Genomic DNA, 248767 nt, shown 5'->3' on the forward strand with positions numbered 1-248767 from the left:
GAGAACCGGGTTCGAGTCCCATATTGGGCTCCCTGCATGGAGTCTGGCTGTGTCTCTCCCTCTCTCTGTGTCTCTCATGAATAAATAAATAAAATCTTTTTAAAAATATTAAAAATAAATAAATAAAATCAAAGACAGACATCGGGACGCCTGGGTGGCTCAGTGGTTGAGCAGTCTGCCTTCTGCCCAGGGTGTGATCCTGGAGTCCTGGGATTGAGTCTGACGTCGGGCTCCCTGCATGGAGCCTGCTTCTCCCTTTGCCTGTGTCTCTGCCTCTCTCTCTGTGTCTGTCATGAATAAATAAATAAAATCTTACAAAAAAAAATCGAAGACATTTCAGGCTTCCGGGCTGGCTCAGTCAGTTAAGTGTTTGCCTTTAGCTCAGGCCATAATCCCAGGATCCTAGGATGGAGTCCTGAGTCAGGCTCCTTTCTCAGCAGGAAGCCTGCTTATCCCTCTCCCTCTGCCCTTCTTCTGCTTGTGCTCTCTCTCTGTATGTCAAATAAATAAATAAAATCTTTTTTTTTTAAATAAAATCTTTTTTTTTTTTTAATTTTTATTTATTATTTATGATAGTCACACACAGAGAGAGAGAGAGAGGCAGAGACACAGGCAGAGGGAGAAGCAGGCTCCATGCACCGGGAGCCCGACGTGGGATTCGATCCTGGGTCTCCAGGATCGTGCCCTGGGCCAAAGGCAGGTGCCAAACCGCTGCGCCACCCAGGGATCCCTAAATAAAATCTTAATAAATAAATAAAATTGGCAATATCTCCATTGTGAAACCATCTGTACCTGATGCCTTCTTAGATAATTGATAATTACCTTTCTAGTCTCTCTCTCCCCTCCTTTTTTAAAAAATATTTATTTATTTATTCATGAGAGACACAGACTGAGAGAGAGAGGCAGAGACATAGGTAGAGGGAAAAGCAGGCTCCTTGCAGGGAGCTTGATGCAGGACTTGATCCTGGACTCCAAGATCATGACCTGAGCCGAAGGCAGGCACCCAACAGTTGAGCCACCCAGGCATCCCTCTAGTCTCTTTTATCATTAGTTTACTTAGGCCTTCTTTCTCTTCTTGGAGTAATTACAGGTTGGGTGGGGTTTTTTTGTTTTTTGTTTACCAGGAAGTTGTTATTTCCTCTAGATTTTCTAATTATTTGGCAGTGAGTTACACATACAACCTCTTTTATTTTTTTTTATTTTATTATTATTTTTTTTATTTATTTATGATAGGCACACAGTGAGAGAAAGAGAGGCAGAGACACAGGCAGAGGGAGAAGCAGGCTCCATGCACCGGGAGCCCGACGTGGGATTCGATCCCGGATATCCAGGATCACGCCCTGGGCCAAAGGCAGGCGCCAAACCGCTGCGCCACCCAGGGATCCCATACAACCTCTTTTAATTAGTGTTGTTGGTGGTTATATTTCCTTTCTTATTCATGATTGCTGTTTATCATTTTTTCTATACTCTACCCTTTATTTAGTCCTGCCAACATATTTTTCCCTTCTATTTTATTGATCCCTTGAAATCTTTTAAACTATTTTTGACAAATTGTTGTTTTAGATTTAAATTTAGATTTTAGATTTTAATTCTTTTTGAATTTTCCTTTTCTCTTATTTTGGTTTACATGCTTTTTTTCCCTCCAAGATTCTATTTGTCTCTTCCTGAGACACACAGAGAGAGGCAGAGACACAGGAAGAGGGAGAAGTAGGCTCCCTGTGGGTAGCCTGATGCAGGACTCAATCCCAGGACCCTGGGACCACGACCTGAGCCAGTCAGATGCCCAACCACTGAGCCACCCAGGCACCTTGAGTTACATGGTTCTTTTTTTTTTTTAATTTTTATTTATTTATGATAGTCACACAGAGAGAGAGAGAGAGGCAGAGACACAGGCAGAGGGAGAAGCAGGCTCCATGCACCGGGAGCCCGACGTGGGATTCGATCCCGGGTCTCCAGGATTGCGCCCTGGGCCAAAGGCAGGCGCTAAACCGCTGCGCCACCCAGGGTTCCCTGGTTCTTATACTATTTTAAATTTTGAATATTTAATTCATTTATCTTTTTTTAAACAATACAAACCTTTAAGACTATACAATTTCCTCTGACTACAGATTTAGCAGCATTCCTGTTTCATTTTCTTTTTAAGATTTATTTTATTTATTTATTTATTTATTTATTTATTTATTTATTTATTTATTTATGAGAGAGAGAGAGGCAGAGACACAGCCAGAGGGGAAACGGCTCCATGCAGGGAGCCCGACGTGGGACTGGATCCTGGGTCCCCAGGATCATGCCCTGGGCCAAAGGCACCGCTAAACCGCTGAGCCACCTGGGGTGCCAACATTCCTGTTTCATATGAAGTGTTTTGTTGTTGTTTTGTTTTTAAGAGTTATTTATTTATTTATTTATTTATTTATTTATTTATTTATTTATTTATTTATTTTAGGTTGTGGAGAGAGTAGGGGGAGGAGCAGAGGGAGAGGGACAAGCAGACCCCACACTGAGCCTGAGCCTAGAGCCCTAGGAGGTGCTTGATGTGGGACTCAATTCCATTACTCTGAGATGGTGACTGGAGCTGAAACCAAGAATCGGATGCTTAAGTGACCAAGCTACCCAGGAGTTCCTGGTTTGAAGTGTTTTATTCGTAAGATTATAGATGATTTGAAAATTTACTTTTTTGTTTTTACTTTAGGGAAGTGTTTCTTATTTTCCAAGTGGTTACATTTTCCTGTTGCCTTTGCTGCTGATATTTACTGGATTTTGTTCAGAGAATGCAGCCTGTGTAATCTCTACTTTTTGGAGTATTTGAAAGATTTTTTAAAACATTCTTGCCTTTTTTTTTTTTTTTTACTACATTAGCTTTTAGTGTATTTACAAGGTTATGCAGTTATCAACACAGTCAAGTTTATAACATTGTCATTGCCTCAAAAATAAACCTTATACCCCTTAGCAGTCATTCCCCCCAGCACTCACCCACCAAACTGTTAGGCAGCCACTAGTCTACTTTCTGTCTTTATAGATTAGTCTCTTCTGAACATTTCATATAAGTGGAGTCTTATCATATGTGATCTCTTATGGTTGGCTTTTTTCATTCAGCATAATATTTTTAAGGTTTATGCATATTATAGCATGTATCATACTTCCTTCCTTTTTCATTGTTGAATAATATTCCATCCTTCAGTTGATACACATTTAACTGATTTTCACTTTTTACCTATTATGAATAATGCTATTTGTTTTTTGTTTGCATTTATTTGGCATATACTTGACCATGTATGTATCAATTTTCATTCATTAATTCATTTTTATTTATTTTATTTTTTTATTTTTTTAAAATTTTTATTTATTTATGATAGTCACAGAGAGAGAGAGAGAGGCAGAGACATAGGCAGAGGGAGAAGCAGGCTCCATGCACCGGGAGCCCGATGTGGGATTCGATCCCGGGTCTCCAGGATCGTGCCCTGGGCCAAAGGCAGGCGCCAAACCGCTGCACCACCCAGGGATCCCCCATTAATTCATTTTTAAAAAAGATTTTATTTATTTGACAGAGAGAGAGAGAGAGAGCACAAGCAGGGGGAGGAAGAGAGAGAGAACCAGGGAGGTGGAAGTGGGGCTCCATCCCAGGACCTGGGGATCATGACCTGAACTGAAAGCAGATTCTTAACCGACTGAGCCATCCAGGCACCCTGTTCATTCATTTTTAAAAGTAATCTCTACATGCAACATGGGTCTTGAACTTACGACCCCGAGATCAAGAGTCACATGCTCTACGGCTTAGCCAGCTAAGCACTCCCATTTGTTTATTTTTAAATTTTTAACCTTTCTTTGTCACATTGTTTAGATGGGTTATGTATATATATATATATATATATATATATACATATACCATATTGAGTGTAGAGATTACTTAAAAATAAAATCCAGCTAGATTTAAGAAAAGCCAATTTGACAATATCCGTTTGAAAGGGGAATTCGACAGTTTATCGCATAACAGATATTTTGGATATTATTCCTTTCATTCTATTTTATGCTTACTATTTATTCTACATTATTATTCCCTCTTTATCCTTTTCCTTACTTTTGCTGCCTTAATCCCATTTCCTTATATCCCTGTTATTTTAGTAATCTCTGCACCCAAAGTGGGGCTCAAACTCATGACCCTGAGATCAAAATCTCATGCTCTTCTGAGTCCACCAGGCACCCCCTTTTTCCCTGTTATTTTAGAAGCTCTATAATGCTTTTGAATTCTACCATTGTTACCTTCCCATTGCTAACCAATGTGTATTTCTTTATTAACATACTACAATTAAATAATGACTAAGCCTTTAGGACATATTTATTTCTCTATTCTTTCTCACTCTCAATGCCTCCATTTTGCTATACTAGATTGACATGTGTAGTCTGGGTTTTTTGCTTGTTTTTTGTAGTCCACGGTTTTTATCTTTAGTTCATTTAATCTATTTTGAGCATATTTAAGATCAATTACGTTTTTCAACATTTTTACAGCTTTTTCAAAAGGTGGCTATGGAAGAAAAGTGAATTTTTTTGGTAAAATAGTATTTTGTTTTTTACTAAAAAAATATATGCCTGTGTGACCATATTGATAATCTCAGGTGAAGAGGATGTGTGCTGATGTTCAAGAATAATTTTCTGGGGTATATGGGTGGCTCAGTCACTTAAGTCACTTAAGTGACTCTGGCTCAGGTCATGATCTCAGGGTTGTACGATTAAGCCCCGTGTCCGGCTCCAAGCTGAGTGAGGAGCCTGCTTAAGATTCTCCCTCTCTCTCTGCCCCTCCTCCCACACTCCACTCTTTCTCAAAAAAGAAAAATTAATAACTTTCTGTTTTGGGTCAGCATATACAATCTCATCAAGCATTTATGGAGAATCTAGATGTGTATGGTGCCTCCCTTGACTCTGCCCTTATTCATCTATCTGGAATGTTTCCTTTCTACTATCTCCATTTCTATCTTCCCAGGCTCCTCTCTTTCAGAGCCCTTTTCTGACCCAAACCAGATATGGCACTTCTTCCTTTGAACCCTACAAGGTTCCTTGTTTATATCTCTTCTGACACCTCCTTCACTGGGCCTTGTATTCCTGAGGTTTGAGTATTTACATACCTTTACTTCTCCCCTCTACTCTTTCTAGAAGGAAAAAAAAAGTATCTTGTCTTTGTATCACCAGTGCCTAGCACAGTCCCTGGCACATAATACATATTGAACTTAAATGACCAGAATGTACTATATGGGTCAAAGAATCACCCACTTGGCAAAAAAAAGCAGAGTGTGATTTATTTAAGACTTTTTAGGGATCCCTGGGTGGCACAGCGGTTTAGCGCCTGCCTTTGGCCCAGGGCGCGATCCTGGAGACCCAGGATCAAATCCCACGTTGGGCTCCCGGTGCATGGAGCCTGCCTCTTCCTCTGCCTGTGTCTCTGCCTCTCTCTCTCTCTCTCTCTCTCTCTCTGTGTGACTATCATAAAAAAAAGACTTTTTAATATTTTATTTTTAAAGATTTTATTTATTTGTTTATGTGAGACACAGAGAGAGAGGCAGAGACATAGGCAGAGGGAGAAGCAGGCTGCTCGAGGGGAACCTGATGTGGGACTCAATCCCAGCACTCCAGGGCCATGCCCTGAGCTGAAGGTAGACGCTCAACCACTGAGCCACCCAGGCACCCCAACTTTTTTGTATTTTAATAATTTGCATCTAAGAAACAAAATGTAGAAAATTGTCTTCATCATGCCCTAAATGATATTCTTTTTTATTATTATTTTAATTTATTTTTTTTAATATTTTATTTATTTATTCATGAGAGACACAGAAAGAGAGAGAGAGAGGCAGAGACACAGGCAGAGGGAGAAGCAGGCTCCATTCAGGGGGCTTGATGAGGGACTTGATCCCAGGTCTCCAGGATTATACCCTGGGCTGAAGGTGGCGCCAAACCGCTGGGCCATGGGGGCTGCCCTTTTTAAAATGTTTTAAAAAAGGTTTTATTTGTTTATTCATGAGAGAGAGAGAGAGAGAGAGAGGCAGAGGGAGGAGAAGCAGGCTCCATGCTGGGAGCCCCATGCGGGACTCGATCCTGCATCCTGGGATCAGGCCCTGAGCCAAAGGCAGCCACTCAACCGCTGAGCCACCCAAACATCCCATCATGCCCTAAATGAGCACATTCTCCGGAAAAGTGCTCTAAAAGCAAAACATTTATCACTCACTAATAATATGAATAACCATCCTTCATCAAGGGCTTCCTAGAACTCACTACTGCTGCAGCATCCTGGGAATTTTCATCTGTTTAGAAGCTAGGCTTGGAAAAGTGGTAACATGGATTTTTCATGTGTAATCGTGTAACTTTCTCACTCCATGAACAAGAACCAGGTGTTTAGATCTTAATTACCATGGTGTCTGTAATAAAGTATAAATGCTCATTTAGGAGGATAAAAAAAAAGCAATTTAAATACCTCTTCTGCATCTTAACATTTTTTTCCGGTCTCCTTGTTTTTATTCCCATTTATTTAATAAGTATGTTTCAAGAGCTTGGTATAGCTGCCTCCACGCTGGTACTGGAGATATATATATTGATTCTCCCTCATGGGGTCATGGGTTAGCGGAGAATCAGACAAGCAAACAAGCAGAGTGCACTCTGATGGAGGGAAAATCTGTGACTGGAGAACCTAGAGACAGACTAAGGATGTTTCTCAATGATGTAAAAGTCTCAGAAGATTATAAGGTTGAGGATGAGTTAGCTACCCTTGGGTGGGTGAAGAAGAAAAGGGTGGGAAAATAGGAGTCTGAGCAGAAAAAACAAGGGCCAGAGAACACCTCTGTACATTTGAAGAAATGCAATTATTTCAGATTGGTTGGAGTGTCCTGGAAAGAGATGAAGCTTTTTTTGTGTCTTCTGTTTCATTAAAAAAAAAAAAAAAGCTTTTTCTTTTCTTTTTTTTAAAGAAATGCAGTGCCAAAGCACTAGTGGTTTAGCCATACAGCAAAATAGATCCTCTGTTGCAGTTGGTATCAAGTGCTCCTGGGCTAGCTATGGCTCTTAGGAGCTGAGCTTTAAGGCCTGGCCTTGGCCTCCTAACCTAGATATTTCTTAAGTGCAGAGACAGTGTCTGATTCACTCTGCTCTGTTCTTGGCCCTGATACAGTGCCAGGTAGCAGTCAGAGCTCAGTAAAAATTCTGACTGGGATGAATAAGATGGTCACCCAGAAACTTGGGGGAGATATTAACCTTTGGCACAGCTTGGGACCCCTGAGGTGGGTCCTGGGTGTCATTGAGCAAAGAAGTTAACTCAGCTGCAGGCCTCCTCCGACAGATTTGCTAAGGGAAACCTACTCACTGAGCAGTGATGCCCTTGACACTGTCACCCAATTAATTCCTAAGTACTTCGAGTTAGGAAAGGCCTGCTGATTTGATTTCATCTGTCTTTTAAGATTGATCTATCATCATTCCCCATTCCAGCTGGACTTCCTCTCCTCTTCTTCCCTCCTCCATTACCGATGGTACAGGATCTAATTACCTCATCACCCCTTAATTTATTTATGAAAACGCTGAGGTTAAAGAAAAGAAGAATGAAACTCCTGGGTCCTTTAGGGACCTTCTGGAAAAGCTTTCCTTTCCCCATTCCCTCCCTTACGCCTGATAAAACCTCTTTTTCTGTTTCTGGCAAGTTGGAATTGTTCTTACTTACAAATTTAAATAAATAAACTTCCCTCCCAGGGCTGAGTGGAGGCCAGCCCTGTGGGTTAAACCTAGCCTGCGGACTCCCAGTGGATCAATCAATCTATCAACAAGAATTCATTGATCCCACAGGAAGCCGCTTTCAAAAGCAGCACATAGCTCCTGAATATCCCGGCTTCCTCTTCACAAGACACTTGGGGAAGAGGATTCTTTTGAAATTTTAAATTTTATTATTACACAAGTAATACATAGATAACATTCATCTTTTAAGTAATTTAGAAGACACAGGTATGTAGAATAACAAGTGAAAAGTCTTTTTCCCTCTTTCCTTGCATTCCACCCCACTGTTGAGAGCCTGAGACTGTATGCTTTAATTCAGACCTTTAAACAATGCATTTTCATACGTGTACACCTATATAAACAACTCATTTAAAAAAATTTTTTATTTACTTATGATAGTCACACACAGAGAGAGAGAGAGAGAGAGAGAAGCAGGCTCCATGCACCGGGAGCCTGACGTGGGATTCAATCCTGGGGACCCAGGATCGCGCCCTGGGCCAAAGGCAGGCGCCAAACCGCTGCGCCACCCAGGGATCCCTAAACAACTCGTTTAAGAAATACATTAAGTGGGATCACAACGTAGGTGCATTTATTCTTTTGTAAGCAGTATGTCCTGACATCCTTCCAGTCAGACCACACAGATCTGCTTTAACGACTGCAATACTTTTTTTTTTTTACAGCACACAGGTGCCATTTATTTATCCATTTCCCTACTGATGAGCCTTAACACAGCTTCAAATTTTTCAGTATTACAAGCTATGTTGCAAGCACTGGTTCTCGGGCAATTATCTAATCAATCACGCACTTACTGCAGGCTCACCATGTGCCACGCACTGTACTCAGGGCTGGGGATTAACAAAACAGACCCCTAAATATAGCTTTGAGTGACCGAAAGGGTGCATTTTCTTTTTTCAAGAGGGCCAGACAGGCTGAAGATCGGTCTCTCTTCAATCCAGGAGGCCGAGGAGTCCGCCGGGGGGTCTCCCCGGGTGTCAGAAGGGGGGGGCTCAGGACCCCTCGCTGCCGGCGGAGCCGAGTGGATCGCCTGAGAGCGCTTTCCGCTCCCGCCCCGCGCCCACGCCCCGGGTCGGAGGCTGCGGGTGCAGCTTGCAGTAACCAGAAACCGCTCCTCGCACACCACGAGCCGGGCGCCGGGCGCCGAGCAGTGCGTGGGCGCAGGTCCGGCGGGGCGGGGCCGAGCGGCGCGCGACCCTCCGCGCGCTCGGGGAGGTACAGACCCGGGCGGCCTCTCTGGCCCCCGCTCCCGCGGGCTCTATGACACCGCGCTGGCTCGCGGGACGGGGCGGGGTTGGCTGAGGGGGGAAGAGATCACTCCAAGCCGTACGTCTCGCGGTGAGCTGCGCCTTGAACTCTCTCGCGAGACGTAGGAAGTCCCGCGCTTGCGCGCTGCGGTAGCGCCTGCTGGCCTGGGCAGGTCCGCCGGCGTTTGTGTGAGGGGTGGTCATCTGTGCGGAGGCCGCTACGCTCCCCAGCGACCTCCCAGGGACTCGCCATCATGAGCAGCACCTTAGCGAAGATCGCGGAGATCGAAGCCGAGGTAATGGGCACAGCTGGCGCTTCACTCTCCCTCGGAGTGTTCTTTCTTAGGTAGCGTTGCTCTTGCCCGTACTTTGTTCAGCCGCGTCAGGACCGGGCCTGCGTTCTCCTACTCCCCTCAGCCGGGCGCCGAGCCCCCCGACTCCCCTCAGCCGGGGCCCGCGTTCCACACCCCTGCTGCTTGGTCAGTGCCCCGTTCTAGTGTTCGGCTCCTGTCCGAATATCGCTCTTCTCAGTCTTCTTTTCTGTGAGCAGCACAGCCCCCCCACCTCCTCCCTCCTCCAGCCCTGACCCGCTCTCGCACCCCAGTATCTTTCATCATCTCCCAGAACCCGTCCCCCTTTCCCCAATCTCTCTACTCGGTAGACCGCGTTTCCCAGAGTATTGCTCCTAGGAATGGATCTGGGATAACATCTGCGGTAGCCTGTTGATTCCACCTGAACCAGCTGTGCTTCTGTTGTCTGAAGCTCTCAGTTCTTTAAAATCTGGAGAGTGGTGACCTTGTCAGATGGAGCATACCACGTACAAGCGGTAGAGAAGGACTCCGCAGCCGAGTTTCACTCTGATTTGTGGATGTTAATTTCAGTGACCTTGGTTGGTCTGTCCCTTCTACTTTGGGCCTCAGTTGACCTCTTTGTAATGAGGGGAATGGGCTGGGTGATGAAGAGGGTGAATTTTGACTCCAACTCTGACTAAAATGGGTATATTGACCTCAGATAGGATCTAGAAAAAAAATCATTCACAGTTGGGAGAGCATTCATTCTGGATATTTTACCCTGTAAGAACTGCTTCTGATTTATAACTGTGATTCCTCCCTTGCAGATGGCTCGGACTCAAAAGAACAAGGCCACAGCACACCACCTAGGGCTGCTTAAGGCTCGCCTTGCTAAGCTTCGTAGAGAACTCATTACCCCAAAAGGTGGTGGTGGTGGTGGGCCAGGAGAAGGTTTGTGTTTTTCTTCAATGTTGGTGTGTTTTTTTGATGTAATTTCTTTCAAAATAATACAGGTGTATGGTTTAAAAAGAACTTTAAGCTGTCATATAGAAAAGTGTAGATGTGTATTTTCTAATCCTAAATTCTTGAGTGTGTTTAATTCTGCTGGTTTCAAAGGCCAATGAATGTTGTCTAAGGGATGAACTAGGGTTTTATACTGTATTTTTTTTTTTTTAAGTTTATGTTTTTTACACACAACGTGGATCACGAACTCAAGATCCTGAGATTGAGATTTACGTGCTCCTCCAACTGAGCCAGCCAGGCACCCTTGTGTATATCCCATGGTGATCCAAAATAGGTTTTCATTGGTTTACAGGAATACATAAATACTGTATTCCTAGAGGAGGGCCACGAATTTGGCTTTGACGTTGTTTGAGGCCATTATTTAAAAAAACAAAACAAAAACCCGGTCAGTCACACAGTTTTTTTTTTTTTTTTTTTTTTTTTTTAAAAGATTTTTAAATTTATTTATTCACGAGAGGCAGAGATATAGAGAAGTAGGCCCCCTGCAAGGATCCCAATGCGGGACTCGATCCCAGACTCTGAGACCAGGGCCTGAACCGAAAGCAGGCGCTCCACTGCTGAGCCACCTAGACATCCCTCCCACAGAGTTTGTAAGACAAAAAAGAAACCCATTTTTCTCTTATTTAATCTTTTAAAAGCTTTTATTTTTTACTTAAATTTGTTTTTAATTCTAGCATTGATTTAACATAGTGTTGTATTACTTACAGGTATACAGTATAGTGCACAATATAGTGATTCAACACTTTCACTTTTTTTTTTTTTAAAAGATTTTATTTATTTGAGAAAGCGCGAGTAGGGAGGGCCAGAGGGAGAGGGAGAAGCAGACTCCTCACTGAATGCAGAGTAGGGTTCAATCCTGGGACTGCAGGATCATGACCTGAACTGAAGGCAGACACTCAATTTTTTTTTTTTTGTTTTTTTTGTTTTTTTTGTTTTTTTTTTTTTTTCAGACACTCAATTGACTGAGCCACTCAGGCACCCAGTGATTCAAGGATTCTATACATTACCCAATGCTCATCACAAGTGCTCTTAATCTCCTTCACCAGTTCACCTGTCTCCCCACTCACCTCTCTTCTAGTGACCATCTGTTTGTTCTCTATGTTTAAGAGTCTGATTTTTTTTTTCTCTTTTTGCTTTTGTTTCTTATATTCCAATTAGGAAGAAACTCATTTTTAAAATATTTATTTGAGAGAGTGTGTACACATACAAAAAAAGGGGGGTTAGGGACAAGGACAAGCACAGAGGCTGATATTGAGCTCAGACTCTTAACCCTAAGATCATGAGCTGAGCCAAAATAAAGTCACCTGGCAGCTTAACTGACTGAGCCACCCAGGTGGACCACCCATTTTTTAGATCAGTTATTATATAATCTTTGAGTCTTAAATTCTGTGCGTACTGGAAAGGTGTATGACAGTGTAAGTAGAGGAAGAAAGTTTCTAAATAAATATTCCGGGATCCCTGGGTGGCGCAGCGGTTTGGCACCTGCCTTTGGCCCAGGGCGCGATCCTGAAGACCCGGGATCGAATCCCACGTCGGGCTCCTGGTGCATGGATCCTGCTTCTCCCTCTGCCTGTGTCTCTGCCCCCCTCTCTCTCTCTCTGTGTGACTATCATAAATAAAAATTAAAAAAAAAAATTCCATTGAACAATGTTAATTGCTATTTTGTGTACTTAACCTCTGTAGAGGTAACCTGTAGAAAGTTTGAGAAATATATCCTAGATGGGTAGACTACCAGAATGTGAAAGGAATTTCATGAATCTCAACACTTCAAGAGATAACTTTCCTCTTCTTTTTGATATTTATTGATGTTTTAGGTTTTGATGTGGCCAAGACAGGTGATGCTCGAATTGGGTTTGTGGGTTTTCCATCAGTGGGGAAGTCAACACTGCTTAGTAACCTGGCAGGGGTATATTCTGAGGTGGCAGCCTATGAGTTCACTACTCTGACCACTGTGCCCGGTGTCATCAGATACAAAGGTGCCAAGATCCAGGTGAGTCAGGCCTGCAGGCCACAGAAGGGAAGAAATCCATTGTTTTATTCATTTAAAAAGCACTTATTGGAAGCGTTCTGTATGCCAGGCCTGATCTTTGATCTGTGAGGCCCCTCCTGCCTAGCAAGGGAGATAGAGCAGTATATAAAGACAATAATACAATGGGATAGTGCTTGTTAAAACACAGAGAAAGAAGGGACCGCTTTTTCACCTAAGGATATTGGGGAAACGTCTGGTAACACTAGAAAAGCTTCATGTAGAAAATGGCAGTGCAGATGGGTCTTGAAGTTCAAGTAGAATTTCATCAGCTAGAGAAGGTAAAGGGCAGTTTCAGGTAGCCATAGTGGTAAATAGCTTGCTGTGGTGCACGCTGTAGTGTAGATAGGAGTGATAGAAACCGAATCAAGAAGAGTAGGTTGGAGCTGAATTATGAAGGGCCTTGTGTGCCTGGTAAGGAAGTTGAATTTTATCTTCTATGTAGCCAGGAACCGTCAGAACCTTTTTATTTTTACTTATTTATTTTTCATCAGAACCTTTTTAATAACGTGGTAAGATCCTTTTTATCTTTCATTTTTTTACTTTTTGATAAGTTCCTTTTTATTTTATTTTACTTTTTAAAAGATTTTATTTATTTATTCATGAGAGACACACAGAGAGAGAGCACAGATACAGGCCGAGGGAGAAGCAGGCTCCATGCAGGAAGCCTGATGCAGGACTCGATCCCAGGTCTCCAGGATCGCACCCTGGGCCGAAGGCGGCGCTAAACTGCTGAGCCACCCAGGCTGCCCGATAAGTTCCTTTTTAGAAGATAATTCTTGTCTGTGAGGCCTAATGAAATTGGTGTTTAGAAAAGTTGTTCGTAGATAGGTAGTGGGTTTAGGGCTCCCAAGTGAAGAGTCCCTTTGGGTTTGAAAGAAGGTGTATGCAAGCTTTAATAGGTCATACTCTTGTTGGCTGCACAGCTAAGAAAGCAAGATTCTGAGTTCCATGGCATTTGAACTTAGGCTGGAAGTTCCCAGACCTTCTCGTTTCAAATCACCCTAGTGTCTCAGGAATTATTTCCTAACACCTCTTCTTGTCCTGGTAATTTTTTTATTAGGCCAAAAGAAATACTGAATGATTCCATCATTAGGTCCAAACAACTTAAATATTTATGTCCTTACAACCATAGTTATTTACCAATGGGATGTGTGCACTGTTGGAAACCATATCAGTTCTCAAACCTTGGAATCAGATTGGAAACCACTACATATGTCACATTGGTTTTTGTGTGGCGCTTTTTATTATAGCAACTGGTAAAAAATCTAACTTCCCAGACATTTGGATATGACATAATTGAAAGCAATGTAATAGGATGTAATGTTGAAATTGTGAGCTAGGGCAGCCCGGGTGGCTCAGTGGTTTAGCACCGCCTTCAGCCCAGGGCATGATCCTGGAGACCGGGGATCGAGTCCCACATCGGGCTCCCTGCATGGAGCCTGCTTCTCCCTCTGCCTGTGTCTCTGCCTCTCTCTCTCTCTGTGTGTCTCTCTTGAATGAATAAATAAATAAAATCTTTAAAAAAAAATTGTGAGCTGTGTGGAGCTAGTAGTTCTTTCATTGTCTGACATCTATCAAGAATTGCTGTTTCTTTTCTTTTCTTTTTTTTTTTTTTTTTTTAATTTTTATTTATTTATGATAGTCACACAGAGAGAGAGAGGCAGAGACACAGGCAGAGGGAGAAGCAGGCTCCATGCACTGGGAGCCTGACGTGGGATTCGATCCCGGGTCTCCAGGATCACGCCCTGGGCCAAAGGCAGGCGCTAAACCGCTGCACCACCCAGGGATCCCTCTTTTCTTTTCTTTTCTTTTTTCTTTTTTCTTTTTTTTCTTTTCTTTTCTTTTCTTTTCTTTTCTTTTCTTTTCTTTTCTTTTCTTTTCTTTTTTTTAAGATTTTATTTATTCATGAGAGACACTGAGAGAAAGGCGGAGACATAGGCCATGAGAGAAGCAGGCTCCCTGCGGGGAACCTGATGTGGGAGTCTATCCCAGGACCCTGGGATCAGGACCTGAGGCAAAGGCAGACACGCAACCACTGAGCCACCCAGGTGCCCCAAGAATATCTGTTTCTCTTGAAAATTTAGGATATCTCATGGCACCCTTAAGTTCTCTGTGGTGCCCAGAGTACCTTGGCTTGTTCTTTGAGAACTATTAGTGTAAGCATCTGTTTTCCCTCTTGCCGAACTACACAATGAGTTGTGAGGTGCATTCATGCTTTTTCATTAATCTGAAGTAGGAAAGGACCAGTGTCCTGGTGGTATTTTCAGTGTTTGTTTTTTTTCCTGCCTATGCAGAGACTGTTGGGGCATGGGCCTTTCAGGTACTCCTGTGTCCAAAATGTATATAACTAGAGTGAGGATGCTTAGGCATATATATCTGGACCACTGCTTGATGCCGTCTGGTTTTAGCGTCTTGGTGATAATCACAGTTTTGGCAGCTCCGAGAATAACTTCTTTCCTGATGAGATGCTGTTGATACCTCTTTCAGGGCTTTGAAGTATATCAGAATGGGAGCTACTTAACCCTCTCTTTTCTTGTCTTTCTCCTAAAGCATTCATTTCAGTGTCTCCTGACCTTTTAGGGGTTCCCCCCCCTTTTTTGCATGATGCTTTCTTTTCTGCCTCTGCACTCTTTCCTCCCCTTCTGACTTTCTCCAGAAACTAAGTTAAGGTGTACATAGCAGGGTGAAGATGACCACTCTTGAATGTTCTTTAAATAGCTGTTTTGTGGCAGAGCACTCATCTGTGAAATGGAGGGAGAGGTATACAAAATTAGAACCATTTAGTAAGAATTAATATGGAGGGAGATTTCTGGTTTTTTGTTATGAAGGATGTGCCTAAAAATGGAACGGTACCTCTGAGGTAATGAATTACTGTGTCTGGAAGTGTTTAAGTAGTGACTGAATCACCACGTATTGGGGATGTTCTAAAGAAAACTGATTTTTCACACAAGTAGAGATTAGCCTGCAAGGTGGATATTCAGCTTCAAAAATATTTATGGGGCTTATTTTCACCTTGCTTGGGTCCCTAGGATTTGTGTTTTCCTATATAAATAATTGCACATTTAACTTAACTGCTTTAATCTCTAAAGGCATTTAGTTTGAGTTAGTTTAACATTGAATTCTTAAAATCTACAGTTTCACGATTTAAAGAAATATTTATCTTTTGGATCTAATATGACATTTAGATGCATAAAGCACGGGTTATTTTATTGAATGAAATTTAGTTGCCATGTCTACAGCTATAGCACCCTGAATGTGCCTGACACTCTCTGGAATTTAGTTGCTATGTTTAAATAGTTCCATGTAACGTTAAAAAATCTTTCCCTGTCAAGAAAAGCTAAATTTAGGTTGTTTTTACTTTTGTAGAGGCTTCAATAAATTTTCCCGTTTTCAGTTGCAGTAGTTAGAAAACCTGTGCTGTTTTTTCTTACACTAGGAGAAATATGGTCTTTTATAGCCATGTTCTAGGTTTAAGAGTTTTAGATTATCCAGATGGATTTTCCTTTTTGAGTTCTTGATAACATTAACGAGGCTTAACATACACTAAAGCCTTTTGCTGATGATATATATATATATATATTTTTTTTTTTTTCTCAGCAGTTCTATATATATAGCAGATACATGTGTAGCAGAATGGAATTTACTAAGTGTTAGAAATAGATTCTAGAATCTTTGGGAGAGTTGAAGAGCTATTAGACTCTAGACTTAATTTCTAGGAACAACTGATGATGAACTTTTTGTTTTTTCAGACATCTTTATTGAGGTATAATTCACATACAATAAACTGCAGATAAAGTATACAGTTTGGTAAGTTTTGACATAGCTATATACTGGTGAAAACATCATCATAATTAAGATCATGAACACACCATCCCCAAAAGTTTCTTCATGCCCCTTCCCTCCTGGTTTCCTTCATCTCCAAGCAATTACTTATTTATGTTTTATTACTAAGATTAGTTTATATGTTGAATTTTACATAAATGAGACCATGTGTAAATATAAATGTATTCGCTTTTGGTTGGCTTTTTCTTTTTCTTTCTTTCTTTTTTTTTTTTTAAAGATTTTATTTATTCATGAGAGAGACAGAGAGAGAGACAGAGGCAGAGACACAGGCAGAGGGAGAAGCAGACTCCATGCAGGAGCCGTGAACATCCTACATGATCACAGAGGTAGTATCAGGAATAGATTAAGATTGAGGCAGTCATCACTAAACTACAGACCTTATTCAGATATATATATATGTATTTTTTTAAGATTTATTTATTTATTCAGAGAGAGAGAGAGAGACAGAGACACAGGCACAGGGAGAAGCAGGCTCCATGCAGGAAGCCCGACGTGGGATTCGATCTCGGGTCTCCAGGATCACACCCTGGGCTGCAGGTGGCACTAAACCGCTACGCCACCGGGGCTGCTCCCTTATTCAGATATTACCAATTTTCCCACCAATGTCCTTTTCCAAGATTTTATCTGGGATCATCCCACGTTGCATTTGTTCTTTTTCTTTATTCTCTTGCCATCTGTAATAGATACTCAGTCTTATCCTTTAAGACTTTGATGCTTAAAAAAAAAAAAAAAAAGACTTTGATGCTTAGAGTATTGATTAATTGTTTTGTAGAATATCCCTCAGTTTGGGTTTGTCAGATGTTTTCTCACAATTAGACTGAGGTATTATGTATTTTTGTCAAGAAGACACGAAATGATGCTGTATCCTCAGTGTATCTTAGAGAATTCATGACGTTGTATGTCTTAATTGGTGATGTTGACCTTCATTAGTTGGTTAGGGTGGTATCAGCAGGATTTCTCTACTGTAAAGCTACTATCTTTCTTTCTTTTTTTTAAATTTTCATCTTTCTTTTCGTAGTTAAATACCTTGGGGAGGTACTTTGAGAAGATATAAATCCTATCTCTCAAACTTGCCCACTCATTTTAGCATTCATCTGTGGATCCTATCTGCAGCAGTTATTCTGCTTCTTGACAAATGGTGATTCTTTTTCTCTTTCTTACTACATGTTACTACATGTTATTAATTTACCTATTTATTCGATAATATGTACCAGTGTGGGTTTGTGGATATTTATTTTATGGGTTATAATCCAGTATTGCCATTATTTTATTGTTTTGTTCCAGCTTTGACAATTAGGAATTCCTTCAGGTTGGTTCCCATGTTCTTTCCATAAGCCCCCATCTTTGTGAGTGTTTTCTTATTTGTTGGCATGACATGATGTTCCATGCTAATCTTAGGTTTTTCCCTACTCTGGCCCTGAGGTCAACCACTTCTAAAGGAGCTCTAAGTTTTTTTTTTTAAAGATTTTATTTATTCATGAGAGACAGAGAGAGAGAGAGAGAGAGGCAGAGGGAGAAGCAGGTTTCCTACAGGGAGCCCGACGTGGGACTTGATCCCGGGTCTCCAGGATCACTCCCTGGGCAGAAGGCAGGTGCTAAACTGCTGAGCTACCCAGGGATCCCCCTCCAATTTCTTTTATTAGAAAATAGTGATTAGAAATCAAGATCTGGTGTGTTCATTACTTTCCATGTATGTATTATGTGTAAATCAGTGTAACTAACGTTTCCAAGACAGGACTGATGTATTCAACATAAATTATAAAAGGGTAGCTCAGTTTGGTGTATTAGTCTTAGAGGATATAACATTATTATGTAGTGAAGAAGAGGGAGGAACTTTGAGTAGGCTTTTGAAAGGAAAAGTTGACTAAGTGCCTCCTGAATTAGTTCTTTTTCATTGTGTTTATTTATTTAATTATTTTTAAAATTTATTCATTGTAAGTAATCTCTACACCTGATGTGGGGCCCAGACTCAAGACTCCGAGATTGAGAACCAGCCAGGTACCCTCATTGTGGTTTATTTAGTGGGAAGTATGTTTGTATAATGTCAGATAGACTTAAAGCTAAGACTAATTAGAAAGGTTTTCTTTATTCATGAGAGACATAGAGGCAGAGACACAGGCAGAGGGAGAAGCAGGCTCCCTGCAAGAAGCCTGATGTGGAAATTGATCCTGGATCCTGGGATCACGCTCTGAGCTGAAGGCAAATGCTCAACGGCTGAGCCACCCAGGCATCCCAAGCTAAGGCTAATTTTATTTTATTTTATTAATTTTTAAAAAAGATTTTACTTATTTATTCATGAGAGAGACAGAGAGAGAGAGAGAGAGAGAGAGAGAGGCAGAGACAAGGCAGAGAGAGAAGCAGGCTCCATGCAGGGAGCCTGACGTGGGACTCGTCCCGGAACTCCAGGATTACACCCTGGGCTGAAGGCAGATGCTCTACTGCTGAGCCACCCAGGCATCCCTAAGGCTAATTTTAAATGATGTTTTGATAAGCTCTGTTCCTGGTTCATTCATGTGGATAATTCAAGATTGGCCATATAGTGGACCCTTGGTATTTTCAGATTTTATATATGTTCTCAATTGTTGTCAGTCGCCTCTAATAGTTTGTAATTTTGCTGAGATGTGCATTTGAATTGTGTGCTATGAAGTTGGTTTTTATGTTCACATTGTTATGTACATACACTATGACTTCTATGAAGTTTTCTGTGAAGTTTTACCTTTACTGCATTATCTGGGCAATTAAGCAGTCATTTTTCAACTGAGGACACACATCAGAGTCAGCCATGGAGCCTTGTGAAGTACAGATCAATATATGAACCCTACTTTGTCCTTTTAAGTTAGAATTTGTAGGGATGGATGAATTGTTAATGGTTTTACAGGTGATTATTATATGCTCACCTGGAATGGCTGCAGAAACTTTTGTGAATTGAGGGATTTGGAGGGTTTGCAAAAGCTCTTAATGTGTATTTTGTGACTATCAAGATCCATTACCTACATTAAGGAATTGGTATGGAGGCTCAACCTGAAAAAAAGGGACTATTAGAAGGTAGGTATGTATGTGTATTTATTTAGAATAGTGGAGGGATCCCTGGGTGGCGCAGCGGTTTGGCGCCTGCCTTTGGCCCAGGGCGCGATCCTGGAGACCCGGGATCGAATCCCACGTCGGGCTCCCGGTGCATGGAGCCTGTTTCTCCCTCTGCCTGTGTCTCTGCGCCTCTCTCTCTCTCTGTGACTATCATAAATAAATAAAAATTAAAAAAAAAAATAGAATAGTGGAGAGGAGCAACAAATAGTGGTGAGGGAGAGCAACAATCTTAAGTAGGCTCCACGTTGAGTGTGGAACCCAGCATGGGGCCCAATCTCACAATCCTGAGATAATGACCCGAGCCAAAATCAAGAATTGGACACCTAACTGACTGAACCGCGCAGGCACCCCTAGAAGAGATTAATGCAGAATAATGGGTTTGGCCCTCAGAATGTGAGTTATAATCTTACTTGATTTATTAGGACTGTGATTTTGGGCAAATCAGTTAACCTCTGTGAACCTCAGCTGATATCTCAGAGTTGTTAGGTATTTTAAACTAGGTAAAATATAAAAAGGTATATAAAAAACCTAACATTGAAATACATAGTAAAAGTAATATTCAAGTTATCAGGAGGTTGGATTTGGATCTTTTATACTTTGGATACTTGAAAAATCATTCTGTTTCACCTGTTCAGATTTGTGGCTTCTTTTTTCCTTCTCTCCTTACCCTGTCCTTAATTTTGCAGCTCCTGGATCTTCCAGGTATCATTGAGGGTGCCAAGGATGGGAAAGGTAGAGGCCGTCAAGTCATTGCAGGTGAGTTGTCCAAGGCTACCAGCCTGGGATATTATCCCTTTATTGAGTACTATTTCTTTAGTTGGAGACTAAAGACCCTGGACTTAGACCTTGGACTTAGAGATTTTATCACAGTGAAGGGCATAGTTTTACTTGACTTCTTACTGGAATAGAATGTCAGAACTTGAAGGGACCTCAGAAAATAACAGTCCAGATCTCCATTTGAGGAGAAACACTAAGAAAAGGAGAAGTGAAGTGCTTTAGTCCATTGTCGCACTGGTTGTGGTTATTTAAAGTAAAATATTATAAAAGGCTAATCATAAATTGGCAACAGTCCACTACTCTACCTTTCCTCACTTCCACTGTCATTCCCCATTGGCAACTATTATTAACTTTTCAGCTGTTCCTTTTGTTATTTACCTTCAGATTTTCAAATATTGTGCTTATATTGCTATCTCACGATTAATTTTAGATGTCATCTATTGGTTTCATGTTATGGTGGAGAGTTAGCTTTCTTATACTCTATACCTTTTTACCCATTTTTTTTTTAATTTCATTTTAAGTAATCTCTACACTCAACATGAGGCTCTCACTTAAAATCCCTAGATAAGAGTCACATGCTCCACTGAGCCAACTAGGTGCTACCCACCCCCCTGTTCCTTTCTTTCAAACAAATTATATCAAAATTTTTAGTTAACTTATCAGTTACAGTTTACATTATTATGTATCAAATATGTAACTTTTGTTCAGTGCTAAGATAGGTGGAATATTATGACTTGGTTTCTTTTCTCTTAAAATCTGTTTTTGAAATTTGTTTTTCATGTAGTGGTTTCTTTTTTTTTTTTTTTTTTACTGTATGTGTTTGCTAATATTTTTCAAATGTTCTTTTTTTTTTTTTTTAAGATTTTATTTATTTAGGGATCCCTGGGTGGCACAGCGGTTTGGCGCCTGCCTTTGGCCCAGGGCGCGATCCTGGAGACCCGGGATCGAGTCCCACGTCGGGCTCCCTGCATGGAGCCTGCTTCTCCCTCTGCCTGTGTCTCTGCCTCTCTGTCTCTCTCTGTGTGGCTATCATGAATAAATAAATAAAATCTTAAAAAAAAAAAAAGATTTTATTTATTTATTAATGAGAGACACACAGAGAGGCAGAGACACAGGCAGAGGGAGAAGCAGGTTCCGTGTGGGGAACCCGATATGGGACTCGATCCCGGGACCCCAGGATCATGCCCTGGGTCAAAGACAGGCACTAAACTGCTGAGCCACCCAAGGATCCCTGTATTTTTCAAATGTTCTAAGAGATCAAATGCCCATCAGTCAGTGTTTTTCTAGATAGTTAAATAATAGCTTCAAATACAATCTTACTGATTTCATTCTTTCCCCACAACCCTGGCAGTATCCTCCTGTGCCCTCTTTTCTTGCTTTATTTTATATTTTTTAAAGATTTTATTTATTCACAAGAGACAGAGAGAGAGGCAGAGACACAGGCAGAGGGAGGAGTAGGCTCCATGCAGGGAGCCTGATGTAAGATTCAATCCTGGATCCCCAGGATCACGCCCTGGGCTGAAGGTAGCACTGAACCACTGAGCCACCCGGGCTGCCCTCTTTTCTTGCTTTAATCTGGATTGGTTGCTTTCTAGATGAGCACTGTCCAATAGAAAAAATGGTCTGAATCTGTGCTCTCCAGTATGGTAGCCCATAGACACGTGTAGTTATTGAGTGCTTTAAATGTGCCTAGGGCAATTGAGGAAGTGAATTTCAAATTTTATTTCATTTTAATTAGTTAATATTTTTAAAAATGTAAACTAACCTATGTTGACAGAAAGCAGATCAGTGGATGAATTGGAATCAAGGGGAAGATTGATTTCAGAGGTGATGGAAATGTTCTGCATATTGCTTGTCTGTGGTATTTATACAGATATATAATATATGTTTTTTTTTTTTAAGATTGTATTTATTTATTCATGAGAGACACAGAGAGAGAGAGAGGCAGAGACACAAGCAGACTCCATGCAGGGAGCCCGACATGGGACTCGATCCTGGGGATCCAGGATCAGGCCCTGGGCCGAAGGCGGCACTAAACTGCGGAGCCACCCGGGCTGCCCTATGTTTGTCATTAAACTGTATTTAACACGGACACTATTTGTTTTTTGTAAATTACACTGATAAGATATATTTGTATATATACATGATAATGCTGACAGTAAAGTTGACGAAAAATATGCCAAACAGATAGTCTTACGTTTTTAGAATTTTTATTATTTTAAATCTGACTTTTTCAGGGATTTAAGTTATTGCCTGGTTTTTGCCCTCATTCTGACTTGTTTTTCTGCTAGTCTATCTAGAAGTTAACATATCTTCTAGTTACACCAGTGGAAAACAAGGCACACGTTGTATATTGACTTCTGGCATAGAATTTGGTAACCTTAACTTGATGTGTGTCTGTGTATTTATTAAAAAAATCCTTTGTCTTAATGGAATTCGACTGCCTCCCTCTCCCCAGCTTTTGAGTATTTGGCTTAGTAAAATCTGTATTGAGCTGTGCTTTGTATAAATTATTTTTTCCATTCTTCAGTGGCCCGAACATGTAACTTGATCCTTATTGTTCTGGATGTCCTGAAACCCTTGGGACATAAAAAGATAATTGAAAATGAGCTGGAAGGCTTTGGCATTCGTTTGAACAGCAAACCCCCCAACATTGGCTTTAAGAAGAAGGATAAAGGAGGCATTAATCTCACGGCCACTGTAAGTGGAGGGGATATGGGCCAGGCTTCTGAAGGTACTGGGGTAGAGAATAGATCGAGGTATAGGGATGTTGAACTTTGGAAATCACCTGGCTTCTGCCAGCACTAACTGAGGTAACGAAATGACCTTGTAGTGACTGACAGATAGGAAAAGAATTAATCTCAGCCTTAATTTCATTTCTTCTTTTGGGTTATTTGATGTGGTATGGGACCAGCCTTCATGAAGTAGATGGCTGCTAATATCTTGTGTTTTCATTTATTTAACATAACACAGATTTATAGAGTGCCTATCATGTGCCAAGCATTCTTTTAGGCTCTTGTTTGGTAAGGGAGTAGGTTAGAAGAGAGAGCAAAATAGACAAAAGTCTCTGTCCATACATTCTATGTGGAAAAGTAGTGAACAAAACTAATGAGTTAATACAATATATTAGATGATAAATCTAAGGACAAAAACAGGGAAAAGAGTGTTGGTGGGAGAGTTGATTAGAGAAGTCTTCACTGAGGTGACATGAGGGAGTGAACAAAAGGACTGTCTTGGGGAAGAACATTCCATGTAGAGGAAACATCCAAGTGTAAAGCCCTGAGAGGTACAGCATGCTTTTGCATGTTTGGGGAATAGCATAGTGAGCAAGTAGGAGAGTGGTAAGAGATGAAGTCATAGCATAGGACCATACATGCTTTTACTTTGCAAAAAATGGATAACTCTTGGTTGGGTTCCAATTTATGGAGTGAGCAGAATTTGATTTAGGTTTTGGTGGAATCAGTCTAGTTTGTTGAGATGAGAAAAGATTGAATTGGGTTAAGAACAGAAGAAACCAAAGCAGAGAAGCCATTTAAGAGGTTATTAAAAAAAAAAAAAAGGGGGGGGGTTATTTCAGCAATCCAGTCAAGAAGTGATAGTTTTCAGAGCAGAGTTGTAACAATGGGGGAGATAAATGGTTGATTTATCAAAAGATTTTGAGAGTAGCTGGGTAGGAATTACTTGTGGATTGGATATGAGTTGTGAGAGAGATGACTATAAGTTTTTTTTTCCTGAGCTAGAAAAATAGACTCCCATTACTAAAATGGTAAGACTTTGAGTAGGATGGGGTTGGAGAGGAGGGGAAGATTAGGATGTTCAGTTTGAGATGCTAGTCAGACACCCAGTAGGTATATGAGGAATTATCTAGGCTTGGAGAGGTATACATTTGGTGTTTAGTAACTCTGGAGCCATGAGCTTATCTGAGATAACTAGGAAATGAGTATAAATAGAAAGTAGGTTCAAGGATTTCGCTTTATGTTCCCTTCAGTGATTAGAGGTTGGGAGATGGGAAGAATCAGCAAATAAGACTTTTTAGACAAAGAAGAAAGAAAATCAGGAAAACCAGTTTCTTTACTTAGTTTCCAAGATTGGAGGAGTGATCAACTCTGTCCAGTGCTGCTTGCTTCTAAGTCATATAATTGAAGATTGAGAATTTCCTGTAACATTTAACATTCTAGAAATCCAGATGATATGACTAGCACAGAGTTAAACTGTCCTGCTGAGGAGATCTTTCTCATTATCCTTTCATAATGTTTAAATTTGAACATTTAATGTTTAATATTTCTGTATTTATTTGCTAAGGCTGCCATAGTAAAGTACTGTAGATTGGGTGGCTTAAACAATAGATACTTTTTTTTTTTAAAGATTTTATTATTCATGAGAGACAGAGAGAGAGAGAGAGAGAGAGGCAGAGACACAGGCAGAGGGAGAAGCAGGCTCCGTGCAGGGATCCTGATGAAGGACTTGATCTCGGAACTCCAGGATCATGCCCCGCGCTGAAGGCAGGCGCTAAACTGCTGAGCCATCCAGGGATCCCCTACTTATTTTATTTTAATTCTGGAGGCACTAGATGTCTGAGATCAAGATATGAGCAGGATTGGTTTCTTTGAGTTCTCTACTTGGTTTGTAGATAGCTATCATCTTCCTGTGCCTTCACATGGTTTTCCCCTCTGTGGGTCTATATCCTAGTCTCCCTTTCTTGTATGGACATTAGTGCCACTTGAATTAGGGCTTATCCATATGACTGATTTCATTTTAACGTAGTTACTTCTTTAAAGACTCTATCTTTAACCCTCACAGTTACATTCTGAGATACCTGGGATTTAGGAGGTCAGCATATGAATTTGGGTAGGAGTGATTCAGTCCCTAGCATCTTCATTCGAGTTTGGAAAGATTAATAGTTTTGAAGTATTTTCTAATAAAAGTCAATTACTCTCATCCAGAATAACAGACTTTAGAAATGAATTTTTATATCTTAGGATTATCCAGGTATAATGATAAATACTCCTGGGAGATTTTTTTGCTCTGTGACCAGTTACTGTCTTCTCTGCACATTCAGTGCCCTCAGAGTGAGCTGGATGCTGAGACTGTGAAGAGCATTCTGGCTGAATACAAAATTCACAATGCTGATGTGACGCTGCGTAGTGATGCCACAGCAGACGACCTCATCGATGTGGTGGAAGGAAACAGGTACTGACCAAGTGTATGATCTGGTGTCTGAATTTGAATTTGAAGCCTTATAGTGGAAACAACATTGGATTATGAATCTGTAAGACATTGATTCTAACTCTAGGTCTGCTACTATCTCATAATAGTGGGCCTTGGTTTTGTTAGCTGTAAATTGGAGGGTTGGTTTTAATTTCTGGCATCCTTCTTTGCTCTGAAATTTGATTACGATGGTCGAATTCCTCTTTTCTTTTCTTTTCTTTTCTTTTCTTTTCTTTTCTTTTCTTTTTTTTCCTTTCCTTTTTCCTTTTTCCTTTTCCTTTTTCCTTTTCCTTTTCCTTTTTCCTTTTTCCTTTTTCTTTTCCTTTCCTTTCCTTTCCTTTCCTTTCCTTTCCTTTCCTTTCCTTTCCTTTCCTTTCCTTTCCTTCCCTTTCCCCTTCCCTTTCCCCTTCCCTTTCCCCTTCCCTTTCCCCTTCCCTTTCCCCTTCCCCTTTCCCCTTCCCTTTCCTTCCCTTTCCTTTTTCCTTCCCTTTCGTTTCATCTATTCATGGGAGACACAGAGAAGGAGAAGCAGGCTCCAGGCAGGGAGCCCCATGTGGGACTTGATCCCAGGACTCCAGGATCACACCCTGGGCCAAAGGCAGACGCCCAACCACTGAGCCACCCAGGCATCCCTAAATTCCCCATTTCTTTTTTTTTTTTTTTAAAGATTTTATTTATTTATTCATAGAGACACAGAGAGAGAGAGAGGCAGAGATACAGGCAGAGGGAGAAGCAGGCTCCACGCGGAGAGCCCGACGTGGGACTCGATCTAGGGTCTCCAGGATCACGCCCTGGGCTGCAGGTGGCGCTAAACCGCTGCGCCACCGGGGCTACCCAAATTCCCCATTTCTATTACTTTTTGTGAATTAGTCTGTCCCCTACCTAAGCTGTGTCATAAGATGGTGAAGAGAGTAGTTCTCAATCTGCTCTCCCAGAATCCATCTGAGAAATTCTATAGGGTACCTATAGAATTCAGAGCATGCTTGGCTGTATATGTTCTAAGGGTAACCTAAAGATATAAACCTAAAGATAGCCAAAGGCAGCTAAAGTACCATGAAAAACTAGTATTAGTATTTTAAATTAAATAATAATTTAAGCCACTATTAAAGTTTTTCCTGGCATTTGAGCATAATATTTTTTTTTAAAAGCTTATTTATTGGGATCCCTGGGTGGCGCAGCGGTTTGGCGCCTGCCTTTGGCCCAGGGCGCGATCCTGGGGACCTGGGATCGAATCCCACGTCGGGCTCCCGGTGCATGGAGCCTGCTTCTCCCTCTGCCTGTGTCTCTGCCTCTCTCTCTCTCTGTGAGACTATCATAAATAAATAAAAATTTATAAAAAAAAAAAAAAAAAAGCTTATTTATTTATTTATGAGACACACAGACTGAGAGAGAGAGGCAGAGACATAGGCAGAGGGAGAAGCAGCCTCCTGGCAGGGAGTCTGATGTGGGACTCCATCCTGGATCCTGGGATCACGACCTGAGCTGAAGGCAGGCGCCCAACCGCTGAGCCACCCAGGTGTCCCATGAGCATATTTTTTAATTGCTTTCCTGTTTATTGGATGCATTTATTCGATTCTCATTTGAAAACAAAAGCCAATTCTTTGAGTTAGGCATTGTATAAGTGAGGCAATTGAAGCCTGAAAAGTTGTGACTTGCTATAAATTAATAGTAACCTCAGCTGCCGTATTGATATGGACATTAGGATTGTGACATTGTTAGATGTTACATTTTTTATTTTAAAAATTGAATATATTATTAAAAATACATTTACAATTCATAAAACAACTTTGTGGGAAATTGACTCTGAGACTTGCCCAAGGGATTTAGATCTAGGAAGTAACAGAGCTGGGAGTAGGTTTTTGTGTGATTCCAAAACTTGTGTTCTTATGATGCATCTCAGTAATTACCTGCATGGTTCAGACAGGGTTTGAGTTTTGTTACATCTCAACTCATAGTTCACTTTTTGGACATTGTACTTTATTTTGGTAGGAAGCCTTTTGGGGGCAGGGTTGAGGGGTTGATCTGCTTTTTATGATGCTTTTTATGAGTCTCTGATTTGGCGTTCTGGGCTTGGAGATGCTCATAATCGCACTGACAGTCTTTTCAACAGCTCCAGACTAATGTCCTATTTTTCTTCTATTTCTGTAGAGTTTATATCCCTTGTATCTATGTGTTGAATAAGATTGATCAGATCTCCATTGAGGAATTGGATATCATCTATAAGGTGCCTCACTGTGTACCCATTTCTGCCCATCACCGCTGGAATTTTGATGACCTATTGGAAAAGATCTGGGACTATCTGAAACTAGTGAGGATGTAAGTCTTCGTGGAAAGGTCATATGGTTGTAGGAATTAAAACAAAGTGTCCTAAAATGATACTATCTGGAGCTCATTAACACAGTTTGTCTCATTTTGGAGATATAAATAAATAAATATCTGCTAGGCCATATTGAGGGCCTTCTTCCTTAATTGGAGGTTATCTGTGTCTGATCTTCTCAGGGGTGATGGAGGGTTGATTTGCATTCAGTACATTAAGCATTCCAAGAAGTAGGAAACCTCTGCTCCCTCTTTGTTCTAGTTACACCAAACCCAAAGGCCAGTTGCCTGATTATACATCTCCAGTGGTGCTGCCTTATTCCAGGACTACAGTGGAGGATTTCTGCATGAAGATTCATAAAAATCTTATCAAAGAATTTTATCATGGGCATGTAGTGCCTTCTCTTCCCTGTGGGCTACTGATTCCACAAACTAGCAATTCTTAGGGTAGCATTAAGAAAATGGCATCAGGGGGTTGCTAAAATGCTTGCCTGGCTAGAATTCTGCAGTGTCTTCCTATTTATTCATTCATTCATTTGAGACATGGGCAGAGGGAAAAGCAGGCTCCCTTTGGGGAGACTCAATCCCCGGCCTCCAGGATCATGACTAAGCCAAAGGCAGGTGCTCAACCCTGAGCCACTCAAGTGCCTCTTCAGTCCTAAAACCATGCTAAATTGGAGCAAGAAGAGCTTTAGAAGCCTTGTCAGGTCAGGATGGCTGACAGTACACGGCTCTGATTTTCTCTTGTTAATTAGTTTCCCTCTTGGCAAACATAAACGTCAATTCTTCTTGCCAGCATCATACTGGCCTCCTGTGGGTGCTGAGACCCCCTGTGGACCTTAAGCATGGGTAAATGCCCCTAAATCTCCTACATATACTTTCATTGCTGTTACAGGCTGAAAGAAATTTATAACATCTTATTTTGAGCTAATTGAGCTAATTTTATTTCATTTTTTATTTTTATTTTTTATTTTTATTTAAAGCTTTTATTTATTCATGAGAGACAGAGAGAGAGAGAGGTAGAGACACAGCAGAGGGAGAAGCAGGCTCCATGCAGGGAGCCCCACGTGGGACTCTATCCCAGGTCTCTAGGATCACGCCCCGGACTGCAGGCAGCGCCAAACCACTGTGCCACCGGGGCTGCCCTATTTCATTTTTTAAAGATTTATTTGAGAGAGAAGTGTGCTTGTACACACATGGGTAGGGAGAGGGACAGAGAATCTCAAGCGGATTCCTTACCGAGCACAGAGCCTGACAGAGGGTTTGATCTCATGACCTTGAGACCATGACCTGAACCAAAAGCAAGAGTCAGATTCCCAACCAACTGAGCTACTTTAGGCACCCCTGAGCTAAGTTTAGATTTACAGAAAAGTTGAAAAAATAGTGCAAAGAATTTCTTTATATCCCTCACCACTCTTCTAACATTATCAGCTCACATAACTATAGTAATCAAGAACAATTTTTTGCCCATCAATTGATGAATGGATGGAGAAGATGATGTGTATATACATACAATAGAATATCAGCCATGAAAGAGAATAAAATCTTGTCATTTGCAATGACATGGATGGAGCTAGAGAGTATTATGCTAAGTGAAGTAAGTCAGAAAAAAAACCATATGATTTCACTTATATGTGGAATTTAAGAAACAAATGAGCACAAGGGGAAAAAGGAGAAAACAAGAAATAGACTCTTAATTATGGAGAAGGAACTGATGGTTGCCAGAGGGGAGATAGTTGGGATGGGTGGGATAGGTGATGGGGATTAAGGAGTGCCCTTGTGATGAGCACTGGGTGAAGCATGTTGAATCACTGTATTGTACGCTGGAACTAATACAACACTGAAGTAACTGGAATTAAGATAAAAACTTAAAAAAAAAAATACTTGTTTCTGATCCTGAGAATACCGAGAGTGAAGACCTTTATTAAACTTCACATTCCTTTCATCGAAAATAACTTCTAAGTGCAGGTGCTAATTTCCACTATCCTCAAACTGTTAAGTTTTGGCATATACTTGAATCAGTGAAGGAGAGTCTTGTAAAGTTAAATATTTTCCTTTTTCAAACCTTAAAGGTTTCTTTTTTTTTTTTTTTTTTTTAAGATTTTATTTATTCATGAGACAGAGAGAGAGAGGCAGAGACACAGGCAGAGGGAGAAGCAGGCTCCATGCAGGGAGCCCGATGTGGGACTCGATCCTGGGTTTCCAGGATCACGCCCTGGGCTGAAGGCAGCACTAAACCGCTGAGCCACCAGGGCTGCCCACCTTAAAGGTTTCTGTATAGCTCTTGCCTTCCATGGTGGCAGAACACTGACGCCTCTAGAGTTGTAAGTTAATGAGGGAATTAAATGAGAAGGGAGGAAAATGTTTTGGAGAAGAGACATATCAAAGCAGTTAGAATTTTATTTGGTCACTGTTTTTGTTTTATTTTGTTTTGTTTTTTTTTCCCCATTATGGAAGAAATAGCACTTTAACTATCTTAATAGAAAAACATGTAGCGGGCAGCCTGGGTGGCTCGGTGGTTCAGCGCTGCTTTCGGCCCAACGTGTGATCCTGGAGACCCAGGATCGAGTGCCACGTCGGGCTCCCTGCATGGAACCTGCTTCTCCCTCTGCCTGTGTTTCTGCTTCTCTCTCTCTCTCTCTCTGTCTCTCATGAATAAATAAAATCTTAAAAAAAAAAACAAAAACATTTAGCTTCAGGCCTACTAATTATGACACTTGTCCTTGTTGCATTCCATTTGTGTCCTTGAATACATGCACATCCTTTGATCATTATGTATTTTCTGTGTTAAAAGAGTCACATCATGTAATCACTTTTTTTTCCTATTTGTTGCTACTTTACATAGTTTTCTTGACTTCACACAAAAACTTTTCCTTTTTAATTTCTTTAATCTGAGATTCATGATAATAAGGCCTTTGATATGTTTTGCTGCATTGCTCTCCAAAAAGGGCTGAACCTTTTTACATTGCCAGCAATAAAATGGAAGGCACTGATGTTAAAGCAGGCGTTAAATATGATTGTTAAAAACTAGTTTTCTGGGCAGCCTGGGTGGCTCAGTGGTTTAGCGCCGCCTTCAGTCCAGGGTGTTATCCTGGAGTCCCGGGATCGAGTCCCATGTCAGGCTCCCTGCATGGTGCCTGCTTCTCCCTCTTCCTGTGTCTCTGCCTCTCTGTGTGTATTACGAATAAATAAAATCTTTAAAAACAAAACAACTAGTTTCCTAGTTCAATATTATAAAATGGTCACGTGCATTTATCTTGTTAATGCATTGAAAAATTTTATGTGTGTTTTATTAATGCTGTTAGTAAAATGCTGTTTTATCTTTTTTGGCAAAGTGAAGTGTTCAGTGTTTTTTTTTTTTTTTTTTGAACGTAGATTTTCATCACTATTTTTTGAGATTCACTTATTTATTTTAAAAAGAGAGTGTGAGGGTAGAGGGGTGCAGAGTTCTATGTGGGGCTCTGTCCCACAGCCCTGAGATCACTACCTGAGCCGAAACCATGAATCGGACTGTGCCACCTACATGCCCCAGAACATAGGTTTCTAAAGATGTTTTGTTGCAAAGGCAATATAATAACAACGTGGCTGTCATTTTCTTTCCTTTGGTATATAGTTCTTAGCCTCTGTGAGACAGATCTCAGTATCCTGTTAACCAATTTCCATCACTAGCCCAACGTATTTTTAGTATTGGAGGCCTATTGATAAAAATTCATAAATGCTAAAAAATCAGGAGAACATACCAGTTAGGGTATCTTGGGAGGGAGAATTTTCCTAGCATGACTGAGGAGGAGGGCCCTATATTTATTAGTACCCATTGATGGTTTTAGTAGACCCAATAAAAACTGGTATTTATAATAGTCTATAACTGATATTGTAAGAATCAATTTCCAATCTGAATTATTTGAGTATTTTTCTATAACAAACCCATGCTTTCTTCTTTTAATTTTAAACTAGTCACATTTCTCATTTGTGTTTTTTTCTCTGATTTTGCTAAATTGGTTCTGGAACAAGAGGAACCGCACAACTTCCAAAAGTGTTTGCCACTTTGCATCTGAAGGCTCCATTGTGCTGTACTGCAGGGGAAGCTAATGCCTTTGGGCTTTGAATGTGGTCCTTGACTGGGGAAAGGGGATGTTGCAAGCCTATGGTGCTTAAGAGCTGGAATGCTAAATCTACGCAGAAAGGTGGCACCCAGGTAGAGTAGAAGCTAGGTGATTATTTACACTGACTTTTTTTTTTTTTTTTTCTCCCTTCCATACAGCGCTTTGGTTTGGGGTCTGTCTGTGAAACATAATCCTCAAAAAGTGGGTAAAGACCATACGTTGGAGGACGAGGATGTCATTCAGATTGTGAAGAAGTGAAACCTTCTGCCCATCTGCTGGGCCAACCATAGCAGCTTTTCCCGTGACCAAGCACCCTATCCCAAACCCCTTCCGGCTTTGGCAGCCAGTGGATCAGGATTCAGGGGAGGGAGATGGAGGCCCTCAAACTGGAACTTTACTTGTCTTATCTTGGTGTCCCCTTATAAATTCAACTGCATAAAGGACCTGGTAGGCCAGCCAGCTATGTGCAGCTCATGTGTCATTGTCAGAATTTGTTTGGGGATGGACTGAATGAGGATGGGTATATACAGTGAGGTAGCTGCAGAAGGGGTTACTTGGGAGCCTGGTCTTAGATGTGAAATGGATTAAAATGTGACTGCAATATCTCAGTTGATGTTTAGTCCTGGGAAACTCTTCTAACTGAATGTGGCTTTCACTCTTCTCAAGTGGTCTTTCACAGGTGATACTGGAAAGAGGAAGGACATGATGTAAATTAACTGAATATTCCCTGCAAGGCTAGCCCATATCGGAGATAGTGTTGTGTGGCAGTTGTAAAGTACTCTGGCCATACACATCAAAAGTTTGAAATGTGTGGCCACTTATAATTAGCTGTGAAACCCTGCATAAATTACACAACCTCTAAACAGTTCGTTTTATCCTGTAACGAGATAATGCACTTACCTTTTATTTATTTTTAAATGTTTTACTTTTTTTTTTTTTTTTTAAGATTTATTCATGAGAGACACAGAGGCAGAGACACAGGCAGAGGGAGAAGCAGGCTCCATGTAGGGAGCCCCATGTGGGATTCGATCGCGTGACTCCAGGATCATGCCCTGAGCCGAAGGCAGACGCTCAAACGCTGAGCCATCCAGGCGTCCCTGGCACTTCCCTTTTAGAGTGGAGTTTGTTAGTATCAAGGGAGAGGGTACTTGTAAAATCCTTAGCACAGTATCTGGCATGTAAATACTTAGTGAATGTTGGCTCTTATCTCTGGTCCTTTTCCTTTATCTGAACAGAGCAGGTTTGTGTGTAAATGTGTACGTATGGAGGTGTGATGTTAGAAGGAAAGGTGGTGTCAAGACTGTTTAGGAGGGTACTAAGGACATAATGAGATGTTTTGGGCTGGGAACAGGAATATAAAGGAGTCACCCCAATACTGGGAAATTGGTAAAGCAATCTTTGTGCAGTAGACTGGGTTAGTGAGAATAATGGCAGAGGGAAGGTGTAGTCATGTATGTACAGAGAAGTCTAAACTTGGTAATTGATTGACTTGCTCTTGAGTGAAAAAGAAGTGAGATAATTTCAGTGTGGATTACAGGGACAATAGAGAAGGGTAGTCCCTTAGAAAATCAGGAACGGAAACAGATGTGCAGCAAGACAGAGTTTGATTTTTAGATCAAGTGAGCTAGCACTTCTAGCAGGTTGTGAGGGATGGGACTGTGGGATTATCCACATACTCAGCCTTTTCCAGTACTTGTTATTCATGCTACCTTAGTAACAATTGTTTTTCTGATCGTCTTCCTGGAGCTTGGGTTTATTAGCACTATCTCCACCAAGGAGTTAAGCCTAGTATCCCCATCACTTTGCAGGATATAGACCTTGTATCACTGGTGCATTCATCAGAGAGGCCATAATCTAGAGCCTACCCAAGCTCTTAGAAAAACATTGGCTTTCTGAGCTACGGGATTTCCAGCAAGGCTTGCTCTCCAGCCAGAGCAAATTCTAGGTTTCGGGGAAATCCTCATGCTCAAATTCACATCATTGAGCAAGAATTTAGCACTGCTAGGGTGTTGGGTAGAGGAGGTTATTGAAATCTAGTTCATCAAGGACCTCAGGATGTGCTTTGAATAGGCCTTGCTTCCATCATTCAGCATCCTCTCCCTTTGTCAGTGGCCCCCTGATACTTGAAGAGAGCATTACCCTACCTTTTAACTCTTTCCTTTTTGGGCTCAAACTTGAGAGTTCTGGGAGAGGAATAGTGTCTGGGATAGGACTACTAAGGAGGGGCAGTCCTACAATTAAGGCTTTCTCTTTATGAACTCTTAAGACTATAGTTCCTTGAACCATTTCTTTCCTGAGTTTGTTTTATTTATTTAAAAATTTTTTTTAATTTTTTAATTTTTTAATTTTTCTGAATTTGTTTTAAAGTTTACTTAAGCAACCTCGGGCAGCCCCGGTGGTGCAGCGGTTTAGCGCCGCCTGCAGCCCGGGGCGTGATCCTGGAGGCCCTGGATCGAGTCCCTCGTCAGGCTCTTTGTATGATGCCTGCTTCTCCCTCTGCCTGTGTCTCTGCCTCTCTCTCTCTCTCTCCTCTCTGTCTCTATGAATAAATAAAATCTTAAAAAAAAAAAAAGTTTACTTAAGCAACCTTTATATCCAATGTAGGGCTTGAGCTCATGACCCTGAGATCGAGAGCTGCCTACTCTACCAGCTGAGCCACCATGTGCCCCTTTCCTGGTCTTTTTTTAGCATAGCTTAACAGACTCCCTGTCCTGTGTCATTAGTTACAACACTTTTAATTTTGTTTAACAGCAAACTAACATGACCAGCTGAAGTAGAAGGAAACCTGGTCTCTCATGTAAGCTGTCTGGAGCTCAGATGGGCTTATGGCAGCTGAAATCCCATTGAAGATCCAAATTTTTTCTTCAGTTGACTCTGTCCACTGCAGTTCGTTGGCTTTGCTGAACACCTGGCTCCTCTCACAATCACAGAATGTCTGCTGCAGTCCCAGGCTTTACACCCAGCATCCAGAAGATAATAGGACTATTTCTTATCTTTTTGGGAAGGTATTTGCCAGAAACTGCCCAAATTGTCCTTGTGTCATGGCCTAAATTGGGTCACAAGCCTATTCTTGAATCAACTGTTGGTAAAGAGAATTAAGAATCAGAGTTTACTCCTATAAGTTATCTTCATTCCTGGATTTTGTGCTCATTTCCTTCATTTACAAAGAAGGGCCAGTGGACCTGGCTACCCTTCTATCTTAGCTACCAAGTATCTTTACAGAGCTCTGCTGCCTCCTGAAAGAAGGGATGCGTGTACTAGCCAATTTTTTCCCCCACTTCTCACCGGTACACTGACTTCCAAAGTGAGCTGACTGCTCAGCTGCTTTTGAGAGGCAGTTTTTCCCTCCTCCTACCCGGCCTCCCTCCTTAAAAGTAGGTCTTCCATGAGGTTCTTTGTGGTGTTCCTCTGTTGTACTTTGAGGTGGCCTTCTACATCCTTAGCTTTTTTAAATTATAGTTGATGCACAATGTTACATTAGTTTCAGGTATACAGTAGTGATTCAGCAAGTCTACACATTATGCTCACAAGTGTAGCTATCACCATACAGTACCATTTCCTATATTCCCTGTGCTGTATCTTTTATTCCCGATTCTCTTGACCTCTGTGTTGCACATTCTCCTAGACCTGATTGCTTCCAAACTCCTCTCTTGACTGTTAGACTTCCCAAAGTTGCTCCATGTACTCCTCTTAGCCAATATATCATTTTCTCCTTCCCTGACCCTTTTATCAGGCTCTTAGCTCCTGGAAGATTGCATTAGCTTCCTCTTTTGCTTCCACTCCCTCCCCTGCACCAAATAGGTTTAAAATCTATCTGCCTTCTGCTGTGCTAGTGTTAGCAACATTCCCTTCTTTCTGGCTCTGTCTCCCCAACCACTGGCAAATAGCTTTGCCCATCGCTTGGTGCCTACATTGTGCATTTTGGTCCCGTCAGTTTTTAGCCTGAAAAGAAGCCCTTACTGGGAAGCTCCAACCCAATTCTTCCCACCAAACACAACTTTTGGTTCAACACAAAGAGGAAGTGAAAGGAGAGGTGGAATTGGATTCAGGTGTGTGTTCTCACATTGTTACTTGAGACTGCTTTTTAGCTTCTACCTGTGGAAACAAAGCATTTGCAAGAATTCTAAACATAGGCTTTATTTCTGAAGCTAAGGAATCCCACTGAGTGCCTGGGGAGTGGGAGGACTGATAAAAGTATCAGTAAGAGACCTCCTGCTCAATCCTCAAAGCCAGGTTCTGCTGAAAGGCAACCTAGTTTCTTATGTTCCTGGAAGTACTAAGTCAGGGTGGGCAGCTCCAGGTTTATAAGTAACACACCTAACACTGAAAACTCAGGCTGTTTTTTTTACCCTTGTAGTCAAAATCCAACTACCTTGGCCTTCACCTGTGAGAACCACCTCATTCTTTGATCCTCTAGTATGAATCAGAGTAGCTTTGGTGGACAAGTGTTGAGAACTAGGGCAAACTGAGTTTGAGAAAAATTTATTACCTTAGAGTAGGACTGAAAAAACTCCAGTCAGGAAAGGAGACTAAAGATCATACATACATATAGTATTCTGGTAGAAGCCTCTTCTCTAATGCTGTGCATATGTACTTAAGAGGAATGAAAATAACTGAGCTGAGGAAAGATACAAAACACAAGGAATCCACTAACATACCAGTCTTGAGGGCAGTTTGATATGAAAGACATTAATGGGTTGAATGAGAACTCTCAGGTCCTGTTTTTTCTTTAGAGGGAGCTTCGAGCTGGAGAACAGGATGCCAACAGACTATTCACTTTTACCCCAGTAAATGTGGATTTGTTTGGGAGAGACTACCATACACATGATTACCCAATCAATCGTTTTTACTAGGTGGTTTTATTTATTTATTTATTTATTTTACTAGGTGGTTTTAATCTATGATAGTACACATTATAATCTGGTGTTAACCACAAGGCTTCCTGTAGGGTAGGTCCAGCTTAAGTAGCCATTTGGGTCGATAAGGCTCAAAAAAGGCAGCCCGTGTTGCTTCCTTCTAAATGAGATCAAGAGTTCAGTTCTGAGTTTCAAAGAAAAATTAAAGCTTCAGATCATTTCACTACTGAACCTCACAGGTCAGCTGGTTGTAAATGAGAAGGAATGAATTCAGCAAGAAATAAACACAAGCCATTAAGTTCATTCACACACTTAGCATATGCAACTTTAATCAACCAAAAGAAAAAGTCCCAAATGTACAAGTGGAAAAAAAAAATGTTGACACAGGCTTAACTAGTATCAGCTACTTTTATGTACAGCTGTATAAGTTCAAAAAAGCTATCCTATATGTATATACAAAAGTTGTTTATACACAAGTCTGTACATAGGGTCTATACATTTATTTCCTCAGAACCCTTAGGTGCCACCTTTTGGTGAAGACACCAACACTTCATTCACATATCTTACAAAAAAAAGACTATTTCCAGGATTGATAGCAACATTGCATCCTGGATTCAGACCATGTAGGCTCCATTCCTCTGTCAGTGCAGACCACACCAGGTGCCTGGGCTTCCCTAAATAGTTTTGCAGAGTCCTCCAAAGTGAAAGTCCGTAAACCAACCCGAGATGAAGAAGCAGAGTCCTAATCAGGGTGCCACCATAGGTCCAGGCATAGGTGAGCCTGCCTGCCCTGTTCATTGACGGTACTCCAATTCATCTACACTGATGACTTTGGCAGGCATGGAGGGCAGGGGTTGCTGTAGCACATCTGAGCCAAACCATTTAGCGAGGCCTACTGGGGAGCTGCTCCTCTGGCTGGGGCGATGTTCCAGCTGGGAGTGCACGTGGGGCAGGCCTGACCTGGTGGGCACATTCTGAGGGGTTGTCTGAACGCTGACAGCTGCTGCCGGGGAACCAGAGCCTGGAGGATGAAGAACTATGGGGATAAGAAGGTTATCATTCAGAGCATGTGGGGGAAAGTAGTTCTGTGAAATGAGGCCTTGCCTCATTTCAAATCTTATCCATAAAATTCCAAACAAAATTCTTTACTGGAGGGTTTATTCTAGGGTTTAACTCCTTTACAAAATGCTGGAATACAGTACCTTGGAAACCAAAGCTATTCAAAAACCATCTGTATTGAGAAGCCACCCTAAATGACATGACCATTCCTTCCCACGACAAGCAGCCACATCACAGAAGTACTAACAGATAGTGAGAGGGCATCTACTCTGGACAGTCTCTATGCTAAACCTGTCAGGATTCTCAGCCTTCTCTAAGAGGCAGACGGCAAAAATATGCCAGAGCATAGTCAGCTCTCCCACTGTCTTTATAGGGAGAGAAATTCCAAATCCCATAGCGGTTGGTTTACTTCATCCAATTCTCTGGCTATCCCCTTACCCAATTTTGTCAGGATAAATTAAAGAATTAATTGTGTTTCCACCAGAAACTGGTCCAAAAGCTTTAAGCCTATTCAGGCCACCCCCAGCTCCCCTGGCCCATTTCTGAACCTACCTGAGCGCTGTAGTTGCTGCTGCATCATTGCCAGATGCAGAGGTGTCCCAGGGCGAGGGTTTAGGAGAGGGTGACTAGCCGTAGGTAAAGGGTAAAAGGGTTGACTCAGGATTGGGCCAGATATTCCCTGTAAAGGAGTCAGGTCGATTCCAGGAGGAAGCACACCTGTTGGGCATGGAAAAAAAAAAAAACTGGTGAGAAGTAATCTGGAAATTTTTAACCTTTGTTGATTTACAAAGTTTAATTGACAATGCTTATACTAGGTTCTTCACCTTTAAAGGGACAGTTTGGATTCGACCCACTGCCCATCAGTTAGAAAATTCTAGCAACACTTTTTTGAGGAATAAAAAACCTCTTACAGTATAGTACATCATCAGTTCTGGCAACTGCTGTCCTGCTAGGTGAGAAACTCACCAGCCTGGAGCAAACTTGGAAGATGCTGTGGATGTACTCCCTGGGCCAGCATCCTCTGGACCAACCCTGGGTGAAGCTGGTGAGTAGGCCGAACGATTGGGACATGGGGGACAAGGGGAACTTGGTGGACAGGTCGGAGAAAAGGTGTTCCTGGAACTGGGGATGCCAAGGTGGGGGTTTTTCTCCCAGTTGCTTTAGGTCGATAATCTTGTTCTTTGGTGTAACGGTTGGTTTGAGACAGTGGGGTAGAACACGAAGACCGCTGCAACGTTGAAAGTTTGGGATTTGTAGTAGGAGAAGAGTCACGATCAGCGCTGGGCACAGAGTTAGATGACAGCAGATTCTCTGTAAGGACCCAGACAGAGAATATTTTGGTATTGGCAAACTTCTCTCAAACATGTTCTTCCCAGTGATCTAGCAAGTCTCATTTCTTAAAAAGTTTATAATCCTTATTTGATCCCCTCAGCAAATTTAGAGAATTTTATCATAGGAACCACCATATGTGTTATGAACAGGCCTAGTTAAGGTCACAGGGGTAGTTAGGGACAGAGCTGGAACTAGACCCTAAGATTTCTAGTCTCCAAATACATTGCTGGAACAAAGTTTATTTTTCTTAAAATCTTCTCGACCCAGGAATAGCTATGGGCAAGTGAGCCTGGCTTAAGACCTGGTGGTCTAATTTAGGCACCTTGCTCTGCCTGCCCATATGGTTGTGGTTCAGATCTGTGTGGGAGCTAGTAGTCCCTGGTCAATGCCTGGGATTAACCTGCTTTTTAAACCTAAGGGAAAGATCAAATAAAAGTATAAAATTATACAAATCCATTACAACAGAAATAACAGTCTAGTGAAGGAATGTGAACTCCTTTTAGTGGGACCAATACGATTTCCTTTTTCCAGCTTTCTCACAGCAAAAAGCTCTCAGACCAGTATTACAGACATGTGTAAACCTAACTTACTAGAACCTATTTCACATCCTTGATAGTCCCAACTGCAATTCTTAAAAACCTCGTTCATGGTTTTCTATATACTTCCTTAAAAAAAAATAAAAATAAAAAAATAAAAAATTTATTTCGTGAGAGAGGGGAGACAGAGTGCATCCAATGCCACCATACAAGCGGGAGGGTGGGGGGCACAGGGAGAAGGAGAATCTCAAGCAGGCTTCTTGAGCTGAGCATGACCTAAGCTGAAATCAGGAGTTGGATACTTAACTGAGCCACCCAGGCGCCCTTTTCTATATACTTCCAAAAGGCTCTCCACACTTTATGCTTCACCCATTGTACAGATTTTGTTCGACAGTCTCCATAGACTAGAGAGAATGTTTCAGAAGTAAAACTGGTTGTACCACATTAATTTGCCAAATAATTGTACTAATAATTTAACTTTGAAGCCCCAATAGGGACATCTGGGTGGCTCATGGTTGGCATCTGCCTTCGGCTCAGGTTGTGATCCTGGGGTCCTGGGATGGAGTCCCACATCAAGTTCCCCACAGGGAGCCTGCTTCTCCCTCTGCCTATGTCTCCGCCCCTCTGTCTCTCATGAATAATCTTAACAAAAAGAAGCCCCAATATAGATTCTAAACTATAAACTAAAACTCACTCTTCCTCATAATAGCACTCATACCACTATTAGATTGGTCAGAATTTCAAGTGGCTAAGAAATTATGAGCTGCTGGGGATCCCTGGGTGGCGCAGCGGTTTGGCGCCTGCCTTTGGCCCAGGGCGTGATCCTGGAGACCCGGGATCGAGTCTCACATTGGGCTCCCGGTGCACGGAGCCTGCTTCTCCCTCTGCCTGTGTCTCTGCCTCTCTCTCTCTCTGTGACTATCATAAATAAATAAAAATTAAAAAAAAAAAAAAAAAAAAAAAAGAAATTATGAGCTGCTGTAATGCTTCTCACGGTCAGACACTGAACTGTGGTCCAAAGCAGGAAGGGAGGAGCTTTGCATAGGGATTTGCAGAGAATCAGGTCAGCTGGTTAACACTTAAGCCCATGCTCTGTCACATACTTTCTTAGGCAGCACACCCTCAACGGCTCTGCAGTACCTTCACTAGCCTTCTGAGTGTCTTCTTTACTGTCACCAAGAGCTGCTTTTCCAGATGCCGGCTCCTCCTTGCTTTTTTCTTTGCTCTCATACATCTTACGAATCACTGAGGTAGGGGTGAAGGAAGGAGAAAGCTGCAGAGAAAAACAGTATTAGCATGTTCTCTAAATGCATTTCCTAAAGCCAGGCTTAACTGGTTAAACTACTTAACAAGGTGAAGAATCCCCTTATTGGCTACATGTGGCAGAGACCAACTCCAATGTTCTGGGGCCTAGCTGCTGGAGGAAAAGAAACAGGGTGGGCCAAATAGATGGTGCCCCAAGTGTGTCATCCCTTGCTCACATCGCATTTTCATCAAGACCTTTAGCTCCAGCACAAAGGTAGTTAAAGCACAGAACTTCAACCTACCCATCTATGTCTGTGGTGATAGGGGCCTACCTATGCAGTCTCTGCTTCAGTCATTTCCCCAGCCCGGGATTAGTCTGAGAACAGGGAGGAACATGGCCAGAAGTATACCCTAGAGCAAGAGTCTGCCTGCTGGGAAAGGACAGTTCAGAACAACTACGGAACCCAAATTTCTCTTACTCTTAATGTATCCCATCTTACCTTGGCTACCAGAAAATTCAATTATCTAAATATTCTCCTCAGCCCCTAGGATTCACCATTTGGGGTCATTTGTTCCCAACTCTTCACTGCTCATTTTTACTTTGATGATTTTATTGTGCATGTGACTTTCTCACTAACCCTAAATAACTGATGGCATGAGACAGGGCATGAATTATGAACAAGAAGCCCTTCAGATCCTGTCTTCAAAGTACTTGGTGCAAAGATCCACTTGGGGTCCTGAAGCAGAGTAACAGATTTTCCTCTTGTCTATCAGCTTTGACTAGATGATACAGGTTTCTGGGGGATAAAACTTCAAAACAAAACAAAAACAGCTAATATGCATCAGTTGTAAAACTAGATTTATCACCACAAATAAGCAAACTCCTTTGTCCTAGCTTTTTTTTTTTTTGTCCTAGCTTTAATTCATATCACAGATCTGAATCTGTGAAGTCCGTACCATGTTTCACTGGATTCTGCATGATCCAACCAGTTCACCCCATCTAGCTCACATCCTATGTTTCACTCCTATCATCCTCTACACTCTCTACTCCAATTGTTCATTTGTTTAAACACATTATATCACCTTGTAAGTTGTAACCCATATTCCTCTATCTGGTGAAACATACTTTCCCCAACGTAGGGGCTTCACAAGAATCCTTAAGAGTTAGAATGTATACTGAAAGGGGAAGATCTAATAAATAAGCAGGTTTTATTAGGTCAGTTATTCCTATGGAAGGCACTTATGGACATTTTGGGGTACACAGTGGTAAGACACAGGCACAAGCAAATGGAGAAGCCTGAAGTCATTCACAGAAGCAAAGGTCACTGACCATGCTTGTGATGGAGGCAGCAGGGGCAGGGGAAGAGGAATTCCCTCGGTGCACGGGTGCTGGTGACTTGGTCACTCGCTGTTGCCTGTGAACAAACCAAGTATCAGTATGAGCTCTGAGTTGCTCAAACTCCAAATCCTAAAACCAAAGACTAGAATACTCAAGAGCAGCCTAGGACTTTATTTTTTAGATTTTATTTATTTTATTCATAAGAGATAGAGAGAGAGAGAGAGAGAGAGGCAGGCAGAGACACAGGCAGAGGGAGAAGCAGGCTCCATGCAGGGATCCCGATGTGGGACTCGATCCTGGCACTCCGGGATCAGGCCTTGAGCTGAAGGCAGAGGCTCAACCACTGAGCCACCCAGGCATCCCAGCCTGGGACTTTAATATCCCATTTCCCTCATCCATTTCAATTTCCCAAGCATTTATTAAGTGCCTAATATATGCAAAACCACATGGTAATTTCTGAGGGAAGACAAAACCTTAAACATGGTTCTGGGCCTTGCAGGAACTCTTGTCTAGTGGAGAGACACTAAGCCAGGGCAAACTAAGGCATGTACATATAAGATTAACAAGAAGGTGGAATGGGAAAATGAGGTATAGGAGTGACATGATACTCCTCCCGAAGGGACTCTGGGAAAGCTTCTCTGGGAAGGAGCTGCATTAAATTGAGTGTGACCAATGAGAAAGCTCAAGGTGGAGAATGAGGACTCCGGTAGAAGGATCAGGTACAAGGCCTTGGGAACGTAGGGTTATCCAGGGCTGGTATACGGTTTATTTGTAGATTGTGCCGGTGGGGCAGGCTAAGAGCCTTCATTCTGTGGGCAAGGCTGCGCTCCAGAGAGTAGGCAGCAATACTGACGAGCACAGGGCCTGGCACTGAACTGATGCTATGTAAGACACTGTTTCAAATTAGAGGACCAAGAGTCAAGAGTTTCAGCTATTCCAAGACCCAGTCATATGCAGCATTGCCCATCACTCCTGGTCCACACACAAGGTTGATACCAGGCCTCCCAAGTTAAGCTTAAAAGAACAGACTTTCCTTTTTTCCCCATTTTACTCATTCTCCCTTCACTTGGAGAAAACAGGAAACAATTGATGAAGATGTAAAAAGGCTGAGAGAAGAATTATAGGAGCTCACTGGCTAATGAGAGTTTTGCTGCATTTTAGCTGTCGGACCTTGTACCACGAGGGCCAAAGCCTTAGTCAGTGATTCTGGGAGTTCCTAAATCATAAACAGATGAAAATCCTAAACCCATGGCTTCTTTCCAGCCTGTCCAGGTAAGCCCCACTGCTGCCACACCGAGAATCTAAGGAGAAAAGTGAGGGAGAAGCAGGTCAGCAGTACTGAGAGATCTGGAGGAAATCCTCAAGTCTGGTGGTTCTGCACAACCTAGCATTTATTCCTTCGGATGAACATACTTGAGCACCTGCTATGTGCTAGACACTAGGCGAAAGTGCAAGGCATACAGCAATAAACAAAACACAAAAAAAATCTCTGGCCTCATTTTTTTGGTTGCAGGATAGAGGGGTTACTATGGGCAGAAAGACAAAAATAAATAGTAACCCAGAAGGTGTTAATTAAAAAAAAAAAAAAAAAAGACAAGGAGAAAGGTAGGTCTGTTCAGGGGGATACAAGTGTGCATGGGTGTTTAGGGAGGGCCCAAGAGGCTGACATTTGATGAATGAGACATTCATGAAACAGCATGAAAGTTCTGCTGACACCGACTTAGGTCTACTTATTCGTTTTGAGGAGTTCGCATTTAAAAAAAAAAATCTAAGTTTCTATATCTATAAAATGCTGTTATTTATACCATATACCTCACAGGATTAATGCCGAAAGCAAATAAAATTCTGGATATCAAAAGTGCTTTGAAAATCAATAAATTGATTGGGTGGCTAAGGCATGGCTCCATTGGGAGCCACCTGGGTGGCTCAGCCGTTGAGTCTCTGCATTTGCCTCAGGACATGATCCCGGAGTCCTGGGATCGAGTGCCGCATTGGGCTCCCTACATAGCGCCTGTTTCTCCCTCTGCCTGTGTGTCTGCCTGCCTCCCCTCCTCGTTATCTCTCATGAATAAATAAATAATATCTTTAAAAAAAAAAGTCAATAAATCAAGTCAATTCTTAAACTATATTATGCTACAGAGAGAAATCCAGTGAGGGACTCAGCAGACCAGACCTGAGCTCTCTGTTTAGGCTGAGAACTACTATATATAGAATATATTTATGCAACGATACAGGGTACTTACTGGTTTCAATGTTTTCTGAAAGTGTCAGCACATAAAACCAGCTGGAGCAAGACAATGAGACACTGATATGACAGTTTTAAGAGTCCTATCAAAACTAAGTACTTCTTAATTACCAGGTATACAGAATGGGAAGGACTTAATGTTCAGGGATAAACATTTTGGCGATAAAACTGAAAAAATGAAGGTGGTATTTACTTAAAATTTTTTTTTTTTTTTTTAGTAATCCGTATACCCAACACGGGGCCTGAACTTACAACCCCATGATCAAGAGTTCACATGCTTTTTTGTTTTTGTTTTAAGATTTTATTCATTTATTCATGAGAGACACACAGAGAGAGGCAGAGACACAGGCAGAGGGAGAAGCAGGCTCCAGGCAGGGAGCCTGACGCAGGACTCCATCCCAGGACCTCAGGATCATGACCTGAGCTAAAGGCAGATGCTCAACCACTAAGCCACCCAGGTGCCCAAGAGTTCACACGTTTTGACCGAGCCAGCCAAGCACCTGGATATTTACTTTTTTTTTTTTTTGATATTTTAATATTTTTATTTTTTTGATATTTACTTTTAAAGGTTGGATGCATCTGAGGGAGGGAAGAGGTATTACTGGGACAGGGCACATAGGGAGCTTCTGGGTAGCTAACAAAGGAGTTTGTCTTGTAATAAGCTATACATTTGTTTAGCACAGTTTTCTGTTTTATTTTACAAAAAGAACAGTAGTGTCACCCCTTTCCTCTAATTTATGATTCATTTTACTACTTGCTGCATCTATAGGAAGGAAGAGGAGGAGAGTGAAGTTAGTGTTCATTTGTTAATAGCTTTGATCAACAAATAGCAAATCTGCATCAAAGGACAGTTTGGTAACTAAACAAGGAATCTGTAGGGGAGGAAGCTAGGTGGAGTTTTACTTTTCATCATCTTGTAACAACAAATAAGGAGCTATGCTAGCTAGCTACATTTGTAAAAATGAATCCTTTAAATCAAGAATATAAATAAAATTATGTAGAATGAAAAGCCTATGCCCCTGCAGAATTTAATCATACTGCTTCCTCGACTGCACACTTGGAGATGGAATTCTCACCATACACTGTGCAAATATATCGGTGTAGTTTTACTGTGGATAACTAACTTGTTTATCTGTAGAAACTAATTTGCAGATCCCCACAAGGGTAGGATTAGTTAGTAACTTACCTGTTTCTGAATCCATCTCTGGTTCTGTCCACTTGTGGCTTGCCAAAACCAGGTTGGTAAAAGTTTGCTGCCTGCATTGCAAGGTCGTGTGGCAGGGCCAGCCCCTCCAAAGCTGCCTGTTGCAATTCTAGCTGGCTCATCTGCTGAATAGAGGGGGCACATGAAGATCAGAAAAAAATGAGGATAGTCAATACACTTTCTACAGAGGTCTCTCTTCACTCTTAGAAAGGTATATTTAAGCAGCAGCTGAGAGAAATGAGGCACTGCGAACTCGTGCTGCCATCCACTGAAAAGGATTTTAATAAAGTAGGACTTTAATTGTTCACCAATTTTCTAGCATTTACTGAGCTCAAATTGTAGTTCAAAACCACTTCCAAGCATTGCAACAATTTTCCATCCCACAGTCAATAATAAGGATGAAAAGCAAGCAAAAAACTTAGAGAAAAAGTTCAGACAGACCTGGGCCGTGACCGGGCTCATGGGCTTGCGCATGCCTTGGAATGGATCTCCAAGTAGCTGCTGTGGTCCTGGTGTGAAACCTGATGGGAAAGTTGGCAGTATCAGTGAGTATCAAGACAGCACACATCCATTAGAGAGGTATTATCACTAGTACATGCTGCTGCTTACTGAACACCATCTCTTTCAAGCAAGTACTGACTCCAGGCTGACAACGTCCCTCTTCTTCTGTGCCCCTACACTGTCCTATGTGGACCTTAATTAGAGCATTAATGAACCAAATTGCTGGTGTATCCATCTACCCCATTAAGCTGTCAGCTTTGTCCCTTTCAAAACTGAGACCTCTGAGAGAAAAGTGCTTTTCTAGTCAGTGATTTGGCTCACTGTCGCCGAGCCAGCTGATAACCAAAGGAGAGTCCAGGAAGGACTACTATAAAAACTTATTCTCAAGATTGGCATGAGCCAGAGTGGCGAGCAGCCTAAAGTGGTCCAGGGTGACAGGAACACTGAGATCTGCACAACACTTATGCTAAGTCCAACACTTCTGGAAGTGCTTCTTCTATTCACATTCTGTATTAGCCATGAAACCTCACAATTGGTTGTGTACCAACTTCATTAGGTTGGTAGAGAGCCACTACCCTGACTTCTCCTCTATCAAGGAAAAACCTTGGAAGCCAAATTATGTTTGAATTGAATTCCCAAAATAAGGAACAAGACTAAAGAGCTACATCCAATGTATACAATTTTGATCAATCTTACAAAAAAAAAAAAAAAAAACCCTATATTTATCTAGAAGGGCAGCCAGATAAACTATCTTCCAATCTTGTACCTCACCTCCCGCCCCCCAAAAAAAGCACAAAAATTCACACATTTCTTTTTAAACTCTTCACGGATGCCCATGAAAAAGACTTCACCAATTCTAGGGGACAAGTATGACCTTTGTAGGGGGTTGGGGGAAAACGGACAGACATCTAAGCACAACATTTACCAACTGGTGATGGTATTCTAGGACGAAGGTAGTCTGCTGAAGCTGCTCGTGTTTGAAACACCTGTGACAAGGGAGGAGAGGGTGCTCTTTGGCCCAGTAAAGGTGTTGTAGGTTCCAAACTCCCCATAAGGCCACTCAGAAGATTGGAAGAAGCAGGTCTCTGAACTGGTGGACCCAGAAGTTCCTAAGGGCAGAAAAAGTCATCCCTGTGAACAAACCAAGTTCTTTTTCCTAGTCAGAGGCTGTGAATTATGGATTAACTTTTGGAAGCCAACGATGAATCTCCCTCATGCTCCACTGAAGGACTTGGCACATGTACATGCAACACACTTCTCTCATCGTTCAGGTAGCAACATTTGGTTTAAGTTAGTGCTACAAATATAGGTTAGATATTTTAGATTTCTATAGAAACTGAAGCCTGTAAACTGGAAATCAAGGGCTTACTTTGTTATCTTCAGCCACCTCCCCACCCCATGATGAGTTTAACAGCAACACAGAACTAGGTCTGGCAGCAACACTATCTTCGATTGCCAGGCCGCACGGATCATTCTCTAAGGCCCAAAGCTGGACCACTACACAAAACCAGTTCAAAGGACTAGTGTTGGGGCAGCCCCGGTGGCTCAGCAGTTTAGCACCACCTTCAGTCCAGGGCGTGATCCTGGAGACCCGGGATTGAGTCCTGCGTCAGGCTCCCTGCATGGGGCCTGCTTCTCCCTCTGCCTGTCTCTGCCTCTCTCTGTGTCTCTCATGAATAAATAAATAAAATCTTAAAAACAAAAAAACAAAGGACTAGTGTTCAGGACTCCAAGGCCTTGGTGTAAGATGGTGAAGTACCTGCAGGATGTTCTTAGGGACAGGCTGGCCTGGAATCTCAGCAGGGGACATCAAATGGCTTTCAAGGTTTCGCTAAAAAAGTCAAAGGAAAACTGGTTTTAACCTTCTTACACACTTAACTTACAGGTTCACCGGGGACTACAAGAAAGCATTAAAAACTCCCCAGGGAGTTGGCACTTAAGCAGAATGATATCCAAGGCACAGAAAACTAACTTAGATCCACTTGTTCCACTTGCTCATCACACAGGTCCAAAGATCTGGAAATGCAAAGAATCTTCACATGCACATGCAAAGTTCACTCAGAGACTCTCAGATGGTCTTTTCCTCCCTGTGGTAACCCTAGTGCATTTCACTGTTTCTAACACTGTGACCAAAAGAAGGGAGAAAGAAAATGGTGAAATAGAGGAGCACTCCTAAGAAGCCACAAGTAGGAAACTAATTTATAGATTTTAATTTTCAAGGCAACCTTTGCTATGCATTATCTTTGAAATAAGATTTATCAACCACAGATGGCAGTTTAAAACTAGTAAATAACACAAAAGTTTGGCCAGAATTGTTATATTTCAGAGTTTCATATTTCAGGAAATTTAAACGTTATTATTTTTAAACAAGCTGTTCCAAAATGGGTCTCACAGGGCAAAATTCAGATCCTCCCGCTCTTTATTCTTTTAATGCAGTAGCAGTTCCAACTGAAATTACCTCCTTCACTTTAGGACATCCTTGTGCCCATTTAGCTTTGCCTGAAGTGCTTTCTCTGGTACAGTTCGCCTTCCACTAGGTGAAGATGCAGAGGTCCACAGCAATGTCCTCAGGTGTGACAAAGAGCCCAAAGATAGCCCAGAGTTTTATTGCGGTTTTAGAATTAGGACTGCTTTTTCTTTTTCTTTCTTTCTTTTTTTTTGGTAAGTAGGCTTCATGCCTAGTGTGGAGCCCAATGCAGGGCTTGAAATCAAGACCCTGAGACCAAGATCTGAGTGGAGATCAAGAGTCGGATGCTCAACCACCTAAGCCACCTACATATCCCCTGATTTTAATAAGCGATGTCCTCAAGAGTCATTTAATTCCACCTAACAAAAATGGGCAGCTTTATACTACATGGCTTACTACATTTGGACGGCAGAGTCTCTACAATTCAATTTGAAATGGAGTTTAGATTGAACCAACATGTCCTATTTTGGTGATGAAACAGTATGATTGAACCTAAACAGATGGAGGCAGATCAGAAATAGTATACAACACACACACAGCCATAGTGATTGCAGACTTGATTTTAGAACAGACCATGACTTAACAATAACATGCAAGTCAAGCAATATTTTGGGATAATACTTGGTGTGTTTATTACATTATTTTCCTTGGTGCTTTCTTTTCTAGGTTTGTGTTACTTTTTGTGTAGCAACTTAAATTATATCATCATCCCAAACAGATGTTTGAGGCTCACTGCCTTAGCCACATATATTTCAGAGCACTAAAACCTCAACATCAGTTACCCTCACAGCCCAGGATTTCAAACCCCAGCATTGTATCTGAAACAAAATATTCAAAACATCAGGTAAATTATTGAGTTCCCTTGCTCCCACTTCTCTACTCCTTCACACTAAAAGAAGCTACTTACAAGATTTGACCCAAGCTACTTACAAGCACCCAATCACCAAAACACACATGAGCAAGAAAAAAGGATAGCTTGTGATCTTTTAATCTGGTCCTCATTTGAAAATATCTATATCTAATAATTCATTGTATGGAAATATCTCAAGTAATTCATTATGACAGTGGTTTAAGGGAAACATTCCCCTATAATTGGCATGGTGTGGTCAGATACAAAGAAATTAGTCTACTTGAGATGCCTCCTTTCAGAGGTAGATGTCAGTCCTGGCATTCAGGCCAGGAACAATGGTACCTCTGTTGGCATCTATCACCAACTGCTGGTCAAATATAAAATACCAGTTGCCTTCCTTTGGTACAAGGCACAATGAATCATGACCAACTTGTAGTTCCCAGAAGAGATGTTAGGAGAAAACAAGAGGCAAAACTCCGTTTAATAAATTTGCTGTAACTTAGCAACAAGAATAAATCTATTTTTTAAATGTTTTTTTCAGGTTTGCCCAGCTTCCTCTCTCACCTTGTATCATCAAGGGACAGCAATACTGACACAAAGGCCATGGCTGAGAGTCACCGCTAACGTGTTATGATAAAGACCAGTATTTGATACACACCTGTGTTTATTGACATGTGGTCACCGCATAACCCAATTTCGTACCCCAAAATGTTTTTACGAGTCACAGCTTTTTTATTTAATAAATTGACAGAATGCAGCTATCCTGAAAAATACTCATCATAGGTATTTTACAAATGATACATAGAACTGCCAACTGCCTAATCAAGAAAGCAGGTAATTCCAGGTATGTAACAGTGATTTAAAAATGTGAAAAGACTTCAATCTAAAAATATGGTGAGTTATTTTGGCTTAAGTAGCTGAATAAACAGAAAACTTTCTCTGAATTGCACTCAAAAAGATGTTTATATACCTTTTTAAGCAGCGACTTAAAGTTATATCCAAATCTTTCAATCTTTATACCGTCACCCACAAAACATATGGATTAACCACAGCTTGCTTTTTCTAGTAACAAATAGCACAATAATTAAAGAACACACAAAAGCATTAAGGACCAAATGACTATTAAAGAACTTCCAACTTACTCAGGATACCATTTTTTAAGTCCATTTATTATAGTGGGAAATGGAATAGAAAAAGGGAAAAGGAAAAAAGGCTGGGGTTTGTGCCAAATACTTACGCTGACTTTGGGCTGAGAAGGCAAAGTTCCACTTGCCTTCATGGTGCTCACTAGTTTGTTGAATGCAGTCATATCTCCATCTTTCTTAAGCTGTCGATTGCTGGTTACAGCACTCAAGGTCTCCTCTAAGTGTTCTGCCATGAAGGGAGTCGAATTCTTCACTTGCTGGTCCACCTTCAAGCCCTTGAGCCCTGCTTCTACCTCTTCCACTGACAGCACAACTCCTGAATGTGCTGAAAGATTGAGAAAATCCACATGAAGCCAAGCAAGTGAATATGTGGTAGGAATTCTCTTTGGCTACCATGATGGTTAAAGTGAAAATAATTTATTTCACAGCTGAAGGGAGGCTGTCAGAAAAGGCTGATGTCAAAAATAGGCAAACTGAAGACTCTTAAAACCATGGCTGCTCAGTGGAAATAAAGCCACAATTATGTACTTAGTAAGAGAGGGCATAAAATAAACCTAGAATGTTTAAATGCTAGAAGCTGGGGGACCACACCATTGGGTGTTGTGCTTTAAGACTTGGTAAAATCCTAATGTGCATCCTGCAGGAGGACCTCTCATAATGAGTCTTCTGTAGACCTGTTACCAGGGACAAGACTCCCAGGTAGCTCTATGTTAGCAAGACTGCTACCTTCACTATGGTCATTATGTCACTAAGGTTTATGCTGAGGGCACATGACCTAAGCAAGAACATGGCAGACTGGGGCAAAGGTGTGAGAAGCTGACAAGTTATGCCCAGGAGGACTACAGCATTGACTGGAGTGTAACAACCAGACTCTAGGTAAGGAGGAAGACTTGAAGGAGAAGCCCATGACTCACTGACTAGAGATTTCAAGGAGGTGGTACTGTTTGATAAAAACTATGAAACATTAAATAAAACCCATTGATTTAACTTTTAAAACAGCAGTATGTTAGAATGAACTGCCTTAAGACTGAGATGCACACTTCAAATGCCTAAAGCAGACTCTAATAAACACTTACAGCTTTCCTTAAGCTTTTCTTTATTTGCAGAAAGACTGGAAAGAAGAGGTTTTAAATCCACTTTGGCCTTCTGCAGCATTTCTAAAATATCCACTTTATTTTCAGTGTGGTCTTCCAGTGGGATAGGAGCAAAATAATTCCCCGAGTTCTGTCCAGGAGAGAGGATTGCTTGTTCCAGACCTAATATTACAAGTAAATATATTTGTAATTGATTGGTCCCAATAAAGCACTGAAATATATCAACAATATTAAATGGGCACAAATTAAAGGGTTTTCTTTTTGATATCCAGAGACCTTTTAAATCTTAATGGACCCTAACTAATGAAGATAAGATGAACCAGGTCAGAGAAAGCTTAAATCCACATTCAAAGTAAGAATTTGTAGCAATTTTACCTGCTAGTCTCTCCAGTTCTTCATGTGGTGTTGACCCAAGACTGCTGGATCGGCTTCCTGATCGGCTCGGATTAGAGAACCATCTACTGAACCGACTTGCAGAGACTGATCCTTCTCCCAAAACATCTTCTATCATCTAAAGGGAAAGACAAAAGGAGCTAAGATGATGGTTTCTAGGTGAAAAGGACAACAAGATTCAAATTTTAAAAAAAGGTCACTTACTTTGAAACTTCCTTTGGTGCTGCTGACCTGAAGGTAAACACCCGCAGAATTTATGATTTTCAACATCTTTAATTTTTCTTCCCCTCCAGGGTCATTTCTGAGTAACCCAAAGGTGGGCATTACTGACCATATACTTTCTAAGCATATAATGAAAAACCTCTGTGTCACAGAGTATGTTCGGCTTTTTATCCTTTGCCTCATTAGAAAGTCCATGAACTACTTAATGTTCTCAGAGGATATAGTTTCAAAATCAAAATCAGCACCACAGTAAAGCATTCCACTGCCAAGCTGATTAGTGGCCTTCAACTAAATATCAAGTATGGAGAGATGATGAAAGAAAGCCCTTGCTTCAAACTTCAACTTTCTCAAGGTTGTGATGAACATGATAAAATTCAATGGTGAGAATTTCAGAAACTAAAAAGTAAAGCACACAGAGATCGTAATTCCAGTCAAAGTTCTGAAAGTGTCAGAATGTGAAAGATGAACTTTAACTGATCTCTAATATTTGTTTGAACTTAACAGGGAGCTTGCAGGTATTTGTTTTCTTTTAAATCCAACCTCAATAGTTTTCAGTTTGGTAAGGATAATTAATTGATGTGCTATGATCAGAAATAATTTCAACACTATTTCATAATAGTTATTTCCATGATCGATCCTTAAAAACTAGATCGATACATTAAAAGGTATATTTCAATTCTACTCTATCACAAATCCAGTTACATATCTAAATTGATCTAATGCAGTATTCTTATCAATATTTAGAAAAGACAAAATAAAACAAATGTTAGTACAAAAAAATGAGGCATATCCTAACAGGCATAAACTTTCATTTTTATACTAATGATAAGCAGAAAATAAGTTTTCCTCCAAACTCGTACATAGGTGGCAAAGTTAGCAACTGTTTTATTTTATTTTATTTTTGCAACTGTTTTATCTAAAGACTGGAACCCACAATTTCCAGTCAAAATTCAGCAACGGGTTAAATTATTTTATTCTCATACGAATTTTTTCATAATGTACCCAAAGTAAGCCATGAAATACTTTTCTTGAACACAAGAATAAGAGATTTTAATCCATGACACTAATTCATTACTTGTGGTACTTCTGTTTCCTGAGGTATTATTCAGTTTCAATTGTTCACTTATAGACTCACACACCTTAAATAATGCTGACCTTCCAGTGTACTACTTTTATCATAATTAAAATATAAGAAGCATTACTAGCAAGTGTTTTACTGTGAAAAATTGAGAATTGTACCTAAAACATAACAACCTTAGGGATAAATAGGAATTATTTTAAAACTAAAAGCTATAGCCATGAAGAAGGTTTTAGCGTTGAAAAGAATTTGGAATTTTACAAATAGCAACAATATCTCTTTGCATTTTAATCCTTTTATTTCCTCTGATCATAGTGTATATGAAAAAAGTTAGAAGATACACAAAAAGAGCGTGAATATAAAGTATCTGGACATTTTCTAAAGATATGAGAGTAAGTGTTGAGAAAGTCATTTCCATATTTTGATCAGTGACCAACTTTGTTCCTGTTAAAGCTGTTCTATTATAAGCTACAACATAAACAGTAAAAACAAAGTTACTCTTACACACAAATGCCAATTTCAAGAGGCTAAAGTGTTTTAAGCCCCAAAGAAATCCTAAAAAGGATTTATCTAGTCAGTCATTTTTGCCACACAGCAAGCAGGGATGATCTACCAGCAGTTAGATTTCCTGTACCTTGGCTTGGTACAGAAAATGGAGAGGAGGACCTGCTGCTCTGATTTCCTTGGTCAAGACATGCTCTGCAAATGTGTTGTCAGCAGCCATCAGCTAGTCAAGAAGAGGAGCCTTATGAACTGTAATCTGGTATGTTTAAACCGTTCTTTCTACATTTTTAAATAACATTTTAAGGTAACTTATGACTGTTAGCCTGCTCCTTCAAACAAGGTCACTCAGACAAGCCATATTTTATGATTCATATTCTGTCAAACAGATACTATATTTTCTCTCAATTACTAGGTTTTACTGATCAGTGTTCTTCTTCTAGTACCTTCCACTTTTTTTGTGTGTGTACCTTCCACTTTTATGGAAATGTCTACAGTTTTGTATTTGTTTCACTCTAGTTTGATTTTTGGGATTTGTAACAAATGTACTTAAGGCTATACATTTTCTTCTGAGCATACTTTTGGTTACGCCGCCAGGGTTTTTCTACGCCATGGTCTTTGTTCATCACTCTAAACAGTTTACGATTTCCACTTTCATTTCCTTTTTCTTCGTTCAACATAATAAGCACCTGTTATATGTCAGGCACTGTAATAAGGCTCGTATCCTATCTAAAATAAACTTATTTTTAATTATTTAACCAAAATTACTTGCACATGTAATCCAAATGTTCAGTTTGAGATTTTTATGACTTTCAACTTATAATGTGTAGTTATGCCAATAAACATAACCTAAAATATAATCTGTTTTTATCTATTAATACCTAACACTGGCAGAGCTTACTGAGTACCATGTACTATTTCAAACACTTTATATAATATTTGTCAAGTGATACTCAAATCCTATCTAGTTATTACTTTTCTTAATTGGTCATTTACTGAGCATAGTATTAGAGTTAACAGCACATTCAAGGGCATTTGTTTTTAACTGATCCCAGTTTAGCTTTTAAGTGAATCAATCATAGAATATATACCTTAATGAGCAGGACCTTCATGAGAAACATGGAGACCTCCTAACCTAGTATCAACTATTGCTCAAGCTTTAGCCAAATTTTGGTTGAGGGTGAGGGCCAGAAGATAAGATACTGTGAAGCTCCTATACCTCCTTTAATGCTTTAGCGGCAGTATAGTTATGAGGAATTAAAAACAAAGATCCTTAACTGAAACTGCATGAATCAAAATTCAGTATCTACAACTGACTAGGTTGTGTGACTTTGGCAAGTTATTTAAGCTTCTGTGCCTGTTTCCGCATCTGCAAAATGGAAACAGTAACCTAATTTACAAGGGTTTGTGAGGATTAGATGACATTATTATATGTAAAGCCTAAAGCAATCAGCACTCTACGCATGTTACCTATTATTAAAAGTTTGGCTTTGAATTCTTCCTCTATGTAGGCACATGGGTTAAGTCTCAGAGGTGCTCACATTTGGAGCTAAGAAGAGGCTTATAAATTCTGACCTTTTCCTGGGAAAACTTCACCTGAGAGAGTGAAGGGGAAAAATAAGTGACTAATGTCTCCTCAAAAGCAAAGAATTTTCCACCAAGGAAACTAAGCTTCTGTCTAAATGCAACCCTTCTGCTCACGGTGAGCCAAAGGACTATTACTGACCAGCTGGCCGTCAGTGAGATATCTGGCTAGGAGCCTTACAGCTAACATTGCTGCTAGAACTTAAGGAACAGAACCAACCACACAGCTGTCAGTTGATTTAGAGCCACATCGCACAAGCTCCTGAAGGATGCTCTAGACAAATGTACTCTTGGACAATATGGAGACAAGTTCAGAGAGTCAAAGTAAATGCTTAGAACTTTTATAGCAATTTGGCACTGCCATGACTTTTTTTTTTTTTTTTTTAATTTTATTTATTTATGATAGTCACATAGAGAGAGAGAGAGAGAGAGGCAGAGACACAGGCAGAGGGAGAAGCAGGCTCCATGCACCGGGAGCCCGATGTGGGATTCGATCCCGGGTCTCCAGGATCGCGCCCTGGGCCAAAGGCAGGCGCCAAACCGCTGCGCCACCCAGGGATCCCGACTTTTGTATTTTATACTAAAGTATAGGTTCTCATGGACTGGAAATATAACTTGTGTCTCTCATCACAGAGTATTTCAAATGCTACCCTGGAACTCACCTATAACCCTATTCCTAGCAGTGCTATGTTGTGTCTGCTCTTCTATGCTAGGTGGCCATCTTTTGGGGACTGGGGCCACAAATGACAAAGGAGACGAGCCAGTATTATTTTGTTGTGTCATGCCCCGTTCTCTCTGCTCATGCGATAATCAAACAAGGAGCTGCTACAGTTAAGACGAAGAGTCATTTAAATTCCACAAACCACCAATTTTAAAGGACTGTCAAATGTATTTGCTGTAATTGGTATTGTAATTGGGACCTCTAGAACAGAGATGCTTTTTGGGCAAATGTGGGTTTTTTGTTTTTTAAAGGGGGAGAGAGAGATGGGGAGGGGCAGAGAGGGTATCTTAAGCAGGTTCCATGCCCAGTGTGGAGCCCCTTGTGGAGCTCAATCTCACAATCCTGAGATCATGACCTGAGCTAAAATCAAGAGTCTGATGCTTAACTGACTGAGCCATGCAGGTGCCCCAAATGTCTCCAAAAATTGTTTCATCACGATTCTATGCATTCTTTCAACAACCACAGAACAATCTCATTTCTGTATGCACAGGTCAGAGTTCTAGCTTTTCTACAACCTGTTGAGGCCACAGTAATCCCTAAGGACCAAAGAGAATATAGGCGGCGCAAGGGCAGGTAGCAAGTGAAGATTTGGAATGTCTTACGGTTTCTACTTTGAAAGTGGAGAAAAGACTGGACCTCAACGGTTTAACAGCAACACTGATAGTATTCCAAGGTATTTTTCACTAAAGGTTTTCAGAACCATCACACCACAAAGTTACCACTTAACTAGTCAACCTTACCCAAGGAATGCAGATCAGCATGATGCTAATCACCAGTTATAAAAATCCATCTCCACAGAAACAAATACTTAACTACTTAAAAATAAAAGCAGATGATGTTCTTCACATCTGAAGAATTCTCAGTCCAACGCTACCAGCCTAGAAAAAGAGGTAACTGGTACAGAATTCTCACTTGGTCATTTCCACTAGGCCTCTCAAAGCCACGAAAACTCAAATGATACTTAGGAATAAAAGCCAAAATTCCCCAAACATCTAGCAAAACAATACTTTAAAAAGATACTTAATACTCAGGTCAAATTTAACCATAGTTGCTCCACCTCGTTTGTTAAGTGTGCTGCTACACTCACCGAAGCCAAGCCTGGCACTTTATCAAGGTTAAAGAACTCATTAAAGTCAAATTCTCCTGGGGACTGCTCAGGCAAGACGGCGTCCCTTGGCACTTCCTGATCAGCAGCAGGCTCCTGTGCGAGGATGACCTCCACCTCATCCTCTTCGGCCACTCCTCCATTGCACTCGACTATGCCTGAAAGCAAAACCAGGACAAAAATAGTCTGATCAAGTGAACCGCTCTAGACTTATTGTGTGGCCTCAGCCATCATCACATGTGCAAAAGAGCCACAGACAACTTTAAAAGCAGACCTGGTGTGCCAATACAGCATGCAACAGCACGATTCCTTTCCTATGGCTAAGGGAGGAAAAAAGCCTTAATAACAAGCCAGAATGCCAGCACAGTGCAAGAAGGATGATGCACATTCTTTTTCTAATGGGATTTTTTTTTTTTAAAAGATAGTTTCTGCAAGTTTCTTACTGCGTAAAAATGGAACCAAATTAATTTGCCCCTGCCTTCATCCGTGTATCTGCATTATCATTCTAAATCAGGGTTTGGCAATCTAAGGTATTCATGTGAAATCTAGCATGAGGGCAATTTTCACTTGCCTTCAGGTTGGCTGTAGCTCATACTTCAAGGCAAAGCTTCTGGGAAGCCTGACCTGCTTATTCGTTTTTACCATGCCCAGAAAAATTAATCACTGCCTTCTTTATAACCTTTATGTTGTCTCTCAGAGTACGTTGTCTCTCAGAGTATTTATCACACTGTATTGTAGTAATTGTCTTGTGAGACTGAGCTCTCTGAAGACAGGTAATCTGCTCTAATCAGTTTTGTTTTACTCTGTAGTGCCTGGTAAATTTAAAACCAAGTATCATTCACAGTTATTGTTAGGATATGAAGGTAGGGTGTAAGTGAAGCTACCAAGTGTTAACATTTAAGGAATCTAAGATCTTTGTTTTAGCAGGAATATGGGCAAAAGGCAAAATCCTTGGGATAAAAAATGTTTTTCTTTCAAATAAATGCACTGTAAGATACTAGACTTTTTGATTTGAAGAACAGAACTCCCAAAGTGTCACTCTGCAAAACCACCTATGTAAGAGCGGCCTGTAGTTTCAAGATCTACAACAGATAAGAAAGACCTTCGCGGTGGCAGAGGGGAGGGGAGGGAAGGATTGCCATCTCCTGGGCCCATCCCTTCTTAAAAGTCCCCAGTAGTTACCTCAGTCTCGTTATTTTTTTATTTTTTTTAAGTTTTATTTATTTATGATAGTCACAAAGAGAGAGAGAGAGAGAGAGAGAGAGAGAGAGGCGGAGACATAGGCAGAGGGAGAAGCAGGCTCCATGCACCAGGAGCCTGATATGGGATTCGATCCCGGGTCTCCAGGATCGCGCCCTGGGCCAAAGGCAGGCGCTAAACCGCTGTGCCACCCAGGGATCCCTCAGTCTTGTTATTAATCAGACCAAGAGATGCTAAATGCTATCAGTTGCTTTCATTCTAGTAATGCTTCAAAAGCTAGACAGCAAAGCAGGAGACTAGGACTAAAGGGCTTGTCTCAATACCAGCCAAATGGCAGAAACTTCAACCCTAAGATGGCATCAATACCGTTCTACACCATGCCGTGTGTATTAAGGCAGCACCATTCCTCCACAGGGGCAGCTGCCACTTAACCACCCTGAGCCTTCTGGAGCCTAGGGCAACCAGTAAGACAAACTTTGTAAGCCACGGACAAGGCAATCAGCAGTCTCTCCATTGGGTTAGCACATGCTTACTGCCAAATAGAAGCAGATACTATTCCTTAAAGACTGACATTTACGTTTGTTTATTTAATTTATTTATTTATTTATTTATTTATTTATTTATTTATTTATTTATAAATAAATAATAAATTTTTTACTGGTGTTCAATTTGCCAACATACAGAATAACACCCAGTGCTCATCCCGTCAAGTGCCCCCCTCAGTGCCCGTCACCCATTCACCCCCACCCACCACCCTCCTCCCCTTCCACCACCCCTAGTTCGTTTCCCAGAGTTAGGAGTCTTTATGTTCTGATATGTCCCTTTCTGATATTTACTACCCATTTCTTCTCCCTTCCCTTCTATTCCCTTTCACTATTATTTATATTCCCCAAATGAATGAGAACATATAATGTTTGTCCTTCTCCGATTGACTTATTTCACTCAGCATAATACCCTCCATCCAGTTCCATCCACGTTGAAGCAAATGATGGGTAATTGTCATTTCTAATGGCTGAGTAAAGACTGACATTTAAACTAAAATGACTGCTTTGGTGGAGATAGTAGCCTCACTTTACAAAGAAACAGAGTCCTGGAAAAATGAACATTTCAATAGCCTGATCAATGCCCAGTGTGTATTCTTGTCCACTAGAACACTGTTTCTCCCTGACCCACTTTACCTGGCTGAAGCTGCCTGCCCACCTTAAACTGATGAGGAACATTTTGCTGCTGTTTTGGGTCCCAACTTAAGAATGAAAGGTGGAAATGAGGGTCTGTATTTGGCTCATACATTTGCAAAAGAAACTTTAATATATCTTCTATTCCTCTTATTTTGTGTTAATGTGGAACATCTCAACAGATAAATAGCTTTTGCAAGCTGTAGCAGTGTTCTATATGCAATTTTATGCCACTGTCAAGCTCTGGAAAGCAGATGGGGGCCTGTCAACTGAGAATGGGTCTAAGTGGGTAGGGATGTGTACTGGCAGACAAACACAACTGGCCATTTATGATAATACACTCAAAAGGTAGAGACCCAGGAAAGAGAACTAAGGGGAAGTTTTATCACGTTCAGAAGGCCCACATACTTTCATTAGAGAGAACACAATTTTTTTTTTTTTTTTTTTTAAGACCGAAAACATGCGAGCTGTGCAAGGAGGGGCAAAGGGAGAGAGAGAGAATCTTAAGCAGGCTCCATGCCCAACACAGGGCACGATTTCACAACCCTGAGATTATGACCTCAGCCAAAAATCAAGAGTCAGACACTTAACTGACTGAGCCACCTAGGCACTCCTAAAATGTTCTTTTCAATCAATGGAGGGTTTTAACCATATCTGACTTCTTTTTTTCCCTGGTTACATGTGTTAATGCATATTCAAATTGTTTTATTACCATTTATACATCACCTAGCACTGGGCCCCATGTAGAGTGAGTAGTTCATTACACATCGTTCTTAAAAATCATACAGGAAAGGAATAGGTTTGCTTTGTTTACTGCTATACTCTCAGCACTAGGATGTACCTGCAGAGAATGGCTACATAAAAAAATTCCACAGAGGGGTGCTTGGGTAGTTCAGTAGGTTAAGCGTCTAACGCTTTGATTTCGGCTCAGGTCATGATCTTGGGGTTGTGAGATCAAGCCCTGAGTTGGGCTCCATGCTTGGCGGGGTGTCTACTTGAGATTCTCTGACTCTGCCCCTTGTCCTGGCCCCACTCGCTCTTAAAAAAAAAAAAAAAAAAATTCCATTGAAAGTTAGAATACAGATACAAAAATGGACTAAAAAGCACTCATCCCCCCCCCCTCCCTTTCATTCTTGTAGCCAAGATGAAATAATGGGATACTGGTTTATCCTAAATACACTTGCTAAAATAGCCTGTGGACCGTCTGCAATTAACTATTGGGGTGAGTGAGCTAGGGCCCCTGGATTTCACTTGAGACTCTGCCATGAAATCCATGTGACAGGGTCTTAGGTTGTCCCCTCTTTCCAGGTCTGTCTCTGTGTGTATAAGATAAGGAGGGGACATTATCACACCATTTGGCTCATCCACTTGTTGATATAATATGAATGGGTGAAATTTAGATTACACCTCAGTTGAGAAAAACATGTGCCTTCCCCTCACATACCCAGCAGCAGCCTTATCTTTATCATTATGTGAAAAGACCATGCTTGGCTGGTACTGCTTTAGCCTGAGAATGACACAAAGGCATGTCTCAAATGCTATTTAAGAGAAATATCTCGCAAGTTACCCATCACTCTTCTGCATCACCCCAGGGAACAATGTGTAACAGCATAAAGATAATGATGATGTCTATTGTGTCTTAAAGATACTTAAAAAAAAAGGGGGGGGGCAAGTGATTTCTCTCTTTTCCCTAAATAAATTCCACTAGCTCACTTTCTGCTTAAATATATTTTAGCCTCATAATTTTAAGGTGGCACTGATTAAACACTTATATTAAAACAGTTTTCTACTTTTGTTGACTAGTATCGGCCAAAAGGTGTTTTCCAACTAAATCTGAAAGCTGAAGAGAACTAGAATTTACTCAAGAAGTGCCCACAAGAAACTAAGCTCTCATGTTCACATCTGAACTTTAATGCTAAAAGTAACCCTTGATATTATGAAGTAGGCACTATCTTCACCTTACAAAGAACCAAGCCCCCTATCAAGAGTTTTAGCAAAGATTATACATTTGGTAAGCAGAACTCCAATACTCAAACTCACGCTAGCCAGCCTGGCTCTTCACTACCACTTCTCAGGATCATCAGCCCAAGACTGGCCACCCTAAAGCCAGGCTACTGCCCTGAAAATGAGTAGTGGGCCCCCAGCTCTGTATCAGTCACCTCTCACATAGTAGCTCTGGCTTTTTCAGTTTGATAAGGAGATATCCCACCACATCTCATAGCTAACGGAGTCTAGAAGCCAAGTCACAAACAACACATGTAGGAAGTTCTAAAACCACGGTGAAGAAGGTGGGCTCTGAAGTACAAAAGGACTTGTTCAACTCCCAACTTGACTAATTACTTCCTCAGTGTCCACAGACAAGTCCCTCAAGCCTCTTGAGTCTCCATTCACTCAACCACAAAAGTACCTGCCTCACAGGGCTGTTAGAAGGATTATACAGCCAAAACACTTAGCACTGTGCCCAGTTCTCAATTAATGAGACTCCTTCACTATTTCTACCACTTTTCTGATCTCTAGGGAACCCTTTTGTGTACACAGTGCTCTTACAGGGCAACGTGAGACTTCTCTGTTTAGCACTGCAGGCAGAACAAGTTGAGGATGTAATACACACCTAGTAAATTCACCTGACACTTCCTAGCAATTGGTACAGTTATTCCTAAGTGCATAATTAAGACAATTAGAAGCACATCTCATATTAGAAGAGTAAGCTTCCCTCTCAAAGTTTTTGCTTACCTTCCTTCACGGAGGCCGTCCTTCGCCTTGTTCTCTTTCTCCCCTTGTGATCTTCTTCCAGTATCTTATCATCAAAGCCAGTCAGCTCAATGGTTTCAGATTGACTTGTGGGTCCAGCTGAGAACCATTCTGGTTCTTCTTCTGTGTAGGAATCATTTCTTCTTCGCTCACCAAAGACACGCTTACTATCCCCAAACTCCCTCTGGAAAAGTACACAATGCAAGATAAAAAAACAGGTTCTACTTAAGGCGTTTCAACCTGAGTCAAGGTCTTGATGTGTTAGGTAATGGTCAATTGATACTACGATTGATACTGCAGATACTATGCTGCAGACATGGAGCCCCTCCCTGCCCCCAGCACTCTGAGCCTCTTTATCTGGCTGAAGAATGGGCTGTGTTCATCTGGCATCTCAAAATAACCTGCTAGAAATGAAGTGCATATGAAGTCCCTAAGCACATGTGGGGTGAAAAGATCTAGAAGACAAACCCTGAATCGCTTGTCCTTATAGTCTCTCTCTCGGTCTCTGTCTCTCAAGTCCCGCAGCTCCTTATCACTAAGACGGTGATCCTTCTCAAAGGTCCGAGCAGAGATTATCCTCCCACTGCCAATCCTTCGTCCGCCAAGCAGGCGAAGCCCATCATTTTCTTTTTCCAACGGGCTTCCTGAGTGCCGGGAACTAACAGCAGCCGTCACGTGGCAGCCCCCTCCAAAGCTTCGTCTTTGTGGGCTGAGAACAACATCTAAGTCATCTTCTTTCACGCGCTCTCGTGGATCTGGAAAAACACCAGAAAGAGAAAGTTAAGCAAACCAGCAGGGTACTTTTCCTTTCTTGGTAGTATGTCCATGATTAGTGGTGATGAGGGTTTTGGAAGAGTCACCACTGAAACAGGTACAGAATAATGTGCATATTTAAGTAAGACTGAGTCTTTTGCTTTTTCTCTCTGGAGCAATAAATGTACTTCATAATAAATGATTTTCCATGATTGGTCTCCATAATCCCTTTATTTTTGACTAAGGCCTTATCTACATAATTACTAGAAAAATAATTTGCCAATTATAGTAGGTGTATTTGGAAAAAATAACTACCTAAAAAGCTGAAGTGTTTCTTCAAAAAATGGTATTTAACAGGTGGATATCCACATGCAAGAAAATGAACTTGAGGAGCCCCTGGGTGGCTCAGTGTTTGAGTGTCTGCCTTTGGCTCAGGTTGTGATCCTGGGGTCCTGGGATTGAGTCCCACACATCAGGCTCCCCACAAGGAGCCTGCTTACCCTCGCCTCTCTGTGTCTCTCATGAATAAATAAATAAAATCTTAAAAAAGAAAATGAACTTGAATTGATACCTGGTACCACATACAAAATGCAAAATAGATCATAGATCTAAATGATATAAAACTTCTAGAAGAAAATAAAGGAGGAAATCTTTGTGACACTGGGTTAAGCAGAGTTTTCTTAGGCACAACACCATGACCACAATATATTAAATGAAAAAACTGGGCTTGATCAAAATTTAAAACTTCTTTAAAAAGCAAAATAAGATCTAAAGCAAAATAAAATCTAAAGCAAAATGAGATCTTTCAAGGATTTTATTTGACAGAGAGAGAGAGACAGAGAGAGAGAGACAGAGAGAGAGAGACAGAAACAGAGCAAGCGCGTGCACATGCACGCATAAGGAAGGAAAACAGTAGAGGGAGAAAGAGAAGCAGACTCTCTGCTGAGCAGGGAATGTCATGCAGGGCTCCATCCCTGTACCCTGAGATCATTCATGACCTGAGCCATAGGCAGATGCTTAAATTACTGAGCACCCAGGTGCCCCTGAAAGATACTCTTCTAAGAATGCAAAAACAAGCCATAGACTGGAAGAAAATATTTCAAAGTATATCTGATAAAGGAAGGACCTGTATCAGGTACATATAAAAACTCTTCAAAATTAAAACACAATCGGATTAAAAAATGGACAGGGACACTTGGTTGGCTCAATGGTTGAGCATCTGCATTTGGCTTAGGTTGTGATCCCGGAGTCATGGGATTGATCAAGCTCCCCATGGGAAGCCTGCTTCTCCCTTTGCTATGTCTCTGCCTTTCTGTGTCTCTCTTGAATAAATAAAATCTTTAAAAAAAAAAAAAAAGTGGACAAATGCTTTGAACAGAGACTAGAGGATATATGGATGGCAAACAGGCATAAGAAAAGATACTCAACATTATTAGCCATTAGGGAAATGCAAATTAAACCATGATACTATTACACATCTAATAGATTGGCTAAAATCTCAGACTGATCATTCCAAGTGGTGACAAGGATGCAGAATGAGTGAACCTTCATACATTGTTCATACATTGCTGGTGGAAATGTAAAGTGGTATAACCATGTTGGAAAACAGCTTGGCAGTTTCTCAAAACGTTAAACATACATTTACTATAGGACTCGGCCATTCTACCCTTAGGTATTAACTCAAGAGAAAAGAAAGTATACACCCATATAGAGACTTATACATGAATGTTCATAGCAGTTTCGGTTAGTAGTCAAAAGCTAGAAACAGGGATCCCTGGGTGGCATAGCGGTTTAGCGCCTGCCTTTGGCCCAGGGCGCGATCCTGGAGACCCGGGATCGAGTCCCACGTCGGGCTCCCGGTGCATGGAGCCTGCTTCTCCCTCGGCCTGTGTCTCTGCCTCTCTCTCTCTCTGTGACTATCATAAGTAAATAAAAATTAAAAAAAAAAAAAAAAAAAACCTAGAAACAACCCAAATGTCCATTAACAGGATACATGGATAATCCGTGGCAAATTCATAAAACAGACTACTACTAGGCAATAAAAATGAACTATTTATACAACCAACATCATGACCAAATCTTAAAACTACTGAGTGAAAGAAGCCACCCAAAGGGTGCACACTGTAGGATTCCACTTATATTGAATTCTAGTAAATGTAAACTAATTTGTAGCGACAGAAGGCAAATCAATGCTTGCCTGCAGGCGAATGGGGGCGGGGGTGTGTGTGTGGGGGGAGTATGAGGAGGGATTCAGAGGTACCAGGGAACTTTTGGGGGTGATGGAAAAGCTTATTGCTTTGATCATGGTAATGGTTCCAGAGGTGTATGCATCTATCAAAACATCAAATGGTACACATTATGTGTAGTCTATTGTCAATTATACTTCAATAAAGATATGAGAAAATCAAACCTGTCACCACACAAAAATCTTTCCTAGAAAAACCAGAAAACTGAAGTCCAAGTGAGAAAATTCCTTCAAACTTTTCACCAGAAACAGTAACTAAAATGCTATGTACTTTTCCAGAATTTTCACACCATGTCTCCATGTTTTCCAAAAACAAGACACAGTATGGGCGAGTTCTTAATTTACAGCTGAACAACTTAATATTTCTACATATGGACATACCAAAGTCTACGTAACCCATTTCTACCCCTAGACATTGAGTTTGCTTACTAGTTTTCATCATTTAATAAAATCTCTGAGCACATCTTTAATGATTCTCCTAAAATAAATTCTCTGCTCGAGGGATATCACTGCACTAAGTGTACTGTAAGATTGTATAGAAGGATCTTCTATCTCAAACTAGAGTCACCCCTATCTTCTTTGCCCAGTCCCAAATTTGTTTTATAATGGGTTTTCCTCTTATCTCAAAAAAAGTTCTTGCAATAAGTTCCTTGACTAACTTCTATACTGCTAGTCCTCCACTTCACATTTTTTTTTTTTTTTTTTTTTTAAGATTTTTACTTGACACAGAGAGAGGGAGACAGCACATATGGGCACACACAAGTTAAGTAGGCAGAGAAGCAGAGGGAGAGGGAGAAGCAGGCTCCCAGCTGGGCAGAGAGCCTGATGTGAGGCTCAATCCCAGGACCCTGGCATTATGACCTGAGCTGAAGGCAGACAACTGACTGAGCCACCGAAGCACCCCTCTTTTCTGGCTGAAATGGGAAAAAGTATGGAAAACCAAATTTGAGCCCAGTTTCAAACCATATCCAAACCATGTATTCAGACCATAATCCACTATTAAGAATTGTTATTTATTTATTTATTTTTAAAGATTTTTTATTTATTCATGAGAGGTAGAGAGAGAGAGAGAGGGAGGCAGAGACACGGGCAGAGGGAGAAGCAAGCTCCATTCAAGGAGCTCGATGTGGGACTCGATCCCGGGTCTCCAGGATCACGCCCTGGGCCAAAGGTGGAGGTAAACCGCTGAGTCACCAGGGCTGCCCAAGAATTGTTAGATTTATACCAGAGAACTAGTTTCACATATGAGACTAAGCATAACTGGATTTCTAGCACAGCCTTATGCTCACTACCATGCTCCCTTATCATATTCTTACTCTGTTTCTGCTATCAATGAGGGACAGCACTACTTTTAATTCCAAAGCATACAGTCTAATGCTATCTACTTGCCACTGCTCTATATAGGAAAGCTGATTTTTCTCTACGTAGCAGATTGATAAATCAGTTTCCTGATAATGACATTTTCTCTGAATGTCATTTCTCTGATAAAACTCTCAGCGAAGAACGACATTTTCTCTGAATGTCATTTCTCTGATAAAACTCTCAGTGAAGAACGAAACCAGTGACAAAGAAATCTGCAATTCCAAAACTGGTCTCCGACTTAACTTTGCTCTCCAAAACCGCTGCCTCAACTTCTACCTCTCACCTGCTATTCTGCGCACAAGAGAAGGCCGCTCTGCATCCAACTCTTTCTTCAGACTTTCCACTGGCGAGTTCCGCCCTGAAGCTGGGTAGAGAGAGGCATGCCACTTTTCAGGGTCCCAGACACCGTCACTACAAATCAAAAGGTACCAACAGTTAGCACCCAGGAACCACATACGTGGTCTAATTCCTAAATTTCTTTAGGTAGTAAGTTATGGAAACCCCTTTCCAATATAACACTTGTGGTTGCCATCAGAATGGTTATCTCTTTTAAGATGAAAACAAAGAGCTACAGACAGTCCCTGACTTACAGTGGTTTATTTTTTATTTATTTATTTATATTTATTTTTTAATTTTTAAAAATTATTTATTTATTTATAGTCACACAGAGAGAGAGAGGCAGAGACACAGGCACAGGGAGAAGCAGGCTCCATGCACCGGGAGCCCGACGTGGGATTCGATCCCGGATCTCCAGGATCGCGCCCTGGGCCAAAGGCAGGCGCTAAACCGCTGCACCACCCGGGGTTCCCACTTACAGTGGTTTAACTCAAGACGGTTCTACCTTGCAAAGGTACACATTCAGTAGAAACTGTATTTTTTTTTTTTTTTTTTTTGAAAATGTGCTTTGGGGGATCCCTGGTGGCTCAGCGGTTTAGTGCCTGCCTTTGGCGCAGGGCACGATCCTGGAGTCCTGAGATCGAGTCCCACGTCGGGCTCCTGGCATGGAGCCTGCTTCTCCCTCCTCCTGTGTCTCTGCCTCTCTATCATAAATAAATAAATCTTAAAAAAAAAAAGAAAGAAAAAGAAAATGTGCTTTGAATTTTGAAAGTTTGATCTTTTCCCAGGCTATCAACATCTGATACAATAACCTCTCGTGATGCTGCACAATGGCCGTGAGCTGTAGCTCCCAATCGGCCACTGAGAACCCAAGGGTAAACCACACCATTCTGTACCCAACTATTCTGTGTTTTACTTTCAATACAGTATTCAGTAAGTTATAAGATATTCAACACTATTATAAAATAGGCTTTGTGTTAGGGTGATTTTGCCCAACAGTAGGCTAGTCTAAGTGTTCTGAGCACTTTTAAGATAGCTAGGGTAAGCTATGATGTTCAACAGGCCAGATGTATTAAATGCATTTTTGACTAAATATTTTCAACTTATGATGGGTTTACTGGAACATACCCTACCGTATGCTGAGGAAGATCTGTATTAATCCAATAATATTTTGTTGTTTTTCATACAACACCAATAGTCAAAGGTGAGTCTGTGGTTTGTGTATGAATGAAACATGAGACCACAAACCCTGGGGTGCATGGGGAGTATAGTAACCATGCCTGTCCTACAGAAAGAAGATGCTCCATGAATATTGGCTGGGTTACTGAAGGAAAAAAAAACCAGTTGACTGAAGATTAGTATACAGGAGGGAGAAAAAGCTCTCACTTGAAGTAGCTCCTGGAATGCTTGATATTTTACTTTTCCAGAATTTCTATGCATAGTCTGTTTTTCCCCACAGGCAGAACAGACAGCACTCAAGAACATAAAAATGTGTGATGTGGCTGAGTGAAGTAAGTCAGTCGGAGAAGGACAAACATTATATGTTCTCATTCATTTGGGGAATATAAGTAATAGTGAAAGGGAATATAAGGGAAGGGAGAAGAAATGTGTGGGAAATATCAGAAAGGGAGACAGAACGTAAAGACTGCTAACTCTGGGAAACGAACTAGGGGTGGTAGAAGGGGAGGAGGGCGGGGGGTGGGAGTGAATGGGTGACGGGCACTGGGGGTTATTCTGTATGTTGGTAAATTGAACACCTATAAAAAATAAATTAAAAAAAATTTTTAACCTCAAAAAAAAAAAAAGAATAGGATTGGGTGGAGACTTTCAACAGAATAGTGCAATGTCCAGGTGTTTTCAGTTGAGGATACTCTAAATTCATTTTAACATGGATTTTTTTGATATCTCATTTTTTTTTTGCCATCTCACAATCTCAAGTTGTGTTTGTAAGAGTCAAATAGCAAGTGTATAAGTAAAAGCAGCAACATAAATACTTTCCAGTGAGATACATTTCAATAACTTTGTTTGGTAAGATTCATATTTATCATTAAAAAATGTAATAAAATAAAAAAATGTGTGATATGGGTTCTATTTTGTTACTCCCTAATAATAAGGTGGCAGAGTGCGCAGAGCAGAAGTTCTAGAGTCCGATGATCTGAGATGGAATTCTAGTTTTGCCGTCACCACCAGGGACATCCTGGACAAGTTAATAAGCTATATCCTTGAACTCTTCTTTTGAAAGGACTTCACAACCCCCAGATCAGATCAGGCTGTGCTAAACACTATTAGGGTACTCTGTACTTGTCCTTCACAGCCTGTAATGATGGTAATGATAAACTCTTGAGTATTTGTATCCTTCCACAGACCAATGCTCCATTAAGGCAGTATTTGATAGCATCTGACACAGTATTTGCCACAAAGCAGCAGGTACTGACTAAACATTTTTTAGGATTTTATTTATTTATGAAAAACAGAGAGACAGAGACAGAGACACAACACAGGCAGAGGGAAAAGCAGGCTCCATGCGGGAAGTCCGATGTGGGACTTGATCCTGGGGCTCTGGGACCATGCCCTGATCCAAACATAGATGCTGAACCGCTGACCCACCCAGGCGTCCCTACCGACTAAACATTTCTGGAATAATTGAGTCAACCTCTCAATCTCAAACTCCTCACAATAAAGGAGATATTACCCATCTTCTGGTGTGGTTGTGAGGATTACCTGGAATTTAAGAATCAAATTTTAATTCTGAGAAGAGAAATACTGGGATGGGAAGCTCTTTCCTCTTATTTTTCATTACTATTAATAGCATGTCTCCATTTCAGAATAAAAGTGGATATGTGTACCCTAATAAATTTTATTTTATGCCAAGAAGAAATAGTTGTAACAAGAAAATTCAACTTGAAGCATAAAAAAGATGGACAGTTTTATGAAAAATAAACAAAAAACTCCCAGCTTATCTGAGACTCATGAAAAAATCCTAACCAACTGGAACAGCCATTATTCAAATACCATCTTCATCAGGGGAATGAAAGTGGTGAAGAATTGAGACTTAGCAACCTTTTGAAGAGAAGATATACAAATAAAAATAGTATGTCCTATTCAGCTAAGAAATTAAATATAATACACTTTATATGTTAAAAATGTGGGCCATATGAACCATCTACCTTGATATTTAAGAAATAACCTTAAAGTCTTAAGGTGACCATAACGAGTGCAATATAGGGTTATTGTAAAGATTTTCAGACCATAATTTAGCTCTATTCTTCTCAAACCAAAGCCTTCTAACCTCTTATAAAGCAGCCCAAGATGCAAAAGAGCTAATCTGAATAGCTGAATGGGTTTTTTGGCTAGGGGTAGGGAGTGGGATGGAGTAATGCCACAAGGCTCAGAAACCTCCTGATCAGCCAACGCAGGGCAGGCCCTTGAAGGAACCTCAAAGAACAGTGCAAATACTACTACCGCCAGCAGAGACCCCGAAGGGACTCCTGTGTTTTTGACTATGTGCCTGGAGGGACTCCTGTGTTCAAGTCTTAATCCTCCTTTTTGACTATGTGCCTCTGACCAACTTCTTTTCTTTCTTTTTTTTTTTTTTTAAAGATTTTATTTATTTATTCATGAGAGACACAGAGAGAGAGAGAGAGAAAGGCAGAGACACAGGCAGAGGGAGAAGCAGGCTCCATGCAGGGAGCCTGACGTGGAACTCGATCAGGATCATGCCCTGGGCTGAAGGTGGCGCTAAACCGCTGAGCCACCCGGGCTGCTCCCAACTCATTTTCCAACTTTAGTTCCATCATCAGTTCATTGAAAGGGAGTTGGTTTAGTTGTCCTTAGAGTCCCATGAAGCTCAACTTTTTGAATAGTTTAAAAGCTAATTAATAATAAAACTGATGAAGACAATGCAGTAACGTGCTACTTAGTCCACAGTTTATTTGTGATGTATTTGTGCAGGAGCCCAAAGTCATTATCCCGGAAATCTCTCCACTCATCATTCCAACAAAAAACTCCAAAACAATTCCTAAATTACCAAGTTTGGTGTAACAAGAAGTTGACTAGAAGGAGCATACCCCTCCCCCTGCCCCCTTACCTGTCATATTTTTCAGAGAGGCATGATGGTCTTTGTTTGGAATGAGGGCGTTCTTTTATATCCAAGAGCTCCTCCTACAAAAAGAAACCAAAAAAAAAAAAAAAAAAGAAAACAAATGGTAATTTTGAAAAATATTTCTCATGCCATATATTTTCAACTTATATTTGTTGTAATGACTGGACTATCTATCTTAAGCATGTTACACGGTTCTTATTTATTTATACTTTGACTTAGTCCAGAATTCTTGATTCTTACAAGAAGCACCTCAGGCAGAATTGGGAAATAACTTCATAGTGATCACTTTTTCTTGCTAAAACACAATTCTCCCATAAATTGCTTACCATCCAATAACGTAAATAGAGTCTACAACACTGAATGCTCATCGAGGTATAGAAGCTTCAGGCTTAAATAAAACCTCCAGTTAATCTTAATATTCTTAAATGCAATAGATGCCAATTTACAAGCAGATAGATTTTTAAATGTAAAGTTGCAAGAAAACAAAGCACCAAAAACATCCATTTACCTGTTTTGATTTGCCTGTTAACATTTTCTCCCATTTACTTCAGAATTTGGGCTCTCTATACCCCCCTTTTTTCCCCCTAAAGCCACAGGAAGAGTAAATTGTGAAAAGTCATGGTCCTTTACCTCCAAATATTTCAGTGCTTATTTCTCAAGAATGAGGGTATTCTTTCATAGTCTCTTGTCCAATTTCTTTTTTTTTTTTTATTTTATTTTTTTTATTTTTTTATTTTTTCTCTTGTCCAATTTCATGAGAGAATTAAGCTCTACAGAAAATAATTTGAGTGACTAGTTTTCCATTCTTCCAAGGATTATACTTGGCCAGTATCAGTGTAGATGCACAGAGGAGAAGCAAATCCATTACATACAACATATATCTTAGGGCATAAGGGCTTACTTTTGTAGAACCTGGTTGAGAAGGGCTACCAGTTTTATAAAATTAGTTACTAATATTACTTTTATCCTAACCTACCCCTCCAGATTCCGATTTGTCAACTGACCCAATGTCCTTTATATTGCTTTAGCCTCCAACAAAGGATCCAGTCTAGAATCAGATATTGTCATATTTCTTTGGAATCTCTACAATTTCTTTTTTTTCTTTTTAAAGATTTTATTTATTTATTCATGAGAGACACAGAGAGAGAGAGAGAGGCAGAGACAGGCAGAGGGAGAAGCAGGCTCCATGCAGGGAGCCCGACGCGGGACTCGATCCCGGGTCTCCAGGATCACGCCCTGGGCCGAAGGTGGCGCCAAACCGTTAAGCCCCCCGGGCTGCCCAATCTCCACAATTTCTTTCAGGTTTTAGTACATTGACATTTCAAAGGATACAGCCTACTTCCCTCCCCCCGCCCCCCAAGAGAACATTATTCATTTGCAGTTTAATGTTTCCTCATGACTACACTGAGGCTAAGCATCCACGGAATACTAACCTCAGAGATGTTGAGTCCATCTCCAAGCATCACCTCTGGACATCGATGACATCCATCTAGCTTTTAGTAGTGATGCTGATTTTGACCAAATGGTCAGGTTGTTCTCCAGTTTCTCTGATGTTCAGTTACTACTTTCCTACTTGCAATTAGTGTGTGATCCGTGGGGGAGACTACAAATATCTGGATCTTCATCAAAATTTCCCCTGAATTTAGCACCTAATGATGGATTTTGCCCCAAACAATCCTGATTTCCCAATTCTAGGCCTCTCTCTCCATATTTACTAGTCAGCAGTTGGCATTTCACTGAGAGGGAAAACACAACGCCCCCTTCCCCCCAATGTATTTACCTATTATTGGCACGGGCTCACAGATTCCTAGTTTTTCCAGTGGTATCTAATTCATTCATAACCTTAATTATTTGGGGGTTTAAATTGCAAGCCTCTTCAAGGTGGTTCCTGTGTCCTCTGGACATGCCCTATCATTTTTTAAAAAGCACTTCCTCACTCTGTCTTATCTTACTCATCCTAGCCCTACTGTCAGCCATTTCTTGGAGAAATTGGAGTTCCTTTAAGTGAAGAATGGTACAGAAACCAAAGTCTGGGAACTAGATATCCTCATCTGCTTCTCAGTCCTTTGAGCAGAGCTGGGAAATACATGCAATTACCCATGCATACATATACACATACACACACATGTGTTTACACATATCTGCTCATACATGTGCATAGACACAAAAAGCCATGGCCTCCTGTTATTTACATTTCAACAATTTCATAATAAAGTATAAAAGGCAATTCCCAACCCTTTAGTGCATAAAATGCTACAACTGCTGCACATAAAAGTATGTGACTGTGGTGTCTGTTTGATACCCCCATCACAGGCCTCACAGCAGAATGCTACTCTATTCCCATATCTTAGTATAAATATAAGCAAATAGATTTACTCTTAGCCTACAGGAATCATTGCACATAAGCATGCCATGAGTTTACTCAGTGTCTTTAGACATTTGAAGGATCTAAATATTTTCCGATATCAAAATGCCCTAGGACCAGATGACATTTTAGTTTCAAAACAAGCATATCAATCATCTGCATTTTTTTAATCATCTGCATTTTTTAAAGGATTTATGAATTATGCATTTTTAGTTGGGAAGAAATACCTAGAAAAATTTAGAAGTCTGAGATAAACAGAATTCCAAATACAAGAAAGTATCTAGAGACTGCCCAAAATTCTGAAAACAAAACAAAAAACTGTCAAATGACCTAAAACCCAGAAATCACTAGTCAAGAGAGTCCAGTGAAATCTGCAGGACAGTGTCAGTGGTGCAGGGTGGAGGGAGGGTAGTTGGACCAACAGTAGTTATAACGATACTAAATATTACAATACAGAAATCCTGAGGACAGGAAGGCTTAAAACATATTCCAGTAGAAACAGGAAGGACCTTGTAATATAGGAAATATTTATACATACACTACAGGAAAAAATATTGCAAAGCAATTTTCTATTAGAAGCAACCCAAAGATTATTTCAGACGAGATCGGGTGCGTTCAGGGTGGTATGGCTGTATTCCCTTTTCCTTACCACCCTCAAATCCAAATATTAAATGAAGAAACCTTATTATACTATTAAACCAAGAGCAACATATTTTAACCTTAAATATGTATACTCTCAATATATAAAAGTTACTAAATAATAAGGCTTTGTTTGAATCTTTTAACTCCCAAAGATAATAGAGAGCCCAGGTGATGGGTGTCTTCTATTACTACTACACCTGTTTGCTGAATCTAACAATTTTATTTCGGAGTCAACTGGAAAAGACTAACATTTTAACATAGCCATAAAACACGGATGACCAAATGTTCTTCTATTCATGGGGACCAAAAAAAATATTTTCACAAGGGTTAACAGTCTTACAAAAAGGGAAATGGGGAGACTAAGGAGAAATGACAATTCTATTTAATGTGGAATCCCAAACGAGATCCTGGGACAGAAAAAGAACATTAGGCAAAAACTAAGGACAGGTGAATAAAATGTGAACTTTAGTTAATAACAATGTATCAACATTGCTAACTGTAACATATATCATCTATTAATAGGGAAAACTCTACTATGTTCCCATGTTTTCTACAAATCTCACACTGTTCTAAAAAAATAAAGTTTACTTCTACCTCATACTATATACAAAAATGAACTAGAAAGATTTCAAAGACCTAGACATAAGAGTTCTAAGTATAAAACTCCTAGAAGAAAATGCAGGTGTAAAAAGTTCATGACCTCAGAATAAGCAATGTTTCTTAACTGGGACACTGAAAAAGCATAAGCAACCAAACGAAAAAAAAAAAAGATATGGTGGACTTTTAAGTTTATGAACTTTTGTTCTTCAAGTGACTATCAAGAAAGTGAAAAGCCAACCCACAGAACAGGAAAAAATATTTACAAATCAGGGTCTGGTGTCTAGAATATGGAGAGAACGTGTACAACTCAAAAACACAGCAAAACAACCCAATTTACAAACAGGTAAAAGATTTCAATAGATTTTTCTCCAAAGAAGATACACAAAAATGGCCAGCAAGCACATCAAAGATATTCAAAATCATTAGTCATTAAGGAAATACAAGTCAAAACCACAGTGAGATGCCACTTCATGTGTACAAAGATGGCTATTAGAAAAAAGGGGGACTGGGTGGCTCAGTGGTTGAGCATCTGCCTTTGGCTCAGGGTGTGATCCTGGAATCCTGGGATCGAGCCCCACATCAGGCTTCCTGCATGGAGCCTGCTTCTCCTTCTGCCTATGTCTCTGCCTCTTTGTCTCTCATGAATAAATAAAATCTTTAAAGTAAAAAATTAAAAAAAATAAAAAAAGGGGAAAATAACAAATATGGACAAGGATGTAGAGAAAACCGGAACCTTTGTGCATGGTTAATGGGAATGTAAAACAGTGTAGCTCCTGTGGAAAAAGGGGCAATTTCTCAAAAAGTTAAGCACATTTTACTCTATTACCCAGCAATTCCATTCCTAGGTATATATCAAAAGGAACTGAAAAAATTAAGTCCACACAAATGCTCATAGCGGCACTATTCACAATAGCAAAAAAAAAAAAAAAAAAAAAAAAAAAAAAAAAAAGGAACAACCCTGTATGCCCATCAACTGATCAACAAAATGTGATAAACCCATACAATAGATTATTTGGCAACAAAAAGGAATAAAGTGCTGATATATGCTATAATACAAACCTTGAAAACATGATGTTAAGTGAAAGAAGCCAGACAAAAAAGGCCATGTACACTACGATTCTAAACGCAAAGTTTGGAAAAGGTAAATCCCTGGAGTCAAAAAGTAGATTAATGCCTGCCAGAGGCTGGGGAAAGGGGATAACAGGAGTGACTACTAATGGGTACAGAGTTTGAGGTGATGAAAATATTCTAGAATTAGAGAATAGTAATGGCTGTATAACTTCGTAAATTTACTGACCACCACTGAATGGTACACTTTTAAAGAGGCGAATTTTATATGAACTATATCTTAATAAAAATTATTTTTTGGGATTCCCTGGGTGGTTCAGTGGTTTGGCGCCTGCCTTTGGCCCAGGGCGCGATCCTGGAGTCCCGGGATCGAGTCCCACGTTGGGCTTCTGGCATGGAGCCTGCTTCTCCCTCTGCCTGTGTCTCTGCCTCTCTCTCTCTCTCTCTGTGTGTCTATCATAAATAAATAAATCTTTAAAAAAATTATTTTTTTTGTTGTAATAAAAATTATTTTTAAGTAAACTATAAGGTATTGTTACCAGAGGTTAGTATTTTATTTAATTTTTCTTACAGACTTACTGCTCTAATCATAGATTGATGAATGCTAACAACCCTCAGACAGGAGTTGCTCAGTTGGTAAAAATGTTTTTATTTTTTTACCCTCCCATATTATTCCTGTTTTATTTGTTGACTTTATATGTTTGGCATATAGTAGATATGAATAAACATCCCAGCAATTGATTGTACAACAGGCCTATAAAAGCACAGGGTAGGGATCCCTGGGTGGCGCAGCGGTTTGGCACCTGCCTTTGGCCCAGGGCGCGATCCTGGAGACCCCGGATCGAATCCCACATCAGGCTCCCGGTGCATGGAGCCTGCTTCTCCCTCTGCCTGTCTCTGCCTCTCTCTCTCTCTCTCTCTCTGTGACTATCATAAATAAATAAAAATTAAAAAAAAAAATTAAAAAAAAAAAAAAAAAAGCACAGGGTAGAGGAGGTAGCCAGTTGTACACACTGGCATTAACCATGCCAGCAGCACAAATGGTGCTGCCAACGAAGTGCTAATGGCTGAAACAGCCCACCTGTTTATAGAGGATAAAGAGCCATTTTCTTTGGTAACACACTGACAACTGGGAAAACAATAGTTCTTGAATAGTAAAAGCTGCTGGGAATAACTTTAAACATCTAGGTAAAACTATACTTACTATTCTTGAAAGCAGAGCTTCTTAAACCAATTTCATGGCTTCAACGAAACCATATGCAAAAAACTTGTGCATTTCTGCAATTTCTGCAGTGAGTATTCATACCTTCAAGAAATCTCCAATGGACCCCACAGAGGGTAAGAAGCAGGGTTTTAAATGTATGTTTCTGAAATGTGGCCCAAAGTCCACTTGGACATTTAGGGACAATGAGAGGCCCTCTTTATGGGGTTTAGAGAGTTAAATCTGTTACCTTTCATCAATGTCTGAAATTGCTTAAGATGATATCCCAGGCTAAGAAGGTTCCCCACATAAGTGGGGAATAGAGAAACTATGCACTAATACAAAAATTGCTCTTTTCATAGCTTTTGAAACATTTCCTGTTGCCAGGCTCTGTATCTAGCATATGCAGATTACTCTTGGCCCCAGCCTCATGGCTCTCCAGTCTCTCAAGAGAAGTGTTCCTGAACTTGCCATCATATCAAGAGCACTTAAAAGCAAGCAATATTCCTGAAAAAGCACCCCTTTGGGATATTTTCAAAGAAAACCTTCAACTTTGGCTAAAGGCAAAATACATGGAACATGCCCACTGAGCTGGGAATGCTCCTTCCCTATGAATAGTCCAGAAGGGAATAGATTACCCTTGTGTAGAGTTCTAAGAACCCACAGGAACTTACTAATTATAAAAAAAAATTCACTACAATCACCATCTTGACAAGAAAAGAGTTAATATCTGAAACCTTATTTTTTGCACAGGTTTTAAAACCTGACTAGGTAAGAATAAACTACTAATTGCCCAAGAGCAACACAGCCAAAAAAAGTATAAACATTTTCTTAGTTTTAGCAGCCTTCCTTAAAAGAAAATTTGTCGAGGCTCCCAAAACAATCTATTTGGGACCTACTAATATGTACACCCACTTTTAGTGATTAGTATTAAAGTAGAAAGGAAATGAATCTGACTATAAGCCCAAAACAACAGTGGTTAAAATCCACATCCAGTTTCCTGTTGCAGAAATTCCACGGAGAAGCAGCTATGCATTCTGATGACATTCTGACACTATAAAAGAATTTCACATGAGTCACTCACATAAGATGAAAGGGAAATATTCTTTACCTTTGTAAGTTGAATTCAATTCATAAGAGTAAAAAGCTCAACTTTTAAAAAATTCACAGATGTTTTGTAAAAAACCCAAAGTTTTATTTCATTCTTAGTAGTCAAAGCACTCTAGGAATGACCTAGTACCTTACCTCTGTGTGTGTGTGTGTGTGTGTGTGTGCGCGCGCGCGCGCGCACGCGCGCGCGCCCAGCTCTTCCTAAAGAAGGCAAATGTCCCCAGAGCAGTGTTTGGGTTGGGTCATCTGCCTTTGACCTCCTATCCCAGTCCCCACCCTCCACACACCCAGTAGCATTGGGGTTGGTCATCAAGCTCTTAGATGGTTGCTGACTGACCAGATATTCATTCTGCTGAGTCAGACGACTTTTCTGAAAGGATTAGAAAGCTGTTAAAAATAGATCACAACAGGGTAATGGTACCCTCAGATGATAGCCAATGCAATGGTGAACTAACAACATAGAGAGTACATGGGATACATTATACCATCCCCCATTAATGTTTGTTGCTATGGGCACCATTTAGAACAGCTCTTATAGAGAGATCAGAATTTGAACGATCCTGCAGAACTGTTAAGCAGAATTTCACACCTGGATTCATCTAAGCATCTAACGGTGGCTGATTTGATGCAAAGACTTTCTTCTATTAAAAGATCTGAAACTAAGGAAATGGAAACGGGGAAAAAAGTGTTTTCTCTGTTGATCTGGCCAACACAATAAAAATAAACTTTGGCTTTTAAATGTGTTTATACAACTCATAAAAACAATATAAAATGTTAAGTAGGTAAACACTAGAAGAAATTTAGGAAAACCATTTTCAGGGTAGTAGCATTACATATTCAATAGGGCTTTCTAGTTTCATATTATTATTATTATTTTAAAGATTTATTTATTCATGAGAGACACAGAGAGAGAGGCAGAGACATAGGCAGAGGGAAAAGCAGTCTCCTTGCAGGGAGCCTGACGTGGGACTCAATCCTGGATCCTGGGATCAGGCCCTGAGCCGAAGGCAGACGTTCAACCACTGAGCCACTCGGGTGTCCCACTAGTTTCATATTAAAATCTAAATGGTTACTGTGACATTTAAAAAATAAGCATCTTGATCTAAAGTTGGTATCTAAAGAAGGCTGTATCATTTCTACATCATAAACAGTTTTCAGCACTTACCGTATGCCAGCCACTTTTCTAAGCGCTTGGTGTGCATTTTCTCATTTATTCCCCACAAAAATTCTATGAGGTTGGGATGCCTGGGTGGCTCAATTGGTTAAGCGTCTACCTTCAACTCAGGTCATGATCTCTGGGTCCTGAGATCAGGCTTCTTGCTCAGCAGGGAGTCTGCTTCTCTCTCTCTCTCCTTCCTACTGCTTATTCTCACTCAAATAAGACCTTTAAATAAGATAAAATCCTATGAAGTAGATACTACTCCACCCACATTCTACAAAGGAAGAAGATGAGAATCAGAGAAGCTAAGTGTATGGCTGAAGGCCACACAGAGTAAGTAAGTGGTAAAGTAGGGGATCCTAAACCAGGCAGTAGTGGGTCTCCATGCCCCTTATCCTCTCCTCTTCACTACTTCTCTTGAGAGGACAAGGGAAGGTGTCCTGCACCTGTCACTCAGGGTTGGGTTTGTCCTTGTCCAGTGGGACTACTGGGAATCCTGAATCAAACTGCCACATGCTTGGGCAGGCTGCCCTTAAGCCAGCCTCCATTCATAGCACCCTTTCCTGAATCAAAGGTCCTATCCACAAATTTCTATGTTAAAGGTTCCAGTTGTAAAATGACCGATTCCTTATCTAGCTAGAAGTTCCCACAATGAGCAAGTAGGAGAGGATACTCATGGGGGCAATAGCCCTGGATCCCAACTTTTCAAGATGACGTGAAATTGAAACAGGTAGTAAACAGCAATTAGAAGACACTATCGGGATCCCTGGGTGGCGCAGCGGTTTGGCGCCTGCCTTTGACCCAGGGCGCGATCCTGGAGACCCGGGATCGAATCCCACATCGGGCTCCCGGTGCATGGAGCCTGCTTCTCCCTCTGCCTGTGTCTCTGCCTCTCTCTCTCTCTCTCTCTGTGTGACTATCATAAAAATAAATAAATAAATTAAATAAAATAAAAAAAAAAAAAAAAGAAGACACTATCTATGGTATTGCCAGCCGACCCCCTCTAAGAACTTCCAGTTAGCTAGGTTTTCTGAACGGCTAAAACATCATACTGTATGATTTTTCTTACCATGATTCTCCCTTCCCAATATGCATCTTTATGTTAGCTTAAGAAGTTTGTAGCAAAATAGGTCACTGAAATGCCACCTGTTAGAGGTTACCTCTCAACTCAATTTTTGAAAAATATCTATGAAGTTATCAAATGAGATCTCTGTATACTTAAATCTGACTATCTGACTACTGACTTCAATCTAGGATTTAAATTCTACTTCCTCTTTTCTCAGAGGCTGGACTTCAGTCCTGCAACTGATTCTTTCCAAGAAGGCTAGAATTACTTAAATCCATCCACTTCAGGTGCTTGTCTATTTTTTTAATGGTTGTAAAGCAAAGACATAACCATGGCTGTATCACTGTAACTAACCGCCCATCTGCTACAGATCAGGGTGGACTCCTCTGAAGATCCCTACAGACACTGATGACTAAAATGGTGCCAATTTATAACTAGTCAAGGCAATGAAAAGCACACATGAAATTAAACTCAGATAATCCAATGCCAACTCTTTAGCTGGTAGATCTAACATGTATGATTAACACTGGTCAGCATCAAACTGAATGTTATGAGTGTCTCCTTTTATACCCTGTTCAACTGGCAGGTAATAACACTGAATAAGGAATTAGTGGCAAGATACAGGAGCAAAGGAGGAACAGCACCAAGAATGTATACTCTAAGAGCAGTCTGTCCATTCAAAGAAGAATGTGGATCTGAATAGTGGAACAGCCCAAAGCATTTCTACTCTGTATTTGAAGCAGAAGATGGTATCATTAACAGTAGGTACTACACCTTAAGAATAGGTATAACAAGGACCTCTGATGAAGGTAAGTTAATGGGTCCCAAAGTTTTCCCATTAATAAGCATGACCATCTCATCTTGCTTTCTAAACCAATGGCTCTCAAATTTGAATTAGAGTCAGAATTCCCTGAAAGATTTAATACATGTGGATGCTGGGCTCTACCTCTAGAGTCTGATCTAATACCACCGAAATGGGGCCTGAGATTTAATATTTCTAACAGGGTACCAGGTGGTGCTAAATGCTAGTTTAGGGACCATTCTTTGAGAACCACTGTCTAAAGACATTTTTTTAAAGATTTATTTATTTATTCATGAGAGACAGAGAGAAAAGTGGCACAAAGACAGAGGGAGAAAGCAGGCTCCATGCAGTCCCCAACATGGGACTCGATCCCAGGTCTCCAGGATCACACCCTGGGCCAAAGGCAGCGCTAAACCGCTGAGCTACCCAGGCTGCCTAAGACATTTTTAATCTATGATTTTTAGGTGAGATCTCACTCTGTAGCCTCCATAAGTCCTTCAACGTAATTCACTTTATAATGGCACACTTAAGTACCACCAAAACAGTTTTTGGTCTTAGGAATCTGGCCTGGCAAAATGGGCCTAAGTGGGCTTATAAATTAAGGGCTCAAGACTCTCAGGATAACAGGTGCATATGATAAATCCACTTATAACCATCCCAATTAACCATCACTGAGGCCTAGAGGTAGGCCTGAAAATATCTAACATGACTCTAACTTTACTTCCTGAGACATTCATAGAAACACAATGGACACCAACTGAACCCCAAGGAGTAATTACACATCTGAGTTGCTTGACAACATCAAGATCATATGTTGTTCTGCAAGGAAGACTAAAGCCTTGCTACTCAAGTATGGTCAGGGGACTAGCAGTATGGGCACCACCTGGGAGCAGGCTAAAAAGCTGGATTTTGAAACCCACTCATGACCTAACCACCAAAATTCACACTTTACAAGGGTTCATAGGTGATCCCCAGACATATCAATGTTTAGGAAGCATGCTGGACTAAAGAATGTCAGAACACACATGAGACTGTGATATGTAACCCTGAAAAGCACTAGGCCAAACTTCTGAACTCCTCCACCCTTGTGGAAAAAACCCCTAGAATTCTGAACAGACCATTAATGTCATCTCATAAATCAAATGAATGCTAAACTAAGAAAGGTCAAAGGTTAAGGAGCCCTCTCATCTGGTGAATGTGTTTTTTGATCTTGTAGTAAACATCCTACGTTTGCAAGTTTTCACAAAACACATGGCTTATATATAAAAATTACTGAGGACAATTTCCTTCTCTTGCTTCTAAACTTTCTAGCCCATGAACTTGAAGTGGCAGAAACATTACTAAATGCTTTATTTATTCTAATAGTTTGATCTCAAACTGGAGATAAGAAGTAGGATGGCTGAAGTATAATTCTAGTTGTGCAATACCTGACCATTTATTACAATTCTTAGAACACAGAATGGCTTCAAGCTTTCTTCAAAGAGAAAGGCTTAGTTTGCCTCAAGTTACCACGTTACTAGAGCGTGAGAAACCCATATATAAGAAAAAAAGCACCACCCAAAACACTGCCTAAACATGATCCTAAACACTGCCATTAACTAAATCTTCTCTAATGGAGTGGACAGTAAATGAACTTCCAACTAAATTTGGTAGAGAAGACTGTCAACCTAAAAAATTGCTTTTCTTAATCATTTCTTTGAAGCACATTTATCTAAGTATGACAAAATTCTGAGAATGGACTATCAAATGGGCAATGCTGAGCTTCTTAATCTTTACTGTAGACACACATAAGTTCTAGCCTAGGAGACACCAATATCTTCTCCCAAAATGACGTAAGCCTAAATATGGACATAAAGAGGACATATACATGCTACCCTCTGATCGGTGTGAAAGGGACACAAAAGCCTCTCTGTGTGGACTCTACAAGTAGAATACTAGGAACAACTTTAATTCAAAAAGTGCTAGGAGAGTTGAAATCATAAAAGTTTATGAGAGCAGTTCAAATTAGTTCCCCTTCATTTAATAAGCTTTTCTCCATTCAGAATTCACCTGTCAACATTTTAGGTAATGAAGTTGTGAAACATATTCAAGCACTCTCAGGTTTGAGGAAAAACTACATTTGGAAAGACCAAATCTGAATAAATACAATGCTATCGTTTTTTTAATGCTAAAAATGAATACTCCTCTGACAGCACTAGATACTTTACCAAGTAGGTACGAGCAGTGGCACTAATACACAAACAAAACCTGACTTCAAACTTTACCCAGTCACTATTCTAGGAAATCAAGGACAATAACCACATCAGAACCCTTGATTGGGTCCATACTTAGGAAACAGAGATATGGGACCAACTAGAACATGACTCTTCTCATCAACAGTCCCAAGCACATTTTGGTACTCTGCCTATCATTTCAGGGAATAAGAAATGAACTCACACCTCACTGAGTCCTGTCAACCCCTTCAGAAACATTCAGGCACCAACAAGATACTGAAGCAATAGCTTCTGTAAATAGAAGACCTTGAATTATCTGCATGCCAAAACTGAAAATCTTATTCTATAGCATATAAGTCAGTAACATACACAGGTGCTAAAGAACATGTGTGTCAACATATGCCGATCCACAAATTCAAATGCCATCTGAGCCAATATTCCCTTCACCCAAAAGCTAATTAGAAGCAAATTCTAGTTTAAACTGCATATTCACACTTGCAGAAAAAGAAATTCAAAGCAACGCTTTACTAGATCTAGTTAATATTTAGTCTATGTAGTCAGAATAAGACTCCCACTCTAGATAATACTAATGAAATGCCTACACAATGTTACTAATCTCCCCACCTATAAAGAAACACTATTCCATTAGTAACAAAACTTACTTTTGTATAGCGATGGGGGGATTTGGAGGCTGGTTGCTTCTTCAGGTCAAGGAAAGCATCTCCGTTTTCTGTTTCACCAACACTTCTCCTATCCATGGTTCCTTGGTCTACAATTCTTTGCACCTGGGAGATAAATCAGCGAAACTGTCAGGGAGAACAATACGTTTTCAGAAGTCTTGACCGTTTAAAACACTGACTCTCTTCTCTCTTAAAAAGACTATTTTTAAAAACCAAAACAAAAAGCCTCACTCAACAAAACCAGAACCCATTTAGAAATAGAACGACTGGTACTTAGCTGGGGTGCTCTAAGCATTAAAGGGGTAAGGAAAGCATAAGTGGAAGGTACTCGAATCAGGGTACAGCTTTTAAGCAGATTTAAGACAAAAAGAAACCAAAATTAGTCACTGCCACCTATGAGGACGTTCAGACAGTAGTGGGGAAGTTTCCTGAGTGGGGGCAGGTAGGAGACCGGCCGGGGTTGGGGATCCGGGAAGTCGGACTGTGGTAAAGTGCCTGTCACTTGCCAATGGACGGCGCCAGCTGCCCCTTGTTATCCAGGGGCCAGGGAGTGGGGCTGCGGCCCGAGCGCCCCTCACCCAGCCGGCGGCACCTGTGGCCATGTCAGGGGCGCCCGTGGCAAGGAAGGGGCGAGCTCCGGATCCAGCTCTGAAACTCGGCTTTCCCGGGCCGCGACCCCAACCACCGGCCTCTCGCGCAGGCCCCGGCCCAGCGGCCTCCTTCGGAAGAAGGGCGGGGACTGTACTCACGGAGGGGAGGCGGGCCGGAGGGAGCGGGGAGGCCGAATCCCCCGGCCCGGCCGCTGCGAGCTGGAGCCGGCGCAGGCCCGCCGCCGTCCGCCCCGGCCCGGCCCGGCCCGGCGGCTCGGGCCCCGCCAGCCCCCGCCCGCCTGCTGCCCGCCGGCCGCCCCGCCGGCCTCGCGCCCCTGCCCGCCCCCCGCGCGCGCCCCGGCGCTCGCTCACGCACGCGACCCCGGGAGCAGCGCGCCCGCGCCCCTGCCCTCCCTGTGCCCTGGGCGCGCGGCGCCCCGGCTCCCGCCGCCGCCGGGCCCTTACTCGGTGCCTCCGCCGCTCGGCGGCCCTTCAGCTCGGCCGCCGCTCCCCTCCTCGCCGCCCGCGCCGGTCCGAGGGCTGCTCCGCGCGGCCTTCGCTCTCGCCCCCCCACCCGCTCGGACTGTCTCTCTTCAGCCGCCGTAACCGCGGCCCAGCCCTCCGCTCCTCCTCCGAGGCCCCCTCCCCCTTAATAACTCCCTCCACGCACCCGGGCCCCAGCGCCGCGTTCGCCGCTGCGCGCCCGGATGTGAGGTGGCCGCCGCGGTGCCGGGCGGAAAAGACAGACATCGCGGCGCTCTCCCCAGGCGCCGGCCCCAGCGCGCGCCCGGCGGCGGGGAGGCGGAGGCGGAGGCGGGGGCGAGATGGCGGCGGCGGGGAGCGGGCTGGCGCGGCGGCGGCGGGAGCCCTTCCCGGTGCGCACAGGCGGGCGTCCCGGGCAGCCCCGGGGAGGACGCTGCGTTCCCACGCGCGCTTCGAGGCGGGGCGGAACGGCGCGGAACGGCGCGGGCGGTGCTCGCAGCCCGCAGCCCGCAGCCCGCGCCCGGCGGTTCTGTCAGGAAGGCGGTGGCTTCAGCGAGGTGGGCTGGGGTCCGCGGCCGGGTGCGACTGGGGAGCGCGTCGGCTGCCGAGTTCGCCCGGTTCGCGACGGCGGGGAGCCCTGGGGCTTCGGCGGTGGCGGTCTGAGGCGAACCTGGGGCGTGTCTTTTGAGCCTGGCATTTGTGGGCTCGAGTCTCGGGTTGTTGGTTAGCAGTGTAATGTTTGGGCAAAGCCCTGACTTTTTCGGGTTTTCTCTCTCCTCCTTTCCAAAACGGCCCCTCTCTGTAAGTTTGTGGGGTTGCGTATCGTTGCATTGACAAATTTGCCACGATTGCTTTTGAATGAACGGAAGGCGTCTGACAGACTCGTTGGACGGCTTCCCCCGCCCACTACCCGATGCTTTCCGTAACCTGCACGGGAAGGGGAAGTGCGAGTGTGTTCGGGTGAACTGAGCCGGCGAACGTCAAGCGCGTAGTACACAGTGGCGAGACCGGCGGACGGGAGCAGAGCAGTAATAGCAAACATAATTTCCCCGCTCTGAGAAATGAGGGTAAATGCCGTGCGGAGGAGGAGTGATCCGTAAAGATTTCACGGAGACCCCACGTGAGCCCGGTCTGCAGGAACATCCCCAGTCCTGGTTTTTGCCCCACGCGACCGCCCGGGGTTAGTGTGAAACGACACATAGGCGGAGAGGGAAACGTAAATTTTCTCACCAAGGGGTAGTGAAGTCTACATTTCTCTGAAGGGTTTTACTGTCTTTGAGCTTCACATGTAAAATCAGTGGATTGGGCATTGAGTGATCCCTAAGTTCCCTTAGGAGTCTTGGCAACCGAGAAAATTACGAAAACATTTTCCTTCTATAATATTGAATAAAAGGTGTTCCCCCCCCTTTTTTTTTTTTTTTTTTGAATAAACTGTGTTTCTTACCTATTTTTGCAGGCGAGAGGCAGAGGGAAACGTTTGCAAATTGGGCCCGAGTTTGCATCCCAGCTCTACCACGCTCTACAGGCTGGGGGAGAATTAGGCCATTTCATTATCCTTAGCCTTGGTTTTCTAATCAGTAAAATTGGAAAGATAACCCACTCACAGGGGCTGTTGTCAAGACTACAAAGGATAAGGTGGGTAAAAAGCCTTATACAACATCCATAAAGCTTCTGAGTTGTTTTTTTTAAAGCCTGTTCAGAGACACGTTGCAGGTAATGAAACAGCGCTTGTCTGAATTTAGGAATCAAGCTGCTTTTGGAATTCAGGTTCTTCCTGAGGCTGTTGAAATAGTATAATCCTTTTGCTATCAGGAATAATGAAGAAGGCCCCTTCTTTGAAGCTCTTAAATCCTGGTTCCACCCCTTGGTGTGAAACCTGAGCCAGTCATACCATCTTTCTGGACCTGTTTATTCCTCTGTCAAAAAGGGATAGCAAGCAGTACCTACTTTTCAGGCTTGTCGTGGGAATTCGAGATGAGATAATATTAAAAACACTGTTCTAGTCATTTATTGCTGTGTAATAAACCCCGTCAAAACTCAGTAGCTTACCTCAATATTTTGCTCTCAAACCTGCAGTTTAGGCCACTTCTAGCTGGGACACCGGGTCTCTACTCCATTCAGATGGGTGGAAAGTTTGGGGCTAGGATCATTTAATGGCTCACGTGTTTGGTGCTTGATAGTGGCTTTTGGCTAGAACATTTATATATGCCCTTTCTCTGTGGCCTGAGCTTTTCTCACAACATGGTGGCAGGATTCTAAGTGTGGCCAGTTGCTGAACTCTCTTCTAACCTAGCCTCAGAATCACTCTGTACTGCCACATGCCATATTCTATTAGAAATCACTATGGGGAAGGGACAGACTGCTTTTATGTGGGAGAAGGGTCAAATAATTTGTAAGCATATTTTTAAATTACCACAATACACTTAAAATCTGTTCAAGGCATTGTAGCTGGCATGATAGAGGCCTGGCTTGGAGCTAATTTCCTGGACCCTTTGGTCTTTCCTCGTTGGGATACACACTCTTCCACCAAGCTCTCCTTTAGTATCCTGTAGAACCCTGGTCTCAACTCATTTCTATCCCAGAGACTCAATTTGTTCTTATGAAAGGAGTTGCAAATTAGTACCTGGGAGTAAAGGTAATAATTTACTAATGAAGAGCATCTATGAATGTCTCACCCATGTCATGCAAAACCTAGATGCTTGCAAATCCTTGTTTCATTGTAGCTTTTGAATGTTTTCGGTAGGAATGACTGTAGTTCTAAGTGCCCCTTTTTTTGCAGTTAATAGTGAATTTTCAAATATCCACATGAGAAGCCTCTTTGAGAGAATAAGAAATTATTTACTCTTATTCTTTACTAAAGATAAGATTTTAGTTTAGGTTCAATTGTTGGTTCAAAGTTTGGCATAAAGGAACTCCAAAGTTGAGTCAGTTGGGGAAAGTAGCAGTTCAAGAGCAGTAGAGAAGCAAATGAAAATATTGAAATCCTAGTAATTTTGAGAGCAGCCTCATCTCAGAATGTTGGGATTATACCTCAACTAGCTGGTGCCTCTCTAACTGGGCCTTTTTTTTTTTTCTTTTTTTCTGTTCAGTTTTTCTTGCTCTTAGGGTAATCCCAGGTTCTAAGAAAATGAGATGGCAACAGTTTCACAGGTGTGTGGCATCATGTACTCAGGTTAAGGACTATAAGGAAATTAAGGGACTTTTAGAAGACCAAAAAACCAAATTCTTTGCAGAGCCCCCATACTTTCTGGTGCTTTACATGTTTGATTTTATTTATGGGAAGTACTACAAACAGACCAAACTGAAATCATGTAAGTTCTGCTGCACTAGCTATTGTTAGTCTATACTATTATGTTCTAATCTTTCCTGACAGGAGTAATTACTTGCATTATAACTCAAGTGAAAATGTCTCTCATCCCATCCCAAATTAGTCAAAGTCGAGGGTAGTAAAGGTACATGAGAGGAATAAAGCATCAACAAATCACCTAAAAAACACAAAGTACTTATAAGAAAGACTAATTTTATGGTTAGTAAATATCAGTGTTAATTAGGACTTCAAAACTCCCTAAATTAGTCATCCCTAGAAGATTGCTTCCCGTGTCCTGCTGAAGTGGAACTTCTTTTAAACACCTGTTTTTTAGTTAGACATTAGCATATATGGAAGACAGCAAAAATGCAAATGACCTGTTTGATTCTATTCCCGGGACATCCAACAAGTTATTTTCATATTTGTGATATAAAATCCTTCAAACATTTAAATACATAATGCTAGCCTTAGCTCTCTCCACCAGAAATATCAAGTGCCTTTTTTTTTTTTTTCAAGTGCTTTCAAATGTTTAACAAAGCACAGGAGAAAAGCATATGAAAGTGCCCCACCCATCTTCCCTCACCCCTATTTTAAAAAGATGATCAGAGTTTTAAAAAATTTAACTACCATTTACTAGCAATTAGTACTTGTTAACTATATTTTTAAAGGAAGGGTTAATAGAAGATCCCAGCCTGGGATAATTTAGAAGTTCGGGGTCAGCGGAACGACCCCTCCCCCCGCCCTCCCGATTGACAACCTCCCCGATACACGCATGCGCGCGCCTTACTCCTTGGCGGCATAAGGACCCCCTCCCCCCCCCCCCCCCCCGCCGCTCACTCGCTGGGGAACCACGGAGAACCAAGAGCCAGAGAGGCTCACGCGGGAGCCTGGAGGTTGGGGGGGAGGACGTCCGTCAGCGTGGGCCTCCAGACGGGAACCTCATCCCTAGACCTTGACGCGCGAGGCGTAGCTCGGAGACACTATTCTATAAAGCTCCTGCTCTTGTCGAAGAGGAAGCTGAGCTCTGAGAGGAGCGAGTGGGCCAGGGAGGCCGAGAGCCCACCTTGAGGCCGCTCAGACGGTGCATCCATCTACGCTCTTTGGGGGCAACTTGGCTTTGCAGCTGCCTCTCAGCAGTCAGAGGGAGGCGTGTCGCCTACTCGACGGAGGCTGCGCGAACTGCGAGTCCCTGGAGGGGCGTTTCACACGCACGCCGCGTCGCCGTGGAGACGGGGGGCGGAGCCGGCGCGAGACCGTGTGCGGGGGAGGCGCGGGAAGCGCTGAGGCGGCCGGGGCCTTAGGGCGGGAGGAACCGGGGCCGCGTCTGCCGGCTCCCGCAGGGACTTCCTGAGGCGCGAGGCCCGAGTGCTCGACTAGTCAGGTATGAGGCCCGGTCCGAATCGTCACCAGCCTCTGAGAGGCTCGTCTTCCTGGGTTTGGAGTCCGGCGGCGAGCGCGCATCCCTCCGAGCTGGGCCCTCTGCCTCTCCTCGGAGCCTCCGCTTCCTTCTCTAGAAGTGCAGGCGATGCCGCCTGCCCACGGACTGTGATCTGGGAGTGGAAGCGGCGTGGAGAGAGCGCGCAGGACTTTGGGAGCCCGCCTTGCTCGCCCTGCGCGGTGCTCGCGTGCTCCCTACCGATGCTGCTGCCCTTCGGCGTCTGGTCGCCCGGGCCCCAGGGGCGCCGCTTCATCCCGCGTCTGGTGCGCTGCAGCCGGGGCTCGGTGCCTGCGTGGGTGCAAGGCTCTTTAGCATGCTCGGCTCCGAATGGGAAGATTCTGGGTCCCTGCTGCGTGGCCACGGTGGGGGGTGGGGGGTAGTGTGCACACACCTCAGGGGTCCCATCTGAACCCAGAGGGCCCAACAGAGCAAAAACGGTGAAGTCGCCCCAGCAGTGGCAGATAAATGCTTCGTTTTTATTTGTAGGACGAATGATGTTAGGGACCTGAGTACCAGTCGTAGCCCTCCTACTTAGCTGGTGGCCTCAGATAATTCGCCTGTAAAATGAAATGGCTACCATCTGTCTGGGTGGTTGTTAAAAAGCAGGTTATTAATGAAAAATGCTTAGTTCTATCTATACCTGACACAGATAGATATCGTGGTACCCGCCTAAGTACCACGAACGTATGAAGATTGGGAAGCTTCCTGGAATAAGTAGTTGAAACTTATTCTGGGGCTTAAGATAGAAATTAAATTTAAAATTAAATGGAGTCTTTCCTTGCTTTTCTTTAGGAAGATCGTTGATTTTTCAGTTATTGTTAGCAGCTGCAAAATACTGTAGAAACTTCTTTAAGAAGTTAACTTCTATAATTTTTCAAGTTAACATACATGACTTTAAAAACCAGTATTAAAGGCTTATGATAGAAAACAGCCCCACATCCATTTATAATTTCCATTCCGCTAGCTGTTTCTCCTGATTTTATTCACAAATTGGAAATAAATATCCTTATGGGCGATATTTCCTGATTTTTTTAGTTTTACACATAAACTGTTGACTGTTATTTGTGGAAGATAAGTGCTTAGCTCGAAGTTTTCCTTCTATCATCTCACCAAAGTAGTTATGTTAATTTGTTGTTAAATTGATAAGTGTCCTATAACATTTCACAGCCATACCAAGTCCTGCAGCTGATCTTTCTTGTACATCCCATTATATTTTCTCAAAATTAATAATTGTCTTATTTTCTCATTTGCCTAGTACTCATGCACAGGTCATTAAATTCTTTTTCCTGAATATGTCAGCATTTCTCATGCCTAATTTTCTTTCTTTCTTTTTTTTTTTTTTTTGCAAAATTACTCTAAAAACTGGCCATTTCATCTTTTACCTGGAAATCTTCCTCTGCTCTAATCTGATCTGGTGGCTTTGTACCTGCTATACTCAGTTCTAATCCAGAAACTTCTTTTACATCTATTCTGGGATTTGCTTCTTTTTGTTCTCTTACTTTGAATTAGCTGTTGCCTGGGTTCCTTTTTTTCCCCTTAATTTGCTTCCTTGGTTTTTAGGACACATTTTCCTTTAATAACTACTGCTTCTACTTCCTCCTCCTCCTCTTTTTCTTACTTTAACACTTTATTGCAGTATAATTCACATAGAATACAATTCACCAATTGAAAGTGTTCCATGGTTTTTACTATATTCAGTTATACAACCATCATCATAATCAATTTTAGAACATTTTCATCACCCTGAAAACAAGTCATTACTGTTAGAAGTCACTCCCTTTCTTTTCAATCCTTCCAGCCCTAGGCAGCCAGGAATTTACTTCATGACTCTAGATTTATCTGATCTGGACATTTCATATAAGTGGAATCATGATATATGGTCCTTTGTGATTGGCTTCTTTTACTTAGCATGTGCCAGCATGCATCCTTGTTTTATTTTAAAGATTTTATTTATTCTTGAGAGACACAGAGAGAAAGAGAGGCAGAGACATAGGCACAGGGAGAAGCAGGCTCCTTGCAGGAAGCCTGACATGGGACTTGATCCTGGGACTGTGGGATCACGTCAGTGAGCCAAAGGCAGGTGCTCAACCCCTGAGCCACCCAGACGTCCCTGCATCCATGTTTTAACATGTACTAGTACTGCATTTCGTTTTATGGTTGCATGATATTTCATTGTATGGATATAGCATATTTTGCTTGTCCATCCATGTGTTGGTGGACATTTAGGCTTTCCCTTTTTTGCCTGTTATGAATAATGTTGCTGTGAACACATATAAGTTTTTGTGTAGACACTTGTTTTAGATTCTCTTATCTATGTACCTAGGAATGGATCTGCTGGATCAAATGGTAACTCTGTATTTACCTTTTTGAGGAATTGCCAGTTTTCCAAAGTGGCTGCACCATTTTACATTATCACCATAGTGTATGAGGGTTTCACTTTCTCTACATCCTCACCCAAACACATTACTATCTTCGTTTTTTTTTTTTTTTAAGTGTATTTATTGAAGTAATCTCTACATCTAGCATGGGACTTGAACTCATGACCTGGAGATCAAGAGTCACATGCTCCTCTGAGCCAGCTAGGTGCCCCAATCTTTCTTTTTTATTGTAACCATACTAATTATTATCTCATTGGGATTTGATTTGCATTTCTCTGATGGGTAATGATGTTGAATATCTTATATGCTTATTGGCCACTTATGTATTTTGGGGGAGAAATGTCTATTCATGTCCTTTGTCCATTTTTAAATCGGGTTGTCTTTTTATTGGGTAGCAGGAATTTTTAAAAATATAATCTAGATTTGTCACTTAGCAGATTTGCAAATATTTTTTCCCATTCAGTAAGTTGTCTTTTCACTTTCTTGATGGTGTCCTTTGAAACACAATTGTTTTTAATTTGACAACATCCAGCTTTCTGGTAACTTCTCAAGAACAAGATAGCTTAAGTTTTTTCTCCTTGCATGAGGGAAAAAAGTATTTAATCTCTAACATTTGGCCCCGTGCAGGACATCTCATCTGAGAATTTGCATCTTTCAGTTTTGAGAGACTTTCTTCATTTTTTAAAAAATTTATTTTAGAGAGTGTGTGTGTGCATGTGTGCACATGAACCTGGGGCGGGGCAGAGGGAAAGGGAGAATTTCAAGCAGACTCTGTGCTGAGCTCAGAGCCCAACACAGGGCTTGATCTTATAACCCTTAGATCAAGACCTGAGCTAAAATCAAGAGTCTAACGCCTAACCAGCTGAACCACCTTGGCGTCCTGTGTTTCATGTTTTTTGTTTGACAGTTGGTTTGTAGTTTATTAAAATCAAGATCCAAAATCAAAGTCCATACGTTGCATTTGATTGATCTACATCTTTTTTTTTTTAAGATTTTATTTATTTATTCATGAGAGACACAGAAAGAGAGGCAGAGGAAGGAGAAGCAGAAGGAGCCCAATGTGGGACTCAATCCCAGGAATCCGGGATCAGGCCCTGAGCCAAAGGCAGATGCTCAACCACTGAGCCACCCAGGCATTCCTGATTGATCTACATCTTAAGTATCTTTTAACATATAAGTTTTCCCCTTTCTTCTTCAGTTTATTTGTTGAAGGAACTGGGTCGTTAGTCCCGTGAAGTTTCGTACATCATTGATTTTGCTGATTGCAGAATCATTTGTTCCCTGTATTTTTTGTAAGTTGGTTCTTAGTTGTAGATGAGGCTTAATGATATTTAGACTCAAGTTCTTGGCAGGAATGCATCACAGACCGTGATACTTCCTCAGATTCCTTTGTTTTGGTCTCTTTCTTGTTGGAGGTCACGTCCAAATGTCTTGTAATTCTTGATTGTTCATTCTTTAGCGTCAGCAGCTGAGAAATTAGTTAAAAGGTCCCAGTATCTGGGCAGCACTTGTAGGTTTAGGAGCTTTTTTTTGGTGGGGGGGGGGGTGGGGCAAGCCTGCTTTTTCACTGAGGGAAGTAGAGCACAGAAGTGAGAATCTTGAGAGCTTTTAGTTCTTAGCTTCTTCTGCAAAGATTCTTCCAGTCTCCTGACTGGGAGATAACCAATCTAATTGCCAGAATTCTGAAAGCGGTTTGTGGAGAAGAAGCTGTATACTCTGCCTGGCAGGGTTGTGAGAGAGACCAGGGGCCCCAGCCGCTCACCATATAGACTTCATTCAGTCCTCTCCTTTGTGGCCTATAGCTACAATTCTGGGAGCCATTCCTTGTTCCTTCTAGTTCTGAGCTCTTCTGAGATTCTGTAGGCCTGCTTCTCATTGGTATCCCACTTTGTAGGTATTCCATAGAATCATTATAACAAGACATAAACCCAAGGCAATGACCAATTTATTATAGCAATGTTTAACCAAATATCCTTACTTGAATTATCCTTTAATTTTAATTTACAGAAATAGTCACTAAAGGAGACCTTTATTACTCGGAGTGTGATACCAGAAACACAAGGAGGAAAAATGTTTGATCTCTGTAAGGACTATTTGTTTTGTATGGATTAAGTGTTTTCTGGCGAATTCCTTCTCTGATTGTCATTGAAATATGTGACCTTCAGTATAAAGGGTGGTTTCATTTTTTTAGAATGAATATTTTATTATGAATGCCTCACAATTACTCAACATAGGACAAGTCAACCTTAATAGCTTTCCTCCACCACCTACTTAAATCTTACTTCTTGGGCAGCCCAGGTGGCTCAGCGGTTTAGCGCCGCCTTCAGCCCAGGGTGTGATCCTGGAGACCCTGGATCCAGCCTGCTTCTCCCTCTCCCTGTGTCTCTGCCTCTCTCTGTCCCACATGAATAAATAAATAAAATATTTTTAAAAATTAAATCTTTTTTCTTTTTCTTACTACTTGAATTAGTTTTCAAAGGCTGCTCTGATGAAATAGTGTAAACTTCATGGCTTATAAACAACAGAAATGTATTGTCTTTTAGTCCTGAAAGCTAGAAATCTGACATCAAGATGTCAGCAGGGCTATCTTCATCCTGAAGGCTTTAGAGGAGGGTCTGTTCCATGCATTTCTCTTCTGGTATTGCCAGCAGTCCTTGGTGTTCCTTGGCTTATGGACACATCATTCCAGTTTCTACTTTCGTCATCATGTGTCTGTCTTTACATGGCATTGTCCTTCCTGTGTGTGTCTCATCTCCTCATTTTATAAAGATGCCCATTGTATTGGGTTAAGGGCCCACCTTATTCCAGTGTGGCTTCATCTTAATTACATCTGCAAAGACTATTTCCAAATCAGGTCAATTCATAGGTACCAGAGGTTGGGACTTCAGCATATCTTTTAGGGGGACACAATCTAACCCACAACATTGCTACTCCTTGCACTAAGTAATAAATAAAAATGATGTTACTTTTTTGGTTCATAATGAATATTATGGGTAGAAATTATACCAAATGAAAATGGAAACTATATAAAGTAATTTACTATTGACCAAAAGTGCCTGGAGATTCTTCTAGGTAACATTAACAACCAAAAAAACTAATCTAGGCAAAAAAAAAATCTTGGCCTCTTACTAGTGCCCTTATGAAGGGAAGTTTAAGGTATTAAACTTCCCACTCCTTCCCTAGAGTACCTGGAAGAATGAGCCAATTAGAGCCTTTTGAGTATCATTCTCTCTCCTCCCAGTTTTCTTTCTTATAAAATAACTTTTTAAAAATTCAGTTTAGGGATCCCTAGGTGGCGCAGCGGTTTGGCGCCTGCCTTTGGCCCAGGGCGTGATCCTGGAGAATCAGGATCGAATCCCACGTCGGGCTCCCGGTGCATGGAGCCTGCTTCTCCCTCTGCCTGTGTCTCTGCCTCTCTCTCTCTCTGTGTGTGACTATCATAAATGAATAATAATAAAAAAAAATTAAAAAAAAATTCAGAGTGCCATTACTAGAGAGCTCTGTGTGTGACTATCATAAATGAATAATAATAAAAAAAATAAAATAAAAAAAATAAAAATTCAGTTTAAAAAACTTCATAGACTTTCTATGCTCATCTAGTGTTGAATTAAGGAGAGGAGATTAGGAGGTGGCATATAGCTTTTCAGAAATGTGGCTCATGGGGTGCCTGGATGGCTCAGTCAGTTAAGTGTCTGCCTTCAGCTCAGGTCATGATCCCAGGGCCCTGGGATGAACCCTACGTCATTGGGAAGCCTGCTTCTCCCTCTCCCTCTGCTGCTTCCCCTGCTTGTGCTCTCTCTGTCAAATAAATCAATAAAATGTTTTAAAAAAAATGTGACTCCTAAAAGGCTTCAGATAATTTACTCTCCTTTTCCCTCTTTTTCTTATGGTTTAGAAGGGGAAGATAAAAAACTTTTTGATTCATGAAGAATCTGCTTACTAAGAAGTATATATCAAGCCACTGGCCTAATTTCCATCAAAAAAGAAGGAAGCTGAGAATGCAGAGGAAGGTGGACTCCAGGTAAGTGATAGGACTTAAAATTAAAAAAAAAAAAAAAAAAAAAGCAGGGGGGCCCTGGGTGGCTGAGTGGTTGAGCATCTCCTGTTGGCTCAGGTTATGATCCTGGAGTCCCAGGATTGAGTCCAGCATCAGGCTCCCTGGAGGGAGCCTGTTTCTCCCTCTGCTTATGTCTGCCTCTCTCTGTGTGTCTCCATGAATAAATAAATAAAATCTTTAAAAAAAAAATAGCTGAAATTGTGGCCCATATAAACCTGTAAACATTTTTGTATAAAAATGATAAATAATAAAAAAGTTTCTTCCTAAATCATGAGTGGTAAGAAAGGAACTTTGGGTAAGATTTTTTTGTTGATATTTTGGGTTTATCATCTAGAGTGCAGAATATAATGCACATTTCATACATCATGTTATGGTTCAAAACCATTTTGAGTGTCTGGAAATATCACTAAACTCATGATTCTGAGCAAGAATGAGGATGATTTTGCTGAAGTTGGAAGTTCTTTTTTTTTTTTGTCCCCTTCCCCCCCCCACACAAGTACTTTATTGAATTCAATTGCAGACTGATGTGTATATAAAATGCTGTGAGAGGAGTGACAGCCTCAGGCCATGGGCAGCTGCTAATAGCTTCCATAATGTTTTATGACCTCTGAAATTGCTTAGAAAATTATCAGTGATCCAGTGGCAAAAATAACAGTAAATGTAATGATCAGAAGGAGACCCAAGACCAGGGGCCAGATGTTCAGGCACTTGGCAATGGAGGCACAGTCTTGGGCCCGAATCCTATCACCCACCATCTTTTCTGGTCCTTAGACTTCATGGAATAGATGAATTCTGGGAAGCCCCGTACAAGTTCATGAAGATTTTGTTAAAGAGGGACCAGACTATATGGTTGGGGACTGAAGTCTTGCTGCAGATGTTGATCATGCTGGTAGCCACAGGAGCTGAGCTCTAGGGCACCCTGAGTACAGCCACCTTGTGCTCCTCCTTGAGCATCTCTTAGGTTGTGGAGATGCCGGTGTGGGCACTGGGGAAGAAGGGGTGGGAATTGCAGTTCATTAAACTATTAGATAGAACATGGATTCAGAAAGATGCATAAAATGTACTGTTTACTATATCATTTTGAAACAAACATGTAACCATTACAGGGTAAAGAAATAGTGTATTGTCAACACCTCAGAAGTCCCTTTTTATGTTATTTCCTAATCACTCCTGCTCCTTCCCTAAACCACCATCCTACCTTAATAGTAATCATTTTCTCAAATTTCTTTATAGGTTTACATCTCAGAACAATATAGTTTAGTTTTGCCCCTTTGTCTTTATATAAATGGAATCATATTACATGTATTCTTTTGTATCTTGATTCTTTCTTTTAAGGTTTTAAGATTCCTTTATGTTGTCTGTGGCTGTAGTTCGCTCATTTTCCTGGCTGTGTGATACCATGATATAAGAATATTACACAGTTCATCCATATGCAATATTGTTGATGGGCATTTGGGTGTTTCCAGTTTTTGAATGTGATGAACATCTCATATGCATAGAGTGACACGCAGTGGCTCTCAAGTTTGAGCCTGCAACAGAAAGAGATTGCTGGACTCTGCCATCAGTTTCTGATTCAGTAGATCTCAGTCAGACCCAATGGTTTGTATTTCTAGTAACTTCTAAACTGATGCTGTTGGTTTTGGGATCTCACTCTGATAAGCAGAATTGGTTTCTGGGCCAGAATAGAAGAGAATCTTCAATTTTGCTAGGTAATTGTTTTCTAAATTGGTGTACCAGTTTGTGCTCTGACTGGTCATGTTCGGGTGTCCTTGTTGCCCCACATCTCCCCAATACTGTGCTTCTGTGGTAGGGTTGTGGTCATAGCTCTCTGTGCTTTTTATTTGTATTTCATGATTTCTGTTGTTGTTGAGTACCTGTTTTGGGGCATCTGGATTTTCTTTTTTGAAGCACATATTCAAGTCTTAAACCCACTTTTCTTTTTTTTTTTTTTGTAAATTATTATTTATTTATGATAGTCACACACAGAGAGAGAGAGAGAGAGAGAGGCAGAGACATAGGCAGAGGGAGAAGCAGGCTCCATGCACCGGGAGCCCGACGTGGGATTCGATCCCGGGTCTCTAGGATTGTGCCCTGGACCAAAGGCAGGCGCCAAACTGCTGCGCCACCCAGGGATCCCTAAACCCACTTTTCTATTCAGTTGTGTATTGAATCTTTCCCCCATTTGATATATAGAAATTTTTGTATTTCCAAATATAAATTCTTGGAACGCCTGGGTGCCTCAGAGATTGAGCATCTGCCTTTGGCTCAGGATGTGATCCGTAGTCCTAGGATTGAATCCCACATTGGGCTCCCTCTGCCTACGTCTCTGCCTTTCTCTTTGTGTCTCTCATGAATAAATAAATTTAAAAATCTTTAAAAAAAATACAAATTCTTTCTATATTTTATGTGTTGCAAATATCTTTTCTGTCTTTGTAGCTCACTTTTTTCATTCTGGTATCTTTTAATGAATTATAGTGTTTTAATTTTTTTTTTTTTTTATTTATGATAGTTACAGAGAGAGAGAGAGGGAGGCAGAGACACAGGCAGAGGGAGAAGCAGGCTCCATGCACCGGGAGCCCGACGTGGGATTCGATCCCGGGTCTCCGGGATCACGCCCTGGGCCAAAGGCAGGCGCCAAACCGCTGCGCCACCCAGGGATCCCGAATTATAGTGTTTTAAACTTTAGTAAAAATGATCAGTCTTTTTAAATATATCTAATCTGTCATGTTTTAAGGGATCTTTTCCTTTCCTGGGGTCATGAAGGTATTCCGAATTGCCTTCAGTGTTTATTATTTTACCATTCACGTTTTTTTCTCCAGACCATTTGAAAGTGATTTGTGTGTGTCATGTGAGTTTAACTTTTTTTTTTTTTTTTTTTGCCTCCCATGTGGATATCCAGTTGTGCCAGCACAATTGAAAAGACTTCTCTGCAGTGCCATGTTTATCATTAATCAAAAGTCCATTCAAGCTCAGGTCTGTTTCTGGGCTTTCTACTTTGTGCCTATGGTTGGAATTGTCCTTGCCACAAAATCATGATGTCTTGATTATATAGCTTTATAATAAGTCTGAGATCTAAGTAGGGCTTTTTACCTAGTGCTTTTAAGCACTGTAGAAAAAAGATTTTATTTTGAAGAAATCTCTACACCCAATATGGGGCTCGGCTCAACTTAATGACCCTGAGATCAAGAGTCACATGCTCTATTAACTGATCCAGCCAGGCACCCCTCATCAAGTACTTTTTAAAAAAATGACTGTAAGCTATTCTTGGTCTTTGCAGTTCTATATAAGCTTCAGAATCAACTTGACAGGCCTTTTTCCCTCCCTACAAAACAAAAACTGTTGGGGTTTTAATTGGGATTACTTTGAAGCTATAGATCAGATTGGAGGAAATAACTATTTTGGTGAGTCCTAAAATTTTCCCTACAGAAATGTTTACAACTTTTTTTTCAGTAAGCCCTTCATCTCGTGTTGACCTTGAACTCACAATCCTAAGAGATCAAAAGTCACATGCTCTATTGACTGAGCCAGCCAGGCACCCCAAATGTTTACAACTTTTTTTAAAGATTTATTTATTTGAAAGAGAGAGAGCATGTGCATGCAAGAAAGCAGGGAGAGAGGAGACAAGCAGACTCCCCACTGTGTGTGGAGCCCTACATAGGACATGATCCCCGGACCCTGAGATCATGACCTGAGTCGATATCAAGAGTTGGGTGCTTAACCGATTGAGCCACCCAGGCACCCATACAACTTTTGTTAGATTTACTCCTGTAGTTGGTGTTTGTGGTTTGAAAATAGTATATAAATATAGTTTTATTTTTGTTAGTCTATAGAAATATATACAGTTGATTCTCGTTATTTGCAGATCCTGAATTTGTGAAGTAACATAATCTCCAAAACTTATTTTATTTATTTATTCATGAGAGACACACAGAGAGAGAGGCAGAGACACAGGCAGAGGGAGAAGCAGGCTCCATGCAGGGAGGCGGATGTGGGACTCGATCCTGGAGCTCCAGGATCACACCCTGGGCCAAAGGCGGTGCTAAACCGCTAAGCCACCCGGGCTGCCCTCCAAAACTTATTTTAATCCCCAGATCTCTCAGCAATTTCTCGGTGTTCTCAGGGTCATTCTTGGACATGGGTAGAGCCTTACAAGATTTGAGTTGCTCAATAGGCACATTCTCAGCTGAGATGAAACAAGGAGTGTTCTGCCCTCCTTTTTAAAGTTTTTATTGAGGTATGATTGAGGTACAACATTGTTAGTTTCAGGTGTGCAACATAATAATTCCGTATTTGTACATTTGTTCAGGAAATGCTCAGCACAGTAAGTCTAGTTAACTCGCCATACATCGTTACAGAATTTTTTCTTGTGAGATGGGGAAGGGCTAGATATAGATAGGAAGCCAACAACTTCTAGCTGTCTGGTGGATGAAGTTGTAGACTTATCCAAAGGCTTGCACCTTCTTCCTCAGTGACAGAGTCCTTTTTTTTTTTTTTTTTTTTTTAATTCATGAGAGACACAGAGGCAGAGACATAGGCAGAGGGAGAAGCAGGCTCCCTGCCAGGATCCTGATGCAGGACTCAATCCCAGGACCCTGGGATCACCACCTGAGCTGAAGGCAGATGCTCATCCACTGAACCACTCAGGTGCCCTGAATTTTTTCTTGTGGTGTGAACTTTTAAGATTTACTCTCCTAGCAACTTTCAAATATGCAATATGGTTATTAACTATCACCATGCTGTACATTTTATCCACATAACTGACTTATTTTATAACTGGCAGTTTGTAGCTTTGATTCCCCTCAGGCATTTTGACACCCGCCTTGCCACACCCCACCTGTGGCAATCACCAATCTGTTCTTTTTGTCTGTTATTGAACTTGTTATTTTGTTCTAAGATTCCACTATATATAAAGGAGATCATATGGTATTTGTCTTTTTCTGACCTGATTCATTTAGCACAGTGCTGTCAAGGCCATTCATGTTGCAAATGGCAGGATTTCATTCTTTTTTATGGCTGAATATATATATATATATATATATATATATATATATATATATATCACATTTTCTTTATCCATCTGTTAGTAGACACTTAGGTTGTTTCTGTATCTTAGCTATTATAAATAATGCTGCAGTGTACATGGGGGTGTGTATATATCTTTTAGAGTTAGTGGGGTTTTTTTTTTTCCTTCAGATAAATCCCCAGAAGTGGAATTGTGGATCATATGGTAGGTCTGCTTTTTAATTTTTTGAGGAACCTCCATATTGTTTTCCATGGTGGCTGTACCAGATTGCATCCCCATCAGTAGTGTACAAGGATTCTTTCTCCACATCCTTGCCAACAGTTGTTATTTCTTATGTTTTTGACAGAGTCATTCTCACAGATGTGAGGTGGTATCTCCTTGTGGTTTCAATGTGTGTTTCCCTGGGCATCTTTTCCTGTATCTGTTTACCATTTGTATGTCTTTGGAAACATGTCTATTCAGATTCTCTGCCCATTTTTAAATTGGAGTGTTTGGATTTTTTTTCTTTTTCTTTTTCTTTTTCTTTCTTTCTTTCTTTCTTTCTTTCTTTCTTTCTTTCTTTCTTTTTTTTTTTTTTTTTTGCTATTACGTTGTAAGAGTTCTTTATGTAGTTTGGATGTTAACCCCTTATCAGACATATGATTTGAAAATATTTTCTTTCACTCAGTGTATGGCTTTTTCATTTTGTCAATAGTTTCCCTTGCTGTGCAGGAAGCTTTTTAGTTGTAGTCCCATGTGTTAATTTGTGCTTTTGTAGCCTTTGCCTTTGATGTCAAATCTAAAAATTTATCACTGAGACCAATGTCAAGGAGCTTACTATCTGTTTTCTTCTGGGGTTTTATGGTTTCAGGTCTTACATTAAAGTCTTTAATTCCTTTTGAGTTAATTTCTGTGTATGGTGTAAGATAGTGGTCTAGTTTTATTCTTTTGCATGTAGCTGTCTGGTTTTTTCAATATCATTTATGAAGAGACTGTCCTTTCCCCACTGTGGTTTCTTTATCATAATTTTTAAAAGATTTTTGATGAGAGACCCAGAGAGGCGGAGACATTAGGCAGAGGGAGAAGCAGGCTCCCTGTAGGGAGCCCGATGCAGGACTTGATCCCAGGACCCTGGGATCATGATGAGGCAAAGGCAGATGCTTAACCACTGAGCCACCCAGGTGCCCCTCTTTATCATAAATTAATTGACTAAATAAGCATGAGTTTATTTCTGGACTCTCTGTTTCATTTATCTGTGTATCTGTTTTTATACCAATGTCATATGGTTTTGATAACTATAGCTTTGTAATATAGTTTGAAATCAGAACATAGTGTCTGCAGCTTTGTTCTTCTTTCTCAAGATTGCTTTGGCTTGGGATGCCTGGGTGGCTCAGCGGTTGAGCGTCTGCCTTCATGCTCAGGGCGTGATCCTGGGATCCCGGATGGTGTCCCACATAGGGCTCCCTGTGAGAAGCCTGCTTCTCTCTCTCTGCCTGTGTCTCTCATGAATAAATAAATATTTTATTTTATTTTATTTTATTTTATTTTATTTTATTATTTTTATTTATTTATGATAGTCACACACAGAGAGAGAGAGGCAGAGACATAGGCAGAGGGAGAAGCAGGCTCCGTGCACTGGGAGCCCGACGTGGGATTCGATCCCGGGTCTCCAGGATCGTGCCCTGGGCCAAAGGCAGGTGCCAAACCGCTGTGCCACCCAGGGATCCCAAATCTTTTTTTTTAAAAAAAAAGATTGCTTTGGCTCTTCAGGGTCTTGGTTCAATACATATTTTAGGATTATTTGTTCTGTTTCTGTGAAAAATATGACTGGGATTTTCATAAGGATTGCATTGAATCTGTAGATGGCTCTGGGTGGTATGGATATTTAAACAATATTGATTCTTCTAATCCATGACAAAGAATATTTGAGGTGACCATAGACTATAATACTGGAAGTAACAAGAATTGACTATATGTATATTTTTGATATTGCCTTTGTATCAAATAGTCTTGCTAAAAACTCATACATTTTAGTAATTTACCTGTAAAGTCTTTTGGGTTTTCTACATGTATAATCACATTATATGCAAAATGACAGTTTATTCTCCCATCTCCAGTCTTTACGACTATTTTTTCTCTTTTTTAAAATATTTATTTATTTGAGAGAGAGAGTGCAAGAGAGAGATAACACAAGAGAGGGGAGGGTCAGAGGGAAAAGTAGACTCCCTGCTGAGCAAGGAGCCCTATGTGGGGCAAAATCCTGGGACTCTGGGATTATGACCTGAACGGAAGGCAGGCACTTAACAACTGAACCACCCCGGTGCCCCTAATTTCTCTTTTTTGCTTTACTCTGCGAGCCAGGATCTCTAGTAAAATGTTGTATAGAAGTCGTCCTGTTCATAATCTCAAAGGGGGGCACCTGGGTGGCTCAGTCACTTAAGTGTCTTCCTTTGGCTCAAGTCATGGTCCCAGGGTCCTGGGATGGAGTCCCTCTTCTCCCTCTTCTCTGCCACTTCCCCTACTTGAGCACACTCTCTTTCTGTCAAATAAATAAATCTTAAAAAAAAAAAAAATCTCAAACGGAGAACCTTAAGTATGGTCTCTGAATAAGTTTTTCTTAGGTATCCCTTATCAGGTTTCTCTTTCTAGTTCAAGACCTTTTTGTCATGAATGGGTATTGAATAGTTTTTAATCTGTCTTTTTTTTTTGTATCTATTGAAATGATTATATGATTTTCTTAATGACTGATATTTCTAATGTTAATCTTCCCTTTTCCTGGAATTAAGTAAACCTCTATCATACTGTCCTTTTTCTATGTTGCTGACTTGAGTTAGCTAATATTTTGTTTAGATTTTTATATATGTATTCATTAGTGATATTGATGTAAATTTTCCCTTCTTAAAATGTCCTTGTTAGGTTTTGTACTAAGGTTATGGCCAGGGCAGCCCCGGGTGGCTCAGCGGTTTAGTGCCACCTTCAGTCCAGGGGGATCCTGGAGACCTGGGATCGAGTCCCACGTTGGGCTTCCTGCACGGAGCCTGCTTCTCCCTCTGCCGGTGTCTCTGCCTCTCTCTCTCTCTCTCTCTCTGTTTCTCATGAATAAATGAATAAAATCTAAAAAAAAAAAAAAAAATAAGGTATGGCCAGTTTCCCCAAATTACCTGGTTTTATCTAGATCGGGGTGGGTAGTGTTCTTTTTTTCAAAAAGAATTCTGAGGGGGCGCCTGGGTGGTTTAGTTGGTTGAGTGACTCTTAATTTTGGCTCAGCTCATGATCTCAGGGTTGTGAGATCAAGTCTCATGTCAGGCTCCGTGCTGTACATGGAGCCTGCTTGAGAGTCTCTCTGCCCCTCCCCTGTTCTCTTTCTCTCTTTCTCCAATAATAATAATAATTTAAAAATAAAAAAAATTTAAAAGATTTTATTTATTTATTCATGATAGACATAGAGAGAGGCAGAGACACAGGCAGAGGGAGAAGCAGGTTCCATACCGGGAGCACAACGTGGGACTCGATCCCGGGACTCCAGGATTGCACTCCGGGCCAAAGGCAGGCGCAAAACCGCTGAGCCACCCAGGGATCCCATAAAAAAGAGTTCTTAAACTAGTTTATGTGAGATTGGCATGAATTTTTCCTTGCACTTTGGTAGATCTTGACAGCAAGACCATCTAGGCCTGGAGATTTTGTTGCAGGAAGGTTTTTATTACTGTTTATTTTTGCTAATGGTTATTTTATACTTGTGTAGTTTTGATAAATTTGCTTTTCTAGCTGTTTATCCATTTTACTTGTATCTTCAAATTTATTTTTATCATGTTTACAGCATCTTCTTAGGATCTCTAATGATGTGTTTCCCTTTTCCCCCCTAATATTGGTTTTCGGCCTTTACTCTCTCTCCTTGATCAGTTTCATTGACTGTTAATTTTATCTGTTTTTAAAGAACTAACTTTCCTTTTTTTTATCTTCTCCATTATGTTTGTTTTCCATTCATGCAAAAAAGAATTAACATTGCAGGCCTGAGACTGTTTTCCTTAGAAAGTCCTGCTTGCAAAGTTGGCTCTTGACTGGTGTCTAGAAACTTAAACTTCGGGAAGGTTCTCATCATTCCCTGCCTCATAAGAGTAGTTAACTGTGCCTGAGCTGTTTGTACAAACAATGTGGTTTATACTGAGCACCTGCTTCATTCTAGGAATCTAAAATTTTGGTGTGTGATAGGCAGAGGATGCCTGTCGGACCAGCTCCCAGTGAGAACTTTGCCCCCCTGAGTCTCTAATAAGTTTCCCTGATAGACAACACTTCACATGTGTTCACATAATTCAATGCTGGGAGAATTAAGGATACCCTATGTGACTCCCCTGGGAGAAGACTCTTGGAAATATGCACCTAATTTCCAGCAGCCTTTGCCCCATGCCCCTTTTCTCTTTACGGATTTTGGTTTGGGTCCTCTTGCTATAATAAATTTTAGCTGCGAGTACGAGTATATGCTGAGTCCTTTGAGTCCTATCTAATCATCACTGGGGGGGAGTAGTTTTGGGTATGGTTGACACACCATTGTGAATGGTAGGTATTTCTATCAGAGATTGAGCTGCTTATTGTCCTTGAAGCATAGTTGGTTTTTTTTTTTTTTTTTTTTTGAAGCATAGTTATTATTAGTCTGAGTCCTTGGGCTTATTTTTTTTAAGATTGTATTTATTTATTCATGAGAAACACATACACAGAGAGAGAGGCAGAGACATAGGCAGAGGGAGAAGCAGGCCCCATGCAGGGAGCCCGACGTGGGACTCGATCCTGGGTCTCCAGGATCAGGCCCTGGGCCGAAGGAGGCACTAAACCGCTGAGCCACCCAGGTGTCCTTATTTGTTTAATTTCACCCGTGTTAAAAGATATTTTAATGCAGAGATAATTTGATTCTCTCCCTTTCCCAATTGCTCCTCAAATTTAAGGTCTTTTAGGGGTGGTGCAGTTAAGAAACCTTATCCTCCAAAGATATTGGCCAACCAGAAGTCTTCTACCCTCTTGGGGATCCGGAGTGAGATACCTAGTGCCAGTCATCCAGTGCAGTGTCATGCCTCGCATGGTTGGACCCGAAAGAACCGGTTACGAGAATTGCGTATCAGGTGAGCTTATAAGTTGTCATCTGCCTGCAGTGGCTTTTCCATTGTTCTCCCTTCTTGGTTAAAATGAGGGGATGATTCTTATTGTCCTTTGTCAATTAGTCAGAGACTTTGATGGCAGAATGTTCAGAAGAAAAGGAGATTTAGGAATCTGCAGACTTATAATCTATCATTCTGTTTTCATTTACATTCTTTAGTTGTGCCCACATGTATAAGCTATAAAGAGTCTTCCAGAAAAAGTCCAAACATAATTCGAGAAAAATTATCATTTCCCAATACTCTTGATTACGTCCATCAAAGGCATTTATTTATTCATTCAACAAAAATGTATCAGGCCTTCTCTTCCTTAGAGCCTCCTTTGGAGGTGGTAGCCATACCATACTTGGTTGTCATCATAGCCTGCCTCTGACCTCTGGTGAAGCCCAAGATCATTACAAAGAGGACCAAGAAATTTATCTGCCACCAGTAAGACCGGTGTGTCAAAATTAAGCACAACTGGCAGAAATCCAGACGCATTGACAGTAGGGTGTGCATAAGATTCAAGAGCCAGATCTTTTTTTTTTTCTTCAAAAGATTTTATTTATTTGAGAGAGAATGAGAGAGAGGGTACAAGCAGGGGCAGCAGTAGAAGGATAAGAAGCAGGCTCCCCACTGAGCAGGGATCCTGATGTGGGGCTTGATCCCAGGACCCCAGGATCATGACCTGAACCGAAGGCAGATGCTTAACTGACTGAGCCACCCAGACGCCCCTCAAGGGCCAGATCTTGATACCCAACATAGGTTGTGGGAGCAACAAGAAGAAAAAACACATGCTGCCCAGAGGTTTCTGGAAGTTCCTAATTCACAGGGTCAAGGAGCTTGAAGTCCTGCAGATGTACAACAAATCCACTATGCAGAGATTGCTCACAATATCTCCTCTAAGAACTGCAAAGCCATGTCGAAAGAGCAGCCCGGTAGGCCATCAGAGTCACCAGTCCTAATGCCAGACTGTGCAGCAAAGAAAATGAATAGTCAGCTTATGTGCATATCATATTTGTGTTAATAAAACCATAAAACTACACAAAAAATTATCAAGTGCTTACTTGGTCAGGTGGTGTGCTCAGTGCTTAAGCATACAAGGTGAATAAGACATTCTTCGTCCATGACCTCATGAAAACTTAAAATCATGTTGGCTTGACAGACTGTTAAGTCACACCAAGAAAGCATGATAAATGCTTTAAGACAAGAGGATGTCGTACTGCAGGCTCACATAGCTAGAACAGCCCCATTAGTGTAGCCAGAGGAACTTCTGGAGGAAGTGGGGTTTAAGTTGAGTCTTAAAGGATAATGTAAGAATAAGCCAGATAAAGGGCATGAGGAAGAAGAATGTTCCAAGCTGAACCTGGAAAAGACAGACCTTGAACTGGCCAGGACAAGCCACCTTTTTTGTGTGTGTACCAGGCACTGTGCTGGGTACTTGGGATACTATAAGACATGGTCCCCGTTCTCAGGGGCTCACAGTACAGAGTGAACAACGGGTCCCCTGTGAGCCTATTGCTGAGGCTTGGTGTCATAACATTATATTACAACAAGAGTGTTGAGGATACAAAGCTACTCACTGTGTTTGGGTTGGGGAAGGTCCAAGAAGGCTTCACATGGGAGCAGGCATTAAAGATGAGCCTTGATGGATGGGTAAGTGGGCATTTGCTAGGTGTTTTAGGCAGTAAGAATAATGTGAATAAAAGCATTATCATGTACTTCCTTTCCCTCAACTCTGAAGTCTTCACTGACAAAAGACTTCATATTCAAAGTATTTTTCAAAAATAATCAACTTGGGGGTACCTGGCTGGCTCAGTCAGTAAAGCATGTGACTCTTTTCTCGGGGTTGTGAGTTGGAGCCCCACAATGGGGATAGAGATTACTTAAAAAAAAATAATAAAAATCATCTGCTTGATCTTGGCTTTATAAATCTGTCCCATCTTATGCTCTATTTGATTCAAGATTAGCTGTAATTCACCTTGTGACTCATGCTAGCATCTCTCGCCCTGGGACCTTAGTTTCCCTATACTGTTCAGAAAATTGTTGACCCAAGTCAAATGGAGTTATAAAATGTGTATATATCCTTTCTTCCCTTCTTTCAGATGCGTGGCCAGAAAGTTCTTATATTTGTGGATTCGAATGACTTTTGGAAGAGTATTTCCCTCTAAAGCCAGGTAGTATTAGCTCACACCACCAAACTTTTCTGAGTTCATTCTAGGTTTTTGTTTTGTATTAAGCCCACGTGTAACCTTCTCCTCCTACCCAGCCTCTAGCAGGCATATGATATAATGGTACTAACACACATTAGTTTGACCGAATGAGTGTATGAAGGAATCATAAGTAAACCAGGATAGCTAAGACCATCTCTGAAAAAAAGTATTTGCCCAAAAGTAAATAATCTCTTTCAGGGCACTGTTGAGACTTGTCACATTGATTTGATCTAGGGCAGAACCTGGGGGGAAAGTTGGTGCTGGCAAGGGGCATGAAATTGTAGTTGAGAGAATGTCCCTGGGCCACAGCTTCACTGTGTTTGAGCCACTGCCCCTTGCTGCGGAGTTTGGCTAAAAGTTCTTCAGCTGCAGCATAGAGAGTATATTGCAAGGGGAGCCAGCAGGCTCAGGGACACATGCATGAGGTAGTGGGGTTGGAGGAATGGTAGGGTCTATTTTAGAGGAGGAATTGGCAGCTATTGAAATGTAAGCTTTTTTTTTTTTTTTTTTTTTTTAATGGCAGTGTTGTGGGTTCTTAACCCCTCTACTCTTCCCTTATTACAACCTTTCTTGTTTCACTTTTCTGACATCGTGGCTTTCCTAATCTGGAACATCATCCAAATCATCCAAATCTTTTCATTCAAAGTCATTTAAGCAAATTTGGCCTGTGGGTGTCCTCTGAAATCTTTTCTCTGAATATACCACATGGGGGGCCAGGCTGTTCCCATCTCCTTTGTGTGTCTTTATAAGAGAGGCTCCCAGTGTGATAGCAATCCATCCCAGCTGCAGGTGTTAGTCATAGTTCACCTCTGCTTCTCCTTCTTCTCCTGGGCCTTGGCCCTGTCCTTTTTCACTTTCTTGGCAGCTTTTCAGTGCCTTTAAATAAAGCTGGGTTTTTTTTTTTTTTCATTCAGTTGAGTCTTTTATTTATCACTGTCCACCCCCACGTTAGCTTAGAAGTTTTATACTCCTGTTCTTTTTACTGAAAGATATGTATTTTAACATATACCCTAAAGAATATTATATATATATATATCTTTAATTTATCAGTCTAATATTAATTGGCCCTTTTGTCCTCTTCCCAAAGAAGGCAAGGTCCTTAGAACACTTTAATTCTGTCCCATCCTCCCTTATATGCCCTTATTGTAAGATATTTAATTCGGTTTATATTTTAAAATCAGCAGGGCACCCAGATGGCTTAGTTGGTTGAGCACCCAACTCTTGATTTTGGCTCACCTCATGATCTCAGAGTTGTGGGATTGAGCCCCAAGTCAGGTTCCATGCTCAGTGGGGAGTCTGCTGGTGATTCTCTCCCTCTCCATCTGCCCCTCCCCCTGCTCATATACACATCCTCTCTTAGATAAAGAAATCTAAAAATATATATAAAATAAAATTTGCAAAACATTATTCTTGTTTTATATAGTTAACATTCATTTAGACTTATTCACATATTTACCCTTCCTCTTCTTGTTCTCCCTGCATTTCCAGGTTTCCATCTGTGATTATTTTCCTTCTGTCATTGGGACATCCCTGATCATTTGCTTTAAAATATATTTGCTTGTGATAAATTCTCTCAGGTTTTGTCTAAAAATGTTTTATTTCACTTTCATTTTTGAAAGATATTTCCCTGTATAGAGAAAACTGGGTTGCCAGTTTTTACCCCCAAATATTTTGAAGATATTTCATTGTCTCTTGGATTCCATTTCTAAGTTGTTAGTCTAATTATTGCTGTTTTGAAGATTCATTATCTTATTTTTCAGAGTTTTAATATGATATGCCTAAGTGTTGACTTATTTTCTTAGAGTCTTTTAGCTCATTCTGAGATAATAGGTTACAGAGTTTTGTATTTTTTGCTTTGTTTTGTGAATACATCTTTCTGGCTTACTTTCTTTGTCCATAGGCATATTATTCTCCCTTTCCTTTCTCATACAATAACTTTGTAAAGGATATGACCTCAAATTCTTTGTTGATCTTTTTTTTTTTTTAATTTTTATTTATTTATGATAGTCACACAGAGAGAGAGGCAGAGACACAGGCAGAGGGAGAAGCAGGCTCCATGCACCAGGAGCCCGACGTGGGACTCAATCCTGGGTCTCCAGGATCACGCCCTGGGCCAAAGGCAGGCGCCAAACTGCTGCACCACCCAGGGATCCCTTTGTTGCTCATTTTTATGTGGAATTGATCTTTCTGAACTTTTTAAAGTGAGTCAAGATCAGTTAACTTTCCTATTTCACAGATTCCCATTTCAGTTTCATTTGTAGGGTTAAAAAAATATGGCAGCTTGCTCTATGGAATATCTGGTTCTGTTTCCCTAAAACATTTGGTCTGATCCTCTATTCTTGTCTCTTTTGTCCCTCTCCTGCTCAATTTCTATTTTACTTCCAACAGTTTTTCCTCATTTATGAAGCTCTGTCCTAAAAGAGAACCTGGCATGTATGTTGGTTCTGGGACTACAGGGGCTGGAATGCTCCAACTATTTCAGTTATGTTCACATGAGCCTTGGTAACAGAGAGGAGAAAGCTCCTCTCAGGTTCAGCAGCTAGTCTCAGATGGGGCCTCTTGCACTTTGCAATGACTGTTTCGAGGTTTTCTCATTCTCATTTGAGGTAGCGTTAGATGCCACTCTCATTGCTCTTCCTTCCTCCTGTAGAAATGTAATACCTTGCAGGTCTTTTGACTATGGATGGTTTGTCTTGGCCTGCTTGCATTTTGGATTCTGGGGATACCTTGTCACCTGGTTTTGTTGTGATTGATACATGAATTTTTTATTTTGCTACCTGTTTGCTGTATTTTATGGGCATTCAGAGACTAGAAAAACTATGTTGTTCCCTCTACTCTCTTCCCCAAATTCTTTTCCTACTTAATTTTACTTAATACTTGACCCATATTTAACTAGAAATGTCTGTTTAAGTAATACCCATTTATATTCTGAGTAGCTGGAAAATGCTGATTATATTAGTTAGAAATGCATCTGACTCTAAGAGAAAGCCTGACAGTGGCTTTAACAAATTGGGATTTGCTTTTTCTCATAAGCAGTCTGGAGGTTGGTGTTGGTTTAGCTGCTCAGTGAAGCCATCAAAGACTCAATTTTATTACCTTTCTTAGTTCATCAATTTAACATATTGGCCCTTGATCCTCAGAGATGACGCGGCATAGTTACAAAATGACTATTCTGTTTTACACAGGAAGGAGTAAGGAAGGATGGTGTCAGATCTTTCTTACTCAGAAAAACACTTTCCTGGAAGCAATCAGCTGCATTCTGCTTCTGCCTCATTGTCCAGAGCTGTGTTACTGGCTACCTTCTGCTACAGAGCAGTCTGGGAGAGAAACCTTTCTATTCTCTGCAGGGAATACCTGTGAGGAGGCAGAGGCTTCACAGTGGGTGTTGGGTTAGCCAGTGACTAATGTCTGCTTTAAAATAACCGCTTTATACTCTTTACTTTCTTTGCTCTTCAGTGGCAGCAGGGTCTGGAGGAAAGAATACTACATTGGAATTTGGGAGACCTGAGTTTTGGCCCTAGCCCAGACCCTAGCTAATTGTTTGATCTGGGGATAATTATGGCTCTGGGCCTTAGTTTCTCAAATTGTAAAATGAGAGAATAAAAATACTGCTTTTTCTCTAGGCATCTACCAGAATTAGAATTTTGATACTGTGTTGACTTAGAAATTTAGGATAGGGCAGTTTTTTGTTGTTTTATGTTGTAATCTCTTTTTAAATCAAGTGGGTTGTTTGTTACTTTGGGGAAAATTGGACATATTGATGTTTGCTTTTTTGTTTTGGTATTTTTCATGTTATTTACTACTCACTTTTTGGAATATTAGAGGAGAATTATATCATACCAGAGAATGCAGAATAATGTCTTTATGTTCTTAGAGATTGTTTTAACTTTTATAAACTGCCATTGTTTTGTCATTAATAAACTGAACCAAAATGACTATCAAACTAGTAGGGCAAAATAATGCAGTATATGTCCATATATAAGATAGTCTTAAATATGAGATAGTTACTTATTTTCCTGAAGAGATTGGAACAAAATTTTTTGGTTAACTTGGGAAGTAGGTAAAACAGTCATGTCCATTTACAGTATTTAATTCATCAAGATTTCTTCCTCAGCTAATGGCCTTGCTTCCTATTTTCTTGATAGAAACGACAGAAGAGACCCTCCTGAGTTCCCTCCATCACATCCACCCACTGCCAACATCTATCACCATGCAACCTGCTTTCCCACCATGAGGCAGGTGAACTGTCCTTGCTCTCAACTGTGGCAAAATCTTCGACTTTTGTACCATGTTTCCTTCATGACTCCTCAAGGCCATTACCCTACCAATTTTTTTTTCTCTTTTCTGCATCAGTTTTTCACTCTTTACTGGATCGTTTGCACCAGCATATGATACCCTTATTTCTCTTATCCTGAAATTTTAAAAAAAATCTCTTCAACCTTATGTCTTCCTGCAGCTAGCACTCCATCTCTTTGCTTCCCTTTATATCAACTCCCCTGACAATATTCTGTGTCTCCAACATGTCTTACAGTCTCTCTTAAATCCATCCCACTAGACTTTAGATTCTATCCCTCCACCAAATTGTTTTTGTTAAGGTCACTACATTTGTCCAAACCAGTGATAAATTTGGAAACTTCTTACTAGGCCTACCAGGAAGCACGAGACAGTCGTTATTCCCTTCTCCCATAAGCCCTCTCTTCTTCCAGCTTCCAGGTTACACCATCCTCCCATAGCTTGCCTTCTACCTCTTTGACTGCTCCTTCTCTCTTTTGTCGATTCCTCCTCATCTAAATATCCTGCGCTACATCTTTGCATTGCTTCTGTGTACCTCACAACTGTGATGATCTCATCAACTCTCAGAATGATTCCCAAATATATACACCCTGCCCAGACCTCTCCCTTGTCCAGACTGCTACATATGTGACAACTCCACTGTGTTTCTCATAGATGTCACAACTTAATGTGTTCAAAGCCAAAATCGAAATCATCCCCACAAACCTCTCTACCAAGCTTTCTCCCTCCCAGTGAAAGGGAACTCCAATATTTCCAGGAACTCGAGTCAGAAACATGGGAGTCACCTTTGACATTTCTTTTTCTCTCACATCCCAATTTACAATGTCAAATACCAAAATTGTGCTGACTGAGCTTTCAAAATGTATTCAGACTTCACCTCTCTTCAGTACTTCCAGTTACTAACACCCTGGTCCAACTCATCATCATGTCTCCCCTGAATGACCCTAGCAACCTTTCAGTCTTCTGCCTCAGTCTATTCCCGACAGGTATTTGGAGTAGATCAAGTCATGTCACTCCTCTGCTCAGATGGCAGGTAGCTTCCCTCTGGCTGAGATTGCATAAAAGCCATAGTCCTTGCCTTTTTGTTTTTACCTATCTATGAATCTTCTTTTTTTTAATTTCTTCTGTCCTATTTTAAATTTCCAACACATCCTTTTTGTTCTCTGCATATTCCTTTATTTAAAAAATAGCATCCCAGGGACGCCTGGGTTGGTTCAGCGGTTGAGTGTCTGCCTTCAGCTCAGGTCATGATCCCGAGGTCCAGGGATCGAGTCCTATATCAGGCTCCCAGTGAAGCGCCTGCTTCTCCTCCCTCTGCCTATGTGTTTGCCTCTCTCTGTGTGTCTCTTGTGAATGAATAAATAAAATCACGAGATAATAAAATAAAATTTATTTATTCATTCATTGCAAGTTTGGCCCCTTGGAGGTGGGTAGTGGTGCCCTAAGCTTGGTTGTAGGCACAGGAGAGGGAATGTGGGCCTCGTAGAATATGTGGACTCTGCTTAAGACCTTCTCCAGAGCTCTTCCTCGTTTTCTGCAGTCCATCCAGTGCCTCTCTGTTCAGCCTCTCCAGAGAGACACCGGAGTCTCTGCTTGGGTGAACAACAGTACCTAGGGGCCTAACCATTTATGCCTAAGCTTGCAAACAATCCTGTGCTTTTATCTCCACCCAAGGCTCCCTCATTCCTTATGCCTCCTGTTCTCTGCCTTTCTGGGGTCTGTGACACCAGCTGATTGTTCCTTGATTCCCTAAGCACAGGACACTTAGCTGTTCCTCTGCTTTCTCTGATACGCTGATTCAGACACCACTTGCCTGTCTGTTCTCTGTCACCTAAAATTTGTTGGTATCTCTTGTCTATTGTCATTGCTCCTATTCTGTCTTTGTGGGCTTACACCTTTTGAAATAATAGATGTTGGGCAGCCCTGGTGGCCCAGCAGTTTAGTGCCACCTTCAGCCTAGGGTGTGATCCTGGAGACCCGGGATCGAGTCCCACATTGGGCTCCCTGCATGGAGCCTGCTTCTCCCTCTGCCTGTGTCTCTGCCTCTCTCAGTGTGTTTCTCATGAATAAATAAATAAAATCTTTAAAAAATGTAATATAGATGTTATTTTAATGGGGTTGGGGGAAGAGAAGGAGGTAAATGGATAGTGGTAGATGGTAGAAGGAAGTACCTGTGTGAATGGAAGTGATTCTTTTCCATTAAAATTTTAAAAATCATGAACAAAGTTGTTTAAAAATTTTTCAAACTATAGATACGTGTAATAGGAAACACCAGTCTCCTACAATCTCTCCCTGAATGATAACCACTGTTAATAGTTTGGTATACTAGAAACCTTTTCAGGCAATATGTATAATATGATTTGTAGATGTACACACAGTGCATGCATATATCCATATATATGATTTTTATCTATGTATACAAATATGTATGTATATATTATATATAAATATATGTTAATTTGGTATGTATTTTTTAAAATTTGGTATGTATTATATTGATTCCAACATATGGGTCCTGGAAGTACAAAAAGAATTAATTTTAAAAAATGGTGTCATACATACTATGAGGTAGCTTTATCTTTTCACCTAACAACTTCTCTGGAACATCTCTCCATTTCAGTATCCTTAGGTCTACTTCATTAACAATGACTCGGCAACATTGATTGAATTTAACCTATCTCCCGTTGAGGGACATTTGTTGTAATTTTCTCTCTCTCTCTCTCTATTTATTTTTTTATTTTTTATTTATTTATTTAAAAAAAATTTTTTTTTAAATTTTTATTTATTTATGATAGTCACAGAGAGAGAGAGAGGCGCAGAGACACAGGCAGAGGGAGAAGCAGGCTCCATGCACCGGGAGCCCAATGTGGGATTCGATCCCGGGTCTCCAGGATCGCGCCCTGGGCCAAAGGCAGGCGCCAAACCGCTGCGCCACCCAGGGATCCCCTCTCTTTTTTTTATTATGAACAATAGTGAAGTGAATTTCCCTATGTTTATTTTTGCTAGGTAGTCTCCTTACCACGAGTGGTAAGGAGGAAGGACATGTTAGTAACCTGCAGAACCATGAAAAGAAATTCAAAGTGAGGGGCAGGCAACAGAGTTCAAATTATCTGTCACCTTGATAGCACCTGTTAGCATCCACACAATCTGCCATTGCTCTCTTTTTCTCTTTCTTATTGCCTTTAGCCTCCTCTTTATTTCTTCTACCTATATTTTGCTGTTTTCATAACTTCTCTGGCCAGATTTCAGTTAAACTGCTATACTTTGTTCCTGTAAGTACTAAGAATACCATTAGGTATTTGCTTATAACTTTTAATCTCCTGTATATGTAAATGTGTATAGCTACTACCGCTTTTTACTAATCAAAAATGTTTTAGTCTGATGAAGGAAAAAAAACCTTGAGAATAATTTTCAACTCATTTATGGTATTTGAAAAGTCAGATTTTTATTCTACTTTAACCTCTTTAATTGGTAGAAATCTGTAGTATAATATTTTTTAGCTTTGTTTCTAGTTTAAGTAGTTCTAAGATTTTGATCTGGAAAATAACTTCTTTTATTCTGGTGTTGTCAGAGAATGAGCCACACTTTTCTATGAGAAAAGTATTGGCAGTATGAAACTAATTGGGGAATAAATATCCGTTCCCACATCATCATGGATCTCTCTGAATTTTGTTCTTTGCCAAAGATTTTACTATAAGCAAAGAATACTACGGAAAGTCTTTGAAGAATGGAAAGAAGAGTGGTGGGTTTTCCAGCGAGAGTGGAAACTCTGTGTTCGAGCCGACTGTCACTACAGGTCAGGTTTCATGTTCTATTACTTTAATTTTACTGCTACACATGATCAAATAGTTATTTGTTGGCATGTTTCTGGTCAGAAGGGGGAAAGTTTTTTGTCCAGAGATTTTATTGAGATATAGTTGACATACATCACTGAATGAGTTTCAGGTGTACAGCATAAAGGTTTGATTTACATATATTGTGAAATGATTATCACAATAAATTTAGTTATCCATCATCTCATACAGATTTAATAAAAAGAACTGACATAAAGAGAAAAAAGCTGGGGTGCCTGGGTGCACAGTTAGTTGAGTGTCTGACTTCAGCTGATGTCATGATCTCAGGGTAGCGGATCCGGCTGGCATTGTGCTCCCCACTCAACAGGGAGTCTATCCCTCTCCCTCTGCCCCTCCCCCACTCATGTGTTCTCTCTCTTACTTTTAAAAAAAAAGCTTTTTTAAGTTATAATGGAAAGTCTTAGGATTTATTCTCTCTTTTTTTTAAATTTTTATTTATGATAGAGAGAGAGAGAGAGGCAGAGACACAGGCAGAGGGAGAAGCAGGCTCCATGCACCGGGAGCCCGACATGGGATTCGATCCCAGGTCTCCAGGTTCGCACCCTGGGCCAAAGGCAGGCGCCAAACCGCTGCGCCACCCAGGGATCCCAGGATTTATTCTCTTAACAACTTCCATATATTTCATACAGCGATGGTAACTATAGTCGTCATGTTGTACATTTCATCTCCAGTACTTACCTATTTTATAATTAGAAGTTTGTACCTTTTGACCACTTTCCTCCAATTCCCTCTCCTCCTACCTTCCCATGGCTCCCTCAGGTAACCACAAATCTGATCTTTTTCTATGAGTTTATTGTGTTTGCTTTTAGATCCACATATAAGTGAGATCTTATAGTACTTGTCTTTGTCTGACTTACACAGCATAATGCCCTCAATGTTTGTCCATGTTGTCACACTTGGCAAAATTACTTTTTATTCCATTTTATACACGCACACACACACACACACACACACAATAACTTTATCTGTTCACTCATCCATGGACACTTAAGATTGTTTCTGTGTCTTGGCTATTATAAATAATGCTGCTGTGCACATGGTGGTGCAGATATCTTTTTGAGTTAGTCTTTTCATTTCCATTGGATATATTCCCAGAAGTGAAATTGCTGGATCAAGTGGTAGTTCTATTTTTAATTTTTTGTGGATCCTCCATACTGTTTTCCCTAGTGGCTATGGCAATTGACAGTCCCACCAAGAGTGCACAAGAATCCCTTTTCTCCACTTTGACACCAGCATTTGTTATCTCTTCTTTCTGATGGTCATTGTGTGAGATGTGTGTGATGATAGCTCATTGTGATTTTGATTTGTATTTCCCTAATGACATAATGAGGTTGAGCATCTTTTGATGAACCTGTTGGCCTTTCATGTATCTTATTTGGAAAAATATCTATTCAGATTCTTTGCCTATTTTTTATTTGGACTATTGGGGAGGATTGCTATTGAGTTGTATGTGTTTTTAATATATTTTGGATATTAACCCTTTATCAAATATATGGTCTGCAAATATTTTTCCCATTCCATAGGTTTTCTTTTTCATTTTGTTGATTGTTTCTTTTGCTGTGCATAAGTTTTTTTTGGTTTGATATAGTCTTGTTTATGTTTTATTTCATTGCTTTTGCTTTAGGTGTCATATCAAAAAAAACATTGCTAAGACCTATGTGAAGGAGCTCTTTTCTGGTATTTTCTTTTAGGAGTTTCATGGTTTCATGTATATGTAAGTCTTTAATCTATTGCAAGGTACATCTTGTGAATGGTTTAAGATAGGAAGCTAGTGAGTGAAATAAGTCCATCAGAAAAGGACAAACATTATATAGTCTCATTCATTTGGGGAATATAAAAATTAGTGAAAGGGAATAAAGGGAAAGGAGTGAAAATATCAGTGAGGGTGACAAAACATGAGAGACACCTAACTCTGGGAAATGAACAGGGGTAGTGGAAGGGGGCGGGAGGTTAGGGTGACTTGGTGATGGGCACTGAGAGGGGCACTTGGTGGGATGAGCACTGGGTGTTATGCTATATGTTGGCAAATTGAACTCCAATAAAAAAAAAGATAGGGAGCTAGTATCATTCTTTTATATGTGAATATTGAATTTTCCCAGCACTATTTATCAAAGAGATTGTCATTTCTCCATTGAGTAGTCTTGGCGCCTTTGTCAAGTATTAGTTGACCATATATACTTGGGTTTATTTCTTGGGCTTATTCCGTTCCATTGGCCTGCTTTTATGCCAGTACCATTCTGTTTTGATTACTATAGCTTTACAGTATAACTTTATTTTTTTTTAAAGATTTTATTTATTTATTCATGACAGAGAGAGAGAGAGAGAGGCCGAGGGAGAAGCAGGCTCCATGCAGGGAGCCTGACATGGGACTCGATCCCGGGTCTCCAGGATCACACCCCAGGCTGAAGGTGGCGCTAACCCGCTGGGACACCAGGGCTGCCCTACAGTATAACTTTAAATCAGGAAATATGATACCTCGGGACACCTGGGTGTCTCAGCGGTTGAGCATCTGCCTTCGGCTCAGGACGTGATCCCATGGTCCCTGGATCGAGTCCCACATTGGGCTCCCTGCATGGAGCCTGCTTCTCCCTCTGCTTATGTCTCTGCCTGCCTCTCTCTCTCTCATGAATAAATAAATAAAATCTTAAAAAAAAAAAAAAGGAAATATGATACCTCTGGCTTTGTTCTTTCTTAGAATTGCTTTGGATATTTAGGGTCTTTTGTGGGTCCGTGAAAGTTTTAGGATTGTTCTACTTCTGTAGAAAATGCCATTGGAAACTTGATGGGGCTTATATTGAGTCTATAGATGGATTTTGGTAGTATTATCTTAATAATTTTAATAACATTTTAATAGTTTAATAGGATTTTCTCACTGACTACCACTTCTATATAATTTCTAATCCTGAGAGTATTCTTTGTTTCTTAAGATTGAGTATTCCTTTTTTTAAATAATAAGTTAAATTTTTTTGATTATAAGAGAAAATATATGCACAATATGGGACATTAAGAAAATAGAAGTAGAAAAAAACTAAAACTTAACATTAGTATTTGCAAAGATAAGTAGAGGTAAAAGTAAAAATTGGAATTATATGAAGTACACATTTTATATCTTTTATAAAATAAAATTAATGTATCTTAGACATTGTATCTTTTAAAAATAGTACTTACTCTCATAATCACTTTTTTAAAAAATATTTTTTTTATTTATTTGATAGAGCACAGGCAGGGGTGCAAGAAGCAGAGGGAAGGGGAGAAGCAGGCTCCCCACTGAGTAGAGAGCCTGACATGGGGCTCAATTCCAGGACCCTGGGATTGTGACCTGACCCAAAGACGACTGTATAGATATGGCTTTTTTGTATCAGAAGCATCCATGTTAATTTCTGAGTACAGAATGGACTGTCTTAACCAACTGAGCCACCCAGGCACCCCATAATCACTTCTTTATTTAGGTTCTTTGGATCAGGGTTTCTGATTTATGGGTATTTCAGATAAAATGAAGACAATGTTTAATCATTCTAGTAAGCCGGTAGAGCATGAAATCAAGTCTTAGGAAATGGGATAGAGAAAATATGGAGGGACTGACAATCTTAATGTGTTTCCTTCTCAATACAAGGAAAAAACAAAGGAAAAGTGTCATTGACTATGTTTTGCATAGAGGAGAGGTGATGTTTTACATAATATGGATAATTAAGATGATAAAGATATGACTGTCACAGCTTTGTGAATGCTGAAGGTGAAGTTATTATCAGATAATTCAAGCTATTTTTCCTCAGTGATACTGTAAGGTGAGAATAACTCTCCATCAAGGAGAGTAGGTTTCACTGTGACTATGGGAAATAGAATTTTAGCTTCAGATATAGATATGGCTTTTTTGTATCAGAAGCATCCATGTTAATTTCTGAGTACAGAATGGACTAGGTATATTGAATTAGGAGTTTTTTAGTTTAGGGGATCCCTGAGTGGCTCAGTGGTTTAGCGCCTGCCTTTGGCCCAGGGCGTGATCCTAGAGTCCCAGGATCGAGTCCCGCATCTGGCTCCCTGCATGGAGCCTGCTTCTCCCTCTCCCTGTGTCTCTGCCTCTCTCTCTGTGTCTCTCATGAATAAATAAATAAAATCTTGTCAAAAAAAAAAAAAAGGAGTTTTTTTGTTTAAAGAAATGCCATTTGGCGCACCTGGCTGGCTCAGTCTGTGGAGCATGGGACTCATCATCTCAGGGTTGTGAGTTCAAGTCCCATGTTGGGTGTAGATATTATAAATAAATAAACTTTAGAAAATAAGTAAAGAAAGAAATGTCATTTTTTTCCTTCCTCAGATATTACTTGTACAACCTGATGTTCCAGACTTGGAGGACCTATGTGTATCAGCAGCAGGAGATGAGGAACAAGTACATTAGAGCTGAGAATCATGGTAAGAAAAGGAAGTACAAAAAAAAAAAAAAAGAAAAGAAAAGGGAGTACATGTCTAAAGAAAATGCCTTCATTTATTTGATTTTCTTTTATGAAGACTTAACTTTTTGAGAGCAATTTTAGTTCATAGCACAAAATTGAGGGGAAAAGACACTGATTACCCATATATACCTCTTCCCCCCCCCCCCATGCATATTCTCTCCCACTATCAGCATCACTCACATCTGTTACAGTGAACCCACATCGACACATCAGAATCTCTCAAAATCCATAGTTTACACTAGGGTTCACTTTTAGTGTTGTACCTTCTGTGGACATTTATCCATCATTATGGTATCATACAGAGTGTTTTAAGTGCACTAAAAATATTCTGTGCTCTACCTATTTAGCTCATCTCCTCCTCCCAGCAACTTTTTTTGGGGTAAAGATTGATTGATTATTGATTGATTTTAGAGACAGCACAAGTGTACACAAATGGGAGGGACAAAGGAAGAGGGAGAGAGAATTTCAAGCAGGCTCCACACAGAGCATAGAGCCCGATGCAAGGCTCAGTCCCATGACCCTGAGAGCATGACCTGAGCCGAAACCAAGAGTCAGACATTCAACTGACTGCACCACCTGGGCCCCTATCCACTCCACCCCCAACAACTTTTTACTGTCTTCATAGTTTTGCCTTTTCCAGAGTGTCATATAGTTGAAATCATATGGTATATAGCCATTTCAGTTTGGCTTCTTTTACTTAGTAATGTGCACTTAAGTTTCCTCCATATCAAAAAAAAAAAGTTTCCTCCATATCTTTTGTTGTTTGATAGCTCTTTTTAGTGCTGAATAAATATTCCATTGTCTGGATGTACCACAGTTTATCCATTTTGAAGAAGGACATCTTGGTTGCTTCCAATTTTTGGCAGTTATGATTAAAACTGCTGTAAATTTCCATGTGCAAGTTTTTGTATGGACATAAGTTTTCAGGAACTTTGGATAAATACCAAGGATTGCAGTTGCTGGATCATATGGTAAGAATATGTTTAGTTCTGTGAGAAACTGCCAAACTGTCTTCCAGAGTGGCTATGCTATTTTGCATTCCCACTAGCAATGAATGAGAATGTCTGTTCCACATGCTCACCAGCATTTGGTGTTGTCAGTGTTCTGGATTTTGGCCATTCTAATAGGTATGTAGTGGTATCTTGTTTAATATGTATTCTTTGATAGCATATGACATGGAGCATCTTTTCATATACTTACTTGCCATCTGAATATTTTTGCTAAGGTGTCTTTTGCCCATTTTTAAAATTGGATTTTTTTTGTTGAGTTTTAAGAGTTCTTTTTATATTTTGGATAATAATTTTTTTTTTTATCAAATGTGTCTTTTGCACATATTTTCTCCCAGTCTGTGGCTTGTCTTCTCATTCTCTTTTATATTGTCTTTTGCAAAGCAAAAGTTTTTTCATTTTAATAAAGTCCAGCCCATCACATTTTTCTTTAATGGATCATGTTTTTGTTGTTATGTCATACCCAAAGTCATCTGAGTTTTCTCCTATGTTATTGTCTAGAAGTTTTATAGTTTTATGTTTTACATTTAGGTCAATAGTCCATTTTGAGTTAATTTTTATGAAGAATGTAAGATCTCTATCTAGATTTTTTTTTTTTTTTTGCATGCCTAAATCCAGTTGTTCCTGCACTATTTGTTGAAAAGACTGTTTTTGCTTCATTGCATTTACCCCTGCTCCTTTGTCAAAGAGAAATTGGCTATATTACATGGGTCTGTTTCTGGGCTCTCTCTTCTGTTCCATTGATCTATTTGTCAGTTCTTTTCACCAGTATCATTTTATTTTGATGTCTGTAGTTTTTTAGTAAGTCTTGAAGTCATTCCTTCAATCTTGTTCTTTTTTAATATTATGTTGGCTATACTATGTCTTTAGTCTCTCTGTATAAACTTTAGAATCAGTTTGTTGATATCCACAAAATAATTTGCTGGGATTTTGTTTAGGATTGCATTGAATCTAGAGATCGAGTTGGGAAGAGTTACATCTTAATAATATTGGGTCTTCCTATCCATGAAAATGGAATATCCCTCCATTTATTCAGTTCTTTGATTTTGTTATCAGAGTTTTACAGTTTTCCTCATATTGACATTTTATATATTTTGTTAGATTTATACATGAGAATTTCATTTTTGGGGGTGGCTAATGTAAATGGCATTGTGCTTTCAATTCCAAATTCCATTTGTTCATTGCTATTATATAGGAAAGCAATGAACTTTTGTGTATTAGCTTTGCAGCTCTCAACTTTGCTCTGGATTGTTTATTAGTTCTATGAATTTTTTTGTTTTGTCAATTCTTTTGGGTTCTTTGCCCAGACAGGTGTGTCACCTGTGCACAAAGACAGTTTTACTTCTTTCTTCCCAATCTTTATACCTTTTATTGCTTTTTCTTGTCTTGTTGCATTAGCTAGAACTTCTAGTATGATGTTGAAAAGGAGTAATTGAGGGTGCCTGGGTGGTGCAGTCCATTAGGTGTCCAACTTTTGGTTTTGGCTCAGATCTGATCTCCGGGTTGGTTGTGAGATTGAGCCCTGTGTTAGGTTCTGTGCTCAGCATGGAGTCTGCTTAGATTTTTCTCTCCCTTTCCATCTGCTGCTCCTCCTGCCCCCCGGCTTGTGCTCGCACTCTCTCTCTCTCTCTCAAATAAGTAAAAATAAATCTTTTAAGAGAAGAAAAGGAGTAGTTGAAGGGGTCATTTCTTTTTTGTACCTGATGTTAGTAGGAAAATTTTGAGTTTCTCACCATTAAGCATGATACAGACTTTTGGTAGATATTCTTTATCAAGTTGAGGAAGACCCCTCTCTTTTTCCTAGTTCACTGAGAGTCCACATTTACTTTTTCAGAAGCTCTTGGGGAAGACATTACATTACAGAGAGAGAAAATAACTCCAGGTCAAAGGGAACATTTTTCTGATCCCCTTTCCTATTATGCAAAATGTTTATCTCTGCACAAGAACTATACAGTCATATATTTATAGTTTTCTCCATATGGCATGGTTTAGGCACCCACAACTCATTTAAGCATGAGTTCTCTGAACCAGCTATTCTTGCCCTCCCATAGCACCCAGAGCTGTTGTCTCTCTATCTGTCAAGAGTCAAGTTGCAGGACTCACTTCTGGTCATCATTGTCCAGGTTGTTCCTTAGTGATCTAGTGGCCAGTTTAGCCCTGGTCAGTATTTGGTTCCTCTGTGAGTTGAGTCCAGAAACCCATGTTGGGAGTCTAAGAGAAAATAGCACCAAGTTTCCAAATGATCACGCAGCCTGTATTAGCAGCTGCCTCATACTCATTTCACATGCATGTCCTGCAGGCATCTCAAACTCAGCCAGTTATAAATACAGCTTGTCAGATGCCTCATATTTAGACCTGCTTTTTCTCCTATTTTTCCTAGCTGACTGAGAAACCTTACTGAGACATGGCCTATCCATTTCTCATGCCTCACATTATTCAGTTATCTCTGTTTATAATATGGCTCTCTGATGTGTCACTTGCATTCATCCTTTCTTTTTTTTTTTTTAAGATTTCATTTATTTATTCATGAGAGAAACAGAGGCAGAGACACAGGCAGAGGGAGAAGCAGGCTCCATGCATGGAGCCCGACGTGGGACTTGATTCCAGGTCTCCAGGATCATGCCCTGGGCTGAAGGTGGCGCTAAACTGCTGAGCCACCTGGCCTGCCTGCACTCATCCTTTCTTTGTCACTGCCCAACTAATTCTTATCTTTCCCCCAAAGTTTTGTAAGTTCCTCTTCTTTCATCTCCCTGCATTTATTTTCTCCCCCTTCTCCTTATCCACATGGCTATACTAGTGGTAAGACATAGGATCGTGTCACTCCTGCACATAAAGATTCGTTTGGCTCCTCTTTGCTAATAAAGTCAACACTCCTTCGGATAGCATACAAGGTATTCACCTATTCTCTTCTGTCCCTTCCATACACCCTACACTCTATACCCTTGCCACACTGAATGTGCACTTCCATATCTTTCCATGTTTGTCCCTGCAGTTCCTCACATTTTAAATATCCTCTTCCCCATGTATTGTTTTCTTCTGTCCCCCAGCACTGTGAGTTTTTACTTCCCTTGTCTGTTTGCCCAAAATGTAAGAAGCAGTTTCTGAGGCCTCTTAGTTATAGCACTGGATGCATTTTTTCAGTATTTAGCTGGCAAGTTGCTTATGTTTTGTTGTTTCCTTTATAATTTACACAAAATGTCACTCTTTTTGGTGTATAGTGTTTTTTTTTTTTTTTAAGATTTTTATTTATTCATGAGAGACACAGAGAGACAGGCAGAGACATAGGCAGAGGGAGAAGCAGGCTCCTTGAGGGGAGCTTGATGGGACTCCATCCTGAGATTCTGGGACCACGCCCTGAGCTAAAGGCAGACACTTAACCTGTGCACAAAGGTAACTGAGTCCCTTAGTGTATAGTTCTTTGAATTTTGAGGAATGTGTAGTTGTGTAACCACCACCACAATCAAGAAACAGAAAGTTCCATCACTCCTGATAGACTCCCTTGTGCTAACCCTCTATAGCGCCTTCCCTCTATACCAGATTCCTAGCAACCACTGATCAGTTCTTTGTCACCATTGACTTTGCTTTTCTAGAATGCAATATAAAGGGAAGCATACAGTAGGTAGCATTTTGACACTGCCTTCTTTAGCATAATGCATTTGAGATTCATCCAAGTTATTGCATGTATCGGTAGTTCATTCCTTTATATTGCTGAGTAATATCCTGTATACTCCATAGCAGAAATGCATGAAAGTTTATTTGCCATTCACTAATTGAAGAACATCTGAGTTGTTTCCAGTTTTAGAAAACAGTTATAAATAATAAATCATAAACCTTTGTGTATAGTTTTCCATGTGAATACTTTTCTTGGGTAGATTAGGCATAATTATCTAGTATGATTAGGTGTAGGATTGCTGGGATCTTACAGTAGGTGTATATTTAACTTTATAAGAAATTGCAAACTTTCTCAAAGTGGCTGTACCATTTTGCATTCTTACCAGCAGTTTATGAGAATTCTACTTGTTTTGCATCTTATCAGCACTTGTTATTGCCATTTAAAATAAAATTTTAATGGAGTACCTGGGTGGCTTAGTCAGTTAAGCATCTGCCTTTGACCTGGGTCATGATTCCAGGGTTCTGGGATCCAGCCCAGCACCAGCATCAGGCTCTCTGCTCAGCAGGGGGTCTGCTTCTCCCTCTCCCACTTCCCTGCTTGTGTGCATGGGCTTGCTCTCCTGTGTGCTCTCTCTCTGTCAAATAAATAAATAAAATATTAAAAAAATAAAATTTTGACTATACAGATAGGTGCATGCTATTTCATTAAGGTTTTAATTTGTATTTATGTAATGATTAATGATTTTGAATATCTTTTTCTATGGTTACTTATTATTTCTCTTTTTGGTGAAGAGTCTATTCACGATCTTTTGTCCTTTTAAATTGATTGTGTTCTTGTTGAGGATTTTTTTTTTAAGATCTTTTTTTTAAGATTTTTATTTATTTATTCATGATAGACATAGAGAGAGAGAGAGAGAGAGAGGCAGAGACACTGACAGAGGGAAAAGCAGGCTCCATGCCAGGAGCCTGATGTGAGACTCGATCCTGGGACTCCAGGATCACGCCCTGGGCCAAAGGCAGGTGCTAAACCGCTGAGCCACCCAGGGATACCCTTTTTTTAAAGATTTTATTTATTTATTCATGAGAGACAGAGAGAGAGAGAGAGGCAGAGACATAGGCAGAGGGAGAAGTAGGCTCCCTGCAGGGAGCCTGATGCGGGACTGGATCCCAGGACCCCAGGTCACGACCTGAGCCAAAGACTCAACCACTGAGCCACCCAGGTGCCCCCTCTTCTTGTTGAGTTATGTTAAAAATATATTCTGGTTATTACAAGTCTTTTGTGAGAAGCATAATTGGCTAATACTTTTCTCCCAGGATATGGCTTGTCTTTTTCATTCTCTCTCTCTCTCTCTCTTTTTTTTTTTTTTAATTTTTATTTATTTATGATAGTCACACAGAGAGAGAGAGAGAGGCAGAGACACAGGCAGAGGGAGAAGCAGGCTCCATGCACCAGGAGCCCGACGTGGGATTCGATCCCGGGTCTTCAGGATCGGGCCCTGGGCCAAAGGCAGGCGCCAAACCACTGCGCCACCCAGGGATCCCCTCTCTCTCTCTTTTTGTCTTTTCATTCTCTTGTCTTTACAGAGCAAAATTTTTTAATTTTTATAAAGTCTAATTTATTAATTTTTTTGTCTTATGGATCCTGTTTTTGATACTATGTCTAGGAATTCCACCTACTTCGAAGTCGCGAAGATTTTCTCCTGTTTTCTTCTTCTTTTTTTTTTTCTCCTGTTTTTTTCTAAAAGTTCTGTGGTTTTACATATGGATTCTGCAACCTTGCTAAGTTTATTAGTTATAGGAGGTTTTGTTGTAAATTCCATGGGATTTTCTAAGCAGATAGTTAAGTCGTATGTAAACAGAGACAGTTTTATGTCTTCCTTTCCAAATTATTTTTATTGCACTGGCAGAGCGTCCAGGAAAATAATGGAATAGGAGTGATCCCAGTGAACATCCCCACCTTGTTCCTGAACTTAAGGGAAAAACATCCAGTGTTTAATCATAAAATATGATGTTAGCTGTAGGTTTTTTGTAGATGTCCTTTGTTGGTTAAGGAAATTCTCTTCCTAGTTTTCTGAGCATTTTTATCAATAAGATGCATTAAATTTTGTCAAATGATTTTTTGTATCTAGTGAGGTAATTCACCGCTTTTCATTTTTAGTGCATTACTATGGTGAAGCAGCAATTTTCAAATTTTGAACCAGCCTTACATTCCTCATGTTGATGCCATTCTTTATATATTGCTAGGTTCAATTTGCTAAATTTTTTTGTTGAGGATTTTTACATCTGTGTTCATGAGGATATAGGCCTGTACTTTTCTTTTGTTATAAATGTCTTTGGTTTTGGTTCGGGATAATACTGACTTCATAGAATGAGTTGGGGATTATTTTATTGTCTTCTATTTTCTAAAAGGGATTTGTAAAATTTGTATTATTTCTTCCTGAAATATTTGGTAAAATTCTTCAGTAAACTCTTCTGAGCCTGAAGTTTTCTTTGTTAGAGAGGTTTGAACTTTGAATTCAAGTTTTTGAGTAGATGTTAGACTATTTAGGTTACCTGTTCCTTCTTGAATGGGTTTGGTAATTTGTTTTTCAAGGAATTGGTCCATTTTAAATATGTTGTTGAATTTCTGGTATAGAATCATTTGAAGTATTCCGTTATTATAATGTTAATGTCTGCAGGGAATGTAGTGATAGCTCCTTTTTCATTTCTAATATTGATCATTTATTTTTAGCCTTTTATGTTTGGTAAGTGTGGTTAGAGCTTTATCAGTTTTATCCACCTTTTCAAATAACGAGCCTTTGTATTCATTTTCTGTTGTTTTTCTGTTTTCAAGTTCCTTGATTTCTGTTCCTGTTTTTACATTATCTCACTTCTGCAAGGTTTGGTTTTAATTTGCTTTTTCCTTTTTAGTTTCTTAAGATGCAAACTGAGATTATTGATTTGAGGCCTTTCCTTTATTTCAACACAAGCATTTACTGTAATAAAGTTAGTTATCTTTAAGCATGAGTTTAACTGCACCCCACAGATTTTAATATTTGCAATTCTGTTTTCATTCAGTAGGAAATGTTTTCTAATTTCCGTTAAGACTTCCTTTTTGACCCACAGATTATCTAGAAGTGTGTTTAGTCCCATATTGGGGACTTTCTAATACCTTTCTATATTTATAGAAATAGTTCAAAATATCCTTACTGATTTTCTAGTTTACCCCATTATAATGAAAAAACAGACTTAGTGTGATTTCAGTTCTGTTGGTTCAGATTTATTTTTGTTTGTTTCAGAACATTTATCTTGTGAATATTCCATATTTGAGAAATGCACATTCTGCTATCTTATATTACTTGCAGTTATAATAAATATAGCTATATTATGAAATAGAACGAAAAGTCACTTGAATTCTTCAGATAAAATTAGTTGTTTTTGGAGGCACCTGGGTGGCACAGTTGGTTAAGTGTCTGACTCTTGGTTCAGGTTGTGATCTCAGGGTCACGAGATAGCAGAGTCTGCTTAAGACTCTGTGCTCTACCCCCATGCTTGTGGGTGTGTACATGTGCAGCTGCTCTCTCTCTCTCTCTAAAATAAATAGATAAATCTATTTATTCATGAGAGATACACACGGGGGCAGGGGGCAGAGAGAGAGCGCGGGGCTGGGGTGGGCAGAGACACAGGTAGAGGGAGAAGCAGGTTCCTCCCAGGGAGCCCAATGTGGGACTCAATACTAGATCCTGGGATCATGCCCTGAGCTGAAGGCAGATGCTCAACCGCTGAGCCACCCAAGCGTCCCTAAATAAATCTTTAAAAAAAAAATTGTTTCTGATGTATGACAGTTGTCTCAGGCCATGCCCATAGACCTCAGGGGGTGTCTGTTCACTCTTGTACTGTTTTTATTTTATTTTGTTTTATTTTAATTCAGTTAATTAACATATAGTGTATTATAAGTTTCAGAGATAGAGTTCAGGTTGTATCAGTTGTAAAGAACACCCAGTGCTCATCACAACACTTGCCCTCCTTAATGCCCATCACCCAGTTACCTCGTCCCCCAACCCCTTCTCCCCTCTAGCAACCTTCAGTTTGTTTCCTATGGTTAAGAGCTTGGGCTCTTTCCACAGTTTGGCTATTGTGGACATTGCTGCTATAATCATTGGGGTGCAGGTGCCCATTTGGATAACTGCATTTGTATCTTTAGGGTAAATATCTAGTAGTACAATTGCTGGGTTGTAGGGTATCTCTATTTTTAACTTTTTAAGGAACCTCCACACTGTTTTCCATTGTAGCTATACCAGCTTGCATTCCCGCCAGCAGAGTAAGAAGGTTCCCCTTTCTCACCAACATTTGTTGTTTCCTGACTTGTTATTTTTTATCCATTCTGACTGGTGTGAGGTGGTATCTCATTGTTTTGATTTGTACTTCCCTGATGGCAAATAATGTGGAGCATTTTATCATGTGTCTGTTAGCCATTTGTATGTCTTCTCTGAAATATCTGTTCAGGTCTTCTGCCCATTTCTTGACTGGATTATTATTAATTTTTTTAGGTGTTGAGTTTGTTAAGTTCTTGATAGATTTTGGATGCTAACCGCTTATCTGATAAAACATTTGCAAATATCTTCTCCCATTCTGTAGGTTGTCTTTTGGTTTTGTTGACTGTTTCCTTAGCTGTGCAGCAACTTTTTATCTTGATGAAGTCCCAATAGTTCGTTTTTGCTTTTGTTTCTCTTGCCTTTGGAGACGTGTCTTGCTAGAAGTTGCTGTGGCTTAGGTCAGAGAGGTCACTGCCTATGTTCTCCTCTAGGATTTTGATGGATTCCTGTCTCACATTTAGTCTTTCATCCATTTTGAGTCTATTTTTGTGTGATAAAAGAAAATAGTCCAATTTCGTTCTTCTGCAGGTCTGTCCAACTTTCCCAACACCATTTGTTGTCTTTTTTTTTTTTTTTTTCCATTGGATATTCTCTCCTGCTTTGTCAAAGATTAGTTGACCATAGCATTGAGGGTTCATTTCTGGATTCTCTCTTCTGTACCATAGATGTATGTGTCTGTTTTTGTGCCAGTACCATACTGTCTTGATGATCACAGCTCTATAATATAATTTGAAGTCTGGAATTATGATGCCACCAGCTTTGGTTTTTTGTTTCTGCACTCCTCTGGCTATTCTGGGTCTTTTCTGGTTCCATACAAATTTAGAATTATTTGTTCCAGCTCTATAAAAAATGTTGATGGTATTTTGACAAGGATTGCATTGAATGTATACATTGCTCTGGGAAGTATAGACAATTTAACAATATTTGTTATTCTAATCCATGAGCATGGACTGTTTTTCCATTTCTTTGTGTCAAGTGTTCTATAGTTTTCAGCCACTCCTGCACTGTTTTTTATTTAACAGTAAAAGTACTTTGAAAGTAAAAGTACTTTCAGGCCTTAGGGAAGTGTGGTTCTCAGATTGTCCAGAATCATGGCAGACACCATTAGTGTAGATTCTTGGGTACCACCCTCAGAAAATAACAGCCTGCTTTTATTAGAGACACTTTTCATCAGTGATCTCATTTACTCTTGGCAAACACATCCTTAAGGAAGGTGCCATTTTGCAGATGAGAAATTTGTGCGAGGTTACTCAGCTCAGTAACAAACTCGGTATTCAAACCTGGTTTGTCTTAATTCAGGAACCCAAACTCTGAACCACAGCAGGTTGCCCAAGCGGCCTGAGGAAGCTGCATGTTAAGTTCTCCATATTTTGATTTGTTAATTGCTCTGAAATATAAATATAGCTCTCCTCCTACTGATCACATCTTGGAGAATGTCCTGAAAATGGTTGACATAATTTTGTTTTCTCCTTTGTATTCTAAAAAGAACAGAAATTTATTTCATTAGTGATGACTTTCATAACAAAAAATGGAATTTACTGCAAAGGGAGATCTGTGGACCTTTGTAGTTCCTATATCTAGTAAATAGTAAAGTCTCTTTTCTCCAGGATCAATATTGGTCCTTTTCATTCTGTTTTCCAAGTAGATCTAGATAGTATTCTTCTTCTTTCTCTTATTCTACTTTAGAATTATTGTTTCGGGATCCCTGGGTGGTGCAGCAGTTTGGCGCCTGCCTTTGGCCCAGGGCGTGATCTTGGAGACCCAGGATCGAATCCCACGTCGGGCTCCCAGTGCATGGAGCCTGCTTCTCCCTCTGCCTGTGTCTCTGCCTCTCTCTCTCTCTGTGTGACTATCATAAATAAATAAAAATAAAAAAAAGAATTATTGTTTCAAACAGCAAGTTTATGACATGATTTATTCTTCTGTAACTTTATACTGTGGAAAATTTTAAATTGACAAAATTGAAAGATGGAGTAATGAATCTCCATGTACCTGTCACCCAGCTGCAATACTTACTAGCTCAGACCAGGCTCACTTCTCTGCTTTTTGTTAATCAAATCATTTTATCTGTAAAAATTATAGAACATATCTCTAAAAATAAGGGCTTTAAAACAAAGGATTTCTTAATAGTGCAGTATATTGATTTCCCTGTAAGTGTATTTTGTAAATGCCATCACTTAAATATCCATTCTTCACATGTATCTGCATCCTTATTTTTTTTGTAGAGCTTCACAACTTTTCCACCAGGGGGCACTTGAAGGCTGGAAGAATTTAGATATTCAAAAGGAGGGATGATTACAGAGAGCCCATGAGCTTTTATCATAACCCAGAGTAATCTCTCTCTTCCAACTCCTTTTTGAAAATCTTTTTGGTGCATCTAGATGCAAAGCAAAAGATGCGGCAGGCCTGGAAGTCCTGGCTGATCTACGTGGTTTTTCGTAGAACCAAACTTCAGATGCAGACCACCGCCCTGGAGTTTAGGCAGCAGAGTATTTTATGGTGAGTGTGCTCTTTTGCTCTGCAGATCAGCAGTCATCATTTTACCTCAGCCTTGTTTTACAAAACATGAAAACCCACCTTGAGAGCAGTGTTTCAGGGATGCCTGGTTGGCTCAGCGGTTGGGCAGCTGCCTTTGGCTCAGGTCGTGATCCCAGGATCTGGGATTGAGTCCCTCATCGGGCTCCTGCAAGGAGCCTGCTTCTCTCTCTGCCTGTGTCTCTGCCTCTGTGTGTGTGTGTGTGTGTGTGTGTGTGTGTGTGTGTGTCTCATGAGTAAATACATAAATCTTTAAAAAAAAAGCAATGTTTCAAACATAATTGATGCTTAATAAATAGTGATTGACAGCTTTTTCAGCTATACGATCAAGTTTTCACACAATCAGAAGTAACACTAATTGAGTACTTACTGTGTTCCAAACCCGTGTTAAGCTTGTGTGTGTTAATTTTATAATGTAAGGTCTCATTTAATCATCACTGTTTTTGTAAAGATGAAGATACACATAGAATCTCAGAAAGGTTGAGTAACTTGTCCGAGCTCAGATGAGTTGTAACTAGCAAAAAAGGGCTCATCTACTCACCTTTCTGATGCCAAAGCCTATGTTCTTAACTGCCCCACACTGCATTTCATCAGCACTGTCCACACTTTGGAGGGACAGGAGTTAGATGACTTTGAAAGCCAGACATATATAACAGTGAGTTACTTTTTATAATGGGACTGATCCCACTGTATCTTCTCTATGGTGGTCCTTTGGCATCCTGAGTGGAACATATTAAAAGCTCAAAAGAGCTGGGCCCTCTATGTAGCATGGATTAGGGCAGAGGCTTTGCAGTTAGACTGACCTGAACTCAAATCCATGTTTCGACGTGTATTGTTGGGTCCTTTCCCTCTCCACATTTCTCCTTCCTCATGTGTGAGACAGGCATACTGTTAAGTGTCTTTCAGGGTTGTTATGGGAAATAAATATGGTAATTGCTAAAGTATTTAGCACAGTGTCTTCAGAACATCAGTACATATAAAAATTCTTTATTTTATTATTATTTTTTTTTATTTTTTTTTAAATTTTTTTATTTATTTATGATAGTCACACAGAGAGAGAGAGAGAGAGACAGAGACACAGGCAGAGGGAGAAGCAGGCTCCATGCACCGGGAGCCCGATGTGGGATTCGATCTAGGGTCTCCCGGATCACGCCCTGGGCCAAAGGCAGGCGCCAAACCGCTGCGCCACCCAGGGATCCCTATTTTATTATTTTTTAAATATTTAATTTATTCATGAGAGATGCAGAGAAAGAGTCAGAGACATAGGTAGAGGGAGAAGCAGGCTCCCTCCGGGGAGCCTGATGTGGGACTTAATCCTGGAACTCCAGGATCAAGCCCTGAGCCGAAGGCAGACACTCAACCACTGAGCCATCCAGGCATCCCTTATTTTTAATTTTAAATAACTTAAAGAAGTTATTTTAAATAACTTAAATAAGTTTTAAGTAACTTAAATTATTTTATTTTATTTATTTATTTTTTTTTTACTTAAATTATTTTAAATAAGTTCTTTAAGTTATTTAAAATTTACTTGGCAAATATTTTTTTAAAAGATTTTTATTTATTTGGGGGCATTAGCGGGAGGTAGGGGCAGAGGGAGAAGCAGACTCACCACTGAGCAAGGAGCTCTATGCAGGGCTACATCTCAGGACTCTGAGATCAAGACCTGAGCCAAAGAGAGATGCTTAACAGACTAAGCCATCCAGATGCCCCTTGACAAATATTTTTAAATGCTTAATAAGTATGGGTTTCTATTAGAGTCAGTGGGGAATATTTTTACATATTTTTATTTATTGAATATATATTTCTTGGGAGCTTAAAATGTTCCTAGTACTATAGTGGGTGCTGGAACTGCATTCAGGGAACTTGTAATTCCCTAAATGCTTAAAAATATAAGTAGTAATGCAAGATAGCTTGCGATTTTGAAGGGAGTGATATAGCTAAGCCTGGCCCAGGTTCGAACAGAGAGATGTTGCTAGGTTAGAATAGCCAGGCAAAGTGAGTGTTTCTGTACAAAGCAGAGCTTGGAAACTCTCATTTCCTCATTACTGTTTTCCAATAGCTAGCTAACTAGAAAATAAGCAGAAAAGAAGCCAAGATCGGAAGTCAAAAAGCCATGTTTTTTACTGATTATTCTGTAAAATCTCCTGATTTTTTAATGTTGTCAGTAATTCATAGATATATTTTTTAAACCTGTGTAGTTCCAAATAGAGCATGTCTATAGTTTCCAAGGCTGCGACCTTAGGAACTATCAGTTTCCAACCCTTAATTGGGTATTTTAGAACTGTTTCTCGATCTTTTTTTTTTTCCAGCAGTGACCAAGATGTCAATCAGGATGGCACAGTGAGGGATAGGGACTTGAGCCAAAGGTCTGAGGCCCAAGCCTTCACTGCCCTTCTCTTTTCTGGGTGGCCTTTTTTGACTGGTTCTATCTTTGATTTGTTCCTTGACAGGCTCTGGTGGAGGCGGTGGAGGCAACAACTGGGACAGGTCTGTGTGGGCCGTGCCCTGCATGCGTCAGCCGTGAAGCACAGGGCCCTGAGCCTCCAGCAGCAGGTGAGCACAGCTGACTGTGGCTTTGGTGTCAAGCCCCACACCCAGAGATGGTGGGGTTGGACTCCCAAGCGGAAGGCTGGCCTTCATGCTGCTGCCTCTGTCCTGGGCCCTCCCTGGGTAGGGGGTGAAGGCAGAAGCAACATGGAAGGCTGGGCTCAGTGGGTAGGGACTGCTATTAGGAATATGCTAAGGTGATTACCAATGATATGTATAGTGTGTCTGCTAATCATGGTGCTGGAAAGGGATTTATGAATTAGTTATAAATATGATTAAAGAAATAGCAGTATATTCTTTATTTCGTCATTACTATTTTCCTACAACAAGCTGGAAAATAATGAGGGCAGAAAAAAACTAAGGCTGTAAAGAAAGCCTGGCTTCTAAATATAATTTTGCTTGTATTAGAGGAAGCCACTAGCTTTTGGTCAGTGATAAAGGCCTAACATCTAACCAAGACTATGCTGTGGTGAAGTTTTCTTATGATCTTTGATAGACTGTGAGTTTCTGTCACTTTTTTGGTCTGCTGGGTACTTCTGGGTTTTCCAAGTAGTTATAGAGAATATAACAGGGAATAGGTCAAAAAGAAGTGTCTCTTACTATACATAGGAGTAAATCTCTTTTTAATCTGACATGTTGAATGGACCATGCAAAATATATGCAGTATTGTGGAAATCACATGCATATAGCATATACAATCATCTGGGTCCGGGGTCTGCAGACTAGCCCACAGGTCATATTTGGCCTGCTATCTGTTATTGCAAATAAAGTTTTTTTGGGATGAAGTTATACCTCTTCATTTATGTATTGTCTAAGAGTGCAGCATTGAGGCTACAAGGACAGAGTTGAGTCGTTTCCATAGAGACTGTGGTGTACAAAGCCTAAAATAGTTATGATCTGACTTTTAAGAAAAAAGTTGCTGACCTCAGAACTCATAAGGTCTTCAGAGACAATAGCAAGGACATTTCTTGACAGTGATAATAACAGTAATAAGAATAACAGCAACAGCAAATAGCATTTATGGTGGTCTAGCTTATGCTAGGAGCTGGACTAAGTGCTTTACGTGCATTATCTCAATTAATTTTCATAATTCTTTTTTTTAAGATTTTATTTATTTATTCATGAGAGATACAGAGAGATAGAGAGGCAGAGACACAGGCAGAGGGAGAAGCAGGCTCCATGCAGGGAGCCTGATGTGGGACTTGATCCCGGGACTCCAGGATCACGCCTTGGGCCAGAGGCAGGTGCTAAACCACTGAACCACCCAGGGATCCCCCCTAATTCTTTTTTTTAAGTTTGTCTTTTTTTTTTTTCTTTTTTTTTTTTTTTTTTTAGTAATCTCTACACCCAATGTGGGGCTCAAACTCATGACCCTGAGATCAAGGGTCCCATGCTCTTCTGCTGAGCCAGCCAGGTGCCCCTTAATTCTTTTTTAAAATCCCATAGTATTATTATTATGGAAACTAAGGAGGTTAAATAACTTGAATGAGAGTCAGACACCTAGCAAAGGTCAGAACCAGGGTTTAAACCCAAGCAGCCTGACAACTACAGAACCTTCTTTTAACCATCCTGCTGCATTGTCCTTAATAGCCTTGTAATCTCAGGAAGGAGAGGGAGCTGACAAATGTGAAAGTGCTATGAACATGGAAACATAACGAGACTGATTTTCTGCTCTTGAGGGACAAGTGTTCTTTCTTTCAGAGAGCTGCTCTGAGGGCCTATAAATGAATTCTGCTGGTACTACTGTTGCTCAGAACACTTCCAGAATTCCCTTTTGACTATTGTCTTGAAAGCTTGGAACAGCAGATTTGATTGAATATTTCTAGTGATAAAAAAAAAGAATATTTCTAGTGATAGTAGGTTTTCATGGTCAGCAGTTGGTTTTAACATCTGAAATAGCCAAGAGTCATTCAGAATCAAATCCAGTGAAAAATATGAGTCATCAAGATCATATTGATATGGACCAAAAGCTGTGTGAGACTCTAAGACCAGATTTTATTGTGTGGATTATAAGCAATAATGCCTCATGTCTGCTAAGTACCATATGGCTTACCAAGAACTTACACATAAGTCATTTCTTTTAACCCTCACAACATCTCTGGACTAGACAGGGCAGACATCATGAATTATGGGAAATGGTTACAAATATATATACTTCAAACATAGAAACACTAAATATAATATGTTTATAAAAACATGAATAAATACCCAAGTACCCACCACCCAGATTTAAAAGGTCTTAGCATTCTCCACTCTTGCCCAGACATTGCTTAGGTGCCCCCTTCCCTCCCTCCTGCCACCAGTCCTCCTCAGAGATGGCCTCTGCAGTGATACAAGGTCATTCTCTCATCTTTTTTACTTGTAAAAATGTTCACATACATACCCACAAAGCAGAAATGTTCTGGTTTTGTGTAGCTATGACATTTGTGAATGGTGTTTCTACTGTATATGGACTTTGCAGCTTGCCTTTTTCATGCAACAGTTTATTTTTGAGGTTTATCCTTGTAGGTGGGTATAGATCTATTAACCTTGTACACTGCTCTTGTCTGAATAAGGCACAGGTTATCTGCTTCAATAGTAGTCAGTACTAATACTAATGATGGATTCTTGATGACTTGTACATTTTTGCAATTACTAACGGTGTTGCAGAGAGCATTTTTAAATATATATCCTTTTTTTAAAAAGATTTTATTTATTTATTCATAGAGAAAGAGAGAGGCAGAGGGAGAAGCAGGCTTCTATGTAGGGAGACCGACGCGGTACTCGATCCTGAGTCCCTAGGATCATGCTCCGGGCCGAAGGCAGCACTAAACCGCCGAGCCACCTGGGCTGCCCTTAAACATATATCCTTGTGCAAGAGTCAGAGATTCTCCAGTTTCATTCTTAGAAGTGACATTGTTGGATCATTGGGTATTCCATCTCTCCATCCTTACTAAGGATTACCAAGTGCTTTCCAGTATTATGCCAGTTTATGTGCTGACATTTCACTTCCCGTTTCTTTCAGCCTCTTCAGTACTTTGCACTGCCAGACTTGGTCCTCTTCACCAAATGGATAGGTGTGGAGTGGTACTTCATTGTTGCTTTAACTTGTATTTCACTGTTGCCTAGAGGAGCCCAGCATCTTTTCAGATGCTTGTTTGCATTTGGGCTTCTGCTTTTTTTTTTTTTTTATTTAAGATTTTTATTTAATTATTCTTGAGAGAGACAGAGAGAGAGACACAGGCAGAGGGAGAAGCAGGCTCCACCCTGGGAGCCCGATATGAGACTCGATCCCAGGTCTCCAGGATCATGCCCCAGGACATGGCAGGTGCTAAACCGCTGAGCCACCCGGGCTGCCCTAGGACTTCTGCTTTTGAGCTTGCTTATGTCCCTCACTCTTTTTTTCTGTTATTTGGCTTTCTTTCTTTTTTTTTTTTTTTTTTAATACTTATTTGTGGACATTGTTGAAGATTCTGCTTCTTCATCTTTTAAGTGTTACATACTTTACAGATGTTTTCTTCCAGTCGATAGCTTGGATTTTGCTTTGCTTATGGAGCCTTTTTTTTCCCCCCATAAAGATGTTATTGATTTCAACTTAGCCTAATTAATTCTTGTATCTCCAGTTTGGTCTTTAATAGGTCTTGGGTTTAATTTTCAAACTGTGTGAAAAAAGTCTTAGTTTGTCACCTTCCATATGGATAATTAATTGCTGCAGCACTGTTTGGTGATTCATCCATTCTTTATCTTTTTTATACTGATTATTAATCTACCTTCATTATAGAGCAAAGTCTCATTTCATCATGGGTCTGTCCCGGGCTCTCCATTCCACTGGTCTGGGGACCCCTGGGTGGCACAGCGGTTTGGCGCCTGCCTTTGGCCCAGGCACGATCCTGGAGACCCCGGATCGAGTCCCACTCCGGGCTCCCGGTGCATGGAGCCTGCTTCTCTCTCTCTCTCTGTGACTATCATAAATAAATTAAAAAAAAAAAAAGAATCCATTCCACTGGTCTGTATTTCTGTCTCTAAGCCAATACCACACTGTTATAATTGTGATTTAATGAAGCAGGTAAGGAAGAGCAGATTCTTCCATCAGACCACACAGGTTTCTGCTTCCATGGCCTATTAGCTTTGTACCTTTGAATGAGTTACTTACCTTCCCTATTCCTTAGAGTTCATATCTGTAAGTAGATTATAATAGTACCTACCTCATAGGGTTGTTGAGGATTAAGTAATATACTTAGAGCATTATTAATGTAATATGTAATATAATATACTTACAACAATGCCTGGCATATGGAAAGCTCAGTAAGCGTGAGCTGTTTATTACTATCCTCACTTTAATGATCTCTCTCTTAAGTCTTTTTTTAAAGTTGTATTTATTTAAGTAACCTCCATATCCATCATGGAACTCAGACTAATGACCCCAAGATCGAGAGTCCCATGCTCCTCTGACTGAGCCCGCCGGCCACCCTTATCTTTTAAGTCTTTATATATGGAAAAAGATAATCTTTTTTATGTTCTTTTTAAAATTGTCTTGGTTGTTCATCTTTACTCTTTATTAATTTTATTTTTTAAAATATTTTATTTATTTATTCATGAGAGACATACAGAGAGAGAGAGAGAGAGGTAGAGGCACAGGCAGAGGGAGAAGCAGGCTCCATGCAGGGAGCTTAATGTGGGACTCTATCTCGGGACTCCAGGATCAGGCCCTGGGCTGAAGGTGGCGCTAGACCGCTGAGCCACCCAGGGACCCCCACTCTTTCTTAATTTTAGTATCAACTTTCAAGTTCCACATCAAAGCCTACTAGGATTTTTATTTATTTATTTTAAAGATGTTATTTATTTATTCATGAGAGACACAGAGAGAGAGAGGCAGAGACATAGACAGAGGGAGAAGCAGGCTTCATGCAGGGAGCCTGATGTGGGATTCGATCCCGGGGCTCCAGGATCATGCCCTGAGCCAAAGGCAGATGCTCAACCGCTGAGCCACATATGCGTCCCCTACTGGGATTTTTAATGCCGACTTTTTACTTTAGATTGGAGGAAATTGTCATGTCTGTGATACTGTGAGTCATCCCATCCATGAATTTGATTGATATATCTTGTGATATCTTGATGAGCATGAAAGAGAGAGAGAGAATGGGAAGAATTAGGTCATGAGGTAACGAGGAGAGCCTAGGGCCTTGCAGGCTATGCCCATAAAAGCTTTACATTCTCATTCCAGTGGAGGTGAGAAGCTGCTGGCTTTCAGTGAGGGTGATATGACCACACTAACTTCTTAATGGAATCCCTCTGGTTCTTTGTGTGCTGCCTTTGGGGAAGAAAGGGAGTATATGTATGTGTGCGTGCGTGTGTATGCACTTATATTTTCAAGAAGATATAATGGAAAAATAAATCCAAAACTAATAAAAAGTGATTACCTATAGTGGGATGGAGGAAACAGTGTGGAAACAAAATGCTTCTGTGAATTTACTTTGTTATACAATTTTAACTTTAGAACCATGTAAATATTCTATATAATTAAACACGCACATACACATAAGTAAATCAAAAAGGAACAAAGCAATTCCCAGAATTTTAAAACATACTGAAACAAACTTAAGTTCATAGCCATGACTACATAGAGAAAAACATTGTTTAAAGTAACTTTATTTTTTTTTTAAGATTTATTTATTTATTTATTCATGAGAGACACAGAGTGTGTGTCAGAGACACAGGCAGAGGGAGAAGCAGGCTCCATGCAGGGAGCCCAACGTGGAACTCGATTCCGGGACTCCAGGATCACACCCTGGGCTGAAGGCGGCGCTAAACTGCTGAGCAACCTGGGCTGTCCTTAGAGTAACTTTAAAATACAGTATTTTGACTGTTAATCCCCAGTGGGATGCATTCTAAGGACTCAGCTGCTAGAAGATTCAAAACCTGCATTCAGTAGTCTTACTGTAAGTGGCAGGTTTAGAATTCTTATGTTGAAACTATTATAGCTACATTGAGAGATAAAGCAAGTTACTATGACAGTGTCGTTAGGAATCATGATCAATGTGAAAGAAAAGATTACAGATATAGAAAATGAAATAAAAGGGATGCCTGGGTGGCTCAGTCAGGTAAGTGTCTCCCTTCAGCCCAGGTCATGATCCTAGGGTCCTGGGATTGAGCCCCTCATTGGGCTTCCTGCTCAGCGGGGGAACCTGCTTCTCCATCTCCCGTTCCCTCTTCCCCCGCTCAAATAATAAATGAATGAATGAATGAATGAATGAATAAATAAATAAATAAATAAATAAATAAATATCTCAAAAAAAAAAAAAGAAAAGCCCTTTAATTTGAGAATGGAAATATAGGGATCCCTGGGTGGCGCAGCGGTTTGGTGCCTGCCTTTGGCCCAGGGCGCGATCCGGGAGACCCGGGATCGAATCCCACATCGGGCTCCCGGTGCATGGAGCCTGCTTCTCCCTCTGCCTGTGTCTCTGCCTCTCTCTCTCTCTCTCTCTCTCTCTCTGTGACTATCATTAATAAAAAAAAATAAAAATAATAAAAAAAAATAAAAAATAAATAAATAAAATTAAAAAAAAAGAGAATGGAAATATAAATATCAATATGGATTTAGGACATTTTTAACCTTAAAAATATATTTCTCATGTTATTTACTGAAAAGTTAGAAGCAGTGAGCAGCAAGAATAGATGGCATTTAGCATTCCCAGTGCCCAAGTTGTGGGCTCTGTTTTTTCCTGGCTAAAAGGAACAGAGGCTTCTTGGCGAAATAGCTGACTCTCTGTCTATAGCAAGATATGCACATCATAGGTCTAGGATATAGTCTGCTGGAGAATGAGGGATTGTGTCAGGAGGACTTGGGAGCCAAAGGATTCTCCTAGACTAACAATAGAACAATTGGGACATCAAGAATAATGACTGCAGTGAATTGAAAACACATCCAATATATAAAAATTCATGCATGTATAATGAGGGTAAGGGAAGGAACTCACTGGTCATGTACTTGGGTTGTTAGAGCATTAACTCAATTTGAAAACTAGTGAAGGCAAAAATCATGCCTTTATCCTGCCTTTCCTGTATAAATTATATCTTTGCAAAATCCAAGGGTTAATGAGAGAGTGGACTTCTTCATAGAATTCTAGTTAGTAGCTGAGGAAGGATTACTAGAATGAGAAAAGTGCTGTTTTGCCACTCCAATGAGAAAATGGACCTAAGGAGCAACCACAGAGTGCTAAGACAGTGGGGGAAATACAATGGAGGGATCAGGCTGGCACAATCTGAAGCCACAGACGGTCTTGACATTGTTAAAAGTGTGGCAGCCAGCTGTGATGTGCCTCATGATGTGAGGTAATGGGATGTCCCAGCACCACTTGAGAAGTGTTCTTTCCTAAAAATTTGAACATGGTTTCAACCAAGCCTAACATGAATCTGTCAGTTCCCAGAAAGTACAAGAATCAGAGGAACAAATCAAAGATAACCTTGAGGAGACATCCGTCAAATCTAAAATGTGGGATAATTTATAGGATAAATGACCTAGTTTCTCAGAAAAAAAAAAAAAAAATGGTGGCATGTAAGAGGAAAACCTGTCCTATAAAAAGGAGAGATTTAAGTGATGTAACCAAAACAAACCAAAAAAGGATCACTCTGGCTTTGGAACCAAACAACGTGAGAGTTCATCCATGCGGTGCACAACAAGCCAATAAAAACTGACATGGGCTTTTGCCTTGAAGAAGATAGGATGTTTATTGGTGTGGTGCCACCCAGGAGAGTAGGGAGCTAATGCTCAAAATCCCTGACTCCCTTATGACTTAACAAGCGGGGGTTTTTAAAGGGTAAAATTCAAGGTAAGGGTCTCAGGGTCTTGGATCATGCTGATTGATTAGGGTTAGGTCAACTATAACATTTCCTTTTCTTTTCTTTCTTTTTCTTTTTCTTTTTTTTTTTTTAAGATTTTATTTATTTGTGAGAGACAAACACAGAGAAGCAGAGGGAGAAGTAGTACTTGATCCCAGGACTCCAGGATCACGGCCTGGGTCGAAGGCAGACTTTCAACCGCTGAGCCACCCAGGTGTCCCAACATTTCCTTTCTTGATCATCTCTCTTCTGGCATCTCCCTGTGTGGTTTCTGTGTGATTGTAGTGAGGTGGTCATTCTGCTTCAGGGATCTGATCGTTCCACTTTAGGGGCCTAGAGCTGTAAAACATTCTTAGCAGATTGCATCAGCAGTGTCATCTCAAGGGTATAAAGGCAAAAGTTCTACATCCTGTGACTGTCACTGAACTGCAAGTTATTATTATTTTTTCATGCAAACACAGCGCATTATGTTTGTTATCTCAGGCAGAACATCATCCCACAGACTTTTTGAGAGGCAAGTTTATGTTTTTCCCTAAGGCACCTTTACAGGTTTTTAAAACATTAAGTAAGGGCTACATGCCTCTGGTCAGAGGCAGTTAGAAGCCATATGTCTAAATTGTGGGGCTGGGGGGGGGGCTTGCATTCCTGGTTTCAGCTGTTGGGTTAGGAATAAATCATAGAAGATCAAGGATGAAAGCAGGGAGAACAGTCAAGAAGCTATTACAATATCTTAAGTGAGATTCTAGACAAGGTTGATAACAAGATGATGTTGGAGTCTGGGTATACATGGAAGGTAGTGCTGACAAGACTTGCTAATAGATAGTTAAGACATGAAGTTTCAGAAAAGAATCCAGAGTGACTCCAGGTTTCTGGCCTCAGTATCTGGAACAGTAGAGTTGCCATTTAGTAAAATGGGGAAGATGGAGGGAGAAGCAGATTTGTCAGAAAAGTTCCATTCTGAGCTCCACATCTTCAGCCCGATATTTTGAAGAACCCCAAGGAATTGCAAAGGAAGCAGTTGGATATAGGGGGAGTATGGAGAACTCATCCAGACCTAAGATGTAAATTTGGGAATCCTTGGCATGCAGCTCGTATTTACAGTCATGAGACTGTGAAAACACAAAGGGAGTGAGGGTAGCTAGCTAGTGCAGGGGTCCTGGGACTGAGCCTGGGAGAAATAATGGTGAGATTCCAGGTAACCTGGAGAATCCACAGGTCTGATTGGCCACATCAGTTGCATGTGGCAGGTCAGGGAAGGTGAGGAGTGAGATTTGATCTTTGGATTGAGCAATATGGAGATCATTGATGCGCTTGGGAAGAGCAGTGTCCATAGGCCTAATGGGAAGAGGGTTCATGAGAGCTTGCCTGGGGGAAGAGAAATTAGAAAACCGACTGCTCTTTTGAGGAGTCTGGAAAGGAAAGGAAAAAACTTGAGTATTAGCTGGATGGCAGAGTGATCTAGTGGTGGTTTGCTCAAGAATCTGATTTATTCCTTTGAGAAAATATTTTTGTGACAGGAATCTTCTCCCCCCAACTTTCTATTTTTAACAAATATCAAATGATAGAAAAGGGAGATGCTGTATTCTCTTCACTGACTTAACCCATTGCTATCATCTTGCCTCATTTGCTGTCTCTAAGTATATCAATATATTTCTTAAATTTTCTGAATTGCTTTAAAGTTGCAGACATAAAAGTTGACCCTAAGTACTTGAGCTTATATCTCCTAAAAATAACGATGTTCTCCTATATAATTGCAATATCCTCTTATCCAAGACTTTCAACGTTGATATGAGAATATCCTGTCATATCGTATAGTACAGTTCATATTCTAACCATAGATAACTGCTATTTTAGTGTCAGGTCCAGGAACCAATCAGAGGTCGTGAATTGGTTTTGTTTGTCATATCCCTGAAGGGATTTGCTTTTGAGGATGGGAGAAATTGCACACTCATATGCTGATTTTAAAAACCTAGTAGAAGGTGAAAACTAGTGATGCAGAAGGGAGGAAGTTGCTAGTGATAAACTTGAGAAGGTGAGAGACGATGGGATGTATCCATTGTGGGGGTGACTTTTTTTTTTTTTTAAGATTTTATTTATTTATTCATGAGAGACAGAGAAAGAGAGGCAGAGACACAGGCAGAGGGAGAAGCAGGCTCCATGCAGGGAGCCTGATGTGGGACTCAATCCCGGGACTCCAGGATCACGCCCTGGGCTGAAGGCAGCACTAAACCACAGAGCCACCGGGGTTGCCCTGTGGGGGTGACTTTTGATTAAAGGGAGCATGGACACTTTGTTCAGAGTAGCCAGAGAGAAGGCAGAGCCTGTGGGCAGAGGTGGGTGGGTAGATGTGGGAGGAGCTTGAGAAAATTCTCTTTTGATTGCTTTTATTTTCTTGGCGAAATAGGAAGAATCTTATTCAGCTGAGAGGAAGGAAAGGCAAAGAGGTGTTACAGGTTTAAGAAGGTATGAAGTCATTGTATGAGACCTTCATCTTCAAACTAGGGATGAATATCGCTAAGCACACATGAAGACTTAGCTGAGGGTGCACATTTATAGACAGTCTTCAAGGAATCCTTCTGTAGACCCTCAGCTGCTGTGGGTAACACTTCCCAGAAATGAATGTGCCTGAGACAATAGGCTTCCTCCTACTTGGAAGAAAAAGGCATTCCAGTTGTCCTGAACCAGGTGGGCGACTGTTTCAGGGGTTTTCTCTTTTGCCCAATCTCCACTTAATAAAGTTCTGAGAGCATGAAAAAAAGAAAGGAAGAGAGAGAGAGAGAGAGAAAGAAAGAGAGAGAGGAAGGAAGGAAGGAAGGAAGGAAGGAAGGAAGGAAGGAAGGAAGGAAGGAAGGAAAAGAAAAGAAAAAAGAAAGAAAAGAAAAAAGAAAGAAAAGAAAAGAAAGAAAAAAGAAAAAGAGGCAGACCCTCACCTGTCCCAAATCTGATTTAAGTAGATCACTCCTTAGGATAGTCCCTGCTTCTTGTGTACTCATTGATTGTATTAGTCCTCTTTTTCCTTGTTGTTCTTAACCCGGCAGGGAAAAATTACTTTCTAGAAGTAGAATGCTCTTCCTAAAGAGCCTTTCACTGCAAATTTCCATAGATCGTGATCCTTGGGGGTTGCCACTTCCTTGTTTCTACTTTGAGCTTTTCCAATGTGTCTCTCTGTTCCTCTTTTCCTTCATCCGTACCTCTCCTCTGTTTTCCTGCCTCCTTGTTGATTATTGCCTCTTCCCTGGTTTTCAGGCTTGGTCACAGTGGTGGGAACAGCTCCTGCATGTCCAGAGGGAAAGACAGAAGATGGTCTCTGCAGTGAAACACCATCAGCACTGGCAAAAGTGGAAATCCCTGAAGGCCTGGCTCAAATATGTGCAGGTCCGCAGAGTGAAGAGGCAGCTGAACGGTGAGCAGGAATGTCCCAGGCTCTAGAGACAAAGGATCCCATCAAAATGTCCACTCTTCTGCCAGTGATGCTAATTTATTAAGGAAAGATAAAAACATATTATGCCACAAATGTTGGAAAAAAAGAGATTGAAGACAAACATACATCATCCTCAATTCACATTTTAAGTTATTTCCTTCTGGTCTTTTCTCCCACACATATTTTTTTTTCAATAGGGTTTAATTATCCTATAAATACTGTGATTATTATGATACGAACAACTTCGGATCTTGCTTTTTTTCCCCCTACAACTAACAACGTTTTCCTGCATCTCTAAGTAGTCTTCATAAATGTTATTTTTTATTATTTTTTTAATGTTCTTTATTATTAATGATTGCATTTGGTACGATGGCCTACCTTAATCTACGTAGCCGTTCTTTGATGGATGTTTGGATTGTTTCTGCTTCTTCCAATTAGGCAACCCCTGTGATTTATGATGTTGATTTTTTTTTAACACTATTCTTGTAGTTTGGTTTCTCAGTTAGTGTTCAGAACTAATAAAATATAGGTCACAGTCCTTGGTACTTTTTGTTACCTTGGTTTCTTGAGCCCTCACAGAAGTGAGTCAAGCAGTGTGCCAGACGCCAGCTGGCTTTCACCTTGGCCTCCCTGCAGAAACCTTCTGGGTTGGTTGCCAGGCCTGTACTGTCTCTCTGGAGAATTTGAATGTGTCTCTTTGAGGATAACGGTGGACACCCCGTGTCTGGTTGCCCAAGTCTGGAAGCTGCAGATATTAAGTTCTTTAGCATGATAAGCTGCAGACTAATGTGCCTCTCATCTCAGCATTTAAATTCCAGGACCAATTTCCTCCCACTTCCTGGACTTAAGTTCATCGGGTCATTGGCTAATTAGTGCAAGTGACCCTGGCAGTTAGGAGGATCTGCCTTTGCCAAAACACCTTTGCTAGCATTGTGACCAAGTTGTAATATTGACTCAGTCTCTAAAGTCCTACCTGAGAGACATCAGTATTAAGAAGCAAAAGTAAAACAGTTGTCTTTGAAAGCAGCAGCTGCCATCCTGCTTCTCAGTAGTCAACTAAAAGCCTCAACACTTTGATATAACTGATTTTGTAGCATCCTCCCTAAAATTCTCTTTCCTTGGAGAGAAGAGGTATAGCTAAGGGCTCCTTTTTTTTTTTTTTTTTTTTTTTAAAGCTAAGGGCTTCTAAATAACCCTTCCATACCTGAAAAAGCTCTTATTTTAGGCTTCCTTGTAAGAATAGCCTCAAATCTCTGCTGTCAATAGTAGGATATAGCTTATCCTAAAGATGCTTTCAGTTCATCTCTCAGCCTTGCAAGGGGCAGCACGTAGTGATTTTCTCTGTTGCAGAGATGGCTGAGCGATTCCATCGGGTCACTGTGCTCCAGACACACTTCTGTGATTGGCAGTGGGCCTGGGAACGGAAGGAGAGATTGTCTGCCCAGCAGGCCCGGGTGGAGGGGCTAGCCAGGAGGATGACTCTGCGGCGGGCCTTTACTCACTGGAAACACTGTATCCTTTTCAGCTGCCCAGTCCTGTCCACCCCCACAGCCAGGACAGCAGGAGCTCAGGAAGGCAGAGGGTGGGGGTAGATGGGAAACAGTTACTGAACAATACAAGGTGGTCCTGATGTCTGTTGATTTCTTTTTAAAAATTTCTTATTTTAACTGGAAGTATGCTTACAAAAATAGTATGTATGATGTACATTTACAGTTTAATGAATAGTAATAAAATGAACAACTATGTACCAAACTTCAAAATTAGAACATTGCTAACACCATGTCTGCTCATCCCTGATTGCATTCCCTTTCCTCCCTCTCAGAGGTAATGCCACTGTCCTGAATTTTATGTTGTCATTTCATTGCTTTTCTCTACCCACTAGGTGGTGGAAATAGGCATGGTGGTCTTTTTTTTTTTTTTTTTTTTCTTTCCCCAGCTCTAACAATATGATCATGGCTTCCATTTATTGGGCTTTTACCAGGGGCAGACATTATGCATTATCTCTTTAATCCTCATAGCAACCCTGTGGAGTAGATGTCACTGTCCCCCATTTTACAGATGAGGAAACAGAGATTCAGGGGGGGGCTAAACGATTGTCAAAGTCACAGCATGTCATTGGCCGAGCCAGGAGTTTTAAAACTAGGCCTTTGACTCCAGTGTACATGTTCTTAATCACTGCCCCTACTATATTTTTTTCCTTTTTTAAAAATTTTAAATTCAATTTAATTGATTTTTTTAAAGATTTTATTTATTTATTTATAACAGACACTCAGAGAAGGAGAGAGGCAGAGACACAGGCAGAGGGAGAAGCAGGCTCCACGCAGGGAGCCCGACGTGGAACTCAATCCCGGGTCTCCAGGATCCGGCCCTGGGCTGAAGGTGGCGCTTAAACCGCTGAGCCACCTGGGCTGCCCAATTTAATTGATTTAAATTAATTTAAATTCAAATCAAGGGCAGCCCCAGTGGTGCAGCGGTTTAGCGCTGCCTGCAGCCCAGGGTGTGATCCTGGAGACCTGGGATCGAGTCCCACGTCAGGCTCCTTGCATGGAGCCTGCTTCTCCCTCTGCCTGTGTCTCTGCCTCTCTCTGTGTGTGTGTCTCTCATGAATAAATAAATGAAATATTTTTTTAAAATTCAATTCAACAAAAAATAAAATAAAATTAAATTAAATTCAAATAGTGTAACACCCAGTGCTCATCCCATCAAGTGTGCCCCTACTATAATATGTGCCCAGGTGTGTAGATTCAGACTGCCCTAGATGTTCATCCGCATGTTCACTTGTTCAGAAAGCTCTTGCTTTGTTTTAAGCTCCTGCCTAAGTTCTGGAATATGGGGAAACTCAAAGACGAATAGCAGTTCGTTGTCTGTTGGGGTATTCAGACATGAAAATGAGGCTTTACAGTGTGGTGTGGTAAGTGCAATCAGAAAGGTTGTATCAAGTCCTGTGAATGCTGCTGTGCAGATTCAGCTGAGGAGGTGGCACTTGAGCTGACTTTGTCCTAGAAGATGACAAGGTCACCTAGCAGAGAGGCTGGGAAGGGTTTTGGGTGAAACGAATGGTATTTACACAGGCACAGATGAGGAAAAGATCCAAGGACAGCGAAGGGGGTCTTTCATGAGTTGTGGGTGCGTGGACTGCAGTAGGGCAGCACAGGTAGATGCAGGCTGGGGACCAGCTTGTTGAGCCCGACATGCCGTGGTCAGGAGTTTGGACTTTCTCCTGATGGCACTGGGGATCCTCTAGAGGTATTTAAGAAGAGAAGTGATACAGCAGGTTTGTACTTAGAGAACAGATCTAGATTACAGGGGCAAAGCTGGCACAGGGGGAGCAATTATGCCAGACCCCGCCTGTCTGTGTGAGAGCAAGTCAGATGCACTACAGGGCGCTGGGGGCGGGGACAGAAGAGCAGGAGAGATTTCAGAGGAGAGCAGATGGACTTGGCAGCTCATAGATGGAGGGAGTGGGAGGAGAAGGTTTGAAAATAACTCCAAGGCTTTTAGCTGAAACATCTGACTGGGTTGTGGTGCCAAAACAGAGGATGCAGAAAGAGAAGAATGCTTTAGATAGCGTGATTTGGAAATGTTTATTGTAATCTGTGGCAATTTATCTCAACTATTTTTACCGGCCATCAAATGGCACAAGAGGGGAGAAAGGCAAGGCCAGCCTGTTTGATAAGCAACTCGCAGGAGTCATGAGGATGAGACAGGTGGATCTCTGCTCACCTGGCCTGCCTCTTATCCCCCACAGCTGAGACCCTTCGGTAGGTCAGTAGGATCGCAGTGTGCGAGGGTGGGAACATTTTTGAAATGAGAAGCCTTAACTCCCTGGCAGATGTGCTGCTGTGTGCCGAAGAAGCGGCCCAGTGGAAGGTGGCAGAAGATCACAGTAGGTGCAGCTTGTTGGTAAGAGCATGGAAGCTTCATGAGGCTTTTTTCTTTGCAGGAACCACCCAAGTTTTAGTGTTTAATATTTAACAGCACAGTTGGCCAAGGTCCAAGATGTGAAGTTACCATGTTCAAGAAACTAAAGGGAAATGTCACTCTATAAACTCTATAGTATGTGATAAGAAGAACCCACACTTTATAATAGAAAGCCTGTCTACACATAGTAGGTGCTTCAAAAGGCCGTTCTTACCAGGCTTGCTCAGGCATCCATTTTTGGAGTACCCAGGCACACATCATGCTGTTCAAGTGCATCTGGTTATAAGATTAGCTTCATTCATGAAACCCCTGTTCCATTGCAGGTGTCCCTGTTTTCATTTTGGATCAGAAATGGCAATGGTGTGGGATCAGGGAGGTCTGGAGCTATAAGGGAGTCTTGGAGGTGATCTAGTCCTGCATTTTTTTTTTTTTACATGGCGGGCCTCTTTTTTATTTTTTGAAGATTTTACTTTTAAGTGATCTCTACATCCAACATGGGGCTTGAAGTCACAACTCCCAGATCAAGAGTCCTATGCTCTACTGACTGACCCAGCCAGGTGCCCCTTTATTATTTGTTTCTAAGTAACCTCTACCCCACCATGGAACTTGAACTCATGACCCAGGGGCAGGCTCCCTTTTTAATATTGGGAGCCTAGTCTGTAAAATCAATCGAAGTAGAGATGGTGTGGATAAAGCAAGTTCTGAGAGTAGTCCCTGTTGTACTACTGCTTTCCCCTACCCTTACCACATGAGAAGGTCCTCAAACACCTTGAGGAGCCTTTGGGGTTTCATAGAACAATATGAAAGCCCCTAATTGCTTCACTTCTGTCTCAGAAAACTGGAGCCCAGGACATTGAAGAAAAGGCTTTGTTTGGGTCACGTGTGAGGCAGTACTGATGGAGCTGGAGCCAATCCCACATGTCTTTGCCACTACCCCAACTCCCCTACTCACCAAGGCTTCCTTCTCTTCCTTCTAGTCTACTCTTGCAAAACTGCATTTGGAATTGTAGAAGTGTGCACATTGACTGCCCCCCACCCCACAACATGGCTTAAAAAAGAAAACAGACAAACCACCATAAGTTAGAAGTCTCTATTTCTGAGAGGCAAAGTTAATGTTTTTAATAACCTTTGTCCATAGTGTTCCCATCTGGGCCACGAGGATCTCTCCTGGTCAAAGGCAAGGGTGTGTTTGTTCCTGGGCAATATCAGTGCATAGCGGGGAGCAGTTCGTCGGCTACTTATTAAGTGCCTACTGGCTTGCGTCTGGCTCCCAGCTGAATCTGAAAGCAGAGAAACACTCCAGGACACGGGAGCAGCTGTGAACATTCATGACCAGGCCTCTTACTGCTAGACTTGGGCACTGCTCTTCCTTGTACAGACACTGCTAATTTGTTAGCTGGTTGTTCCCTCCTTCTGTTCACAGCATTTCTGTTTTCGAGCCCTAAAAGAAAATGTGACCCATGCTCATCTCCAGCAAATAAGAAGGAATCTCGCTCACCAGCAACGTGACATCACGGTGAGGGCCATCTGTATGAAGGGACCTCTGATGGCCTTTGTCATTTCTTTTAACCTTTGTGCTTGTGCCTTGAGATTTATCCAGATCTTTTATTTTATTTATTTATTTATTTATTTATTTTTTGCTGTCCAGATCTTTTAGATGCCCAAACCTTACTGTCCATTTTCTCTAGTTAGCCATACCAGCTGACAGAGTAACTCTTGGTTTTAACTAGTTTAATCCTGTTTTTTTATCTGTTTGTGAAGAAACTTGATAGTTGACTCAGAGGTCAAGGACTGTGGATTCCAACCCTGACCTAGGGAATACACTTTGAGTCTTGCATTCCAGGCGGCTTCGATTGTGTTTGCACTGTACATCTGTTGTCTTCAGTGGTTGGTTTACCTGAGGGCAACAAACATTCTATCTCTACTTACAGATCATGTTTCTGGGTATAGGAGTATGGGTGTTTTTTTGTTTTTCAGTATGAAAATGTTCAAACATACAGAAAAATATAAAGAACAGTCTAATAAACATCTGTATACTTACCATCTAAATCCAAATATTAGCCAGTTGTTAATATTTACTTTTTTTGCTGAATCGTTTCAAAGTAAATTACAGACATCGTGACACATTACACCTAAACATTCTGGCTTGCATTGCCCAAAAATAACATTTTCCTTCATAACCAAAATATCATTATCATCCCTAACAAAATGAACCATCATTCCCTAATTTTATCCAATACCCAGCCCATATTCAAATTTTCACAGTTGTCCCCAAAAGGTCTTTATAGCTGTTCCTTTTCAAACCAGGATTCGAGGCCTTGTTTTCTTACTGTATTTGGTTATGTCTTGTAAGGCTCTTAATAACAGTTCCACTCCACCCTTCTTTTGTTTAACACATTTATTTTTTAATTGTGGTAAAATACATATAACAAAATTTATCATCTTAACCATAGTTAAGAGTACAGTTTAGTGACATGAAGCACATTCACATTATGCAATCCTCACCATCATCCTTCTCCAGGACTCGTTTCATCTTGCAAAACTGAAATTCTGTCCCCATTAAACATTAAACTTCCCATTCTCCTCCTTTCCCCCACCTCCAGCAGCTGGCAACCACCTTTCTCCTTTCTAGCTCTATGAATTTGACTACTCTTGGGACTTCATATTTACAGTACATGCCCTTTTGTGACTGACTTCTAGTTTACTATATACTTTTTTTTTTTTCAATAACACTGATTTTTGGAAAAGGAAGGCCAACTATTTGGCCTCATACAATATTCCATATTCTCGATGTATCTGTTTCCATTTAATGACATTTGACTTTCCTTTTTTTAAATGTTGCTCTTATAAATTAGAGTTTTGATCTAAGGGCATGATTAGATTGAAGTTAAACACTTTTTTTTTTGCAAGATTACGTCACAGAGCAGTAATTTGTGATAAGATCAATTTTAACTCTCAAAATGGTATTGTTTTCTGTGAGGTCCAGATTAGGAACAGCTTCATTCTGATTCCCAGAGACTGTAAAATCTATCTTTTTGCTTTTTATATTGGCCTAGAATAGCCCTGTATAGCTTAGCCATAACTATTTTGTAAGCCTGTTATACGTTGAGTATTCCAAATTGTATAATTCCACCTTTGAGGAGGCTTATAGTCTCTTGATAGTAAGGATTTGTTAATAGGTTAAGAGAGCATTTTACCTTCTGCCTTAAACTTCTATTTCTTTTCTGTCTTGCTTCAGCTACTACACAGGTTCTGGAACCTCTGGCAGTCTCGGATTGAGCAGAGGGAAGAGAGAGAGCAGCTTCCCTCACTGTGTGCTGCCTGGGCCCACTGCAGGTAGGGACCTTGGCCTTCTCCTTAGGCTCTCCAGGGATTTAGTCACTGTTCTCTAGGAAAGAGCACTTACCCTTCCACTCATTACTAGGCAGATTCAAAAAGGTCCCGCTATAAACCAGTGGTTCCTAAGCTTATGTTTTCCTTTTGGCTGATCAGATGAGAGATCAAATAAAGATGATTGTACTGGTTCTTGGTCACCATAGTTTGAAGTATGTGCCCGCTGGTCCCCTGCCTCAATCCTTTAGGCTTTAGTGATGTTCACATCTTAGAATTCAAGCATCGATAGTGTCAAAAAGAAGTCTCAGGCAGGTTGGGTATTTATGGCTTGGTCTTGAAGAGTGTAGAGTCTCCTGAATTGCAAATAAAAGCACCACATGTCTATGAGGAAAACTCAGTGTATAGGAAAGTAGATATAAAGTGAAAAATAAAAGTTGCCTGGATCCCTCCCGCTGATCACTTAGGCTTATTCTTCAGAGGTAACCACTCTTCACTTTATTGCTGCCAGAAATGTTCAATATACCCTCCTCCCACCTAATGATATAATCAATTTAATTTACATAGTTATAGGTCCCATTTTGGAGTCCTTTTTTTAACGAGTCAGTGAAAATCTCAATATTTAATTAAATTTGGAGTTATCAGGGTCTATCATTATTCTAAATCCTGGTTTACAGAACTGAATGTGGTTCTCACTCTCATATCACTATTAGAAAGGAGCTTGTCACAGACCCAGGTGGTCCCACACAAGGCTCAGAGTTTCGTCATAAAACCAGCAAGTTCAGGATAGTTAGAAGATTTTATACATACTACCTTAATTAAGTTCCAGAGACATGGTGCTTGGTGGTCTAATTAGGTTTATAAGAGAGTTGTCAAAATTTGGGGCAGGCCATAGCTCCAAATAGGGGCTGACAGATTTTGCATTGAATAATAGGTTCTTACTTCCCTGTTTCCTAGAGTAAAACCAGTGAGGTGCCTTTAACGCTGAAGATGTAACTGCACTCAGATTTTCTGGCCTTAAAAACAAACATTTTAAAAACTCTAAACCTGAAAGTACAACAGGCAGTATGTGTTATGTGTTTGATTTCAGAATGACATTGCTACGCAAGTGTATCAAATCATGGTTACAGTATACTCAGAAGAGGCGGTACAAGCAGGTAAGTAATTCATAGCAGGTGGCTCCACAGGCTGACATTCTTGGACCCATTTGTTCTGGAGAGATTCTCGGAAAGGACCTATGCTAAGAGGTCGTGGTAGTCTAATTTGGAAGAGAGGCTGCTGTGAAAAGCTCTAAAGTATTTCCCCAGATCCCTTTAGTGATATCAGAAAGTCTGCATAAGCCCCATTCCTTCATCTGCTGTGAAAATGCAGGTGCTTTCTGAGAATGATGAGCTCTTACTAGCCATTCCATTCACATCATTACTCACGTACTATATTAGTTAGCCAGCCATCAGGAAATACTGAGAAAAGTACAGAACATAAGTGCCATGTTCTCACACTGAACAGTGAGACAGGTACCCACAGCAGGTGGGAGGACATGGGGATCAGTCTGGTGAATTAGTAAAGGCAGATTGAGAAAGGATTCAATTCCATTTTTTTTTTAAGTTTTATTTATTTAAGTAATCTCTACACCTGACATGGGGCTCAAACTCAACGACCCTGAAGAGTCGCATGTTCTTCTGGCTGAACCAGCCACCAGCCATGTGCCCTAGATTCAGTTCCATTAAAAAAGACTCATTGAAAAAAAAAAAAAAAAGACTCATTGAGGGACGCCTGGGTGGCTCAGTGGTGGAGCGTCTGCCTTTGGCCCAGGACGTGATCCTGGAGTCCTGGGATCGAGTCCTACATCGGGCTCCCTGCATGGAGCCTGCTTCTCCCTCTGCCTCTGTCTCTCTCTCTCTCTCTCTCTCTCTCTCTGTGTTTCTCATGAATAAATAAATAAAATCTTAAAAAAAAAAGACTCATTGAGCAGACACTGTGCCTCAGACACTGTGCTAAGCACTGATTGTACAGTTGTGATAAAAAGCAGATAGACTTCCTGCTCCCACAGGTCTTGTATTTTAGCACCAGGGTGGCAAATACATGTAATCTGGCAGGCCAGCTCTAATGATGGTGGCAGCTGTTTGAGTGGTGAACCAGGAAGGGTTTCAAGGCCACATTTAGGCTTAGAGGAATTTTGTTCCACCCATAGTGCGCACATGGGCATTGCAGTGGTTAGTGTGCTACCCATGCCTTGTTTTGGCCATCCTTGGTGAGACGGGAGACACAAAGCAAACTCCTGCCAGTTATTTCCTACTGCTCCCTCCACCCTCACCTCCATTTGCCGCTAGAGTCTAACAGGTGAATCTAAAGAATTTGGCTGCTCCCTCCTAATATTGGGAGAGAATCTGAATTTTCTAGCAGGGTCTATAAACTCCTTTGGGAGCTGGTCCCTGGATTTCTCCACACTTTCCTGTTACCAGCCTCTTTGTTCCTTCACAACTGTACTCTGGCCAGTTAAGTGGCCGGTTCTTCCCTAACTGCACTTCTCATTGTATTTGCAGTCTGTGTCCCTCCGACCCTTTCAGCTCAGGCTCAGATGTTACTTCGTCCTCAGACCCTGTCTCCTGTGTGGCTTTGTCAGCTTGTTCTTGGCCTAGGTGTTTCCTGGCTTGTTTCCCTGCCAGCCTGTGAGCTACTTGAGGGTAGAACATGTGTCTTTCTTCTCCTTTAGCAGAGTGTTAACCGAGGGTAGATGCCAACTAATATTTTAATGAATGAATGAACAAACAAGTGAACAAACGGACTGCCACGGGTTGCTTCAGAGTTTTCCCTAAGGATCATCTCAGTTCTTGGTGTTTACATGATGCCAGCCCAGGGCATGGTTTGCCTTCTCCACCTGGAAAATTCTTAGAATTGCTGCATTCTTTGACATTCCTTTGGATTATGTGGCTGTTTCTGAAAGGACGTTGCCACTTGGTCTTTTAAGCTCATTTAATGTACGCTCAACCAAAGATAGAGACCTTTTAGAAAAAAACTGAGTGCCAGGGTCGAAAGGTTGTGTTTATTCAAGGTAGAAAAGAAGCAGAGAGTCTTTTATTTTCCTCCTAGAAAAAGAGCCCCTTGACATGGGGACCCAGCATTGGTGGAAGGTCAAGGGTCAGTGTTCTTATCTCTGCACACTGCTTTTGCATGGCCTGTATGATATAGAAGATCTGAAAAATAGTAAGAGTCCTGCTTAGTTGCTGTTGTTTTTTTCAAATCTTTAGCTAACAATCTGAATGTCATCTAAGGAGATGACATCAGAGAACATCAAGTTCTTTAAAAAGAACATCAATTCTTTCTATTTCAGGAAAAGAAAAATATTACTTATTGTGAGTTTCTTTTTAAAAAGCAATACTTAAAGAATGGCAAAATGTTTGCTAATTGTTGAAACTGGATGGTAAGTTCATGGGGATTCATTAAACTGTTGCTTCTACTTTTATTTACATTTGAAAATGTAAATGCCCTAAAGCAATATATAGACATTATAATTTGAGAAGTGTAGGAAGAGATAAAAGAAAAAAATGAAAATACCCATAATCTTAAAATAACATTTGGTGAGTAAATTTGGTATCTTTTTCCCTCTGTGTGCGTGGGAGAATGTGTACCTTATATTCTCACACACACACACACACACACACACACACACACGCTCACTGTTCAGTTTTCTGTTTCCATGTGAAAAATCACCCTAAACTCAGTGGCTTAAGAGAACAACCATGTTGTTGTACCTATGGGTTCTGTGAGTCAAAAATTGAAACAAGACATAGCAAAGATGTCAGGTCTCTTCTCCATGATTACAGGGGGCTCAGCTAGTTCTAATGGCAAGGCATTAGGATACTCTAGGAAGTTTCTTCACTCACATGGCTGGTTCCTGGGCTGGAATAACTGGAAGACTGGGCTCATCTGGGACTGTTAACCGGAGAACCTACATTGGGCTTTTCTAAGAGGCTTGAATTGCCTCACAGCATGGTGGCCTGAGGGTAGTCAGACTTCCTATGTTGTTGCTCACTCCAAAAGTGTCACAGTGAACAAGACACAAGCTGTATGGCTTTTTTTTTTTTTTTTTTTAAGATTTTATTTATTTATTCATGGGAGACACACACAGAGAGGCAGAGACCCAAGCAGAGGGAAATGCAGGCCCCATGCAAGGAGCCCGATGTGAGACTCGATCCTGGGTCTCCAGGATCAGACCCTGGGCTGAAGGTCGCCCGGGCCACCCTGTATGGCTTTTATAAAGACCTAGCCTCAGAAATCACATGGTTACTTTCACCATTCTGTTAGTCAAAACAGTCACTGTCCCGCCCAGATTCAAGGGGACTTCTTAGTGAAGGAGGAAATCCAAAGAATTGGAGGTCCTGTTTTAAAAAGCCCCACACAGGGCAGCCCAGGTGGCTCAGCGGTTTAGTGCTACCTTCAGCCCAGGGCCTGATCCTGGAGACCCAGGATGGAGTCCCATGTCGGGCTCCCTGCATGGAGCCTGCTTCACTCTCTGCCTGTGTCTTTGCGCCTCTCTCTCTCTGTGTATGTGTGTGTCTCTCATGAATAAATAATAAAATCTTAAACAAAAAATAAAATAAAAAGCCCCACACATATGTATATGCTTTTATTCCCACACACACACACAGTTTTGGATCATGGAGGTGTACATATATTTTTATGTCAGTTGTTGGTCTTCCTACTGATAATCAGTGAAATAGTAGTAGCCTTTCATAATCACATAAAAATTTACAGAATCTTTATTACAAATAAACATCACAGGAACGCCTGGGTGTTGACATCTCATCCCCTCAGCAGTTGAGCATCTGCCTTTAGCTCAGAGTGTGATCCCAGAGTTCCGGGATCGAGTCCCACATCGGTCTCCCCACAGGGAGCCTGCTTCTTCCTCTACCTATGTCTCTCTCTCTCTCTCTCTCTCTCTCTCTCTCTCTGTGTCCATCATGAATAAATAAATAAAATCTTAAAAAAATAAAGAAACATAATAAAATCAAAAGATGTATTGCGGGGTGGGAACAATGTTGGTAACACATGTGACAAAGGACTGATACATTTCTTAAGGTTCAAAAAGCCCATGTATATGACTGAGTTAAATACTGGCAGTCATGGGATGCCTGTGTGGCTGAGTGGTTGAGCATCTGCCTTTGGCTTGGGTTGTGATCCCGGGGTCCTGGGATCAAGTCCTGCATCAGGCTCCCTATAGGGAGCCTGCTTCTCCCTCTGTCTATGTCTCTGCCTCTCTCTGTGTCTCTCGTGAATAAATAAATAAAATCTTTAAAAATAAGTAAATAAATACTGGCAGTCAGTAAAACAGGCAATGGGTATGAACATTCACTACATAGGACAAAACGTTTAGATACATGTACATACACATGCGTGCACACACATGAAGAGATGCTTAACCTATTTTAATTAAAGTAAAAATTTTTTCCCTATTGTATTTCATTTTTCACCTGTCATGTTGACAAAGTAAAAATAATGATTTTAATCTTTTTCTCAATGTTGTATAGAAAGCAACCGTCTGTCAGAGTGTGACCCTGAAAGGTCATTTTTTAAATAACGTAAAGTACAAATAAAGGTCATTTGTTGTTACTGTAGCGGCTGCGGTCCAGAGCAGACAGTCACTTCCAACAGAGAGCCCTGCCTGCGGCCTTCAACACATGGAGAAGATTCTGGCGATGGCACCAGCAGGAAAGTGTTCTCAATGCAAGAGCAGCACGCTTTCACAGGTATGCGGTATGCTCCTGCCTGTGCTGGCTTCTTAGGGCTGGTTTTGCTGCCCACATGGCCATTTGTGGTGGTTTTTTTTAGCCTCCCAGCCCCCTAGGCCCTGGTTCTTCCTGGTTTTTCAATTAGGTGGGCCTACTGATTTCATCTAGCAGGAAAAACCAGCCAGTATTTCCCCTGGGAAAGCTTTTGCTCATCGTTATTGCAAGTGCTTTCAAAACAGCCTGAGTTTTATGCCCCATCCTCATTGCAAGCCAGTGTGAGCTCCATTAAAGCTGCCCATTAGCTTTCTGGATCAGAACGTGGTTAGACCTTGGCAGGCATTCTTGAGTGTGATTTCCCTGAAATGTTTGCTTCCTGTTCTACTAAACCTAGCTTTTTGAAGTCTTGAGATACAGTCATCAACGAAATTAATACGGGCAAGGAGCAGAGCTATGTCTTTTTAGCTCCCACAGAGGCAAACTTGCCCATAGCGGGTCCTTGCCACAGGTTAGCAAAATGTAACAAAGAAATTATAATTGCTGACTCTATGTCTGCTACTGTGGTGGGTATGGTGTGATGGGAGAAAGGAAACAAATATATAAGCTTATTCGCCTATGACGACATCACCTTCATTAATAATTTCTTTCTCACAGCAGTGCTGAGAGAACAGGCTCAAAATGACTGATGACTCCCCATGTGAAACAAGCAATAAGTGGCAGAGCCAAGAGTTTAAATTCACATCTCCTTGACTCCAGGGACTTTCTGCTAGATCAAAAGGAAGATCTTTTTGATGACTTTGTAGAAACTTTCTTTGTGAGGAAGTAAGAATGATACACAAGAAACAGTTGAAGAACAGTGCCAGAGAATAGATGTGTGTCCCCAGTTTGTCAGCCCTGAGTTCTAGAGCTCAGAGCTAGTGTTGAGGGAAGTCCCTGGGAGAGGCATGCTGTGAACTGAGGGCTGAGGATGGATGGGAAGAGTGTGCAGGATGACAAGGGCCAGACTGAGGGGATTGCCTAACCCCAGAAAAAGGTAACAGATAGATGTTTGAGCAGGTATGTATAACTAGTAAAGTGATGGTTTTGGAAATTGCCCTGAGAACAGTGTCCTGTCAATTTAGGACAGAGAGACGAGAGGGAGGGATATGGGAGGGACGCTGGGAGAAGTTGTAGTGATCTTGACTTTGAAGGAGTCTGAATGCTAGTCTGAGAGGTTCAGCCAGAACTTTAGGAGTCCTTCACACAAAGTCCAAGAAGTTTGTAGGAGGCAGTCTTGGGGAATTGGAGGCTGGCAAGGGGATAGCCCTCACCTCTGCCCTTTCTGCAGAGAGAATGACTTCACCTTTCCCTGCTTCCTGTATGAGGCCTGGTATAAGATTCTGTTTGAAAAGTGGCTTTACTACTTAACACACACTCTCCTTTGTTTCTTTTACAGACAAAGTCATGATTGGTTCTGTTACTTCTTTTGTATTTTGGCATGCCATAGGGATTTTCAAAGGTTGAGGGTACTTTCAAAACAACCAAGAGGAGTTTCCAAAAGGATTTTTGTTGGGAAGCATTCCTGAGACAAAGGGTGAAGGGTGAATTGGAGATGGGGAATAGCCAGGAGGCTTGAAGGGTTACCGAGGCCTGATTTGGATTTTACCTGGTTTTGGTTTAGTTGGATCTTTTTAGAAAACTTAGTTTTTTAGGTTCCTGCCTTCCTGCTCACAAGGGAGCAGAGTAATGGAGAGCCTAGCTTGGAAACTGGAGAGGCCTGAGTTCAGACCCTTGCTCTACCTGCCTGCCAGCTCTGTAACCCTGGGCAAGCTACTCAGTCTCCCTGAGCCTGTTTCCTCAAATGTAGAATGGAGATGAGTTGACAGTAGTCCTATTTCATAGGGTTGTCATGAAAGGTAAGTGAGATGATCCATGTGGACTGCAAGCAGAATGCCAGCTCAAAATGTCACCCTTCCCCTCCCCTCCCCCCTCTAACCCCTAGAATTGATTTGTGACTCTCCTGGTAAATGAATATTAATAGGTTGGGTTTGAAGTTTAGCAAATCAAAGTTCCCCCAAAATGTGTATGTTCTATCTTTCTGTAATTCTTAGGGTATTTGTTTAATATTTTAGTAATATGGACAGAATTTAATAGTGAGATTAACGAAAAATGGTAGTTACTTCACCTACCAGTGAAATAGTATACTGAGAATGAGACAGGACTGGTTTGTTTTTTTAATTGAACTAGAATTCATAGTGAAAGGCACAGATGTTAAGTAAACAGTTTGATGAGTTTTCACAAATGGTATACCTGGATAATCAATAGCCCAGTCGAGGTATAGGACATTTCCATCACCCCAGAAAGCTCCCTCATGCCCCCTTCTAGTCCGTTCCCATGCCACCCCCTATAGGTAACTACTGTTCTGATTTCTATCATCCCAGGTTAATTTTGCATATTTTTGAACTTTAAATAATGGGATCACACAGTAGTTCTGTTGTATCTGACTTCTTTTAAAGTTCGGCGTAATGTTTTGGAGATTGAGCCATATTGTCAGGTAGTAGTTCAGTCTCTTCTTTGCTGAGTGGTATTGTATGAATATAAAACAATGGGGACACCTGGGTGACTCAGCGGTTGAGCGTCTGCCTTCAGCTCAGGGCGTGATCCTGGGATCCTGGGGTCCAGCTTCCTTCATGGAGCCTGCTTCTCCCTCTGCCTGGGTCTCTGCCTCTCTCTCTCTCTCTCTCTGTCTTTCATGAATAAATAAATAAAATCTTTAAAAAAATAAATAAAAATTTAAAAAAATGTTTTGATCCATTTTAACATATAAATAGTTTCCAGTTTGAGGCCATTGTGAATAAATCTCCTATGAACATTTAAGTGGATTATGTTTTCATTTCTCTTGGACGGATACCTAGAAGCTGATTCGGGTTCACAGGGTGGAGATATGCTTCATCTTACAGGGGGTCACATCATCATACACCCACCAGCAGATAGAATTCTAGTTGTTCACATCCTCATCAACAGAAATACAACCAATCCTGTGGGTTTTTTTTTTTTTAATTTTTTATTTATTTATGATAGTCACACACACAGAGAGAGAGAGAGGCAGAGACATAGGCAGAGAGAGAGGCAGGCTCCATGCACCGGGAGCCCAATGTGGGACTCGATCCTGGGTCTCCAGGATCGCGCCCTGGGCCAAAGGCAGGCGCCAAACCGCTGCGCCACGCAGGGATCCCAGATCCTGTGGTTTTGACAGTCTTTTTAATTGAACCATTCTGGTGGATATGGAGTACTGTGTTACTTCCCTGCTAACTAATAATGCTGAGCATCTTTTTAAGGCCTAACCAGCCAGGATCAAAATCCTGTCATTTTACCAAGTCAGACTGATTGCCTTGAAGGAGGGAATTCCACAGAAATTCTGGGATGGTGCTCCTCCTGAGGGAAAGGAATTTGTAAGTTTTGAGTTTCCACTACAGGATTCTGAAGAGAGGAAAGAGAAACAGAGGTTGATTTTGGATTGGTCACTATTCCTGAGGCAAAATTGGGAGGGATGAGAAATGTGGTTCACTAGGGAATACTGTTATGTGTGCCCTTAGGAATAAGTGGAAACAACAAAGTTTGTCTGGGGCATCCTTGGTAAGGAAGCCGTAACCACTCAAAAGAGGCCCTTTTGAGTGGCATTTGACAACTGCTGCCTAGCCTTGGGAGAAACCATGTTTCCTTGTAGCTGGCCTTATCGGTGTCTGTTCTGATCTGATTAATGGTTGGGCTGCTCTTTCTGAGTAAAATAGTCTGAGCTAATTTTCTTTCTTTGAATTCCAGACAGATTTTGACTGATTCAACCTTTATCATGTGCTTATCGACCATTTGTGTATCTTCTTTTGCGAAGTATCTATTTAGTTCTTTCCCCTTAGCTTTTATTTATTTATTTTTAAAAGATTTTATTTATTTATTCATGAGAGTCAGAGAGAGAGAGAGGCAGAGACACAGGCAGAGGGAGAAGCAGGCTTCATGCAGGGAGCCCAATGTGGGACTCGATCCTGGATCTCCAGGATCACACCCTGGGCTGAAGGCAGCACTAAACCGCTGAGCCACCAGGGCTTCCCTCCCCTTAGCTTTTTTTTTTTTTTTTTTTTTTTAAAGATTTTATTTATTTATTCATGATAGACATAGAGGGAGAAAGAGGCAGAGACACAGGCAGAGGGAGAAGCAGGCTCCATGCAGGAAGCCTGATGTGGGACTTGATCCCAGGACTCCAGGATCGTGCCCTAGGCCAAAGGCAGGCGCTAAACCGCTGAGCCACCCAGGGATCCCCCTCCCCTTAGCTTTTAAAAAAAAATTGGTTTCAGGAGTCTTTTTTTAAATTATTGATTTCTCAAAGTTCTTTCTATATTCTTGTATTGAAAATATTTTCTTCCAGGGGCGCCTGGTTGGCTCAGTCAGATAAGCATCTGACTCTTGGTTTCACTCAGGTCATGATCTCAGGATTGTGAGATCTCAGAGCCCTGTCTCTGACTCCGTGCTCACCGGGGAGCCGGCTTGAGATAATCTCTCCCTCTCCACCATGCTTGCACACTCTGTGTGTCTCTCTCTCTCTCAAATAAATACATAAATAAATCATAAAAAAAGAAAAATATTTTCTTCCAGTAATGTAGCTTGCATTTCCATTTTCTCAGGTATTCTTTTTCTATTGAGAGCAAAGTGGTTTTTATATATATGTATGTTCTATATATATATGTTGAAACGATCACAGGGTGTGGATGTATATATTGGTTATATATATACACATATATATATATAATGTATACATGTATATATATATAAATAAGAGTATTTTTGATGAGCAGAAATGTTCAATTTTGTTACAGTCCAGTTCATCAATATTTTTCTCTTACGATTAGTGATTTGGGGGTTTTATTCCTAAATACCTTATTTGTTTGATGCTATTGTGAATAGAATTATTTTTAAATTCATTTTCCAACTGTTTTCCTAGTATATAGAAATACAACTGAAACTTTCTGTTCTATGACCTTTCTAAATTTGCTTTCCGGTTTGAGTCTGTCTTTTTTTTTTTAATTACATAGGCTTTTCTGCATAATCATGCCATATGCAAATAAGGACAGCTTACTTTATCCTTTCCAGTCTGTATGCTTTTTTTGTCTTTACTGCATTAGCTAACATCTCCAATACAGTATTGAATAGAAGTAATGGGAGGACACATACTTGTCTTTTTTCCAATCTTAGGGGAAAACAAAAGCAGTCAGTATTTTACCATTGAGTATTTTTATAGATACCCTTTATTAGATTGAGAATGTTCCCTTCTATTCATAGTTTATTGAGAGTTTTTATTATGAAGGGTGGTTAAATTTTGCCAGATGCTTTTTCTGCATTTATTGAGATGATGATATGGTTTTCCTGATTTCACATGTTCAATCAACCCTGTATTCCTGAGATAAACCCCACTTGGCCATGATATTATCTTTTTCACGTGTTGTTGATTTTGTTCTGTTAATGCTTTATTAAAAAATTATACATGTACTTTCATGAGGGATATTGGTCTGTAGTTTTCTTGTAATGTGTGTCTTTGTTATTTCTTTAAATTTTTTATGGAATTTGCTAATGAAATTATCTGGACCTAGAGTTTCTTTTATGGAAATGTTTTTGATTACAGATTTAATTTTGAAAATAGATATAGAGCTACCAAGAGTTTCTTTCCATGTCAGTTTTGGTATGCTGTTTCTCAAGGAATTTTTCATTCTCTTCAAGGTATCAAATATATTGGCATAAAACTGTTCAAAACTGCCTTATTATTCTAATAATGTCTTTTTAAAAAATATTTTATTTATTTATTCATAGACACAGAGAGAGAGGGGCAGAGACACAGACAGAGGGAGAAGCAGGCTCCACACAGGGAGCCCGATGTGGGACTCGATCCCAGGTCCCCAGGCTGCAGGCGGCGCCAAACCGCTACGCCACCGGGGCTGCCCTCTAATAATGTCTAGAATCTCTGATGATACTACCTTGTGCATTCCTGATTTGGGTAATTTGTATTTTTTTCTCTTTTTTTCTTGATCAGTATTGCTACAAATTATCAGGATTTTGCTTTTTTAAAAAACTTTTGCTTTGCTAATTTTCTTATTATATATTTTTCTTATATTGATTCCACTTTTTCTTTTGTATCTCTTTCTACTTTTTTTTTTCTACTTACTTTGGATTTAATTTGCCTTCTTTTTCCTTTTTAACCTTCTTAAGATAGGAGCACAAATCACCCTCCCCTTTTTTTTAGTTTTTTAAAACAATCTTTACACCCAGTGTGGGGCTTGAACTCACAACCCTGAGATCAAGAGTTGCATTCTCCTCCAACTAGGTGCACCCACCTATTCTTTTTTTGTTGGGGGTAACTTTTCAATTTTAAATCTTTCTTTTTGAGAAAATTTTAAGCTGTAAGGTTTCCCTCTGCTTTAGCTTTATCCCACAAATTCTGAATTCTGTGTTTTTATCATCAACTAAAAATATATTCTAATTTCCCTTGTAACTTCTTCCTTGACCTATGGTTTATTTAGAAATATGTTATTTAGTGTTCAAATAGGAATTTCCACGGCAGCCCAGGTGGCTCAGCAGTTTAGCGTCTCCTTCAGCCCAGGGTGTGATCCTGGAGACCCGGGATCGAGTCCCACGTGAGGCTCCCTGCATGGGACCTGCTTCTCCCTCTGCCTGTATTTGTGCCCCAACCCCTCTGTGTCTCTCATGAATAAATAAGTAAAATCTTTTTTAAAAAAATAGGAATTTCCTTGATACATTATTGTTTTTAATTTAATTCCATTGTGACTAGAAAACATACCTTATGTAATTTCAGTTTTAGAAATGTATTGACATGTTTTGTAGTTAATATATGTGGTCTGTTGTTTTTTTTTTTTTTTTTTTCTTTTTTTTATGTGGTCTGTTTTGGTGAACCTTCTATGTGCACTTTATTTTTTCCTATGTGCACTTTAAAAGAATGTTCATACTATATTAGCTGGGTGTGAAGTTCTATAAATGTCTGTTAGGACAAGTTGGTAGTCATCTTCAAATTTTCTGTATCCTTACAAGTTATTTGTCTACTTGTTCTATCAATTATTAGAGAAAAATGTTAAAATTTGCTAGCTATGATTATGGATTTATCTATTTTTCCTGGTAATACTGTCAGTTTTACTTCATGTGTTTAGACGCTGTTATTTGGTCCATATACAGTTGGGATAGTTACATTTTCCTCATGAATTTTCCCTTTTATCATTTTGAAATGAATCTTTTTATTTTTGTTATATTTCTTTTCTCTAAGTTTGCTTTGATTTATAGTAAAATATCCTCACTAGCTTTTTTTGTATTTACAGTTTATGTGGTTTACCTTTCCCACTCTGTCTTCATATTTAATAAGCTTGTCTCCTGTAAACAGCATATAGTTGTGTCTTAATTTTTTATGTAGTCACAATCTCTGCTATTTTTAAAAAGATTTATTTATTTTTTTTAAGATTTTATTTATTTATTCATGAGAGACAGAGAGAGAAAGAGGCAGAGACACAGGCAGAGGGAGAAGCAGACTCCATGCAGGGAGCCTAACGTGGGACTCGATCCCGGGACTCCAGGATCATGCCCTGGGCCAAAGGCAGGCGCCAAACCACTGAACCACCCAGGGATCCCTAAAAAGATTTATTTATTTACTTGAGAGAAAGTGGGTGAGTGAGGGAGCATGGGAGGGTGAATAAAGAGGAGAGAGTCTCCCGTGCAGTCTCCACACCAAGTGTGGAGCCCAATGCAGACCCCAATCCCATGACCCCGAGTCAGACACTCAACTGTACCACCTAGGCATCCCTGACAATCTCTGCTTTTTAATTAGAGTGTGTGATTCATTTATATTTAATGTAATTGTTGGTGCGGTTAGGCTGAAGCCTACATCTGTTTTTTGTTTCTCTGTTTCTCCTTTTCTGCCATAGTCATTTAGAATTTATTAGTATTACGTTTTATTTCCTGCATTGACTTTTTAGCTCTATACCTTTTGTAATTTTTAAATTGTTATTCTAGGAGTTAAAGTACACATTGTTAACTTTTTACAGTTCTGTTCAGTTCTTTTGTACCACTTTATGTTAAAAGGAAGAGCATAAAAACAGTAAAATTCCTTTCCATCCTTAATGAGCTTCATTGTCACATATTTCGCCCATGTAATTTTTGCTTTAAACAGAATTCTTGGGATTCCTGGGTGGCGCAGCGGTTTGGCGCCTGCCTTTGGCCCAGGGCGCAATCCTGGAGACCTGGGATCGAATCCCACATAGGGCTCCCGGTGCATGGAGCCTGCCTCTCCCTCTGCCTATGTCTCTGCCTCTCTCTCTCTCTCTATGACTATCGGGATCCCTGGGTGGCGCAGCGGTTTGGCGCCTGCCTTTGGCCCAGGGCGCGATCCTGGAGACCCGGGATCGAATCCCACATCAGGCTCCCGGTGCATGGAGCCTGCTTCTCCCTCTGCCTGTGTCTCTGCCTCTCTCTCTCTCTCTCTGTGACTATCATAAATAAATGAAAGTTAAAAAAAAAAAAAATCTCTCTGTGACTATCATAAATAAATAAAAATTTAAAAAAATAATTCTTTTTTAAAAATTAAAAGATAAAAAATAATTTAAAAAAATAAAAATGATTTTTATATTTACCCACATATTTTCCATATCTAGTATTCTTTGTTTCTTCCTGTAGATGTGAGTTTTCATCTGTATGCTCTTATCCTTTCAACCTGAAGATCTTTTAGCACTTTTGTCTGTAAGTCAGCTGGAGATAAATTATCCTAGTGTTTGTTTATGGTTATTTCACTCTTGCTCTCATTTTTATTTATTTTTTATTTTTATTTATTTTTTAAGATTTTATTTATTTATTCATGAGAGACACAGGCAGAGGGAGAAGCAGGCTCCATGCAGAAAGCCCTATGTGGGACTCCATCCCGGGACTCTGAGATCACGCCCTGAGCCAAAGGCAGACTCTCAACCGCTGAGCCACCCAAGCATCCCTTGCTCTCATTTTTAAAGGACCTTTTCCTGGCTATAGAAAAATTAGTTTCTCTACCCCTCACTCCTGGGTCTTTTTTTTTTTTAAAGATTTATTTATGAGAGATTGAGAGCATGAGCAGGGGAGAGGGACACAGGGAGAGGGAGAAGCAGACTCCCTGCTAAGCAGGGAGCCCAATGCAGGGCTTGATCCCAGGACCTGAACCAAAGGCAGACACTTAATAGACTAAGCCACCCAGGTGCCCCCCACCCACCCACCCACCCAAGTCTTTAAAGACATTCTTCCCTTGTCTTCTGGCCTCCATTATTTCTGGTATAAAGTTACCCATCATTTGTATTGTTCTTCCCCTGAAATGTAATCTCTCTTCTGTTGCTTTTAAGATGTTTTTATTAATCTTTGATTTTTCAACAGTTTAGAGTATGATATGGTTAAGTGTAGTATTCTTGTGTTTATCCTGGTTGGGGTTAGTTGAGCTTCTTTTTTTTTTTTTTTTTTTTTTTTAAGATTTTATTTATTTATTCATGAGAGACACAGAGAGAGAGGCAGAGACGTAGGCAGAGGGAGAAGCAGGCTCCATGCAGGGAGCCCGATGTGAGACTCGACCCCGGGGCTCCAGGATCAGGCCCTGGGCTGAAGGCGGTGCTAAACCACTGGGCCACCGGGGCTGCCCGAGCTTCTTGAATCTGAGGTGTTTCCCCCTCCCACCCCCCACTCCAACCAAATTTGGAAAGTCTTTTACTATTATTTCTTTCAATAATTTATCTTCCCTGGGGCAGCACCTGGGTAGCTCAATCAGTTAAGTGTCTGACTGTTGATTTAGGCCTAGGTCATGAGATTGGGGTCCACACATGTGCTTGCTCACTCTAAATTAATTAACTAGTTAATTCATTAATTTATCTGCCCTATGTTCTCTCTTCTTTCTAAGTCTCTATGTTAGACCAGGTGATATTGTCCCATGGGTCACTGAGGCTCTGTTTAGTTTTTTTTTTTTTATTCCTTTTCTCTCCATTTTTCAGGTTGGATACTTTCTATTGCTCTTTCAATAGAAAGTCTTCAGTGATCTCTTTCCTACAGTTTCTTATTTGTGGCTCATCCAATCATTTTTCTCCTTCAGGTATGAAACTTTTCAGTTCTAGAATTTTCTTTTTTTCCCTCAATCATGGTAAACTATACATAACATAAAACTTACCATTTTAGTAATTTTTCAGTACACAATTCAGTGGCATTAAGTACATTTGCAATATTAGCCATCATCGCTGTGCATTTCCAGCACTTTTTCATCATCCCAAACAAATTCTGTATCCATTAAACACTAACTTCCCATTTCCATCTATTCCAAGCCCCTGAGAATCTCTACTCCACTTTCTGTCTCTGAATCTGCCTATTCTGGGTATCTCCGATAAGTGGAATTGGATAATATTAGACTTTTTGTGTTTGGCTTATTTCACTTAGCATAATGTTTTCAAGGTTTATTCATGTTGTAGCATGTATCAGAATTTCATTCTTTTTACTGAATAATATTTCATTATATGGATATACCACAGTTTGTTCATCTGTATGTTAATGGACATGAGTTGTTTCTACCTTTTAGAAAAATGCTGCTGTAAACATTGGTGTACATACATCTGTTTGAGTCTCTGCTTTTAATTCTTTTGGTTATATACCTAGAAGTTGGATTACTGAATCAAATGGTAATTCTATGTTTACTTTTTGAGGAGCCACCAAAACATTTGGTTCTTTTTTGTAGTTTCTCTTTCTCTGCCAGGATTCCTTGTCGGCTAATTTTGTTCATCCTTCATTTAAGTACACAAACTTATTTATAATAAGTGTTTTTTAAGTGTTTGCTGATTCCAACATTTGGGTCATTGTTTTTCCAGACAGCAGTTTTTCCTTTAAAGGGTTTTGCATTTTATTCTGGTAGGCAATGGTTGCTATTTATTCTGGTGATTCCTGTTGATTCTATCAAGTGTGTTTCTATTCTTTGTGCGGGGTGTGTGTGTGTGTGTGTGTGTGTGTGTGTAAGATTTAATTTAATCTCTGTGCCGATTGTGGTGCTTGAACTTACAAACCTGAGATCAAGAGTTGCATGCTCTCCCAGGCACCTCATGTGTGGGTCTCTTTTTATTTTTGTCTTCAAAGTTAAAGCATGGCTCTTATTGCTGAGGCTTTGCCTTTCTGAATTCTGGGGTTCTCAGCAAAGTCTCTCTATTCAGACTGGGCTGAAACTCCATCTTCCCAGGCCTCTCTACCCTGTGCTAATCTCTATCCAGCAATCAGCCCTTAAGAGGCCACCTTGCTAGGCCTCATGGGGCCTGCCTGTACAGCCTTACCTGTGGACTGGGCAGACTCAACATAGAATTTTGGGTACTGCCCTTGCAGTGTGTGCAAAATGTCTGTGAGCATGCCTCTGGGGCAGGGCAAGTTCTCCACCTGCCCAGGTTCAGGAAGGCCACAGGTGCCCAGACCTTCCACTGCAGTCTTGAACTCTAATCTCTGCCTCAACTCAGCGAGACTGTCCTACTCTGCTTGGACTCCGTCCATCTGGCCCTGGTGTTCAGAAGAAAACTCAGGCAGAAAAACTGGGCAGCCAGGGGGCTCACCTTGTTTTTCAACTCTAAGGATGACAATCTGTGTTGCCTCTTCTCCAGGGCCTGAAAACAGTTGCCTCATATATTTTGTCCCATTGTTTTGCTAACATACAGCTCCTAGTGGCTGTTGACTAGTGGACCTGATTTTGTAGGCCTTCACGTCATTATGCTGAGTGGGGAGGCCTAAGCAAAGGTGACAGAGCAGGGGTTCTCAAATCTGTCTCCCCTGTCTACCTCACATGGAACACTTGTTTTAAATCCCGTTTCCTGGGGCCTGCTTCAGACCTGCTCAGTCAGTCCTGGAGACCTGGCATCTGGCTTTAACCACTTCCCCCAAGGAAATTTGTGTAGCAGCAGCCTGGCTGATCAGCACAGACCAGCTTTCACTACTGATTGTTGAGTACCATTGGTAATTTAGTGCAGAACTGAATTGAGGAGCCAGGGTCTTAAAGTCCGTCTTATTCATACCATGGCTGACACCAGAAATAACTTGGAAAGTACTGGGTTGTTGGGGGGGGGGGTTTGATTACTGCTGTCTGCTTTCCTTCCCCTTCTCTTTCCTTTCTCCCCATCTCAACTTACCTCTTAGTAGCTTAAGAGGAAAAATCCAACTATTTGGAACTTCTCATTGCTTTTTGTAGTAATTTTAAGTGCTTTGTTTCCCATTATTACTATTTATCTTTTTAGGGAGACGTTGGAGAAGCAAGTATTTGCTATTTGGTGGCAGAAGATGTTTCAGCATCGAGAAAACCGCTTGGCAGAGAGAATGGTAAATGGCTGTCCTTGGGCAGGACCTGCTTCCCACACTGAGGGGTTGTCCTGCCTGTGACCAGGACTCCTGTTGACTTTGTCAGTGGAGTTTACATATGGCTTCTGGGCCAGGGCAGCTGTCAATGCCCATCTCTTTAGCCTTGGTCATTATCTGTGGCTTGTAGATTCTTCCTGGCTTCTGTACCCCCAGCTACTTGACCCATTGTGTTCTCTTCCTGCCATCCTGCCCCAGGCCATCCTTCATTCAGAGCGTCAGCTTCTGCAAAGGTCCTGGTCCATGTGGCATCAGCAGGCAGCAGCACGTCACCGGGAATGGCAGCGGCAAGCAGTGGCCTGTGCCCACCACCGCCACAGACAGCTCAGGAAGGCTTTCTGCATCTGGAGGGAGACTGCCCGAGGGCTCAGAACTGAGTGAGGAGTTGCTTCGGCCTCAGAAGCTTTTCCCATCTCAGGCCATCTGTGACCATAGCAGTAGTACCTCAGTGCTGAGTGCCTGTCAGAGGGTCATGTTAGCCTAGACTCTGGTTTCAAGTTCAAGAAATTCTGCCTAATACAGTCTATCTAAAACCAGGGCTGTAGTGGGAGGATCCTGGGGGACATCATGGAGCCAAAGGCAGGTGCTCAGCCACTGAGCCACCCAGGCATCCCTCTAGCTACATTTAATCTTCTCCCAAGTGGCCTGCACATGAATGTACTTCAGTACACTTGAGCCCTGTCAGGTGGTCTGCAAAAATTTGATTAGATGCTCCCTTTCCTGAGGGAAGATCCCAAGTCCTTTGGCAGCTTTTCAGAAAAGGTCTTTTTTTTTTTAAGCTTTTATTTACTTATTTGAGAGACAAAATGAGTGAGAGAGAAGATGAGCAGAGGGAGAGGGAGGAGACTCCCCTGCTGAGCAGGGATCCTGATGCGGGGGCTCAATCCCAGGATCCTCAGATCATGACCTGAGCCGAAGGCAGAGGCTTAACTGACTTAGCCACCCGGGCTTCCCCAGAGAAGGTCTTGATTCCTCCCTCCCCACCAATTTAAGCACCACTTGGCAGGGGCTAGGGACTGTGAGGGGTGCCCATCGAAGGGGCCTTGGCCAGGTCCAGGCTGCTGTGCTGACTCCAACCCTCCCCACAGGAAGATGGGCCTAGTGCTGGCTGCAGAGTTCCAAGCGGCCCGGCTCCTGCACTGGGCCTGGAGCCGGTGGAGGGAGGTAAGGCTGTGACACAGAGGCCACCCACATGTGGTTGTGGACAGGTGGAGCTGTGTGTCAGTGTAACTCAGAGCAGACATGGGGGCTTCTCTTCAGCCCCTCGGCAGCCACCTGCTTCTGAGCATGGGAGACAGTCTGGGCAGTAGAGGAGCAAGCACTAACCTGCTTAGTGAGGTGACTGGCTGAAAAATCCCGTGTTCTTTGGATATTTGTCCCAACTCACTGAACCTAAAATTCCTGGTCTAAGCATCGCAGGCATCCTGCTCAGGGTAAAAGTATTTAAACCACTGCCATTGCTTGGACACTTACCCTAAGTCAAGCACTTGCCCCATCTGATCCTCACAAGTTCCCTGAGAGATACCTATTCACAGATGAAGCCTTGTTAGGGTGGAGGGTAGGGGAGCAGTAGAAGAGGGAGACGTGCTGAGCCCCTCCTGCCCCGGGCCCCCCTCTGTCCACAGTGCCTGGCCCTGCACGCTGCTGAGCAGCGGAAGCTGATGCGCGCCAGCCTGCACCACCAGCAGGCCTTGCTGCATGGGACACTGCAGACCTGGGCGGTAGGGGCTGCCCCGTGCGTCCACCTCTCCTTCCGCAGGGTGGGGGGGATGCTGGGGATGATGTCTCCCTCCCTAGTTCTCCCTGCCCTTCCCAGTCATTCCACAAGCCTCACACGGAGCAAGTGTGAGGTCGGTGGGTCTTAACGGCCATGGGGCTGAGCTTTTATCCTGGCTCAGCAAAGTAGACACGAGTGCTATGTGGGGAGTACCAGCCTCCCCATCAAAGTGGCCCCTTGTCCAGGAGCCCATTGGCTTGACTTGTTAGGTGAGGACTTAGCGAGACCATCCTCTTCCCATTGTCCAGGTGCTCTTCTAGCCTTGGGACTTGGTGCTCTTGGCCTGTGCCCCCGTGTGGTGGGTGCTCTGGGCATCACAACACCTGTGAGGCATACCTGGGAGTAGGGAGTGGCACGGCCCCCAGGGTGGCCTCTAGTCCTCTCGGTCTCCTACAGACTTACCAGAGCCAGGTGCGGAGCATCCTCCAGGAGGTGGCAGCCAGGGAGAGCCAGCACAAGAGGCGGCTGCTGCGGTGAGTCTCCCAGCGTCTCTGAGCCCTGCCTGAGGAACGGGGCACATGCTTCAGACCCAGGCAGGTTGGGGCATCCTGACCAGGGCTAGAGGGAGTGCAAGCCTGGCTCCTCCTGCTGCTCCCAGTGTGGCTTTGGCTTCTCCAAAGCTGCTGTGTGTGGAGTGGGGCCTTGGGGCAGCAGCTGTCACCTGGACCTCTGTGACAGCTCCCACTTGTCTCGCTCCTCTAGACCCATCCCCTCCGCAGTGTCTCCTGCTCCAGAGCTGCAGTGACTCCCTTTGCTTCCCCGCCTGGCTCTCCAGGCCCGTCACTGACCCAGAGGCAGCTCTCACACCCTTGGAGGTCTCACCCGCTCACAGCTCCAGCTCCAGCTGCATCAGAGCCCATCGTCCAGCTCCTGCGAAACCGGGCTCTGCACTCCCTCCCCCCATGGGCCGCCCTCATTCTGCCCCCCCCCCCCATTCAGCATACTGTATATGCCAGACTTCCAGTGGGTGGCAGGCCTCGTGGCCTTAACACCTCACCGTCCTTCAGGGAAGTGCCCATCCAGCCCCTCAGTGAATAAATTGGAGAGGGAATAACTGAACTTACTATGTGGCTAGCACGTTGCTGAGGCTGGGGCGCCCTTTTGCCTCCTTCCATCTCTTTGGGCCTCATGATAGCACGGCTCCCCTGCGCTGCCCCCCACCTGCTCACTGCTCTATGTCCCCCTGCGGCATATACGTGTGCCAGGCTGTGGTATTTGGTATTGTCAGCACAGTGCCCCCAGCACTCCCCCGGTGCCTGGCACAGAGCAGATGCTCACCTACCATGTGTCGAGTGTCCACGGCAGCATAAACACAGCTCTTGGTGAGACTGATATCCTTAGGTACAAGGAATCTGCACTTGATTGAGGAGTGAGCTGAAAAACTGGGAGGAATCCACAGAAACCTCACACTGTCTCTCTGCACTGGTGTCACCCCCAGCCCCTGGGCCTGTGTTCCTGCAGGAGTGTGTTCCGTCGCTGGAGAGAGAACACCCTGGCCCGAGTGAATGAAGCAAAGCAAACCTCCCGAGCAAGCACTCACTATAGGCGAACCTTGTGTTCCAAGGTGAGGCACGAAGAGCCCAGCTGGTCGCCCAGGAGGGTTTGGGACCTTGCTCCTGTGAGGGGGCGGCACCAAAGATTTGCACTGAACAGGGAACCTAGGAAACGGGCTCAGTCCCCCTCCTCCATACATACATACGCCCGTGGGAGCTGCCAGGTTTTATTTATTTATTTGTTTACTGAATTTTGAACCAATATCCATTGAAACAAAAACATGGTGAGCAAGCTGGTTATTATTAGAACCGTTACTTCTACACATGTGAAATATCCCCTGGGACAAACTAAGCATGCCTTGGTCTCTTCATCTGTCAGAAGAGGATGCTCACTCCTGCTCACCATGGCCGGTTTTGCAGCTGCAGAGGCTTTCTGAAAAGTGTAGAAATCCCAGGAACAGGAGATTGTTGGGAAGTGGCCCCCAAATGCCACCACACGGGGCCTGCCCTATGCAGTAGAGGAGAGAGGGCATGCCGGGACACGGCTGTGGGAAGGAGTGTTACAGAAGACTCAGCTGGGGATGTTTTAGAAAAAAGCATTTTGCCCAGAGCTCTGAACAGCAGCAGTTCACCTGCTGAAAGGCCCAGCCGGGGGCCGGGGGGACTGGTCCTGACAATTCTGAAGCCCCCTGAGGGTGAGGAACAGTGACATAAAGTCAAGGCCCAGACTGTTGTCAGAGGGCTCTAAACCAAGCCCTGGAAGGAGGGTCAGGACTCTGCTTGGCTTCATGGCTCAGAAGGGAGGAGGCCTTTTTTGCAGGCAATGGAGTTTGTGCCTGGGAAGCAGGTGTCCCCCAGCTGCTTAGCTTCTTTTTAAAGGGTTCTGTGTGATTTTGTGTGTGTCTCAGTTTGAAAGTCTGCGTGCACATAGCCTGTAATTTTGTTTAACAAATGATAATAGAACAAAAGCCCACGTGGTGACTTGACTTCTCGATGGCCTGCTAGGAAGTTTAATTCCTATAGAAGGAGATACTGGGCTTCCTGTGGGAACTGGGGCCTTGGTCCATTGCCTGGGGTTTGTGGGGCGGGCTGCCGTGTCCCAGAATGTGTGTGAGGGCCGTCACTGCTTGGGCTTGTTCCACGAGGAGCTGCCCATGGAGCTGGGTGTCCCGGGAGGTCAGGATGTGCCGTGATCACTCTCTGCTCTGCATCTGCCCCATAGATCTTGGTGCAGTGGCAGGAGGCTGCATCAGTGCAGATATATTACCGACAGCAGGAGGACTGTGCCATCAAGGAGGCCCAGAAGGTGCTGGAGAGGGGTAAGTGGAGCTCCTGGCCACTGGGGCGAGGAGCGTGAGGACACAGAACTGTCTTGTGTTCCATTTGCTTCCCCTTAGTTTCTGTATTCTTCTCACGTGTGTGAGTTTCCTGTCGCTAAGATAATAGTACCGTGGACTGGGAGGCTTCCACCAACACAAAATTGCTCTCTCCGCGTTCTGGAGGCCACATCTCAAATCAGGATGTCAGCAGAGCCTTGATTCTTGTGAAGCCCAGAGGGGAGGAGGCTGCCTTTGCCTCTTCCAGCCTCTGACGGCACCAGCAGGGCACCTCTTGGCTTGCAGACACATCCCTCCAGTCGCGGCCTCTGCCGGCACAGGGCTGTCTCCCCTGCATCCGTGTCTGTTCTTAGACCCCAGTCCTCCTGGATGAAGGGCTCGCCCTACTCCAGATGGAGTCAGCTGATTGCACTGACCGTCTTGCCAAACAACATCAATTCTGAGTTCGGGATGAGGTTCTGGGTTTGGGAGGGGGGTGAGCATTCTTATCCCAGCCAGTGGTCAACCAGTTTATATTCAAATGCAAAAAAACAAGACTTAAAAACTGATTTTTTTAAAGATTTTATTTATTAATGAGAAACACACGGAGAGAGAAGGGCAGAGACACAGGCAGAGGGAGAAGCAGACTCCATGCAGGGAGCCCGACGTGGGACTTGATCCCCCGTCTCCAGGATCACGAAGTTGGCACTAAACTGCTGAGCCATGGGGGCTGCCCTAAAAACTGATTCTTAAGGAGTCGAGGGTGGGGTGGTTTTGATGGGAAGGTCTTCTAGGGACTGCTGCTTCTCAGCTCAGCCGTCATGTAGGGTCCTGCCTCCTTGTGTGGCCGGGCCCTGATCTGTCTAGGGAGCAGTGGCCTTGGGTGGGCAGTCTGACTCCCTGCTGCACAAACAGCCCAGGGATGATGGTCTAGACAGGAGCAGAGATTTGATGCAGGGAAACTGAGGCACATGGCCCTGCCATGGGGCATCTGGCACTCCGAGGGCACAGTCAGGGGTTAGAATAAATGAAAATACAACCGGAAATGAAAACAAACAGAAGTGGTTTAAGTCAGACGGTAGGGAAAACACTTCAAGTTGTTGGTTTAGTTGTTTAGTTCCAGGACAGAAATTGATCAACTTTGGTTTGGTTCTGACTGCAGTGTTTGTGTTGATAAACACACCTTTCTGCTCTGGATGGAACCTTGGGGTCAAACATCCCACACCTCCTCCACCCCTAATGTGCGTCTCTGTGTCCTCTCACTACCCCCGGACCTCAGAAACCAGTGCTTGTGTTTCTAGTTCACTCCCAAGAAAGAAGTGGAGGAAAAAAAAAAAAAAAAGAGTGGAGGGCTTCAGGCCATCCTGTGGCCTCTGGACGGAGCTTTGGCATCCAGCGCTATAGAGGCCTTGCTGGTGGGGGTCAGATGGCCACAGTGGGTGTTAGAGGTGACAGGCCCGGGGTGCAGCCTGGAGCTGCTTCTCTCACAGGACTGAGGGGAAGGCAGCTTTCTGTAAAAGGGGGACCCTGGGGTTGCTGTGTCCATTACAGGTGGTACAGAGGGTTCTCTGCACAGCAGGTGCACACTCAGTACCTGGGGAACCATGTCTGGGCTTAGTTGAGGCCTCGAGTCTCAGGTGCACGCTGGCAGTCTGGGGGTGAGGCTGCGTGCTGGGGGAGGACGAGCTCAGGGTGACGTGTTGGAAGACACATTCAACACAGTGCCTAGTACAGGCGGGGTCAGATGCTGGCTGTGCAGCCTCGGCAAGGCCTCTCCGTGCCTCAGTTTCTCCGTCTATAAAATAGGGATAACAGTACCTGCCTCTTAGGGTTGTCATAAGGATCCAGTGAGATAGACACACTTGAAGCAGTACCCAGGAAGTTATTAGCACTTGGTACTAATGCTTCATCTCCAGGCATGTGAATCCTCCTCCTCTGCCCCCTCCAGCAGGTCCCAGAGGACACCCCATCTTGGCATCAGTGCACTGGTAGCAATGCTCTTCTGTTGTCTCTAAAAGAAATGTGTCTCGGGGCCTAAGAAAAGGGAAAAACGTAAAAGAAAAAACCAAGAAACAAAAAACCAGAAGAAAGTGCTTACCCTCCCTCACGAGAGAATCTGGTGACACAGAAACAAAATGCATGCTGTAGCCAGCCCCTGCCTGCCTGCAGAGCGTGGAGTGTGAGACACGGCCCGCAGACGCTGTGCCTCCTCCCAGGCCAGGCTTGAGCTGCCTGGACTCTCTAAGCCTTGATTTTGTCAAAATAGGGCCGTGCCCCCCACTCCCTCCGAGAGAGGGTCTTAGAGGGTCTTCTCATCTGCGTGCCCAGCAGTGTCCTGTGAGCCACCGTTCCTCAGGCCACTGCGACACCCGGCCACCGGGGACAGGCTGGTGGTTCTGGCAGGCCCTCAGGAGCACAGTAGTCCACAGCACTGATCCCGGCCCCCTGCATGCTCACAGCCACTGAAGGTGGCCAGAGCTGTCGTCACAGAGTGTCCACTGTCCACACGTGGAGGTTTTACTGAGCGTGGGCTGACATCCATCTCTACCCCCACATGGCCTTTTCAGCTCTGAACCTTGACTGTTCTAGATGGGTTTGTAGAAGCCCCCCTAAAGAGCAAACTCTGACTCTGATTTGCCCTAGGCTGTCTCAGGATGTGGTTTCGGCGCTGGCGGGACCAAGGCCAGAGGGCGGCCCAGCAGAGAGTCCAGCTTAGGCGGGCAGCTGGGCATCACGGCCGGCGGCTGCTGCTGCAGACCATGGCCCGGTGGAAGGCGCACCATCTCGGCTGTGTCAGGAAGCGGGTGAGGCAGGCAGCGGCTCCCCAGGTGCCACTGTGCGGGGGCTCTCCGGGCTGGGCGACCACCACCTGGGGAAGAGGAGGGCTCTCTGGCAGAACCCACGACCACCAGGATGGGTGCTGGGTGGTTGGGGTCCAGCGGCCGCAAGGCTGCAGGAGCCTTTCTGGGAAGGCTAAGGGAAGCTGGCCTCTGGGTCGGGTCTCCCTCAGGCAGCAGATGGCCCAGCACAGAAATGTGGCTCATTCTGAACCATGGGGTTTCAGAGCTGGGAGACATCCAGAGTCACCTAGATGCTCCTGCCCAGTGCAGGAGGCCCTTGGCTTCATCTAAGACTCCTCTTGGGGACCGGGAGGCAGGGTGAGGGGGGCAGTTCTCTGGGCCTGGAGCCTCTCACCCCGAAGCTGCTCCCAGGTGATGGGACGTGGGGCCCTGATGGCTTTTCACTGCCCTCTCCCCAGCTCCTACAGAGGCAGGGCGCCCAGCTCCTGGCCCAGACTCGCAGCCGGGCCTGCTTCCACCAATGGAAACAACAGGTGGGAGCCAGCAAGAAGCCCCTTCCCCTTCCCACTGCCTCCTGAACCCACATTTAACTTTTTTTTTTTTAACTATTTTTATTAAGTAATCTCTATGCCCAACTTGGAGCTCAAACTCCTGACCCCAAGATCAAGAGCCCCATGCTCCACTGACCAAGCCAGCCAGGCGCCCCCACATTTAATGTTTTTAATTCCACCCTCATCCCAGGGCTCCCCCAACCCCAGTCATTTCCCAGCACTGCCAGCTCCTTCCACCTGTGATGGTACAAGTCCAGGTCACTTCAGGGCCCTGTTTCCGCAGTGTCACATTAAAATATATTTTAGGGTAATATTTCAAAAATTAGTATGAAATGCATTTTAAGTCGTTGCCAAGGACTTGATAAGACACCCAGCAGCAAACCTTCCTGTGCACATGTCTGGTGAGCGCGGCACTGGCTCCCCTTGTTCCCTCCCCCAGTGCCGGGCTCTTTGCCTTTGATCTTCCCAAAGGATCACCTTCCATGGCCTCAGGGCCAGGCAGCCTTGGGCCCTTGCAAGCTGAGGGCAACAGCACCTTTCTGAACAGGGTCTCTGGTCCTGGTCAGAGTGGCCTCCCTGCAGGCAAGACTCCCATCATCTTCTCTGTCTGGCCCACAGCTGGCAAACAGGAGGCGGGAGCAGCAGGGCACAGCACGGGCCCTGTGGTTCTGGTCCTTCTCACTACAGGCAAAGGTAATGGGCGCTCCACTCGCCACCACCCCTGCCTCTCCCGGGAGAGGACTGTGCCCCTGTGGAGGGCAGGGTGGGTGGTGGGCACAGCCCCGGGGAGACCCTTAAGCAAAGAGAACCAGACCTCATCTCCTCCTCTCCCCGGAGGTGTGGGCCGCGTGGCTGGGCTTTGTGCTGGAAAGGCGGAAGAAGAAGGTGCGGCTGGAGCGGGCCGGGCAGGCCTACCACCAGCAGCTCCTCCGGGAGGGTGCCACTCGCCTCTTGCGGTTCGCAGGCAGCATGAAGGCCTTCAGGCAGCAGCTGCACGCCCAGCAGCAGGAGCAGGTGAGCCCTGGGTCCCGCACCCCTCCTCACGGGCAGCAGGTGGGACACGGCATGACCTGACCAGAGGCCTGTTGCAGGCGGCTCACAGTCTCCACCGTGCAGTCCATCGCTGTGCCATGCTCTGGAAACAGAAGGTTCTGGGCCAGGGCAAGGAGCCTCGGCCCCTACCCACCATGCCCCGCAGGAGAGTGACATTTGACAGTCCCCTTCCCACCTGTGTTGCTGCTGGGGCTGGGGATGCCACCCTGGAGACCAGAAGGCCAGGAGATCCTCATGTGCCCTGGGGGGCTCTGGGCAGCCTGTCCCTGGCTGCCGGGGACCCCCAACTTCTAGAGCTGTGAGTAGCCCATCCCTCGCCTCTTGCTCTTCTTGGCCTGGAGCAAAAACTTGGCCGATACAGGAGGAAAGTCATGGCTGAGCCACATGGATCCCTATCTCCAGCAGGATCCTATCCCTCCCATTCCATCAGGCCCCCAACGAAGGGACCCTGGCCTGTTACTGCAGAACATGGCGGGGAGAACACATAGTTTAAGAAAAAAAAAAAAAAAAAGGAATAGGCTACAGGGTAGACCCGCCAGTCTCCTTGCAAGCTTTGCCCCTTACAGCCAGGAAATGGGCTCCCTCTAGGAAACCCCAGTTCGTGACCTGGTCCATCCCCGCACACCGGGCTGATGCAGCTCTCGGCTCCCCAAGCGACCAGCATGGCCTGAGCTTGGCGGAGGTCCCCAGCGGGGCGGGGGACTGGCCTGCGCCTTGGCCTGCTCCACTTTCCTTGCCATCCGACCCTGACAGGGCCTGACCCTGATGAGGCTGCTCCCCCTCTGATGTGGGAGGAGCACTTCCGTCGCCTGGTTTGCTGTCGAGGTCAAATGAGTGGGTGAGGCATCCCCCATGGCATCAGGCTCACTTCACTGGGATTACCGGACGTTCTGTATGGCCGAGGCCCACCCTAGGTGGTGCCCCAGGTCACCTGCCAACCTGGGGCAAGGGCCTTTCCTTCTCTGGCTGCCAGTCTCCCTGTAAGATTGGAGGGATCAGACTGGATGCCCCAGGCAGCTGAGAGAACAGGCCTGCATTTCTTCCCAGAAATGCTACCCGCTTGGCAAGAAAGCAGCCTCGACGTCCACATTTCCTGCTGGAGCCTGTGCAGAGCCAGAGGCCCCAGGGGTGTGGCAGCCTCAGGGGAAAAGGGTATGTTGTGTGGGCTAAGGTGGGTGGCCTCCTTTCCTTCCTGCTCCTCATGGGGGGACCTTGGCCTGACCAGCTCCTGCCTCCTGCTTAGGTCTGAGGCACCTCAGGAGTGTGACCGAGGCCTGGTCTGGCCAGCAGGCCCTTCCCTGATGAGGCCTTTCCCACCAGAGGCCTGGATGGCACTGGTCCCAAGCAGCCCTTCACCCCAGCCCAGGGCCCTGCTGGGTCGCCCTGGCCTGAAGCTGCCCCCCACATTGAAGACAGGCCCAGAGCTGCTGCCCCCTTCATCCTTCATGCCGTGTGGAGTGGAAGCACCTGCCAGGGTGAGTCCTCCCGGTCACCTGGGGGTCATTCTTTGGTTGGGCCTTCGGTGCTTTTCCTCAGGTACTCGGTGCTGCTGCCACAGCTGAACTCATTGCTGCCAGAGCTACCCGCGCCAGAGGGCGCAGGGAAGGCACCCACGTTCACCACATGCAGGTGCCCCCATCCTAGAGACACGGTATGGAAAGGCTGCCCAGGCCCCCACTTGGGAAGCTTCTATCCTAGAGGTGGAGCCCCAGACACTGCAGACCGTGGAGGGTCCTGCGGGCCCTGGGGAAGCATCTGGATTTTAAGAAAAGTAGGAAATGGTGGGGGCTGGTTTGGCCTGCTCTGCCCCCATGGCCCAGCAGGTGCTGGGAGCCAGGAGTAGGTGGTGGCTGTGGTGCGGGCAGATCCCATCGTGGGAGGCAGAATAGGCAGGACCTGCTCCGATGGGTCTGATAAGGGTGAGGAAGGAATCCAGGATGGCTCCTGGGTATCTGGCCTGAGTAACTCCAGGAATAATGAGTTCTTTTACTGAAAGAGGGAAGACGGGGGGTGGGGGCTCAAGGGCTTGTTTGGGGTAAAGCCTGGAGAGTCTGTCTTGAGCCTGTCAAATTTGAGATCAAGTACCAAGGTTCTGAGTGTGGCCTTCAGAGAGCAAGTCAGGGCTTGAGAGCAAGAGAGTCTGCAATGTACATTGAAGGTTAACTCCTGGGAACCAAAGAGGTCACCTGGGAGGAAAGGGGCGGTGGCTCCCTGGGGCAGGTGACATCCAGGTGGAGGAGTCCAGGCTGGGATGGCACGGTGGTATGGGAGGCCCACGTGCTCAGAGAGAAGACAGCGGCAGGGTTGGGCCATGCCAAGAGCTGGTGCTGAGGGGAGCTGGTCAGTGTCACTGGAAGGTACTGGAGGGTTGTAGATGTGTGGTCTGACCAGGACGATTGCCTTTGACCACCTTTCCTCACTGATGTGCAGGGTCACGGTTCAGATCAGGGTCAGGGTAAAACTGCTGCTTGGAGAGGTGCTGAGCCAGGCCCTGGAGCAGGGGTGGGACTAGACTGCACAGGTGAGGGGTGTTCCTCGGGATCCTGCGGGACTTCCTCCCTTGTGTCGGGTCTGAAGAAAGGGGCAGGGGTCAGGACTAGACTGGGTGAGCTGGTCAGGTCAAGTCCTACAGCCTTACCTCCCCACGCCCTGCAGTGGGCAGCCTGGGTGCCTCCCCCAGCCTTCCTCCCAGCTTCTGTGCTCACCCGTCCTCCCTTTCCAGGCCTCTGCACAGCCCACCACTCCTGGGCTCACACTTCAGGCCTCGCCATCCCCAGCCAGTGTCCCTCAGTCCCGCCTGCTGCTTCCTGGGGACTTCATGGGCACTGGGCGCAGCTCTGGAACCATGGGTGTGCACCCAAAGCCTGTCAGCACTGCGAGCACTCGGGCCGCTCCTGGTACCTGGGCTCCCTCCACTCAGCCTTGGCCTAGCCGAGAGGGGGGTCAAGATCAAGCCTGTTCTCCTATCACCGCGGGCCACGACGACCTGGAGGCTGAGCTTGAGAGCATCCAGCAGCAACTGCAGGACTACCAGACCATGAAGCAGAATCTCTCGTAAGACCCAGAAAACCCCAGGTGTTTCCCCACAGCTGGCTTTGGGGTGGGGGTGTCCTTGGGCAACTTGGGCCCACCCAAGTTGCTTGCTGAGCTGGGTGGTGGAGGACAGAACACAGCCACCCTCCCCACCTCCCATCAGAAGTAGCAGATGTGCCGCTTCCTCCCCTGGAGGTGCTGCCACAGGCCGGCCAGGCCAGCAGCAGGTGTCTCACTCCCTCAGGTCCTGCCAGCGGCAAGCAAGAAGCCTGCGCAGGTGGCTGGAGCTGAGCCAGGAGGAGCCCAGGCCTGAGGACCAGGAAGCAGAGCAGCAGGTGCAGGAAGAACTACAGGAGGTGAGGCCTTAGGCAGCCCTGGAACAGCTTTCTCCCCTCCTATCTCCGCGCTTTGTCTCCGCTCAGCCTCCTGCCCCTCCCCCCGTCCCCAGGTGGAGCTGCAGATCCAGCAGCTGGCCTCTGAGCTCCAGGCCCAGCGCCAGCCCATCCGCGCCTGCATCGCCCGTGTCCAGGCCCTGCGGCAGGCTCTGTGCTAGTCACTGCCCCTGGGAGGCCTCAGCCCACCTCCAGGAACAGAACGCAAAGCTGCAATGAGTTTAATTTTTTTATTTCAAAACGTTGCAATTAAATGAATTACTGTTCAGAAGTCTCCTACTTTTCATACAAAAATACTGTGCTACTGATACAGTTGAAAGAGTTCAAATGGCTTCTCCTGCAGGAGAAATTCACAGCGTCCCCAGGAAACCTGAATCCTGGCCCCACCGTCAGCGGCTCCCTAAGGACTGTGTACCTATTACCTGGGGACAGGTGTTGTAGGCACTGACCTGCCCCCCCCCTTTCCCAATACACCAAGGCTCCTTGGCCTCCAACACCAGCCCCTGAATCAATAGCAGCAACTTACCATGTTTCTGTAGGTCTGGGTAGGAGGGGAGGATGAGCTTCCCCCGGCCCCTCCTAGGCCACCACTACCTGCCTGTCCATTCACTTGGGACACCATTCAAGGGGCTCAGTAATTGGTCCTGCCACTGGAAAGAGGACTCGCCAGCTCTGGAGAGTCCCTCACTGGGGCCTGTAAAGCGCCATGCCATGGTGTCCCCCCCAGAAGATGCTGGCGGAGCCAAGGATGATGTGTTCGGCCACAAGTGCAAAGAGACAGCTTTTCTCAAACGAGCAGGGTGGGTGAATTGGGAACAGAAAGCGGTTGTGTTAAAGGCCACATGGTGCTGCTCTGGGGGCAGCACAGCCCAGTCGGTGCAGGCGAGGCAGATGGGGAGGCTGGAAAGCAATGATGAGAGCAGCAAGAACACACATAACCACTTTTCTGTCTTACAACAGAAATCAAGACCAACGGGACATCCAGCCAGGAGACGTAGGGTCTCCCAATTTATACAATAGGTTAAAAAATATCCAAAAGGGAATTTGAGATCATCTTGGCCTGCACATTCTCTCTTTTTAGGGTAGGAAGAGGGAACGACGTAGGTCCAGGGTCGACAGGGACTCTGACCTCATCTACACCTCGGGGACGGCAGGAAGCAGTCACCCAGGTCCTGCCTGGTTGGACCCCACAGGCTTGAGACTGTCCCCTTCCCAGACAGCCATGGAGGCTCCCCCTAAAAGACCCTCCCGTTTCTGTCTGAAAAAGCTCCCTCAGTAGCCGTTGCCAGGAAGGAGGCCCTAGAGTGAGCCCAGAGCCTCTCCGAACCGGATCTTCTGTCCCGCTTTCAGCTTAAAGTTGAAATCCTTGGGGGCCTCAAAGATGAGCACGATGGTGGAGCCCAGGTTGAACTCGCCCAGGTGCTCGCCCTTGCGCATGGGGATGCCCTCCTTGTTGGCGTGGGTCACGAAGCTGAAGTCATTGTAGGAGCCCTTGCTATAGCGTGGGCTGTTTGTGTGCAGGTCCTGCAGGAGGTCAGGGGCAGAGAGTGTGGAGTCTGCTCCTGGACTCGGAACACACCTCTGCTGCCTGTCCCCAACCCAGCCTGGAGAGGGAGCTGGGGACAGTGACTCAGCCCATAAGCCAAGTCTAACAAGACAGTCCCCAGACCCAGCTGTGAACTAGGACATGGGGGCCACAGAGGAATCAAACCCCAATCTTCAGCACCCAGAGCTGGCCAGAGGCAGTCGCAAGCTGCCACTAAGAAGGGCAGCCCCCCACCACCCAGGGAAGGGTGGGCACCAGCCGCCCTTCCCATCCGTATGCCCCACCCTGAGCTTGACATTCCCCCTGGGTTCCCCCTCCAGCCATCTCTAGCCAAGCAAGTAACAGCACATCTGGCATGGGGACTGGCAGAGTGGGAACCCAGGGCCCAGCCCCTCCTTGGGGCAGCCGCTCCACAGAACGAGGCCTGGCAGGGGACGTGCCCTTCTAGAACTCACAGTACCGACGGACCTGGCTCCATGGGGAAGGGGGTGGGGGAACCCCATGTGTCCCAGCTCTTGGGCCTGGCTCTGCTTACCCGGTCAAAGTAGATGCGTATAGAGCCCACGTTGGTGGCCCCCACAGCCGTCAGCGAGAAGAAGCCGTGTTTCCAGTCCCCAGTGAGGACCACCCGCTCGTTGTGGCAGAAGAGCTCTTTGATCCAGCGGGCCATGCCAGGGTTCACGGACATCAGGGAGCCTATGGGGACAGGGACACTGCCATTTGCCACCTGCAGGGAGACCAGGCCCCCCCGGAGCCCCACGTCCATCCCCTGCTGCCCACACCCGGCCAGACTAAAGCAGTCGCCTTCTGGCCTCTGCACCCTGAATGTGGAGCCTCTGGCCGACCTGGGAAATGGCGCCGGTGGGAAACGGTCCAGTCAGTGGGAGAGTGGAAGCAGTGGTAGTCCCCAGGGGCCAGGTAGATGACACAGTGGTAGAGCTCATTCCCTTCTCGAGTGACCAGCTGGTTCCTGAAGGAGCCGCAGGGGGTGGCTGCGGGAGGCAGACACGAGCACCAGGCTCTCAGATGGGTGCCTGAGCCTGTGTAGCCTCACCGTGGGCTTCCGGGAGCCCCAAAGCTCCACGCGGCCATTCCTGGCCCTCCCTTCCCTCCCCATGCCCCCATCCTCCTTCCTGACGACCAGCCCAGCCACGCCAAAACAGGGCCCCAAGGCCACCACCAGGCCGCAACCCACCTGGTGCAAAGGGCAGGTCATCTGTGGACGTGCGCGGACCCAGGAAGGACTCCAGTGAGTAGGTGACCCCCTTCACCTGCTCGACCTCACAGTTCTTCACCTGCCCAAAGTTCAAGATCTTCCCATCTGAAGGGCTGATCTGGAAGGGCCGAGAAAGGCTTGCTGCTAGGGAGGCAGGGGGACTTGGGGCCCAGCCTAGGAGGAGGACCCACGGGCCACCCGTGGAGACTGCCGGGACAGGTTCCCAAAGGCCCAGGTAAGAATCCCACTTCTGGAGGAGGGAGCACAGGGCGGGGTGGGGCCTCACCACGCTGTGCAAGCCACACACAGGCCGGGCCTGCGGCTTCAGCTTGCGCCGGAAGAACTCGCTGAGGTTGCGGTAGTGGTGCAGGTCCTCCACGGCGGCCTCCTTCATGTTCACCCCGAAGGTCCAGATATACAGGCTGTAGACAGGCCGGCGCAGCCAGTGCGGCAGCTCCACCTGGTTGAGGCGGCCCCAGGCCCGCGACAGCAGGCGCGTGGGCACCGACTTGTACAGGGCCACCTGCAGGCCGCGAACAGGCAGGTGAGCGCACCGGCCCGCATGCCCCCAACACCTCTGCCCCGGGAGGCCAGGCCTAGGCACCCCTCGATGGCTTTGTGATGTGGTTGCTTCCCACTAGGAACCAGACTGAGCTTCCTAAACACTCACAAAGCGAGTACTGGCCAAGACTGACACAGTTGCTTAAACTCAGGTGCCTCAGTCATTTTACGCACCGGTCCAGTAGCAAGAGTCCCGGGCCCCAAGGAGGGAATGCCAGCACGGTCTTCCTTCTTTAGGAAGGCAGGGTGTCAATGGCTCTGCTACCTGCACAGAGAGGCTGTGGCCCAAAGGGTACACAGGCCAGCCTACAGCCCAGAGCACATGTTCTGGCCTGAACAGGACGCAGAGGAACCCCCTCCATACCAGGTCAGGGACTACGGCGTGCACAGTACCACTGTCACCAGAGCCGGCACTCCAGGCCTGGCCACCGAGCTGTATGCACCTGGGGCTACTCCCTGGAGGTAGAGGGGAATCGGCCCCCTGGCCTCCCCCCACCTCCCTGCTGCTGTCTGCTGGCACCCCCAGCCAAACTCTCAGGGCCAGGAGACCTGGAAGCGGATGCCTCTTAAACCTCGGGTGCCGCCACCACAGCAGGACCTGCCTCTAACCAGTGGCTGCGGCTGTCAGCCCGACCTAGACATCAAGTCCCCAGGGTGTAAAGGTAATTTCATTCCAACTTTAAACACCTCTACAGTGTACTGAGTGGCGCCCCAAACTCCTCCCAGCTGACACCCATCGGAGCCCAGGGTTCCTGGCTTGAGGTCAGCCTGCCCAGAGACCCCAGGGAGCTAGGCAGCCCTTCCCCAGCCCTGCCTGGGGCTCTAGGTCCATCCACACCGAAGGGGCCCAAACAGGCCTCGGCCTTCCAAAATCATCCCCTGGTAACCCCTGAATTAATTTGCACTCTTCTCAAAATCACCCCTAAGCTCTCTTCTGCCTGAACATGGGAAATCAGACACCGTTTTCTGAATGCCCAGCATGGGTTCCTCCCAGAAGCAGAACCCCCAAATGGCACAAATGCAGGCAAGGAAAACAGGCAGCATAGACAGCAAAGCCGTCAAGGCCACCAACCAGCCCGTCAGGGTGACCGTCCCAGAGGGCTCAGCACCCCTATCACCTGCAATCTGACAAATGTCTCCTCCGTTTCTGTGTCCTGGGTTGGGGGGGGGGGGGATCGGGAGGGGTGAAGGCCGGGCCAACAGCCTGTGCACTTACCCTGCTCACGGGCCTCCATCCCACCCGGCTGAGCGGTCGGAGGGCACCGAAGGGCAGGAGGTAGTAGAGGACCGTCAGGGGCCAGGAGCGCAGTTTCAGGGCAGGTCTGGACATACAGCTCAACTGTCCCAGCCTCCGCCTCAGGGCCAGCTGGGGGAAGTGCAACCTGCAGAGCAGATGTCCATGCATGGCCAGGTCAGCGGTCAGGGGCTGGGAGGCCCCGCCCCACCCTCCGCAAGTCTGCCTCTCCACGGAGGCCAGCAGCACTGGCTGTGGCCCCTCCACCCAACACCGTGCTGCGCTGGGGGCGTGGCTGCCTTTGTTGGGCCCACTTCCATCCCAGTCTCGCCCACCTGCCTACCAGCTGAGGAGGACCGGGAGTCAGAGGCAGCACCGGGAAGATGGGGTGTGCAGCCTGCATCACAGCCCCCCCACTCCTGGGACCAGCTCTGCCCGCAGAGGCACCAGGGAGACACAGTCTGATCTGGAGCTCCAGCCGAGCAACAGCACAGAGCGGTGGGGAGTTACTGCAGCCATTGCACTGCAGGTTCTTGGCAAACCTCTTCATGGCACCAGGCCTCATCTCCTCATCTGATAAACTAAAGGGTTGGGGCTGACAAGATCCCAAAGGGAACCCTCCACGAGCATGCACCTGCACACATGTGCACCCAAAACAGCTGAAGTTCCATCCACCTGCTTGGTCTTTTTACCTCAGATCAGGTGTTCAAAAACAGACCCAGAGCCTGATGGGGGGAGCCTCCCCACCAACCCTCAGACCACCCTCCAGGTCTGCTGGGGCTACACACACACCTGAGCCATGCCCCTTCTTTCGGTAAAGGTAGTGGGTCTTTCCCCATACCCCACCAGCCCAAATTTAGTGCATCCAGCAGAGGCTCAGCCTTGTGGGGATCCTAGGGGCTGGGTGGGCCTTTCCACCAGAACTTTGGCCTCCTGACACCCAAGTCCCCTGGTCTCAATACCAGGCACTAGAAAATGCTCCTGAGGGGCAGCCCGGGTGGCTCAGCGGTTTAGCGCCACCTTCAGCCCAGGGCGTGATCCTGGAGTCCCGGGATCGAGTCCCACGTCAGGCTCCCTGCATGAAGCCTGCTTCTCCCTCTGCCTGTGTCTCTGCCCCTCTCTCTCTCTCTGTGTCTCTCATGAATAAATAAATAAAATCTTAAAAAAAAGAAAAGAAAAGAAAAGAAAAGAAAAGAAAAGAAAAGAAAGAAGGAAAGAAAGAAAGAAGGAAAGGAGGAAAGGAAAGAAGGAAAGGAAAGAAAAGAAAGAAAAGAAAGAAAAGAAAGAAAAGAAAGAAAGAAAGAAAGAAAGAAAGAAAGAAAGAAAGAAAGAAAGAAAGAAAGAAAGAAAGAAAGAAAGAAAGAGAAAGAAAGAAAGAAAGAAAACGAAAATGCTCCTGAGGCCCAGTGCGACCACCAGGAGACCACATTCCTACCCACTCTGGGACGGTTCCTAGGCCTCAGTTTCCTCATCTGCAAAAAAAACTGCATTCAACTGGAAAAATCTAAGGCTCCCATCTGCACCTTTGTGCTCTCAGAGGAGCCACGTCCTCTTGCCCCCAGTTACTGAATAAACCAAGGAACAAAGAGGTATCTCAGCTGATACTAAAAAAGAAAAAAATAGAGGAGAACCAAGCTGATGGCCGGGCACCTGCTGTTCAATGATGGCACAGCTCTCCAGACTCCCTCCCTGTGTTCCTTGTCTCCCACCCCACCCCACCCCACCCCACCCCATCATGTTTACAAAAGGTCCGGGAAGGTGGTAGGGGCTAAGCAAAGCTGAACAAATCCCCACTGTCCCCAGGGCTTCCCCCACCGGCCCTGATCACTGCAGAAGCTCAGGAACCAATCCCAGAAGAGCGGCAGCTTTCCCCAAGTGGGGGGGGCACCCGGGGTGGGGGCCTGGGTGCAGCAGACACTAGGCCACCAGCCCGCTCCGCCTCCCCAGGTACCTGAAGCGGGCTCTCCGACTCAGGCCCCCGGGGCCAGGCCCCTCCAGCCTTGGGGGCTGATCCCCTGGCCCCCTGCTGCCACTTCCACGGCGGGGCCGCTGGACGTGAACTCTGACCTTCCGGAGGTCGTGGCGGGGCACAGTGGGGTTAGGACGGGGCCGGCGGCATCTCACCATTTCGCCGCTCCGAGCTCAGGTCCTCGCCGTGCCTCTGACTGACACATGGTGGGCGGCGCCAGGCACACTCGCCTTTGTTTCTCCTCCTTCCTCCCTTCCCCCCAGCCAGGAGCTCCTGCGCTGTCACCACTCCTCCGGCTGGCAGCCTGGTGGCTGGTGGGCGGCTTCCCAGCTTGGTTGGGTCCGGGCCAGCTCAGGGGGCGCAGGTTAAAGGTCGGGGCTATTGCAAAGACAGGCACTGGTCACACATGCTCGGGAAGCGGCGGGGGCCCGGGACACAAGCCCCTGCCCTCTGCCCACTCTGTCCCCAGGCTCAGCCACCTGCCCACTCCAGGGAGCTGATGGCAGGGAAGGGACCAGGTGCCTGTGAGCCCAAGAAGCACAAGTGGGAATCTGAGCCCGGTGCTCCAGGCGGGCACCCAGCGTCAGCCTGTCTGTGGCTGGGCAGCCCCTCCCTCGCCAGGACCTGACCCATTTTCCATTCAGGTGACGAAGTAGCATCCGAGGAATGAGGGAGCAGGAAGGCAGGAGAGGCACAGGGGGTTAGACGCTGGACACCTACCTGCTCCAGCTCTTTCTTTACTGTCCCCCTGGGCCTCAGAGCCGCCCATCCCCGGTACCAGCCCTCCCCCCGCCGCCCGCAAGGCCTCCTCAGATGAGCACACATATGACCTGACCTGAGGGAAAACCAACCAGGACAGAAGCCCAAAGCAGCCCCCCCTCCCCATCTTTGCTTTGGACAGCACTTTGGCCCTGCCTGGTGATCTGGGAGGACACGCCCAGCCTCCACAAGGCCCTCACAGATAACAGGGAAGGAGAACAAACATTCCACAGTTGCTGCTGTCTAAGCCCAGGGATAGTCAAGGCCCCACCCAGCCTGGCCTCCAATCCCAACTGCAAGCCACAGGGGACAGGCGCCTGCCACCGTTTTTAGATGCAAAGATTCGGGCTCTGAGGGAAACTCCCAAGGCAGAGAATGGACCCAGCCAAGGACTCAGTCCCAGGCCAGCGCTGACCCTCACACAGCCAACTGACTGACCGAGCAAAAGGCCCCACTCAGACATGGCTCCACTCACACCAGGGTGAAATGTCCGATGCCCAGGCAAAGCCACCTCAGCCAGAAGTGAAGATCCCAGCCCCTGGAGAGTCAAGTCCCTGGGAGTGCAGTGTGCAGTGGGAGCCAAGGCTGACTAAGGTCCGAAGGTCAGCATGGATTTCCAGCCCTGACCAAGGAAGTGGCAAGGCCTGGGCTACCCCGGGCCTAGACCCCTCCAGCAGAGATCATCTCCCCAGGCCACTAGCCTGAGTGGCAGGACAGCTCACTGTGGGTGAGCCAGGACGATGCCCATCCACCCAGCCTCACCCAGAAGCAGCTATGTACACAAGTCTCCTCTGTCCCAAGGGCCAGGCCCAGGGACCCATGGACAGCCCCATGTCTATCCTCCACCCATGCTGAGCCTCCTGCTAACTTCCTCATCCGTGACAGGTCACCTCATCTATATCGCTCATGTACTGAGCACACACCCTGCCACTCCATGGCCCATCAGGCCATGGCGCCGCCCCACATGGACCTTCTGTCAGCATCCTGGGGAAACCGGCCCAGAGGGGGTTAAGGGCCAGCAGGGTTGGGCACAGCACCTGGCTTCCAGGACAAGGCTCTTCCCCCACTCTAGAACGCTCAGACTGAGTACATACTTGAGATTCGCAGTGGGCAGTGAGGCCTTATGGGAGAGGACAGGAGCCCCAGTCTCCTCTTGCCCATCTCCCTCACTATCCTACCACATGGGGCAGTGACCACGGCAGCATGCAGCCAGAAAGGCACATGCTGGAGCACCCTAGCTTGGCCCAAAACTTCAGGTCCTCAAAGCGAATTCCTGTGTGTGCCTCTGCCATTTCACTCAACCTAGGGCCTCCAGTCCAGGGACTTAGCCAGGCCACAGCCCAGGAGAGCAAGGTGGGCCCTCACCCTTCCTCCTGTAGTGCAGGGTGCTCGAGGGGCGCACAGCTTCTAGACTCTAGAAACTGCCCCCAAAGGCTGGAAGGATGTCCCCTGTCTCCATCACCACTCTACTTCCACTTCCAAAATGGGACCGGAACCAGACTGTCAGGCTTCTTTCAAATCACCATGCATGCCCCCAAAGGTCCCCAGGGAGCAGACATGAATTCACCTGTCCCCCCAGCCAACAGGCCCGGCACCCTCTGTCCAGCTCAAAGCTGCAGGATGGAGGGAAAGGGATCCCTAAGGATCATTCATTCCTTCTTGCTTCCCAAAGGCTGAGCCACTTCCTGGGCCAACAGTGCTCCTGCCCTCCCCATTTCAGTGCCCCACTCTCCCCCACACTTGTGATGACCCTTGGAGCCCAAGCCAGAACTTTCTCGCTCTCAGGCTCCCTAGGGTGGGACTAGGGGCTCAGGCCAGATGAGGAACCTACAAGGAGGTCACCCTGAGGCGGGGAAGTACAGACACCTTCCCTCTGTCACCAGTCTCAAGGACACTGTAGAGAAGAGCTGTGAGCTGTGACCAGTAGGAATTTAAAGTTATCACAAGGCCTAAGGGCCAGCCACGATGAACAGGAGAGTTCAGAGGCTTTTGTAGGGGACGGGAACAATCCAGTTACTGCAATCCTGGCTGCCTTGCTGGCCCTGAGAGCTGGTACAGGCCTTGCAAGTCACAGGTGCTCTGTGGCTACCAGTTTCCTCATCTGAAAAACGGGAAGGGTCACTCCTCCTGCTTGCCCCCTCGAGGCTCAGATCATAGCAGTGACCTTGGTCCAGAACTCTACTCTGTTCAGAAATACCACGCCTCACTTCCACCCAAGACCTTGGTGCAGCCTCATCCCCTGGACCAAATTCCTAACACCTCACCTTCATTTCCAAACCCACACTCTGGGAGGAGAGAGGTTTGCTCCCAAAGGCAAGATTGAAGGCACGGAGTAGAGGCAGCAGTTCTGGAAGAGCCCAAACCCAATGGCCCTGAAGGACCAAGTAAAAGGGTCACCTTTGTCTGGATGTCCTGTTCCCGAGCGGTGATCAACATCCCCAAGTACCCCTCATAGCTTGTGATGAAGGCAACACTACCCCCTCAGTGGAATGGAACATTCCAACTGAAGTTAGATGGATGGACCCAGGCCAGTTACCAGTTACGAGAGGTGTGGGGGGCAGGGAAATTGCAGGAGGCACGTTCCTGCCTGGTTCTCTCGGACATTGGTGGATTTAGGTGTGGGTTCTGGCAAGGCCAGGAAGGCAGGAACAGAGTCAGGACTGTCTGCCCACACCTCCCCCCCATTACCCCCAATTCCCTGAGCACCAAGGGCCTTGCATCCAGGTCCATGTTCTGCCTACCTGAGAAATTTGCTCTTGCTCCCTGAGCAGAACTCTCCTTGGGTGCCAGGATCACTCCTCCTGAAGCCTCAGCCGAAAGCCTCGGAGTCCCCAAGTCCTATGTGCACCTGCCTGCCTTTCTGAGCCCACTTCCACCCTGGAAGGCAGGGCTACTTTCCTCCCCCAGCTCACCTGAAGCATGACACAGGCACCTGTATCCAGGGGGACCAATCACCCCTTCCTCCCTGTGTTCCAGGGCCAGAAGCAACAAACTTCAAACACAGGGAACAGGGAAAATGGATTCTCCCCAGGAGAAATGGGTGAGCCATCTTGGGGAAGCCCTCAGCAAGAGAAGAGGAAGCAAAGAGAAGGGCCCAGAGACGTTTCTTTCAAGCCGGTGGCCAGGGAAGGGCGGGTGAAGGATGGGATAGTACTCCCCACAGCTCAGGGCTTCCTTAAATACCCCAAAGGAAAGGAACCTTCTCAGAGACGGGGCTCTGCACAGAGCAGCGTGTCACCCCCTCTAGGCCCCCGAGGTGAGGAACTGGGAACACCTCCGGTCCCCACCCAGGAACAAGGCACTTCCCTCCCCACTGGTGCCGCCCGCCCGCAGGCAGCACTGAGGAAGTGGCCCGGAGCTCTCAGCGCAGGAGGGGACAGGAGCCCCAGCCCAGCGGTTCCCCTTTCCCCGCGGGAGGGCGGAGGGGGGGGTCCACAGGAGATGCTACTCGACGCGGCGGAAATGAGCTCATCCGGCACAGCCCGTGACCCACCATGTGGGGCAGGGGAAGCCCGCGACGGGATGGAGACGGCGGGGGGGCTCTCGGCCCAGTGCCCCCAGCTCCGAGGGGCGAGCAGCACCCAGCGCGGCCGGCGCCGGCCCCAGCGCTCGCGGGCTCACTCACCGGCAGGTGGTCCTGTCCCTCCGGGCTTCGGGCACTGACTCTCAGGGAGACTCAGGGAGGCACCGCTCGGGAGGAAGCCTCAGCGGGCGGGCGGGGATTCGCTCGGGCCACTCAGACTGCCCAGGGGCGGGGGCAGAGGGCGGACACCAGACGCCGGCAGACAGACACGCTCCGCCCTCGGGCCCAGGCACGGCCACCGCACCCAGGGCCCCTTTAAGAGGAGGGGCTGCGGCCAGGGGACCTGCCCCACAGGTCACGGGATTTCTCGGCAACACCTCCTGGGCCAGGGGGCTGTCCTCCCTGCCCACCCCCACCCCAGGGTAGTCCCAGGCCCCCACATGTGCGTGACATCTCCCAGGGTCAGCTTCCTGGGACTGAGCAGAAAGCCACCTCCAGCCACCTTTTCTAGCCCTTGAAATACAAAGGCCTCTAAGTCCTGGATCCTTCCCACACCCCATCCTGAAGGCACAGGCTGCCCCCAGCCCCACCCTCGCCCCGCTCCTCCTGCCACACTATATCTGGTGTAGACCAAGGGACCAGACCCAGTAAGTAAGGTCCCCTCCAACCTCGGGCTGCGAAGAACTTGTGCAGTGATTCGTGCAGTGTTTTTCTTCCCTGCTAGATGGCAGGGCCCAGCCTAGGGGGTCAGCACCTTATCCCCATGCCCACCAAGCACTCTCGCTCCACTAGAGAAAGAAGAAACCTGCTTAACATTTTCTAGATGAGACAGTGTGTCTGACCAGAACACAAAAGAAAGAGTGTGGAATTCGGGAGCCGGATTAACACCTGGCTGGGAAGGTCAATACCCCTCCAACAGTCATACTGCCTCAGAAGGCTCAGTCTTCTGCTCTAGACTACTGATCAAGAGTAGGAAGTTAGGGAGTAACTTCCTAACTTCCTCTGACCACTGAGAATTTGGTTTCTAAAGCAACATCTGGAACAGGAAGAAAGGGCCTTTTGGCTTGTGAAGAGATGGGCAGCTGAGCACAGGCAGCCTGGAACAGGACATGGTGCTGTGCAAAGGCCCCCACACCTGTCCTCATCTGGATCCACCCCAGCAAGTGACAAGCTACAAAACTGGGATGCCGCAGCATGGAGAAGGCCAGAAGACAATTAAGGTCCCTCCTCATGGACTTCTAGAATACTGGACACCCACAATGCAGAGTAGGAACAGGGCAGCAGCACTATGTAGAGTTCCAGCCCTCTGGGGTTCAGGTTCCAGGATAGCTGGTGAATATCTGACATGGGCTACACTTCAAAGTCTCCTAGCCTGGGCCCACTGCATTCTCTGAGCCTTCGTGAGACTTAAGATCCATTCTTACCCCAGAGCTCCAAGCAAACACACTGTGACAAGGATAAAAATGAGTTAAAGCGAAGGAAGTTAACACAGAATCCAGGTAACACTAAATTCCAGAACCAGAGAGATCCTGGAGGGCAATTCTAACTTCCTCAAAGCTGCCAGTGTTTCCAGATCAGGCTCAGTCCAAGTTACCCTAAAGAGAGAAAAACAAAAGCCCAGGTTCTGATTTGCTGAGCAGCCTGTGAAGCACCAATGCTCTTCCTGTAAAATGAGCAACAGGGCCCCTGCACATCTACCAGAGTTCCTTTATAACCATTCTAAGCCTCTCAGGCAGATTGGTGTTTAGAAAATTCATAAATTCAGGATCCCTGGGTGGCTCAGTGGTTGAGCATCTGTCTTAGCCCCAGGGCGTGATCCTGGAGTCCTAGGATCCAGTCCCGTATGGGGCTCCCTACAGGGAGCCTGCTTCTCCCTCTGCCTGTGTCTCTGCCTCTCTCTCTGTTTCTCATGAATAAATAAATAAAATATTTTAAAAAAAAAAAAAGAAAACTCATAAACCAGCCCTAAGTCTGTCTTGACATCAGCCTTCTAACCTGGCTTCCACCACGTATGTTTCAGTAAGGAAATGCCTTCTAGATTCCAGACAATAGTTAAAAATGACCTCTGGGAAAAACAAAAGCCCTTTGGTAAGTTTACATTCCCACCCTCAATCTGGTCCCATCTTACTGGGACGCCCCTGTGTGGGAGTGCCACCTAGCGCCACTTCAAGGCTCTGCAGGCCCCAGGCCATTTGGCCACCAGCATCTGTGAAGGGGCATCCCAGGACAGTGAAGCCACTGTAGCTCCCTGCTGAAGGGATTTCAGGCACTACTGTGCCAGGGGATGAAGGTAACGGTGGGGCAAGGGTGGCAGGTGCTGTCTGCTAATTCCCATTCCCTGGGGGCCAGAAGAGGCCTCCTGAGGAAGACTGGTGATGGCTGGTGTCTCATGGCTGGCACAAGAAGCCATGGGCAAGTTAGCCTCTCAAAAGTCCGGGCAAGGAGCCAGAACAAGCATGACTTGCCCTCAGGAGATTTCCTCATCTGAAAGCTTCTCCCAGCCCTTGCCAAATTCCCCCCTCAAATCTATGCATGTTTGTTAGTCCCACCAACAGCTCCTGGAAGACGGGTCCTGGAGGAGGGGTGGTCTGCAGCATGATAAAGGAAACAAAGTGATCTTTGGCAGAAGAGCCTAGCAGAAAGCTCCACACAGGGCCCTGAAGGTGGAGGATCCAGTCCAGCCACCCTGGACTCCTTCCAGCCCCAGAGCTCAGCTTTGTCTTGTTCCTCATCTTCTTCGGGCAGAGTCCTGGCTCTCCCACACACTGGCTGCCCAAAACCTTGGGAGGCAAGTTGTTCCCGAGAGGTGAAGGATACAAAGAGCTGTCCTGGGCTGGAGAAGGCAGGGAAGAGGTAAAGGCCCGAGGAGGGGGGCCTGGGGCTGGCTGCACTCCGGCAGAGCCTGAGTGACCTGGAGGAGTGGCTGCCACAGCTCCTCGCGGGGAGGGGCCCTGAGGCCCCTGAGATACCCTCCTGCCCTTGAACGAGCCCAAGATCCTCTGAGGACAGAGCTGGGCTGTAAACTATACCTGAGCGGGCGAGAGGGATCTACTTCACTGCCAACTTGACTGTGCCCACTTCAACATCCACATTTCCTCAACACCTCTTAGGTAAGAAGTAAAACAGTCTAGGCATACCTTGGAGATATTGCTGGTTTGGTTTCAGCCTACTGCAATAAAGCAAATACCGCAATAAAGCAAGTCAAATGAACTTTTGGATTTCCCAGTGCATGTCAAAGTTATGTTTTACATTTATACCATATATTAATATATTAAACACGCAACAGCATTGTGTCTAAAAAGCAATGTACACGGGCACCTGGGTGGCTCACCACATTGGGCTCCCGGCTCAGTGAGGAGCCTACTTCTCCGTCTCCCTCTGACTCTCCCACCCCGGCTCATGCTCTCTCTTTCCCTCAAATAAATAAATAAATAAAATCTTAAAAACAACAAAAAAGCAATGTATGTAATTTAAAAATATGGCTAAAAAATGTTAGCCACCATCTGAGCTTTTAGCAACTTGTAGTCACTGATCACTGTAACAAATATAATAATGAAAACATTTGAAATATTGCAAGAATTACCAAAATATGACACAAAGTGAGCAAATGCTGTTGGAAAAATGGCATTGACAGACTTGCTAGACTCAGGGTTGCCACCAACCTTCTATTTGTAAAAAGAACCCAATTATGTTTGAAGTGCAATAAAGCAAAATGCAAAAATGAGGTGTGCCTGTACGTACTGAATCTCTACTCCCTGCCAGCATGGGATGAGGTATCTACACATACATCTTTCTCATTTAATAACCTTATGAGGGAGTTAATAGCAGCCTGTTTACAGATGAGAAGAATAAAGCTATAGTAATTATATAAAGTTGTAAAAAGTGCAGAACATGTTCAATACTGTTCAGGGTCCCAGACACCATAGCACAGAGGAGCATGCCAAGTGCAGGCCAATGGGGCTGCAGGTGGGTGGGCAGGACACAGGGACAATGGGCACAGGACAATGTGTGGGCACAGGCTGATCTGTCCTCATTCCTTTTCACAAACTGGAATGCAGCACCATACATTTTTTTATGGTTCTAAACTAAGGCTGGAAATAAGAAAGCAGTGCTAATGCAGGGCATGAGCGTTTATACGCACCCAGCTGCTCCTGATTGAGGCCTATTGTCTACGCTGCTGGTCCCTGAACACCTCCTTGCCACAAGCCCCATGGCCAGTCCGAAAATGAACAACAAAACTAAGCTGTTGTTATGCTTAAATACAAACTGCAGTATTTAGAATTGAAGTTTCATAATGACTGCAATGTACTTTCAAACATTTCAGAGAAAAATAAAAAATATATATACACATACACAGAGATAAAGTAGATATGATAAAGGTGTGTATGTGGGTATAACTTTATTCTCTCAACTTTCCTACTCTGTTCTAAAGTGTTCACATTATAAGAGTTGGAAGAGTTTGCTTTAAACTACAGAAAACACTTAAAATTCTGTTACTGGGTAGAAAAACCCAAGACCACATTCCACATGCAGAGCTTCTACTGCTCTTAGTGAGACAGTACAGCCAGGCCCATTCTCAGCATCCTCTGCTGCTGCTTCACACTGAGGACCTCAGGACTGAACCACTTACTTGCTGCCCACTCAGCCCAGGTATATTCATTACCCTCAAGTGCCTGGCTCCATGCTGGGTGCTGGTGCTGGGTGCTGGTGTTCAAGGCGAGAGCCCTTTGCACGTAACAGAAGAGGCCAGATGCCAATCGTGGCTCGCTCTGCAGCCATCAGTCCATCCCTCTCTGTGGAGTCACTTCAGAGGCTAGCAGGAAGAGGGACAGGAGGATTGCTTCCTCCCCAACGGGCCCATCATTTCCATCAGGCCAGCTTTCCCACCATATGCATCTTTGTTCTTAGGTCCAATAGTCAAGGAAAAAAGGACACCTTGGAAATGCTAGACCAAGGAGTCTATCACCAGATGTCAACCTGCATGGAACTCAAATCACCTTAGGTGTTCACAGGAAACCCTGGAGGTGGCAGGCTGCACAGCTACACACTCCTCCCCACCCCACACCCCCACACCTGACATCCGATGTTACCTGGTAACTTTAGGTTTATAGGTGTGACACACCTTCCACCCCTCTTGTTAAGAAGTGCCTATGAAGGTTTTGGTTCCCTTTTTGACAACGAGGACAAAAGAACAATGAGGACATAAAAACGCGTATCCACAATCACAACTGCGACACAAACTCAGAATACATGACAGCTCCAGGCACACCTGGTTGGCTTCTATCCTCTATGCTGTTCACTCAAAGCCAGCTCTCTGCGGAGATCCGTGTCAACCACCCTCCTTTCAAGGCCAAACATCAGACCTGCACAGCCTAACTGAACAGGCACTCTGACCACAAACCCAGAGCTTTTCCAGGACATCATGGGTTCTTGAAAAGAAACTCCTGGAAGCAGCTCTCCTCCAGGCTCTCTGACCACCTCAGCTCCTGCTCTAAGGGCAGGGAGTCTTCGTGGTTTGACAAGGCTGGGAGCCCTGTTTCTGGAGGAGCATGGATTCCTTGTTCCATGCCATTCAGTGTAAATGTTAAATTTACAAATACTCTGAGCCAAGATAAACATAGAACAAATGTGAAAAATGCTGAAGTGGACTTGCATTTAAGAAAAGCAAGTTACAAACTGAATTAAGGTACCAGGGTCTAGCTGTTCCCTATTTTTTCTACAGCTCTATGTGAAGAGAGCTACTCCACCTCTCCATCCGCTCAAGTCAGAAATCATGAGTCATTTCCCATTTCCCCCCAACCAATCCCTCAGTGCATCCTGTCCACTCTCCCCTCAAAATACACCCAGAATCAAGCCCTTCCCCCACTCCCAGCTCCCACTCTGACCCAAGCCACCACCTTCCCTTGCTGGGATACTATCAGATCCTCCCTCAGCCCCCCTGCCTCCACCCAAGCCTTCCCGCAATGTATTTCCTCAGCAGCCAGAGCAACCAGATCAGAACATGCATCATTCAACCCTCACTCAGAGAACAGGCCCAGAGTGATACAGTCCTCCAGGGCTTGTACTGCTCTGCCCTCTGCACCTCCAGTCACAAAGGCTCTTGCTCTTCTTCAACAGTAACAAGTATACTGTCCATCTCAAGACTCTGCCTGGACTGCTCTCCTCTCAGATGCCCCTTGGCTCACCCTTCTTGCTCCTTCAGTCGCCATTCAGGGGACACTAAGCAACACACCTTCAACACACCTACTACCTACCTACCAACCAACCTACTTCCTTTCTTCCCTCCCTCCCAACCTACTTCCTTTCTTCCCTCCTTTCCTCCTTCCCTCCCTCCCTCCCTTCCTTCCCTGAAAGCCTCAGACCAAGCATGGCTCTACCCAACCCAGATATCTGTGCCCACTACCTGTCTGAGCCTTCTACATGGCATTTGAACCACTGGACATGTCCATGTGTCCATTTGTTTCTTATTTGTCTCACTCACTAATAAGGGAAGATCTGAGGACAGAAGCTCTGGTTCTACTCACTAGTGTATCTCCAGTATCTCAATAAGGCTTAGTGTATAGATGGAACACAAAAATATGTTGAATGAATGAGTGATTTCAAAGGGAATCATGTTCATCTATGACAACTTCTGTTTTGCTAATACCCAATGTGGTTCATATACTCAACAATGCCAACTACAAATAAGCACAATAATTTTAGAAGCCACACACATACCACAATCCATGGTAGGCATCCAGAGAGAGCAATTCTATACATAGGCATTTGCCCTAATGAAAAAGCTTATGTGTGAGGATGTGCTCTACAACATTATTCATAATGGCAAAATCTACCAGTGCACCACAATCCACTGTGAAAATACTTAAGATTCTTTCATGCCACCTTGCAAAATCATCCCATATAGCAATGCATATAAGGCAAAAAGGTATAACACAAAACAGGTGTATCTACTTACAGAGAGACAAAAAGTGAATGTATGAAAAATAAAGCCCAAGGTTATGCACTCATAGTCATATGGTGGGAAGGAGAGGGGATCATGACTGTCCTGTTTTTCAACATTCTCTCATAGTGTTATATCATCTCTGTCATTTTTTAAAAAGATTTATTTATTCATGAAAAACACAGGGAGAGAGGCAGAGACACAGGCAGAGGGAGAAGCAGGCTCCATGCAGGGAGCCCGACATGGGACTCGATCCCAGGTCTCCAGGATCACAGCCTGTGCTGAAGGTGGCGCTAAACCACTGAGCCACCCGGCCTGCCCTCATCTCTGTCATTTAAAAGAGGAGAGATGAGAGATGGTGAGATGGTGAGATGAAGATTGGTGAGATGTGGAGAAACCATAATCCTTCTGTATCGCTAGTGTAAATGTAAAATGGTACAGCCACTGTGGGAAAGTCTGGCAGTCCTTCTGAAAGTGAAACACTTATGACCATATGATCCAGCAATTCTACTCCTAGGTATATACCCAAAAGAACTGAAAGCAATGACTCAAGCAGATACTTGTATACCAGTGTTCACAGCAACACTATTCACAAAAGCCAACTACCCAGTGGATATGACCAAGTATGGATAAATAAAATGTGGTACAAATCCATACAATGCAGTATTATTCAACCTTAAAAAGAAATGAAACTCCAACAGATGCTACAATACAGTTAACTCTTGAAAAACATAGGGCAAATGTATGATTCCACTGACATGAAATACCCAGAATAGGCATATATGAAATACCCAGAAACAGTGGTGATTAAGGGCTGCAGAGGTGGGGGGCAGGAGAAAAAAACAGTATTGTTTAATGGGTACAAAGTTTCTGCTTGGGACAATGAAAACGTTCTAGAAATAGTGGTAATGGAATGTACTTAATGCCACTGAATTGTGTACATTTAAAAGTGATTAAAATGGGAAATTTTATGTCAATCTCCCACCAAAATTCGTATGTTGAAGTCCTAACTCTCAAAGGGAAGGTGACTGGAGATGAGGCCTTTGGAAGATAATTAGGTCATGGGGGTAGAGACCTTCTGATTTGATTAGTGCCCTTATAAGAAGAGACAGGCGAGAGCTTATTCCCTCTCTCTCTCTCTGGCATGTGAGGACACAGTCTACAAGGAAGAGGGCTCTCATCAGAACCTGACTATACTAACCACCCTGATCTCAGACTTTCCAGCATCCAGAACTGGGACACAGTAAATTTCTTCTATTTAAGCCACCCCTGTCCATGGTATTTTGTTACAGCAGGCTGAGCTAAGACAGTCCATTTTATCAAAAGTGAGAAAAGAGAAAGAATCTTTTCTTTCTCAAAAAAAGAGAAAGAATAAAGAGACCGAGACTGTGGGTAAATACACAACACAAAAATATTCTGGAATGGTTTCTGTGAGGAGAGGAAGAGAGGGTACCGTTAGAACAAACAGCAAAATGACTCAGAAGAAGCTGATGAGAAGGGAGAGATGCCAGAGGGGGTTTGAGGAGAGCACATGGACCAACACAAAGACAGACACATACACAGAGGGTAGAGGCAATGAGGATACATGGTGTACAACAGGAGCAACATGAGGAGTAAGGGTGGTCCCCATATCCCTCTCCTTTAGCTGCGCTCCCCAGAAATCATGGATCATCAGTTTCACGTTAATATGACCTTGATCTCTCCTTTCCTCCCAAATACTTCTCTCAGCCAGTGAGGAAAGTGAAGTCCCTGTTACACATGTAAGGGACTTGCTGGATGGCTGCAGCATAGGGAATGGGGCTCTAGCTGAGCTCAAAGTACAGGAGCAGAGGGCAGCCGATGCCTTATCACCCCAACAAAGGGGCAGAAGGGCAGCCGGTGCCTTATCACCCCAACAAAGGGGCAGAAGAGCCTTAAATGGTGGTAACAGCTTCTATAAGCAGTCATTCCTGAAATATAAATGTGATATTGTGATTTGTAAAAAATATATATTTGGTCATTCATTTGAGCAAAACATATTTGTTAATAACAATTGGTCATGGTTCCTGGCTCATAGCTCCCCAAACCTGTGGAATTTCCTGAGTGACAAGAACAATGGAAGCATCTTTTGTTATACCATGTAGTCTTTTGTCCTCAGCTCCTAAAATCAGTTCAGAGCCATAAAGGTAAAATGGGTGTCCTGTTATTCATAAAATTCCCTTTCTATCACTACTGGGTTTATGTTAACAAGGTGACTTTGGGAAATCCTGTAAGGATAGGGAACCAACAACTAAAGAGGGGGGAACTTTCAGTTGCAACCCCTGACCTGGGAGAGGGGTGGGGAACTGGATGTGGAATCAATCACCATTCGCCAATGGTTTAATTAATCATTCATGTGTATGTAATGAAACTTCCATAAAAACCCAAAAAGATGAGGTTCTGACTGCTTCCAGGTTGGGGAACCAGAAGACTTCCATGTGCCACTGGGCAGAGCCCCAAACTCCATGAGAACTGAAGCTCCTTTGCGTGGGACTTCACCCCAGGTATCTCTGTATCTGGCTGTTGATTGGTTATCCTTTAATATCCTTTGTGATAAACTGGTAATCTATCAAGTAAAATGTTTCTCTAAGCCCTGTGAGCTGCTCAGCAAATTAGGTGACCCTCTTTTTTTTTTTTTTCTTAAAGACTTTATTTATTCATAGAGACACACAGAGAGAGAGAGAGAGAGGGAGGCAAAGACACAGGCAGAGGGAGAAACAGGCACCATGCAAAGAGCCTGACGTGGGACTTGATCCAGGGTCTCCAGGATCACGCCCTGGGCTGCAGGCGGCACTAAACCGCTGCGCCACTGGGGCTGCCCAAATTAGGTGAACCTAAGAAGGCAGCGGAAACCTCTGATTTACAGCCATTCAACCAAAAACATCAGGACTAGGAAGCCTGGGAGGCTCAGTGACTGAGCATCTGCCTTTGGCTCAGGTCATGATCCCCAGGTCCTGGGAACGAGTCCCACATTGGGATCCCCACAGGGAGCCTGCTTCTCCCTCTGCTATGTCTCTGCCTCTCTGTATCTCTCATGGAAGGAAGGAAGGAAGGAAGGAAGGAAGGAAGGGAGGGAGGGAGGGAGGGAGGGAGGAAGGAACGGAGGGAGGGAGGAAGGGAGGACCACCAAGACTTGCAATTGCCATCCAAAGGGGGTTAGGGTAGCAGTGTTGTAGGACTGCGTTCTTAAGCTATAACTCAAAAAAAAAAAAAAAAAAAAAAAAAGCTATAACTCAAGGAGGGGGTGGTTGGAACCTCCAATCTATAGCTAGTCGGTCAGAAGCACAGGTGACAACTTTTGATGGCATCTGAAGGTGGAGGGTGGGGCAGAACAGACAAGAGTCTTGTAGGACTTGAGCCCTTAACCTGTAAAATCTGATGCGATCTCTAGGCAGATAGTGTCAGAACTGAGTTGAACTGTAGGACACCTGGTTGGTGTCAAGAGAACTGCTTGTTGGTGTAGGGAGATACAATCCCCCATCCACAATCACATATGTTGGAATTGGTTCTAGAACCCTTTAATGATAAAACAGACCCCTCCAAATGTCCCTGCTGAAATGAGTTTTGCTTATTTGTAATGAAACCAAAGTTACTATGTCAATAAATAGCTAGGTTCTCTAAGGTGGAGAAAGGAGGGAGCTATCCAGAGAACTTCATAAATCTACAGAGGGGTCTGGAATCCCTGGCTGAGGATTAAGCAATGTGTGTATCTAGGGTTAAATTCCATGAGACACAAAAAATGATCAGAGAGCTATAAGGCAAATGATTCCCAGAGCTCACACAAGACAGGAGACACTTGCATTTCAACCAGCTAGATGGAAAGTACTCACTAAATACTCCGGAGATTAGGAGATAGCCCAGAAGGGTCATACTTTAGTATACGCAGTAGGGCTAGACTAGTCCAGAGTAAAGGCTATGTATCCTAACAAAGCATCAAAACAAGCCTAAAAGGATCAAAGTGATCCACAAATCAGTTAACTACCTTCTAAAATAAAATCTATCAGTGTTTGATGGAAAACAACAAAATCGAGCATTTGACAAAGTAAAACTCACAATGTATAGTACTGAATCAAAATTACTACACACGTAAAGAAGGAACAACCAAGAAGGGGGGAAAATATCAGCCAGTAGAAGGAGACCCAGAAATAACACAAGATGATGAAATCAGGAGAAAAGGACTTTGAGACATCTATATAAACAAGCACAATAAGCTCAAGGACTTGTAGGAAAACGAGCATAATGAGAAAAACAGAAGACATAAAAAAGAACCACTTCTAAAATGAAAAGTGGTATATCTAAAATGAATTTTTCTACCAAAAAGCTTCTAGAATAAGTGAATTTAATTTAGCAAGATCACAAATTCTCACATATTGCTAATGGGAATATAAAGTGGTTCAATTACTTTCAAAATAGTTTTTTAATTTCTTATGAAGTTAAATATATATACTTCCCTATGACCAAATAATTGTACTTTTAGGTATTTACACAAGGGAAATGAAAAAAAGATGCCCATATAACATGTATGCACAATAGTCAAAAGCTGCAACCCACCCAAATGTCCACAAATAGTCAAAAGCTGCAAACCACCCAAATGTCCACCAACAGAAGAATTAAAAACAATTTGGGTGATAGTCACCCAATAAGAAACTAGTTAGCAATAAAAATGAATGAAATCCCAAAAAATGCAATAACATGGATGAATCTCCACTTCATGCTATGAAATAAACCACATATTAAAGTATATTCCATTTATTAAAACTTCTTAAAAGACAAATCTAATCCATGGTGACAGAAAGCAGATGAGTGATTGTCTTGGAACCATGAGTGGATACTGACTACAAAGGGGTACAATGTTCTCTATTTCAAGTATGGTAGTGATTACACAGTATATACATTTATCAAAAAAACCAATGAAATGACACATATATGAATGGCACAGAACAGAGCGTCCAGAAATAAACCCACCCTTACACAGTCAATTAATCTACAATAAAGGAGATAATAAACAATGGAGAAAGACCATCTCTTTAAATAGTGCTGAGAAAACTAGACAGCCTCATGCAAAAGAATGAAATCGGCCCATTTCATTATACCATATACAAAAATAAACTCAAAATAAATAAATCCTACAAGTAAGACCTAAATCCATAAAACTCCTAAAAGAAAACATAGGCAGTAAACTCTTAAATGTTAGTCTCAGCAATATTTTTTTTTAATCTGTCTCCTCAGGCCAGGGCAACAAAAGCAAAATTAAACTGGGACTACATCAAACTAAAAAGCTTTTGCATAGCAAAAGGAACCATCAACAAAAAAGAAAAGGCAACCTACTGAATGGGAGAAGATATTTGCAAATGATATTCCTGGTAAATACATAAAGAATCCCTACGACTCAACACCAAAAAAAAAAAAAAAAAAAAAAAAATCAACCAATTAAAAAATGGTCAGAAATCAAGATCATTAGTCATCAGGGAAATGCACATCAAAACCACATGAGATATCATCGCCTCACACCTGCCAGAATGGCTAGTATCAAAACAACAAGAAATAAATGTTAGCAAGGATGTGGAGAAAAGGGAACCCTCATGCACTGTGAAATGTAGAAATGTAAATTGGTGCAGCCACTGTAAAAAACAGTATGAGGATTCCTCAAAAAGTTAAAAATAGAACTACCAGGGCACCTGGGTGGCTCAGTAGCTGAGTGTCTATCTTTGGCTCAGGTCACGATCCCGGGATCCTGGGATTGAGTCCCACCTCAGTCTCCCCCACATGGAGGTGCTTCTCCCTCTGCCTATGTCTCTCTCTCTCTCTCTCATGAATAAATTTAAAAATAATAAATACATACATACATACATAGCTACCATACAACCCAGAAATTCCAACCCTGGGTATTTATCTGAAGAAAACAAAAAACACTAATTCAACAAGATATATGCATCCCCATGTTCACTGTAGCAGTATTTATAATACCTAAGATATGAAAGCCATCTAATTGTCCACAGACAAATGAATGGATAAAGATGTAGTATATACACACAGTGGAATATTATTATTCAGCCACAAAACAGAGTGAAACTCTCGCCATTGTGACAACATGGATGGGCATGCAAGGTATTATATTAAGAGAAATAGAGACAATATCATACAATTTCATTTATATGTAGAATCTAAAACACAAAGGAAAGGAAAACAGAAACAGACTCATAAATACAGAGAACAAAGTAGTGTTTATCAGGGGGCAGGAGGCTTGGGGGATAGGTGCAATAGGTGAAGGGATTTAAGAGGTGTAACAATTAGGGATGCCTGGGTGGCTCAGTGGTTGAGCATCTGCCTTTGGCTCAGGGCATGGTCCTGGGTCCTGGGTTCGAGTTCCACATGGGGCTCCCCACAGGGAGCCTGCTTCTCCCTCTGCCTATGTCTCTGCCTCTCTCTGTGTCTCTCATGAATAAATAAAAAAAGTTTAATATTAAATAAGTCAGGTACAGCAGAAAGAACAGTCAATAATTTTCTATGGTGACAGATGGTAACTTATTAGGCACTTATTTTGGAATATACATAAATGTCAAAGCATGCTATATGTACAACACTAATATAATATTTTATGCCAACTATATTTTAAAAGCAACAATGAGGGCAGCCCCGGTGGCACAGCAGTTTAGCGCCGCCTGCAACCCAGGGCGTGATCCTGGAGACCCTGGATCAAGCCCCGCGTCGAGCTCTCTGTATGGTGCCTGCTTCTCCCTTGTCTGTGTCTCTGCCTGTCTCTCTCTCTCTCTCTCTCTGTGTGTCTCTATGAATAAATAAATAAATAATCTTTAAAAATAAAAATAAAAGCAACAATGAACTGTATATTTAAAAAGGGTATGTTTTACTGTATGGAAATAATACCTCACTAAGCGGACTTTAAAAATTAAAGCATTATTTACAGTGGCCAAGACATGGAAACAACCTAAGTGTCCAACAGATAAACAAGTTGTATGTGTGTGATACATATACACATGCACAGGACATATATACATACATACATACAATAGAATATTATTCAGACAGAAAAAAATGAGGAAATCCTACACTTGCAACAACATGGATGTACTCCAAAGGCATTATGCTAAGTGAATTAAGTCACGCAGAGAAAGACAAATACTGTATGATTTATTTATATGTAGAATCTAAAAAACACAAAAACAAATAAAAGTTAAAAAAAAAAAAGAAAGAAAAGAAAAAAGAAAAAGAAAAAGAAAAAACCAAACTCAGAGGAAAAGAGATCAGACTATATAGAGTAAGGGGAGAAAGGGAACTAGAAGGACAAAAGGTACAAATTTTCAGTTATAAAAGAAATAAGTACTAGAGATGGAATGTACAATATGATGCCAATAGCTAGCACTGCTGTCTATCACATAGGAAAATAAGAGAGGTAATTCTAAGAGTTCTCATGATAGGAGAAAATTTTCCTTTTCCTTTCTTTTTAAAATCCTATCTATTAAAAAAAAAAAAATCCTATCTATAGGGATACCCAGGTGGCTCAGTGGTTAAGTGCCTGCCTTCGGCTCATGAGTATGATCCCAGGGTTCTGGGATCAAGTCCCACATTGGGCTCCCTACAGGGAGCCTGCTTCTTCCTTTGCTTATGTCTCTGCCTCTCTCTGTGTCTCTCATGAATAAAAAAATAAAATATTTTAAAAATTAAATTAAAATTAAAAAAAAATCCTATCTATAGAGATGACGGATGCTAGCTGAATCTATTCTGGTAATCATTTCAAAATATATGTAAATCAAACCATCATGCTGTATACCTTAAACTTACATAGTGAAGTATATCAATTATTTTTCAGTAAAACTGAAAAAAATTAAATCAGTTTTGAATAGCCAAAAAATATGTAAGTAGAGTGAGACATTCTGGAAAGACATACTAATGTTAAAAATGCTTGCTTGCTTTGGGAGAGTGCAGATGGGATTAGTAGGTGAGGCAGAGTGGAAGACTTTTTTATGTAAACCCTTCTTCATTAGTATTTGAATTTTTACATGATTGTGTTTCATTAAAAAAATTTAAAACTATCTCATTAAAAATAAAAATTAACAATACATATTCCTAAACACCCAAAAGCCCAGAAGGTTAGTTCCTCAAAATATGAACTGTGGTTTCCTGTGCATTGTCGGATCCTGGGTCATCACTGTTTCGTCTTCCTATTTTGCAATGCTTTCTGGTTTTCAAAAAATGAGCATTGCCTGGGTGGCTCAGAGGTTGAGCATCTTGTCTGCTTTGGCTCAAGGCGTGATCCTGGGGTCCTGGGATCGAGTCCCGCATTGGGCTCCCCATAGGGAGCCTGCTTCTCCCTCTGCCTATGTCTCTGCCTCTCTCTCTGTCTCTCACGAATAAATAAATAAAATCTTTTAAAAATAAATAAATAAAAATTAAAAATAAAAATGAGCATTTATCTGTATAAGAAGACAAATAACAAAGCTATTTCTACACTGAGCAAAGTGATGCCATATATAAAGAGAAAAAGAGTGGAGCTGCTGGAACCTGGATGCCTCTCAACAGGCTACTTCTTACTTTGCTGCTAGTTACAGAACTCCCTTCATAGGTTTCATTTCTACTCAGCCAACTGCATGAGCTTTTTTCCCTAACATGAAAAGAACATGACTCTTAGAGCAAAGAACTTAAAAATATTTTCTTAAATGTATAAAAAAACAGAAATCAGGAAGATGAAACAGCTCACCCAGTGCCACAGCTGAGCTCAAGTCTCCTCACACCATGTCCCACACCCACCTGCCCGATGCCCCTCTGCAAGAGCTGTGCCCTCTCCCCACACCCAGAGTAGAACTTGCAGTGAGTAAAAGTGGCACAGATTTTGGAGTTATAGTTTCTTCTATACTGTTGGGAAGCGAGGAGAAGGGAGAAGGCAGAAGACAAGGCAAGACAACACAAGGCAAGGCGGGAGAAAGAAAGGTAGGAAGGAAGGGAGGAAGGACTGACAGACTTAAATTGAAATAAGGGAAGATATGGGCATAAATCCTTAGCCCCAGGGGCTCATCTCGGCACAACTACCAATCTGTCCTCTCTTGAGCTCTTGAGATGCCAGACTTGACTGAGGGATATGAAGAGATTATATTCCAGCAAAATCACCAGTAGAATTTTCATTTGCCCCTTAAAAACACAGCCCTGACAGAAACCTTACAGCTCATCTGCCCATGGTTCCTAAATCTGGCTTATCAGAATCACCAAAGGGACTTTTTAAAAACAAAGATCTTGAGCCTTGCCCAAACTTTCTAAATCTCCAAGGGTGAGACCAAAGAATCCATAGTTTTTAAAGCTCCCCAACAATTCTGATGATCAACCAGATTGGGGTACTCTCATTTTTCCTGAGATGGACAGTGATTCGGTGGGGGCAGGGGTGGGACTAGGATCCAGCCTGCAACTGCCAATCAGCACTCTCCCTTCTCCTGACCTGCTGCCCCTCCTGAAATCCTACAATGTCTACTCAGAATCCAGACCATTTCCCTTTCATAAAGTGAAATGCTGGCATCCTGCCTATAAATCCAGCAGTCCTGTGGCCATTTTACTCAAGCAAAAGAAAAATATCTAACTTAAACCCGGCTCTTAACCAGTAGAGGCTTCTGATTTCACGCTGAACTAGGCCACTCTGATCCAGTGTTCTATTACTATCCAGGCCCTAGAGTTTATAAGCCAATCAACCCCATCCTCTTTACAAACCATCATCTTTCAGGTATTGACTCATACAAGGCAGTAATCCTAATTATACAAATGGTGAATGCTAAATACTACTGACATTAGTCTTTTATGATTTTGGAAATCACAGATTTCTTCCAAATGTAGATTCTTTTGGAGACCTTTGAAATTGGTGGGAGTGTGCTGAAAGCATTGATGGGCTTAATACAATGGAAATTTGGGATCCCTGGGTGGCGCAGCGGTTTAGCGCCTGCCTTTGGCCCAGGGCGGGATCCTGGAGACCCGGGATCGAATCCCACGTCGGGCTCCCGGTGCATGGAGCCTGCTTCTCCCTCTGCCTGTGTCTCTGCCTCTCTCTGTCTGTGACTATCATAAATAAATAAAAATTAAAAAAAAAAAATACAATGGAAATTTAACGGACTTATATCTTATTTGGAGTCATTTTCCCCATCCTGAATTTAATGAATAAAAGAAATTTGACATGGGATGCCTGGGTGGCTCAGCGATTGAGCATCTGCCTTTTGGCTCAGGGCGTGATCCCAGGTCCTGGGATTGAGTCCCACATTGGACTCCCAGCAGAGAGCCTGCTTCTCCCTCTGCCTATGTCTCTGCCTCTCTCTCTCTCTGTGTCTCTCATGAATAAATAAAATATTTTTTTAAAAAAGAAAGAAAGAAATTTAACACATTAAAAAAATAAAAAAATAAAAAAAGTATGACTCACATACTACACAATTATCCTTCACCAAAAGGATTTTGTCATATACTACCAGAAGACAGAAGGCTTTTTTTTCTCTTGCTCTGACATAGGCTATTATAAAGCCCAAGGCATATGAAAAGGCTAAAAAAGGGCAGATATATATGGGCAAGCAAAAAGGGATTTCTTCGGGTAACAGTCACATCTGGATCTTTATGGCCAGCTGACTAAATCAGTTTTACAGGACTACTGGAAATCAGATGAAATCTTTACACTGGATTCTACTGGAGGAAGAGGGTCAAAACCAAAATCCAAAACAAGTCTTTGGGAGGAAGCCTATAATGTAGCACATAATGCCAATGCCAACAAATATTCCTAGATATACTATGCTAAAGCTAGAAGGAATCTCAGATGGGTTCCAATCCAACCGGCTTTTTAATTGTTTATGCTATTTATAGCATAGTCACACACAGAAGACCAGATGGCAAGTGACAGGTTCAAGGTCACAAGGCTCCTAAAGAACATGGTTAGGACTTGCCTTCAGGACCCACATGCTCTGGCCACTGGATTCAGCTGAGCGAGATTACCAATATGGAGAGGCTCATGAGGAAACCCAAACACATCATTCCAAATGCCATAAAGTCTCTACTTTCACCACCACCCCTTTTTCCCAGGCTATCAGATCTACTGATATTTCACACTTCTCCTTTGTTAAATTATGGCTGAAAAGAAGGCATTTTTAACTTTACACCTTAATATTCAATTTCAACATTTACTGAATGTCTACTCTAAGTTAGGTATCATCCTGGGCCCCTGGAGGGCAACTGAGTAACAGAGCTCATTGTACGTCATAACATGGTTCAACAACATTAAAGCCTGCCTCTACTGTGTGGCCCTGTTGTGGGGGTAGCATTTTGAGCAATAGCAATAAAAGAATTTGATTATTTCAGTCTGGTTCCTGGTAAGAACTCATCCACATCACAAAAGTCCGACAGTTTCAGCTTATTAGAGCAGTACATGAACGAGTAGGATACCAGCCCCAACATAAGGCATGAACTCTGAGGATTTTAATAGCAGATAACTTCTCAGAGCCCTTGGGGAAATCAAGGGTAGGTCTGGATGCAGAAGGGAAGCCCAACATAATGCCAAAGACATAACATCTGTGTCTGGCCAAAAACCCACAGGAGACATGAGCTCCAAAAAAGCACATTTCACTTTTTCAAACATTTCAACTTTGGGGCAATTTAAAAAATGACAGATTAATTGTGCTAAATGAGAACTCAAGGTGGTTCCACTTTGGTCCTACCTCCCAGTGACCAGCAAGTTTGGGTGGAATCTCCAACCCCAGCTTCTCCAGCTCTCGCTCCCTGTACTTCTCATACTGCCGGTAACCTGCATAGCCACTGCCTGTCACCAACAATATGGGCAGGGGCCGTAGCAGGAACAAGGTGCGGGCAGAGGCAGTGTGGACTCTTCTGGCATCTGTAACAAAAAACAGAACATTTTGAAACTGGGAGAAGGGACAGGGATGGATCATACAAGCAGCACTAAAACAAGACCCAGGATATGTCAGTGCACCTCCAAAGTCCTCATTAAAGGTTACTGGACCCTGAAGGGGTTTGACAGGTGGCTGCAACCTTGAGTCACTATTAAGACCCTTCTGGGGGAAAATAAAAAAAAAAAAAAAAGACCCTCTGTTTTCAAATTCTACCAATAAGTAAGAGACAAGCATCTTTCCTATCAAATTATAATGCACCTCAACTGCCACCATAGCCAGAGAATTTAAGATGAAAACACTGAATCACAAAGAGGTCAAGTAACTAATCAAGGTTGCCCAGCTGGCTACCACCCGGTCCAGGATAAGAAGTCAGGGACCATTTCTCATTCAGGACTCTCTAATCTTACTTTTACAATCCAGGCCCAATTCTGACTAGACACTAGTATTCTCAAATGCAAACTCCCATAAGCTCTTACAATTCAATAATAAAGAAGACAACCCAATTTAAAAATATACAAAGGGGGGGCGTCTGAGTGGCTCAGTCGGTTAAGCATCTGACTCTTGATATCGGCTTAGATCATCATGTCGGGCTCCGTGCTCAGCAGAGGGTCTAAGGATTATCTCTCCCTCTCTCTCTCCCTCCCTGGTTCATGCTCGCTCTCATGCTCTCTCTCTCTCTCTCTAAAATAAATAAATAAATCTTTAAAAATTAATAAATAAATAAGATATACAAAGGATCTGAATAGACATTTCTCTAAAGAAGATACAGAAATGGCCAATGAGCACACAGAAAGATGCTCAACATCTATTATGGGTTGAACTGTGTCCCACCCCCCCTCCAAATTCATATGCTGAGTCCTAACTCCCAGTAATACAGAATGTGACCTTACTTGGATATAGGGTCTCTAGAAAGGTAAACAAGATAAAATATGGTCATCATGGTAGGCCCGAATCTGATATAACTGGTATCTTTACAAAAAAGGAAAATTTGGAGACAGACATGCTCATAAAGAGAATGCTGTGTGAAGATGAAGGCAGAGATCAGGATGATGCTTCTACAAGCCAAAGAAGCCAAAGATTGCCAGCAAACCATTAGAAGCTAGACCAGAGATATGGAACAGATTCTCCCTCACAACCCTCAGAAGGAAGCAACACTGTGACATCTTGATCTCAGACCTCTAATCTCCAGAATTTGAGTAAGTTTCTACTACTTAAGCCACTCGGTGGTACTTTGTTAGAGAAGCCATAGCAAACCAATACAACATTGTTAGTAATCAGGGAGATCCAAATCAAAACCACAGTGAGATAAAAAAAAAAAAAAAAAAAACCACAGTGAGATACCACTTCACACTCACTACAATGGTTATAATCAAAAAGACAACTAGGTGTTGGCAAGGATATAAAGAAAGTAGACACTCATGCACTGCTTAAGGGATTGAAAAATGGGACAGCCACTTTGAAAAAGTTTGAATGGCAAATTCCTCAAAATGTTAAACATAAAATTACCATTATGACCCAGCAACTCTGCTACTAAGGATATTCCTGAGAGAAATGAAAACTACATCTACACAAAAACTTGTACAAGAATGTTCAATAGCGGTCAAAAAGTAGAAACAACCTAAATGTCCATCAACAGGTGAATGGATATATAAAATGCTGTATATCCATACAATGGAGTATTATTTGATAATACAAAGGAATGAAGAACCTTGAAAACATTATGTGAAAGAAGCCAGCCACAAAAGGCTGCATATTGTAAGATTTCATTCACATGAAGTGTCCAGTATAGGAAACATACTACAGACACATAGATTAGTGGTTGCCAGGGGCAAGGGGTAGGGAGAAATGGGGAGTGATGGTTTAATGAGTCAAGTGTTGTTACTGGCTTGGGGAGGGAGCGTGGGGAAAGAGTGAAAATGTTCTAAAATTTAATAGTGGTGATGGTTGCACAACTCTGAATATACTACAAACCACTGAACTGCACTTTAAAAAGATGAATTTTATGGTATGCAGATTATATCTCAATAATGCTGTTATTAAAATCTGAAGAGCTGGGCAGCCTGGGTGGCTCAGCAGTTTAGCACCACCTTCAGTCCAGGACATGACCCATGTCGGGCTCCCTGCATGGAGCCTGCTTCTCCCTCTGCCTGTGCCTCTGCCTCTCTCTCTGTGTGTCTCTCATGAATAAATAAATAAAATCTTAAAAAAAAAAAAAAATCTCAAGAGCTAAATTAAAAAAAAAGGTTAAATTCCCAGTAGCCTATACTAAACCAAAGTATACCCTTCTTACTGCATCTTGACTTCCAATGGGAGGAAGCCTTCCTTTTTTTTTTTTTTTTTTTTTTTTTTTTCTTTTTTATGGCGGGGGGAGGAAACCTTCCTGTTCCCAACATCACTATCCCCCTACCACATTTTGGCTGTTGCTGTTTCTTCTTTTAATGAGCAAGTATGGATGTCACTAATCTCTCCCATCTTCTAATTATTCCTAATGAACTCTTACTATTTCACAACTAAATATTATACCTCTGACCAAGAAAGACTGACCAAAAAGAAAATTTTTTTTCCACTTTCTGAAATATTTGCTGACAAGAGATCTGTTGTACCCTCCTCACTGCAGTGAGCCACTATCCTAGACTGACTAGTCACACTCTACTGAATGCTGTCTGCTACACTAGCCCCTTCTTCAGTTATATCTCTCACCTTCTCAAAGGCTTACTTTGCCTCTCCAAAAAGTAGTAAGTAGAGAGAGCCCTCCACTACTGACCACCCCTCTGCTGGGCTTATCACTTTATAAATACACAGCTTCTCTGCAGATCCAAGACCATAGCTCAATTTCTGAGGGGGCCTCCCTTCTATCCTTCATGTGATTCCTACATGCTCCAGGATGCAAATCCTAACTAAATAAGTAGCACCCAGATGTGCTATTAACTACCATAATAAACATTTGGTTTTTGCTCTCTTTAACCAATTTATTTTACTTCCAAGGTACTCTCACTAAACAATTCAAAATGCCTTCTGGTATGATCGAATAAAAAGGATATCCAGATAAAGATGACAGAAGATTTTGTACGGATTTAAATGGCTGCTTACAAAACCAAAAAAGTTCATAATCTACAATTTTGATGAGGGTATGGGGAACTGATGTACTCACGAGCACTTTCTGCTCATATGCATGTAAGCTGGGACAACCTCTCTGAAGAACAATTTGGCCTAAATACCAACTTGTAAAATACATAACTCTTTTGATCCAGCAATTCCAGCTCTATAAATCTGTCCTAAAGCTATGCCAAGATATGTTACCACAGAAATGTCTATAGTACAAAAAGCCTAGAGACAAACTTAAATGTCCAACACCAAATGGCATTCAACAGAACACTATGCAGCCAATAAAAATGATGAGGTAATAATCATTAGCACTTCAGTGATAACTACATGCCACTCTAAGCACCCCACAGATATAAAATCATTTAATTCTAATAACAATCCTGTGAAATAGGAGCTGTTTATCCCAGTATACCAAGAAGCAAACTGAAGCACAGAGAGGGCAGCACCACCTTTAATTGCTACTTACTTGTATAGAAGGCTCTGACAGGAAGCTTCCTTAAGGGCTGTAGGAAATGGCTCATGGTAGTGTTCTCACAGTGAAGGAGGCTACAATTAAGCAAAAAGAACTATTAAGCATTTATCTTAAAATAATTTTTTTTAAAGTAGGCTCCACACCCACGTGGGGCCTGAACTCAAAACCCTAAGGATAAAGACCTGGGCTGAGATCAAGAGTCAACCACTTAGCCAAATAAGCCACTCCAGCACCCCTATCTTAAAAAAAAAAAAAAAAATTAAGATTTTTTTTTTTAATTAATTAACTTACGTATTTGAGAGAGAAAAAAAGAGAGCAGGAACATGGGGAGGAGTCCCTTTCCCACTTGTGCTCTCTCTCCCTCTCCAATAAAATTTTTTTAAAAATTACTAAAAAAATACGATGGGGTGCCCGAGTGTCAGTCGGTTAAGTGGCTGACTTTGGCTTGGGTCATGATCCCAGGGTCCTGGGATCAAGCCCTACATCAGGCTCCCCACTCATGTTCTCTCTCAAATAAATAAAATCTTTAAAAATATTTTTAAAATGTGCATCAATTGGCAAAACTTGGACATAATGTATAAATTCAGTAATAGTCTTATATCAATGTTAATTTCTTAGTTTTGACCACTGTACTGTGGTTGTGTGAGAAAATGATCTTGTGGGAAAAAGGCTGAAATAGTTCATAGTAAAGGGGTATGTTTGTAATTTTCTCTCAAGTGTTTCAGAAAAAAAATACACATAAAGAGAGGAGAGGGAGAGGAAGGGAGAATGGTAAAGCAAATATAGTCGACATTTGGGGAATCTTCGTAAAGGGTATTTGGGAATTCTATTATTTTTATAACTTTTCTGTAAGTCTGAAACGATTTCACAATAAAGTCATTTTTCTTAATGAAGCCCAAGATCATAATAGCCAGTACTCTTACTCAAAGCCACATGTTTCTATACCACAAAAGAACTGTATGCAGTCTTGTAAACATCTAGCCCCTACTGGTTAAAGAATTTTTTTTTTTTTTTTTTTTAAATTTATGATAGTCACACAGAGAGAGAGAGAGAGAGGCAGAGACACAGGCAGAGGGAGAAGCAGGCTCCATGCACCGGGAGCCCGACGTGGGACTCGATCCCGGGTCTCCAGGATCGCGCCCTGGGCCAAAGGCAGGCGCCAAACCGCTGCACCACCCAGGGATCCCTGGTTAAAGAATCTAATACTGGCAGCTGAAATTTTAAATTTTAAATGTTTGACCTGGAAAAAAAAATGACACAAACAAACCACATGGAACTATTCTAATTTACGTCAAGACACCTGATATAGAATTTTTTTTTTTTTAAGAAATAAGAACATCATTTTTTTTTAAGATTTTATTTAAGGGCACCTAGGTGGCCCAGTGCTTGAGCATCCACCTTTGGCTCAGGTCATGATCCTGGCATAGAGTCCTGCATTGGGCTCCCCGCAGGGAGCCTGCCCCTCTGCCTGTGTCTCTGCCTCTCTATGTGTCTCTCTCATGAATGAATAAATAAATAAATAATTTTTTAAAAAAGATTTTATTTATTTATTCATGAAAGACAGAGAGAGAGAGAGAGAGAGGCAGAGACATAGGCAGAGAGAGAAGCAGGCTCCATGCAGGGAGCCTGACATGGTACCCGATCCCGGGACTCCAGGATCATGCCCTGGGCCGAAGGCAGATGCTAAACCGCTGAGCCACCCAGGGATTCCCCAAAATATTTTTAAAAATAAATAAAAATAAAGGTTTTATTTATTTGACAGAGAGAACACAAGCAGGAGGAGCAGCAGAGGGAGAAGGAAAAGCAGACTCCCTGCTAAGCTGGGAGCCCAATGTGGGGCTCAGTCCTAGGACCTCAGGATCATGACCTGAGCCAAAGGCAGATGCTTAACTGACTGAGCTACCCAGGCATCCTTGATTTGGAATATTTTAATTCTTCTTTGTGGTTACTTCGCTATTCTGTCAAGATACTTTGACAGCCTTCTCAGAAAAAAACAACCAATGACTTTTACAGCTTTCCATTCTAAGAAAACATTATTTCTGATTTTAGTTTGTTTCTGTGTTTCACCTTCAACCAGGTAAGGACATCTTCCCAGAGGCAGTAAGAAAGGACTGCCAGAAAGGAAAGCATTTATGAACTTTTACTTAATAACTGGATCTCTCCTAATCAAAGAGCAAACATCTCTTTCAATTCAGATAGCATTTTGGTTTCCCCAAATTTTGTGTTTTGTTTTGTTTTTTTAAGATTTTATTTGTTCATAAGAGACAGAAAGAGAGAGGCAGAGACATAGGCTGAGGGAGAAGCAGGCTCCAGACAGGGAGCCTGATACAGGACTGGATCCCAGGACCCCAGGATCACAACCTGAGCAGAAGGCAGAGACTCAACCACTGACCCACCCCCCTGGGCCCCTCCCCAAATTTTGACCTAAAATCTTAAGTAAAGGGACTATGTACTTGTCAGTAAGTGTTTCTGTTTTTACTAGAGCCCTTTATGATAGAAGCAATAATTTAATAAAACTGTCTACATTGCTACTTTTGTGGAAAATAGAACTGCATTTATGACCTTCATGCAATAATATTTACTTTCATGGATATTTAGTAGTTACACCTTACACAGATACCCTGCAAACAAGATCAGATTTAGGCATCTTCATTTTTTTTTTTTTTAAACTTGAAATTGACTTAAAAACACCCTCACAGCACAGTGCTAATAGGGCTAATGTGATGAATCTGATTCTCTGATTGGCAAGTCAGGTCTGTATGGTGAAAAAGTATGGGACCATGATAATCACCCCACTAAGGCCAGAGAGACATACAGCTATTAACACAAAGAGGGTAATGTTTCAGTATATGAATGTTCTTTCAGCACTGAACAATGCTCATCTCTTAGACTGGAAACTCCCACTATAAAAGCTAAAAGCCTCCAACCCTGCTTTCCAAACAGAATTAGAACAAGAAATATAAAAACTGACTAAAGGTACATTGTTGTGCTCTGTACACTGCTGTATTATGTCTTCCAGAATGAATGCTGAACCCAACTAAAAGAATGCTTGCAAACTTTTGAATAAGGCTTTTTTCCCCTTTGGCTGGGGGAGGTATGAATGAGAGATAATTGTCTATCCACTGCAACCAGACACATAGCACTCAGGTGGTTTCTCTTGCATGTGGGTCTTCCCCCTTTGGCCACCCTGTCCCAGAACAGATTGCTTGGCTTTCTTGTATACCACTGTAGCCCCAACTCCTAGAAAAAAATGCCGGCAAATGCATCATTACACCAACTTGTCTTTTACTACTGGATCACTTCTATCTTCATATAAATGCTGTACTTTCTCCAATCTTACATAAACACTGTCTACCATGTATCCTCCTCCAGCTTCCACACTACTTTTCTTTCTCTCCTTCATAATAAGCTCACTGTCAACCATAAAAATCCTAGAAGAGAACACATGCAGCAACTTTGTTCTAGATAGGCCCTCTGAGGTGAGGGAAACAAAAGCAGAAATAAACTACTGAGACTCAAAATAAAAAACTTCTGCACAGCAGAGGAAACAATCAACAAAACTAAAAGGCAACCTATAGAATGGGAGAAGATATTTGCAAATAACATATCCAATAAAGGGTTGCTATCCAAAATATATAAACTTACAAAACTCAACACTCAACAAATAATCCAAATAAAAAATGGGCAGAAGATATCAGCAGACATTTCTCCAAGAGGATATCCAGACGGGCAAAGTCATATGAAAAGGCCCTCATCGTTTGTCATCAGGAAATGCAAATCAAACCTATAATGCAGTATCACCTCACACCTATCAGGATGGCTAAAATCAACACAAGAAACAGGTGTTGGCGGGGATCCCTGGGTGGCACAGCGGTTTGGCGCCTGCCTTTGGCCCAGGGCGCGATCCTCGAGACCCGGGATCGAATCCCACGTCAGGCTCCCAGTGCATGGAGCCTGCTTCTCCCTCTGCCTGTGTCTCTGCCTCTCTGCCTTTCTCTCTCTCTCTCCCTCTCTCTCTCCCTCTCTCTCTCCCTCTCTCTCTCTCTCTCTCTCTCTGTGACTATCGTAAATAAATAAAAATTAAAAAAAAAAAAAGAAAGAGAAAAGATACAGGTGTTGGCAAGGTTGTAAAGAAAAAGGAATCTCTTGCACTGTTGGTGGAATGCAAACTGGTGTAGCCACTGTGGAAAACCATATGGAGGTTCCTTAAAAAGTTAAAAATAAAACTTATGATCTAGTAATCACACTACTGGATATTTACCCGAAGATTACAAAAACACTAATTCAGAGAGATACATTACCTCCATGTTTATAGCAGGATTATTTACAATAGCCAAGATATAGAAGCAGCCCAAATATCTATCTACTGATTTATCGGTAAAGATGATGTGGTGTGGGGATGCCTGGGTGGCTCAGTGGTTGAGCGTCTGCCTTTGGTCAGGGCATGATCCTGGAGTTCTGGGACTGAGTCCCACATTGGGCTTCCTGCATGAAACCTGCTTCTCCCTCTGCCTATGTCTCTGTGTCTCTCATGAATTAAAAAAAAATAAAATCTTTAAAAAAAAAGATGTGGTATGTGTATACATAGATACATACATATAAATATATGGATAATGTATACACATACACACACACATATACATATAGTGGAATATTATTCAGCCATAAAAAAGAATGAAATCTTGCCACTTGCAATGACATGAATGGAGCTAGAGGGTTATGAAATGTTAAGTGAAATAAGTCAGAGAAAGACAAGTAACAAATGATTTCACTCATATGTGGAATTTAAGAACCAAAACAAATGAGAAGAAGGCAAAAAAGAAAGAGACAAACCAAGAAAGAATTTCCTAGAACTATAGAGAACAAACTGATAGTCATCAGAGGGGAGGTGGGTAGAGGAATGGGTTAAAAAGGTGACAGGGATTAAGGAGTGTAGTTGTGAAGAGCACTGTGTGTTATATGGAATTGTTGAATCACTATATTATACCTCTTTTTTTTTTTTAAGATTTTTTTTTTTTAAGATTTTATTTATAGGGCAGCTGGGTGGCTCAGCGGTTTAGCGCTGCCTTCAGCCCAGGGCCTGATCCTGGAGATCCAGGGTCGAGTCTTATATTGGGATCACTGTATGGAGCCTGCTTCTCCCTCTGCCTCTCTTTCTCTCTCTCTCTTTCTCTCTCTCTCTGTGTGACTATCATAAATAAATTAAAAAAATTAAAAAAAATAAAATAAAATCTTTTAAAAAAGGAAAATTAAGGCAATATCCATGTACTTTAAAAAAAATTTTTTTTAAGATTTTATTTATTTATTCATGAGAGACACACAGAGAGAGGCAGAGACACAGGCAGAGGAAGAAGCAGGCTCCTTGCAGGGAGCCTGATGTGGGACTCAATCCCTGAACTGGGATCATGCCCTGAGCCAAAGGCAGGCACCCAACTGCTGAGCCACCCAGGCGTCCTGGGTGTCCCAACAGGCACACACAGATGGGTCAGTGGTTGAGTGTCTGCCTTTGGCTCGGGGCGTGATCCTGGAGTCCCAGAATCGAGTTCCACACTGGGCTCCCTTCATGGAGCCTGCTTCTCCCTCTGACTATGTCTCTGCCTCTCTCTGTGTGTCTCATGAATAAATAAAAAAAATCTTAAAAAAAAAAAAAAAAACCTGGAAGTTTGTACCTCTTGATCTTCTCACCCTTCCTCCTTCCTGAAACATTCCCCTCATGTGGCTTCTGGGACCCTGATTTTCCTCCTAGCTCTCTGGTCTCTCCCCTAACTTCAAACTGTTGCCATGCCCAAGGTTCGGATCTCTTCACCGAATACGTGCTCTTCCTAGAGTTGCTCATCCAGTCCCCAGCCTTTATTTATTTTTATTTTAATTCCAATATAGTTTCAGTTGTACAGTTGTACAGTTGTTCAGTTTCAGGTGTACACTATAGTGATTCAACAATCCATAAATCACCCAGTACTCATCACAAATGCATGGCTTAATTCCCATCACCCATTTCACCCATTTCACTCCCCCAGTCACCTATCTTTAAATAGCCACACCTGATGATTCCCTCACTACTCTTTCAGAGATGTCCAGATCCATTATTTTCAACTGGCTACTCAACATCCCTACTCTGCATCATCTCAAACTGAGTTTGTCCAAAACACGATTCGCCTTCAACCTGCTCTTCCCCATAGAGGAATCCATCTGTGGTGAGACTAGTCAGATATTTATCAAATCTACTTCATCTTCTCCCTGGACACCCAAAAACGTGGTGTTTCCCAACCTCCTTTGCAGTAGGGTGTGACCAAAAAACTGCATTCTAACCAATGTGAAAGCCATTCAGGTTTCCCAGGCATCCACACCCAGGCTTTCCCCTTCAGCCTGTTCTCAGCAGACAAACATGAAGAACTTGGAGAGCCATGTGCTAAAGACAGCAGGAGCATCCTTGCATTACTGTTGCCCAATCAGGAGCACCCACTGGGACTTTAGAAAATCAAGACATAAATTTTTACTGTGTTGTCACTGAGATCCTGGGGTTTACCTGTTACCATAGCAGCATTACTATAATACATCATCTCAGCAAAAGGTACCACCCTCCAGACAGCTACACAAATCAAAACCCTAAGACCCATTCTCATAGAAGTCTCTTCTTTCTCACTATCCATATTCAGTCCACTAGCAAGACAGGAAGACTCTTCCTTTAAAATATATCTTTATCTGCCTAGGGGCACCTGGCTGGCTCAGTTGGAAGAGCATGCAACTTGTTCTCAGGGTCGTGAGTTCAGGCTAAGTGTAGAGATTTTTTAATTAAATAAATAAATAAACTTAAAATATGTATACGTGTATCTTTATCTGCCTATTTCTTGTTGCCATCACGCCCCAGCCCAAAACACCAGATTCTCTTAACAGATGACTGTGAAGGCCTGTTCTCCAGTTTTCACTCTTGGCCCTCTATATTCTACTCACTGCAAAACAGCCAGAATGATCTTTTCAAAACAAAAAAAAAAACCAGACCCTATATACTGGTCCTTGCTGGATTCTCAAATATCCTGCTGCTTTCCCTCTCTTCCTTATTCATTCCTGTTGACACTTCTAGTACCTACCACACCTTTGCCACTTTCCACACCTTTGCATTTGATGTTTGTTCTACTAGGCACACCCTGCTATGTGGCTCACTCCCTTATCAGCCAGTTCTCTGTGAAGAGTTTTCCTCCTCAGTTTGGCTCTCCTGAATACCATATGTCCAAGAGTTACCCCTCTCAAGCACTAACCCTTTAATTACCTTATTTTTTTTAAAGATTTTTATTTATTCATTCATGAGAGACACAGAGAGAGAGAGAGAGGCAAAGACACAAGCAGAGGGAGAAGGAGAAGCAGGCTCCATGCAGGGAACCCAACGTGGGACTCGATCCCGGGACTCCAGGATCAGGCCCTAGGCTGAAGACAGGGGCTAAACTGCTGAGCCACCCAGCGATCCCCACCTTATTTTTTTTCATACCACTTCTCGCTACCTGGAATGAACAGATTACATATGTATGTGTACATATATGCATATATATACATGTATATTTGTGTATCCACTTGTTTACTGTCCATATTCCTTGATGAACATAGGGGTTTGTATGCCTTCTCACTGAACTCCAATCTCAATGGTGAGATTAAGCCCCAGAGAGATGAACGGATAAATTCAACCAGATGTCTATTCTAGGTGGTGACTCATGTGGGCATCCTGTAAGCAGGTGATTAAAGCCTATTAGTGAGCACACAAGTCTGACAGTATGGCTCATTGCCACTCACTAGCAGTATGACTTTAGAAACGTAATTAATTCTCAGCCTCAATTTCTCCACCTGTAAAAACAGGATCTACCTCATTAAGATTATGTGAGACAATCATGAAAAACTGGTACCTAGTTACATATTACTATTATTTAAAGTAACAGAGTTTATATTCAGCTGGCACAGGCTGGAACGCCTGTATCAATTATCTATGACTAGGGGCACTTGGCTGGCTCAGTCAGTGGAGCATGTGACTTGTGGTCTCAGAGTCGTGAGTTTGTACCCTAAGATGGGGGTATAGATTATTTATTTATATATATATATATATATATATGTATTTATTTATTTATTTATAGATTACTTAAAAAAAAAGTTGTCTATAACCAATGTCCATGCTGATTGGTCTATGCCCATCATTATATAAAATAACATTATCTCTGGTGGTGAATGCTTTAACTGTGGTCTTTCTATCTCCCCTGCTTTCTGAAGCTATGAAAAGCTCTCCTGAAAAGCAACTGGCAGATCTGAAGAAGGCCTTATTCCACATTCTATCTTGCATAAGTGTGGAGTGTTTTCTCTTTCTTCTACTAAACCACAAAGTTCTTTAAACACAAAGCTGATTCCAAATGCTGTATCCTTTAACTCCTCTCCTCCCTCCCTTCCTCCATGGTCCCTGGCACTGTGGTTTGCAGTTGGAATGAATGTCATAAATACTTCTGAAAGTCTTGCATAAGCAACTTCTCCCTAGGTACTAAGTCTACACTTACATGAACCTAAGAATCATCTGGGGCACTTTCCGTCCCAACCTACTACACCAACTAAATCTGAATTTGGCAGCAAGGTGGGGATATACCTGGGAATCTCAATTTCTAATAAACATCCACCCTATTATTTTATCAAGTTTGGAAAACATGGTCATTAATTATCACCCAAAATATTGCTTTCTCTTTGTTCTGTCACCTGCCACACATCACCCAGTTACTGAAAACTCCCCTCCAATATGAGGCTTTCATTTATATGTTTCACAGACATGCTTTACTTAAAACTTAAGAAAATGTTGTCTGTTTTTTGTGTGTATCAATATATGATACCTTTGAAATTAGGGGTTCTTATTGTGCCCAAATCCTCATTCCTTCCAACCACTACACCTAAATCCAGCCTCATTTATCTCCATTGATACTAAAGTAGGAGTCCCTGTTTCCAGCCCCCTTTTTAATGACAAGTGAGTGAGTACATCCTCTACATCATCATTAAAAAAAAATATCTGAAGAGTGTCATTTTTGTGAAAATATCAGAGAGGATGACAAAACATGAGAGACTCCTAACTCTGGGAAATGAACAAGGGGTGGTGGAAGGGGAGATGGGCGGGGGGTTGGGATGACTGGGTGACGGGCACTGAGGGGGGCACTTGGCGGGATGAGCACTGGGTGTTATGCTGTATGCTGGCAAATTGAACTCCAACAAAAAAAATTTTTTTAAAAAGAGTGTCATTTTTTAGTCTTTCTAACTGACACAGTTTAAGTAAATTCACAGCTGACTCATACACAGCACAGCTGGTATTAACATCAGAGAACCAGAGACCCCTCAGTCCAAATCCTAACCGTTACCCCACACTGATGAGCCCTCTTCTGAGAGAACTACACCATTTCTGAAGAGTCCATGATAAGGGAGAAAAGCTTTCATGGTAAGGCCAATCAGTTTCTGTTCCCTCTCAGCCCAAATCCAGTGCCCTTTGACTTCCCAAAATTACAATGACAGGTCACCACCTCTGACCACAGAGCAAGTTTTGGTTAACGCTGACAAAATTAACCCTGCCAGAAAAACAAAGATCACCACGCATTTCTCAAACCCTCGCCCTTTGAAATGACACCAAGCAGCAGACTCTGAGTCATATCTACCAACATTTTAATCCATTTTCTGAGAGTCTAGATGCTCCCAAGGTATTTCCGAATTAAATGCCCTCATGGTGGGCAGCCTGGGGGGAAGGTCCTTGCGTGACAGAGGTAGCCTACTCGAGGTCCTGGCTCTACTAACGGGCTGGGTAACCCTAAGCAAGTCCCTCACACTCTCAAGGCCTCAATTTCGCCAATTCCAAAAACAGCTGGATTTAGATGACCCCTCATGTCTCTTCCAACAAGAGTTGGGAGCCAGTCCCCAAAATAACCAAACTCTAATTCCTTATGGACTATTTGCGATTACCGAATCCAACCTCTTCGCTTCAAAGATCAAGAATCCGAAAGGAAAGCCCCTGACTCCCAGTTCCAAGCTCTTCCCACATCTCACCGCCCTTCCAGGAACACCACCCCCGAAAGAGGCGTGCAGTCCAACCTCGACTCTACCGGGGGACAAGCAGCTGATTCTATCTGCTTTGTTCGTTTGGGTTGTTGGGGTTTTTTGTTGTTGCTGCTTGTCCCCTCTGCACTTCCACCTACATGGAAAGGGCAACGCGAGAGCGCTTAAGCCAGATCCTAAATAAACCCAGACCTCCCTACGCGCCGGCAGGCACACCAGCTCCTGAGCTCTAGGTGAAGGTGGATGGCTCTGCCTTCACTCGCCCCCTCCTCAGGTCGAGCCCGCAAAAAAACAAACGACTTCTTCCTCCCGGCGGCCCAGGCCGCCTCCCACCTTTAGACAGCCTCCCCAGGTAGCTATACCTGCTCCGCCACGGCGTGACCCCGCGTAGCAACCTCAGACACCGCCACCCCACGGACGCCGCCATCTTGTCTCCTCCTTCTTGGCGGACCACGCCCCCTTCTCACACTCGTGGCGCATGCGTGTGACGTTGACGAGCATCGAGCTCACGGGACCAATGAGGAACGCGGTGGGCTGTGGGCGGAGACGGCTAAGCCCCGCCCCATCGATGCTCCCCGCCCCATCAGCCCGGCCGTTTGGGAGCCTCCAGGGCCAGGTGAGGTAGGTCTGCCTCGTGCGAAGTCAGGGCCTGGGTGGAGCGTAGCCACTCTTCCTTCTTCCCTGTGGCGTGCGTTTCCTCGTGCGCCTGAAAAATGAGTCACCCAGGATCCAAGAATGTATCAGCTTGGATGGAGAAGCTAAGGCCAGCCACGACTGGGATACCATTTATTCTGGGCTTTCTAAGCGCCAGGCTCCATTCTGAGCTCTTTGCCTGTATGGTGTGTCGTTCTTATTTTCCCAAACTGGGGAAATACAGCTCCACTTTTTCCAACCCCAGTCTGCTAATCATAGTTGTCTTCACCAGATATTTGATACAAGAGGGATATATTGCCTGGTGCCTGCAGTTATTTCTGTGTGGTTATTTAAGCTCAACTAGTGTACAACCAGCCCCTCCAAGAAACCTAAGGTTTCCTGTTGGAGGGGAGGCACCTCCTTCAATGGGCCTTTAAAGTATGGGGAGGGGGAGAGTATAGAATTGGTTTTACTGTTCAACTAAGACTAATAACTCAAAAGGAGTGGGTGGGGTTATTTAAAAATAAAGTGCATTCGGGGGATCCCTGGGTGGCGCAGCGGTTTAGCGCCTGCCTTTGGCCCAGGGCACGATCCTCGAGACCCGGGATCGAATCCCACGTCGGGCTCCCGGTGCATGGAGCCTGCTTCTCCCTCTGCCTATGTCTCTGCCTCTCTCTCTCTCTCTCTCTCTCTCTGGTGTGACTATAATAAATAAATAAATAAATAAATAAATAAATAAATAAATAAATAAATAATAAATGCATTCGGGAAAACTGAAATATCCTCATGCAAAAGAATACGGTGGACGCTAACCTTATACCATGTATAAAAAGTAACTAAAATGAATTAAAGACCTAAACTTAAGAATTAAAACTATAAAACTCTTTTTTTAAAGATTTTATTTATTTATTTGTTTGTTTGTTTGTTTGTTTGAGAGAGCAAGAGAGGGGCACCTGGAGTGGCTCAGTAGGTTAAGTAAGCATCTGCCTTCTACTCAGGTGGTAATCCTGGGGTCCTGGAATCAGCCCTCCCTCCCTCTGCTCCCCACTCCCATCAGAAGTGCGGCTGCTTTTCTCTGCACCTCCCCCCTTTCTCATGCTCCCTCTCCTCTCTCTCTCTCAAATAAATGAATAAAATCTTTTTTTAAAAAAAAGAGACCACGGGGCAGCCCTGGTGGCGCAGACTGCAGCCCTGGTTTAGCGCCGCCTGCAGCCCAGGGCGTGATCCTGGAGACCCTGGATCGAGTCCCACGTCAGGCTCTCTGTATGATGCCTGCTTCTCCCTCTGCCTGTGTCTCTGCCTCTCTCTCTCTCTCTCTCTCTCTCTCTCTGTCTCTCACAAGTAAATAAATAAAATCTTAAAAAAAAAATAAAAAATAAAAAGAGACCACGGAAGGCGGGGGGAGGGGGCAGAGGGAAAGGGAGAAGCCGACTCCCTGCTGAGCAGGGAACCCCCCACAAGGGGTTCCACTCTGGGCTCATCCCAGGCCCCTGGGATCAAGATCTGAACCCAAGATAACCCTTTAATTGACTAAGCCACTCAGGCACCCCAAACTATAAAACTCAAAAAAAATATAAGGGAAACCTTCATGACTTTGGACTCGGCAACGATTTTTTGAGTGTAACATCAAAACACAGGCAACAAGAACAAAATAATATCAATTGAACTTCATCAAAATTAAACTTTTGTCTGCGGCCAATTAAGCCGACTGTGCTCTTTCTCCATGGGGGCCCAGTGTGCCATGGCTGCAAACAGTAGCCTCCTTGGTAGTGTATGCAGCCTGTTGATTGTATGGGTTGCCCTAAGGGACCTTGGAGACAGCCCTTTGTGGTCGACTTTGAGGTCTGACATAAAGCTATCTCCAATCTAGGCTGCAGACAGGTATGCGAGGTGCCTTTGGGAAGCCCCAGGGCACAGTAGCCAGGGTCCACATTGGCCAAGTCATCATGTCCATCCATACCAAGCTACAGAACAAGGAGCATGTGATTGAGGCCCTATGCAGGGCCAAGTTCAAGTTCCCTGGCCGCCAGAAGATCCACATCTCCAAGAAGTGGGGCTTTACTAAGTTTAATGCGGACGAATTTGAAGATATGGTGGCCGAAAAGCGGCTCATCCCAGATGGCTGTGGGGTCAAATACATCCCTAATCGTGGCCCCTTGGACAAATGGAGGGCTCTCCACTCATGAGAACCTTGCACCACCCGAACCCTACTCATGCCCACCAATAAATCCTGCTTCCTGTCAAAAAAAAAAAAAAATTAAACTTTTGTGCACCGAAGGACACTATCAAGAGAATTCAAAGACAACCCACAAAAAGCAAGAAAATATTTGTAAATCCTAAATCTGATAAGCATCTAGTATCCAGAATATAAAAAGAACTCCTAAAACTTAATAAAAAAGGACAAAATAATGAGCAGACATTTCTCCAAGGAAGTCATACAAATGAATATAAGATGCTCAACCTCACTAGTGATTAGGGAAATGCACATCAAACCACAATGAGATACCAACTTCACATACATTAGAATGATTATAAATTTTTTAAAAGATTTGATTCATTTATTTGACAGAGAAAGAGAGAGAGCAAGCAGGGGGAGCAGCAGGCAAAGAGACAGGGAGAAGCTGACTGCCCAGTGAGCAAGGAGCCCAATGCAGATCTCGATCCCAGGACCCTGGGATCATGACCTGAGCCAAAGGCAGATGCTTAACCAACTGAGCCACCCAGGTACCCCCAATTTTTAAAAAAATGTTAAATAACAAGTGTGTGTAGGGATGTGGAAAACCTAGAATCATTGTGTATTGCTAATGGTAAGGTAAAATAGTACAGTTCCTATGGAAAATGATTTGGTGGTTCCTCAAAAAATTAAATATAGAATTATCATATGATCCAGGAATTTCACTCCTAGGTATATACCCAAAAGAACTGAAAGCAGGGACTCAGATAATTTGTACACCAATGTTCATAGCAGCATTATTCACAATAGCCAGAAAGTGGATTTATAGATGAATGAATAAACAAAATATGATATATCCATATAATGGAATTTTATTCAGCTATAAAAAGGGGTCAAGTGTCAATACATGCTACAACATCTATAAACTTTAAAAACATTATGGTAAGTAAAATTAGCCCCCCCACAAAAAGACAAATATTGTATGATGCCATATGAAGTACCTAGAATAGGAAAATTTATAAACAGAAAGTAGAATAGAAATTACCAGAGGCTAGGAAGAGAAGAGATTGGGGAGTTAATGGGTACAGAGTTTCTGTTTTGGATGATAAAAAAAAGTTCTAGAATAGTGGCAATTGTTGTCTAACATTGTGAACATACTCAATGTCACTGAATTTTACACTTAAAAATGTTATGTATACTGTAGCAATTTTTTAAAAGTCAGTTGAGGGGTGCCTGGGTGGCTCAATTGGTTGGGCTCTGCCTGCAGCTGGGGTCATGACCTCAGAGTCCTGGGATAGAGTCCCACATCAGGCTTCCTGCATGGAGCTTGCTTCTCCTCTATCTGTGTCTCTGCCTCTGTGTGTGTGTGTCTCTCATGAATAAATAAATAAAATATTTAAAAATAAATTTAAAAAGAGTTTTTTCTAGGTATAACTCCTTTATCAGATACATGATTTGCAGATATTTTCTTCTATTCTGTGAATTGTCTTTTCATTTCTTGATGGTGTCTTTGAAATATGAAGTTTTTCATTTTGATAAAGTTCAATTTATCTACTTTTTCTTTTGTTGCTTATGTTTTTGATGTCATACCTAAGGATGATTCATCAAAACCAAGGTCGTGAAAATTTATATCTATATCTTCTTCTAGGAGTTTTATAGTTTAAGACCGATTCATTTTGAGTTAAGTTTTATACAAGGTGTGAGGTAAGGATCCAACTTCATTCTTTTGCCTGTGGCTGTTCATTTGTCCATTGATTGACTTCCTTAGCTTTTTTTTTTTTTTTTTTTTTTTTTTGAGATTTTATCCATTTATTTGAGTGTGAGAGAGAGAGAGCACAAGCCAGGGGAGAGGCAGAGGGATAAGCAGACTCCCCACTGAACAGGGAGCCCAATGCTGGGCTTTATCCCAGGACCCCTGGGATCATGACCAGAGCTGAAGGCAGACACCTGACCTACTTAGCCACCCAGGCACCTGATATTCATAGTTAAATCAACCTTGCATTGCTGGTCATAGTGTATTATCCTTTTTAATATATTGCTAGATTTAATTTGCTAATATTTTATTTAGATTTTTTGCATCTACATTGAGAGAGAGTAAACTATTATTCTTTCTCTCTCTCTTTCTTTCTTGCGCCTTTCTCTGGTTTTTGTTATCATAAATTAATGTGCACTTCTCTTTTTCAATTATCTGGAAAGTGTAAGATTGGTACTACCTCTTTCTTAAAATTTGGAAAAATTCATCAGCAAAGCTATATGTGTATGGAGGGAGATTCAATTATGGATTGAATAAGTTTAATAGATGTGGGGCACCTGGCTGGCTCAGTCAGTGGAGCATGCTACTCTTTTTTTTTTTTTTAAGATTTTTATTTAATCATCAATGAGAGACACAGAGAGAGAGAGAGGCAGAGACACAGGCAGGGGGGGAGAAGCAGGCTCCATGCAGGAAGCCCGATGTGGAACTCGATCCCGGGACTCCAGGATCACGCCCCTGGCCAAAGGCAAGCACTAAAACGCTGAGCCACCCAGGGATCCCTGCATGCTACTCTTAATCAAGGGGTTGTGTTTGAGCACCACGTTGGGTGTAGAGATTACTTAAAAATAAAATCTTAAAAAAAATTTAATAGATGTAATATTTGTTCAGGTTTTCTATTCTTGTGTCGGTCTGGTAAATTGTCTTTTCTTCTAGGAATTAATTCATTTAACCTAAAATTTCAATTAATTGACACAAATTTATTCCTAACATTCTTTTGTATTCTTTTTCATGTCTATAGGATTTTTAGTGATGTACTCATGTTCTTTCCTGACACTGGTGAATTTATGAATTCTCTCTTTTTTTCTCTTCTTGGTCATTCTCGCTAGAGGCTTAAAATGTTATTAATTTTTCAAAGGACACATTTTAATTTTGATTATTTACTCTATTATACATTCATTTTTCTTATTTTATTATTATCTACTGAGCTGTATTATTTCTTTCTACTTTCTTTGGGTTTAATGTACTGTTCTTTTCTAAATTTTTGAGAATACTTAGAGCATTTGTTTTTCAGTATTCTTTTCTAATATATGCATTTTATGTTTTTAAAAGATTTTATTTGTTTATTCATGAGAGGCAGAGACATGGGCAGAGGCAGAAGTAGGCTCTCCGCAGCAGCCTGATGCAGGACTCGATCCCAGACCCCGGGATCATGCCCTGAGTTAAAGGCAGACACTTAATTGCTGAGCCACCCAGGCATCCCTAATATATGCATTTTAGGCTATTACTTATTTCTAAGTACAGGCTTAGCTATACCTTCTATTTTGAGCTACCATGTTTTCAATATTATTCTGTTCAAAATACTTTTCTTTAAAGATTTTATTTTTAAGTAATCTCTATACCCAACGTGAGGCTTGAACTCACAATCCCGATATCAAGAATCACATGCCCCATCCACTGAGCCAGTCGGGTGCCCCTAAAAGACTTTTTAAAAAATCGTTACTTTTTTAAATTGAAGAATGATTCACACATTACATTAGTTTCAGGAGTACAACACAATGATTTGATAATTCTATATGTATTAATCTCAATGTATTAAAGTACATTGTGGGGGCACCTGGCTGGCTCAATTGGTGAAGCATGTGACTCCATATCAGGGTTATAAGTTTGAGCCCCATGTTAGGTATAGGGATTACTTAAAATCTTATAAGAACTCATAAAGTAGGGGCAGCCCCGGTGGCACAGCGGTTTGGTGCCGCCTGCAGCCTGGGGTGTGATCCTGGAGACCTGGGATCGAGTCCCACATCGGGCTCCCTGCATGGAGCCTGCTTCTCCCTCTCCCTCTGCCTCTCTCTGTGTGTCTATGAATAAATAAATACAATCTTTAAAAAAAAGAATTCATAAAGTAAATTATGATTTATTCTTTGACCCTGAAGATAACCATGTATTGCTTAATTTAAAAAAGACTTTGGGGGGATCCCTGGGTGGCACAGCGGTTTGGCACCTGCCTTTGGCCCAGGGTGTGATCCTGGAGACCTGGGATCGAATCCCACGTCGGGCTCCCGGTGCATGGAGCCTGCTTCTCCCTCTGCCTGTGTCTCTGCCTCTCTCTCTCTCTCTCTGTGACTATCATAAATAAAAAAATTTAAAAAAATAAAAAATAAATAAATAAAAATAAAAAAGACTTTGGGTTTATCTAGTTTTATTTTTATTTGTAACTGATATTTAACACAACTCCACTGTGTTCAGAGAATTTACTTGGAATTTCAATCCTTTGTATTTGTTGACATCTGCTTTGTGGCTCAAATATGGTTAACGTTTTTTTAAGATTTTATTTATTTATTTATTTATTTATTTATTTATTTATTTATTTATTTTTATGATTTTATTTATTTATTCATGAGACAGAGAGAGAGAGAGAGAGAGAGAGGCAGAGACACAGGCAAAGGGAGAAGCAGGCTCCATGCAGGAGCCTGATGTGGGACTGGATACCAGGACTCCAGGATCACGCCCTGGGCCAAAGGCAGTCACTAAACTGCTGAGCCACCGAGGGATCCCCTATTTATTTATTTTAGAGAGAGAGAGAGAGAGAGAGAGAGCACATGAGCAGGGGGAGGAGCAGATGGAAGGAGAAAGCAGACCCTTCACTGAAAGCATAACTCGATGTGGAGCTTGATCCCACGACCCCAAGACCATGCCTGGAGCCGAAACCAAGAGTTGGCCACTCAACCAACTAAGCCACCCAGGTGGCCTGGTTAATTTTTAAAATCTCTCTCTCTCTCTTTTTTTTTTTAAAGATTTATTTATTTATTCAGAGAGAGAGAGGCAGAGACACAGGCAGAGGGAGAAGCAGGCTCCATGCAGGGAGCCCGACTTGGGACTTGATCCCAGTTCTCCAGGATCACAACCCGGGCTGCAGGCAGCGCTAAACCACTGTGCCACTGGGGCTGCCCTAAAATATATATCAATTAGGTTAAATTGATTAATACAGGTTTTCAGATTTTCTATAATCTACTAATTTTTGTTTACCTGTCCTATCAGTTGAGAGATGTTCATATCTCCAACTATAATATAGATTTGTCTATTTTTCTTTTTAGTTCCATCTATTTTTATTTAACGTTATTTCAATATTTATACAAATTCTAGATTGTTATATTTTCCTGCTGGGTTGGCCCCCCCCCTTTTTTTTTTACCATTATGAATGTTCCTATTTGTCTCTAGTAATGCTATTGCCTTGAAGTCTAACCACATCTGTTTTTTTTTTAATTTTTTGTTTATTTATGATAGTCATACAGAGAGAGAGAGGCAGAGACACAGGCAGAGGGAGAAACAGGCTCCATGCACCGGGAGCCCGACGTGGGATTCGATACCGGGTCTCCAGGATCGCGCCTTGGGCCAAAGGCAGGCGCCAAACCGCTGCACCACCCAGGGATCCCTAACCACATCTGTTATTAATACAGCTATGCTTTTTGCTTTTTGTTTGTTGTTTGCATAGTACAACTTTTTCATCATTAGGTCTTCAGACTCTGTGTGCCCTTGCATTTATAGTGTGTCTCTTTTTTTTTTTTTTTAAGATTTTATTTATTTATTCATGGAGACACACAGAGAGAAAGGCAGAGACACAGGCAGAGGGAGAAGCAGGCTCCATGCAGGGAGCCCGATGTGGGACTCGATCCCGGATTCCAGGATCATGGCCTGAGCCAAAGGCAGAGGCTCAACCACTGAGCCACCCGGGCGCCCCTATAGTGTGTCTCTTATAAGCAGCATATTATTGGGTCTTGTTTTTTAACTTAGCCTGACAATATTTATCTTTCAATTGGATTTTTAGGCCATCAATTAAATTATCAAAAAATTGGATTTAAATAGACTTTCTTACATGTATTTTCTATTTGGCCAAATGTTCTATATTCTCTTTTTGCTCACCTACTTGTGGATGCATCAAGTTTCTTTAATAATTACTCTACTCTTTCCCTTTTGTTAACTGATAGTACCATTTCTGTACTAGTCTTTCAGTGGTTACCCTAGGAATTAAAACATATATGTTTGTCCTTTTTTGTTTAGATAAAATTCACAGATACAGAAATACACAAGTCTTTTTTTTTTTTTTAAGATTTTATTTATTTATTTATTTATGACACAGAGAGAGAGGCAGAGAGAGCCCAACATGGGACTCGATCCCGGGTCTCCAGGATCAGGCCCTGGGCTGAAGACGGCGCTATATCGCTGAGCCACCTGGGCTGCCCCACAAATCTTAAGTATAATTCAAGCCATACAACCGCTAAACCCAGGCAAGATATAGAACCTTACCATTATTCCAGAATGTTCCTTTAATCTCTTTCACACTATCTCTGCTATCCATCAGCAATCACTGTTCTGACTTTTAGCACTATGTTACTGCAGCCTGTTCTTGGATTCACAAAAAATGGAATCATTCTGGGGTGCCTGGCTGGCTCAGTCAGTAGAGCATATGACTTTTGATCTTCAGGTAGTGAATTCAAGCCCATGTTGTGATAGAGATTATTTTCAAAAATTTAAAAATTTTTCGGCTCCTGGGTGCCTCAGCAGTTGAGTGTTTGCATTTGGCTCAGGTCATGATCCTGGGGTCAAGGGATTGAGTCCCTCAGGGAGCCTGCTTCTCCCTCTGCCTGTGTTTCTGCCTCTCTCTCTGTGTCTCGTGAATAAATAAATAAATAAATAAATAATCTTAAAAAATAATAATAAAAGTAAAAAAATAAAAAAGCTTAAAAGTTTAAAAAAAAAATCTTGTTTAGGGCAGCCTGGGTGGCTCGGCAGTTTGGCGTCTGCCTTTGGCCCAGGTCGTGATCCTGGAGACCCAGGATCGAGTCCCGTGTCGGGCTACCTTCATGGAGTCTGCTTCTCCCTCTGCCTGTGTCTGTGCCTCTCTCTCTCTCTCTCTCTCTTTCTGTGTCTTTCATGAATAAATAAATAAAATCTTTTTTAAAAATCGTATTTATTTATTCACAAGAGACACACACAGAGAGAGAGAAGTGGAAACACAGGCAGAGGGAGAAGCAGGACCCTCCTCATGCCCTGAGCCTAAGGCAGACGTTCAACCTCTGAACCACCTAGGTGTCCCCCTGCAAAATTTTTAAATGGAATCATTTAGAGTGTTTTCAACCTCTTCTGCTTAGAATAATGTTTTTGAGATGCAAGCATGTTATTTTTACTACCAAGTAATATTCCATTATACAAACACACCACAGTTTGTCCCTTCTCCTACTGATAGGCATTTGAGTTCTGGTTTGGAGTTATTATGAATAAGACTACTGAAACTTACTTGTACAAATACTTTTGCAAACAGAAATTTTCATTTTTCTTGGGACTGGAATTTCTGCATTGTAGGGTAAATAGATATTTTATTTTATAAGAACTTAACAAAAAGTTTTCCAAAGTGGTTGTATCATTTTACATTCCTACCATCAATTAGGAATGTTAGTTTGGTTGCTCCGTATTTTCACCAACATTAATTTTAACCACTCTAATGCATATGATGTGATATCTCTTTATGGTTTAAGTTGTATTATCCAGGAGATTAATAACATTGAGCACTTTTTTATGTGCTAACTAACCATTCATATATCTTTATTTGTGAAATGTCTGCTAAATCTTTTACCCATTAAAAAAATTAGGTTGGGGCACCAGGGTGGCTCAGTCAGTTAAGCATAGGACTCTTGATTTTGGCTCAGGTTGTGATCTCAGGGTTGTGACATGGAGCCCCACATAGGGCTCTGTACTCAGCAGAGTCTGCTTGTCCCTCTCCCTTCTCCTCTGCCCCTCCCCCTGCTCATTCTCTCTCTCTCTCTCAAATAAATAAATAAAATATTTAAGAAAATTAGCTTGTTTGAATTTTTGTTATTGAGTTTTCTGGGTTGTTTATATACTCTGGATATAAGCTCTTTGTTAGAGATATGTATTGCAAGTATTTCTTCTTGTATTATTAATGGAATCTCTTGATAAGCAGTTTTTAATTTTAATGGAGTTTAAGTGATTTTTTTTTCTTTAATAGGTTTTTTTTTTAATCCTAGGAAAGGCTATAAAGATATTCTCCCACATTTTTTTCTAGAAGTTTGCAGTTTTATTTTTTATATTTTGGTGTATGGCTTACCTCAAACTAATTTATATGTATGAAATTAGGTTCATTTTTCTATAAACTTATCAATTTTTTAGCACCAATGCTAAAAAGATTTTCCCTTCCCCTTTGAATTGCCTAGGCATCTTTGTCAAAATCAGCTGATCATACATAAGTGGGTCCATTTCTGGATTCCAATGATCTCCATTTGTTCCGTTGATCTGTCTTAATTACTGTTGCTTTAGTGTAAATCTTTTTTTTTTTTTTTTTTTAGTAAACTCTGCCCAACAGGGGGCTTGAGATCGAGTCACAGGTTCTACTGACTGAGCCAGCTGAGTACCCCTGTTTTGGCTTTTATAGGTTCTTCATTTCCACAAAAATGTTAGAATCAGTTTGGGAATTTCAACAACAAAAAGCCTGTTGAGACTTTTATTAGGATTGTGTTGAATCCAGAGATCAATTTGGTGAATAATATTGAGGCTCCCAATCCATGGACTTGACAAATCTCTCCTCCTTTATTTTTCACCCTCAAAAGTATGGTAAAAAGTACAAGTTAGTACTTTTATTCATTCCTAGTCAATGCAAGCATCTTAGAACATTTAAAATTCCATTACCCATTTTTACCTTTTCTGTTAATGCTCTAATATACCTTTATTCCACTAGATTTTGTTTCATTTTTACAAGAATGTATATAGCAGCTATACTCATAAGGTTCCCAAACTAGAAACAACTCAAATGTCCATTACAAAAGCATTACATTGAGCAAAATAAGTCAGATACCATAGAGTAATACTGTCTGATTGCAAAGATACAAAATTCAAGAACAGACAAAACTAATATATAGGGATGGAATACTGAGTAGTTGCTACCCTGGGGGGCAGGAGTAATTAACTGGAAGGATGAATGAAGGAACTTTCTGGGGTGATAGAAATATCTGAGTGGTGGCTGGATACGTGTATACATTTGTTGAAACTCATCAAATGATAAATGTAATTCTTCAGTGGTTAAATTATAATTTAATCAACAAAATGAAAAAAATCTGGGAAAGCCAAAATCAAAGACAAAAATTACTAAACTAAGCTTGGCTAAAGAAATTTGCTCAATGAAAACCTCTCCTCATGTCTCTCATGAATAAATAAAAGAGGCAGAGACACAGGCAGAGGGAGAAGCAGGTCTCTTGCAGGGAGCCTGATGTGGGACTCGATCCCAGGACCCCAGGACCACAACCCAAGCTGAAGGCAGATGCTCAACCATTGAGCCACCCAAGCGTCCCAATAAATAAAATTTTTATTTTTTTTTTAAAGGATTTTTTTTTTAATATTTTTAATTTTTATTTATTTATGATAGAGAGAGAGAGAGAGGCAGAGACACAGGCAGAGGGAGAAGCAGGCTCCATGCACCGGGAGCCCGATGTGGGATTCGATCCCGGGTCTCCAGGATCGCGCCCTGGGCCAAAGGCAGGCGCCAAACCGCTGCGCCACCCAGGGATCCCAAAATTTTTATTTTTAAAAAAGATTTTATTTATTTATTCATGAGAGACACAGAGAGAGGCAGAGACACAGGTAGAGGGAGAAGCAGGTTCCTCACAGGGAGCCCGATGCGGGACTCGATCCCCGAAATGGGATCACGCCCTGAGCCAAAGGCAGATGCTCAAACGCTGAGCCACCCAGGCATCCCAAATAAAATTTTTAAAAAGAAAGAAAGAGAAGAAAGAAAGAAAGAAAGAAAGGAAGGAAGGAAGGAAGGAAGGAAGGAAGGAAGGAAGGAAGGAAGGAAGAAAGAAAGAAAGAAAGAAAGAAAGAAAGAAAGAAAGAAAGAAAGAAAGAAAGAAAGAAAGAAAGAAAGAAAGAAAGAAGAAAGAGAAAGAAAGAAAGAAAGAAAGAAAGAAAGAAAGAAAGAAAGAAAGAAAGAAAGAAAGAAAGAAAGAAAAAATGCAGCCTCCTTAGAAGATTCACATTTACTTAAGTTGCATTTAGAGACAATCCCCAGTACAGTGTCTGCCTCTAAATAAATGCAGACAGCATGAAAGATGCTGACCAAGTAAAACTCTCCAAAAGTTCTGTTCTGTCTCCCAACTGTAAAACCTGGAGCATTACTGTAATTCTCATTGCCTGAGATGCCCATCTCAACAATGGGAAATCCAGATATTCTCCATACTGCTGGGCCACTGCTGGAAACCAACTGTCCAACTAGTTATGTGGCCCTGGTTAAATGCCTTAAGCACCTTGAGTCTCCGTGACTTATCTGGACATTGGATATCACTAAGTGCATGGGATTGGAGGATGAAATGACACAGGACAATTTCAAAGCACCTGGTAGGTGTGAAGCATTCAACAGCTACCCGGCGTTCATTTCTTCCGAAATTTCCCTACTACCACTTGGGGGCAGAGTTAGCCTAGGATCTAAGAACCAATTTGCAATCCCCTGAGATTCAATTTTCTTTTAAGATTTTATTTATTTGAGAGAGCGAGCGAGCGAGATAGCGCGGGGCGGGGGGGGGGGGAGGAGAAGTGAAATTCCACGCTGAGTGAGGAGCCTGACATGGGGTGGATCCCAGGACCCTGGGATCATGACCTGAGCAGAAGGCAGACACATAACCCACTGAGCTATCCAGATGACCCAAACAATTTGGAACTAAAAAATAAACTAACAGAAATTTATTTATTTTTAAAATATTTTATTTATTTATTCATGAAAGACAGAGAGAGAGAGAGGGGGGCAGAGACACAGGCAGAGGAAGAAGCAAGCTCCATGCAGGTTGCCTGATGTGGCACTCCATCCTGGGACTCCAGGATCACCGCCGGGGCAAAGGCAGACGCTAAACTGCTGAGCCACCCAGGGATCCCACTAACAGAAATTTAGGAAAAAAAAAAAAAAAAGCAAACAACAACAGCAACCAAAGGAAAAAAAAAAATCTCAGTGTACTGGGCTCAGCAACAGAATAGGGGGGAGAGGCAAAAGTAGAAATTACCCAATCTGAAAGAAATGTACTATATCTTAATGGAAATTGTCTTGCCTATTCAGGCTGCTATAACAGACTAATTTATAAACAATAAAAATTTATTTTCTGCAGTTCTGGACAGTGGTTGAGTCCAAGATCAAGACGCCAGTTTGGTCAAGGTCAAGTGAAGCCTATCTTCTGGATTTTAGACTTCATCCTCACATGTTGGAAGAGGCTAGGGAACTCTCTGGAGCCTCTTTTATAAGGCACTAATCCCATTCATGAGGGCTCCACCCTCATAATTTAAGCAGATCCCCAAAGGCCCCCCATACCATCATCTTTAGGGGTTAGTATTTCAACATATGAATTTGGGAGGCCATATTCAGAGCATAGCAGAAATGTACCATTAGCTTGACTGTATCAATGTCAGTGCTGTTGTGATATTGCAGTTTTGCAAGATGTTACCATTGGGGAAAACTGGCTTACTCTGTATTATTTCTTGCAGAATGTGCATGTGAATCTACAATTATCTCGAAATCAAAATGTTTTATTTGGGTTACCTGAGTGGCTCAGTGATTGAGCATCTGCCTTTGGCTGAGTGTGATCCCGCGGTCCTGGGATCGAGTCCCACATCAGGCTTCTTGCAGGGAGCCTTCTTCTCCCTCTGCCCATGTCTCTGCCTCTCTCTCTGTGTATCTCTCATGAATACATAAATTCTTTAAATAAAAGTTTTATTAACAAAACTCTTGGGGATGGGGTGATGAGCACTAAGGAAGGCATATGATGAAATGAGCACTGTGTGTTATACTATATGTTGGCAAACTGAATTTAAATAAAATATATATATATATAAGATTTATTTATTTATGATAGACATAGAGAGAGAAAGGCAGAGACACAGGCAGAGGGAGAAGCAGGCTCCATGCCCGATGCGGGACTTGATCCCAAAACTCCAGGATTGCGCCCTGGGCCAAAGGCAGGCGCCAAACCGCTGAGCCACCCAGGGATCCCCTAAATAAAATATATTTTTAAAAAAATCTCATTCCAGGGGCGCCTGGCTGGCTTAGTCTCTTGATCTCAGGATTGTGAGTTTGATCCTTGATCTCAGGATTGTGAGTTCTATGTTGGGCATAGAGATTACTTAAAAAATAAATAATAAAAATAAAGACTAAAAAAAGATTTTCTTCTTTAAAAAAATATCTCATTCTGGACAGATTTGAGCTGCCTTCTGTCTCCTCATTCAGCTGCCCCTGGAATAAACCCTTTCTTTGATGAAGTTTTTAAAAATATCACTCTGGCTGCTGTGTAGAGTTGGATTGAGGGGAGCAAAAGTGGCTGTGGGTAGATCACTTTTGTTCAAGTCTTTCATCTTAATGAGGTCATATGACTTTCTAAGGTTTATGGGGTCAATAAGTTAAATGGCTGAGCTATTACACCCAGATTGTCCAACAATTTTTCAGGATGACTTTTTATGAATTCTATGCTTTCCAAAGAATACTGGGACAATGTGGGTTCTGAAGGGTAACAGATAGAACTCTGTTGCTGGTAACTGAATCCAGAGCTAAGGTGGAGGGCATGTGAGGAATGCCAAAGGCATTTAACTCCATTCAGTAAACACAAGTTTTGTTACATAGTTGCGGGAGCTTTAACATCTGAATGATTTGCAGAATGCAGTGGGAGGAAGAAATTCCAAGGGTCCTGGCTGAGATTTTCATTTTTGTGACTTTGAAGCTGGGGCCAAAAACACTGGCAAAAACTTGTTTGGCAAATCAGATTTTTTGATGTTCATAAGATTACTTCTCAGGTAGAGCAAGTTTTTGGCTATTTCTGTTCATAACTGTTATCAATTTTGTTTTCTTACATTCTGTGGTAGGTTGAATTATTACCCATTTATCCCAGTTCTTCATACCTCCCTGTATTACATTCATACTCTTTCCCTTGTGGTTTTGTGATTCTTCCCACTATGGGTGGAATATTTCCCCCTGCTCTGATGATCTTGAGGTTGATCATCTGACTTGCTTTGGTCATTGGAGCATGGAATGATGAGAAGAGCAGAGGCCTTAAATGTGCTTGTATGGTTTGGCTTGGTTCTTTTGCTCTGGGGAGCTATTGGTGCAAGAAGTGTGAGAGACACTTGGACCAGATTAGTACCCAAACTACAGCCAAGCCCAGCTGACCTGAAGTCCGAAGCAGGGCCACTGAACTGAGCCCACTCTAGATCAGCCAAGCCACAGGTGACCTATATAGATCCACAAGGATAGTAAATGCTCACTGTTGTTCTCCACTGAATTTAGGGTGGTTTGTTATGCAGCAGTATTGCAAGAATAGCTCACTAATACAACTAGGAATGCTCATCTAATTTAGATTTCATACATAGAATGTATTCTATTAAACTTTATATATTATTTTTATGATTTTTCTTTCCAAAGGAGTTCTTTCAAAATGTATAACTTGACCTTCCTCATTTTTTATTTCAGTCTAAATCTTGCTAAAAATCTTATTAACAATCCAAAATGGGCAGTTCTTTTTTTTTTTTTTTAAGATTTTATTTATTTATTCACGAGAATACACAGAGAGGAGAGAGAGAGAGAGGCAGAGACACAGGCAGAGGGAGAAGCAGGCTTCATGCAGGGAGCCTGACGTGGGACTTGATTCCATGTCTCCAGGATCACGCCCTGAGCTGTAGGCGACGCTAAACCGCTGAGCCACCGGGGCTGCCCTGGCCAGTTCTTTATAGGAAAGTTTCTTTTGAGTTTTGGAGTTGACAGATGTATCACTTATTTTATCATACCCACCTGGAGCATCACAGAGAAATGGGGCAATTTGCTTAATGAGGATGTAGTCTCTTATTTTGAAAGTTCCTTTTCTTCCAAGGCCAAGAAGAGATATCAAAACTTTGACATCTTTGTTCTAATGATGTGCATATGTTCATACTCTTTAATTGGAAAGTCCTTTTCCAAAAGAACCCAGTTTGGCATTGCCTTCCTGAAGCAGAGGTCTCAGATCATTCCAGCTCTCCTCCAGTAGACTGCACCATCTCTCTGAATCACTACTGGTGTAGAAATTCTCCAATTATGCTTCCATGATGGTCTACTCTACAACAATGGAAAGCAATGACCTGGGACACCTGGGTGGCTCAGCAGTTGAGCGTCTGCCTTTGGCTCAGGGTGTGATCCCGGGCCTGAGGACTGAGTCCCACATAGGGCTCCCTGCGAGGAGCCTGCTTCTCCCTCTGCCTGTGTCTTTGCCTCTCTCCCTGTGTCTCTCACGAATAAATAAATAAAATTTTTTTTTAAAAAAAGAAAGCAATGACCCATATCTATGTATATCAAGCTGAGTAGGTCTCAAAAATAAAATGTCAGTTGAAAATGACCTAGATGCTAAATGATGCATACTCAATATATGATCGGTGCACATATATTGAAAAACAAAAATACAGGGAGGCCTGGGTGGCTCAGTTGGTTTAGCATTGAACTCAGCTCAAGTCTTGGTCTCAGGATTGTGAGTTTGGGCCCTGTGGAGGCCGAGAAAAATTAAGGTCATTCCACCTCAAGTTTAGCATTAGCACAAGTACAGCCATCTTAGGTCCCTGGGAATAAGAGCTGAACTTTACAGGAAAAACTGCGAATTCCTAGGCAGGGAATCCCATATTGGAAAGCTCAGAATGCCCTCGGCAGAGAATCCCGTATCAGATCTTAAGAAACTCCCTCACCCTTTCCCCCATATTGGAATGGAAAAAATTCCTCCATCCCTTCTGAAGATCCCCTAGACCAGCCCATATAAAACCCAGCTGTAACCCACTTCGGGGTCCAAGTCCCTGCTCTGCTGTATGGAGTATACGTGGACCCAAGCTCGAGCTTGTAAATAAACCCTCACATACTTGCATCGGTGTTGGCTCCTTGATGGTTTCTCGGATTCGCAATCTTGGGCACAACAGGCCCCACACTGGGCTCCATGCTAGGTGTGGAGCCTACTTTAAAACAAAAAACAAAACAAAAAAAACAAAATACACATCCTTTCAATCTGCAGATGCTGGCAAGCAGGCATCATTCAAGTCTCTCCTCCTCCAGTGTGTCTGTTAGCCTCCAAAGATTCTGAACAGTTGCAAAGCTCTTCATGGGATCTTTAGAACAACTGATGAGTCTGAGGAGCCATTCTGAGCAATGGGGAATGATCACGGACTGTGTGGTAATGAGAGATCCAAGAGTGTTTGGAGATGAGGTGCTTCAGGGGCGAGTGGATTGGAGAGTTACGGGACCAAAAAGAAGATTCTCAAAAACCTGGTTCCCACTTACCTGTGAAAAAGATCTTGCATGAGTGGTTCAGTGGTTGAGCAGCTGCCTTCAGTTCAGGGTGTGATCCGGGGATCCCAGAATCAAGTTCCACATCAGGCTCCCTGCAGAGAGCCTGCTTCTTTCTCTGCCTATGTCTCTGCCTCTCTCTGTGTGTCTCTCATGAATAAATAAATAAAATCTTAAAAATAAACTTTTGTTGGTGGCATTAAAGTAAGATGCTGAAGAACATCACTTAGATTATTTTGAACAATATGGGAAAATTGAAGTCATTGAAATCATGGCTGACTGAGGCAGGAAGATAGGCTTGCTCTTGTGACCTTTGATGACTATGACTGCCTAGCCAAACTATCATTCAGAAATATCATGTTACGAATGGCCACAATTGTGAAGTGAGGAAAGCCCTATCTAAGCAAGAAATGGCTACTGCTTTGTCCAACCAGAGAAGTTGAAGTGATTCCAGAAATTTTGGTGGTGGTCATGGAAGTGGTTTTGATGGGAGTGACAACTTTTTTTTAAGATTTTTTTTTTAAGATTTTATTTATTATTCATGAGAGACACACAGAGTGAGAGAGAGAGAGGGGGGAGAGAGAGAGAGAGAAAGAGGAGAAAGAGAGAGAGAGGCAGAGGGAGAAGCAGGCTCCATGCAGGGAGCCCGATGCAGGACTTGATCCCAGGACCCTAGGATCACACCCCAAGCCAAAGGCAGGTGCCAAACTGCTGAGCCACCCAGGGATCCCCATGGAGTGAGTGGAATAGTGGTTGAGGGGACTTTGGTGGCAGCCATGGTGGTGGTTGCATATGGTGGCAGTGGGGATGGCTATAATGGATTTGGTAATGATGGAAGCCACTTAGGAGATGGCAGAAGCGGTAATGATTTTGGCCATTACAACCAATCGATCTTCAAATTGTGGACCCAGGGACACCTGGGTGGCTCAAAGGTTGAGCATCTACCTTTGACTCAGGTCGTGATCCCGGGGTCCTGGGATCGGGTCCCACGTCGGGCTCCCTGCATGGAGCCTGCTTCTCTCCCTCTATGTCTCTGCCTCTCTCTCTCTGTCTCTCTCATGAATAAATAAAGTCTAAAAAAAATAAATAGTGACTGAGCACCTGTGTGCCAGGAATATTGCAAGGAGCTGGGGATAGCAAATGAGACCTCACTCTCCTAAAGCTCTCTCTCCTAAAGGTCCCCCCAGGGACAGAGGGACCCTGGGGAGTAAGCAGGCAGTTCAGAGGGGGCGCAAGTGTATGGGCTGAGGAAGCATCTAAGAGGGTGCCTACCAGGGCAGTGGTAGGGGCACAGTGGGAAGGGTCTGGGAAAAGCCCCCAGACATCTGAAGAAGTAGAGGCATTCCAATGAAGGGGTGGGAGAAAGAATATTTCCAGCCAAGGTCACAGCTTTAATGCAAAAGTTTCAAGGCAAGAGGCAGCTTGGAGGATCTGGGAAACTAAAAAGAAATTCAGGGTGGTGGTGTTTCAGAGGGAAATGAGGCTGGAGAGGAAGCTGTGGGCAGAAATGTTGGGTTTGGTAACACAGTCTCATGGTCAGGAGTAGACTTGGGCTTTAAGCCTGGTTCCTTATCTACAAAATGGGGATTAAAATTATCTACTTTGAAAAAAAAAAAAAGATCTACTTTGGAATGCCTTGGTGGCTCAGTCGGTTGGGTGTCTGCCTTTGGCTTAAGTCATGATCCTGAGGTCCTGGGATTGAGTTCTGCATCAGGCTCCCTGCTCAGTGGGGATCCTTAATGAAGATCCCTCTGCCCCCTGCTTGTGCTCTCTTAAATAAATAAATCTTAAAAAAAATAAATAAATAAAACGATCTACTTCAAGATGCTATGAGAATTCAAGGAGGTAATATGCCCAAAATGCTGGGGCCTTGGGCAGGGCTCAGTGAATGTTAGTTACTATCTTTATTTGGGGGTAAGGAGAAAGCCATGGAGGGATTTTTAAGAGGTGGTTCTGACAAGTGCGAAATTGTGTTTTACAAAGACCTCTCTTAGGCAGGCAGCAGTAGGGGAAGGCAGTCCAACTCATCAACTGCTGCAATGCTTTGGGATATTTGCCTCTGTGCGTGCACTATTTCAGGGACCATTTCACCATCTTCAAGAGTCTGAGATTAAAAACGCAAAAGGCGGGATCCCTGGGTGGCGCAGCGGTTTGGCGCCTGCCTTTGGCCCAGGGCGCGATCCTGGAGACCCGGCATCGAATCCCACGTCGGGCTCCCGGTGCATGGAGCCTGCTTCTCCCTCGGCCTGTGTCTCTGCCTCTCTCTCTCTCTCTGTGACTATCATAAATAAATAAAAATTGAAAAAAAAAATAAATAAAATAAAAACGCAAAAGGGAGAAAAGTTCCCCAGAAATTGCTATGCATGGGAGTCTCTGTCTTCCAGCACCCCACACTTAAGTCCTTGGGCCAGAGATGCAGGCTCCAGGTTGGGGTGTATGTACCACCCCCCAGGTATGTGACTCCACCGCCTGCCGCCTCGGTTCTGGGTAATTCCTCAACCGACCCTTCCCACCTGTGAGCTACAGCCAATCAGAAGACACGAGGCCAGCTGTGGGTGTGACTTTCAGCCAGAGCTGGGTGGAGCAGGGGCCTAAGAAGAGACTAGTTCTTCCTCCTGTGGCTGGGCAGCTGCTGGCCACATCCTTTGAAGAGTAATTGAAAAGAGAACATCAGGGCCTTCACATATTCAGTCAGGGAATTTAAGAGGACTTCACCAGGTCTGTGCAGCAACAAGTTCTGTGAAAACAGCCATTTGTTCACCTGTGTTTACACAGCTCCTATCAAACATATGAGGCACTGTTTTAGGTGCTTCAGGAGCCAGGAGAGCCCAGAGGGAATAAAAGTCCTTGACCTCAAGGACCTTACATTACAGTGATGAAAATGTACAAAGTGGTAGTAAGTGCTGTAAAATATAAAGTATCACAAGGGTGATGTAGAATGGGAGGGCATACCCCATTAGGAAAGGTGATCTGGGGAAGCAAAGATCTAAGAGAACATGTGGAAATGTGGGACAACATTCTGGGGACTGGAGGCAGCAAATCAAGTGAATGTATCATAAGGTGGGAGCATGCGTGGTCTGTCCTAGGAACTGCAAAGGGCTTGTAAGTTTTTATTTAGATTGCTTCTAACTC

The 248767-nt window shown here is 42.8% G+C and overlaps 4 protein-coding genes, 1 long non-coding RNA gene and 1 other non-coding gene across 35 annotated transcripts; 4 read left to right on the forward strand and 2 right to left on the reverse strand.

Moving 5' to 3' along the window:
• The first annotated feature begins 9126 nt into the window (after positions 1-9126).
• On the forward strand, positions 9127-32278 carry DRG1 (developmentally regulated GTP binding protein 1). The gene is made up of 9 exons (XM_072803339.1): positions 9127-9298; positions 10120-10243; positions 12130-12305; positions 19958-20027; positions 22579-22748; positions 25108-25238; positions 27405-27572; positions 27835-27960; positions 31834-32278. Exons 1-9 carry the CDS (start codon positions 9257-9259, stop codon positions 31931-31933), a joined length of 1107 nt encoding a protein of 368 aa, XP_072659440.1. The 5' UTR covers positions 9127-9256; the 3' UTR covers positions 31934-32278.
• A 4552-nt stretch (positions 32279-36830) lies between these two features.
• Positions 36831-85195, reverse strand: EIF4ENIF1 (eukaryotic translation initiation factor 4E nuclear import factor 1). Of its 15 annotated transcripts, none has more exons than XM_072803322.1 (20): positions 85038-85192; positions 83965-84087; positions 71062-71135; positions 66922-67049; positions 62747-63033; positions 62261-62462; positions 57135-57310; positions 52146-52172; positions 51924-52059; positions 51531-51710; positions 50547-50779; positions 47752-47823; positions 46918-47101; positions 45933-46012; positions 45474-45616; positions 42034-42118; positions 40599-40731; positions 38557-38901; positions 38143-38307; positions 36831-37567 (listed from the first exon to the last, which is right to left on the reverse strand). In XM_072803322.1, the coding sequence occupies exons 2-20, from the start codon at positions 84058-84060 to the stop codon at positions 37326-37328; spliced, it is 2988 nt and encodes a 995-aa protein (XP_072659423.1). In that variant the 5' UTR covers positions 84061-84087; positions 85038-85192; the 3' UTR covers positions 36831-37325. The 15 variants fall into 15 exon arrangements, with proteins under 15 accessions (XP_072659423.1, XP_072659426.1, XP_072659424.1 ...); XM_072803325.1 differs by having other exon boundaries at positions 45474-45613; positions 85038-85191; XM_072803323.1 differs by lacking the exon at positions 85038-85192 and adding an exon at positions 84732-84869.
• A 277-nt stretch (positions 85196-85472) lies between these two features.
• Positions 85473-184523, forward strand: SFI1 (SFI1 centrin binding protein). 8 transcript variants are annotated; one of them, XM_072803307.1, is made up of 33 exons: positions 85473-85612; positions 86512-86690; positions 96074-96199; positions 106175-106348; positions 108466-108537; positions 116552-116662; positions 121033-121127; positions 132524-132641; positions 135128-135230; positions 146289-146445; positions 147814-147975; positions 150296-150366; positions 151808-151900; positions 153623-153720; positions 154805-154871; positions 159331-159461; positions 171719-171800; positions 172035-172213; positions 172925-173000; positions 173462-173557; positions 174010-174086; positions 175075-175177; positions 176329-176425; positions 179066-179226; positions 179682-179756; positions 180393-180467; positions 180612-180788; positions 180866-181125; positions 181875-181979; positions 182071-182302; positions 183550-183881; positions 184105-184216; positions 184309-184523. In XM_072803307.1, the coding sequence occupies exons 3-33, from the start codon at positions 96102-96104 to the stop codon at positions 184411-184413; spliced, it is 3894 nt and encodes a 1297-aa protein (XP_072659408.1). In that variant the 5' UTR covers positions 85473-85612; positions 86512-86690; positions 96074-96101; the 3' UTR covers positions 184414-184523. The 8 variants fall into 8 exon arrangements, with proteins under 8 accessions (XP_072659408.1, XP_072659409.1, XP_072659407.1 ...); XM_072803308.1 differs by lacking the exon at positions 86512-86690 and having other exon boundaries at positions 85479-85612; XM_072803306.1 differs by lacking the exons at positions 85473-85612; positions 86512-86690 and adding an exon at positions 89585-89743.
• Positions 184469-228030, reverse strand: PISD (phosphatidylserine decarboxylase). Of its 8 annotated transcripts, XM_072803334.1 has the most exons (10): positions 227890-227957; positions 217469-217548; positions 213706-213881; positions 190934-191156; positions 188792-188957; positions 187301-187537; positions 186994-187132; positions 186644-186790; positions 186334-186494; positions 184469-185776 (listed from the first exon to the last, which is right to left on the reverse strand). In XM_072803334.1, exons 4-10 carry the CDS (start codon positions 190981-190983, stop codon positions 185552-185554), a joined length of 1125 nt encoding a protein of 374 aa, XP_072659435.1. In that variant the 5' UTR covers positions 190984-191156; positions 213706-213881; positions 217469-217548; positions 227890-227957; the 3' UTR covers positions 184469-185551. The 8 variants fall into 8 exon arrangements, with proteins under 8 accessions (XP_072659435.1, XP_072659434.1, XP_072659433.1 ...); XM_072803333.1 differs by lacking the exon at positions 190934-191156 and having other exon boundaries at positions 227890-227966; XM_072803332.1 differs by lacking the exons at positions 188792-188957; positions 190934-191156 and having other exon boundaries at positions 227890-228030.
• Positions 228031-228083: 53 nt separating this feature from the next.
• On the forward strand, positions 228084-235780 carry LOC140619620 (uncharacterized). 2 transcript variants are annotated; one of them, XR_012019495.1, is made up of 2 exons: positions 228084-228148; positions 235591-235780. It is a non-coding gene; the product is annotated as an uncharacterized lncRNA (long non-coding RNA). The 2 variants fall into 2 exon arrangements; XR_012019494.1 differs by lacking the exon at positions 228084-228148 and adding an exon at positions 229467-230884.
• LOC140619870 (small nucleolar RNA SNORA70) lies at positions 229850-229983 on the forward strand. The gene has a single exon (XR_012019676.1). It is a non-coding gene; the product is annotated as a small nucleolar RNA SNORA70 (small nucleolar RNA).
• Positions 235781-248767: the final 12987 nt, after the last annotated feature.

The sequence above is a fragment of the Canis lupus genome, chromosome 27 (genome assembly GCF_048164855.1).
Source record: "Canis lupus baileyi chromosome 27, mCanLup2.hap1, whole genome shotgun sequence".
Lineage (NCBI taxonomy): Eukaryota > Metazoa > Chordata > Mammalia > Carnivora > Canidae > Canis > Canis lupus.

Excerpts from the sequence above, each read along its gene's own strand:
- SFI1 (XM_072803307.1), top strand. The coding sequence starts at position 96,102 with ATGAAGAATCTGCTTACTAAGAAGTATATATCAAGCCACTGGCCTAAT. Across the intron at positions 151,901-153,622 it reads ACCAGCAACGTGACATCACG|CTACTACACAGGTTCTGGAA; the intron begins GTGAGGGCCATC and ends GTCTTGCTTCAG. Across the intron at positions 179,227-179,681 it reads TCGGCTGTGTCAGGAAGCGG|CTCCTACAGAGGCAGGGCGC; the intron begins GTGAGGCAGGCA and ends CCCTCTCCCCAG.
- PISD (XM_072803331.1), bottom strand. The coding sequence starts at position 191,547 with ATGGGCGGCTCTGAGGCCCAGGGGGACAGTAAAGAAAGAGCTGGAGCA. Across the intron at positions 186,791-186,993 it reads TGACCTGCCCTTTGCACCAG|CCACCCCCTGCGGCTCCTTC; the intron begins GTGGGTTGCGGC and ends TGCCTCCCGCAG. Across the intron at positions 185,777-186,333 it reads TACGCATCTACTTTGACCGG|GACCTGCACACAAACAGCCC; the intron begins GTAAGCAGAGCC and ends GACCTCCTGCAG.
- DRG1 (XM_072803339.1), top strand. The coding sequence starts at position 9,257 with ATGAGCAGCACCTTAGCGAAGATCGCGGAGATCGAAGCCGAG. Across the intron at positions 12,306-19,957 it reads ACAAAGGTGCCAAGATCCAG|CTCCTGGATCTTCCAGGTAT; the intron begins GTGAGTCAGGCC and ends TTAATTTTGCAG. Across the intron at positions 25,239-27,404 it reads GATGTGGTGGAAGGAAACAG|AGTTTATATCCCTTGTATCT; the intron begins GTACTGACCAAG and ends CTATTTCTGTAG.
- EIF4ENIF1 (XM_072803322.1), bottom strand. The coding sequence starts at position 84,060 with ATGGATAGGAGAAGTGTTGGTGAAACAGAAAACGGAGATGCTTTCCTT. Across the intron at positions 50,780-51,530 it reads AGAAAAGCTTAAGGAAAGCT|CACATTCAGGAGTTGTGCTG; the intron begins GTAAGTGTTTAT and ends TCAATCTTTCAG. Across the intron at positions 47,824-50,546 it reads CTTCTCAGCCCAAAGTCAGC|CGAAACCTTGAAAGCCATTT; the intron begins GTAAGTATTTGG and ends TGACTTTTTTAG.